At 40.0% G+C, this 234026-nt stretch overlaps 4 protein-coding genes and 1 non-coding gene across 5 annotated transcripts; 3 read left to right on the top strand and 2 right to left on the bottom strand.

The window, feature by feature from the left end:
• Window positions 1-19302: 19302 nt before the first annotated feature.
• Window positions 19303-61930, bottom strand: hif1an (hypoxia inducible factor 1 subunit alpha inhibitor). Its single transcript, XM_059946342.1, has 8 exons — window positions 61567-61930; window positions 40260-40504; window positions 32699-32847; window positions 31036-31181; window positions 30013-30119; window positions 27398-27461; window positions 26917-27027; window positions 19303-24483 (listed from the first exon to the last, which is right to left on the bottom strand). Exons 1-8 carry the CDS (start codon window positions 61693-61695, stop codon window positions 24427-24429), a joined length of 1008 nt encoding a protein of 335 aa, XP_059802325.1. The 5' UTR covers window positions 61696-61930; the 3' UTR covers window positions 19303-24426.
• Window positions 61931-62052: 122 nt separating this feature from the next.
• On the top strand, window positions 62053-77752 carry ndufb8 (NADH:ubiquinone oxidoreductase subunit B8). Its single transcript, XM_059946343.1, has 5 exons — window positions 62053-62187; window positions 62924-63050; window positions 70758-70857; window positions 71550-71705; window positions 77568-77752. The coding sequence occupies exons 1-5, from the start codon at window positions 62097-62099 to the stop codon at window positions 77658-77660; spliced, it is 567 nt and encodes a 188-aa protein (XP_059802326.1). The 5' UTR covers window positions 62053-62096; the 3' UTR covers window positions 77661-77752.
• Window positions 77753-82647: 4895 nt separating this feature from the next.
• Window positions 82648-178301, top strand: sec31b (SEC31 homolog B, COPII coat complex component). The gene is made up of 26 exons (XM_059946344.1): window positions 82648-82790; window positions 87421-87513; window positions 89436-89559; window positions 91202-91388; window positions 92613-92708; window positions 99029-99169; window positions 100174-100316; window positions 101431-101530; window positions 101738-101899; window positions 111188-111340; window positions 112695-112925; window positions 123945-124019; window positions 124592-124684; window positions 131175-131280; window positions 139939-140117; window positions 140978-141104; window positions 143747-143892; window positions 144346-144519; window positions 148235-148420; window positions 149886-150087; window positions 150986-151384; window positions 156615-156673; window positions 167243-167389; window positions 169324-169443; window positions 174349-174420; window positions 176798-178301. Exons 2-26 carry the CDS (start codon window positions 87435-87437, stop codon window positions 176975-176977), a joined length of 3681 nt encoding a protein of 1226 aa, XP_059802327.1. The 5' UTR covers window positions 82648-82790; window positions 87421-87434; the 3' UTR covers window positions 176978-178301.
• Window positions 178302-189819: 11518 nt separating this feature from the next.
• Window positions 189820-198597, bottom strand: wnt8b (wingless-type MMTV integration site family, member 8b). Its single transcript, XM_059946345.1, has 6 exons — window positions 198471-198597; window positions 198127-198160; window positions 196964-197102; window positions 194952-195077; window positions 194708-194850; window positions 189820-191028 (listed from the first exon to the last, which is right to left on the bottom strand). The coding sequence occupies exons 1-6, from the start codon at window positions 198536-198538 to the stop codon at window positions 190465-190467; spliced, it is 1074 nt and encodes a 357-aa protein (XP_059802328.1). The 5' UTR covers window positions 198539-198597; the 3' UTR covers window positions 189820-190464.
• An 8738-nt stretch (window positions 198598-207335) lies between these two features.
• On the top strand, window positions 207336-207408 carry trnaf-gaa (transfer RNA phenylalanine (anticodon GAA)). Its single transcript has one exon. It is a non-coding gene; the product is annotated as a tRNA-Phe (tRNA).
• The last annotated feature ends 26618 nt before the right edge of the window (window positions 207409-234026 follow it).

Here is a 234026-nt window from a genome sequence, read left to right on the forward strand (position 1 = left end):
AGAGAAAGGTTGAATAGGTTAGGACTTTATTCCCTGGAGCATAGAAGAATGAGGGGTGATTTGATAGAAGTGTATAAAATTATGATGGGTATAGATAGAGTGAATGCAAGCAGGCTTTTGCCACTGAGGCTAGGGGAGAAAAAAAAACAGATGACATGGGTTAAGGGTGAAAGGCGAAAAGTTTAAAGGGAACATTGGGGGGGGGCTTCTTCAGACAGAGAGTGGTGGGAGTGTGGAATGAGCTGCCAGATGAAGTGGTAAACATGGGCTCACTTTTAATATTTAAGAAAAACTTGGACAGGTATAGGGATGAGAGGGGTTTGGAGGGATATGGCCCAGGTGCAGGTCAGTGGGACTAGGCAGAAAAATGGTTCGACACAGCCAGGAAGGGCCAAAAGGCCAGTTTCTGTGCTCTAATGTTCTATGGTTCTATGGAGTAGGAGTTTCTATGAACAAAGAGCTGGAATATTCTAGGGTGTCATGTGTTGACATTGACGTTTCTTTTCAGTCACACACATTTGTGGTATGGGATCCAGACTCAGCAAAAACCCCTGTTGATTTGATGTAAATCATCAAATTCCTGGCTTGGTCTGCAAATATGAACAGTGGCAATATGAATAAAAGGCAGGAGCAGGGCCTGAGGCAAGTTTGTCTGTGAGAAGAATTGATTTAAAAACCCATCAATAGTGTATTTATGGTCTCAATATTCATTGGCAAACTGGGTGAAATTTTAACTATTTCAACAAGTTACATTTACATAAGGAAAAATGAAAGAAGAGTTTGAAGTTGGGGCTAAGAGAGTCTAAATTTATTCTCTCAAAGGATTGCGAATCTTGGGAAATTTGTGTACTAGCGTCTCAAATTACTTGAAAGGTGTATTGTTCAAAGATACCACGTATCGTATTGGTGCATTGTAGATATGTTACATGTGATTGTATTGGTTATATTGATGGTAGAGCATTTCTTGTATATAATTTTATGAATACAATTTATTTTTGAACGAAAAATGTTTTTCCTCAGCTGTGAAGACTGAATCATTGAATGAGGTAGCCAGATGTTTGGTCCAAGGTGGCCAGGAAAAAAAAGGCAACAATGAGGCTTGGACAGATGAACCACGATCTTACTCAATGGTGACGCTGAATCAAAGGGCTATGTAGCCTGCTCCTGCTTCTATTTTTATGCAACAGACAGGGCATCACTTAGCAATAAATTCAGTAACATAATAAGAAATGATGCAGGCAAAGTTAGTATTATAATTCATGTTTTAGTCAGGCCCCAATGTTGGGATAAGATTACAGATTAATCACAGTCACTGAAGAGACACTGTTGATAGCTTGTAATGAAGTCTTATTCATTACAAGCAGGCATCATTCTGGAAGCACTCTCGGAAAAGGCACGCAAACCCAACAGTACATCACGTATTTATATCCTTAAGATCAAAGGTAACAACAGGTGATTTAATACAATTTCAATAGATACAATGACGTTGTTCACTTCAATATTTTGGGTTGACAATGCTACTTTGAATTAAGTATCTACAGTGACAGACGCCTCTGAGTATTCAAAGACATTTGTCACAAAGTAATTCACACAAATAGTCTAAAAGTTTATAAAGAAAGAGGGCCAGACACACAAAATTAATGTTGTCAAGGCTATCTCTGAGTGGATTCATATCCTGAGTACACAAAAACTATTGATTGCCTATACCTATAGCCACGTTTGATATGCTAAGTGACAACATCCATCTCGTCAGCCAGCTTGAATTCAAATCACAATGGTGCAAATAACTTAACCCATGCTGCCTGGTTTGACACAGGTAAATTAACACAATTCCATTGTCTTAATGTTTAGCTGACGCATTTGCAAATGTCTCACGGTCACCATTTTGCAAAGCATATCTCTTAGTCTTTGGGCTTTTAACTTCAGTTTCCTGCTTTCAATTTACAATAAGAACTGAAGACTAGTTCTTGCTTGAGTTAATATCTACTACATTCACGTAATTCCAGAGTACTCCCAAACATACCCCCCTCTTGGCCCCCCAGAGAGAAATCTGTCCAAAAAAGGCCAAACTTTAAGGAGGTTTACATTGTGGTTTATGTATCTTTATCTTCACTCATTCGGTATCTGATAATTAAAACTCTGCAGAGGTTATCAGTAGTTACTCTGTGGGCAGGGCACCAGCAGGTTAACTTAGTTTCAGCTTCACAGGCTGAACATTCTGTACCAGGACAGTGGATTGTCAGAATAATCTGACGATTGGTTGGTCTACAGTCTACAATCCCTTTTGATTGGTCTACAGGAGGATTTGGGGGTGGTCTCTGTTTGAATGGATGCAAGGTCCTCACCACCCCCACCCCCCCGGCGCTACCTCCCATACTGCCCTTTTGATTGCTGGCCCAACCACGGAAAGTGCCCGGCTTATTTGTGTCCACTCCCCATGTCCCTATTCAGACTGGGCTGGCTGCCTTCTGATGCCACATGTAATTTCTTCCCTCTTTGTCAGCCTGCCTTGCCATCGAGGTTGAAGTCTCTGCCATAACTCAGATCCCTTTCATTGGCTGCGTACACAAACAGAACGATCATTTGTCAGAAGCACCACCTACGGTCCTATCCACCTGGGAGCGAACCCTGCCTTTTCAGCAGGTAAACCGTCATGGTAAGGAAAACTCTTCAGGCAGTTTCCTTGCCATGACTTGTCCTAGCTGCTGTGGCAGGATTATCTTCTCTCCCTCTGGCTCTCTCTGATCAGCATACGTTGCTGTTGTTTGCTTGGTCCTTCAACACTTTAAGCTGATTACAAAGATCCTTTTTGCTCAGTTTTTGTGTGGGTGGATGGACGTGAGGGTTGATGTGTCTGTTCCATTTTTGTTATTTTTTTGTGGAGAGGTGGGATCTGGGGGGGTGTTGATGGTTGTGCTGTCTTTCTTTTTTTTCTTGGTATCATGGCTACCCGCAGAAGTGAGGAATTTCAGAGATTTATACTTTAATAATAGATGGACCTTTGAACCTTTACTTATTGGGTCACCTTATCTCTATAAGTTCCAGGTTCACCACAACACATAATCACCCCATAAGGGAGTTGCATTGCTCGCGCCCCCAGTAATTCGTAGGAGCTCAGACCCAGCATCCAATTTGGGCTTGCTCACAGCCCCAACAGGATTCCTGGCAATGCATCAACCCATGTCTTTCCCATCTCTGTTCTAGCTTTAGCTAAGGCAGCTTTGATTGTTGGTTTGTCCTTTCCATTGATACGTGGAATCAATGTCATTTCTTTCCTTGTGGAATGTGCGACCTGATCTGGGCTGGGGCTCCCCGCCTGGGAAGGAGTCCCAGAGCTGAGATCTGTGCTGGCAGGACAAACTCTCATTGGGAAAGTCTTAATCCACCAAGTGAAGTATCCATGGTCACCAGACAGTAGCTCACCCCCCTGCTTTTTGGCATGAAGTTCACTTGGACGCTTCCCCAGGGTCTCCTCGGCCGTGTCGAGTTTGCAAGCCACACCTTTGTTGGCCCACTGTGGTTACACTGGGCACAAAAGACACATGCCCAACAACATTTCTCAATGCCCCTGGCCATCACCAAGTCTGCTGGAGAGTCATGTCCATGTTGTACCTTCCCTGATACATTGCCCAATGATGTAACTTTAATACCATCTGGGGCTACGACTACTCCTTCCCCATGTGTCCAGCTACCATCTGGTCTCTCCTTTGCTCCTCCTCTTCTCTACATCTCCTTCTCCTCTGCCTCCACGTCCTCATATAGCAATGAGGTGCTGCAATGCCAACTCCACTTCTGAATGGCAGAGGACCCCTCATTATACCTTACCCCAGAGAGCTCTACTCATCCAGTAGATGAGTTCTTTTAAAACAGAGGTTGTCAAATTTCTGGATATTCAGATTACTGAGGGATATTAGGATCATGTAGGAAAATGGTGCTGAGTACAAGATCAAATCTCAATCACTCACTGACACTAATCCTGTGTTAATCCCATTTTGTTCTCTCCACATTCCTATTAATTCCCCCCCTCCCACCCACCCAGTTTCTACAACTCATTTACACTCTGGAAGCAATTTACAGAAACTAATTTACTTACCTTGGGTGGTGGGGTGGAGATATGTCCCTACCAAAGGAGGTATAAGGCACTCCTTCCCTCCGCTAACCTGCAGGTCCGCCTTGGGCAAGGTGTAGCACCTGCTTAGTACCATCCCCCCACCCCTGTAGATCAAGGTCATGAGAAGCCATGGGAGCAGGTGGATGGTCGTATGAATAGCTGGTGCATATCACAAATCCTAATTATGCCAGGGAGACAATCTCTGAAGAGTATGGATGATGGCTGGGGTCGCCCATCTTGTAAAGACACTGCCCAGAAGAAGGCAATGGCAAACCAGTTCTGTCGAAAATTTTGCCAAGAACAGTCACGGTCAAAGACCATGATCACCAATGTCATACGACACGGCACATAATGATGATATTGATGAATCAACTTACCAACCAACACATTTTCAGGGTCTCTGTGCAAACCAGAGCTCTAGGGAAATTCATGGGGAGAATATGCAAATTGTACATAGACACAACCAGAGATTGAACTATGCTAGCTGAAACACTGTGGCCTTCCTAATTCTTATTACAGTACTTCATAATATTTCAGTATCATTTGTAAATAATTGCACAGAAGTCAGTTTAGTTCTGGTTCAGACCTAACTGGAAATTCCAAAGTTGATTCAACCAGTCTTTCTCAATGGGACAGTTGATAGAATTCTCACCTGATGTTGTGGGTTCAAATCCACTCTAGAGACTAAAGCACAAAGATCAGTAACTTTCAGGCTGGTGATAGGGAGTACGGGTACTGTTCTTTTACAAGTGAGATATTTCCAAAGTTACATCTGCCTTGTAAAAGACAAGAGAGTTTTCCTTTATCACAACTGAACGGAATTAGTTTCAATGAAATAAATGGTTACGTGCAGTTTGTCAGACTTTACTTTCACAAATTGACAATATTACAACAGTTACTGTAGTTCAAAAGCACTTCATTGGCTGTAAAGTGCTTACAAATATCCTGAAGGTGCAGAAGTTGTAAAAAAAAATGCACATCCTGTCTCTTGACAATATTTCTGCTCTTTTGTGACCCCATTCACTGTGAATCCTCCATTTCTAGTCACTATCCTACCTCACTCTCCTCCTTTCAGAGTTAGTCATCTCGAGCCCAGGCATCGGTTGTTTCCTCCCCCAACCCTAAACACCACTACAGCTTCATCTATCACTCATCCCCCCTCCAAGTTCTGTTACTTCAAAGGCCTCCTGCAACTTCCGTCTGTATTTGTATCAGGATGAGACTTACGATGTCAGTTTGTGGTCAGCAGGACAATTGTCTCTCTTGTGTCTGACGTTCTCATCCCTGAGATTATTATCTTCACTGGTAACCACCACTGTGATCTGGCTCATGGCTTTATTCCGTGTGCCTAATTCCAAAAGCCTTTACTTACCCCAGATATGAGTTAAACTTCAGAGTTCACATTTGAAATTCTAATTTTGAAAAACAGGTAGATGTTGAAGCAGTAATCATTCTTCAAGTTGGCTGGTTCGGAAGGCAAAATTAAGTTATGTTCAGATCGATGACTCAGGGTTATTTGCATTACCTGACTCCACAACCTATACAATCACTTTCAAGCCCTCCTCAACTCAGTATTATTTATCTTCTTAAAAAATATTATTTTCATGATTTTTCCACTTTTGCACATTGGATATTTGTCAATATTTGTTAAGTATAGCCTTTCATAAATTCTATTGTGTTTCTTTATTTTCTTGCAAATGCAAGCGAGTGAATCTCAAGGTAGTATATGGTGACGTATGGTGTAAATACTTTGATAAGAAATTTATTCTGAAAACTGGAAACTTTTTCCATGTGCAGAGTTTTTTTTAGGCACGTGTGTTACTTTTAACCTTCAAAGGGTACACTGTCACTGGAGCTGGTTTCATTAACCTGGACCTGAAACATTAATTGTTCCTCTCTCTAGAAGATGCTACCTGACCTGCTGAGTGTTTCTGGCATTTTCTTTTTTAATATTTCACATGTCCAACATCTGCACTTTTTTCTTGTTTCATTGTTGTGTAACTGCCTGGCCTATTTCTTTCAAAGGTTTCAATTTTAAGTTTACTTGCAGTTCGCAAAAGAGGGCAGTTGGAGCCGCAGAGATTTTAGGGCTTGCTCTGAGTTAGTTGCCTCGCTGCTGCCATCTGGTGGGCCTTGCTGTTTACCACATCTTTGTGTATGCTTGAAAGGCTGAAGAGTTAATAGACAGGACCTGGAACACCCCAACTTGGGTAAATTTTTTTACAGTTTATCTTCCTAATAACTGAATACACCTCTGTCAGGTCACCACTCAGTTTTCCTGCCTTTGTGTGAATATATGTCTGTATAATCGATTAAGAACATTGAGGTTGTTCTTTTAAATGCAGTGTTTCTTCTTCCTTTACTTTGGCCCTCTGTCCATTTCTAAGGTTCAAAGATACAATTTAATGTCACAGAAATATATACAAATACATCCTGAAATGCTTTTTCTTTGCAACCATCCATGAAAACAGAGGAGTGCCCCCAAAGAGTGAACCACAGTTAAATGTTAGAACCCCAAGGTCTCCCCCCAGCTCCCCTCCCTCCTGCGTGTAAGTGGCAGTGAGCAACCATCCCCCCTCTCCCCACCAGTAAAAAAAAGCAAGTATCAGCAGCGTCACCAAGCACTCAAGCGTGAGCAAAGCAATAGCAAAGACACAGACTTGCAGTTATCCCAAAGACTTCTCATTTCACCCAGTATTCGACATACCACAGGTTCTCTCTCTCCCTAATAAGGGAGAAAGAGGTGTCTCCATTTTCCCAGCGAGCGGGGAGACATAACAAACAGCTCGTTGGTTTACGCTGTTATAAGTTCATTGCGTCGCTTTTGAACTCTGTGCCTGAAGATCGCAAAGATCCCGGGTCTCCAGCCACACAGCGGATATCCTGACTCCCCCGACGACACACGGGTCTCGTGTCGTGACACCGACCCTTGAACCACCCGTCTCCAGAGCCCCGAGATCCTAGGCTTCCAAATTCAAGCCAGACTCTTAGGCCGAGCTTTTGGCGTGCTGAACAACGGCCAGTTATGGGACCCCAAGACCGGGTCCCATTCCCGTAAAGAACCATAGTCAGCGTGTAGCCCCAGGTCAGGGTCTTCAAAGGAACCTTGAAAGGGAAAAATAGAGATATTAAAGACAGATATAGAGCTGTTTCTGAAGATGCAAGCAAAGGAGTTGCCATTAGGTGCCATTAACCCCCCTAAGCTCTGAGCCTAAAATCTCCAGTGACTGGAGTCAGTGCTCTATAAAGAGCTTGTTGATGTCTGTGTAATCAGTCTGCTCTAATGGCACTGATGTGATCTGGGAATTTGGTTCTCAAGTTATTCCCTGTTCTCCCTCTGTTGTATGTGGCATTGTTTGCACTGGATTGCTCAAATCGCATTTGTTGGTTGCATCTGGTGCCCTTATCCAAAATAAGATATACTGTACATGGTTGCAGTGGTAGTGGTCCCCATGAGATTCACCCATTCCTCAGATGAGAGGGTTATCCTATCAAAAACGACTGAAACCGTATTGAAACATACACTCAGTGGCCACTTAATAATATAGTTGCACTTGTACCCCTCTCATTAATGCAAATATCTAATCAGCCAATCCTGTGGCAGGAATTCAATGCACAAAAGCATGCAGGCATGGTCAAGAGGTTCATTTGTTGTTAGATGAAACATCAGAATGGGGAAGACGTGTGAGCTAAGTGACTCTGACTGTGAAATAATTGTTGATGCCATATTCGGTGGTTTGACCATCTCAGAAACTGCTGATCTAGTATTTTTGCACACAACAGTCTCTAGAGTTTACTGTGAAAAACAAAAACACCGAGTGTTTGAGCATATGGATATTAAGAAAGAGGATGTGCTGGAGCTTTTGGAAAGCATCAAGTTGATAAGTCGCCAGGACCAGATGAAATGGACCCCAGGCTACTGTGGGAGGCGAGGGAGGAGATTTTTGAGTCTCTGGCAATGATCTTTGTATCATCAATGGGGACAGGAGAGGTTCAGAGGATTGGAGGGTTGCAGATGCTGTTCCTTTATTCAAAAAAGGGAGTAGAGATAGCCCAGGAAATTATAGACCAGTGAGTCTGACCTCAGTGGTTGGTAAGTTGATGGAGAAGATCCTGAGAGGCAGGATTTATGAACATTTGGAGAGGTATAATATGATTAGGAATAGTCAGCATGGTTTTGTCAAGGGCAGGCTGTGCCTTACGAGCCTGTTTGAATTTTTTGAGGATGTGACTAAACACATTGATGAAGGTAGAGCAGTAGATGTAGTGTATATGGATTTCAGCAAGGCATTTGAGAAGGTACCTCATGCAAGGCTTATTGAGAAAGTAAGGAGCAGGGGATCCAAGGGGACATTGCTTTGTGAATCCAGAACTGGCTTGCCCACAGAAGGCAAAGAGTGGTTGTAGACGGGTCATATTCTGCAAGGAGGTCAGTCACCAGTAGAGTACCTCAGGGATCTGCTCTGGGACCCCTTCTCTTTGTGATTTTTTTAAATGACCTGGATGAGGAAGTGGAGGGATGGGTTAGTAAGTTTGCTGATGACACAAAGGTTGGAGGTTGTGGATAGTGTGGAGGGCTGTCAGAGGTTACAGCGGGACATTGATAGGATGCAAAACTGGGCTGAGAATTGGCAGATGGAGTTCAACTCAGGTAAGTGTGAGGTGGTTCATTTTGGTAGGTCAAATATAATGGCAGAATATAGTATTAATGTTAAGACTCTTGGCAGTGTGGAAGATCAGACGGATCTTGGGGTCCGATGGGGTCCGAGTCCATAGGACACTCAAAGCAGCTGTGCAGGTTGACTCTGTGGCTAAGAAGGCATATGGTGTATTGGCCTTCATCAATCATGGAATTGAATATAAGAGCCGAGAGGTAATGTTGCACCTATATAGGAACCTGGTCTGACCAGGAAACCAAAGAAAGGGCACAGAGGAGATTTACAAGGATGTTGCCTGGACTGGGGAGCTTGCGTTATAGGAATAGGTTGAGTGAACTCGGCCTTTGTTTCCTTGGAGCGATGGAGGACGAGAGGTGACCTGATAGAGGTGCATAAAATGATGAGAGGCATTGATCGTGTGGATAATTAGAGGCTTTTTCCCAGGGCTGAAATGGTTGCCACAAGAGGACGCAGGTTTAAGGTGCTGGGGAGTAGATACAGAGGAGATGTCGGGGTAAGTTTTTTACTCAGAGAGTGGTGAGTGCGTGGAATGGGCTGCTGGCAATGGTGATGGAGGCGGATACGATAGGGTCTTTTAACAGACTTTTGGATAGGTACATGGGGCTTAGTAAAATAGAGGGCTATAGGTAAGCCTAATAATTTCTAAGGTAGGGACATGTTCAGCACAACTTCATGGGCCAAAGGGCCTGTATTGTGCTGTAGGTTTTCTATATTTCTATGTTTATTTAGCACCTAACTCCCTGAAACCACCTTGCAGAGACTCATCACCCTTCCTATCCATGTCATCGGAACCAAAAAAGGCCACAACCTCTGGCTACTCATCCTTCCTCCTCAGAATGCTGCAGACTTTACCTGAGATGTCCCTGATCCAGGCATCCAGGAGACAATATACCTTCTGTGGATTTCATTCTCATCCAGAGGTGAGATGGCAGCATCTATAGGGAGAGGCGCTGTCGACGTTTCGGGCCAAGACCCTTTGTCAGGACTAACTGAAAGGAAAGATACTAAGAGATTTGAAAGTAGGAGGGGGAGGATGTTTTAAGTCCAGAGTTGTGGCCTCAGAGGAAGATACACAATTCCAATGGCAGGGTGAGATCATGCTTGTTCATAAATTCACCTAAAGCCTGCTTACACTCTGCCATTGGAAATTGGGCAGGCATCTCAATTTCAGGAAATATTTGATCCTGATCTTGTCAGCTAGCTTTAGAATGGAATTTGACCTATTTGTTTTGCCCAGGTTTATGAATTAGAAGCCACAAGCTACCTGCTGGAAGAACTCAATGTGTCGAGCAGCATCTGTGGGAAGAAAAGAATTGTCAACGTGCTGAGTGACCCTGAAGCAGGATTTTGATCTGAAATGTTCCTTTCCTTTCACAGATGTTGCTCTACCTGTTTGTTTCCTCCAGCAAATTATTTTCTAATCCAGATTTCAGCATCTGCAGTCTCTTGTGTCTTCATTTTCAAAAATTAGATGCCGATTTTCATTTCTCATGGTGTCTTGAGCTTGGCTTTAAAGTGGGTTAACATGCCAGGCTGCCTCTTAATGGTCTTGTGGGCACAGGTTTGCCGACTCTAGCCTTTTTCGATCTGGACCTTTTATATAGTGAACATAAAACTGCCTGATTGCAGAAAGACTCATATTTACCACCACTGAATTTGGCTGTAGTCCAATGTGAGGCAATGGCTAAATTCTCCACAAGTTACTCATCCCTGGGTGTAGAAAACACATACAATTCAAAGCTATGAGCTTCTGTTAGTACTGGTAATTTTCCACCGGCAGCAAATACTTACCACAGCAAATGTTGTTTTGGTTCAGCTTGCGCTCTCAAAAACTTCTCTGGAGAGTGAACGATAGCATTTTGCTCAGCTTCGCTAGGGAGAGAAGCCTGAAATTCCACAGGCACATTTAAAGTTTGCTCTTCAGCTGGTTCTTGCCTATACAGTACTGAGTCTCCTTCAGCCACCAGTACACAAGACTTACTGGCACCGTATGTGGAGATGCATGACCAGATTAAATGCTAGTAGGTGGATACATTCTGCAGAAGCCTTTGAGATTTAATGGTTCACCATGTTGTCCCTTGTGTTAATTTTTATTTTATATTCAATAAAGCCTTCATAATATTCCTTTCTCATGCTCCCAGTGCAGTATTCCCTAAAATCCTTTCTCCAGTCTTCTTGTACTCTCGTTATATTATTCCTGAAGTTCAAGTCATTTGATTTTCTACATTTTCGGACATGGTAGTTGGAATGGTGCCCAAAATAGTTCATAACACAGAAAGGGGCTAAATTGTCCTTGATGTCTGCAGCTTAATAGTGCTATTTTATTAATGTTTCTGATTGCAGATAACTGGTTTTATTAGGGCCCAGACCGGGGGCATTACCTCTTTCAGTTCACTTAAAAGTATTTATTTAATTAAAGTAATGAATACTGTGCCACTGAAAATTTAAGATTAGTTAACACGTTGTGGGTGTTCAGTCAGTAGGGCAATTGCCTGTGCAGCATTCTGAATGTTGGTGAATTGAGTTTTCTATTAGTATTTGCTATTTTTGTTTGGTTTGTGCACTCCAATGTTCATTTGTCTTTGCCCTTCTATGTTTTGTTCTTCCTATGTAAACTGACAGCGCAGTTTGAGCGGGGATGAAAAGTGATGTAGTGTCTTTTCACCATAGGGCCTTGTTCCTTTTCTCACATACTTGTTAAATCAAGGGGTGGAGTGTATTGGAATGCTCTGTGGGGTATATGTGCATGAGTAGGGTCTTTGTTATTATCATTCTCAGATTTGGCTTCATTAGTAAATGGCACATGTGCTTTTTATTTTCTTGTGGTGAACTCCATATACCTGTCTGGACACGCCCCCCTCCCCCGCTGACTGCTCCTGTGGCTCCTCCCACAGACCCCGGTATAAAGGCGATTGAGGACTCCGCCCCAGTCTCAGTCTCCAGGATGCAGTGTGGTGGTCAATTGCTGCTTGTTCTTTCTTCCAGCCAATAAAAGCCGATATCTCGCCTCACGTCTCAGAGGGTTATTGATGGTGCATCATTTCTTCAAACCTATACAAAGCAAAACTGCTGTGTCTTGAAGTTGGGGGTAAATATCTAGTTTTTCTGGAGAGGATTCATTGCATATACTTGTGGGGAAGGGTACGTCTGAGGTGGTCAGTGAGTAACATAACAATTGTATCAAAATGTTGGGGGCTAAATTGCATAAAGACTGGGGTGGGTGGGCTGGCAGTCTTAGAGCTATGAAGTGTTTGGTGAGGGGTTAAGTACAGTGGACTCTGGCTAATTGGGACACATTGGGACCAGTACATTTTGGCCCAATAAAGTGGCTGCCCCAATTAGCCAAAATTTTACAGAAGTAGTTAAAACGATATAAAAACAACAAGCTACCATTTAACTGAGTAACAAATTATGCATTTAAATGAAATATATAACAAGTTATACACACAAAATACTGGTGGAACACAGCAGGCCAGGCAGCATCTATAAGGAGAAGCACTGTTGACATTTCGGGGCGAGACCCTATCAGTTTCCTTTCAGTTAGTCCTGACGAAGGGTCTCAGCCCGAAACGTCGACAGTGCTTCTCCTTATACATGCTGCCTGGCCTGCTGTGTTCCACCAGCATTTTGTGTGTGTTGCTTGAATTTCCAGCATCTGCAGATTTCCTCATGTTTACAGAACAAGTTAGTCTGCTACCAATACTATTGGTGGTCCTACTGAAGAGACTCACCCTGAAACATCGCCTGTACTCTTTTCCATAGATGCTACCTGGTCTACTGAGTTCTTCCAGCATTTTGTGCGTTTTGCTTGTTTTTCCAGTATCTGCAAATTTCTCGTTTGTGTTTTTACTGTTGGTGGTTGTCCACCGTATCTGACAATGACAGGAAACCTGGGCAGGGGAGCTTTTAAAGTGGATAAACCATTGTACAGGGGCTGTTCCACCCACTTAACCTTGGAAGTTTGGATCCAGAGGGACGGCACAATTGGGGTCTTTCACGATTACAGTGCGTGATCATGACTTCTTCTGTGTCTGATGAAACAATTCACTCTCCATGTAGCATTGTAGGTCCTGGCTGTTGGATCTCACCCACCCAGTCCGTCAGAGCTGAATTTGCATGCTAGAACAGGCATGTTCCTTCCTCACTGAAGTATGACACCTACTGGCTACCCTCAGCTGGTTTAGCCCACCTGTTGAAGCTGTGTGCTGGGGTGCGGCTGCTAAAACAGGCGAACAGCTACTTGAATCCACAGGTGAGTGATGAATGTCCAACGGGGCCCATTCAAGATGATTGTTGATGCCTTCAGATTCTTCATAGTTCCTAACTTGTTGAAGTCATGAAATCATTTAATTTTCACTCCTGGCCATTTCTGACATTTCCAAGTCTGAATGCTTGAAACCACAGTGAGCAAAACACTTCTGAATTGTCTTACTGCTTATTTCTCATCAACTATCAGTGACAAAAATCATTGGTTTTTGAACACAAACACTCAAAATTGATGCTATTTAAAAACTGTTCACTTAAAATACATTGTAGTGTCCAACAGCCACACGACTGATGCTTCTTAGAAAATGTTCAGCAGCAGTCTCCTGATCCAACTAAGCAGCACATTGTCCCAAATAAACAAAAGGAAAATCCCAATTATTTTCTTGATTTGTTTTTGTTCTTTAAGAGTTGTCCCAAATAATCAGTTGCCCCAATTAACCAGAATTCACTGTAGTTGGTTTCAATGATTGGAAATGTGAAGCTCCTTTAAACTTGTCCCCTCTGAACTTAATCCTGTGCCCTCTAGTTTTAGACACCCCTGCCCTGGGGGGAACTAGCAATCCTATCTATCCCTTCGTAATTTAAAAAATCTTTAGAATGTCACCCCTCATGTTTTAGTAGAAATTAATCCAGTCTAACTTACCTATATAAGCACTGCTTCAAATTCAGGCAATATCCCAGTGAATCTCACCTGCTCTCTCCCTTAAAAACAAATCCTTCCTATAGTGTGGCAAGCAGAACTGCACACAATACTCTATGTACAGTCTAAACAATTTTTGTACAACTGAACATGATGCCCCAACTCTTATACTCAATTCCACATCCTATGCTAATTAATAAGGGTTAAGATGGAAGTAATTCATAAAAATTAATTAAAGCATTTTCTGTAGCAGTGTATAGAGAAACCTACTATAAACGTACTGTACTTGATCATATTTTAGGGAACAAGGATGGGTAATTGATTGAAATGTCTGTGGAGAAACTTCTTGAGAATAGTGGCCTGATGAAGTAAGCTTGAACGTAGTCATGAGAAATGATGAAATTGATCATCTATTCAGGGCCTGAATCTGAGGAAATAGCAAAGACCTGAGAGGGGTAGATGGAGAGCAGCTGTTAAGATTATTCTTCAGTGCACAGCTACAGGTACCACACAACATAAATGGTAGGGACATTAAAAAACTTATTTTAATTCTTAATGTTGTTCTAACAAACAAAATCTTTATGGAACTAATATCATTTAGTTAGGGGTTCGGAGTCTGTTTTCCACTGGGGATTAAAGGCCATGAGGGAGAAAGGTAATTGGGGGAAAAAAGTAACAAGAATTGGTGTTCCTTGACTACGAACTATTTCAGTGATTGAAAATTATACCCCAGAGCACTTTGGAGTGGATAGACAAACTAAGTCAATCATGTTCCAACAGTTCACAGTGTACAGTCACTCCACTGCTTTGTTCAACCCATCCATGCTTGGCATTGAATAGGGCCAGAGGCTACCTGCATGCCAGCTGTTGATTGACAGGTGCAAAGCACAGGCTTGTTGAGCTGGAAAGTCATGGAGAATTCATGATGCGGCTGTTCTCCAGTGATGTACTGTTGAGAGCTTCAGAAACAAATGAGGGGTTTCAACCCAAGGCACCAGCACCAGTGGTTTTGACAAATCTTCCAAATCAGGCTGAATATGAGACAGAAAGCACGTACACACATTCACGTATCACAAAGGAAAACCACATACATGCAAATTCACTTCCCATTCTGTTTCACAAATACTTTTTTCTCAGCTTTGCGCTCTTCATGTGAAGCTTTTAACATGGTGAAATATCTCAAATTTCAATAATCTGGCATGCTTAGGGCTTTGTTGGTGTAGGGTAAATAGATTTTGCAGACTATTGGATATATTATGCAATATTCATACACTGACATTTTTAAATTCACTTTTCTTAGATGTTACACAATACTATAATTATTTCCAGTGAACCAGGCAAATTTTAACGGAGACTAAAAAGGACTGCGGGAGCACAGGAACCAGAGCTTAGGGAGTTGAAGGACTCTTGGGTTTGGGGGGGAATAGCTCCCTGAAAGTGGCTGCACAAGTAGATAGGTTGATGAAGAAGGCTTGTGGCTTTCGTGCCTTTATCGATCAAGGTATTGAGTGTAAGAGTAATGGAGATCATTTGCAGCTACAAAATTCCCTAAAAGTGGCATCACAGGTAGATAGGGTCGTAAAGAGAGCTTTTGGTACATTGGCCTTTGTAAATCAAAGTATTGAGTATAAGAGTTGGAATGTTATGGTGAGGTTGTATAAGGCATTGGGGAGCAATTTGGAGTATTGTGTGCAGTTTTGGTCATCAAATTACAGGAAAGATATTAATAAGGTTGAAAGAGTGCAGAGAAAGTTTACAAGAATGTTGCTGGGACTTGAGAAACAGAGTTACAGAGAAAGGTTGAATAGGTTAGGACTTTATTCCCTGGAGTGTAGAAGAATGAGGGGAGATTTGATAGAGGTATATAAAATTATGATGAGTATAGATAGAGTGAATGCAAGCAGGCTTTTGCCACTAAAGCTAGGGGAGAAAAAAACCAGAGGACATAGGTTAAGGGGGAAAAGTTTAAAGGAAATATTGGGGCATGGGGAGCTTCTTCATACAGAGTGGTGGGAGTATGGGATGAGCTGCCAGATGAAGTGGTAAATGTGGGCTCACTTTTAGGAAAAACTTGGACAGGTACATGGATGAGAGGTGTATGGAGGGGTAAGATCCAGATGCAGGTCAGCGGAACTAGGCAGAAAAATGGTTCAGCACAGCCAAGAAGGGCCTATAGGCCTGCTTCTGTGCTGTAATGTTCTATGGTACATAAGACTTTAAATTAGGCTGCACTTGAAGTGTCATGTACAATTCTGGTTGTCTGAGAGTTAGTGCCTCTTGAAAGATGTGGAAGTTTTGGAAAAAGTGTAGATGAAGTTTACCAGGATGCTGCCTGGATTAGAGGGTAAGAGCTAAAAGGAGATGGATAAACTTGGTCAGTTTTCTCTGGAGCAACAGAGGCTATGGGGATACCTAATGGAAGTTATAAAATTATGAGCGTCATAGACGGGACCGACAGAATAGTTTCCCCATTGTTGAAATGTCTTAACACTAGAGGGCATGCATTTAAGATGAGGGGGGAAAGTTTAAAGATGGTGTGCAGGGCAGTTTTTTTAAAAACCAACTAACAGAGAGTGGTACGTGCCTGGAACAGGGGTGATGTTTGGAGTAGATGTGCTAGCGGTATTTGAGGGTCTTAGTCTTACACATAAATATTCAGGGAATGGAAGGATAGGAGTCAGATGTAAATAAGTAAGATTTAGTCTAATTCAATATTGTGTTCCATGTTGACATCATGGACCAAAGGACCTGTTCTTGTGGTGGTACTACTATGTTCTATGAACAAGACAGTAGGAATCTGAGCCCAGCAGGGGTGCATGCATGGACGCTTGCTGAATGGTACTGGTCCATGGAATAAGAGGTTGGGAACCCCTGGAAGGGAAAGTGGGAACTTGACCCAAATGAGCTTAAAGAATGTGAATCTTGGCTCTGAAGTGTAAGGAAGAACAGAAACTGAGGCCCTGGCAAGTCCAAAGGTAGTGCAGCAACGTGCTAAATAATCAAGGATTTCTGAATGGCCATTTAGTGGATTATCCAGGTTTTATAGTATCAGACAAAAATCAACACATTGTGAAGCACCAAGACTAACAACTAAGGCATGATTAATAGATCTTAAGCAACAATACAGAGTAAAATATTGAACTAACTGGAAGCTTTGCTTTGGACGAGGATTGGACAGTTACCTGATGGACATCTTTTAAGTTCTAAAGCGAGTTAGAATAGACAATGGATTCTAGTTAATTGGGACTGCCGCTTATTTGGAACAACTCTTAAAGAACAAAAATTAATCAAGAAAATAGCTGGGATTCTCTTTATTTGGGACCCTATGCTGCTTAATTGGAGCAGGAGACTGTTGCCAAACAGGTTCAAACTAGTGATAGTCAGGTGCACTTATGTGGCTGATGGGCACAACACAATCAAGCAAGCAGTTTTAAAATAGTGTCAGTTGCATGTGTCTGCGTTCAAAAAGCTGTGATTTTTGTCACTGATAGTTAGCAAGAAATAAGCAGTAAGACAATTCAGAACTGTTTTGTTCATTGCAGTTTCAAACATTCTGGCATGGAGATGCTAGATATGTGCAAGAGTGAACATGAAACAATTTCACTACTATAACAAGTTAGAAACTGAAGAATTTGGAGATACTGACAATCATCTTGAATGCTACAATGAAAATGAAATTTTGGAGGATACAATCATTGAAAGCATTGGATTACGGCAGTCCATTATCTGCACTAGGTGCTGACACTGATTTTGTTCATTTACAGTCAAAAGAACGTGATGCAGATGAATTCCTCTATCAAAAAGTATTAAGATCTAATACAGTTTTATAGTGCTGCAGTAGTATTGGTAGTGTTCTAACTTATTCTGAATTTCATTTAATACATAACATTACTCAGTTTATCTTTTTTTAATACCTTAACTATTTCCATTAAACTTCAGCTAATTGGTGCAGCCACTTAAATGGGCCAAAATGTGTCTCAATAAACCAGAAACCACAGTACTTCTACATGTGAGATAAACATGCTTCCACATGCTGCCCAAAATGGATGGTTCCAGTTTCAGTTATTGTTGTCACATTGATGATCCACAGTAGTGTTCCAGATGACAATAACAAATTCCACAGCTCCCATTGCAGATGAATAAGTTTGATCAATGTAGTGTTAAGGTACATTAAGAGACAACATATTTATCCCTAGAGGTAGAAGTTTATTTATGGCAGCTCACAACTGTTGTTGTAAACGGAATGTCTGTTTGTGAGATTTGAACAGTATGCAAATCTCTAGTTTAATTGGATGACAAAATAAACTACAGGACAAGGAGAGAACAGCATGTTCCATTCTTTAACATGTATCCAATTGTGTTCCTGCCATTTAGAAAAATACAAAAGTGATAAATATATAATACACATTTAACAAGCAACTATATATCTAATCTTAAACTTGTGAGAAGCTCTGAAGAATTTGAAAAATGTTTTGGTGCTGCATCAACTTTCTGTCCTGTGTAGTGCTGGATTTGAGGGTTCTCTTACTCTGTTCAGCTGGCTTGAATTTTGGTTTCTGAAATCTCCACTAGAAACTAATCATGCAGAACCTTAGAACAGAGGTTCATCCTTAGACTTAGCTCACGTTCACTCCATCCATGCAAACCCCTGAAGATGTTTCCAATTTCAACCAAATCGCAGTCGCAAACTTCTATAGTGGTTCCCATCTCCCACTTGTGTGAGCTCAACTTGTTAGCTGAATAAAGACATTAGCTTTGCTTGAAACTGCTTATTAACTCAGTAGCTCAGGAAGTAAAAGCTTAATGTCTAAGCAGGAAAAGACCACGATTCTTTGTACTCCGCCATTCAAGATGTTCTCGGCTAATCATTGATATCAACACTGCTTCCTGCACCAACTCTACAACTTCACTTACCTAAATATTCAAAAATCTGCCTCTTTCCTAACTATAAGTGACTGAGACCTTAGGGACCACTTGGGGTGAGAATTCAAAAGATTCTTCTCATGTCTTCCCCAAATAGCTGGCCCTTTATTTTGAGACTGACCTTTGATTACAGACATCTCAACCAAGTGAAACACTGTTTCTGAATCTACTCTGTCTGGTCATGTATGAATGGAGGGCTATATGGGAGGAAAGGGCTAAATTGATCAGGGGTTAAAAGATTAACACAACATTATGGGCCAAAGGGCCTGTACTGTGCTGTAATTTTCTATGCTCTATGTACTCAATATGGGACGACATGGTAGCGTAATGGTTAGTGCAATGCTTTATAGCACAGCGACCCATGCTCAAATGCTGCCACTGCCTGTAAAAAGTTTGTACATTCTCCCCATAACCGCATGGGTTTCCCTCACGTAGTCCAAAGACATACCAGTTGGTAGGTAAAATGGGTGTTGTAAATTGTCCCATGATTAGGCCAGGATTAAATTCGGGGCTTACTGGCTGGCGTGGCTCGAAGGGCTGGTTTCGCACTGTATCTCAATCAATATTTGACCTGGCTGATTTGGTTGATTAAAGTTCAGTAGCTCCTGCTAAGGGTCACCACAGACAGGTATGATTCCCAATGTCTAGATCACCAATGACTCGATTGAAGACACAAACACAGCTACCATTGATACTGATTTTAATCATTTCATGTTTTGGACAATTTACTCTTATCAACAAAATTACAGCAAAATAACAGAATTGGAGCATTTTATGCAGGGAATTAATTTAAATATATCCGGTGCATATATTCAAGGGCAATTACATTTTCAAGGGTTGCAAGATACATAGTAGGAAGAAAGAGGGAAGCAACAGATGTTTTAAAAAATTATCCTCCAATGAATCTTGAAGAAGTATCTCGGCCTGAAGCGTCGACGATTTATCTATTTCCATAGATGCTGTCTGACTTGCTGAGTTCCTCCAGCATATTGTGTGTGTTACTCTCGATTTCCAACATCTGCAGGACCTCTTGTGTTAATCATTTAAATCAATGTGGTACTGACAAGCATTCATCTTCATTGCCAAAACATACCAGTGCATGTGCATCCAACAATTCTACTGAGAATGATTAAAATCTCAGAGAAAGGATGTAATAAATGGAATAATGAGTATATTTTGAGTTTGTGAATACATCCTAATCCAGAAATCTAACACCATCCTTTCCACAATCAAAGCTGAAATCAAAGGAAGCAACTCTGACCACTATTTAGTGCATTCCTGTGAACACTCTGGATATGTGAAGCAAAGGGGGATACAGTTGCTGAGTCCTCAAGAGAGTGGGGAATTAACTTCATTGATTGGTATCACACTGTACTTGAAGTCAGAGATTATCATACATACAAGCAATTATATGTCAGAAACACTTTTTTTTTGCAAAGTTCTTCTGTGTTCTTACTTTGACATCAAACCCTGATAATATCTTGTTAAAATCACAATTGGGAAGTATTAAGGTCAAACCGCTGAAGCTCCACATCCATCACTAGTGGAGTGCATGATACTGGGGACTGTTAAACACCACTTATTCTCATAAAATTTCACTTTGAAAAGTGAGTTATCCTCAGCTCTGTCACCACCAAGCCTATTGTGCAAAACAGGCAGAGACTTTTTTTGCACCTTCTCCTGACTGATGCAGTCATTCCCTTCTTTAAGGCTTTCAGTATAAGGCAACACCACTGCTAATCTGCAACAGCTAGGCTGCACAAGTGTATATTGAGATAAAATGGCAAGTTTCAATTCGCCTTATTCCAGTGGGGAAAAAAATTCATTTCATTCTTCAAAAGGATATCAAGTGTCAGAAATATAAATCAACAGAATAGCTGTAATAGAAGTTTTCATCATGTAGAAATCTGTCTTAGAGACTTGTGTAAAATGGCAATGTATCAATAGCTGTGCGCTGTATTCTGCTCCAAAAATTTAGTTTGGTTAAGTTCATTGGAACCAAATTTCAGAATCAGTGTCCAACAATCAACTGCTATCATATTACACCATTACAGAAGGCAATTGAATAATTTCCATTCCCCATCCTTCTACTGGCATTTAGCTCTTGGGGCTAAGATGATAATTAAATGTTTCTCCTAAATATTTTTAAAAATTATAACTTTTCATTTCAGTTTCCTCCATATCATTATGTTTGACACTTAAAAACACTTTCATCATTTTAAAGAACTCTGGAAGTTTCCACCTGTCTTTTAGGTAAGACATCCACACTGTTAAGACTCTCCTGACCTTTTAGCTCTGGGCTTTCTGACATTATTCTTGCAGATCTAATACATGACCAGGTGAGATCTCAAACTAGTTACCCAATTCCACTCGCTGACATCCAGCAGACGCTGTGTTTGTATCAGGGTATAATAAGTGATACTGAGCAAACCAAACATTTAACTAAAATCAAAGAATCAATTGCCTCAGCTTATGCACTTCTTACCTCCTGCACACTGATCATTAGAACCAGATGATGTTTCACATAGTTTTCAACCACAGATAAAAATTGCAGGAATTCTGAATGACAACCCAAACTATACAAAGGTACTCATTTAGGTACTGATTGTTTAGGGACTATTCAAGGACAGGTGACTGATTCTCCGACTGAAGAGGTGACATTTAGCATACTGTGAATAACATGCTTCAAGCAAGCGTCAAGCTTTCCAAGCAATTGGGCAACAGGTATAAACTATTTGGGCTATCTGACAAAGACACTTTTACAGCCAAAGTGAAGTCACAGAATCCAGTCCTGCTCTGTACTGAGCTGGCAGACTTCTGTGCAAAATTACTGCTCTAGCCATCTTCCTGCTCTCAGAGTAACAACAAAAAACCAGAAGTACACTTGCTGGGTCATGCTATTAATTTTCCCCATGAAGGCAGCGCAGTTGAATCAGCTCTGGCCGAGGAACAGCAATGGGGAGAAAGATGTGCAGATAGGGCACTGTCAAGTATAATTTTATTTTAACCATATATTTCTATGCTCTTTTTTAATCTTTTAAAGGGGCCAGTTTGAATTACAGTGCAGATAACTCACTTGTTCCATAAAGTGGTGATTTCCCTACTCAAGCCCCACAATGAGTCTTAAGAGAAATCTCTAAACCCTGGGCCAAGATTCTCAGTTAGGGATATCCAGGAACTGTCCTTACCACACATCCAATGCTTTTTCTTTGTACTCCCACTTGTTATCTCAGATTTACAATATTGGTAGTTGTCAGACTCCGTGGTGACTAGTGGTGTTCCACAGGGTTTGATGTTGGGACTGCTTCCTTTCACGTTAATCTGTCAAAGGTTTGGACGATGGAATTGACGGCTTTGTGTCCAAGTTTGCAGACGATATAAAGGAGCAGAGCAGGTAATATGGAGGAAGTAGGGATCTGGAGAAAGACTTAGATAGATTAGCAGAATGAGCAAAAAAGTGGCAGGTAGAATATTGTGCAGAGAAATGTATGTTAGAAGAAATACAAGCATAGACTATTTTCTAAACAGAGAGCAAATTCAGAAATCAGGTGCAAAGGGATTTGTGAGTCCTCACAGGACTCCCTAAAGGTTAACTTGCAGGTTGTGTTGCTGGCACAGACAGTAAATGCAATGTTAGTGTTCATTTTGAGAGGACTAGAAAATAAAAGCAAGGATTTAATGCTGAGGCTTCAAGGCATTGGTCAGACTGTATGGAGTACTGAGAGCAGTTTTGGGCCCCTTAATCAAAACAAAGATGTGCTGGCATTGGAGAGGGTCAAGAGGAAGTTTATGAGAATGATTCCAGGAATGAAAGGGTTAACATATGCAGAATGTTTGATAGCTCTGAGCTTCTACTCACTGGAGTTCAGAAGAATTGGTGGGGGGGTGGAATTTCATTGAAACTTATCAAATATTAAAAGAACTACATAAAGTGGACATGGGAGAGTCAAAGACCAGAGGCCACAGCCTGAGAATAAAAGGACATCCCTTTAGAACACAGATGAGGAGAAACTTCTTTAGCCAGGGAGGAGTAAATCTGTGGAATTAATGGCCAGATATGGCTGTGGAAGCCAAGTTATTGGGTATATTTAAAGGAGACATAGATAGGTTCTTGATTAGTAAGGCTGTCAAAGATTAAGGAGTGAAGGCAGAAGAATTGGGTTGAGAGAGATAATAAATCAGCCATGATGGAATGGTAGAGCAGACTTGATTGACCGAATGGCCTAATTTTGCTCCTATGTCTTATGGATTAGTTTAAGATGTATAAAGACATGAAAACTAGGTGGGTTACCACATCAGAACAAAACAAAGGATATTTTGGGGAGTCCAAAAAGCAGTTGCTCATTGACTTAGTTTCCAATTTTTGTTTGTTATTGGTTCAGACACAGCACTTATGGAGTTTTGCTTTTAGTTCATTACAGTAGCTCAACTGGAAAATAAAACCGATTTCCCAAGGTTTTAATCAGTTTACAGCCAGTTCACTTCTCAATATGAAACAGCCATAGTGGTGCAAAATAAATTAGCTAAAATAAAGAGAGAAAACACTGGAAATACTTCGCAGGTCACACAATACTTGTAAAGAGAGAAGTTAATTATTTCAGGTTGATAATTTTCCAGCAGAAGTGGAAAAAGATCAAAATGTTACATTGCAAGCAAATATAGAGATTCTAGAGGAAAGACATGCAAGTTCTCTTATATTGTTGAAGAGAATTCATAGGGATATTAAAACTATAGGAGTCATCAGCAAAGCTGCTGTATGATTAAGGTTATTATGGGTTTTAATACCATGTAGAGAATCAATGTTTGAAATGGAAGACATTTATACAAGCTATATCTAGGGTGGAGGATATAATGCAGGACAAGCAGAGAGAGTGCAAAACCAAGAGCGAGGAAGGCAAAGACAGTGAGATAGTTGGGTAACAAGAAAGGTAGGGGATTAAGAGATAGATGGATAAAGGCAAATGGATTGGAGTGCTCCAAAAGTTAAATTATGTAAGTGCAAACAAAATCACCCAAAATGATCTTATCCATTGTATAGTCTCACAGACTAATAGCAATGGCACTTGTTTGAGGCAACGGACAATATTTAAGATTGTGACATCACATTTACCATTTCATGGCCTGATGCTTTGCCCTACATTTTAGGAGAGGCAGTGTTGTACATAAAACACTGACCTTGTCCCATGACAAATATTAAGAATTTTTTTTGATATTGTTTCTCCAAGTGACAACAGTACTTAATTATATTGTACTTACCGTTGTCACGTTATTAATTCAAATCAAGCATTTTAAGGCCTGACCATGTTACCGAATTCTTCACAATCACAAGGTATGAAATGCAGACCAGAGATTAAAAAATAAATCCAAATATAGAGGCCTACAGTGATAAACCTCATATTTAAATGCCGTGTACTAACAGCACCTAGTCCATTCTTACTACTCCAGCAGCAAGAGCACAAGACCTTCATTGCTTAAAGAAAATAAACTTAAATCCTTTATAAATGGGTGGAAAGTGGTCTACATACACATTCAGTGTTAAACATTTCAGGGGAAATGTGCCAATTAACTGATAACAGAGTTCCATTTTCAGAGGCTTCAGTCCAACGGGCACATGGATGGCAGATACAAAAATTCACCTCAATGGATTAATGGCAGCCTATTTTGAATAAGAAAAGAGTTTCTGCGTTTCTTTAAGTGCAGGCACACAATGCTCACGGTACGGTATGCTTAGTCTCTCTCTGGCGCCATTTACTTGAGGAAAGCATCGGTGAACAGTCCGCAGAAAGAGTTGATTTTTTAAAAAAACTTTATGAGTAAGGTTGATCATATCGGCCTTTAATCATCATTCTTAATAATGGCCCGACCTAGTCAGGAAGGAAACAAATAATGAGCTTCAGCATATTGCCTAGGCAATTAGGAACTGATGTATTATCCAAAACTGATAATGTGACATGAAAGCACAAGCACACCCATGCAATCTCTTATAATTTCTGCATTCCATGTTGATTACTGATCTGTTTTCTGATCCTTAATACAGGTCACTGTTACAAAGGAATTGTTTTGCTGTGCAATTTGTTTCTTTATTACTGCTGTTCACATGTACAAATATCACTTCTAACTCTGGTCAGAGTGAGTCAAAGACTCTTGGTTCAAGTCCCACCTCAAGACCTAACAGCAAACTTTTTAGCAGACTCCTCAGAGTGCTGCACTTTCACAGGTGAGATCTTTAGACTGCAATTTTAAATCAAGGCTCAGTTTGTTATTATTGTTCCTCAGAAACTGTCACCTACTGCATTAATCTCAGGCAAATACAGCTCTTTGTTTTTTCAAGCAACACACACAAAATGCTGCAGAAACTCAGCAGGCCAAGCAGCATCTATGGAAAAAAGTAGTTGACGTTTCGGGCCAACACCCTTCGGCAGGACTACCCAAAACATTGACTGTACTTTTTTCCAGAGATGCTGACTGGCCTGGAGTTCCTCCAGCATTTTGTGTGTTGCTTGGATTTCCAGCATCTGCAGATTTTCTCTTTTGTTTTATTGCCTAGCTGAGAGATAGTTACTGACATTGTTTTTGTACTTCAAAAAACTTCAGTCAGTTGTGCATGACATAACTGAAGTTGTAGATCACAAGAATGGGTAAACCAGAAAGGAGTAACTGGGCAGCATTAGGGAAGTAACTAGAAAGCCTATCACAGAAGGACTTAGAGAAAAATACAATATACAACATTAGACTTTTAAAAAGGATTATTAGTCTGTTCAGAAATTAGTGGAGTCAAATCTTATTCCAATATTTGAGGAGGCAGTCTGACAGTCTTAATATAAAGATTAAAAAGGAGTGCCACATTTTGAAGATATCAGACTGGAACATGTGCCTGCTTCTTTGTGTGGAGGTAGAAGAAACCAAGGCACTACCAAGCTTTTCTGGTGTTGACATCAGCAGTCATCTTTCAAAGTCTACTGGCAACTACCTTTTCAGCAGCTCATGAGATCCAATATTCAAACTGACAGTGCACCTTGAGGCAGTTGCAAAATCTTTAAGATGTAAGAAAAAGGTCATATCAAAGCACCATCTCTTTAGGTTAAATTAAAGGACCTGGAAAGAGCTTAGAAGCAGTGGATCTCAAGCAATAACCACATGCAGCCGTGATTAATTTAACAGATGATATAGTTTTATTTGGTTTATTTTCCTAAAGCATGCATGTTGATATTTGAAAGTAGGAATGAGAAATACTATAGAAACCAGAATGTTTTGCATTATTGTCAGGTAACAAATATGAAGCATTTTATAAATTAATACAGAGAAAGCAAGATCTTTAACTGTAGGCAACTCTACATGATGAAAACTGCAAATGTGAAGCACTGTGGCAAAGAGGCTGAGAAGAGAATCATTCATAAGTGATAAAGCACATAAACTAGGGGCCAGATGAACCTGATTTCTATTAAATCAGATGTGAAGAATTATTTACTAAAAATCAATGGCTCAAGGAAATAAAATATTGTTGCTATCACAGAAATATTGTTTAAAGATGGGCAGGATTGGCAACTCAGCATTCCAGGATATATAATCTCCAGGCTTGGCCGCAGGGTGTAAGGTAAGGCAGAAGAGGGAGTGTAGAAGAAGTGGTGGCACTGTAATGTAAATTATGGAATCCATTACAACAGTAACAAGGGATAATATCCTAGAAGAGTCTGCAATTGAGGCTGTATGAATGAAGTTCAGAAACAAAAAAAGGGACAATCACTTTGCCAAAGTATACTATTGGCCTTTTGTGAGTCAGCAGATGAAGGAGCAAATATGTAGAAAAATCAGAGGTGTGAATAATACTATGGGATTTCAAATTCCCCAAAATTAACCGGGTAACTTTAATGTGATATGATTAGAAGGATGGAACTTTTAAAGTGTCCAGGAGAACTTTATGAAACAGAAAGGAAGGCTCAATATTTGAAACAGGTCATGTCAATAGTTGACTGGGAGCATCGACTAAGTGTCTACATCAGTCATTCAAAAGCATAACAATAAAAATGTTTTCTAATAAAGAATTCTAATAAAGGTGAAATGTGAATGGAGCAAATTCACAGAATCCTGGCTGCCAAGGAATGTTGAAGTAAAGGGGATTAGGTTCCTGATGGTCACTGTGAACATGGTGAGAGAGGGGTCTGTTTCTGTGCTGTATAACTCTGAAATGGGTTTGCTAGGGTTTAAAGTGCACTTTAAGTGAATTGTTAACATGTTAAAATTAATGTAGAGGTAATAAAAATACACATACAAAAACTGAAACTTATATTCTGCTTTACCTCCTGTGGCTCTCCCAGAGCTTCTCCCAGCATTTTTTCAATATTCCTCATAATTGCAACCTTCTGATGGGATTTCAATGGATATTCAATTCTCTTTGGAGTTGGTGCACCCTTAGATAAACAGATACATTCAGCACAATATGTACATTTGAAAATCTAATACACCTGCAAAGCATCTCAAGCCCCCTAAAGTTCAGACATTATACACTGACAGCATTTACATGGATTACCCAGGCAGAACATGGTTGAAAAATAGAAGAATTTTGCATCGCCTGCCTGAAGCATATACTCCTCAGTAATTTGTTAAGTGGTGAAAAACTGTTAACGAAATGACTGCTGAAAATTGTTTTAAATATAGGACAAAGGAGGCTTTATTTGTACTCTTCTAGAATGTACTAATAACGTATTTAACAAATTAATAATGCTTGTTTGTATAAATAGCTAAATGTAATAAAGTTGGTTGGTCTCCTTCGACACTTACCTTGTACCAGAAGTTGACAGTAATAGTGATTCCTCCATTTAGTAATGACTCAATATGATGCCACCTGAAATTAAATTTAAATAATCACTATGCAGCAAACACTACTATTGACCATCAGCTAATCTGCTAATGTACTTCTCTTCGATACTTGTTTAGGTCCCTGTTGAATGCTACAGTTGAATCTGCCTTCATGATTTCCTTTGTGGTGCATTCCAGGCGCAAATCACTTGCAGTATTTTCTTGTGTCGCTTCCGATCTTTTGCCAGTTGCCTCCATTCAAAGCCATCTTATTCCTGACTCTTCCACAGAAGAATACAGTTTATCTCCTCTGTACCCTACATAATTGTAAACTTCACTAATAAACTCAGAGTTATGTGATTAAGATGGAATCGGTGAGATTGTTCTCTATTCCAAGGAGAACAACTCCACTTTCTCCAGCCTGTTCACATAACTATCCCTCACCCCTGGAATCTTTTGGTAAACAACTTCATATTCACACTAAAACCTTTAGATCTTTTATAGAGTGTGGTAATCAATATTAAATATCAAATTAAATGTTCTAGTTATGATTAAATTTTATCAGGATCACAGTACTTGAACTCTCCGTAACTATTTATAAGGCCTAAAATCCTGTGTCTATTTTAAATCACTTTCTCCAATCTATCCCACCATTTTCAATGAACAAAGTGCATTTTCCCCAAAATCATACAGCACAGAAACAGACTCTTCAGTCCAAATTGCCTATGCTGGTCAAGATGTCCATCTAAGCTAATTCCATTTGCCCACATTTGACCCATACGTGTCTAAACCTTTCCTATCCATGTACCTGTCCACATCATTTAAATGTTGCTATTGTACCTGTCTCAACCACTTCCTAAATATTTCACACAGAGGGTGGTATATATATGGAAAGAGCACAGTCGACGTTTCAGGCCAAGACCCTTCAGCTCTACTCTTTTCCATAGATCTGCCTGACTTGCTGAGTTCCTCCAGCATTTTGTGTGTTGCTTGGATCTCCAGCATCTGCAGATTTTCTCTTGTTTGCCATTCCTCAGCCCACTTTCCCAGCTCATGAAGATCCCAGTCATTCACCGTCTACAATACTAGCTATTTTAATGTGATCTGCAAACTTACTAACCATGTGCTGCACACCTACATCCAAATCACTGATCTAGATAACAAACAACGAAGGTCCTCAACTGACCCCTGGGGAGAACCACAAGTCACAGCCTCCAGTCTATAAAATAACCTTCCACCATCACAATTTGCTTCCTATACTTGTCTATAGTTCCCAGTCCTTGCTTTGCAGCCATTCCTAAATAAAGACACAACATTAACCACCCTCCAGTCTCCTAGCACGTCAACAGTAGCACTAACATATCTATCTCAATCAGGACTCCCACAATTTCTTCTCCCTTCCCACATTGTTCTCAGATGTATCAGTTTAGATCCCACAGATTTAAATATTGTCATACATTTTCAGATAACCAGCACCTCCTTGACTGTAATGTGACATCCTAAAGATAGTCTCCATTAATTTTCCTTGAGTTTCCTAGTTATGTCTTTCGCCACAGTAAAATCAGAAGAGAAATATCAATGGACATTGTCAATTTCCTCTGGCTCCATATATAAATATTCACTTTGGTCTTTGGGAGGACACGATTCCCACCCGAGTTACTCTTACCCATAAAATCCCTTTGGATTCTCCTTAATGCCAAAATCATCTCATGTTCCCTTTTTGTTTTTCTATTTAAGTACACTCTTCGTTCCCTACACTGCTCGAAGGATTTAGTGCCCATGCTGTCTCCTTTTCCAGTTCTAGTCCCCTCTTTTACAGTTGTGTACTCTGGTTATATTTCTCTAATTTTTCCTCCCGAAATGTAATGACTTTTCCTTCCTCATCATTAAATTCTCACTTATTATACTCTCACAAATCCATCTATTTATTTCACCAATTTGTCCACACCCCTTGAAGTGTTGCTGTGTAACTTCCCCTATGTATAAATCCCAGGCAGCAACACAGCCAAGGCCAAGTCTGAAACATTACCCTGACTGACTTCGAAAGCCTGCCTTCATCAATAACAGAAGGCTGGTGATGGGAGATTCACTTCACTGCCTGTATTATCCAGTGACTGTCACCCTTCACAATCCATATTTGCCAAAATTTTGAGAGAAACCACACTTCTAATAAGAGGAGTCATTTGGATGGAATATATATAATTCCTATCACTCCTGAATATTTCCTAGTCCAAGGGAAAATGATCAAAACACCTATACAGGACCAACAGGGCATATCCCGAGAACCTAAAGAAATGGGTACACGTTACCATGCTATGAATATCACATATGAAAGTTTTAATGTGTAATTAACTCATGATGCGCTTTAGCTCACTTTGTTCCAGTCAGCAGTTGTAACCATTACCAGTGTTCAAACCAACCTTTTGTCCCGGTTATTTTTTATCTTAAATTGATGGGTACTTAAGAGATAAGAAAAATACTAATTACAAACCACGTTTATTTGTGAAAATCTTGGTGAAAATTAAAATACAGTTTTGGACCAAATGTTCCTGCACTGGTTTGTAATTGAAGTTATTTTTGACTCTTGCTTCACTTACCAGTACATGGGAATGTACAAAACATCTCCAGGCCCAACAACTGTTTCATATCCTACTACATTTCTAAAATTAGGAAATCTTTCATAATCTGGATTTTCAAAATCCACCTAGATAAAAGAAAAACATTTTAATCATCAATAAAATTACATTAACCTAAAACTACCACTGTCTTTATAGATAAAACTACCTGTCATTCTGACAGGAAAGGAACATTTCTGAGTTCATTACTTCAGACTCATCCAACCTAAACCATTTTCTGTACATTTCTGCTGTGTGGCAAGTCAGGAAATGACATGATTATCCCACAATAATTATTTTTGTCCACAGCTTACTTGTTTATTTCTTTTATCTGTTTCTCACTTTCATTTTTTGTCTCTTCTTTATGCTTGTATTTCCTCCAGTTCTCAGAGCAGCAAGGTAGGCTGTCAGTTCTGCTGCCTCAGTTTTTGAGAGTTTTTCTGATCTTCTGATACCCTTTTTTCTGCAGAACAAGCAGTCTGTGCAATTTATGTTCTGTTACTAACAATATGCCTTACGATGAATCAATTAGCACCATTTCCATTGACCAAAGGAAGGTTAAACTGCTAAACTCTGATCCAAAGTTTAAATGCTTTAGTATTTCTCTATCCATAGCTAGTATGTCAATATCAGTCCATAAAGAGAAGAGGAGCATCCAAGCTAAGCTTTCTGTCTCAATGCTGCAAATGGAAAACAGAGTGAAGGTTCAGAGATATAATATTAGCTCTCCTTGGCATCTCTCAAACTGTGATAAGCAAAACTGCATATGATCAGTGTCAATCACAGCCTGAGATAAGGTCACCTTTCATCTCAAATGCATCTAATGAAAGATCAAGTTGAAAACAAACCCTTTTCAAAGTATAAATTATTTATAGATACCATAACACAGGGCAAAATATTAAAATGTTTTTCCTAAAGGCTTTTTTTTTTGAAAAATTAATACTGGTTCAGTGGGTCACCTCCAGGTAAATAGTGCAAATTCAGTGTGATTAAAGGACTCCATACCTGGCTCTGTCTGTCGCAAGGATGATGGACCGGGTATGGATATAAACAATCAAACTGATCAGGTGGGAAGAGAATACAACGTTTATAACCCTTAATTTGTGCAAAGAAATTCTGTTGCTCATCATAGTGTGCTGGTGTAACATTTCCTGGAACAAGAAAAGAAAACAAACTATGCTATCGGAATTTAAACAAATAACAAAAATGGGAACAGAAATCAGCAGAACATTTAAAGCTTATTCCTTTTAATTCAAAGTTGGCTATTTTCATTTCACTAAGGATTTGAATTACTGAAAGAAAACAAGCAGTCAGAGACAAATTTACCTGTTTTAATTCAAAGAACATCTTTTGGACCATCACAGCTTCCTTGGTTAATTTCTGATGTTAATAACTCAGAAAATAACTAAGGCGTTCCCGTTCTTTCACATGATTAAACCAGTTTAAGTTTATCAATCCAAATAGACCTTTCAGTTATCTTATAGTGGTATTCAATGGATCCCACCTCTCCCTTAGTAACATATAATTAAATCTCATTCTTTCTCGATATATACAAATATATCCATATATAGATATAATATATCTATATTCATCTTGTATTCCACACCCACATTACCAAGGTTTATATATCAAAGATACAGCATAATCAGATCTCTTCAGTTCTTGAACAACCTGCACAACCCTAGTTACCAACTCAGTATAGTAACACCATGACCACTATGCACTAAAATGACTTTCAGCGGCCAAGATCTGTTAGGCAACGGATCTGGTATTACAAACTGGGATTAGGTTGAATAGTTTTTGTTCCATTGGCAGACATAAGGGTCTGGCTTCCAGTGCTATAAATTTTCCAGGAATCTAAATTCCTGATATCACATGCACATTTATTTTTTACTTGTTTACACCCCCTTACCCCAATTCTCACACTTCATTTTCCTGGACCTCTTTTCTGCTTTATATTAAACAAACTGATATGTACAACTGAAAGGTACATTTCTGCTTACTCCTCTGGAGTCTGGAAAGCCAGAATGTTCTCATCTTTCCTGTTACATTCCACTGACAAGCTTGTAGCACTTCTCTTAACAGTGCTTAAATATGTCCTTTGTGACTCTGTGAGTATGAACAACAGCAGGAAGGGCAGTGGACAGCTTCCAGACATATTTCTATTTGTGCTCCTTTGTTGTGGCCATCTGACAAATAAAGAAGCCATTTAGCTCACATTTCAGCCAAGTGCCCAAATGAGTTATTCGTCTAATTACATGTAATAACACAATACTTTTATTCACTAAATATTTAAAAGCAATCATGGATTCTTTCACTTTTAAAAAAAGGGAAATTCCATATTTTAACATTCTTACACAAATTCTCCCAATCTCTCCATTTATTCTTGGCTGATGATGGCTTTGAATAAAGTCATCAATCTCTATTGATTTGAATGAATAGATTCTCACAATCAACACCTCTTTCAGATTTTGGATTTACATTCTAGTCAACTTTAGTCATCGTGGAAATTTCACACAACACTATAATAAATTATATTTATTAGTCACTGGATGTAACTACTGTAACAGAAGTTTGCTTAGTCAATTGAAATTTTATTGTAAGCACTAAGAATCTCGTATGCAAAACAGCAAAAGGCACAACTCCAAAAGGATGATTGACCTCTGACCTTCCATTCCTACAAGAAGTAAATTGGATGTGAGCTGCCCCCAGTTCCGTTTTGTCTGTTGCTTGTTAATCCAATTCCAATTAAAACCCAGGAAATCCAAGACAATCTTCTTCCCTACGGTGTCATTCAATGTTTGTTGTAAATAATACCTGCAATGAAAAAAATGATTATATATTTAAAACCTGGTTCAAATACGAAAACTTCAGAGGAAAGTCATACAAGGGGACAAATACATTAAATAGTGGATATCTGGTGATGACTACTCTCTTACAGTAGATAGCAATCTATTGTTCTCACTCCCACCCAAGCATGAATATATAATTATTTATTCCTTTGTGTCTCTCTCTCTCTCCATAGACATAGTCTGACCTGTTCACAATCAGAATTATTATCACCATCTTATATAATGTGAAAATTGTTGTTCTGCAGCATCAATTCAATACAAAGACATAAAATTACTATCAATTACAAAAAGAATAAATAATAAAAAGAGGTAGTGGTTTGGGGTACATGGTCTGTTCAGAAATCTGAAGCTGGAGGGGAAGAAACAGTCCCTAAATCATTGAGTGTGCATCTTGAGGCTCATGTACATCCTCCCCGACAGTAGTAGTGAGAAGAGGACAGGTTCCAGATGGTGAGGGTCCTTAATGATAGATGCCACCTTCTGAAGGCAGTACATTTTAAAGGTGTCCTCAATGGTGGGGAGGCTTGTAACTGTGATGGAGCTGGAGTCTACAACACTCCGCAGCCTCTTGCGATTCTGTGCATTGAAACTAGGTGACCACTCAGAATATTCTCCACCTTTTCACTTTCACCACCATGGGCAGCACCTTTCTGTTTCCTTAGCACTTGTCTGTTTTTTTTTACAAGACCAAGTTACCAGCTCAATGGAAAGCATGCAAGGAACTGGGCGGATTTGAACTCAGGACCATTTGCTTCAAAGTCTAGTGCTACTGCCACTACACCACTAGCTAGCTACTCCGCACCATACATCTATAGAAATTTGCAAGAGTCTTTGATGACATACAAAATCTCCTCTATTAGTTTCTTCTGATTTTTTTTAATGGAATTACTACTGAATTTATTATTGAAGGTACTTTATGGCCTCTGGTTTTGATCCTATGTGGAAATATTTTTACCTCTGCTCTACTAACATCCTTTATAAATCTAAAGATTTCTAAATGTTAATCTTCATTACTTCCTTATTTTCAAACACTACTTGAAACCTCCATCTTGATTGAGTTTACATAGGCTGAGATTAAATTTTATTTGATTATGCTCCCATAAAGTCTTGGGATGTGTTACACAACAAAATAAGTAGGTAACCTAGCCTCTCAAGCCCTCCATGTGAACACAGCTGTATTAAATACATTATATACATGCAAATAGTTAGTGTAAGGTAAGAAAAGATTGAAAAAAGCCATGTAGAAATCTCGTAAATTTATGGAGGACTTCAGTTTATGTGTGATCTAATCAAGCTCCTGTACAGGAAAAGCCAAGGAACAGAATCATAGAAAAAAAATTACAACAAAAAAAGCATTTATATTTTTACCAAAAGTAATGAGGAAGTTAGATATGGTCCTTGTGGCTAAAGGGATCGGGGGTATGGAGAGAAAGCAGGTACAGAGTTCTGAGTTGGATGATCAGCCATGATCATACTGAATGGCGGTGCAGGCTTGAAGGGCCAAATGGCCTATTCTTGCACCCATTTTCTATGTTAATCTGAACAAAATCTGAGAAAGAAATATATTTAAGCAGAACTGTCAAGGGTTGTACAGTTTTCAGAAGGTCCAGAAAACTGACAACTGTGCATGGGATAATAAGTTGGTAAACTGCTACATTCAGTGTTGAACATGAATATATCATATCCCCACATTGTCCAGCAAATTTTGCAATTTAATCACCAATTCATATACACTCAGGGGCCACTTTATTAGGTATGCTTGCTCGGTAATGGAAATATCTAATCAGCCAATCCTGTGGCAGCAGCTCACTGCATAAAAGCGTGCAGACATGATCAAGAGGTCCAGTTGTTATTTAGACCAGACAACAGAATGGGAAATAAATGAGATCCAAATGACTTTGATTGTGGAATGATTGTTGGTGCCAGACAGGGTGGTCTGAGTATCTCAGAAACTGTGGCTTTCTTGAGATTTTCACACACTACGGTCTGTAGAGTTTACAGAGAACGGTGCAAGAAACATCGAATGAATGGCAGTTCTGTGGGTGAAAATGTCTTGTTAATGAGAGCAGTCAGAGGAGAATAGCCAGACTGATTCAAGCTGACAGCAAAGCAGTAGTAACTCAAATAACCACACATTACAACAGTAGTGTTCAGAAGAGCATCTCTGAATGCACAACATGTTGAACCTTGAGGTGGATGGACTACAGAAGGAGACCACACCAGGTTCTACTCTAGTACTTAATAAAATGATCACTGAGTGTATATATGCAAGTTCTTATTCTGGGAGACAAGAGACTGCAGATGCTGTATTCTGGAACAACAATCTGCAGGAGAAACTCAGCAGGTCGAGTAACATCTATGGGGTGGGGAAGGAAATGTAGACGTTTCAGGTCAAAACCCTGATTGAGGACAAAGAGCAGAAAGGGGAGATAGACTGTATAAAGAACAAAGTGGGAGCAGTGACACAGGAGCCAAAGGTAATAGGTGAACTGGTACACTGAGTGAAGAATGACAGACAGGTCAGCTAGGCCATGGGTTAAGTGGTGGAGATGGGAGGTGGACAGTTGATAGTAGATGGAGGCTGCACCCATTTGCCTTTCACCTCTCCTCTAATGATTCCCGTTGCTACAAAGGTTCAGAAAATTGCCGCCGAAGGTTCTGTCCTTGGGTCCTTCAGCATGCTATGATGCAGATGGGATGGTTTAAACACAACTCCAGCTAGCCTTAACTTTCTGCCCTTTTCTCCAGCAACAGCACCAACTTCATTGTTAAAGATAAGCACAAAATATTAATTTAGTACTTCAGCCACACCCTCTGCTTCAACTGGTGGATCTACTTCTTGCTCACTAAACAGTTCTATTTCTCCTGTTTATTATTTATATTAGATGAATTTTGGATTCCCTTTTACACCTATTGCCAGTCTTTTCTCATTCTCTTTCTTTTGCCAGAATTTTATTTGTCAATTCTTCTTTGAATTGTTTTATGATCAGCTTGTTCTCACAGTAATCAGTCTGTCATGTCCGTCTTTACTCTTTCTGCTGGGACATCAATTGCTCTATTTCCCCCTTGCCCCACCCATTAGAATTTATCTGAACCACTCTCCTCTTCAAAGGCTACCAATGTTCAATTAAAGGGTTTGGTCAATCTTTGAATCAATTTACAAAAAGATGATAATTATTAGCCTGAACCATTAATTCTCTTTCCTGGACTGGATCGCAATACACTGAAATTGGCTCTGCCCCAACTGACCATTTCAAGTTAAAACTGTCCACATCCTTTTTGATGACTATGCTAGATCTTAAGAGAATATAATTATTGTTCCCTAATTGTTCTCCCACTGTTATGACATTTCCCAGAATCAAGTCCAGAAATATTTCCTTCCTCATTGATCAAGAAATGTGTTGGTGGAATAAGTTTACGAAACACACAAAATTCTTCCCTTTCTGCCCCTTATGAAATTATGACCCTTATGTCCAGTAAAAAAAAAACCACTGCTGATGTTGCAGACTTGAAATAGCAAAAGAAAATACTGTAAGTACTCAGTAGGTCGGCAGCATCCATGGAGATAGAAGGAGAGAACATTCCAGACTGATAACATCAGGAGTGGAAACATTAGGAAGCAATTAAAAACTCTGGATTCTTTTACTTTGCTGAAAAGGGAACAGATGCAAAGAGAAATCAGAATGTCTGCAGGGATGAAGATCAAGAGAAAAATGAATGCAGACATCCTACCCTGCAAAAACTCATTTCAGGGAGGTAGCGCCACCCCCCCCCCCCCCCCCCAGGGTCAACCTCCAAGGGTGTATGTACACAGGACATTTGATTATGAAAGAACACAACAATTTATTTGATGACATATTGAAACTATTTACACACACACACACACACATATATTCCATGTTGAGCATTTTGTTGGCAGTCTCAATGCTAATAGCTAAATGCTAATGCAAATAGCTTTTCTATTTCTTTTGCAAACTTTCCTTGTACTGTGATGTGCCTTGCTTGGCAGATTTGAGCACTTTGACTAAGTCTCAACCTCATAAAATATGTACTTATATTATCATGGAGTCTTTTTATAATTCTATTACAACTTTAAGCAAGTCTACAGGGAGTTTGGCCTCATCACGTAGGACAATAGAGTAGCTCCTTCGCAGCTAGCCAGCAAGTTTAAATAACGTTAGCTATGCTAATGAACGAATGACACCTGTTAAACTCACCTCAACATGTCTTTTACAGTCATTTAATCCACCACGGGCAATAGAAAAGTCACTATTGCAAACAGTGCAGCGAACAACACTGTCATTATTTTTGACCCCTATTAGGCAGGGGTACACTTTAGTGTAGTCTGGGGTGAAGTACGTTTTATATTCTCTTTTTTTGGAACACTCTGCCATGGTGCTGCAGGACACTAAAATGAACTGATGGACAATGAAAGAGAGAGAGGTCGACTGTAAAGCCCATCCACAGAGAAAACTGATAGGTCTACTTAGCACAAAGAGAGGCCAATCAGGATGCTCTCTGTCATTCTCTCGTTACGTCTGTAACTCGCTCTGTCTCTCTCTTTTTCCCTCTCACTTGCTCGCTCTCAAAAAAAAAATCGATTTCCAGGATATTGTATATAATTTGCGGGCGTCAGGAAGACAATAACATGCGGGAGATTCCCGGAACTTCCGGGAGAGGTGGGATGTCTGTGAATGACACAGATTGTTTTAACTGCAAAGAGATAAAGCAGTTAGTTGAAAACAGCTAAGATTTTTTGGACAGGATATAAATTGAGAACAGAAGAGAAACAAAATTAAACATGCTGGAACTGCAAGGACACATGAGCTTCTGGAAATCTTAAATAAAAGAGATTACTGAGATGGACTTCTAGCTTCAGCAGTTTTATGATTTCTAATACAGTCCTGAGAAATAGATCCTCCCCGGGTTACAATACCTGACTTATGTACAAAGGGTGTTTGGGGACCAGAAGTATGTATCTGCTAGCTGCTGTAGGACTGTTGGTTTCTTCTGCCATGTGGGAAAAATAGTTCATTTGAATGTTCAAGTTAAACACCCTACTTTAATTACACAGTCTTTAGTTGGCCCATGCTTACATATTTAAATATTTTGCTGGTGGCCACATTTCTGATTTGCAAACTGTTCTCATTAACAGCATGCTCTTACAGCCCCAGCAGGATCTCTACATCTGTTTTTATTTCTCCACAGATGCAGCCTGATATGTAGTGTCTTCCCAGCAGTCTATTTTATTTCAGATTTTCAGCAACAGCTTTGTTCTGTATCTCAGATCCAGCATGATTCTGTTTTACTTCTCTCTACTATTCTCCCGCCATTTTTCACCTCATCCAAATGGACTAGTTGCCACTAACTTTTGTGACCCTTTCTTGATGAAAGCTGGCTTGGTAACAGGAGACAGAGCGTGATGTTGGAAAGCTTTTGTGAACAAAGGCCTGCGACTAGTGAAAATACTATAGGGATTGGTGTGGAGACAGTGCTGTTTGTTAAACACATTAACAGTTTGGACACAAATCTATAAGTTATGATAAGTTTGAAAGGGACATAAAAATTAATGACATTATTGATAGCGAGGAGGGCAGACAGGTTACAGAACAACAATGATTAGCTGATAATAAGGGAAAATTAATAATATATTGAATTTAATCCCATCAAGGGTGAAGTGATATATTTTGTGAGGTCTAATAAGGTAGGGGACACACCATGAACGTTAGGGCCCTGATTATTGAAGAACAGAGTGATCTTGGACCACAAATGCATATATTCCTAATGATGGCAGCATAGGCAGGTAATGTAATAAGAAGGTATACAGGATTTGGGCATTCATTATCCAGGGCTCAGAAAAGAAGAACATGACGGTCATGTTAAAGCTTTGGTTAGGCCACAGCTGTAGACTGCATTCAATTCTTCACACTACTCTCCAATTATGTGCCATTTTCTATACTTTGAAGTGCTTGCCACTGGGAATAATCTTGAGATCATCACCTTCTTTAACTCTTTCTTACTTTTTAAAGTCTGCCTGCAGGACCTAGTCCTTTTTGCCATCTACATTGTCGTACCACAACTTCTGGATCAATTCCTTTCATCCACAGACTGCTCTGCACCATCCTGGCAAAGCTTGTTACCCTAACAGGGAGGGAACCCGCTTTGCAGAACTATTTTTGACAACGGAAGGAACACCTGGCTGCCCATCATCTATGAAATTCTCCCAAATGTATTTATTCTTCCTGCTTATGTAGTCTGTGCAGTACGGTACCACGTTATGGATTGTACTCTGAACTGTCACTTGTTGGGAGACTCAAGGTGGTGTCATGGTGAAGGCTAGTCCCATCAGACATAGTTTTTCAGAGAAGATGCAACAAAACAACAATCAGAAAGCCACATTTACCATTCACTTATTAATATGTTTCTAGTGCAACTGAAGAAATTAACTTTTAACTGCAAGGTAACTATTTCATTGTCAGTAAATATGTGCAACACCGAGTAGGAATTCGTTCGTAATGCATTTACTTATGTCACTATACATCACATTTCATTTCAACCTTCCCAACATTGAATCAGTATCAACCACATTCACAGCTATTATCACATCAGGGTGTTTAAATTTGGCTGGCGAGCAAGGTCATGGTAATGTTCTCATCACAGAAATTCGATACAAATCCAATGAAGGCAAAAGGACATCATCTCTTTAATGAACAAATTGGGTACCATATTTCCTATAACACTGGCTGCAAAGCATTTGAGGTGTGAGGTATTGGAGTATAAAAGTATAAATTTTGCTGTGTAACCAAAACTATGAAGTCAGTTTTGAAACTTGCTATTTACTATGCATGTACCCAATTTAGTAGGAGAATGAAATCTTAAGAATGTAGAGGACAATGGTGTGTTAATGAGAAGTAGTTAAAGAGATGTAGATTAGAACATAATTAAGTCACATAATCCTAGGACTACTATTTGCCAATTTAGTAGGAGAATGAAATCTTAAGAATGTAGAAGACAATGGTGTGTTAATGAGAGGTAGCTAAAGAGATGTAGATTAGAACATGATTAAATCAATGGGACATGTGTGGTACGTGTGAAACTGGACCAGGAGATTGATATAAAAAATGCTGTGTCCATAGATCGGTGGGCAATCAGCGACTAGCTCAATGACCGTCTCAGCTTTGATTTGCAAATTAAAGTTTAACAGCTTCTTGAAGAATCTTCTGCGTCTCTTGGTCATTTCTGGGGCACAAGAAACCACGACAGAGGTCACAAAATAATAAATTCAGTTCAAGTTCTTTCTATCATCTTTGATGTAAAATCATTCTGTGCATTAAAGCACATCAGGTGCAAAAAAAAAGTTATGTAGTTTGGTTTTACCTTGGATCACCTTGCTTGATTTTACCCAGTGTTTCCACAAACTCATTGAATTTCATTTCTTCTCGCCTTGACTTTGGCTTGAAATCCCTGAAGTTAGCCATTTTCTTTTCATCGTAGTACAAGAACCTGTGTGTACTGGCAACATAAACAGAAAAGTCCCCATCTCCAATATTCTCCTGTAGGTAATCCAAGTCCCATTTCAGGGCTGGGTAAACCAAGTCAGTATCTGTCAGCACCACTGGTTCCTAAAATGGAAATAGAGAAACAGAATTAACATACATAAGTTACATATGAAATTGGGCAATATTAATTCTCTTCCAAATACTGCAAAATTAGTGCATGAACTTACATAATAAACAGATTCTCTGTTCCCTGCTTTTTTCCCCCTCACTCAGGGCGGTTTTTTACATTTCTGTTTTCCAAACTGCTGGAACTTTTCCAGAACCTAAGTAATTTTGGAAAATCATAAATCAAAGCAGCCACCTATCTGAGAACTGAAGGACTCAGATGATTGGTGGTGTTAGTCTTTTGTTTGTTTGTCCAGTAATACCTCTCCAATGACACCAATTATTTTACATTCATGCTGTTTCAAAGGTCCAATTTAATGTCAGAGAAAAGTATACAATACACACCCTGAAATGTTCTTTTCTTCCCAAACATCCACGAAACAGAGAAGTGCCCCAAAGAATGAACGACAGATATACGCAAGAACCCCAAAGTCCCCCCCAAGCTCCCCTCCCTCCCGTGCGCAAGTGATAGTGAACAACAATCCACCCTCCCCCCCCCCCCACCGGCAAAGAAGCAGATATTGGCACCATCACCAAGCAGTAGCAAAGACACAGACTTGCAGTTACCCCAAAGACTTTGTGTTACACCTGGCATTTGACGTACCACAGATTCTCTCCCGCCTTAATAAGCGAGAAAAAGGTGTCTCCATTTTCCCAGTGAGCGGGGAGACATAACAATCAACTCACTGGTTTACAATGTTAAAAGTTCATTAAGTCATTTTTTTTTAGCTCTATGCCTGAAGATCACAAAGATCTCGTGTCTTCGGCTGTTTTTGACTATTTTTATTTATTTAGTGTGAAGTAGGCCCTTCTGGCCGTTTGAACCATGTTACCCCAGCAACACCTGACAGACTCAATTAATCCTAACCTAATCCTCGGACAATTTACAATGACCAATTAACCTATCCTGTATGTCTTGGGACTGTGGGAGGAAACTGGACTCAGAAAAAACCTGCGCATTCCACAGAGAGGACATACAGACACTCCTCAGAGAATGGCGCTGGAATTGAACTCCAGAACCGGAACACTGAGCTGTAATAGCATCGCACTAACTGCTACACTACCATGGCCCCCCACATTTACCCACAATTATCAGTACTGTGTGCTCTCTGTCATGAAGATTAGAACTAAAGATTTGTTTCAAATAGTGCCACAATTAAATTAATGGGCTTGTAATCCGGTGAACTGTACGAACAACCAAAAGACGAATGTCAAAATCCATGGCAAGTTGTGGAATCTGAATTCAAGTAATTAAACAGCTGCTGAGTGCTGGTGACCACAAAAGTCACTGGACTGGTATAAAAATGACTTACTTGGTAATGACTTTCATAGGAAAAACACAAAATCCTTACCCTTCTACCACACAAGTGACTCTAGATAACAGTAATGGAGATAATTGTCAAATGCCATCCATGATAGAAAAGGACTTAAATTTCACAGAAATTCTTTGTTAAAATGGGACCAGATAAAACCAGTCAGAGCACTGGGTACTGAATTTGGAAATGTAGTTCCAAATGAACTCCTCCACTTGCACAGTGGTGAAGAGAGCACAGGGAACAATGCGAACGACAGAGTCCAGGTCCGGTTAGGGCTTGTTTCATGAGAATTTGAGTTAAAGCAGATCCCTGCTATCAAAGCTGTCTGAACAATGCACCAATGTGCCCCTATTGGTGTATGCTATATCAGGCTTCCTCGCAGTTTGATCAAAGCAAGATTGCCTCTGAATGCAATTAAAGCAGACCATGGGCTATAAATAAAAGAAGCCAGACACCTACACTGCAACAGCTTATAATGCAGGACCATCTGAATTATGAATGTTTCATGCGGGTGGGCACTCACCCGGTTGGCCACTTCCGAGCCAACTGCACTCAGACGTGGGATATAACCCCAGGTAAAAGACCCTCCTGAGGGTGCAATGGACTCTCAGACTATCCATTAGCAGACACTGTGTGGCTGTGTGGACAGGAAGGAGGTCTGAGATCTACGCTCCCCCTCAGGTGGGAAGGAACATGTACGCGTGTCATGCTGCTTCAGGAAGTTATAATGTCCCCTGAAGTACAGTCCAATGCTAACTTCTCTGAGCAGCGGACTCTGCTAAGGCAGAAGAGAAAATATGACCTGGACCCGACAATCCGGATTGACAATATAGGGCAGCCGAGAGGTATACCTAACGAATTCAAGGCACGAAATGAGATTGCTGCAGGCTGGGAAGCTATCATACCTGTGATAGGGGTAAGCAAAAATGTTGAATGGATAAACTATATATACTATAATCAGCAGAGATTCATCAACTACACCGATGATGCACTGGAGGCCTTGGGGCAACAGCTAGATGCAACTAGCAGGATGGCGTGACAAAACAGACAGGTACTGGATTGGCTTTTGGCAGAAAAAGGGGGTGTGTGTGTAATGTTTGGAGAACAATGCTGCACTTTCATACCGAACAATACTAACCCAGAAGGATCATTTACTAAAGCAATGAATAAATTAAAGAATCTGCGGACAGAGGTCAAACAGAATGCAGGATTTGAACATCATTTTTTGATTGGTTAGAAAGTAGACTCAGAGGATGGGGAGCATGGCTGACTAAAATAGCAATAACTGTCAGTATTGTATTGTTGAGCTGTGCGCTTGTGCTGTGCTGTTTTCTTCCTTGTCCCAAATCTCTTGTAGTGCGTGCTCCAACCAAACAATTTCCGTTGCTCGTGCCAATTACTGAAGCAAACTTAGTGGAGAAAGAAACACCGAAAATGTATCGTTACAGCCTACAACACCTGCAGGATGAACAAGAGCAAAACGACAGTGTGGGAGTAGATTGTAAGGGCTTATGAGTCTTTTTCCGTCTCAGGTACAAAGGGACAGGTTTTTGGCTCAGTGGCCCAGGGTAGCAGGGAGAGAATACTTTGAGGTCTTGGCGCAGAAAATTATAGTTTACCCGAGATTTGGGAATAAATGCTTGAGTTTATTGGGGCTTTTGTGCGTGGACTCTTGGTCTTCTTTCTCTGTGTGAGTCCCTCTGGGTCTCAAAGGGGGAATATATTGGAGTATAAAAATATTATGGAGTATAAAACTTGTATCATTTGCTGTGTAGCTAGTCAGTTTGCTATACATGTACTCAATTTGGTAGAATGAAATCTTAGGAATGTAGAAGACAATGGTGTGTTAATGAGAGGTAGCTAAAGAAATGTAGATTAGAACATTGCTCAGTTCTGAGTTTATTATCTGCTATGCATGTACCCAATTTGGTAGGAGACTGAAGTCTTAAAAATGTAGAAGACAATGGTATGTTAATGAGAGGTAGCTAAGAGATGTAGATTAGAATATGATTAAGCCAATTGATAGGAACAATAGGGACATGATGTATGTGTAGTACTTGTAATAAGCAACTATAGATCGATTACATATGCTAATACAACTGGACAAAATACTACAAAAAATGCTGTGTCCAGTGATCGGTGGGCAATCAGCGACTAGCTCAATGAGCGTCTCAGCTTTGATTTGCAAATTAAAGTTTAACCCTTCTTGAAGAATTTTCTGCATCTCCTAGTCCGGGGGTCGGCAACCCGCGGCTCCGGAGCCACATGTGGCTCTTTTACCTCTGTGCTGCGGCTCCCTGTTGCTTTGGGAAATAATTGGTCTTTTGCAGCATCCGCGCCCATGGGGGCCAGGTTGAGGGAGGCTTAAAAGCAAGGCTGTTTAGTTCGAATAAAGTTATTCGACTGCAGTTTACTGACTGCGTGAGCACAACGTGTTTTTATCGCTATTAATATACGTCACCACTGCCAATACCTGACACCCGTCAGTGCTCGATTTCTTTAATTTTTCGATCCAAGGTAGGCCAACTATGGAGAATTCTAAAAAAAGAAAAGTGACTGAAGAAAACAGAATGTTTAATGATACGTGGACAGATTCATTTGCTTTCACTGCTGACGAGACTGGTTTACCGGTATGCTTAATGTGCAATGAGAAACTACCAAACAACAAATAGTCAAAAATCGCAAGACTTTTCCAGAATAAACACGCAGCCTTTGCTCAAAAATATCCGGATGGAGATGAGAGAAAAAAAGCCGTTTCGGAACTGATGCGGAAGGTTGATCTGAGCAAAAATCATTTCAAGCAATGGATGAAGTCCGGAAAACCAACGACATACGCTAGTTATATTGCCGCTCAGGAAATAGTCAGGCACGGGAAGCAGTTTACAGATGGTGAATATATAAAAGAATCTTTCATTGAGATTTCAGAACATCTATTCACGGACTTTAAAAACAAGAGTGAAATTGTGCAGAAAATCAGGGATATGCCCCTCTCTGCAAAGACTGTCAAAGACAGAACCATAAAAACGGCAGAAGACATCACAAGACAGCAAATTAAAGACATCAATTCAGCTGTGGCCTACTCGATTGCCTGTGACGAGTCTCAAGACAAAGGTGATATTGAACAAATAGTGCTGTTCTGCCGGTATGTAAACTCTGCTGGGCCACAGGAGGAACTGATTGAGTTGATACCTCTAAAAGACCAAACACGGGGGGAGGACATCTGTGAGGCTGTCTTGAATTGTTTAAGAGCCAAAGGAATAAAGACTACCCACCTGGTGTCAGTAGCTACTGATGGGGCACCGAATATGACGGGAACGCACAAGGGAATTGTGGCTTTACTGCAGAAGTCGCTGGACAGAAAGCTGCTGATTTTTCACTGCATCTTGCACCAAGAGGCACTGTGCGCTCAATCATTTCCTCCGGAATGCACAGAAGTAATGGATGTTGTCATTCAGATTGTCAATAAAATAACGGCAAATCACCGTCAATTCCGTTTGTTACTGGACGAGCTGGAAAGCGCATATTCTTATCTCCTGCTGCACAACAAAGTCCGGTGGCTGTCCCGAGGGGAGGTGCTGAAACGCTTTGTCGCGTGTCTGGAAGAAGTGAAAACTTTCCTGGGCAGCAAAGGGCTGGAAAAGCTACACTTCATGGTAGACATGACAGCGCACCTGAACACGCTGAACACAGCTCTTCAGGGGAAAGGACGTACAGCCCTACACATGTTGGAGGAGTTTTGGCATTCGAGCGCAAGTTGACAGTGCTTGCCAGAGATTGACAGAAAGGCACTTTGTCTCACTTCCCCAATTTGAGAGAGTTCAAACAAGGTCACGACATGATAAGTTCGGAGTATTTACATTCTGCAATCATCGCAATGCAAACATCGTTTGGGAAACGCTTCTGTGAGTTCAGAGAGGAAAAAAACACATTATTCTTCCCGGTCACTCCCCCAAGCATCGATTCATCTCTACTGAATACGACTGCATTGGCAGGTGTGAGTAAACCTGATCTTGAGATGGAACTGGCCGAAATAGCCGACAAAGACATATGGGTGTCCAAGTTTAGACGCTTGACAGCAGACCTTGAAGATGTTGCCCGTCAGAAGGCCGTTCTTGCTCAGAATCACAAATGGAGTGATATTGAAAACCTCCCTAAACCGGACAAACTTGTGTTCGAAACATGGAATGCTATCCCCGACATTTATGTAAACATTAAAAAGTATGCGCTTGGAGTCCTGTCGATCTTTGGATCCACATATGTATGTGAGCAGGTGTTCTCCAACATGAACTTTATTAAAAACAAACATCGTGCACGCCTCACAGATGACTGCTTGCGATCCTGTGTAAAGATGAAGGTGACGTCATACAGCCCTGATGTGCAGATGCTGTGCGCTGAGGTCCAGGAGCAGAAATCCCATTAACCAAGTATGATAAATATTTTAATTGCCTATTATTTTAGGATTATTCATATTTTTTCATTGTTCAGTGAAATAGTCCTTTTATTTTTCAGGTTGACAGCTGGCTGACGTTATTTTTGGTTTGCTGTTGGCGGAAAATTTAAGTTCAGCGTTTTTCATAAATACAAGAAGAACTCAAATAGACATTGAGTATTTTACTTAAAAGTAACCTTCAACCCAACGTCTTTTTTTCGGAGTTCAAAATGTTTTTGTTGCATGCAGAAATATAATTTCGTTTTCTCTGCAGGGGTTCATCAATTTCATAAATGCAACACATTATAGTTTGTTTATGCATAGCATAAAGGCAAAAAAAACATTGTATGCAGTGTTATTTCATTTTAAATGTCAAACGGGTTTTGCGGCTCCCAGTGTTTTCTTTTCTGTGGGAAACGGGTCCAAGTGGCTCTTTCAGTGGTAAAGGTTGCTGACCCCTGTCCTAGTCATTTGTGAGGCACGAAAAACCATGACAAGCATTGGGTACTGAATTTGGAAATGCACAGTTGTCCCCAGCCAGTCAGGTTGCAAAGTCCTCCTCAGAAACCTCTGTGAGAGTACTGAATTCTGAAAGTTGTCCAGAAATGAGCCAAACCCTAAACAATGTGACTAAATTGTACTCACACAGTCTTGCAGACAAGGTGACATATTTCTCAACCACAATTACTGGATATGCTTTGTCCCATCAGCAGTAAAGATCTAGCAGAGTTAGTGGTATGCAAACAAGAGCAAACAGAACAGTGCTCCCAACATTAACATCAGACTACATGAAGTCTCATAATGCCAGGTTAATTATAGGCACAGAAATTTCCTCCTGATGTCACTCAGCATCCTTCAGTGACAAAGCATTACTCTTTTGCATTGAGTACCTGGACACAGCTCAGCACATCACAGGCATCAGCCTCCTCTCTATGGACTCTGCCTGTACTTCCTGCTGCTTCAGTATAGCAGCCAGGATAATCAAAGATTACACCCCCTCACCCCCTGCAAGACATTCTTTTTTTTCTGCTTTCCAATTGAGCAGAAGATATAAAAGCCTGAAAGCATGTACCACCAGGTTCAAGGGCAGCTTCTATCCTGTTATTAGACTCTTGAATGGAACTTTGAAAAAGAATCAGGTTTATTATCACTGACATACATAATGAAATTTGTATGCAATACATAAAAATTACTATAAGAATATGTATATCTAAATAGTGCAGAAAAAGAGAAAAGTAGACAGGTAGTGTTCTTTGGTTTATGGACTATTCAGAAATCTGATGGCAGAGGGAAAGAAGCTGTTCCTAAAGTGTTGAGTGCATATCTTCAGGCTCCTGTACCTCATCCCTGATGGTAGTAATGAGAAGAGGACATGTCCTGGATGGTGAGGGTCTTTCATGACGGATGGCATCTTCTTAAGGCATCACCTTTTGATGACATCATTGACAGTAGGGAGACTAGTGACCACGATGGAGCTGACTGAGTTTACAACCCTCCACAGTATTTCCCGATCCTGTGTAAAATGGCACATCCAATGATGCAACCAATTAGAATACTTCCCACGGTACATCAGTATAAAATTGCCAGAGTCTTTTGGTGACATCCAAATCTCCTCAAACTCCTAATGAAACATAGCAACTAGCATGCCTTCTTCATAATTGCATGAATATATTAGGCCCAAGTTATCTCTTCAAAAATATTGACACCAATGAACTTAAAAGTACTTATTCTTTCTACTGCTGAAGCCTTGATGAGAACTGTTGTGTGATCTTCAAATTTCCCCTTCCTGAAGTCCACAATAAATTCCCTGGTCTTCCTTGCAAGGTTATTGTACCGATACCACTCAACCAGCTGAACTATCTCACCCCTGTACACCTCCTTGTCACCATCTGATATCCTGCCAACATAGCTGTGTCATAGACAAATTTTGAGCTGTACTTATCCACACAGTAGAGCAGTGGGCTAAGCATGCATCCTTGAGGAGCGCCCGTGTTGACTGTCAGCATGGAGATGTTATTTCAGATCTGCACAATCCCATTTCTGATCAAGAGTCCATCTTATTTTACCTCATAATCTATCTTATGTTCTTGCACTTTTATCATTTGTCTGCACTACACTTTTTCAGCAGCTTTCACATTTCATTCTGCATTGTTATTGCTTTGCTTTGTTACCTCAACAAATTGTTTAATTATTTGTGTGTATGAACAGTTTGCAAGGCAAGTTTTTCATTGTATCTCAGTATATATGACAATGATATACCTATACCACTCAGAAGAAGCACTTCAACTAGCAAGGCCACAGAAGGTACTCTAGGCGGGGAAACTTCAATGACATCAACAAGAATGGTTCAAAAATGCCACCACTATTCCAACTGGCCTTGAAAGATGTAATGTCCAAGTTGGATCTGTGGCAGGAAGCAAGCAAAAGGTAAACCTAACAAACTTTGCCCAATCCAACCATTTCAGATGCATCTGTCCAAATTAACATTGGTAAGTTTGACCACCACACAGTCCTTGTTGATCCAGAAATCACATTTTCACAACAAGGTTACCTCTCATTATACCTTGAAATTCACTTTTGAAACTGAGGCATTGAGGGAGCATAAGCAGCAAAAGAAATGATTTCCACCATAATCTGTAGCTTCATGGCCAGGCATATCCCTCTCTCCACCACTACCATCAAGCCTGAGGTTCACTGAGGAATGCAGAAGGGAATGCTGGGAACAATGTGAGGCATAATTTTAAAATCTGGTACTAATCTGGCAAAGCTGTGCCATTAAACAGAGGAAACAGCATGAAATTGCCGAGTGATCCCACAGTCAATTAATCACATCAAACTTCTGCCACATCTAGTGACAAAGACAAGAGATTCTGCAGATACTGGAAATATTGAGTAATACACACAAAACACTGGATAAACTTCACAAATCAAGCAGTACCTATGGAGGGGATTAAACAAACAACATTTCAGGCCCAGATTCTTCATAAGTCCTTATTTTATCCCCCTCCATAGGTATTGCCAACATTTAGTCACAAACTGTGGTAAACAGTTAATGGAAAGAGATCAAGAAATCCACATCACTAAGCATCGAAGATAGCTGAAATGTTTGCAGTAAACATCAGCCAAAAATGCAGAGACAATGATCCATTTCAGTTCTTTTTGAGGCCTCCATCTTTATAGCAGCTATTCTTCAGCCAATTTGACTTACTCCATGTAACAGTAAGGAAATGCTTACAGCACTGGTTGCAGCAAAAAGGTTATGAGACTACACAACATTCTGGCTTCCAATCCAGAACTGGTACTGCTTCAAGCTAAGTTATTTGAGTACAGTTACATATTGGTATGAACTTGACTGTGTAGAAGGTTGGAGAATAAGTCAAATCCAGCCCACGCCCTAATCATTCTACACATAGTGATAGTGCTATTAGGCAGCATTTACTGACAACTTGTATACTGATGCCCAGTTGAGTTTCCCTAGGTCCAGTCAGCACAAGACCTCATTAAATCTTTGTCCAAGCAAGGGTGAAGAGCTGAATTCCAGAGCTGAGGACATGAAACTGACATAACATGAAAGCAGCATTTGATTTAGTATGGCATCAGGGTGCTTTCATATAACTGAAGTTCATGAGCAAAGGGAAAACACTTTAATGGTTGGAGGACGATCCCATACAAAGCATAAAGGTGGTGGTTGTTGAAGGTCAATCATACCAGTCTTAGGATATCAATGGCAGCATTGTTCAGAACAGTGTCCTAGTCCCAAATATCATCAACTGTCTCATCAATGTTTTTGAAGGGTAGGAATTATTGCTAACAATTGTCTAACATTCAATTCTACCTGCAAGCCACTAGAAAATGAAGTAGTTCATGCTTCCATGCAATAAGAATTACGCAACATTCAAGCATGTGCTTACAAATGGCAAATAATATTCCTGCAGCAAAAGTACCAGACAATAGCCAGCTTCTCCTGGGCAGTCCATCTACTCTGCATGTTCAGTGGCATTTCCACTGCCAAGTCTCACACCATCAATTGTCTTTGATGCTATTCCATCATCATTGCTGCGTCTAAATCCTGAAACTTGCTCCCTAACAGCATAGTAGAAATACCTTCAAAAGCACTGCCCAAATTCAAGAAATCATTTCAAAAATAATAAAAAATACGTTTCTGTCCTGTAATGTTCTATGGTTCTAAACAAACATCCTTTTTTTTGGCTTCTGAGACATCTGCCTTTTTTCCCCTACACATTTTTGTAGAATGCTTCATTTTATATTGTGTTGGTTAGCGTGCATATTCTATTGTGTTTGTGATTTCTCTCTCCAGAGATTCTGCACAGCTATTTGCATGTAGTGTTATCAAAGCACCTAATGTTTTGATAACAAACTTCAGAGATAAAAGCCTGAGTTTTACAGTGCATTGTTCAAACAGTACATGCAAACTTCAGTTAGCCTCCTAAACACATTATTGTAACCTTTGAAATTTGATTCTTAAAAGTGGACTCTAAAACTTTTGAGTACTTGAAAGTATATGACAAAATAGAAAGTCAACACAGCTTCATTAAGAATCAATACAGTTTCGTTTAGAGGAAATCTTGCCTGAGAAATTTTGTCAAAACTGAGTAGGTAACAAGCAAATTAAACAAAGCAGAGTTGGTGGATGTAATTTGCTTGAATTTTCAGAAGGCCTTTGATAAGATGCCATACAGAAGGATGCTAAAAAAAAAGAACCCATATTGTTAGAAGCATTGTTCTAGCAAAGGACTGAAGATTGACTGACTGGCAGAAGTATAAGTAGGTCTTTTCCAGGATAGCTGTCAGTGACCATATGTCCATATGTCCCATGAATGGGAAGAAAATTCAGAAATCAGCAGTGAAAAGAGACTCGGAGTGCTAATTCAGGATTCAATAAAACTTGGAGGTTGAGTAGGTAATAATGAAGGAAAATGCAATATTAGCACTCATTTGAAAGGACATAGCTATTAAACTGAAATGAGAAATTTCTACAGCTAAAGGTGGTGAATCAGTGGAATTCATTTCTATAGAGAACTGTGGAGGCCAAATCATTAGGTATCTATAGGGCAGAGATTGATAAGCTCTTAAATGGTAAGCGGGTTAAGGGTTAAAGGGAGAAGGAAGGAGAGTGAAGTACAGTACACGGTTCAACAGTAGAGCAGATTTAAAGGGCTGCAGTGCCTATATTTGTTCCTACATATTACGGTCTTATGCACACTATGTATGCAGTTTTATTTTTTTCTATTTTTGTTTTCACTTTGACTTTCAGCGAGTATTATTCAAAACCATAAAAATACCTACAACTAATCAATCCAATTTTCAAAACTGTTCTTACACCAAAGAACAGCATTTCAATTAAAGTATGTCTTAGGATGTCTTAATAAATCATTGCCTTAATGTCTTTATAAATCATTGTCGAGATGTTCTCTTTTCTATCATTTTATACTACATCTTTAATGTTGCTTCTATGATGAACAAAATGCTTTTTTGTCCAAGTTTACTTCGACTTTCATTGTCGGACTGGGAATTTCTTCCAGCTCTGCCCTGCTTTCCCACCATTGGTTGTCCGTATGCCTGTCATTGTGACATACCATTTATCTAAACCTATCACAAAGTGAACACATTGAACATTCAACCCGCCAATCCCTCACGTCCGAGTAAGCGTTCGAAGATCTTGCTATAAAAAACAGGTTTTTCCCCCTTTTGTGGTCTGTTACGATTTGTGTTCATGTTGTTGTTAAAAAACAGGTTTTTCCCCCTTTTGTGGTCTGTTACGATTTGTGTTCATGTTGTTTGGAACAATTTCATAGAATCCTCAGTAGGATTGTACGCACGATGTTTGCTGGGAACACCTAAAGTTTAGGGGCTAAATTCATAATGGATTACTTTTACTCATATCTGCACATAGCTTTTTTTTATAAAAAAAGATTACACTAAAAGCTCACCTACTCTATTGAGTGCTGAAGTAATGCAATTCTGAAGCAAAACTAAAAAACAATTTGTATTCACTTCAACAATTTCGTTCAGAGAATTTGAAAGCAAACCAATTAAACACTCAGCTGATCAGTGTTCCGAGAGTCGAGATTAAATCGCGATAAACCGTCGTAAGAATTCCAGCTTCCCGAAACCCTAATTTGTTTTAATCGTCGTTAAAATACAAGAGTATCATAATATAGTAGTAAAATGTACACCCTTCACACGCTAGAGGAACTCAGCACCTCCATGGAGGAATAAACGTCGACCCTATTCCTTTCCATAGATGCTGCCTAATATGCTGAGCTCCCCCAGCCTGCATCTGATTTCTCCCCTGTAGAGAAGACCACATTGTAGTCATCAAATGAAGTACATCTGGTGCTCAAAATGCTTTTGCAGGCTGGGTGCATCTTGTGCGTGTTACAACATCTAGATTCTAAACATTTGAGGACTCTCTCGTGCTAACAAACGTACAATTCAGATTTAATTCCCAATCATTCGTTGACTCCGATTGCCAAATACTGATTAGCCATTGCGATTAAAGAAAATATTAAATTGCGCGCCCGCGCTTCGGCTCCTCAGTCATTGACCGCGAGATGGCGCACGGTCCGTTCTGCAGCGAGACCAGGCTACGTGACTGGGGTAGCGTACACAGGGACACGGGGGAGGAGGCTAAAAAAAACACTGCGACCAGGAGGGGGCAGGGAGAAGAGAAAGTGAGAGGCAGTTCAATGCAGTATCGCTTCAACATTATTTCTGATAGAAAAAGCACAGCCTCAAAATATCCTCGGTTCAGAGATATCTCCTGTGCAGCAGCGTGGTCAAACAATCACGAGCAGTTTGCGCTACTCGCATTGCAGCGAACTGGTTTCATTTTTTTTCCCACCCGTAATATAGTTATACCGCAAATGCATCCTAAATCTCTACGGTGGACTGAAGGGTCCCGACTTTTATTCCCATTTTCCCAAGGTCGGAGTTTTAAATCTGTGAAATACGTAGATCAGCCTCAGTAACGCTCCCAATTCAGTGACAGCTCCTGAAGAAAGAACAAGCACGTGCACTTAGTTCAATTCATTGTTGCAACTCGCAGCTACGACAGCAACAGGAACATCGCAGTTTCGCTGCGGCAAAACTAACCGAATTAGGCAGGTTTAAATCGCCGCTTGGGTTTTACCCTACAAACTCCAATACACCCCATACATTCCCTTGCTTCATTATTGTTGAACCTACAACAGTCTGAGTTTTTTGTTTTCCGTAAAGTCCTTCAACCAGTATTTCCTACACAAATCGATCTCTCACCCCTCATAGTCTTGTACATATAGACATGTACATTTCCTGTCTACCTTATGGTCCTCGATGCACTCTCCAATTCTGGTCACTTGACCATCCATAAACGTGAGTTGTGTCAGCATTGGGAGCTTACTTTCAGCTCCCAATACACCAAAATTCCAAAATAAAACCTCCAAATCACCCCCTTCAAGGTATTCTCTAAACTATAAACACCAGAAAGTCTGCAGATGCTGGAAATCCAAATGAACACAGACAAAATGCTGGAGGAACTCAGCAGGTCAAGCAGCATCTATCAAAAAGTATAAACAGTCAACATTCTGGATTTAGACCCTTCTTCAGGACAGAGAAAGATGCCTGAATAAAAAGGTGAGGGAAAGAAGCTAGCTGGAAGGAGATAGGTGAAGCCAGGTGGGTGGGAAAGGTAAAAGGCTGGAAAAGGAATCTAGCAGGAGAGAGGACCATAGGAGAAAGGGAAGAAGGGGGCAAGGGGAAGTGACAGGTAGGTGAGAACAGGTAAAAGGCCAGAGTAACTAACTGCTTTTGGTCACCTTCCCTAATAGTATGATTTCAACCTTGTAAAATGACATGGAGGTGGGTTGGGGGGGGGGGGGTCACACTGGAGTCCATGCTGATTGGGGTCTGGTCTCACCTATTGGTGCTGCCCTCCATTCCTCACATCCTGGAAGACAACAACAACCCAAGCAACATCACTCGACAGCACATGACACACTGGACTTGGCTATATTATGTTTTTTTGCATGACTGTATATTTACCGCTATCTTACAAGTGCTATATGTGTCGTGCTGTGTGTAACTGTTGGTACTATGTTTTGCACCTTGGCCCCAGAGTAATGCTATTATATTTGGCTGTATTCATCAGTATTTATATATAGTTGAATAACAATTAAACTTGAACTTGAATGTTTGCTATGATAACAGTTCATTAAGTGTTGCTCTTTAATTCTGAGTTCCTTTACAAACAAAAGAAAAAGTCAACAGCACCAACCCCTCCCAAAGATATCTTAAGATATTTAAAACTGTTAAAAATATTTAACAGTTGAAGATATTTTAAACTGTCAAAGCTGTTAGCCAAGCAGGCTAGGCCACACCCCAAAGACAGAGGAAGGCCTGGAATACCTCAAAAGCAGAAGAGGTGCAATGGCAAATTTTCAAAATCACTACAATAAAACAGGAAATACTGAAAAATACTCAGCATCTTATGAAAGGGCACTGTCCTGTTAATTGTTACTCTCTTCATTGATATCTCAATTTGAGTGTTCCCAGTATCTGTTTCTAATTTGAGCAACATTTTGCTTTTGAGAAAAAAGAAAATCCTCTTACCTTTACTTTCCCCTCCTGTACTCACATATGCATCATTTAAAGGGATTCTCATCTCTATTACAACATGGGTACTAGAAAAAGATGGAAGCACTCTCAAGTGTTCTGGTTATTATAAAAACCTATGAATCACCATCAGAAAAGACACACTAACTGTGAAGCTTAACTGGGGCAATTCTGATGTCGAGACTTTCCACATTACAAATGCGACTAAACATCAAATCATTAACTTAGCTATAGGATGTTTGGTACACCTTGAGGTCCTGCCTCCTCCAACTTCCCACTACCAAATAAATATAATCAAATGATTATGGTTTATTTTGTTTGGGCTTTAATGTGCCTGCAGCATGATAAAAGGAAAAGGCAAACTGAAACTACAATCATGACACATACTGTATCTATATAGCTGCTCTATTAAAACTGTGCCATTTCCACTTTGTTCTCAACTGAACAGTTACCAGGGAAAGATCAAACTCTAAACAAATTGCACCCATGTTAATAATTCACAGATCTCAGGCACAAACTATACTTCTTAGGCAGTCACTCAGGATTGTGGACGACTGTGGACACCAGCTCTGCACGGTCTGAGCAACAAACCCATGAGTCTGTAGAGGCCAAAGTGGGACCTGCACATAGCTAGACTTAACTGAGGTGGTGAGTGGGTAAAATGGGAAGTGCTGCTCTCCTTCCACCATTTTCACTGGGCATCTTAAGTTCTCCCAAAGATACTTGAGTTCTTATCATCCCAAACTTTCCTCTACTTTGTCTGGACATGGGGATTCAGACAGTTGGCCTTGCCAGAGAAAAACAAATGAATAATTAATTAAATAAATGATGCTCTACAAACAGTAGAATAGTTTTGGGTATGAGAAGATAAGTAATTCATTATAAAACATCTAGTCTTCTGACCTGCTCCTCAGTATTTATAACAACATATCCAGATGAATTTCTGATCAATGTGACCTACAGTAGTGAGCAATTTGGCAAAAATAATGTTGGTGAACAGCAATGGTCAGATTCTCTCATGTTGGGAGATAGTCACTGCCCGACATGTTTCAGGTGTAAATGTCACTTGCCACATCAGTCTAAATAATCTGAATCAGTGTAGATAACCTGAATGTTACGTAGGTTTTGAACCACAAAGGTGTTTAGTTTTAACAGTTGAGTAGATGCCAATAGAATTGGAATATTGTACAATTATCAGCATGTATCCACACCTCTGGCCATACAATAAGTCATTGATGAAGCAGCTGAAGAAGCCTGTGTCTCCTCCACCGATGGGTGGGATGATTAAACAATTTTCATTTGTGCAAGGAAATTCCCAGCTCTTGCCCACTGAATTCTGTCTTACTCAGTCTCCTTAATTTCACTTTTGGCCACATGCTATCTCCATGTCAAAAACAACTATTTTCAGCCTATCACTGGACCACGCCCTTTAGACCACAATGACTGTACTGACTACGATACCAAATAAATCCAATCCTATCCACTTGCATATGATAAATATCGCTCCATTCTCTTCAGGTTCTTGTGTCTGTCTAAATGCTTCAAACACTACTATCATGTCTGCTTCCTCCACCAATCCTACAAATGAATTCCAGGCACCTAAATAATCTCTGTAAAAAGAAAACTTGACCCTGCACATCTCAACAATTAACAAATTAAGTTAGAGATTGTTAAACGTGAATGATAAATGTATGACTGGGAAAGATTGAGGGCAAAATGTATGAGTATCAGAGAAAAAGTAATCTATTTAGGTTGTCAACAGAGAAAGGGGCAGGCAAATTTGCAGAACCTGTTTAAACTTTCTAATGAAGAAGATACAAGGTTATTCTCTCAGTCCAGAGCTCTGAGAGATGCTGGGATTCCAACTTCTTGGTTAAATCTATGATAGAGAGTTTGGAAATCAGGATGTAAATGTGATGAGGCCTGATGATGATAGGTTTGGTCTTCATAATGTTCAACTGTACAAGTAAGTAGCTCCTATAAACTGCACTACATCAATGCCAATGTCTTTGCTATCCGTGCATCCCATGATTAAAAACAAGGACCACTTTTGACAATTTTGAGCAACTCCGTGGGTTCTGATAATAGAGCACAAATAAAGGCACCAGTATTGTATGAATGAGTGATGCAATCTGCATTACCCATCAAAATAATCAATCGAATGTCCAAATCCAAGGAACACCACCTGCCAAGAAATGTTGCAAACCAGTACAGTGTTTTGAGGAGAAAATTTATATAACTGAAGGTTCACAAACCAAACAGATAAAAGTTGGAGACTTGGACCCCCTGAGCTAAAAATATTACAGACAGGTGCTAAGCATTTATAGGATAAACAGGAAGCTGTACACGTTTCAGAATCTCTGTAACTTGAGTACACACTGAATAAGGGGCAGATCCGGCTGCGCATTAATGATGTCCGGTAACAAAGTGATACTGGAATCAGATCTGTACCTTCTCATCTTCCACCCTTCCACTATCCAAGTCATGGATTGGATCAATTGTTTAATTTAGCATTAAGTTTTAACTTAGGCACTCATTAATAATGTAAAGCTTTGGCAGCAGAAGGAAGGTGAAAATGCTTAAATAAAACTGCTTAAATTTTTATTTAAATGCTTAAATAAAATACAAATGCACATAAAACTGTTGAAGAAATTCCAACCATTCTTTTTCACGCAGGTTAATAAAATTTAATTTCAGAACTTGCTGTGGTAGAAGTAAAAATCTTAGGGGTTTTGCTCTTAAAGAATTCTTTGCAGAATAACACAACCAACAACATTCCACTAAATGGAATGGAATTGCCAACTAAATTTGAACCAATTATTCAAGAAATTACAATAAACAGCCCACTTCATCAACTCTAATAATTGTTTGGATTCAAGGGTAAAAGTAAAGGAAACACTATTATGATAAACTGGCTGGTAATTTTTCTTCATTCTTGCTTGTGCCAAGTTTTAAAGATTAACGTGCTGGAAGCTCCAAGATACCTTGAGCACTGGCAACCTTAGTTACCAACTGTTTTGCTTAGCCATCCTCCCTAATCATTGGGGTAGACAGCCATAACACTTACACCAGCTTAGCTTATCGTAGAATAGTTCAGAACAAATTAAAAAGTATTATGTACTTCGAGCATTTCCCTAACCTTAGCAGGATTCAGACCTTATCCGTACACCTGAAGTGTACTGCATTGATACTGTAATACAGGAAACAAGAGTCATGTTGCAAAGTAGGGTCCTTGAATTGCCATTAGATAATGACTGGATATATCTTCATGATATTAATTGAAGGATAAATATTGCACAGGATACTTGAAAATCTTCCCTACTCTTCTTAGAATAGAACCTTGTGATGGTTTCTATTAAAAAGCAAATTCAATTCAATATTTCTGAAAACAGATTTTGAAATCGCTAATGTCAACTCAGACTATGGAACAAAATCTCTGGAGTGAGGCTTATACTCATAACATTCTGACTTGGAGCCAAGTATTTTACAATACAGCAAGGGCTGACAAGCTTGCAAACATTTAGTGTCAAGGCCACTGGTACTCTTTCTGTGAAATACAAATTCCTAAAAGATCGCTGAAGATTCTGAAATCCCGTCATACAAACAAGTGCTAGATTGTAAATAGACAGAATTGTGGAATGCTATTTCAAAAATGTGGGGCAACATTCTAGAATTCAATGAAAATTAACTGTATTGATTTAACAGAAATTAATGACCTATTTTTTGGAAGCCTGAGTTCATCATCATTGAACATATTGGTCAAAAACAGCACCTCAGAGCACAACACTCTCAATACTGCACCGAATATCTGGATAGAGTTTGAATCCACTTTTCTACTGATTCAGTGGCAAGAACAATACCAAAGAGTCAAAGATTAAGGAAATGGAGTTCGGGGAAAAGGAATAGAAAGAAGCTTCAATTTGATGGTGATAAGGCAGTGTGTCAACTGCAGCTCTGTTGGCAGCAATATTGCCTTTGAAGTGCAAGGGAGAGGGTTCATGAGCCACTGACTCTAATGTAAGGCATTATATAAATCAAAATAAACTTTTTATTTTCTTTAATTGTAGTTACAAAAATTTGATTCTGAAGTCAGCATTAACCAAAATAGTGTTGAGTGAGAAAAATATGATGTGGGAATGACTGGGTGAGCAAGACATGGATCAAGCACACAATACTGATGTTGTCCTTTTTATTATTATCAGTTGTGAAATGGAGAGCATGCCACCTGCTTTCCGATGAGTGGAACATTCCAGCTTTGCTGCCAAGATAGTTCAGAACAGAGGACAATTTTCCAAATGGTGACACACGTCATTAACTGGATCAGTTTTAATATTCAGTAAAAAAAATAAAGTAAATCAGTAACAATTCAGTTATGAAGTGTTAGCACACCTTTATTTTACATTTCTAACCCTAAATGACAATACTTTAATACATTAACACCATAGTTCAAGACCAGATCCCACTGATACCCTGTGCTTCGGTCTTGACTACATTCCTCTGGCTGGCTGCATGTTTTTATATCAATCTGCTTCTCAGCCTTCTTGCGCAAATAACTCATCAGTGCTACACGCATGCACTAATCAACTCTGTGCATTTTTGCAGCTAGACACATTTATATCTGTAGAGCAAAAAACAAAAATGTGTTCCTAACCTTAACTCTCAAATTATTTGTACTGATTTCGGTCTATTGCTGTTTCTCTCAGTCTTGTGGACTTTCTACCTGATCCCTTTACACTTGATGTATCTAATTTCTCCAATGACCTTATTTCCCAAGTTCCTATTTTAAGATTAACATTGCTCATCACTAATTACATGTCTTCTCCAATATACTCTCCCATTTTCCTTGCTAAGTAATAGTCTACAGAGCAGCTGAAATGCCACAAAGTCTCAGATCTGGGTGTTCTTCATAGATAGTTATAAAACTATTCACAACGGGAAGGCTTCAGATCAGAACTCAGTCCTGCCCTCACACATAGAAAAATATTTCATGGGGGTGGGAGGGAGGGTGATGCAGAATCTATGGAAATGACTGAACAGTTGACGTTTCAGGCTGAGACCCTTTTTCAGGGCTAAAGCCTGAACTTAGACTCATTTCCCTGGTAGGGAAGCAAGCTGGGGTGGTGGTAGAGAAATATTGTAGTCATTTTTTTTGGGTCAGTTTTCCTTCCCTATTTTTTCATTATTTGAATGAAACAAGACCACAGCTGCTTATTCAAGTGGTGGATAGCAACAGTAATATCCCAAGGGAATCACATGATCGTGATCAGAGGAGATGGAATTATCAGTGTTCTGATGAACCTACCTCATCATTATCAACAGAAAAGTGATTGGTAAATTTATTTGCTGATGTTCACGCGATCCTGGTGCACATAAAACAGCAATATTTCCAAAGTTAACATGTATCTAAAACTTAAGAGTTAAAAATTTGACACTGTTACAGATTAGGTGTATACATACATTGATTTAGTACCTTTTATGACCAGAAGAGTCAGTATTTTTTACATCCAATTTAGCACTTCTGCAGTAAATCAGAAACACAGATTCCGCCTTGTGTTTCTAACCTGAAACATTACCCCTGAGCTTCAAGTTCCTGGGCACTTGTCCACGTACACAAAGCCAAGAAAGCACACTAATATCATTACTTTCTCAGGAAGGGAAAGAAATCTGGCAGGTCCTCACTGTGCGTCACCAACTGATAAGACTGCACCATAAAAAGCATCCAATCTGTATATATTATGGTTTAGCAGGCCAACTGCTCTGCCCATGACCACAAGAAACTTCACAGCTCAGCACATCATGGAAACCACCAGCCTCCACTGCATGCATTCTTTACACTTCTCACTGCCTCAGTAAAACAGCAAGTATAATCAAAGACCCCATCCACCCCGGACATTGCATCTTTTCCCGCTCCCATTTGGCAGAAGATATAAAAACCTGAAAGCGCACACTACCAGACTCAAGGACTGCTGTAAGACTATTAAATGGTTCCCTAGTATGATAAGTTGGACTCTTGACCTCACAATCTACCTCATTATGATCTTGCACCTTATTGTCTACCTGCACTGCATTTTGTAGCTGTTGTACTTTATTCTGCAATCCGTTATTGTTTTACCTTGTCCTACATCAATGAATTGTGTAATGAATTGATCTGTATGAACCATGCGCAAAACGAGCTTTTCACTGCACCTCAGCATAAGTGAAAATAATAAACTAATTCCAATTTTCCGTAAATATTGGCTGAGCAGTTAAGAGCTTCCAGTATATTCTATGTGCATTTGATTTCCAGTATCTGCGGTGTTTTGGATCGTATATCTTGGCTATATTCCTTATAGCAACGTTGAAACAGAAAGAGCTAGTTGGTGTCAGATTAATAACAAGGAGAGAACGGCTAAATAACTTTTTTTGGTGGAGTTAGGCTGAAGGGTAATTTTTTTCAACTCCACAACGGAGAACTCCTCCAGTTTAATTTTAAATAATCAAGACGAAGAACAGTGTCGTAGGTTTAACATTTCCAGTGCAATACTTCCAGTCCATCCGTTCTCCCCCAATGGTGTTCACCTCAGCGCACCACAAACACACCCCCTACCTAGGAAGCCACCGTGTCGGGCACTTATCTACAGTCTTGCCCCGCACATACACCCTCGATTGCTGAGCTTCGTTACCTCATTGTCTATTAAGGCATCAGCCCGTGGATCGTTGCAGGACATCCTGGGGATGGCCTTAGTGGGGAAGGTGTATTTCCTCAGCTGAGCCTCGCTCCATCCTCGGGTTTCTCCACTGTGCTCTGCCATGGCCTCCTTTCTGTCGAGTAGCGCTCCAGTAACAAGAAGCAGGCAGGAATCCTGAGCGAAAAGCAGGCACACGCCAGCTTTACCTAGAGCCAGCAGAACAGAGAAGGCAAAGGAGCGCGGCGGCCAGCACTCGGAAGCGGAGGGAGGTCGCTCGCTTGACAGGTACAATCTCCCAACACACCGCCCCCGTCGGCCTGGAGGGACGCACTCGCTGGGCTGCCGAAGGGGGGCGACCGTTGATCTACATTGCCACCTAGAGGCAGGGAAGAATTAATTTCTCCCCCACTGCTCAGCTTCAATCTCTCATTCTCGCCGCCGCTTCACCCCACGCATGCGCGCAGTTGTTCTTCTCCTCCCCCCCCCCCCCGCTGGCGCTTGCGCAGTGAACGTTACCCGAGGAGATGGCGTTAAGCAGCAGTTGGATCCGGACCCTTACTGGGGGTATAAGAAAGAGTCTGAAACCGGTTGGGAGCTGGAACTCCGCTCGAGCTGGTGAGAGTTGCGCCTTAACTTTTGTAAAGACAATTGGTGGCTTAGGGACACTAACCTTGGGGATGGTGAGGATAAGGCCCAGGGTTCAGTACCAGATTCTGTTCCAATACAAGGTCATCCACCAAACAGACCCGAATGTAACCTGCATGTTGTTTTCACTTTTGCTGCTATAAGTAAAGGCAAGTAGTAGGGAACACTTTGAAAACCAAGCCAAAGAAAAGTTTGTAAGTTATCTAACTGCAGCAACAACACAATTTCTCGCCCATCTATTCTGGGGGAATGTTTGGTACTTTCAAAGAAGAAACAAGAGGCGTTCCTTTGGACCGGGAAATGGAATAAAAATAAACTGGTTGGTGTCCTCAAAGTGGAGGGGGACATTTGAGGTGTCGCAATTGTTGCTCGGAAGAGATTGAACAAGAAGAGGAAAAAAAATAAAGTCTGCATAGGAAGGAATATATTCTTGGAAGAACATGGTGATATAATCTGGAGTCTTAATTGTGGATCTTGGGGAAGAGGTGGATGGGAAAGGGAGTAGGCTGTTCATAGTTGTGGAGAAAGTACCTGGGGGGTGGGGAAAGAAATTTGTTGTGCTGACAAAATCAGTGTCCATCTGATCAGAACCAGGTAGTTTAAGGTCTTCTGCTCTGCTCCTCATCTTCTTCCAAATTGATCGAGAGGAAATCATTAAAAGATCAGGGTGAAGTGTAAATGTTTTAAGTTTTGGTTTGTTTCACAGCTTCTGGAGTTTCAAAAGACATACTGCCGGGTCCATATCCCAGAACACCAGAGGAAAGAGCATTAGCAGCAAAGAAATACAACATGAGAGTGGAAGATTATGAGCCGTATCCTGATGATGGAATGGGGTGAGCTTCTCTCTCTAAAACTGTTATAAGTTGTCTCAGGAGGAGGATATCTATTTTGCCTTGTGCTTTTTCCACAAACTCACTGGTTATCCACTAAACCTTCGACCAGCAGACAACCGTAATACCTTCAACAGGCTGCTACTTATTGATTGCAGCTCAGCATTCAACACCATCATCTTTGGTATATTGCTGCAGAATCTAGCAATTTTCTACAGATGTACCGTTAGTTCCTTAAGGTTGTCATAGCCAGAGGTGGGGTGTAGGGGTGGTGATGGGGATATGCTCCCACTACCTATGAAATGCTCCCAATGGCGTATGCCTCAAATTGCCTCTGACAACCCAGTCCAGCTCCTGGCCTTCATGTGTGGCTTAGCAACCAAGCCCGATGCAACTGTTTCTACTGACAGGAGAAAGAGCAAAGGTAGGTTACTAGTGCCTTAAAATGAGTCGCTTCAGGCAGAAGGGCTCATCAGCTGTGGTTTGCAACTCATCTAGGAGAAGGGAAACGTTGATTTCAAACCTCCGCTGCCTTGTAACTATACCTACTCATGGGGAAGGCTTTAGGAGTAAACCCAGGGGTGTGGGGGGGATATTCAGAACTGCAGTCCCTAAGGCAGTCCTAAGTTGTGTTCAACGCTGACTGGCAACTCCTGTGACGCTGCTAGTGCCAAACTGTATCGGTCTCTGCCGTTCCTTTGGGTTCATCTGCTGCTTGGAGAGGGAGAGCCTGCTGCATGGTTAACAGCTTGCTCTCCATATCATACTGCTATCCAAACAGTTAAAACGCAACATCCATGGTGTTCCTGATCAATGGAGGCCCCATACCATGGAGAGCATTCTGACTGGCTGCATCAGTGCCTGGTATGGAGGATTGAAAGAGTCTGCAAAGGGTTGTAGACTCAGCCTGCTCCATCACAGCCCCATCACTATTGAGAACAAAAATTTCCAGACATTCACTATCCTCTGGGAAGGCAATCTTTTTTTTCTCATCTGTCCTGAATGGCTGACATCCTAGTTTGCGACTGCACGCTGCAGTTAGACAACCCAGCCATGGTAAATATTAAACAAGAGAAAATCTGCCGATGCTAGAAATCCAAGTAACACACACAAAATGCTGGAGGAACTAGGCAGGTCAGGCAGCACCTATGGAAAAAAAGTACAGTTGACATTTCGGGCAGAGATCCTTTGGCCAGAATATTATTCCTGTATGTGCCTTGCTAGGCACCTTAAGAATCTTTTTTTTATTTACTTACAATGAGGTCACCTCTCATTCTTCTAAACTCAAGAAAGCACTGTGCTTAATCTATCCTCATAGGATAAACACAGGATCTCAAGAATCAACTTCCAACCAGAAATAGTTCTTTCAGCCTTCCATATCTATGCTGACCATCAAGTGCCTAACTGTGATAGTCCCATTTATCTGCTATTGATCCGTAGCCCCTGTGACTTGGTGATTCAACACAGTTTATTGAGGTAGCTTTCAGGATTCCAGTTAATCAGACCATCAGTTAATTAAGACAGCCGTTTATTTGGTACAACTCTGAAAGAACAAAAACAAATTGACCTAATAGCTGGTATTCCCTTCATTTATTTGGGACACTGCTGCTTAATTGGGACAGGGACTGTTGCCAAATACCTCTGTAAATAACTATTAGGAACTAATACAGTTTTATAGTATTGTTAGTAGCATTTGTAGTGTTATAATTTGTTCAGTATTCTGTTTAAATACATAGTTAATATTTGTCTTTTTTATACCTTTTTACTATTTCCATGAAGTTTTGGCTAATTGGGACAGCTGCTTAATTGGGCCAAAATGTACTGGTTCCTGTGTGTCCCAATTAACCAGAATCCATTATATTTGAATCTGGAACCTCTTAAATTTTGCATAGGTATGGAGACCAGGCACTCTATTCCATAGGTGATTTCAACACTGCCCTCTGTAATTGCAGTGTGATGTTTTACACTTTTACTCAAATTCTCTTACAATAAATAGGAAAAGTAACATTTGCCTTCCTGATTTCTTGCTGTACTTACAGATCCCTCTGGTAACCAAATATTTTCAATCTCCTAGCATTAAAAAAAGAGCTCTGCCTTTTCCAGAGAGGACAACCTCATGTTACTACATCTGGCATGTCTTTTTCTTATTCATTTCACCCGTATTCTACCCCCTTAAAACTTAGACACAACATGCAAACGTGAATGAGCCCTGCACACAAGAGGCATTGTCACTCAGCTGAGAAGCCTGTTTGTTGATGCTGATATACTTGGTTCTCTCATCCAAATTATTGACCGTAGATTGAACAGCTGGTTCCACCCGCATTTATTTATCACATTACCCCATTAATTGCAGCTTCACAACTTGAAAATGACCTGTACGTAGCTACTGTTTTTTTACTGTGTATTAACCAATCCTGAATCCACATAATCACCCCATCCCATAAATTCTGTGTGCTGTAAGTTTTTTTAAAACAACCTCTTCGGACGCACTTGATTGAAAGCCTGCTAAAAATTGAAATGCCACACATCCGCTTGTTCCTTTTTATTGATCCTGTTAGTTGTAATCCTAAAAAAACTAATAGATTTGCTAAACATGATGCCCTTTTGTTAGTTCATGTTAACACTGCCCAATCCCAGTTATTTTCTAAGTATCCTGTTATCACTTAATAGCTTATAATTCTAGCATTTTTCCCTCCAGCTGTTAGGATAACTGGATAGTAGATCCCCATTTTCTCTCTCCCACCTTTCTTAAATGGGGTTACATTTGGTACTTTCCAATCTGTAGAAAGTACTCTAGAATCTATCGAATTTTGGAAGATGATAACCACCCATTAAATCTGATGTTACCTCTTTAAAAACCTTGAGATGAAGACCATCAGGTCCATGGGAATTATTGGTTTTTAGTCTCACTTCACATCTACAAAAGTCTGTTTTTGTGTTTCTTGATAAATTGATTGTATATTCTCTTTAAGTTTTAGTTTTCCTTCCTAATTCCAAAGCTTTTCCAGTTCTCTAGCTCATTACATGTGTCCTAAACTTCTTGATTGCCATTGTGCCCTGCATTACCAGTGCTGCTTGTAGTCTACAAATAGGTGCCCCTTGTGGGTTTTTAGTTTTATGATCCCTTCACCCTTTGTCACCTCCACCTATGACATTCCAGCTTCATGCATCATTCCAACTCCCCCCTCCACGCACCTGCCTGAGTTCCCCTCTCACCTGAATTCGCCTATCACCCTCCAGTTCTCACTCCATTGGCTCCCTCCACCCTTTTATACTGGCTATCTCCCCTCTTTCTTCCCAGTCCTGAAGAAGGGCTGAAAAGTGACTGAACATCTCACTCTACAGATTCTGCCTGATATGCTGAGTTTCTCCATCATTTTGTGTGTTGCTTCAGATTTACAGCATCTGCAGTCTCTCTCATGTCTAAGTAAATCAACACAATTGTTTGAGTTTCTTGGCACATGTGTAGACGGTGTGATTTTTGCATTATGGAAAATTGTAACATGGCTATTTTATAGGAATGTACTCCTATATTGTATAGGGGTGGGTGTTGGGACTGGCTAGAAATGTACAGAACACTAGATTTGATACAGCTAGATTACTGTATATAGTTCCTTCACACTATAGGAAGGTTGTGACCTCTCTAGGGAAGATTCATAAGGAATTTATGTAAATGTTGCCTGAGCCAGAGATATTGATTAAAGATTAGTTAAGACATAGGAAATAGAAGTAAGAGTAGGCCATTCAGTCCATGGCCCTCGGACACCAAAAATAATCAAGGTTAATCTTTGGCTTGCATCACCTTTCCAATTACTTATGATATTGGTAAAATAAAAGTATATCTCCAATATGTGCCCCAACTGTGCCTCCGCAGTTTATTTGGGTAGAAAGTTCCGAAGTTTCATTATCACTTGGGTGAAGAAATTTCTTCTTGTCTCAGTTTGTGCCTCTTGTTCCTCCTCTTCTCAGTCAGAGGACGTGCCATTCTTGCATCTGCTCTCATAAGACTTGTGAGAAAAAATATACACTGCCTCGAAGAAGTATTCAGCCCTCATAGCTATTTTCACATTTTACTTTCATTTTCTAAATTTAAAATATTGAAATAGGATTTTCGAGCATATCTACAAAACATTGTTCATCATGTCGAATCAAAAGAAAAATTCCAAAACCTGTCAACAATTAACTAAAAATTAAAAACCAAAATTGTGAGGCGGAGAAGTATTCATCCCATTTGTAATTACTACGCTAACTCTCCTCAGGTGCAATATGCAGTGTTACCTTACCAACTTACCTAGTTTGTTGATATAGAAAATTGGAGGATCGTCTGTTTTCAATGAACTCATAAGAAAAAATACCACCTCTTTCTGTAAGGTCCAACAGTACTGTAGATTTTCAACATACTAAACCAAAATAAAGACAAAAAAACATTCAAGACAAGTCAGGGAAATAAAAATAGAGAAGCATAAATCTGGGGAAAGGTAAGAGACCATCTCAAAGGCACTGAACATACTTCAGAGCTCAGTGCAGTCCATCATGACAAAGTGGGGAAAAATATGAAACAACAGCCATACTGTTTAGATCAGGCTTCCCCTATAAAATTAGTCACCAGAGAAGAATGGCACTTGTCAGAGAGGCTACAATGATGCCAACAGTCACTCTGAAATGAAATTCATGGCTCCACAATCTTTTAAGGCCTTGCACTAAAAGGGTATTTATGTTAGAGTGGAAAGGAAGAAGGCCTGGCTTTTATAATTTAAAAAATATATATATTCTTGCCTGTGAAGACTTTGTAAAGTGTCACTTAGAAGATACTGTAAAGATGGGGAAAAAGATATTGTGGTCAGATGAGACTAAAGTGGTATGAGTGGTATAAATCTACTACTGCGTACTAGCCAACTAACAACATCATCAAGGGAACACATTGCTATTGGGATGCTTTTCATGCTGATAAATATGTACAGATCCTGAATAAAAACCTGCTAGCCTCTGCCAGAAAGCTTAAACTAGGGAGGAAATTGGTCTTTCAGCGGGGCAACGACCCAAAGCACATTGCCAGAGCAACCATGGACTGGCCTCAAATGAAGAAAATTGATGTCCTTGAGTAGCCCGGTCAGAGTCCTCACCTTAACCAGGTCAAACATCTCTGGCAAGGCCTCCAGATTGCTGGCCTCCAGATTGCTGTCCACCACCAGTAACCTGGCCCAGCTTGAATGATCTTACAAGGAGGAATGGGCAAATCTTGCTCAGTCTCATTGTGCAAAGCTAATAGAGACATATCCAAAAAGATGACTGGCTGTAATAGTTGCAAGAGCTAGTTCAACTAAGTACTGAACAAAGGGGGATGAATACCTTGAACTGCTGACGTTTCAGTTTTTGAATTCTTTGTTTTTCATGCTTTAAATGTTTCCCTGTTTTTTGGGGTTCTTCTGTGGGTGGGGGGGAGCATGTGATACACAAATAAAAATTCTCTGTTAAATTGATACAAATTCCTGGTTGTTATACTCATTTATGTGAGCAAAGGGTTGGGGCCCAAATACTTTCTCAAGGCACTGTAGATTTCACTACAGGGCATTGTTTTCATTGGAGCTAAGAAGGCTAAGGGGAAATTTATCCTTTTAAAAAAAAATTAAAACCCTAGATTGGATGAATAGCAGGGATTTGATAACTAAATGTAGACAAAGTAATAAATATTGTGGTTGAAGAGGAGCTAAAAAGTTTCAAGCAAGAGGTCTAGAACTAGCTGCTTGAAAGGATAATTGAATCAGAAACCCTCATTACATCAGTGTACACCTTAACAGATGCTGTTGACGTATTGAGTTCTTCCAACATTGTTTTTTGCTCCAGAGTCTCTTATCTTCACATTTAAAATACCTGGATGAAGGTCTAATGTGCTGTAATGTGTGTGGCTAAGATCTAGAAAGTGAGTTTCATCTCAGTAGCTGCTTTACGGCCAGAATTGACATGATGGGCAGATTTTCTGATTGTATTTAATGTTTAGGGTGGTGAGGTAGAGATATGCCTCTGTCAAAGGAGGTATAAGGTGCTCCTTCATTCCACTAGTCTGCAGGTGATCTTTGGGCAACGTGTCATTTCTATTAGCCCCTGATCAGAATCACATGAAACTATGGGAGCAGGTGGTGTATGGTTGTGTGAGCAGCTGGTGCAAAACACAAATCTTGGTTGTGCGACCATTGACACCAGGTAGACCATTTCTGAAGAGTATTGATAATGGCTGCAGTCACCCGTCTTGTAAAGACACTGCCCTGAAGAAGGCAATGGCAAACCACAAATGCAGGAAAAAAATTGCCAAGAACAATCTGGAGAATATTTTCTGAATGTAAGGAAAGTATCGAACTAGCATTTACTATTGGTAACACTGGTGCCAAGCTGTATTGGTGCTTGCCCTTCCCTCGGACTACATGGAGAACAGCTGGTTCTTCAAATTTTTCCACCCAGGCTTGCACCCTGGAGAGGACACAGTCCACCAGAGGCGCAAACCCACCATCCCCCGGGATTGACAGTTGCGTACTACACATGCGTGGAGAAAATATATTTGAAATTCTGCTGAGGGATTTCTAAGTACCAAAGGATTTAATTTTTTACACGTTAACTGTGCACTTAAATGTAACATGCAGAATGAGTATAAAAACATGTTCTGCAGTTTGCAAATGAAGTTTAATAGCGGGAAAACCAAACAAAAAACAGAAGGTAAATAAAGTTATAGGCTAGGGCAGAGACTCTCTGTGATATTTTTGTCTCAAAGTTGAAAGTAAATTTATTATCAATGTACATGTATATCACTACATACAACTCTGAGATTCATTTTCTTACAAACATAGTCAATAGAATAATAGCCATAATAGAATCAATGAAAGATTGCACCAACTCTTGTGTACATCCAGTGTGCAAAAGATCACACACTGAAAATACAAAAAACAGAGAATAATAAATAAATAAGCAATAAATATCAAGAATATGAGATCACAAGCCCTTGAAAATGAGTCTATAAGTTTTAGGAATATTTCACTGAGGGGGGAAGTGAAGTTGAGTGAAGTTATCCCTTTGTTTCAAGATGATGATGGTTGAGGGGTGACAGATAACTGTTCCTGAATCTAGTGGAGTGAGTCCTGTTGACATCAGTGAGAAGAGAGCATAATCTGGGTGATGGGATCTCTGATGTTGGATGCTGCTTTTCTGCGACAGTACTCCATGTAGGTATGCTCAGTGGTGTGGAAGGTGTTGCCCATGATTGTCTGTATTAATGCCGCAACATCAGTTAATTCTTTAGATATAAAATTATGCAAAATTTGTTATTCTTTTGACTTGCATTGAATGACTGTAGTGGCTTTGGGATACAGTATTTATGAAATTAATAACAATTACATCAGATAAATCTAATTAATATTAGAAATTTAATATGATTTCCTGTTTGCTTATAGCAGATGTGAAGTTGGGAATATTGTGCAAGGCTGAATACTAAGTTGGCAGACAAACTTGAAGATTAAAACGACAATTTAAAGAAGTAATGTCATTTACATTAGTGGTTATAATATTGTGGGTTAGACAATGTTTTCTTAAACTAGTGTTCATTTCTTTTCTGTATTGTAACTTGCAATGCATGAGCATTTTAAACAAGAGCATGTAGTAGCTATTGAAGCTTCAGACAAAAATCTTCATTGTAAAGTTGGAAGTTTATTTTCCCCTTACTAGATATGGTGACTACCCTAAACTACCAGACAGGTCACAGCAAGAGCGAGATCCGTGGTACACATGGGATGAACCTGACCTGCGAAGAAATTGGGGTGAACCGGTGAGCAGAAGAAATGGCTGGTAGCCATCCAGTTCTTGAATGAAATATTGTATTTCTGGAAACCCCTCCTCCAACTTCAACCTGCTTTCCTACAAAAAATGCATTTTCCTTTTCCTTTCTGCCCAACTCATAGTTAACCTCGACTCATTGACAATTTGCAACTCTCAATTTAACACCAGTTAGGAGTATGAAAACATGCTTGTTGTTTTTCCATCTAATACCTGACATTGAAATTCAATGTGGGATTTTTTTTTCCCTGGTCATGTGGCTCATCTTCAAAGTAGGTGCAATCATATACTGAGTCAGTGGAAACCAAAAAACTTCTGATCTTGATTTAAACATTCTGAACGTGTTTAGGAAAAAGAAAACAAATTACTTTTATATATTTCCTTGGAGATATCCAGATGTACATGCAAGAGGTCTGAACAACTAAGTTTTTTAGCTGGGGGATGAACGTTGCCCAGTACACTAATTGCTCTTGATAATTTAGTTGAAAGGCATAAAGCTTGCCCAGTTTAGATAGAACCTTTCATTGAGTTCATTAAATTTAAACTGAATTGCACGTATGACTTCGACTGTATTATCTATCCAACTGGAACATGTACATATTAAATATTTTGAGGCTGATGTATTATTTTTTTTGGTGTCCTGTTTTAAACCTTTTGACATTTATTTCTTATTGCTTTTTCCAGATGCACTGGGATTTTGACATGTTCATTCGGAATCGGGTAGATACCTCTCCAAGTCCTGTGGACTGGAGTACTATGGTTAAACATTTTAGTGGCTTTCTAGGATTTATGTTGTTCATGTTCTTTGTTGGCGCGTTATTTCCTTCATACCAGCCAGTGGTAAGTTCTTGTTGCAAGTTGTGCTTTGTTAATCTCTCATTCATAATCTAATTTTATAATTTTAAGACACTGTTCCTATGTACTCAAGCATAGAAGCATAGTGGCAGGATATAAAGAACCTAAATGGAGTAAACAGAAAGGCCACTAATTTTCTCGGGCAGAGCGATGGATCAGAAACCAATAATAGATTTCAAGTAATTAATAGAAGGATTAGACATGAAGAATCAGAATTAGGTTTATTATCGCTGTCTTGTATGACATGAGATATTATTTTATAGTTCATAGTAGTTTTTACATGACTATAAATTACAAAATAAATAGCGGAGAAAAAAAAGAGAAAGGAATAGCAAGGCAGTGTTTATGGGCCATTCAGAAATCTGATGATAGAGGGTAATGTGCTATTTCTGAATGGTTGAGTGTGGATCTTTAGGCTGCTGTACCATCTCTGATGGTAGTTACAAGAAGATGACATTTCCCGGATGATGATGGTTTTCAGTGATGGATGCTGCCTCAAGGCATTGCCTCTTAAAGGTGTCAAAGTTCAAAGTAAATTTATTATCAAAGTACATGTATGTCATCATATACAACCCTGAGATTCATTTCCTTGCAGGCATACTCAATAAATCCATAGATTTATAATAATAACAACCATAACAGAATCAATGAAAGACCACAGCCACTAGGGTGTTCAATGTGTGGAAAAGATGACGATGATGGTATTGAGGGTTGTGCCCATGAGAGTCAACAACACTCTGCAGCCTCTTGCTGTCCTGTGCATTAAAGCCCAGGAATTTGAAGCTACTTGAACCAGAAGGGGAGTAGGGAAATAAGTATCTTTTTTTCCCAAATGACTGGAGTTTGGAATTCACTGCCTGAAAGATGCTAAAGGAAGGAAGCTTTATCAGGTTTAAAGAATATTTGGATATGTATTCAAAAAGCTGTTACCTCTAGGACCAAAATCTAAAACCTAGATTTTTTTAGACTGGTACTAACTTAATGAGCTAAATGGTGCCATCTGTGTTGTAAATTTTCTTCAATTTTCCTGAAAGAAGGGAGGACAATAAAGATAAAAGAGAAGGTTTGTCTTGTGGTGGAAGGTGGGGTTTTCAAAAGTTATATTAAGATAAAGTGATTTCTCATAGGAAAGAAAGAGAAAAAAAAAGCAGTCTTTACCCTCAACTGTTCAAGTCAATATAGGAACCAATGTTTGATTTTAATTCTTGGACATTGTTGAAGGTATACACTGACAGACTAGACAAAAAAAGAAACACACACAAAATGCTGGAGGAACTCAACAGGCCAGGCAGCATCTATGGGGAAAAAAGTAAACAGTTGAAGTTTTGGGCTGAGACCCGGGATAAAAAGCTAAGAAGTCAGAGTAAGAAGATGGAGAGGAGGAAGAAATACAAGGTAGTAGGTGATAAGTGAAACCGGGGGGGGGTGGGGGGGGTGAAGCTTAGAGCTGGGAAAGAGATAAAAGGGCTAGAGAAGGGGGAATCTCATGGGGGGGGGAGGGACAGAAGGCCATGGAAGAAAGTGAAAGGGAAGGAGCACCAGAGGGTAAGGAGATAAGGTGAGAGATAATGGAAATGGTGAGGAGGCTGGTGTCCATTACCAGAAGTTTGAGATACTGATGTTCATGCCATCAGGTTGGAGGTTACCCAGTCGGAGTATAAGGTGTTGCTCCTTCAACCTGAGTAGGGCCTCATTGCAGCAGTAGAGGAGGCCGTGAACTGACAAAAAAAAAAGAAATCTGTTCTGTTTAGCTTTATTAGAATAAAAAAAGGGAGTCCAGGGGATAGATAGAGGTGAAAGTGAGAGTAGGGTGGAAGCTTGAAATCAGTGATTAGAAACTGGGTTAAGCATGTAGAAATTATGGATATGTACTTAAAATGATAACACAATTGGGCTCCCTGGCACAGACATGACTACTTTGTGAGCTGAGAATGTGTATGTCATTTGAAGCCAATACTACATAATTTAACCAGAAAGGCGATTTTTGAGGTTCTAAAGAGGGGGAATTAAAAAAGTGTTTTATTTTTCTATGCTTGTTTGGGTTGGGAAGGGACATTGGCTTTTGGAGTGATTTGAATTGTGGCTCATATGTCACTGAGGAAGCACTCTTTAGAATGCTGAAAGGACAATTTGTACTTTATCAATTGAAGGTTTTAGAGCTGAGGGACAATTATTTTCTATATGAAGGCTGGTTAGATTGATGGTAAAGTCTGTGGAGATGCTAACTTTTTCTTTTGCTTAAGGGAGATGTGGGAAGTTGATTTGAGTATGGTCAAAGACCCTTTCAACATTGGTCCAGGGCATTCTTCATTTAAGGAGAAAGGATGGCAATGGTTGGGAAGGTGCTCTTGTAAAAGATGTGATGAGGATGGAGAATTTAGATAAATAGAATAGAGCTGTGACCATTGGACACGAGGTGGTAGAGGTCATGTCTGAGCAGGTGGGTTAGGGTGAATTGACTTACATGAGATAATGGTTGATGAGCCCATGCATTGTAATGGCAATGCAGGTTTTGGGTAAAGGTGAGAAAGAATCAGTAGTGAAGTTAACAAATTGCATATCATTTGCAGGTGCTAATAAACCTGATTCTGATAATAAAGTAGAGTCCAATTATTCTGTATTACTGCAAATGTTTCATTATATGCATCTCTCTTTTAACAAATGTAGGCATTTTGTGAATCTGCTACATTCTGATTGCTCAATGAACTAGTCAGACTTAATTATTAACAATGCAAGAATCCTTTTAAGTGCTATAATTGTGCTATAATTGTAATAACAATCTGATTCAGAAGATAAACCATCAAAGATGTGCAATCGTGTTTGACTGAGTTATCCGAATTGTTAAAGGGGGATATGTATATTGTTCAGGAAAGTTTCTTGAGACAATATACAGAGGGCTCTGCTCTTGATGATGCAATAATGAACAAGGATGGGCAAGTAACTGAAGTGAAAGTTTGGCTATAGTGATCATAATTCTTAGTTTTAAGATAGTGAATTAAAGAATAGGACAGGTCCACAGATTAAGGTCCTAGACTGGACCAGGGCTACTTTTGGGGAAATTAGACTAGATCTAGCAGAGCCCAACTGAATGTGCCTGTTTGAAGAGAAAGGAACAAATGGCAAATGGGAGGTTTTTAAGTGTTCAGGAGAACATTTTCCTGTTCCTGGGTAAACCTGGAGTGTTTAGGGAATCTTAGCTGACAAAAGATATTGATGCTTCAGTAAGAAGAACAAGGTAGTATATATTGGGTTTAGGAAGTCAAGATTGAGCCAATCTCTTGAATAGTATAAAAAGATTAGGAATACTTGTGAGAGGAAAATTGGGAGAGTAAAGACAGGGTATAAGCTGGATCTGGCAAGTAAGGTTAAGGAAAATGGCATATGGTTCTTTAAATATATTAAAAGAGTGGTTCGGGAGAAAATTGGGTCTCCTGATAGATTAGCATGGCTGTCTATGTTTTGAGCCACAGGAATGGATGAGATTTCTTCTTGGTGTTTACTAATGAGAACATCATGGTTGCTCAAGAGATAAAGAAACAAGTGGAAATATTTTGCCAGAGAGAGCATTAAGGTGGATAAAGCTCTAGGATCTGACTGAGTGTATCCCTAGAGTTTGTGGGAGTCTAGAGAGGAAATTATGGAGGCCTTTGGGAAGATATGTGCCTCATAATGATTCACTAGTAAAATTCCTGAGGACTAAAATGAGATTAATATTTTTCTGCCAGGATTTGAATAGATAGTCTGATTAGGAGGAGTCAGCATGATTGTCCATGGGAAGTTATACTTGATGAATGTTTTAGTGTTTTTTGAAGAGGTAATCAAAAAGGTGTATAAGGGTAGGACAGTGCATGTTGTCTATTTGGACTATAGCAAGATGTTTGACAAGGTTCTGCATGATAGGCTGCTTTGGAAAGTTAAGTCCCATGGAATTCGTGGAGAGATAGCTAGGTGGATTCAAAATTGACTTGGAGGTTACAAGCAGAGGGTGATGGTTGAAGGTTGTTTTTTGGAATGGTGACCAGTAACCAATGATTTTGCCACGGGTTGGAATTGGGACCCTTGTAATTAATTTTTTATATATGATTTGGATGCAAATGTGTAAGGTTGGTCAGTAAGTTTGCAGATGACATGAAATTAGGAATGTTGTTGATGGTGAAGAAGTTTATTTGATCATTTATGGACGTGGGTGAAGAGTGAATACAGGTAAGAATTCTGGAAAGTCAAACCAGTATAGAACTTGTACAATGAATTGTAGAGGATAGGGTATGTAAGTATACACAAGTGCATAGTTCATTGAAAGTAGGAAGAAACAGTGGTGAAAAAGGAATGTAGCATGCTGGCTTTCATCAGTAAGGGCATTGAGTACAGCAGTTGGGACATTATGTTGCAATTGGTGAGGCTGCACATGGAGTACTAGGTACAGCTTTGGTCACCCTGATGTAGGAAAGATGCGGTTAAACAGGAAAGATTTTAGAAAAGATATGAGGATGTTTCCTGGATTAGAGGGCCTGAATTAAAAGGAGAGGTTGGTTGGTCAGGCTGTCTTTATTCCTTGGAGTATAGGAGAATGAGGGGCAACATTATAGAATATTTAAAGGGGATTAAAAATAATCATGCCATTCCCCTTAATTTTCCAATCATCCTATAAGCTATTCTCTCTCAAATGCCTTTTTGATTCTTTTGCCACTTACCTTTTCATATTAACACTTCTTGGGATGCTAGATGAACCTGGAAGATCTGGCAAAAACCCACAGAATCACAGACAGTTTCCGAGCTCAGTATACTTGAGCAATGAGGCAGCAGTGCTAACTGTTGTAGCTATGCACAACTACACTACAAGCTGGTTGACTTCCTTAGTATGACACAGAGAGAGGCTAGATGACTCATTGGATCCATGGTGACTCCAAGCAAAGCAATTCCATTAATCCCATTGTCTTTATTTTCCTGAGCTGTAATGTGTATTCTTTCACACATCTGTTACCTCTCCTTTAGTGTTGGCACTTGGCCAAATGGTTAAGGTGTTTGTCTAGTGATCTGAAGGTCGCTAGTTTGAGCCTTGGCTGAGGCTGTGTGTGTATCTTTGAGCAAGGCATTTAACCACACATTGCTCTGCAACAACACCGGTGCCAAACTGTATGGGTCCTTATGCCCTTCCCTTGGACAACGTTGGTGGCGTGGAGAGGGGAGACTTGCAGCTTGGCCAACTGCTGGTCTTCCATTTGCCCAGGCTTGCGCCCTGGAAACTTTCCAAGGCACAAACCCATGGTCTATTGAGACTAACGGAGGCCTACTACTGCTACTTCCCCCTTGATTCTTTTGCTACTTACTACTTATGTACAACGGCACTAATTTATTGTAACCAATTAACTGATAAGAACATTGTTTGGATATGGTAGTAAATATACACAGATTGCACAGACAGCATCCGATGCCGGAATCCAACCTGGTTATTATGCTGACTGTTCTAACTCCTAATTTTTGTCTTATACACTCATCCATTGACAGATGGCAGCTTCCTTCCATTTTACAAGACAAACCTTTTTAAGTAGAAGTGTGGTGAAACATTTCCCTGTTTTGTAAATTACAGTTCTTTATACTCCACATTGAAGACATTATTGTAAGGTGGTCAAAGATTTGAGTTAATAGATAGTATTGTCTAGGATTGTAAGTTCTGTTCTGATGACTGAACTAAGTAAGGGGGTGATTATTTGAACCAAATGCAGGAAATGTAGCTTTAAGCACTGGCACTAATTTCAAGTTGGTGAATGTAAAACTTTTTTTTTAGATAAGTGAGAAAAATTGGAGTGGGGAAATTGACTTGAGTTTTGACTTAATTACTCTTTCCAGGCTCCAAAACAGTATCCTTACAATAACCTTTATTTGGAGAATGGAGGTTCACCCGATGAAGAACCAGCCGAAGTGATCCACTATGAAATATGACCAGATTGCCATGACTGATTGTTGGGTATATGTGAATTTGGAACTGTTCTTGTATGTATAATTAAATAAATAACATTAATAAAATTGTCGTCATATTTATGAAAGAAGTTCCAGTTTTCAGGATGAATCCAGTAGCTGTAATGGAATAGGTCTAGGTCACAGAAAATGAATTAATACAAGAGAGTGTTTTATGTTTCCATTGTCTTCCATACTTAAATTACACTTTTGAACTGAATCAGAACTATCAATTAGAGCAGATTTCCTTGCAGTGGCACTGCTTTTAAAACAACTGTTCTTATTCACTTAGACTATAAGAAATAGGAACAGGTCCATTCGGCCCTTGAAACCTGCTCTATCATTCAAAATCATCATCATCCATCAATCCTCAAGTCACTTTTCTATTATTTTTCCATGACCTTTGATTTCTTTACTGATTAGAAATCTAAGAATTTTGGGTTTAAATATAATGTCAAGGACTCTGGCCATGCCACTCTCTATGGCAATGAGATCTAAAGACTCCACCCTCTGAGAGAAGAAATTCGTCATCATTCAAGTCTTAAAAGGGCACACTGTATAATTGGACTGTCCTATGAGAACAAACATCTTCTTAGCATTTTCCCTCTCCAATCCCCTGAAAGTCCTATATTTCATTAAGATTGGTTTTCATTCTTTTACATTCTGATGAGTAGAATCTCACCACCTTTAATCACATCTCATCGAACAAACCCTCCATACTCGGGATCATCCAAGTATACCTTCTCTGAACTGCCTGCAATGAAACAATGTCCTCTAAACAGGAAGACTAAAATTATTCATGGTACCAAATGGTCAAAGTTGAGTTTATTAGTATATGCACAAGTGTGTGTCTGCACAAAAATCTTGTAGCAGCATTGCAGGCACATAGCAGCCTACAAGCAGCATTCACAAGAGATTTTTAAAGTAATTATGCACAACTTGTCTAAGAAGAGAATGCTTAAAGAGAAGTAGTTGTTGAACTTGGCTGTGTGGGACTTCAGACTTCTGTGCCTCCTGACCCTTGGTACCTTTGAGATGATGGCTTGGCCCAGATAGTGGGGATCTTTGATGGATGTTGCCTCCTTGAGGCAGCACATCCTATGAATTCTACATTGGTGGGAGGTGATGTATTAGGTAAAGTCCACTGCTCTTGAAGCTGCTTATGTTCCTGCACATTCAAGTTACCATATCAGACCTTGATGCAATCATTCAAGATACTTTTGAAATACATCTGTAGAAGTTAGTGTTTGGTGACAAGCTGAACCTTCTTAACCTCCTAAGAAGGCAAAGATGCTGATGTGCTTTCCTATTGCAGTTTGGCATTCAATGCTATCATCCCTTCAAAACTAATCAATAAGCTTCAAGACCTTGGCCTCAATAACTCCCTGTGCAATTAGATCCTTTACTTCCTCTCTTGCTGACGCCAGTCAGTTTGGATTACAAGAACATCTCCACAATTTCCATCAGCGCAAGTGCACCACAAGGCTGCGTGCTTAGCCTTCACTCTACTTGCTTTATGCTTATGACCATGTGGCTAAGCATAGCTCCTATGCCATATTCAAGTTTGCAGATGACAGCACTGTCATAGACCTAATCAAGGGTGATGATGAGTCAGTGTATAGAAGGGAGATTGAATATCAAGCTGAGTGATACCACAACAACCTCCTACTCAATGTCATCAGGGCTAGGGAGCTTATTATTGACCAGGAGGAGGCAAGTAGAAGTCTATAAGCCAGTCCTCATTGGAAGATCAGAGATGGAGTGGGCCAAGGAGGGAGCAGGAAGCACCAGAGAGACATTCTGTAATGATCAATAAACCAATTGCTTGGAATCAAATGACCTTACCTGTGTTTCAGGGCTGGATGCGTCAGCATCTGTGCCACCTTCTGCCCTGGCACTCCTCTGTCCCACACCTTTCCCACAGTCTTCACCCTTGCCATTCCCAAAATCTGCTCCCACCAGACTGAATTACTGCTTTAATTGGAAGGAATGTTTGTGAAAAGGAAAGAGGAAAAAGGGCAGGAGTTGCACCTTCTGAATCTGAAATGCGGCTGTAGTGAAAGTGCAGAAGGCTTTGATGGTAATTATGTAAAATTGTCTGGATTTTGAGGAACTCCAAGAAGATTGCAGAATGACAAATGTGACACCAAAATTCAAGAAAAGCCAAACAAAGCAAGAATCAAAATCAATCAGATTTTATATCACTGTTAGGAAGATGATCTTGTAGCACAGTTAGAGATTAACAGGTATGATATTGTGATCTTCACTGAGTTGTAGATGAAAGAAAATTATTGCTAGGAACTTCACATCCAAGGATACACATTGTATTGAAAAGACAGGCAGATAAGCAGAGGTGGTGGGATGACTGTTGGGGAAAAATGAAGTCAGAAGCGTAGAAATGGGTGACAAAGGATTGGAAGAGATGAAATCCTTGTGGGTAGAGTTGAGAAACTGTAAGGGTAAAGAGACCTTGATAGGAGTTACCTGATTGCAGGACATTGGTGAATGGACAGGGAGCATTGGAAACAGGCTCTTGACATGCAGTTGCTGAGTGCAAGATCTGGGATCCCAGCAAATGGCAGGGAACATGCGAGTTGGAGCCTTGCTAAGTGGGAGTGAAGTGAAAGAATCCAGTGAGTGCAGCACAATATCACCTGGTGAGCCAAGATGCTAAAGCATTGAGATTGCAGATTATCAGATGTACATTACAGCTGGGTGCCAGTGTTGGGGGCTCAACTATTTATAATTCACTTGACTCAAAGGCACCAAGTGTCCTTAGCTAGACCCCTTCATGATACAAAAATAGTGAGGTTTGTGAATTGTGAGGGGAATACAAAGACCTTGTGAAGGAACATAAATAGGTCATATTTTGGGGAAAAAGTAGGCAGTTGAGAATATGATGAGTTCATCCCCAGATAGTTTAGCTACAATTCCAAGTATTATGAATTATAAGGTTATTTATTTTGGATAGAAGAATCAGAAAGCAAATTTTCAAACAAGGTGAATTTACAAAATGCTGTGGTACAAAGATATCTGGGGATCCCAGTGCATGACTACAAAAAATCAGCATGAAAGAACAATAGGTAATTAGGAAGATATTCACAATATGTTCTCCTCAACAATGGAAAAACATTAAGATTGAGTGTCCAGTTTGCAAAACACAGCTACAGTATTTAGTTCAGAAAGATGAATCTTAACCTGCTACCTGCTTTTTTTAGTTTTCCATTCCACTTCCACTCGAATCAGTTTGTCTTTAGCCTCAACGTTCTCACTTCATGGTTTTGCTTTCTGTTCTTGTTCATCCCCTCTTTGCTACATCCCCGGATAGTTTAGCTACAATTAAACAGCCATCGTACTCCAACATAATGCCTTCTCTCGGTGTCACCCTATTAGCAAATCCCTTTGTTCTCTCCATTCATCTTTTTTTTCTCTGCAGATTAATTGTTGGCCAGAAGGAACTACTGTCTACAAATCTATAGATTGGGATTAATCAAGGACAGGGGGTGGGCAGAAATGTAGAACAACATTTGTTTTAGCCCTGGACGAGAGCTAGTAAGAAGGTGACCCAGGGAGGTCAGGTGACTTTAAGGCAAATGGGATGGAGGTCTGTCAATTCAAATGATGAGGAACACTATAAGGTTCAGGAGCTCCAAATATGTAAGGGAGACAACTCTCCAGAGAGCAGCCATCACAGAAGTGGAGGATCCAATGGACTCGTGGAGATTGTGACCGTGAGAAACCCCTGGTCAGCATAGATTCCTTTCTCAGGTGATGCCTTTAATTTTCATTGTTCACGGAAGGTCAGGGAATTCTAGTGGGTATGCACACATGCAGTTAATTTGTGAGCCCACGTGCTTTTAAACGGAGACACTAAACGCTACTTACCAGTAAACAGATTCTCTCTGTGCCTCTGATTATTATTACAAGGGTCGACAAGTACAACAAAGTATATTGAATTTTTTAGCGTTTCGTATTTCTGATGGAATGGAGGGACATGGATGATACACAGGAGATAGACATTTATTATATATTGGCTTTGGGTTTAGCACAAAATACGATACAGATAGGAAATAGATACAGTGCATGGCTCCTACGGGCAGAAAATAGATTCATGGCTCCTACACTCATATTGCACCAGCTATTTTTCGTAACTTATGCCTTGCACTGTACCTCTGCTGTGAAACAATAAACTTCATCCGCTCCATCCGCCAAAAGCAGAACTTCTCAGGGGCCAAACATTTTAATTCTGATTCCCATTCCTGTTCTGACATGTTGGCCCATGGTCTCCTCTAGTGCCAAGATGAGGCCACCCTCAGGGTGGAGAAACAACACCTTATGAATTCCATCTGGGTAGCCTCCAAACTGATGGCATAAATATTGATTTCTTCTTCCGGTAACAGCCCGACTCTTTTTCCCAATCTGGCCTCTTCCCTTTTCTCACTTTCTGCGTCCCCTTCTTCTTCCCTTTCTCCTCTCCTATCAGATTCCTTCTTCTCCAGCCCTTTACCTTTCCCAACCAATGGATTCACCTGTCACCTTCTAGCTATCCTCCTTTCCCAACACCCCCCCCCACCTTTTTATTCTAGCGTCTTTCCCCATTCCTGAGGAAGTCTCTCGGCCCGAAACATCGACTGTTTATTCCTTTTCTGTAGCTACTGCCAGACCTGCTGAGTTCCTCCAGCATTTTGTGTGTGTTGCAACAAATTTAATGATTAACACATTGAAGATGCTGGAGAAACTCAGTTGATCAGGCAGCATCTGTGGAAAAATAAACAGTCGACGTTTCGGGAGAGACTCAAATTGTACGATTTATGTCAATAATAATAAACGATTCCCTTCAAACTGTAGCTTTGATCTTTCTCTCCCTACGAACATTGCCTGACGTTGAGTATTCTCAGCTTTCCATTGTGAAGATAGTTGCTTTGCTTTCAGACTGGGTAAATGGGAGGGGAAAAATTGACGCTAAACCCCGATGTGTCACCAAGGTGGTAGCCACCGGTCACGTGCCCACGACGGAGCGGAGGTTGCGCGCCGGCGCAGTTGCCACGTCGCGGCGAAGCGGCGTGAGGGAGCGGGTGGCACTTCGGTGTGTGGATTACTGCCGATGTCCCGACGGTAAGCGGCGGCCTGCACGGTGGGGCGTTGAGAGGCCGGCCGGGCTGCGTGGCGCGGTTGACGCGAGCCAGGAGCGCACAGCAGTGGGCAAGAGGGTAGGCCTTAGTCCCTCCACAGGCCCCGACCCTGCTGCCCGCCGTATGACAGCGCTAGAGTCTTGAGCGATCTCTTGCTGCTTTACCCGTGGTTCCTGTCCAACTCCCCACAGCCCTTCCTCAGTCATGGAGGCTTCTCTGTTACGGCTCTGAGAAACTCCCACACCGACAACTTCTCAGCTCCTGTAGTCGAGCTCGGAATCCCCGCCTTTTTATAAACTTTAGCATTTGGAATCACTGTGCCCTTGTGTTCTGATTCACCAAATATTTCAGCGAACAGCCCAGTCTCTGCGAACCTGAATGGCTTTTAACCTCTCAATTTTAATATATGTATAAATATCTTGGATTTCTGCCTCCAACCTCTCCCAGCTCCAAACTTAGAATCTGATCAAACTCTCATCCCACCCATCAACCCCTCTGCCCTTACCCACTTCACTCTTGTCCTCTATACTCTGACATTCCTCTTGTCCTAGTGCCTATAATTTGCGCCATTCTGGTCCCTCCCCTTTTCCCAGTCCCACCCTAACCTTCCTCCTAAATCTTGTCCTGGTATCCTGGACCCTCAATTCCTCCTTTTGCAAGCCCCCCCCCCCCCCTCCCTTCACCAGCTCATCCTCTCAAAATAATTGCTTCTCACATGTAACTGAAATTAAAATCTGGAGTCCCCTTTGAATCTGGGTCTGCATTTATTTCATAATCAATTCCAAATACGGAGTCATTTAATCCCATTCCCATTATAAATTATTTCTAAGTTTGTTACATAACCAAAAAATTAGAACTGCTCAGCAGGTTGAGTAGAGGGAAAAGCATTTTATCATTTTGATAGATGACTTTTTATCAAAACAAGGCTAAATTAAAAAGCAAATGTAAATTGTGAGAAGAGTTAGTGATGTCGGTGCCAGGTTGGAGGATGAAAGACTGGATGTTACACTGGTGGTGGTGTCAGTTGAGAGGGACTGCTGAATGGCTTGTTGATCACTGTAAGTTAGTCTGTAAGGAAAATATGTAAATAGAAGGCATTTCTATTGCCTTTTATTTTAAATTCTCTGTTTAATTTCTATACTGACATTTGTCTTTGATCTTTTACACTGTAGAATGAGATCAGACTAAACTTGTCAGATACAGTATCTTCCATTTAGAAACATTGCAGCCCTTGGGAATTGATACTGAATTCGAAATTGCAGACATGCAGTCTTTTCAGTTTGTATCAGAGCTGTCAAGTGATGAAAGATCATCGAATTGTGACATTAACTCAGATTGATACTGCCTGACTCGCTGAGTATTTCTAGCATTCTGTTTATTTCAGATTTACAACAGTAACATTTTGTGTCTCACTGTTGAAGCATTGAACTTTGTCTCCTTCCTCAGTAATCCTTCATTCTTTTTCATTCTCTTCCTGATCAATCAGCAGTAAGTTAATAAGCCTTCACAACTGTCTCGCAGTTGGCAGCACCACCACTAGCTGTATCCTTAAGGCTTTTGGCTCCACCTTAACAACATATCCCCTCTGCTTTTGCCTCCCTTTCTTTGATCTCTTCATCTTAAAACATGTTTAACTTCTAACTTTTCTTTGTTTTAATGAAAAATCACTCATCTGTAACTTAGCTGCTGCCTGATCTACTGAGTATTTCTAGAATCTTTTTTAAATTTTAGATTTACAGCAGTTTGTGGCCTATTGGCAGTTAACACTTAAGTGGTTTTAAAGTTTTTTGAGTAAATACATTTACATACAGTATGTATTTGTATATATTTACAGTATTGTGCAAAAGTCTTAGGCACCCTAGATTTTTAATGTAAATGTTGTTTTAGATGTTTATTTTTGCCTCCTGCATTAGTGTGTCAATAGAAAAGTGCAAATTTTAGCTTTGCAAGCTTTAATTTTCAAAAATGTAAATGTTAGAGAATTTTTTTGTATTTTGTTAAAGAAAGTAACATAAAAGTAATAGACCACTTTTCAAATAAAAACTTGAAATATATACTTTTTGGGTATATAGCCCATTGCATGATCAAACAAAGATGACATACAGGATGCTAATGATCAATGACATGATGAGTTGAATGAACGAACTGATTAACTGAAACAGAAATGGTTGTAGAAGGAATCAAGCTGGGCGAAGGTAGCCAAACTAAAAGGTGAGGGTGTGGTACCTGTGACAGTCTAGCCTTCAAATCATCAATTCCACACATGGCAAAAGTGAACATAACAACAAGACACAAGGAGGTCACCCTGAATCAGCAAGGTCTCTTCCAAGTACATATTACAAAGCAGGCAGGGGTTTCAAGATGTGCTGGCCAAACTCTTCTGAAGAAGCACAAAGAAATTGGCAGGGTTGAAGACCAGAAACACAGCATTTGAAGCTGAGTGCAGGAGAAGAAAGATACATCAAACTGATCTTCCTTCTAAATCAGAAGAAGTCCACCACTGCTATCAGCTCTGAACTCACAGAAACCATTGGAACCCAAGTACACCCCTCTATAATCCAGAGAATTCTTGTCGGAAGTGGTCTTCATAGAAGAAGTTTTGCCAAAAAGCCATTCCTCCAAAGTGGAAGCAATGCCTAGAGCAGGGGTCGGCAACGTTTACCACTGAAAGAGCCAATATGGACCCATTTCCCACAGAAAAGAAAACACTGGGAGCCACAAAATGAAATAACACTGCATACAACGGTTTTTTTTTTGCCTTTATGCTATGTATAAACAAACTATAATGTGTTGCATTTATGAAATTGATGAACTCCTGCAGAGAAAACGAAATTACATTTCTGCATGCAACAAAAACATTTTGAACTCCGAAAAAAAAGACGTTGGGTTGAAGGTTACTCCATAGTTAGCCTACCTTGGATCGAAGAATTAAAAGAATGCGCGCACTGGCGGGTGTCAGGCATTGGCAGTTGTGATGTATATTAATAGCGATAAAAAAACACGTTGTAGCGGTGTAGCGCTACACGCAGCGCTAAAATAAAGACTGCAGTCAAAGGTAACTTTATTCGAACTAAACAGCCTTGCTTTAAAGCCTCCCTCAACCCACCCCCGTGGGCGCGGATGCTCCAAAAGACACGTACTCACAAACCCCCGTAGGCTATCTCCCTTAGCCTGAACGGTGGCTAATTGTGAGCCGGTTCGGATGTGCCAGGAAACGGTGTCTCCGCAAAGTTTTCAGATTGTACAAGATCACCATAATCTTCAAATTTCGAATTACATTTCAAAAGCTAACAAACCACGGGGAGCCGCATCACAGAGATCAAAGAGCCGCTTGTGGCTCTGGAGCCGCAGGTTGCCGACCTCTGGCCTAGAGACTCACCTATGCACAAAAACATAAGGACTGGGGTGCTGAACAATGGCAGCAAGTGCTCTGGAGTGAGGGGTCAAAATTTGAAGTTTTTGGCTGAAACAGGAGACAGTTTGTCTGTAAAAGATGTAGTCTGAAGCCAACAATGAAGCATGCTGGAGGTTCTCTGCAGTTTTGGGGCTGCATTTCTGCAAATGGAGTTAGTGATCTGGTCAGAGTTAACGGAATTCTCAATGCCAAGAATTACAGGCAGATTCTCATCCATTGCGCAATACCTGTCAGGGAGGCATCTGATCAATCCCAACTTCACTCTGCAGCAGGACAATGACCCCAAACACCTGGTCAAGGTCATAAAGAGCTATCTTCAGTGAAAAAAAGAACAAGAAATTTTGTATGATCTCCACAGTGCCCTGATCTCAACACCGTCGAGGCTGTCTAGGACTATCTGGAGGTACAGAAGCAAATGAGACAACCAAAGTCTGCAGGGGAACTGTGACAAGTTCTCCATGATGCTTGGAAAAACCTACTAGCCAATTTTCTTTAAAAATTGCATGGCAGTGTATCTAAGAGATTTGATGCAGTTTGAAAGGCAAAGGGTTTTGATTATACACCAAATATTGAATTGATTTAGCTTTTTACTGTTTACTGCTCTTTTAGTGCTTTTTTTTGCTATTTAGAAACTTCGTTATTTTGAAAGCATCTTCTCTTCACTGAATATTTTTATATGTGCTAAAGACTTTTGCACAGTATTGTATATAAGTGTGTCTGTATGTGTATACAGTACTGTGCAAAAGTCTTGGATGTGTGTGTATATAAAATATAGCTTTACATATACATACATACAGGTTTATCCTTGCACTCCTGATACTGTGAACTCTTGCCTCCTTTTAGCACAGCTACTAAGAAGCTGACTAGTTCCATCTCGAGGAATTCATTTTTCAAAATTAATATCTGGGCATAATAGCAATAGAAGATCAATAGATTAATAGAAAATCTAGTCTACACCATCTAGGCAAATGGATGTCAGGATGATGGAGGGATGTGGTCATGGTGTGGGGAGAAGGGATTAGTGTTTGGGTGTTTTTGATTTGCTTTTTACCTGGTGTGGCACAACTTTGTGGGCCGAATGGCCTGCTCCTGTGCTGTACTGTTGTCTGTTTTCTGAATGATGGTAAATGACCCTGATGAAAGCATTGTTCACTTTCTAATATTGGGCAGTTTGTCATGATCACTTTTTTTGTTTCAGGTTAATAAGATAAAATGAAACTGAAGGAGATTGAGAGGACAGCTGTTCAGTCCTGGAGTCCTGCTTCACATCATCCCCTTTATTTGGCCACAGGTAAATGCAGAAAATGCTTCAAATCACAAGCATCCTACAATGTAAAGTTTTTTAAAAAAAAAAAATTGCTTCCATTTTGGAATTGGTGGTATTCTTATAAGCAATTTTGTGTATATTGAGGGCAAACCATATTTTTCTTTTGGTATAGTTATTAACAAAAATTCTTTTTTGTAAGTATATGTGATAACTTCTAAATGTGTCTTTCAAGTGTTGTTGCTGGATTTTAGTTATTATTGTCACTTGGTGTTAGTTAATATTAACTAGGTCAAGATACAATATGTTCTGCATCTCTAAAAAAAAATGCCTGAAAATCAATATCTGGCAAACAGTACTGCTGCATAAGTTTGACATTTTAATTCTCTTAGCAGTTTTTTCAATTGTGTGAAAGGAATTTGCACATTGTACAATCTTGAATGACTTGATTGAATATTAGTGCATGAAGCAATGTGCATTGTCCTCTGACAGTGCAGGCAAACCATCGTATTTATTGAACTACTCTTTGTACTTCAGTGGATTGCCTGTAAATCCAGCATCTGCAGATTTTCTCATGTTTGTACCAGACCAAATAATGGTTTTACTGTGGGTCTGTGTCCAAAGGTGTGTTTACAAGAGTCTGCAGCTTTTCATTGTCATACAGCAGAACTTTTTGTTCAAGTAAGCAAGAGCAGGACATATTAGATAGATTGGAATGTCAGTAAAGTATTACTAAAGTATAAAAAGAGCAATTGTGAATTTAAATATTGGCTTTCTTGATCACTACTTCCTAAGTACCTTATAGTTAATAAAGTACATTGTCAAGTAATTTCTACACAAAGTCTCACCCAATAACAACCTTGCGTAAACTTGTAGTGGTAACGGTGGAAGAATAAATATTAGTGAAGGGACCAGGAAGGCAGTTGTCGCTTTGAGTAGTGTAATGGTGTTCTGCACTTGAGAAGTCTTGGTTTAATATTTCAACAATAACCAACTGTATTTGCATAAAATTTTTAACATATAAAACAACATACTAAAATTGACATCTCAGATGAAAAGTGGCAGCTTTGACAATACAACACTCCAGTATTCTGAACAGTTAGCCCTGATAATGTACTCTAGATATTACACAAGGAAATCTGCAGATGCTGGAAATTCAAACAACAGACACAAAATGCTGTTGGAACACAGCAGGCCAGGCAGCATTCATAAGGAAAAGCACTGTCGACGTTTCGGGCCGAGACCCTTCGTCAGGACTAACAAAACGTCGACAGTGCTTCTCCTTATAGATGCTGCCTGGCCTGCTGTGTTTCTCCAGCATTTTGTGTGTGTTACTCTAGCTATTATCGGGATTGACTGTTCAGGATATTACAGTTGGATTCAATTGTAATCATTTCAGCAACATGATTATCAACACGTATAATAGTGACTGTGTTACTTAACCAATCCCCCATTCAGCAACACACTTTCATGCTTTCAGCCAACATCATTAAGATAATTTTCTTGGTCCCCCTCTCTTGTAACACAGGGCACATAGCTCAAGACTGATGATTGTAGCTTTGGGCACTTAACACAATATTTAAAAGCACGTCTGTATACATTCAGCATAACACAGGAATGTGGATATAAAGGCAATCAGAAAACATGATTCTTTAGTTCATGGTCTTTGTCCATATCGTATGTGACTTCAGTGCACTGAATTTACGACAAGGTGCTTTGGCACATTCTGATGTTGTGAAAAGAGCTAGAAAAGTGGAGTTTTTACCTTTTCTGTTTTCTTCACCATATATGTTACATTTCCAGATCCTATCTACTATTCAAATTGTTCAAACAATGGTCATGGACTGATGGTTAACTTTTGAAGAGTTCATTAACATCACTTTTAAGCTTGCTTAAAACTATCAATTATTATTGAAGAGTAAGTTATACTATTATCGTTCAAACTATAGGTACCTCAGCACAACAGTTGGATGCTACCTTCAGTACAAATGCAGCATTAGAGATCTATGAGCTGGATTTTTCAGATCCATCATTGGATGTAAAGTTGCGGGGCTGTCTACCTGCGACCACAAGGTAAATATGTGGTGTACATACCTAACGTGGTAATAATCCATAAATTACTAAAGAGTATTCCTGAGCAAATGGTACTTATTTGTAGTAGAACTTAGCAGTTTGAATATGTTTGTGACTTGTTGGAATAATTTGATTATTGGATTAAATTCTTAGAGGGACTCGTTGCCTACTTGGAACAGTCTCTGATCCATACCTTCTTTTACGTCACTAACTCCATTGGTACTGCTTCTTGTACCTGTGCTGAACCCATCTATTTTATCACCTTTGCCACTAACTTCCACCCCACTCTCAAATTCATGTGGTCCATTTCCAGAACCACTCTTTTTGACTCCAACTCAGAGGGCAAAGTACCCATTGACTCCTACAGCTACCTTGACTACAACTCATCCTACCCTATTATCTTGTAAGGCTGCCATTCCTGTCTCCCGGTTTCTCTATGTCTGCTGCATCTGCTCTCAAGATGAGGCCTTCCACTACAGAATGTCTGAAATACTGACCTTTTTCAGGAAATGGAGGTTCCTGTTTACTGTGATTCATGAAGCCCTTTCTGATCTCTGTTTTTTGGACTTCTGCTCTCTCCCCACCTCCCTCCAATTGGAACAGAGATAGAGTTCCACTTCTCCTCACCTCTCACCCCCATTAGCCATTGTGTCCAGCTCGTCATCCTCAGTGATTTCCACAACAGCATTGTTATCCCACTACCAGCTTCATCCCTTCCCAACCTCTTTCTGCTTTCAGTAGGGCTACACCTTCCACCATTCCATAGTCCACTTATCCCTCCCTTACCCCTGGCATATTCCTGTATAATTCCACGAGTTGTAATGCTTATTCTTATACCTCCCTCCTCTCTTTCATCTGGGGATGTTAAACTGCCCTTCCAGGTGAGACAAAGATTCACATTAACCTCTTTCAGCTTCATTTACTGCAGATAGTCTCCCAGTGTGGCCTCCTACATCAGCGACACCAAGCACAGACTGGAAACCAATTTGCAGAGCAGCTGCATTCATCTTGAGCTCTCATTTGAAGGCCATTTCAATTCCTGTTTTCATTTCCATGCTGAACTGTCCATGCTCAGCTTTTTCCACTGAGTGAGACCCAACACAAACTAGATGAACAATAACCTATATTCCTCTATAGTGTCTTTAACCCAATAGCATGAACATTGAGTTTCCCAGTTTTAGGTAACCAATATCTCTGGTGTGCTTTCCCCCCTTTTCCCACCCTCCCTCTCTCCTCCTCTCCTTCTCCCTTATCATCACTACTCTCCATGTCTCCCCCAGCCCCCACCATCTTTTCCTCCCTCCTTCCCCTTCCTTGTTGTTTCATTGGCTTCTTTTCACCACCTCCCCTCTCTTTATACTGACCATCTGTCCTCTCTACGTATACAGGGTCCTGATCCATAACATTGAGTTTCTGCCCGTGTACTCTTCTGCAAATGTTGCTCAGCCCATCGAGTTTCTCCAGCAGATTATTTGTTCGAGGAGCTCTCATTATGTAGCATAATTTTGAGGAAATAATAGAATCACTAGCATTATTCTGTATAACTTCAGCAGAACAAAAGTGGCAAGATGATTTGAGGATTCGTGTAGTTTAAAAGTTTTCTTGGGGTGTACAAAGAAATTGTATGTGGTAAATGTTACAGATTTCACAAACTTATTTGGAGCAACCATGGTACAAGTTCTGATGGAGTTATAGCAGCTGGAGGGGACACTGGGACCATCACCCTTTATAGCGCAGAACATATTCTTACAGCTGGGAACGATCCCATCATTGGCCAGAGTTCGAAACATGGGGGCCCTGTCCGAGGGTTGGATTTTAACCCCTTTCAGGTATTGAAACTGTGGTATTGCTTACATTTAAAAGTACCTTCACCAGTGAATAATATATAGTATTACTTGCCGCTATGTTTCTCATTTTACAAAACAGCAGGAAACTTGTCATTTTTTTTGCAAAGTAATTAACATGTGGGCATCTATTGTGCTTTTTTTAAAATCATGAATTGATTACAAAAGTATACTGTAACAAAAATTCCATCTATATTATCCAAAGGGTCTTCAGTTTTCAATTGGGCTGCCTGGTTTTTCTGTTAGGAGGGTAATACCAACTTGTAAGGGTGGGGGGGGGGGCAGAGATACAAGATACATACTTCCAAAAGTTGGTAGATGCCTCCAGCATTCCTCCTCCTGTATTCAGTATGACTTGGTGGATAATAGTTCAAGGCATATTGTTAAGAATAGTAAAAAATTATTGATTCTTTATTCATTAGTGCTCAATGCAGTTTGTGGGAAATGTGATATCACTTAAATTGTGCTGATGGTATCTTTAGATGGGAGTCTGTTCAAGCAGTTTTAACCTGTACAGAATGATCTGGTATTATATTTTTCGACACAATCCCAAATATCCTCAATCTAACTCGGGAGTTTTGAATGAACTGTTTATTCTGCTATACAAACATGGCAGAGAATTGAGATATGATTTTGAAGAGGTTCAATTGTCTAAAGAAAACTTGTATTCTAATAATAAACAGCAGCATGGTTTCGGGAGGCAGTGAAACACTGCACCGTACTTATCCAAGTTAACTGGAGTGCTTGTTAGGTTAATTGATACTTCTGCAATATGACATGACTTTTAGCAGTGATGTGGATAATGCAATTTGAATTTAGCAAAGACCTTCATGAAAGGGGAAAAAATGTAGCAAAGATACGGCCAATAAAGATGCTCCAGAAGTGTTCCCTACGTCTATTTAGATTTTGATATTTCAGTCCTGATTAGATCACTCTGAATGTAGACAGAATGTATTGACATTAGAAGGGCTTAATTTGAAAGGATAGGTTGTGCATAGCCCAAGTTATATCACTTTTTGTGATATAACTTATATCATTTGTTCTGTAGGACATTAAGGTATACAGATGGCTAAAAATCAATAAAAATCTGGTATAATTAAATATCAGACCAGACACCGGGGGTGAGAGTGGTTACAGCATGCTTTAACCTTGTTGTTGTGTTATGAAATGTTGGGTTTGACCTTTGAATTATTATTTTGTTTTTCTTAGAGCAACCTCATTGCTTCTGGAGCTAATGATTCTGAGATATATATTTGGGATTTAAATAACTTCAGTACACCAATGACACCAGGAGCAAAATCACAGGTATGTTGTAATTATCGACATTGATGTATACTGCACGTCGTATTTGCGTCTCTGTTAGTTGTAAAGATAATTGCTAGGCAGAAATTCCCTGGTTCATAGGAGGGAGGCCAACTCCTGATCATTAGTCGTGATACTTTAGCCTCCTTATTTGAGTATATAGACAACACCATTAGAATAGCAATCTTAACTGATACCCTACTTTTAATATTGTGAATGAATTTTTATATACATTGAAATATGTTTAAATTGTCCTTGATATCAGTACTTGAACCTCAATAAATAGAAACTGCAGTATTTTTCCAAACTCTATATTTGGACACCCCATAAAAACATTTACTTAATCTTTTATGGCAATGAGAATAACACAACTCTTTTGCTCTCTTTTTTCCTATCTAACCATATACAGCAAAGAGAGGTAAGGTTTGAATTGAGAATTCTGCTGTTTGTAATATAAGGATCTGCATAATTAACTCGGCAGAATCTCTCTTTTTATGTGCTTCTTTGTCTATTCTCTTTTCCTTTAGTCTGTGTCTTTTTTTTACAATGTAATGTGGCTTTAAGTACAGTATCATCTATATTTCTTTTCTGTTAGTCATAATGGGTGTGTAGCTCCCTCTGCATAAAGGCCTTGTGAATTTACTCTCTTCTCAACATCAAATGAATGTGGGTCATGCTGACAACACACACAAAGTGCTGGAGGAACTCAGCAGGCCAGGCAGCATCTATGGAAAAAAGTACAGTTGAAGTTTCAGGCTGAGACCCTTCATCAATCCTGTAATCCTGATGAAGAGTCTTTTCCCGAAACGTCGACTGTACTCTTTTCCATAGATGCTGCTTGGTCTGTTAAGTTCCTCCAGCATTTTGTGTGTGGTGCTTGGCTTTCCAGCATCTGCAGAATTTCTCTTGTTTGTGGTGGGTCACCCTGAGGTGTGTTTATTACCTTGAGTGCATGTGCCTTTTGCTGCTTGGTTCTGGTGATCTGTAGGACTAGGTAGTTTGATTTAGTGGCATAACATGAATTAGCAGATACAAAGTTTACATTGTGCTTTTGACAATCCTGGTAAGAGGATCTAAGATGATCCTGGTGATCCAAGATGGCGGCGTGATGCAGCTTGCAGTGGCCACTCTGGAGCTGATATGTTATTTGTTAAGCGGGGTGCCGTACGCAATCCTAATCTGATGAAAAACGGACATGGGAGCACAAAGGAACATCTGGAAATCTCCAGGAAGGCCCTCTTCATTGCTGCTGCTGCTGTGAGGTCCGGGTCTCTGCTGAGAAGAACAGGCCCCCGGTCTTCGGGGTCGCATTGCCGATGGCAGTTTGTGGGGGCGTCTTAATACACTTGGCAGAGGATGGTGCTCGGAGAAGCTGTGCCAGAGGGGATGGTCGGAGGCTCAGATGTTCGATGGACTCGGAGTCCACTGCGGTCAGGGAGCTTTCAGTGTGTGCTGTGTCTGCAAGGCTGAGTTCGACGGAGCTTTCGCTGTGTCTGTGAGGCTGAGTCAGGCAGCACCGTGGAAGTCCATAGCAGGGGTTTTCCCCTCTGCCGCCTGCGTGGGATGATGAGTCTGTCGGGACCCTGAGGACTTGTGGAACCTGTGTGGTGGTTTCTTTCGAACTTACAGTCTTTTAACATCTTTGGACTATTTTTACTGTGCCCATGGTCTTTTTTTTAATCAATTATGCTGTGATTTGCACTGTTGTAACCATGTGGTTTTGTGCAGGTCTTGTAGCTTTAGTTTTTGGTCTTGTTTTGTCTGGTGGATTTGGAGCTCCTTTCTGGGAAACACGCTAAGATGACAGCATGATATTAATATGCAGCAGCCTCTCCGGACTCTGGATTGGGGATTGCCAAATGTTATGTGGATTTTCTAGTGTAGTCTGTTTTGTCATGTGCTTTTGTGATATCATTCTGGAGGGAAGTTGTCTCATTTTTTTAACTGCATTGCTTTTGTGGTTTCTAAATGACAATAAACTGAATCTGAATCTGAGGAGGCTCATACCTTTTTTAATGTGCAACCTTAAGACATAAGATCAGATTTAGGCCATTTGGCCTATTGAATTGGCTTCATCATTTAATCATGACTGATTTATATAGTTACCTTACCTCACCTCCCAACCATTCATTAATTTTCTGGCTTATATATGTCCATGAATTCTCCGTGTCATTGATGGACACGCATTCGTTGGTTTATGGCCATAGAAGGAACATTTATGTTGACAACCGTACAAATCTATTAACTACTTCACATTAAACTTTGCACTATATTCAATATGTGTATCTCCACTGTAATCTCCATTATCTCTCTTCTCTTTAACATTTTTCTTCCTATCTCTGGTTGCTGAAGTTTTTGTTTCCATCTCATTGCCCTTTAGTTCACATGGACCTGTTTCCAATCTGAATGTTTTCTGGTATCTATGATGCTATTTTGTGAGTACTAGTTCTGTTTGCAAATCTCTGCTCATCTTTCATTAGGGTTTCTCTCATTTCATCCATCGTTCATCTCTGTTCATCCATTGTTCTCAGTTAGATATCAACTAGATTTGCATAAAGTTCACACAATTTTTGAAACCATTTATAAGAGTATTAATGTTATTTAATGTGTATATTTTGTGCACATTGGAGCAAAGATGTTCCTTGTTGGTACCAGAAGTTAAAATTTAAATCCATTGCTGTTGTACATATGGAATATATGGATATAATGTAGTCTCAAATTATTAGTAGAAATTTATGGTATAAAATGATAAAAATTACATTAAAATTGGAGAGCCAGTTACAAATGGTATTGAAAGAAGTACACAGAACATGGGTGTATAAAGGTAGGTAATACGTAATAGCTGTGTTACATTATACTTCAAAAGACAGCATTTCTGTGAAGATGGTTGTTGATAGAATACAGCCATATGAGCAAGAAAACAGAATCAGATGCAGGTAAAAGTAATCTTTTCTTTTTCAATATTTTTATTAATTTTCACATAGAAGAATACAGAGTACATGAGGGTATATATTATGAATCAGAAAAAGATAGAGTAGTACCTAATACATTATATTTAAATCACACTTGCAATCATAGTACCGTATATTCATAATTAATCATGTACAATAATTAAATTGTAATTTGAATTGTAATAATTTTATTATAAAAAAATCTAAACCCAGTATCAAAGTCAAAACTGTTTGGTAAAGAAAGAAAGACAGGAAAAAATCCTTATCACATAGTGATTTATGTTATTAGCCAACATCTGTACTTTAACATCAAATCAAAGGTTTGAAAAGTAGTTCAAAAATGGTTCCCACTATGTTTGAAAGTCTTGGTTAGAATCAGAAATTGAACAACGGATCTTCTATAAATTTAAGCTGACATAACGCCACGTAACCATTGAGCATGAGTAGGCGGAGCAACATCCTTCCATTTAAGCAACACTGCCCTCCTAGCTATAAGAGAAATAAAAGCCAATATATGCAAATCAGATGTCTCCAAAGTTATGCCTTTTTCTACAACAATACTGAACAAGGTAGTCAAAGGGTTAGAAAAGTAATCTTGAAAATCTAACTCATAGATTAACTTCAGCGAAAATATCCCTAAGAGATTGAGGTTGGTGAAACGAATGCGTAGGATGTCTAATCTAAAATATGTTTATGTACATACAACCAAATTCACATTGGCATTGTGGGATAATGTACAGGGAGTCAAGACACCTCACTCATGAAAATGCAATTTTACACAAATTCTCCTATACATTGGTAAAGGATTTTTGAAGGTAATGATGTTTCATGATATTCAATCATGACTATATACAGTATATTGAATTAGTTTAATGATGGGTACTGTTTAGGAAGTTACCAACTAAAATGAAGGAATTACAGTAATTCTGGCACTATAGAATGTAGATGGATATAATATGGGTTGTTAGAGAAAATTGACATTTCAAACTTGCTGACAGTTCTCAGGGATGGAGCCCTGTTGACTGCCTGTATACAACTTTCCTGTCAGGAATGCACTTCAATCCAGACTGATGAGATAGAGTGTTGGATGTTGGCTCAAATTACTTTATACCACATCAATGACAGTTTGAAGTATACAGACTAGAAGATCCTAAATTGTTAGTTTACTTCAACTGGCTTTTTTTAGTTGTGTTTCTTAAACTAATACCAGTTCCTTGGTGTAGGAGTTTATTTCTGATTGCTGCTCAGTAAATTTTAATGGAAATTGTGTCAATATTTACTGAGGACATATAGGCTGTTCTGTATGCCTTCATATTTGATACTCAACAGCTTGTATTTGGAAATTGTTTTATACTCATTTACTAGGAGTTTTTTTTAATGAGAAATTAGATAATTATATTTTAAGTGCAAATCCAGATTAATTAAGACACAACTTGGCTAAATTTTCTTTCTGGATTTCTGCCCACTGATTATCACTGTTAATGAGAATAGAAATCATATCTCCTGAGCTTAGATTTGAACTGTTCGGCATTTGACCACACCAGCCTCTGTTTCTTGATGATATCCAGGGAAGAAAGCATGAAAACATTCTGATCGCCAACTTTGACAAGTTACATCTTGATAAACATAAGTGCAGTGTTTTTAAACAAAAATATATAGTAATCTATACCAAAATTAATTTGTAGGAAAAAGAGATTAGAGAAAATGGAAATGGATTATTATATTTTCAGTAAATAATAAAATGATAAAGCACAAAATGGGGGCAGGTGTATCAATGGGTACTCTTATCCTCTCTTGTCTGTGTAAAATAATGTCAACCAATTTTTCCTCTTTTCTGTTGTTTCCTTCCCTTTATTTCCTTATAAACGATGCCATTGAATGACCTGCCATTATTTCAAGTTGTGGATGTGTGGTGATGTGATTGACAGATTGAATTGTGATGTGAACGAAGAGTCAACTTTTGAGTTTATTTGTCACAGGATGTAAATGTTGTTGGCAAGACTGACATTTATTTATTTCAATCTGTCCCAAATTTGCCCGTGAATTGGGTGGTTTGCCAAGCCATTTCATAGTTCAGTAATTTAACCACATGGCTGTATGTAACGCCAGTCGGTAAATGCACAATGCAAGAGGAAGCAAAATTTCTGTCTCCTTCACCAAGAAGTTGTCTCATAATCAACTTCCTAGCCTTTTGCTTCATCCCTCTCCCTCCAAGTTTCACCTGTCGCCTGGTGTTTCTCTCTCCCCTCCAGCCACCTTTCAAATCTACTCCTCAGCTTTTTTCTCCAGTCCTGCCGAAGGGTTTCGGCCCGAAACGTCAACTGTACTTTTCTCCGTAGATGCTGCCTGGCCTGCTGAGTTCCTCCAGCATTTTGTGTCTGTTGCTAAAATTTTTGCCTCTCATGTTTCATTTTTGATAAATATATTCCAGTTAATTGAGAAGTTTTCAGTTTAAACTGTGCATAACTAAGATCGAAGGCAGGTTTGTTCCATCAATTATTTGCTCATTGATGCTCTTTTTTGGACTATTGAAGATGTAAATGAAGCTAAATTCTTTTTTGATTTCATGTTTTGCTGATCCTTCAAACTGAGTTATGTTTCTCTTTAATCTTATTCTCCCATGATTGAGATGGATAAACTTGCTATCACTCTATATTTCAATGTGAATCTAAGCTAGATGACCATGTTAAATCTTAATTGAAAGTCTGTGCCATGTTTGGTCAGTTCTTTTATTTTTTCCTCTGCACTTAAGCCTTTGTTGCACTTGTAGTTCTTCCTCTCACCAAATAAAGCCAGACTAAGCCTAAAGATGCAAAGATCCTTTTAAATTTTGAAGTTACTGTCTTGTTCAAGACTTATTTATAGATAAAAATAGAAAATGCTGGAACAGAGATGTTCTGATAAAAGGCCATCAATTTTTGGCCAAAGCAGCAATAATATTGCTATTTTCTGCAAAGATCCTGCCCCACCAGTTGGATGTTTTTGGCATTTTCTGTTTTTAATCCTTGAATTCAATTATCCTTGCAATGCCGTAAATCTTGTGTTCATGAGCTTTACCACTGTTGAATATAACTTAATACAAGCTTTTACTCATCCCTGCATCCCCATAACCCTTGGTGTCTGTCTACAATTTGTGAAATGCTGTGGGGAATTTCTATTGTTAAATATGGTATTTAAATGGAAGCTGTAATTTATTTTGTAATTTCTCTCATTTGATTCTGTGGATATGTTGGTCCTTGGTGAACTTTTGTTTCAGGCTGTTTGAGGTCTGTGGCACAGTTAGTGAAATCACATGTTGTATTTTGACATCATAGACATTTGCACTGAAGGTTTTTTTTTTCTTTTTCAATCGGACCTTTTGAATTCATGCAGCCTTCTGAAGACGTTAGCTGTGTGGCCTGGAATCGACAAGTGCAGCATATCTTGGCTTCTGCTCATCCAAGTGGCAGAGCTGTGGTGTGGGATCTGAGAAAGAATGAACCTATCATCAAAGTTAGTGATCACAGCAATAGGGTGAGTGCATTGGTTCAAATCCCAAAGGTATCTTTTGTTGCTAGGGGCTTTTGTGTCTGGTGGGTGAAAGTAAGATTGTATTTAGTACCTAATCATAGAGAAATTAATTAGCAACTAATGACTCTGTAGGAAGCTGCCTGCTAGCAGTATTTTTGTGAGGCATCAAAACCCAGGGTATTCTGGAATATTCTGAGCTGAGCCAGGGTAGGGGGAAATAAGCCATATGTAGCTATTCTGCTTTATTCCAGCCATAGTGCCACATAATGGGCCATGCTAGTTTGAATGGGTTGCTGAGCTTTATTAAATTTGTCACAGGGGTTTTAAAAATTTCAATATATATACATTTATAACTAAGTCAATGCCAACTGATTTTGAATGTTTCTGATGATCAGACATTTAGAAACAGAGAACTGATAGCTCAAGCTGTCAAAGGTCAACAGGTTGATGTGGTCTCATATTATCCAGAATCCTTGATGCCATGTATTTCCCACTCTAGCTGGGGGGGACATGGAACCAAGGCCTCGTGGGGAGCTGTGCTGCAATGGAGAGTAAGTGTGGATGGTGGGTCAGATCAGGTATGATCCAACTAACACTTAAATGTTCATCACTTGTAAAAAGGGCATCTGTTTTCAAAAACAGTAGGTTAGTTCTTAGTTCACTCACTGGTTCTAATGAGCCTTAGTAGGAGAATGTCTTGCATCACTAGTATGGAAATAGATTTCATTAATATTACCCAGCTCCTTGTTGGTGCAAGCTACAGCCAAATGTGTTTTCAATTTAAGAATGATTCAACACACAAATGCCAGAAAAAATACTCTTGGTATTCCAGTCATTTGATTTTCCTGTGAGCTAACTGAGGCAGTGAAAAGATTTTTTGAACATAATTTGTGTTATTCTTGGTCACATTAATTTTGTGAAATCAGATTATCTCAGATCTTTTATCAAATGACCACTGAAATTTGCCCAGGTTAAGTAACCAACATGGTTTTGTTTGTCTTTCATAGATGCGATGTTCTGGAATGGCTTGGAACCCTGAAGTTGCCACTCAACTAGTTCTTGCATCTGAAGATGATCGTATGCCTGTGCTGCAAATATGGGACTTGCGGTTTGCAACTTCCCCTCTCAAAGTTCTAGAGAATCACACCAGGTACTGAAATCTCGATTGGGGATAGTGTTGCAATTGCAAACCTGCTGCCTTTAGGCAACAAAAGGGTGTGGTGGATAAGGAGATAGGAAATTTTGTCATCCATATTTTCAGTGGTAAGTTGCTTGCAATCTTTAAATTTGACTTTTCCCCTCTGGAAAGTTATGTTCACAGTTATTAACTAATAATTAAAATTTTCTTTCTTTTTTGTAGCTGTTCTGTTTCCTCATTCTGCCTATATATATTTAACTTTTCCTCAGCTTTTGAATCACACTCATTCTCTCCCTAGTCTTGTATATGATCTATCAAACCCTCTTATTCTACTTTAAAATTCTCCTTCCTTGTGCTACCTATATAATTATCTCGGGTGCTTACCTTTACCCTGAATATAAAGGTAGACACCAAAAAGTGTTATAGAACGTATTAAGCATCTGAAATTAACAAGATTCCTGTAAAGCAGGAACTGAGCTGCTTTAGCGCCTTGGAGTCTAATAATTGTGTTGCAAAATTTGAAAATAGTACTCTGTTAGCTGGAAGCCACCATATCGACAAAGCAGTAACATTTTTGACTGATTTGATTGGAATATATGCTTGGTTACAAGACCAATTTGCCAGCTAGAGAGTTGCTAAACTTTGAGCTAATTATAAGACCATAAGGCATTGGAGCAGAATTAGGCCAATCAGCCCATCGAGTCTGCTCTGTCATTCCATCATGGCTGATTATGGTGTAAGTGTGTGTAAAACAAAACATTCATTGGGAATATAAGGCACTGGACTGGGAAATTCTGTGTTCATTCTGATATTTTTAAAATTTTGTCAGAAGTAGTATGTCTGAAAATGACAGTAATCTTCAATTTGGTGGTATTATTTTAAGATTTCCTGTGGCTTTTTTTCTGCTCTGTGCTCATACCTACGTTTTAAAAATGATGCTTCAGGCTCTTCTTGTTCAAGCTGTCCTCCTTTCACCACAACCCTATCAGTGTAACTCTGATGCTTCAAACTAGATTCAACTCAATGAGGAATCATGGAAAATTAAACTGAATCTTATGGTCTAATGTTTCTTTATTTTTAAGTACAGCTTTTGCATGATTTTCTGATAGTTTCCATTTTATCATAGAGGTATTCTATCCATATCGTGGTGTCAAGCTGATGCAGAGTTGCTCCTTAGCAGTGCAAAAGATAATAGGATCTTGTGCTGGAATCCTAATAGTGGAGAGGTGAGTGACTGTCGTTTATAGTTAGTACAACAATGCAAAAGTGCTAATATTTTTTAGATGATATAAAGAACTAACTGTTATGTAAGCCATGGTGGTTGATCTGTTAATGGGAGCAAATTATACTAACTGCTTCAACTATCAATACATTAATGAACGGTTTTGCTAACCTTTGTGACGTGATTTGATGTTTCTGTGGATTGATTTCAGGTAGTCTATGAGCTTCCAACAAGCACTCAATGGTGCTTCGATGTCCAGTGGTGCCCTCGTAATCCTGCAGTTCTGTCAGCTGCTTCCTTTGATGGCCACATCAGTATTTACTCTGTAATGGGAGGGAGTCTTGAAGCACAGAATCAAGACCATGTTGACAAGGTGGGTGAATTTCTCTGTAGTCAGATAGTGTAGTACATAATTAAGGGATATAATTGGAGAGCTTAAGAAATCAAGTGCAGGATACAGAGGATTTAGGAATTGTACTTGCATTAACTTTCATCAAAAATAACTGAAATCTTATTCTTCCTTTTTATTATAATGGATTATGCATGATTTCTTAAGGGAACATGGATGCAAATTTCTCAATTGCTCCTTGCTAATGCATTTCCTATAAATATGTGGGTGTGGCGACCCACTTTCTGTGCAGGCGAACCGGCTCACAAATAGCCAGTGCACAGGAAGAGACTTTGGTAATGCACCTCTGATGTCATTTCCACCCGGAGAGGGCGAACGCTAGGGATTAAATGCCAGCGCCGCGAAGTTTGAATAAACTAGTCTCGAGACGACTTACTGACTGCGTGTCGTTATTTCAGCACTGTGTGTAGCACATCGCTACATCTGATTGTTTTCTCACCACACCCTGCTATTTGCCCCACATTGTTCCTCATCCTCCCCATTCCTCTCCATTTTCAGTAAGTTTCTTGTTAAATTTGAGTTCTCTCCAGCTTTAAAGCAGGAACATGTCTTTGATGTTCTCTTTGATCTACTAGCAAACCTCATGGTTTATACCAGGGGTGGGCAAACTTTTTGACGAGGGCCACAAAGGGTTTTAAAATTTGACAGGGGGACCGGACCAGGAGCAGATGGACGGAGTGTTTTGGTAATACATCTCAAAAGAGAAAATAAAATATCATGGGATATGTAGAAAACGTGCTTTTATTTCAATTGAAAATGAACAAATGCATTACAACAAAATGTCTGTCTTTGAAGTCCCATGGTATTTAGCTATTTATTGAAATGACTTTTAAAACACTGAAAATTAAATGAATAAAATACAGTTTTTTTAAATAGTAACAGTTATTATTTTAAAGCACTGAAAATTCTGTTATCTTTCAAGATATTATCATCATCACTCTCCTCCTGAATGTCTTTATTTCAAAAACGGTAGGAGATGCAGGTCTACTTGTCCTGCTCCTTCTTATTCAATTGTCCCCTATGCCAAAACTCAACAACGACCCGCACAATGACAGAACAGTGAGAGCGCGCCAATATTTGCGGAGCGCATTATTTGATCTGGAGCGCATTTTTTATTTTGAGAACGTACGTGCACCTGCGCACTACTCATGTCCATCACTTAACAGAAATGACGTAACATGTAAGGCTTATTGAAAAAAATATTTTCAAATGCATTTTTTACATAACACAACGAAGCAACTTATTTTTAATTTCAGTGGGAACAGTGTTGTTGGTCTCCCTTTTTAGCCAGCGCATCAAAGTCTGGATTTAGTTTTGTTGTGGCGATTCTCAGGATGGATCTGAGGTGTTGGTCAGTTAACTTGGATCTGTGGCTGGCTTTGTTGATGTTCATGACGCTGAATGCCTGTTCACACAAATAGGTTGAGCCGAACAAAGAGTAAAGCGCAAATGTGGAGTAATACGCTGCACCTCAACAAAGGTCAATGTGTAGCGGTGTGCTACATGCAGCGCTAAAATTACGACATGGAGTCGGTAACTGCAGTTGAAGAAAAAAACTTTATTCGAAATCCCCAGCCTCACTTTTAAGCCTCCCTCAACCTGCCCCCCTGTGCAGAGGCTCCAAAGCTCTGTGCTCGCAAATCCCCGCAGGCTATCTCCCTTAGCCGGAACGCTGGCTAATTGTGAGCCAGTTCGGATGTGCCAGGAAATGGGTTGCCACAAATGTATATAGAGTGCGTCATCTATTGGGAAAACGCCAGAATTGCGGGGAAAAAACGTTAACAAGGTTTATTAATATAATTTCATCAAGTTCTGCAGGCCGGATTAAAAAGCTTAACGGGCCACAGTTTGCCCATGCCTGGTTTATACTGTTGATTAATGCAATTGCTCAACTCTGCAAAATTCTTAATATCCCTCATTTGGCATTCATATTTTTGACTGATTGTATGATATTGACTGCCATAAGGAGCTGTGATTGTTTATAGCTCTGAACATTGTGTTGATAATTCATTGGCATTTCAAAATCCATACAAATGGGGGAGACGAGTGGGCTATTTGGTTCTTAAAGCTTGCTCTGCTCTTCAGTAAGCTCCAAACTCCTGCAGATCCCCAGTAGCCTTTTGCTTCCTTGCTTATCAAGAATCTATTTTCACTGTCTTCCACAACCCTTTAAGGATAAGGCATCCAACTCCTTCTAGGAATCAGTCCAATAAGCCGCCTCTGGACTGCTTCCAATACATTTACATCAGCCTTTAACTAAAGAGAGCAAGACTGTACTCAGTACTTGCAATATGGTCTCACCTATAATTGAAGCAAAACTTCTCAACTGAGATATCAAATCTCTTACCAATAAACAATATTATTCTGGGGGGTGGAGTTTCAAGATGGCGATGTAAACATCTGCCTTTTAGGCGCTCTTCATTTTTTTCAACTATAATCACCCTTTAATCAAATCTTTTCGAACTTAATCATATGAGTTGCTACTTCTGATTAACTTTTTTTTTTCCTAAAACAATATTTGATCTAATCTTGTCAAACTTAAAATGGCTACAAGCAAGAAATTGTCTAAGGATCCTTTTCCCGTCGACATAATTTCTAATCTTCTGGATGCTAAACTTGCGGGTTTGGAAGGCAGATTAGAAGGTAAATTGGGAAGTAGACTGACAAGTTTGGAAAATAAGCTTACCATGAAAATATCTGAACTTGAAGAAGTTGATAGATCGCTTGAAACTAAGCTTCAATCGCAGGCATCAGATATTCAGCGGCATGAAGATAAGATCAAGACTCTTGAAAAATCAATTTGTGAAAAAGTACGTACAATTGAAGCGCTGGAGAAGAAGATAGTCGACTGCTAAAACTATGGATCAGTATAAGTTTAAAATTACTGATCTCGAAAACCGATCTCGTAGACAGAATTTGCGTATCATCGGATTTCCCGAAAAAGTTGAGTCCGGTGATTTAACTGAATTTTTCTCTAAATTATTGTGGGAAATTTTCGGTGATGAAGGTTTGCATACTAAACCTGTTATCGACCGCGCTCACAGAGTTGCGAGATTTTTGGCTGTGTATGGTAAACCACGAGCGGTGATTGTTTGCCTTCATTATCCTCGGGAGAAAGAGCTTTTAATTCGATTAGCTCTCTTACAACACCAACACATTTCAAATTGTTGAAGATTATTCATACGAAGTAATGAGAGCGAGAATCGCTTTTAAACCAGTGATGGCAGAGATTCACTCGATTGGACTTAAACAAGCTTTAATGTATCCAGCGAAGCTTAGAATTACGCTGAACGACAATAGTCAGCAATTTTTCAACACTCCGGAAGAAGCGAAGAAATTTGTTGAAGAATATCGATCTTCTAGTGCAACTTGAACTATGTGTTATATTGAAGATTTTTCGGAGAGAGGATGCCATCTCATTTTAAGTTTTAACCTATGAAGCTGGGTTACAACTTCTTATTCTGATCTACGGGTCTGGTTCTTTTTTTTTACTAACATCATTGTTTATAGATGCTGTTTTAATTTTTATAATACCTTTTTTTAATTTTTTTTTCTGTTTCGGATATACACGTTTATATTTTGTAATAATGATTTACTTTTTTTTCAAGATGTCGTTTCTTTTTCCCATAAGACTTTGCTTTCTGTAAGCGTTTATTTGTTTGCCTGTACTTAGAAATGGGAAGAATGTTTTGAATTTTTTAGTCTTTTTTTTATGTATTGTAGTGTCTATTAAATCTTTCTTTTAATCCTATTTTGATAACTTTTTTATTAAATTTTTTTAATAGATTGCTGAACTTACATTTATATTTTGTAATAATGGCTTTTTCAAAATGTCGTTTCTTCTTCCCATAAGTCTTTGCTTTTGAAACGTCATCTTTCTTGTATTTGAACATGGAATTTTTTTTTAAAGGTATATTACACTTTCAAACTTTAATGTTTATACTTTTTTTTATTAATGATTGTTTGTTTTATTATATTAGTTTTTTCATCCTGACTGATATATATTTTCTTTTTGCAACCCTATATTTAAATCTGGGTGTTACATAGTTTTTTTTAAATCTTTTTATGGAGCTGCCATCTTGAAATGGGGGTAATGTTAGTGTTAGATTATGCGCCTGCCGCTTGGTTTTCTTTCGAAGGGTGGGGGAGGGGGGAGGGATCTTTTTTCACGCTTTTGCTTTTTATTTTTTTGCTTTTAGTTTATGGGCCGACGTTAAATTATTAATATTGTTGAGGTGTCATGTTCTCCGGTTGCTCCTGAATCAATTTTCCTTCTTCCTGAATTATGGGTTATGTGTCTTTTTAACCTTTTATGATACACACAACTAATGTTGGCATGATGGATAAATCTATTAACTTTATCTCTTGGAATACTAATGGTTTAAATCATCCGATTAAACGTAAAAAAAATATTTAAAGTATTCCATAGATTGAACGCTAATATTATTTTTGTACAGGAGACCCATATTAGGAGGGAGGATAATCAACGTTTTTTTAGGTTCTGGAAGGGTCAACAATTTCACTCGAATTGTACCGCCAAAATTAGGGGTGTGTCTATTTTTATAGACCCCTCAATTTCGTTTACACATCATGAAATTATTTCTGATCCACAGGGCAGATTTTTGTTGATAACTGGTTCACTTTTTAATCAAAAAGTGGTTCTAGTTAATATTTATGCTCCAAACTTTGACTGCCCGGAATTTTTTAAACGTTTATTTACTTCCCTTCCTAATCTAAATGAATATATGTTGATAATGGGTGGAGATTTTAATTGTTGTTTGAATCCTTCGAGGATAGATCTAAACCTATTCGAACTCTTCCGAATAGATCAGCCTTACTTATTAATTCTTTTATGGCCGATTTGGGAATTACTGAAATATGGCGGTTTTTGAACCCTAAAGATAAAGAATTTTCATTTTTTTCACATGTATATCATAGTTATTCTAGAATTGATTATTTCCTTATTGATCATCGTTTATTAACAGATGTTACTGATTGTAAATATGATTCTATTGCCATTTCGGATCATGCACCTTTGAAGTTATCTATCAAGATCTCGGACTCTTCCATTAATACTAGATCTTGGAGACTCAACGCTACTTTGCTTCAAGATCCAGAATTTATTACCTTCATAAAACAACAAATTGACTTATTTTTTTCAACAAACTATACCGAAGAGATTGACAGAGGAATACTTTGGGACTCCTTCAAGGCTTTTATTCGTGGACAAATTATCTCATATTCCGTTGGTAAAAGAAAACAAAGATATTTAGATATAGCTTTATTGGTGGATAAAATTAAAGAAATTGATAAGATTTATTCCGTTACTCCTACCAAAGAACTTTATAAGAAGAGAGTTGAGCTTCAAATGGAACATAGCTTATTATTATCTTCTTCAATTGAGAATCAATTAATCAAGACTAGGGCTCAATTTTATATTCATAGTGATCGAACTGGTAAACTGTTAGCTAATCAATTAAAAGCTATTTCGACTAAGCGACAAATTATTAAAATTCGTAAACAAGACGGTAATTTAACTACTGATCATAAAGAAATCAATAACACTTTTCAAGATTTTTATAAATCTTTATATCAATCAGAATTTGATGGTGACCTGTCCATGATGGATAATTTTTTTAACAATTTGAATATCCCTGAACTGATAGATGAAGATCGTAGCTTGCTTGATGCTCCTTTATCTATGACCGAAATAAGAGAGGCTATCTCATCAATGAATTCAGGGAAAGCTCCTGGCCCTGATGGTTATATTGTAGAATTTTTAAAAACTTTTTCTTCTTTGCTTTCCCCTTGGTTATGTGAAATCTTTAATGATGCGTTTGCTAAGGATTACCTCAATCTTTTTATGAAGCTGCTATCTCTCTAATTCTTAAAAAAGATAAAGATCCTACTTTATGTGCATCTTATCGCCCTATATCCTTATTAAATGTAGATTCTAAGATTCTTACAAATATTTTAGCCATTAGATTAGAAAAGGTACTATCACAGATTATTTCAGAAGATCAAACTGGTTTCATTAGGAATCGGTATTCCTTTTTTAATGTTAGAAAATTGATTAATATAATTTATACTTCATCACCCACAACCCCAGAATGTGTTATCTCATTAGATGCTGAAAAAGCTTTTGATAGAGTTGAATGGACATACTTATTTAATGCATTGAGAAATTTTAATTTTAGTCCTAATTTTATATCATGGATTAAATTAATATATTATAAACCTGTTGCTTCTGTTCTTACAAATAATTATAGATCCTCTTTTTTTCAATTATCTTGTGGTACGAGACAAGGTTGTCCTTTAAGTCCTTTATTATTTAATATCGCATTAGAACCTTTAGCCATTGCTATTCGTGAATCTCCTAATATTTTTGGTATTACCCGTAATGAGAAGTTATACAAATTATCACTTTATGCTGATGACTTGCTGTTATATATTTCTGATCCTGACAGGTCTATTCCCGCTATTTTATCCTTGTTGGCTCAATTTGGTAGTTTTTCTGGTTATAAATTAAACTTAGATAAGAGTGAATTATTCCCCTTAAACGCGCAAACTTTATTGAATGACAGGATACCATTTAAAGTTGTTACTGATAACTTTATCTATTTAGGTATAAAAATTACCAAGAAATATAAAGATTTATTGAGACTGAATTTTTTACCTATGCTTCATCAAATTCAACAATTTACTACAAGATGGTCTCCCTTATTCCTATCATTAGTTGGATTAATGCTATTAAAATGATGATTTTACCGAAATTTTTATATTTATTTCAAGCCTTACCAACTTTTATTCCTAAATCTTTTTTTGACAACATTAATTCAGAAATTTCCTCATTTGTGTGGCAAAATAAAAACCCCAGGTTAAGTAAAAGGCAATTACAAAAATCTAAAAAAGATGGTGGTTTAGCTTTACCTAACTTTAGATTTTACTATTGGGCGAATAATATTCGTAACCTAACGTATTGGAAATTAGATTTGGACTCACCATTGTGTCCACAGTGGGTAAATTTGGAATGCAATGAGGTAAAGGGATATTCTCTATTTTCCGTTCTTGGTTCTTTTCTTCCTGCTGATTTAGTTAAATTCAATAAACAGGTATCTAATCCTGTTATCAAACATGCACTACGAATTTGGTTTCAATTTTGTAAGTTTTTTACTCTGAAAAACTTTGTTCTTGATAGCCCTATTTTACTTAATTTTTTTTTCAAACCTTCATTGACAGATCAAGCTTTTAGCATATGGAAAAGGAAAGGTATAAAATGTTTTCGTGATCTTTTTTTTGAAGGTACTTTGATGTCTTTTGACCAACTTTCCAACAAATTTAAATTACCTAAATCTAATTTTTTCAGATATTTACAAATCAGAAACTTCTTACATAAAGTTCTACCATCTTTTCCCAATTCAACTTCAATGGATTTCTCAGATTTGTTTTTTACCTTAAATCCTTGTCAGAAGGGATTAGTAGCTTTTATTTATAATATGATTATGAAGATACAACCAGAAATATCAGATAGAATTAAACAAGAATGGGAAAAAGAACTTCGATACAATATATCAACAGATAAATGGGAAAAAATTTTACAAATGGTTAATTCCTCTTCTACATGTGCTAAACATGCTTTAATACAATTTAAAATTGTACATAGAGCTTATATGTCTAAAGATAAGCTTGCTCGATTCTATTCTCATATTAACCCTCAATGTGACAGATGTCATTCAGAAGTGGCTTCATTGACCCACATGTTTTGGTCATGTCCCACTTTACATAACTATTGGAAGGACATATTTGTTACCATTTCCTCAATTTGGAATATCGATTTACAACCTCATTTTATTACTGCAATTTTTGGTATACCAAATGAGGATGGTAATCAGTTTTCCCCTTCAATCAGACGAATGATTGCTTTTGTAACATTAATGGCCAGAAGGTCTATATTACAAAACTGGAAAGAAGTAAACCCTCCTACCACGTCTCAGTGGTTTTCTCAAACTATTTCTTATCTGAGTTTGGAAAAAATTAGAAGCACTATTTTTGACTCATCAATTAAATTTGAAGAAACTTGGGGACCGTTCATTCGACATTTTCATATGAGTTAATTTGGCCTTTTCCAGACCTCCTCTCTGCTTATTCTTGTTCAGGTATGGAGCTCCGGAGTTTTTTGACACTATCATATACTTATAAACTGTTATTATTGCCCATGTTAGTTTAGTTTAGTGTTTTTTTTCAATATATATTCTTTTTTATATATTTTCAAATTTTTTTTTCCTTTTCTTTTGACGATTATTTTTGTTTTTTTTCATATATAATTATATAGACTTGATTGATTAATGTACCTTTTTTGTTGATGTTTAATAGGATATTATTATCCTATTATTAATGCAATTTCAAGTCTACTGTATTCATAACCTATTCATTATTATGTTATGTTTATATATATATATATATATGAAACTCAATAAAAAGATTGAAAAAGAAAAGAAAGAAAGAAAGAATATTATTCTGTTACCTTTCCGTTATGTTTGCTATGCCTGCATACAAACATATTGTAAATCATGCCATAGGACTCCCAGATGATTTGCAACTCGGAGCTCTGCAGTATCTAGATCATTTTGTATTTGTACTGCCAAAAAGACAATTTCACATTTATTCGTTTGCTAGATCTTTGCTCCCTCAACCCTTTGTAGTGTCCTTTATAGTATTTCACTAATTGATCCCTGATCTAAAAACACACACACACACCCTGCCCCCACCAGGTCAGGCAGGAAATGTTGACCCTTAATTCCTTTCTTCGTGGATGCTGCCTGATGAGTTGGGATCTTCCAGCATTTTGTATGTACTATTCTGGATTTTCAGCATCTGCAGAATCTCTTGTATTTATGATTTTCTGCTCTCAGATCTATTTTTATGCCATCAGCAAATTAATACCCATGCCGTCTGTACCTTGTAAAACTTAGAGGCCCCAGATGTGATCTCCGTGGTATACTACTTTTTCCAAATTCCAACCAGAAAAAGATTCAGTTTTCCTTCTCTGTTTCTTGTAAGCCAGTCAGTCTTCTAGACATGCTAAAATTTTACCTTTTAGTTTAATTTAGTTTTATTTTCCACATCAACCTTTGATATGGCACTTTATCAAATGTCTTCTAGAAATCCCAAGTATGGAGAGCCATTTGAACCTTTTGTTTTCTGCAACACTTAACTTTGAATGTTTTAAAATATTGTGTCTTTTGATTTCAGATTTCTTCTTCATTCAAAAACTTGGACCCTTTTGGCACTGGGCAGATACTTCCACCACTAGATATCCCTCAGAAAGCAGTTCAGCCCACTGTGATCCTTCCCTTGAAAAAGCCTCCCAAGTGGATCAGGAGACCTGTTGGAGCATCATTTGCTGTGAGTCAGACCAGTTTTAGCATTAGTCTTGTCATTTTCCTTTCTTAATAATTCATTATATTGAGATTTTGTTATTTACACAGTTTGCTGGCTAATTTTGGAAAACTGCTTATTTTAAATTTCAAAAGTTTGAGGAGCACAAGACAGAGCCCACATTGAAGGCTGACTTCATTGTCATAGCAAGCACAAAGCCAGGTCTTGTTTGCAGCACACGAGTGTTGGACTTTGTTCTGGGGGAAAATGAGGAAGATACAGCTATCAGGAAGCTACAGGAAGATAAACTAAATCGAGAAAATTGCTGTGAATCCTCTCATTTCTTTAGGACACTATGCCACCTAACAGAGATAGGACTCTGTTGCTGAACAGTTTCGAACTAGCATCAGTCACGTGCACTTGTATGGCTGTTTAAACACTATACCGTGCTTAGAGCGAGCAGTTTTTAAATAACGCCAATTACTCATGTTTGTGTTCAAAAAGCACAGATTTTTTTCACTAATAGTTGGCGAGAAATAAGCAGCAAGACAATTCAGAACACAGATGCCAGAGATGGTAGAATGAAAATGAAACAATTCACTGCTTCAATAAGTTAGGAACTACGAAGAATTTGAATGTATCAACAATCATCTTGAATGTTACAATGAAAATGAAAACTTGGATGCAAAAGTTGAAAGACTTACATTAAGGCAGTCGATTATCTGCATTAGATATCTGTGCTTGCGAACACTGGATGAGTTCCTTCATTGGTAACTATTGGGAACTAATACAGTTTTAGAGTAGTATTGGTAGTGTTCTCTGTTTATTCTGTATTTCATTTAAGTACGTATTTGTTACTCAGTTAAATGGTAGTTTGCCTGCTTTATACCTTTTGGCTAATTGAGACAGCTGCTTAATGGGCCAAAATGTACAGGTCCCGATGTGTCCCAATTAAGCGAAATCCACTTGCTTTCCTTCTATCCACCATTCCAAAAATGTGCAGGTTGGTAGATTACTTGGCCACTGTAAGGATCTAGAGATTCTGGATGGATATGTGGGGAGAAATAAATGGAATTACTGTAAAATGAGTGTGCCCACGCTTGATCTTTGACAGACACTTGATGGGTCAAAGGGCCTGTTTTGTACTGAATAAATTGAAAATGCTAACTCTTGATTTAAAACTTTTTAGCTGTACTGTACTTGTATGACCTTAGATCTCTTATATAAAGACATTGGTAAATGTATTCAAAATTTATGAAAACACTAGAGCAACCACTGTTAGAGAATAATATACTCCAGGTTTGGTTTTGTTATGATGTAGAAACAAGTTGAGAGAATTTGTATTTTTCTCTGTCTTTTACGACTGTATTTTAATTCGCAGTTCGGAGGGAAGTTGATTACTTTTGCCAGCTCCAAAGCTGCTGCTCCACAGATACAGCAGCCTGTTTCACGCCAGGTCTTCGTTAGTGTGGTTACTACGGAAACAGAGTTTTTGCGCCGTTCAAATGAGTTACAGACTGCACTCCGGTCAGAGGCATTTATCCATTACTGTCAGTCCAAGATTAATGTTGCTGGAACAGAATTTGAAAAGAACATCTGGAACTTTTTAAAGGTGTGTACTGTTTAGAAAGTTCTTATAACTGTTAGAATTTGCTGGATAAGATCAGTAAAAATTGACGTCATTGAAATTGTTCCTAAAGGATTTATAACAAAATCCTTTTTAGAGCAAACAAATGTCAAAGTAGTGGATGATCACCCTTCTTAGTTTGCTTTAAATGGGAATACAGCTTCTTTCAGTACTAATCAGAATATTAATTATATTACAATTTAAAATACTTGACATAGACTCAGTTGAATGGTTTGTATCTGAGCCGTAATACTCATTGACTCTGCCCGCCCTCTCCGGGCGGAAATGACGTCAGAGGTGCATTACCAAAGTCTCTCCCCGCGCGCTGGCTATTTGTGAGCCGGTTCGCCTGCGCAGAAAGTGGGTCGCCACAAATCTATGTTTATTTAAGTATAGATTGTGCACAGAAACATCATGTTGTTTGTCTAGCCAAACATACTTGAACTTTAACCAACAAGATCAGAATCTGTTTTATTATTACTGACATAATAGAAGCATAGAAAACCTACAGCACAATACAGGCCCTTCGGCCCAAAAATCTATACTGAACATGTCCTTACCTTAGGAATTACCTAGAGCTACCCATTGCCCTCTATTTTTACAAACTCCATGTACCTATCCAAGAGTCTCTTAAAAGACCTTGTCGTTTCTGCCTCTACTGCTGCCGGCGGCAGCCCATTCCACACATTCGCCATTCTCTGCGTTTAAAAAAAAACTTACTCCTGACATCTCTTCTGTACCTACTTCCAAGCACCTTAAAACTATGCTTTCTCGTGCTAGCCATTTCAGCCCTGGGGAAAACCTCTGACTACCCACACGATCAATGCCTCTCATTATCTTGTACACCTCTATCAGGTCACCTCTCGTCCTCCGTCGCTCCAAGGAGGAAAGGCCGCGTTCACTCAACCTATTCTCATAAGGCATTCTCTCCAACCCAGGCCACATCCTTGTAAATCTCTTCTGCACCCTTTGTATGGTTTCCACATCCTTCTTTTAGTGAGGTGACCAGAATTGAACACAGTACTTCAAGTGGGGTCTGACCATGGTCCTATATAGCTGCAACATTACCTCTCAGCTCTTAAACTCAATCCCATGGTTGATGAAGGCCAATGCACCGTGTGCTTTCTTAACCACAACCTAGCAGCTTTGAGTGTCCTATGGACTCCGACACCAAGATCCCTCTGATCCTGCACACTGCCAAGAGTCTTACCATTAATGCTATATTCTGCCATCATATTTGACCTACAAAAATGAACCACCTGACACTTATCTGGGTTGGATTTCATTTGCCACTTCTCAGCCCATTTTTGCATCCTATCAATGTCCCACTGTAACCTCTGACAGCCATCCACACTATCCACAACACCCCCAACCTTGCGTTATCAGTAAATTTACTAACCCATCCCTCCACTTCCTCATCTATGTCATTTATAAAAATCACAGAGAAGGGGTCACAGAACAGATCCCTGAGGCACCCCACTGGTGACCAACCTCCATGCAGAATATGACCCATCTATAACCTCTCTTTGCCTTCTGTGGGCAAGCCTGTTCTGGATCCACAAAGCAATGTCCCCTTTGATCCCCTGCTCCTTACTTTCTCAGTAAGCCTTGCAAGGAGAACCTTATCAAATGCCTTGCTGAAATCCACATACACTACATCTACGGCTCTACCTTCATCAATATGTTTAGTCACATCCTCAAAAAAAAATCAATTAGGCTCATAAGCCTTTGACAGAGCCATGCTGACTATTCCTAAACATATTATGCCTCTCCAAATGTTCATAAATCCTGCCTTTCAGAATCTTCTCCATCAACTTACCAACCACTGAAGTAAGTCTCAGTGGTCTATAATTTCCTGGGCTATCTCTACTCCCTTCCTTGAATAAGGGAACAATATCTGCAACCCTCCAATCCTCCGGAACCTCTCCCATCCTCATAGATTATGCAAAGATCATTGCCAGAAGCTCAGCAATCTCCCCACTCACTTCCCACAATAGCCTGGGGTACATCTCATCTGGTCCTGGAGACTTATCCAACTTGATACTTTCCAAAAGCTCCAGCACATCCTCTTCCTTAATATCTACATGCTCAAGTTTTTAAGTCTGCTGCAAGACATCCCTACAATTGCCAAGATCCTTTTCCGTAGTAAATACTGAAGCAAAGCATTCATTAAGGACCTCTGCCATCTCTTGGTTCCATGCACACTTTTCCACTGTCACACTTGATTGGTCCTGTTCTCTCATGTCTTATCTTCTTGCTCTTCACATACTTATAGAATGCCTTGGGATTTTCCTTAATCCTGTCCACCAAGGCCTTCTCTTGGCCCCTTCTGGCTCTCCTAATTTCATTCTTAAGCTCCTTCCTGCTAGCCCTATAATTTTCAAGATCTCTATCATTTCCTCGTTTTTTGAACCTTTTGTAAGCTTTTATTTTCTTCTTGACTATATTTACAACAGACTTTGTACACCATGGTTCCTGTACCTACCATCCTTTCCCTGTCTCATTGGAATGTACCAATGTAGAACCCCACGCAAATATCCCCTGAACATTTGCCACGTTTCTTCCATACGTTTCACTGAGAACATCTGTTTCCAATTTATGCTTCCAAGTTCCTGCCTGATAGCCTCATTTTTCCCCTTATTCCAACTAAACGTTTCCCAACTTGTCTGTTCCTATTCCTCTCCAATGCTATGGTAAAGGAGGTAGAATTGTGATCACTGTCTCCAAAATGCTCTCCCACTGAGAGACCTGACACCTGACCATGTTCATTTCCCAATACCAGATCTAGTACAGCCTCTCCTCTTGTAGGCTTATCTACATATTGTGTCAAGAAACCTTCCTGAATACACCTAACAAACTCCACCCCATCTAAATCCCTCACTCTAGGGAGATGCCAATCAATATTTCGGAAATAAAAATCTCCCACCACGACAACAGTGTTATTATTACATCTTTGCAGAATCTGTCTCCCTGTCTGCTCCTTGAGTCTCCACAGAGACTCCATGATTTTCTTCTTTTCTGCAGCTGTGACGCTATCCCTGATCAAAAGTGCCACGCCCCCACCTTTTTACCTCCCTCTCTGTCCTTTCTGAAACATCTATAGCCTGGCCCTTGAAGAAGCCATTTCTGCCCCTGCACCATCCAAGTCTCTGTAATGGCCACAACATCATAGCTCCAAGTGCTGGTCCACGCTCTAAGCGCATCCGCTTTGTTCATAATACTCCTCACATTAAAATAGACACGTCTCAAACCATTGCTCTGAGCGTGTCTCTTCTCTATTACCTGCCTATTCCCCTTTTCGCACTGTCTCCAAGCTTTCTCTGTTCGTTAGCCAACCTCCCTTTCCTCCGTCACTTCAGTTCTGTTCCCACCCCCCCAGCAATTCTAGTTTAAAGTCTCCCCAATAGCCTTAGCAAACCTCCCCTCCAGGATAACGTGTCCTTTTTGTACAGGTCACACCTGCCCCAAAAGAGGTCCCAATGATCCAGAAATCCGAATCCCTACCCTCTGCTTCAATCCCTCAGCCACACATTTATACTCCACTTCATTCTATTCCTATACTCACTGTCACGTGGCACAGGCGGTAATCCTGAGATTACTACCTTTGAAATCCTGCTTCTTAACTTCTTCTAACTTCCTGTAGTCTGTTTTCAGGATCTCCTTCGTTTTCCTACCTACGTCTTTGGTACTAATACGTACCATGACCTCTGGCTGTTCTCCTTCCCACTTCAAGATATTGTGGACGCGATCAGAAACATCCCGGACCCTGGCACCTGGGAGGAAAACTACCATTCGCATTTCTTTCATGCATCCACAGAATCACCTGCCTGACCCCTAACTTTAGAGTCCCCTATCACTGCTGCCATCCTCTTCCTTTCCATACCCTTCTGAGTAATCACTCTTGATTGCTTCCTTGTCACTGATTAGATTTGCTAATAACAGCAGAATCATAGGTGAATTTATAGATGGCATTTAAGGTGTACCTAACCACGCGTTTATTAGTGTAGATAATAGGCCATCTCCCCCAACAGTACTCAAACAGGAGTATTTATTGTTAAGGGAGACAGCCACTGGGGTACTCTCTAGCATCTGCCTCCTGCCCTTCCCTCTCCTGACTGTTACCCACTTATCTGTTTCCCCAGGCCCTGGAGTGACTACCTGCCTATAGCTCCTCTCTATCCCTGACCAGATGAAGGTCATCGAGTCACATCTCCAGTTCCCTAACGCGGTCCCTAAGGAGCTGTATCTCGATACACCTGGTGCAGATGTGGCTGTCCGGGAGGCTGGGAATTTCCTGGACCTCCCACATCTGACACCGAGTACAGAAAACCGGCCTCACACACATACTTTCTGTCTGTATCCTACCCAAGTAACCTACCTCACCTCGACTCTTTATCACCAAAGCCCCATTGAGCCATAGCCTTCCTACTCTGTCTCCCTCTTCTCCAATACCCACTATATAAATCTTTTTAAACTGTCCTCACTGGCTAACCTCCAAACGCTTGCGCAGTCGTGCCCTGTTCAAAATGCTGAAGAAATAACCATCACCTGTTGAATTCATCTCGCTTTTAAAACCATCAAATTTGTGGTTTTGCAAGTCATACAATGCAAGGCATAAAATTGCTCTAAGTTGTAAAAGAAAGTAGTGCAAAAGGCGAATAATAAGATACAGGTAGTCCCCGAGTTACGAACATCTGACTTATGGACAACTCGTACTTACGAACCGAGGAAGGAGAATGACTTCCGCCATTTTAAGTTGGATCCTGACGCCGTCCACCATTTTAAGTCGTTGCCATTGGCACTGTGTTGAGTGTTTAACTTTATATTTGGCTTAAAATTTTCTTAGTAAGATTCACCTTGACCCCCCCCCAACCGTTCCGGTCGGCTGGTGGCGCAGTGAGATCAGCGCCGGGCTGGAGAACGGAGGTTTCCGTGCCGGGGTGATATCGAGCTCGCAACTCGACCTCGTAACAAAAAAGCACTGCCACCTTCAGTTTAAATTCCCACGCGAAATATTGTGGATGATCAAATATGCAAACCCAGCACAACCCTCACTTGTCCCATTCAGACGTCTCAGTGCAGTGGTCGTTAGGACCCAGTGGACCTCGGGAGCCGGCGGAGGTCGGGACCCGATAACCTGCAGTGCTTCTGTTCTAATGATGGGAAGCAATCACGATTGAAAATAAAGTGCAAATAATAAAGTGTTTGGAAAGAGGTGAAACGCCATCGGTCAATGGAAAAGCGTTAGGCTACAGTTGGTCAATGATCGGAACAATTTTAAAGGATAATGAATAAAGTGAGAATAATAGAGCATGTGAAAGGCCCTGCCCCGATGAAAGCTACAATTATTACTAAGCAACACAGTGGTTTAATTATTGGAATACATATGTTTCTTAAGTGTTTTATATGCATAGAAAGGTAAAATATATACTATATACTAAGACAAACGTTTGACTGATGCTAAGTAGTACCGGATGTACTTGTTCCGATGTACATTCAAATCCGACTTAAGTACAGACTCAGGAACGGAACTCATACGTAACCCGGGGACTGCCTGTAGTGTTCATGTTTTCATTGATCATTCAGAAATTTGAGTGTGCATCCTCATGCTCCTGTACCTCTCTGATAATAGTAACGCGAAGGGTGCACGTCCAAGATGATGGATGCCACCTTCTTGAGGCACAGCCTCTTAAAGATGTTCTTGATGGCGGGGAGGTTGTGTTTGTAATGGAGCTGACTCAGACTGCAACCCATTGCAGTCTCTCACAATCCTGTGCATTGGAGCCTCCATACCAGGTTGTGATGCAGCCTGTTAGAAAGCTCTCCACCATAAGTCTGGTGGGTCAGTGGAATCTTGCGTAAAGGTAATGGTCCATGGTGTAAAAAAAGGTTGGGAATCCTTGGTCTATAGTACAAACCCCATTTCCAGAAAAGTTGGGATATTGTCCAAAATGCAATAAAAACAAAAATCTGTGATATTGTAGCGGTGTGCTACACGCAGCGCTAAAATTACGACACGGAGTCGGTAACTGCAGTCGAAGGAAAAAACTTTATTCGAAATCTTCAGCCTCACTTTTAAGCCTCCCTCAACCTGCCCCCCATGGCGCAGAGGCTCCAAAGCTCTGTGCTCGCAAACCCCCGTAGGCTATCTAATTGTGAGTCGGTTCGGATGTGCCAGGAAATTGGTCGCCACAATATGTTAATTCATGTGAGCCTTTATTTAACTGACAAAAGTACAAAGACAAGATTTTCAATAGTTTTACTGACCAACTTAATTGTATTTTGTAAATATACACAAATTTAGAATTTGATGGCTGCAACACACTCAACAAAAGTTGGAACAGAGTTAAAATAAGATTGAAAAATGCATAGAATATTCAAGTGACACCAGTTTGGAAGACTCCACATTAAGCAGGTTAATTGGTAGCAGGACTCCAAGATGGCGGCACGACGCAGCACGCAGCGGCCTCTCCAGGTATTAATATCCGTTATCTGTAAGTAGGGGCTGTGTACAATCCTGATTTGATGGAGACGGACGTGTGAAGCACAGAGGAACATCTGGTGGAACTTTTGAAATGCCTGTTTCGCTGCTGCTGCTACTGTGCGATTAGAGAAATCTCTGGGAGGAAGGCCCCGAATCCTCGGCTTTGCCTGTTGCTTGGCGGCTGGTGCCATGGTTGAAGCGCTCAGCAGAGTCGGTGCTCGGTGTCGGAGGGCTGGTCGGAGGCTCGAAGTTTTTGGACGGACTCGGGTTGGCTGTGGTTGGAACTCCCAAAGTGCTGTATTGGCAAACTGCGGCACTGGAGGTTCGTGGCAGGAAGAGTTTTTCTTCCTTCTACCGTCTGCGTGAGATGATGGGCTGTTGGGACTTTGAGACTTTCTTTTAAACTGTGCATGGACTGCTCTTTTATCAGATTACGGTATTGCTTTGCACTGTTGAAACTAAGTGTTATAATTATGTGGTCTTTGTCAGTTAGTCTTTTATCAATTATGGTATTGTCTGCATTGTTGAAAACATATGTTAACTATAACTATATGTAACTGTGGTTTTGAGTATGTCTTGTAGCTTTAGGTTTGTCTGATGGGTTTGTAGTTCCTTTCTGGGGAACGTGCTAAGACAGTAGCGCGATAATGATACGCAGCAGCCTCTCTGGACTCTGGATTGGGGATTACCAAACGTTATGTGGTTTTTCTTGTGTGGTCTGTTTTGTGCTTTTTCGTGATATCATTCCGGAGAACATTGTCTCATTTTTTAACTGCATTGTATTTGTGGTTTATAAATGATAATAAACTGAATCCAAATCTGAAGGTGAGGTATCATGACTGGGTATAAAAGTAGCGTCCATCAAAGGCTCAGTCTTTACAAGCAAGGATGGGTCGTGGCTCACCCCTTTGTGCCAAAATTCATGAGAGAATTGTTAGTCAGTTCAAAAGGAACATTTCCCCAACGCAAGATTGCAGAGAATTTAGGTCTTTCAACATCTGCAGTACATAATATTGTGAGAAGATTTAGAGAATTCAGAAACATCTCAGTGCGTAAAAGGCAAAGTCGGAAACCACTGTTGAATGCGCGAGATCTTCAAGCCCTCAGGCGGCACTGCCTGAGAAACCGTCATGCTACTGTGACAATTATAGCCACCTGAGCTCGGGAGTACTTCAGAAAACCATTGTCACTTAACACAATCCGTTGCTGTATCCAGAAATGCAACTTGAAACTGTATTACGCAAGGAGGAAGCCATACATCAACTCTATGTAGAAATGCCGGCAAGTTCTCTGGGCCCGAGCTCATCTCAGATGGTCCGAAAGATTGTGGAACTGTATGCTGTGGTCAGATGAGTCCACATTTCAGCTAGTTTTCGGAAAAAAATAGGCATCAAGTTCTCCATGCCAAAGATGAAAACGACCATCCTGATTGTTATCAGCGAAAGGTGCAAAAGCCAGCATCTGTGATGGTTTGGGGGTGCATCAGTGCCCACGGCATGGGTGAGTTGCATGTATGTGAAGGTACCATTGACTCTGAGGCATATATTAGGATTTCAGAGAGACGTATGTTGCCATCAAGGTGACGTCTCTTCCCGGGACGTCTATGCTTATTTCAGCAGGACAATGCCAGACCACATTCTGCATGGGCTACAACAGTGTGGCTTTGTAGACACAGAGTGTGTGTGCTTGACTGGCCTGCTGCCAGCCCAGATCTATCTCCTATTGAAAATGTATGGCGCATCATGAAGAGGAGAATCAGACATTGGAGACCACGGACTGTTGAGCAGCTAAAGTCTTATATCAAGCAAGAATGGACAAAATTTCCAATTGCAAATCTATTACAATTAGTATACTCAGTTCCAAAACGATTAAAAAGTTTTATTAAAAGGAAAGGTGATGTAACACAATGGTAAACATGCCTTTATCCCAACTTTTGTTGAGTGTTGCAGCCATCAAATTCTAAATTTGTGTATATTTGCAAAATACAATTAAGTTGGTCAGTAAAACTATTGAAAATCTTTTCTTTGTACTTTTGTCAGTTAAATAAAGGTTCATGTGAATTAACATATCACAGATTTTTGTTTTTATTGCATTTTGGAAAATATCCCAACTTTTCTGGAAATGGGTTTTGTAATTTTTAAAAGTCTTTGCATTTCAAATCTCAAACTCCTGAAAGAGTAGATCCTTAGTCAGGTCTTCTATATGATTGCATCAATGTGTTGGGCCCAGTATAGATCCTGTAATATTTTGGTGCCTAGGAACCTGAAACTGACCACCCTTTTCATTGCTGTTCCCTCAAGGAGGATTGGTATGTTTTCTCCTGATTTCCTTTTCCTGAACGAAACAGTGAATTTGTCGTTGCGACCCCACTTAACCAGCCAATCCATCTCAGTCCTGATTGCTTCCTCGTCACTGATTATACTGCTGTTATTAGATTTGCTAATAACAGCAGTATCATCAGTGAATTTATAGATGGTGTTTGAGCTGTACCTAACCATGTGTTTATTAGTGTAGATAGAGTAGAGCAGTGGGCTAAGTACAGTTGAAGTCAGAAGTTTACATACACCTTAGCCAAATACAATTAAACTCAGTTTTTCACAATTCCTGACATTTAATCCTAGAAAACATTCCCTGTCTTAGGTCAGTTAGGATCACTATTTTAAGAATGTCAAATGTCAGAATAATAGTAGAGAGAATTTCAGCTTTTATTTCTTTCATCACTTTCCCAGTGGTTCAAAAGTTTACATACACTTTGTTAGTATTTGGTATCATTGCCTTTAAATTGTTTAACTTGGGTCAAACGTTTTGGGTAGCCTTCCACAAGCTTCTCACAATAAGTTGCTGGAATTTTGTTCCATTCCTCCAGACAGAACTGGTGTAACTGAGTCAGGTTTGTAGGCCTCCTTGCTCGCACATGCTTTTTCAGTTCTGTCCACAAGTTTTCTATCGGATTGAGGTCAGGGCTTTGTGAAGGCCATTCCTTGACTTTGTTGTCCTTAAGCAATTTTGCCACAACTTTGGAGGTATGCTTGGGGTCACTGTCCATTTGGAAGACCCATTTGCGACCGAGCTTTAACTTCCTGGCTGATATCTTGAGATGTTGCTTCAATATATCCACATAATTTTCCTTCCTTACGATGCCATTTATTTTGTGAAGTGCACCAGTCCCTCCTGCAGCAAAGCACTCCCACAACATGATGCTGCCACCCCCATGCTTCACAGTTATGATGGTGTTCTTTGGCTTGCAAGCCTCACCCTTTTTCCTCCAAACATAACAATGGTCATTATGGCCAAACAGTTCAATTTTTGTTGCATCAGACCAGAGGACATTTCTCCAAAAATTAAGATCTTTGTCCCCATGTGCACTTGCAAACTGTAGTCTGGCTTTTTTATGGTGGTTTTGGAGCTGTGGCTTCTTCCTTGCTGAGCAGCCTTTCAGGTTATGTCGATATAGGACTCATTTTACTGTGGATATAGATATTTGTCCACCTGTTTCCTCCAGCATCTTCACAAGGTCCTTTGCTGTTGTTCTGGGATTGATTTGCACTTTTCACGCCAAAGTGCTTTCATCTCTAGGAGACAAAATGCGTCTCCTTCCTGAGTGGTATGACGGCTGTGTGGTCTCGTGGTGTTTATACTTGCGTACTTTTGTTTGTACAGATGAATATGGTAGCTTCAGGTGTTCGGAAGTTGCTCCCAAGGATGAACCAGACTTGTGGAGGTCCATAATATTTTTTCTGAGGTCTTGGCTGATTTCTTGAGCTTTTGTTTGTAAACTTCTGACCCATTGGAATTGTGATATAGTCAATTAAAAGTGAAATAATCTGTCTGTAAACAGTTGTTGGAAAAATTACTTGTGTCACGCACAAAGTAGATGTCCTCAACGTCTTGCCAAAACTGTAGTTTGCTAATATGAAATCTGTGGAGTGGTTAAACAATGAGTTTTAATGACCAACCCAAGTGTATGTAAACTTCTGTCTTCAACTGTATGCATTCTTGAGGTGATCCTGTGTTGATTACAGGCTAAGGTACCTTGACAATACCTTGATAACTTTGAGTGTCTAAAAGTGTTTATATAATCTTCTGTTAATAGGCAGTTAAATATAATTTCTGTTTTCATGTGAATGTCTAATGCCTTCAAACTTGGTTAAAGAATTAAAAAAGTGTGATTTTCTGACAAAGCAGTCTATGCTTGACAGCAGTATTAATCTTTTTTTCTGAGCTATGAATCTACAAACAAAAAAATGGATGTGAAATAATTTCCTGAAATTCCTGCAATTATTTGAATAAGCAGGTATTGCTCATAGTAGATTAGCTATTTCTGAAACTGATTTTTGAACAATTTCCATTAATTTTTTATCTTATAGCCCAATTCAAATTTTTTGTCGTCTTCCCTGAGGAGCCCTCTTATTGTAATGTTTACCATATGTGCATTGCCTTGTCCTCTTGTCTGTTCCATAAGTACAACCTAACAAAAAAGAGGTTAAAATGTTTTAAATATTTGTTTACCATTCCTACAGGTAAATTTTGAACAAGATCCTCGTACAAAATACTTGAATCTGCTTGGCTACAGTAAGGAAGGGCTGGAAAAAAAGGTAACATATTTTCAAAAAATTGATTAACTGAAGTTACCTGGTGAGGTTCAGTTCTGTAGATTTGCTGATTTATATTGTTTGTGAATATCAGTGTAAGGGAGCTTAAGGCTAATTATCAAAATTCCATCTTTCTGCATCCATGCAAGAAAAGATATTGACTAATTGGGGAAGACCAGCCTTTCTTGTAGAAGAAAGAAGCTAAATATTTTTGTTTGAAATTGAGCTGGTTAATCCCACTGAAAGTTTCTTTCAAGCTATGTCTTTTGTCCTGTAACTACATCCATCTCTAGTGTTTTGTTTTGCTTGCTCCTGCACTTAATGTCGTATGGTTGTTCTTTTCTCTCTTTTATTACTTGTTTGCTCTCTCTGTCCCACTTATGTTCCCTTTTAATATTAAGTGATAAACCTACTGCTTGTTATACATTCTTTAATGCCTGCTTGGTTCTTTTGGTATCATTTTTTCATTTCTCATGTTGTCTGTCTTTGACTAGTTCAATAATATATTTTATGCTTTATCCTAACTCTTTGTCAATGTTAATAACTGACCACCACATTCAAATTGCTATTTCCAGATCACATCAAGTCTCGGCAACAGCACACGACTGAAGAATCTACAAGTGGAGAATAATGAGCGAATGCAGAAGATGCCAGGAGTGTCTAGTCAGGTATAACAGTTGGTTGCAGTTGTCTCAAAACTTATCTGATATTGATGCCCAATTTTTGCAGGGCATTGTTTGCCAGTGACGTGCTTTCTTTGAACAAGGAAAATTGCACTGAAGGTCATTCAGTTCATTTGCCAGCCAAAAGGTTTAACGTTGTTGTAGGGTAGTGAAGTTGAAATGTAAAATCAAAATGCAACTGTTGAAGCTGCATGGGTAAGTGTTAATAAATCTATAGATGCTGGAAATCTGAAATAAAATAGATGCTGGAAATATTCAGTAGGTCAGACTGAGTAATTGACATTGACCATCAACATTGTGGTCTCTAAGCTGCTGCTGTTGACTGAAACTTTTCACAGGAATAGGAGAAAGCCAGTCAACCCTTTGAGCCTGTTTCACTATTGAATTTCCACCTTGGCTGACATGTACTGCATTTCACTTTCTTGATATCCTTACCTAACAACTCCTGGAGAACAACCCCATTAACCCCTATTCCAACTCTTCATATTTCCCTTTTACCTTACAGTTTCTCTCACACATGCCTATCTCTGATTCCTTTTACTGTTGTCATACAATAAGGAGTAATTTTAAGTAGCTTTTAACTTACCAGCGCATCTATGGGTTATACAAACTCCATACAGACAACATCTGAGGTCCAGGCCCAACTTGGGTCATTGGAGGTCTGAGGCAACACCACTAATCACAGTATGCTGCCGCAGTAATTCTTGAAGTTTGTTGTTCTGTGACACCTCACCAAGAACTTAGTTTACCCATTGAGTAGTCTGTTGAATTTTGTAATTACTGTATATTGCACATTAACCATCTAAAGGAAATAAAAGCCAAAGTTGACACAAAACCCCAGGTATTGTGCTTGTAATCTGCATTGTTCCTCTTTCCAAGTCAATTTATTTTTCCTGAGATACACACACAAAGTGCTGCAGGGCAACTAACATTAATGGAGAAGACATAATGGGCCTATCCCCTTCATGTCCTTGTAAGGATGAATTGAGGTTTACATAAGATACATTAAGGGTCAGCCAGCCAGGTTCAGGTTCAAGTTTAATTTGTCATTCATCTCTACATGCATACCCATGAATCCAGGGGATAAGATGCAAAGCATAGTACCAACACACACCACAACACACACATAGCACATATAAGATCTCATTAAAATGCAGTCATACAAAAATGATATGATCATAAAGACCCTGAGCCCATGACTGTTGCAGCAGTCTGTCATCAAATACAATACTGTTTATCTTCTGCCGAGTGAAGACTGGGGGCAGCACTGACTCCAGGTTGGACGCTGACTCCGCCTCTCCCCTTGGCAGCTATAAACAGGCAACAGCATGGCTTGGGGCCAAGTCCTCGCTGCAACCGAGACCACACAACTTGCCCACCGTCTGCCAGTAAATTAGTGAATCAGACTTGCGGCATTCCACATTAACATTGTCCAACAGGTCACAAGAAAAGTGACTAAGCCAGTCACACGCTGTTAGACTGCCCACCTCCTTTGTGCACTGACTCCTCCGACATAGACAGCGGCACAATCCGCACCAAGCTTAGCTCCTTCAGTTTCTGCACCAGCAAGCAACCCATTGATTGGATAGACCTGCAGTATTTAAAGTTCTTAATGTCCAACAGGGTCTTGTGATCATAAAAAATATGTATAAAATAGAGGATTACACCTTTAGATGACCCTTTAGAAGCTTCTGCAATCAAACGTGTTGCCATCTTACCAGAAGCCTGACTAGTAGTATACCACAGTGATCAGTGCCGGTACAGTTACTGTTATATGCATTTGAATATGAATGCAAGTTGTACGATTGATACATTTGCAAATGACACAAGAATTGGAAGTAATAGTGAAGAGGCTAGTCTTAGGTGACAGGATGATATTAATCAGATAGCAGAACATTGGCAGATGGAATTTAATCCTGAAAAGTGTGAAGTGATGCTGTTTGAGAATTAATGGTAAAATATAATTAATGATGGGGCCTCAGAAGATATTGAGAAACAAAGGGACCTCAGTGTATAGTAAAGGATCTTTGAAGTTGGCAGCACAGTAGTGAAGAAACCAGATGAGATACTTCATTATCAAGGGAACAACCAAGTAAAGCAAGGTAGTTGTAGTACACTGTTATGCAATATATATAAAGCCACAGTTGAAGTGCTGTGTATAGTTCTTTCATCATACCATAGGAAGCACATGATTGCAGTGAAGACAATGTAGAGGAGATTCATCAAGAAATCAACTGGGATGGAATGTTGTATCTCTGAGAAGAGACACGGTTGGCTCAGTTATTTTTGTTAGAGTGGAGACTTAGGAGGACTCAGAGAGGTGTCATTAGCCTCTACTTCTTCAGGAGTTTGCAGAGGTCCAGCATGTCGTCAAAAACCTTGGCAAACTTCTATAGATGTGTGATGAGAAGTGTGCTGATGGGCTGTGTTATGGCCTGGTATGGGAACACCAATGCCTTTGAGCAGAAAAGTAGTGGGTTCAGCTCAGTACATCAAGGGTAAAACTCTCCTGGACATTGAGCCCATCTACATGAAACGTTGCTGTAGAAAAGCAGCATCCATTAAAGATCCTCATCAATCAGGCCATGCTCTTTTCTGGCTGTTGCTATCGGGTAGAAGGTACAAGTGCCCCAGGATTCGCACCACCAGGTTCAAGAACCATTACTACCCCTCAGCCATCAGGCTCTTGAACAAAAGAGGATAGCTACGCTTAGTTAATGACTCTGTTGTTATTTCATGCTTGTTATTTATTTATATCTGCATTTGCACAGTTTGTTTACAGTTAACAGTTTTTGATGTTTACAGTTACTGTTCTATAGAACTACTAAGTATGCCCACAGAAAAAGAAGCTCAGGGTTGTATGTGGAAACGTATATGTACGCTGTTAATAAATTTTACTTTGAACTTCTCATGGTGGGCTGAATGGTCTGTATGACTCTAACTTTATGACAACCTCTCATAAGATTGGACAAGATAGAGGCAGGAAATATGTTCCAGATGCTGGGAGAGTCCAGTATCAGAGGGCATGGTTTGAGAATAAGGGGTAGGTCATTTAGGACAGAGTTAAGGAAAAACTTCTTCTCCCAGAGAGTTGTGGGGGTCTGGAATGCACTGCCTCGGAAGGTAGTGGAGGCCAATTCTCTGGATGCTTTCAAGAAGGAGCTAGATAGGTATCTTATGGAAAGGGGAATCAAGGGATATGGGGACAAGGCAGGAACCGGGTATTGATAGTAGATGATCAGCCATGATCTCAAAATGGCGGTGCAGGCTCGAAGGACCGAATGGTCTACTTCTGCATCTATTGTCTATAATGTCAGGGAGGTGGGAAATTTGAATGCTAGGGTTGAGGGAACATGTAGAACTCATCCACAAGAGGAATGGGAAGGGCTTGCGGTGAGATGGAGAAACTAGAGAAAAATAAAAGAGCAAAACTTGTGCATGGGGATCCTAAGAGTTTTGGCATGGTGGTTAGGGGAATGGAGGGAAATGACAAATTACTGTAAATTTTTAAGGCCAAAACCATGCATTCCTGATGATCCTGGAATAATGAACAATTTTGAGGGCATTCCAGTTAAATCTTGTGAATAGCTAAATTATTTGTCCTTCATAGCCGAGCTAATCTTTTGCCCATTGCATTGAGTATATACACAAAAGGCTCAGGTGACAGATTAAAAATTTGAACAGTAATAGGGACAGAATGGCTGAGCATATTCATAGCTGTAGGTATCTTCGGGCAGAAAAGGCCTTTTGAGATTCTAAATACCCATGTGTAAGTGAACTGGAAAGGAGTGGATGTTTTTGGTTGGGAGAGGGAAAGAAGATGTGACTGATCTGTGATTCAGATAAATGGATAGAGAGGTTCTATCTACACTTGTATTAATGGGATTGATGAGGCCACTGTTCACGTGTAGAGAGAGTAATTTTGAAAACAGTTGGCATGGAGAGAGCATTTATTTTGCAAATGAGGACAAGAGGCTAATCAACAGAGGATGTTCAGTATGATGAGAAGTCAATACTGAGACAAAATGGGAAAGATATCTAAAAGAAATTTAATGATGGTAGGGAAGGTGATAGAGAATAATAATTTTAAATTAAAACAGCAAAAAGGGTGTGAAATTGCTGTAGAAGTTAGGGATCTATTGATGATGAGCCAACTCTTGCCATGACAATTTCCTTGAAGTAAGTGATAGAAGATGCAACCAGCCGGGGCATCATTTAAGCAAAGGTGTCAAAACTGACGTCCGGTTTATGTTGGGTGTATGATAATACTGTAATTCACAACAAGCAAGAAGCCTGTTCGCAAATGAAAAGCTATCTGGAGAGAGCCGTGGGGAAAGATGTTGTTAACTAAGTTATGTATAAATCCACAAATAGGTGAGTGTAGATGGAAAGAATTCACATAGAAAATGGGTCTTTCCCTTCAGAGGAAACTTGCTTTTTATTACAAGCTGACATTAACAGGGGAGACACTCTTTTTGGAGCAAATGCTCCCTAATCCAAAGTTTCCATTATTATTATTATTATACTATTTCTATTTAAGAGCAAGAGGATAAGATATGAGAGAATTGGATGAATCAAATGTGACAATATGGAACCAGAGGAGATAGCAGAGGTGCTTAATGAACACTTTGCTTCAGTATTCACTACAGAAAAGGATCTTGGCGATTGTAGGGATGACTTACAGCAGACTGAAAAGCTTGAGCATGTAGATATTAAGGAAGAGGATGTGCTGGAGCTTTTGAAAAGCATCAAGTTGGATAAGTCACCGGGACCAGATGAGATGTACCCCAGGCTACTGTGGGAGGTGAGGGAAGAGATTGCTGAGCCTCTGGCAATGATCTTTATATCATCAATGGGGATGGGAGAGGTTCACTCTTGGAAGAATGTGGAAACCATAGAAAGGGTGCAGAGGAGCTTTACAAGGATGTTGCCCGGATTGGGGAGCATGCCTTATGAGACTATGTTAAGTGAATTAGGCCTTTTCTCCTTGGAGCGATGGAGGATGAGAGGTGACCTGATAGAGGTATATAAGATGATGAGAGGCATTGATCGTGTGGATATTCAGAGGCTTTTTCCCAGGGCTGAAATGGCCAGCACAAAAGGGCACAGCTTTAATGTGCTTGGAAGTTGGTACAGAGTCGCTGTCAAAGGTAAGTTTTTTACTCAGAGAGTGGTGAGTGCGTGGAATGGGCTGCCGGTGACAGTGGTGGAGGCAGATATGATAGGGTCTTTTAAGATACTTCCAGATAGGTACATGGAGCTTAGAAAAATAGAGGGCTATGGGTAACTCTAGGTAATTTCTAAGGTGAGGACATGTTCAGCACAGCTTATTGGGCTGAAGAGCCTGTACTCTGCTGTAGGTTTTCTATGTTTTGTATGTTTCTGTGTGTCTTTGCCCCCTTTAACTCTATCTTACATGTTCTGCATATGCATAGAGTGAGGTAAACCTTTTGTAGTGTCAACCTTTCACACCTATGTGCTACATGAGTTGTGTGCAGTTCAGTCATTACTTTATATGTACAATGGCAAGCTTCTGTCTTGCTGTTTTGGCTGGTAACCAAGTAAGGATTTGCTATGGTTCACTTCAACCTACAGTTTGTTGTCTGGGTGTGTTTGAACTGTATTGAGCTATCCCTCTCTGGTATCAACTCTGTAAATTCCCTCTTTATCTCTCTACTACAAGATCATCCCCCTGTTCTCTATTATAGTGCTAAGAGTTATTTCATTACTTCCTAATAGAGTGAGATGGCAGATTGGAAGATCATTGGCAGGATTATCCTCAGTTGTGTGCTGCGCAGCAGAGTGAATTAAGGGCTGTTGGGCTTCCTGTTGATAAGGAGAAAGCAGAGAGTGCCTTGTTAGACTCTCAAAGATATTGTTGCATGAGGTGAATGAAGGTTTAGAAATTGTTCCAAAATGCCTACCACTCAGAATTGAAGGTAAAGGTCTCAATAAGAATTTATGAAGATATAGGACTTCAAATTTATAAGGATAGGCACATGAATGATAAGAAAAAATAGAGGGTTATGTATGAGGGAAGGGTTAGATTGTTCTTGGATTAGGCCCAACATCATGGGTTGAAGGGCTTTTGCTGTGCTGTAATGTTCTATATTTAAATTGTCTGTCATTGCTCTTTGTGTTTATTGATCTTCAGTGTTGGTCATCTCAAAACATGGATTACTAACAATGCTGAAGTAATTGTATTAGGCTTGAAGTTCAGTTGAATGAAGGTTATCAGCACAAATATTGTGATTAAAAACACCTGAGATTAATGAGCAGCTGATCCTGTTTCTGTTACTAATATGATGGATCACAATTACTGCACCTTTTAAAAGGGAATGATGATTTCTGAGCAGGTTTATTTGATTAAGAATCCTTTTGCATTATTGTATAAGGAACAAGTAACATTTTGTATCTTGTTTTTTAATTTTTTGAACTTCTATGGACCTGTATTTTTGTTCACTTGCTTTTCCAGAGTTCAAGTTCTGAGGAATCGATTGCAGCAGGAGATGCCTCAACAACTGACTTCTTTGATAATATTCCAGCAGAAAAACCAATCTTCGAAATCCCTGTGACTGGAGGTAAATACTCTAATGACGGTCTAGCATTAGGGCTTTAAGAAATGTAAGATCCCAAAATTATGGAATTGTATAAATATATGGCACAGTAGAATACTATCTGGTACATTGTATCTTTGTTGACCTTGAATACTATTGAGACAAATCCTACTTTATAACACGTGATCTATTACCTTGTAGGTAGCAGCATATCAGCTGTCCATTCAGGTAGTGGTATAGGAGAGTGCTTTTTTCCATAAGTCTTTCAAGACTCCTATGTTTGGTTAAAATAAAATCACAGTTATATTCTCATCCTATAAGCTTAAATCTGTGCCCCTTGTTTGTTGGCCTCATTGTTAAGGGAATTAGGCCTTTTCTTTTCACCTGTCTGGGCTACTCCAGGGGAAACTTATACATCTAAGTTAAGTTTTCCCCTTGATCTCCTCTAGTCCACAAAAACACAACAACAGTAAAGGTACATTTTTCTTAACATGTTTGAAAATGTCTGTGTCAGAAAACATATTTGTCTGCTTTTTCAACCTTGACCATTTCTCTTCTGAAGGCTCAGATGTAGACTAGGTTCATGCTCCAGAAACTGGCTGCCTGCCATTTTTTGCACAGTGCAAATTTTTTTGTTTGAATCTTGCCATTACATCAGCAGGCTGCTTGAGCCTGTCCAACATCTAAATGCAGTTTCCATTAAATACCACTGAATGTCAGAACTTTGTCTTGTGTTTTCTTACTTTATCCTGTTTCTTACCCAAGGGAGCTGAGATCTATGGTGACATTAGATCTACTGTGCTGGTTAGGAGAGAGAACTGAGTATTTTTGTTCCCTTTTGTTTCTTTCAGTTGTCCTGTTGTCTAGAGCCCCTCATCTACCAAGGCTATTGAATATCTCCTTTGCTTACACTGTGCTCACAACCAGTTTTTTTTCTCCTATTGGGTTTAAGGTCTGCTTCAGTTGCCCTGACCCCTGTCAATTACTCCTGTCCTCAAACACTTCCAATGTTTTCCTTCTGATCTTGCAATTTCATGTTTAAATTTATATCCTAAATTTTAACCACTTTGCTAACCTTGGACTTCCCTTCTAATTTACTTCAGCCCTTTCAAGGACTATGCCAAATTGTGCTTCTCCTTCTGTTTACTATGAAAGAATGTGTAGATCATTTGACCCTTTAGTGTCACTCTGTCATTCAATAGATTCAAATTCAAGTTTAATTGTCATTCAACCATTTACACATATAGCTAAACAAAACATTGTTCCTTTGGAGCCAAGGTGCAGAATGTAGTACGTACAATTACACACAGCAATATAGTTATGATAGCACATACAGTCGAAATAATAATTAGCAGAAGACTCTGAGTGGCATGGCCTGAAGATTGATGGTGTATAGGGTGTTCTCCTGGAGCCATGTTTCTGCCAGAACAAGCACGCTGTCGTTCCTTATCTCGTGCTGGGTCAGCCACAGACGAAGGCAATCCAGCTTGTCTTCCATGGTGCAAACACTGGAGAGCAGCACCAAAGGAAGAACTGGCCTGCAGGGACCAGTCCCCAACCCAACACAGATTCCAGTGCACCTGCCATGTCTTGACTCTTTCCCACACCACCTCCCACGTTTCCTTCCCAGTTGGCTGTAACAGGTGACTCCATGGCATGAGAACCTGGTTTGCACAACAACTGAGGCCACATGGATCCCCCACTGTAGGTTTCAGCAATGAACCAGGCTTGCATTGTCCAACAAGGTCTTCCAATCACGAGAAAAACATTTAAGACAAAACATCTGCACCACTTGTTTGGCCCAGAGAGCCTACTGCGACCAAAGATGCTTCCATCTTACCAGAAGACTAAGGCATATCATCTATTTCAGTTTTATACTCCTGGTCAGCGGGAGACGCTCATGGAGTGAGTACTATTTTAGATTCGCTCCATAACCTTTACTTTTTTTAACCTTTGATCACCCTTATCGAACTTATTTTTTAACTACACCAAAAGATTCTTGCTTTTTTTTTGGACTTATCGTTAAGAGTTTATTGTGAATTTTTGAAGATATGCAAACAAAAATGTCTCTTAGATCTAAAGGACGAGAACCTGGGTGCAACCCGAACGGTAACGGAAAGAAGCAAGCTCATCCGCAACACATTGTATTAACTTATGAACTGTTTATGGAGGTTTTGGATTAAAAATTTGATGAACTGCAACAAATTTTTAAACAATATATAAAGGCTTTTCAAGATTAGATGGTTAAGATGGATTCAGTAATTAACCAGCAGCAAGTTCTTATCGCATCTCTGCAAGAAGACGCTCGGAAACGAGATTTGACAATCGAAAAATTGCAACAGGATTTAATTTCGACCACTAAATTGGTGGAAACTCTTAAAGCCAAGAGTGTCGACTTTAAGAATCGGTCCAGAAGACAGAACCTACATATACTTGGTCTCCCAGACGGCATAGAAAAAGACGACCCTTCAAAATATTTTGCTCAACTTTTAAAAGATGCGTTTCCGTCGGTTTTTCCAAATAACCCTCCGTTACTTGATCGCACACATAGAATTTGGCGTCGATCATCGAGTGCTCCAGCTAAACCTTCGGTTGTAATTGTCTGGTTTCATTATGTACACGACAAAGAACAACTTATTCGTGTGGCTCGGCGGATAGGAATGGTTAAATTTCAAGATTACTGTTTCCGTTTGGTTGAAGATTTTAGTCCTGAAGTTATGAGGAAAAGGCTTCTTTTTAAACCTCTGATGTCTGAACGTTATGAGAAAAACCTAAAACCTGCACTCTTATTTATACCCTGCGAAGCTTAGAATCTCTCCGCCGAATGCTCCACGCCAGGTTTTCCTTTCTACATCTGAAGCGAGAAGTTATCTGGAGGAAAACTTCCCTACTGCTACAGACACTAATCTCTAATAAATGAGTGATTCTGATTGTGTAAGATGGTTTTCAATTCCTCAAACCAGATTTAGTCTCTGGTTATTGGTGTAGGTTTATCCTATACTTTAAGTTAAAGTGTGTTTTCGTCATATTAATCGCTCTGTTTTATACACTTTAACCATTATACTATATTCTTGACTATTATTTTTAACCCTTCCAAGGTGAATACATTTTTTATTAAGGGTGGTTTTTTTGAAAATTTTTTTTTGGTTTTGTTTAAGATGGCGGTATTTTTTTCTCTCTTGTCTTCTTCCTACAATGCATCGCTTATCATAGTTTAAATATATTTTTTGTTTTGTCTGGGTTATAACCCAATTTATAAGCTTTTAGTGATTATATTCTTTTTTTACAACTAAGTATATTAAGTAGTGTGGTTTTAGTATAGATTATAATTTTTAGGGTCGGGGTGGTTTTTTTTATATATATCCTTTATATACAGAGTGGTCTTCCACTGATATGGGGGTAGAATTAGTCTTATCTTTTCCTTTTTCTAGCCACAATTTGGCTTTTTCTTGTCTTCTTCTTGTGGGGGTGGGGAATGGTCTGTTTTCTAATTTTATTTCTCTTTTTACTAGTTTGTTTTAGTTTTTTCATTTGGGCTGTTTTTGAACTTCAAATATGTCTACGATGTCGTCACTTCCGGGTCAGCTCTTTATTTTTGTTCCTCTTCCGGGTGCATGAGTTTAAAATCTGGTTAACCCTTTTTATACCAAACGGTTGATTTTAGAATTATGGCTCAGACCATTAATTTTGTGTCTTGGAATACTAATGGTTTAAACCATCCAATTAAACGAAAGAAGATTTTCAAAGTATTCCAAAGACTTAATGCTCATATTATTTTTGTTCAAGAAATTCATGTGAGGAAAGAGGACAAATATCGCTTTTTTAGGTCTTGGCGGGGTCAACAGTATCATTCAAATTCGAATGCCAAAGTAAAGGGAGTTTCAATTTTTATTGACTCCTCTGTTGCATTTGTTCAACACGATATCCTTTCGGATCCGAATGGTAGATTTTTGTTAATTACGGGTTTACTTTGTAATAAAAAGGTTGCTATGGTTAATGTTTATGCTCCAAATGTGGATTGTCCTGATTTTTTTTAAGTCCTTGTTTACTTCTTTACCTAATCTAAATGAATATGTTAATAATGGGTGGTGACTTTAATTGTTGTTTGAATCGTTTGATGGATAAATCTTTATCTATTCAGACTTTACCCAATAAGTCAGCCACTTGTATTAACTCCTTTTTGTCTGATAATGGAGTTTTTGATATTTGGAGATTTCGGCATCCTAACGATAAAGAGTTTTCTTTTTACTCACATGTTTATCATTATTATTCGAGAATTGATTATTTTTTTATTGACTCTTGTTTTATTCCATCGGTAATCGGTTGTAAATATGATATTATAGTTATCTCTGACCATGCTCCATTAAAACTTTCTATTAAATTTACGGATACAGCTTCTAATGTTAGACAATGGCGATTTGACTCTACCTTACTGCAAGATCCGGACTTTATTAAATTTATGAAGGAACAGATCGATTTCTTCTTTTCAACTAATTCCACAGATGATATTTCTTGCGGAACACTTTGGGACACTTTTAAAGCGTATATACGTGGACAGATTATCTCTTACTCCGTTGGTTTGAGAAAACGCATTAAGAAGGAAACTCTTTTATTGGTTGATAAAATTAAAGAGATTGACAAGAAATATTTGATCACTCCTAGTAAGGAGCTTTACAAACAAAGGGTTGAACTTCAAATGGAACATAGTTTATTACTTACATCACCGATTGAAAATCAAATAATGAAAACCAGATCTGATTTTTATATACATAGTGATAAATCAGGTAAACTGTTAGCTAGTCAGTTGAAGAGTGCTTTGGTTAATCGTCAAATCACTAAGATTCGTCAGCAGAATGGGGATTTGACAGTTAACCATGAAGAGATAAATAAGTCATTTCAAGACTTTTATACCTCCCTGTATCAATCTGAATTCCCACAGGATCGTAATACCATGTGTGATTTTCTTGGGAAATTGGATTTTCCAAAATTATCATCCAATGATCTTTCAATATTAGATACTTCTATTACGGACGCAGAAATCAAAGGGGTTATTTCCTCAATGAATTCTGGGAAAGCACCAGGTCCAGATGGGTATACAGTAGAATTTTTAAAATGTTTTTCCGCTGCTCTTTCTCCTTGGTTATGCAGGGTTTTTAAGGAAGCGATTGGATTGGGGAATTTGCCACAATCTTTTTATAGAGTTTCTATTTCTTTAATACTGAAGAAAGATAAAGACCCTACTGATTGTGCATCCTATAGACCAATATCTTTATTGAATGTAGACTCCAAGATCTTTTCCAATTTACTGGCATCCAGGTTGGAGAAGGTTTTACCCCAAATTATTTCGGAAGATCAAACCGGTTTTATTAAAAATCGCTATTCTTTTTTCAATGTTAGGAGATTACTGAATATTGTTTACACTCCTTCACATAGCTCTTCAGAATGTGTTATTTCATTAGATGCGGAGAAAGCGTTTGATAGAGTTGAGTGGCCTTACTTATTTAATGTGTTGGAGAAGTTTAATTTTAGTCCGATATTCATTTCCTGGATGAAACTGATTTATCACACTCCAGAAGGGTCAGTGTTTACTCATAATCAAAGATCTCCCTTTTTTCGTTTATTTCGGGGCACTAGACAAGGCTGTCCTCTTAGCCCATTACTATTTAACATTGCTTTAGAACCCTTGGCAATTGCCATCAGAGAATCACAAGATATTTCGGGTATTAATCATGGTACAGATATTCATAAGTTACCTTTGTATGCAGATGATTTATTATTATTCATTTCTAACCCTGAGAAGTCTATTCCAGCAATTCTATCATTGTTGGCTCAATTTAGTGAGTTTTCTGGGTATAAGTTAAATCTTAATAAGAGTGAATTGTTTCCTTTGAATAGACAGGTCCCAATTTATGGAAATTTACCTTTTAAATTAGTTAATGATTCTTTTATTTACTTAGGGATTAAAATCACAAAAAATCATAAAGAATTATTTAGGTTTAATTTTTTACCCTTAATTGATCAGATTAAAGGTTTGTTTACTAAGTGGTCACCATTATCTTTATCTCTGATAGGTAGGATTAATGCTATTAAGATGGTTATTTTACCTAAGTTTTATATACTTTTCAAGCGGTACCAATTTTTATTCTGAAATCTTTTTTTATTAATGTTGATTCAAATATTTCCTCATATATATGGCAGAATAAAAATCCCAGGTTAGGTAAAATACATTTACAGAAGACAAAGAAGGAAGGTGGGTTAGCATTACCTAATTTCAGATTTTATTATTGGGCAGTTAATATTAGATATTTGTTATGTTGGTTGAAAGATTGGGATGGATCTTCTGGCCCTCATTGGGTGAGTTTGGAAATTAAATCGGTACCAGGTTATGCTCTGGGTTCTATTTTAGGGACTTCTCTCCCTTTTGCTCTTTCTAAATTGCCGAAACGAATTGACAATCCGATAGTTAAACATACTTTACGTATTCAACATACTTCAATTTCGGAAATTTTTCGGGTTGACTCAATTCGTTTAAAATATTCCTATTGTATCTAATTGCTTTTTCCACCCTTCAATTATAGATCAAGCTTATTCGGCTTGGAAAACTAAGGGATTACTAAGATTTTCTGATTTATTTTTGGACAATTGTTTTATGTCTTTTGAGCAATTATCTAATAAATATAATTTGCCTAGATTTCATTTTTTTAGATATTTACAGATTAGGCATTTTTAAAGTACTGTACTTCCTACGTTTCCAAATTTTGTGTCTTCGGATATTTTGGAGAGTTTGTTTGAATTAAACCCTTTTCAAAAAGGGCTTATATCAAAACTTTATAATATAATTATGAAGATATGTTCAGATAAAAAATGATTGGGAAAGAGAGCTTAATCTTATTACTCCTTTTGAGAATTGGGATAGAATTCTTCAATTAGGTTAATACATCTTCTATATGTGCCAAACATTCATTAATACAATTTAAGGTTGTAGATAGGATAAATTATAGCTCACTTTTATTCTTATATAAATCCTATTTGTGATAGATGTCAATTTGAAACTGCATCTTTAACTCATATGTTTTGGTCATGTCTGCTTTTGAAAAAATATTGGAAAGATATTTTTGATATTAGCTCTGCGGTATTAAACATCGATTTACAACCCCATCCTATTACCGCAATTTTTGGTTTACCAATGATGGACTTGCTGCATTTATCTTCTTCTGCATGTCGAATGATTGCACTTCTCACTCTGATGGCTAGAAGATCTATTTTGCTGAATTGGAAGGAAATTAATCCTCCCACTGTATTTCATTAGTTTTCTCAAACTATGTTATGTTTAAATTTAGAAAAAATTAGAAGTTGTGTATTTGATACTTCTATTAAATTTGAAAAGATATGGAGACCATTTATTCAATATTTTCATATGATGTAATATGACCCTGTTCCAGGCTTATTTGATTTTCCAGCTTTAATCTTATTTATGTTGAGAGGATCGGAGTTGGTGACACTGATGATTATGTATTCTTGTGAGATATTATAGACAGCCCTTTTTTTTTCCTTTTCTAATTTTTCTTTCTTATCTTTTTTCTTTTTTTGCTTTTTTTTCTTATTAGCTATTAGATTAGTAGTTTAGTTATTTTTGCATAATATATTTTTTTCTTTTTTCTGTGTTTTTTTTCTATATTGTATATTATGAAATACCTAGATTTACCTTGTTCATATATATACTGTATGGTTCATGTTTTGGGAAAACTCATTTATATTGTAATTATTGTTTATGTATTCTTTCATGTGCAATGGGAATTTGTATGTTTGTAATCCCTTTATTAATATATCAATTCTATTTTGTACATATTATAAATGATAATAAAAAGATTGAAAAAGAAAGAAAGTTTTATACTCCTGCATTCTCCCCACACTGTTCCTGTGCCAAGGAAATTTTATCTGCCTCCATTTTGAATATATTCAGCTACTTAGCCTTTATAGTCCTCTCCTGGTAAATTCCACAGGCTCCCCACCTTTTGAATACCAGAGACTCTGTCTCAAGCCACAGAAGATTTAGGGCTGAGATGAACAATGAGATTCCTCATCCATGGAGAACATCTCCCCAGTCTACCTTTCCCTATCAGAATTTTGTAATTTTAATTTAGACCCCCTTTTCACCCTTCCAAATTAATATAAACATAATCAGTCTCTTTGCGGTCTCACCATCATCTCATGATAGCTTCATTATTGACAGTCATGCTTTCACCCACCCAAACACACAAGCTCTTCCAACTTGATCCCACTTCTTCCGTAAGGTCTTTTAAAACATGGTTTTATATTTTTTTCATGTCATTTCTTGGAACACTTCCAGCATTTACCCAATATCTGATTCCTCACATCTAAGAGTTTTTTGAAAATGTTATATTTAAGCATTTAGAAAAAGTAAATGTTGGAAACCAGAAAGATTGTTTTTTTTCACGTTGATGCCAAACCATTTGAACAATTCCAGCATTTTATTTTAATTTTCAGCAACTGTAATATTTTGGTATTAAATGTTCTAAGTTCTTAGAGTGAATTAATTAAAATAGTCCATGATGCCCGAGTTATATGCCATGTATATTCTAGAGGGGGTTAAGATTAAAAGGGTTCTTCTTGACCCCACAGTGGTCTACTTGCTAAAGGAGTCATTTGTTTATTTTTCAGATACTGATGGGTTGATCAGCCAAGCCTTGCTGATAGGAAACTTTGAAGGTGCTGTTGAATTATGTCTCAAGGATGACCGTTTTGCAGACGCCATCATACTTGCTATTGCTGGGGGTGAAGAGCTTCTTACACAGACACAGAATAGGTACTTTGCTAAAAGGAAGACCAAAATTTCACGGGTAAATGTCACTTCAGTCTGTCTTCATTCATTCTAAAATAATGCACTCAGGAAGAAACATTATGTGCAGTGTGATGTGTTTTAGCTCTTCAACTCTTGTGAACTGAGTTTAAATTCTTCTGAGGCTACTATGCTTCTCACTAAATTATGTTGAAAAAATCATAACACTAATGCAACTTGCATTGATATGAGCATCCCACTGGTCTGGTGGTGGATAGTGTCAGATTAAGTTTGTGGTTGTTCTCTGTGTGTTTGCGGTAAACACTTTGGAATAGAGTACAAGTAGATCTGACTGTAGTGTAATGTGGCAGTGTATAGCCTGTTATAAAATGATAAATACTGATATTGCAAAAGAAGTGGGGATATGGTTATTCACAACCACCTGGTGTAGGAATACTTTACTGGCTGCCTACATCCATTATCCACAACAATAGAGAAGCAGCAAAGTTCGAAACAATTGTTCTGGAGCAAAAAAATAAGATTACAGGACAATGTGTATTCAATTTCATCTGAAGGTTGATGGCATTTAATTTAGTATTGTATATCAATTAACCACAGCCACCACTTACTCCTGCTCACACTGCATCAGAATATGTGGATCCTGGATCAGCTTCCACAGCTAGCTGAGACAACCCTTTAGAACATTATACTCAACCTGAGCGATCTCACTACTACTCTTGCTCAAGTTGATTTCAATGATTCAGTGGACCTGTTTTTAACATTATTTTTCTTGGTGGTAAGAGTTTCTTGACAGCACATTTTGTAAACTGATTGGTCTAATAAGGAATTTTATGTAACTCTTGAGTATAGTGCTAACTTTATCTTGATAGAATACACAATTTAGTAACTCTCTTCTTGCAGCTTGTGTCTTCTGTAGTTACCCATAATTGGAGAGACATAGTAGAATCATGTGATCTGGACAATTGGAAAGAAGCTTTGGCTGCTCTGTTGACTTATGCTAAACCAGAAGCATTCCCATCTCTGTGTGGTAGGTTGCTGCCTCCGTGTTTGTTTTTGCTCATCTTTCCTTGCCAGTGTTGTACTCTTTAAAGAATTGCTTCTGAATTGTAAATATGTAATGGGGATTGAAGTACCTAGTGGTATGCAAAAGTTTGGGCACCCTTGGTCAAAATCTCTGTTACTGTGAATAGCTAAGCGAGTAAAAGATGACCTGATTTCCAGAAGGCATAAAGATGACACATTTCCTTAATGTTTTAAGCAAGATTACTTTTTCATTTCCATCTTTTACAGTTTGAAAATAACAAAAAATGAAAAGGGCCCAAAGCAAATGTTTGGGCACCCTGCATGGTCAGTACTTAGTAAATATCACTTTGGCAAATATCACAGCTTGTAAACGCTTTCTGTAGCCAGCTAGGAGTCTTCCCATCCTCGTTTGGGGGATTTTCGCCCATTCTTCCTTGCAAAAGGCTCCTAGTTCTGTGAGATTCTTGGGCCATCTTGCATGCACTGCTGTTTTGAGGTCTATCCACAAATTTTTGATGATGTTTAGGTTGGGACTGTGAGGGTCATGGCAAAACCTTCGGCTTGCTTCTCTTGAGGTAGTGTGGATTTTGAGGTGTATTTAGGATCATTATCCTGTTGTAGAAGCCATCCTCTTTTCAGTTTCAGCTTTTTTACAGACGGTGTGATGTTTGCTTCCAGAATTTGCTGGTATTTAATTGAATTCATTCTTCCCTCTATCAGTGAAATGTTTCCCATGCCACTGGCTGCAACACAAGCCCAAAGCATGATCAATCCACCCCCGTGCTTAACAGTTGGAGAGGTGTTCTTTTCATGAAATTATGCACCCTTTTTTCTTCAAACATACCTTTCTTCATTGCGGCTATAAAGTTCTATTTTAACTTCATCAGTCCACAGGACTTGTTTCCAAAATGCATCAGGCTTGTTTAGATGTTCCTTTGCAAACTTCTGATGCTGAATTTTGTGGTGAGGATGCAGGAAAGGTTTTCTTCTGATAACTTTTCCATGAAGGTCATATTTGTGCAGGTGTCGCTGCACAGTTGAACAATGCACCACCACTCCAGAGTCTGCTAAATCTTCCTGAAGGTCTTTTGCGGTCAAATGGGGTTTTGATTTCCCTTTCTAGTAATCCTACGAGCAGTTCTCTCAGAAAGTTTTCTTGATCTTCCAGACTTCAACTTGACCTCTACCATTCCTGTTAGCTGCCATTTCTTAATTACATTATGAACTGAGGAAACAGCAACCTGAAAACGCTTTGCTATCTTCTTATAGCCTTTTCCTGCTTTATGGGCATCATTTATTTTAATTTTCAGAGTGCTAGGCAGATGCTTAGAGGAGGCCATGGCTGCTGATTGTTGGGACAAGGTTTGAGGAGTCAGGGTATTTGTAAAGCTTTGAAATTTGCATCACCTGGTCTTTCCTAACGATGTCTGTGAAAAAGCCATAGCCCTAACAAGCTAATTAAGGTCTGAGACCTTGGTAAAAGTTATCTGAGAGCTCAGATCTCTTGGGGTACCCAAACTTTTGCATCCCTCTGGAGTTCTATAGATGCAGGAAGCTCATCGCCTAAACAAGCTGTACTTGAAGATGACCTTACTTAATGCATACAGGTGATTTGACCATTTGTAAATAGGATGATTTCCTGATGAACATAAGTTGATAAAAAGCCAGTGGTAATTGGATAGCATTTAGACATAAAACCAGTGACTGATTTGTCTTGTCCTTACATGGCACGTGGATTAATTTAATGTTCCCTCTTGGTGCTTAGGCTGAGGGAAACCTACAGTACGGGACAGGAGAACAGAAGCTGAAATAAGTATAGAAGAGTATAGTAAGATGAGATCTTACTCATAAACAGTAATGGGCAGCTCCTGAAATTAATATGACACGTTAATATGATAAGAGTGAACAGCACTTCTACCTGTATGGTCCTAGTTGTTCAGTGTAGAATAGGTGTTGATTAGCAAATGTTATGTAGTTGTCAGTATGCAATAAGAGGAAATGCTTTTGACAGAATGACTGATTCTCATTTCACATAGTATCCAATATATTCCACTAGGTGTCAGTCATGGTTCAGTTGGGAAAGTCAGGTTTTAGGTTTGTTCACCGCAGGACTTGTACACAAAATTTTAGGCTGACATTCCAGTACAAGATGGAGGTGCTATTATCTTATTAAATCCTGGATTTTTCTGGCCTCTATAGTTTAGCTAATCCCGAGATAGGTATAGAAGAGTATAGTAAGATGCCATGTTAACACCAGTACTCATAAACAGTGGCAGGCTTTAGGCTATTTGGCTGTTGCTTGCACCAGCATTTAGTGAGATTGTGCATCATCTTTAAACAGTACCAATTTCTTGCAGTAAACCCATTTGATTCTTAACAAAATACTAATTTATTCTCTCTGCTTTGAGGATGTATCTTCAACCTAAAATCATCATCTCTGTTTCTTTTTCCACAGATGTTGCCTGACTTGTCTGTGTTCCCAACGTTTTTTATTTGTGTGTGTGTGTTTTTAATATATAAAATAAATTTGGATTTCTCATCAGCCAAATTCATTTTAATCTGCAGATTAAGGTCTGCACAGTAAAGTAATATTTCTAATGAACGGTCTTTATTAACCTCTGGGTCCTTTGGGGTCCTCTTCTACAGATACTCTAGGATCCCGGCTAGAGATGGAAAATGATGGGCAACTGTGTATGCAGGCATGCCTTTGTTATACCTGCTCTGGAAATGTTGAGAAACTAGTGGAATGTTGGGTGAAGACTCATGAAAGCTCTACTCCGCTTTCACTAGAGGTAGGAGGTCATGGTTCAGATCGTTAGTTACTTAATTTTCAATGTATCTCACCTGCAGTTTCCAGAATTAAATTCCTGCAAAGCTTAGAGGGTGGATTTAACTGCAGTGAATTAAAAATATGTTTAAAATCAGGAAAAATTAATATTGGAGTGAACATTGTCTTTACCCCTTTTCTCACATGTTAATTGCCCCGATTTAACATTCTTTTCTCGGTATTGAAAATGTGCTACACTTATTTTGAAATGCTTGCTGTTGACATTAGCTATAAAAATAATCTAAAACAAAGTGAAAGTAATTAGATCTTCTAGTATTTTTCTAGTAAATGGTAAATAACTGTGGTGTTAGTGCAATTGATGAGTTATTCACAGTATTCAGTTCAGACAAATGCAGTATTATAGTGGGCATAGTAATTGACACTTTACATTGTTGGTCATCTTTTCTCTCTTTATCAGGATCTAGTGGAAAAGATTATGATCTTGCAGAAGGCGATTGAGTTACTCCAGGGCATAGACAGGGCTGCGGAGGGCCCAGTCTTTGCAAAGAAACTCACACAATATGCCAGTTTACTGGCTGCTCAAGGGAATTTGGAAGCAGCCATGAGCTACCTCCCTTCCACTTCAGATCAGGTTTGCTTTGGTGTTATTATTATTGTATTTGCAATTTAAGATAAAAAGATCATATGGCTATTCATACCAATACCCAATCATTTATAACATCAAGGTTTAATAGATATGCAGAAGCTGGCAGGATTCTTATTACACAAACCACGTCCCAGCCTTGTTGTGAAATTAATGTTGGGTTCATAATTGAATATGTAAATGCTATTTTCCGTAAGTTTATATGGAAGATTGAGGGTTGAAGTTGATGAGTTAGGTTTTATGATGATTTTAATTCAAGCTTGTTTGAAGGAAAATTGGGTTTATTCATTTAATCATTGCATTAGAAATGTGCTAAATGTTGTAGGCATATTGTACAGGCAGGTACAATTACACAGGAACGGATTGGACCTTTTATCTGGTGGCAGAGTGCCTACGTCTTCTCTGATGGCTCAATTGCCTTGATCATTCCAACCTAGGCTTGCCTTTGACAAACCTTCCAGTGTTTAGCAGAGTGACAGACAAGGGCTTGAGTATTTATATGTTTATATGTTACTTAAAGGCACAGTCTTTTACCCTATTCACCAGCCCAAGATGGCACCGGTGAACCACGGGCTGCTTGCAAGACTTCGAAACCTACCTTCTGAATTATATTCATGTAATCTGCAGCCTATAGTTTCTCTTCAAGCAACATACTTTTGATTTGTCTCAATGAACTAGCAATATCACAATCTGCTGATGGATTCAAGCATGCAGGTATGGCATCTTAACATCACCACAGCTGGAGGAGGGGAGGACTGCAAGCCAGGCTGAGACACCAAGCAATGAAGGTTCTACCCAGTATCTTGTTAGCAAATGTACAATCGCTGGAGAACAAGATTGAAGACCTAAGGGCAAGATTGCAGTGTCCGATGGAAATGAGGAATTGCTGCTTTCTGTGTTTTGCAGAGACATGACTCACTCCAAACATGCATGATTGGGCAATCAGACCCGAGGGCCTCTTGATACACAAGATGAATCAACTTGCAGTTTCGGAGAAGACAAAAGATGGGGGTCTGTGTTTCATGATAGAATCTCCGTGGTGCCTAGACACAGCGGTCTTGGTCTTGTTGTACTCTTGTTCTCCCAACCTGGAACATCTAAATTAAGTGCTGGCCATGCTATTTACCAAGACAGCTCCCCCATGATCCTGAACACAATTTACATGCTGCCAAATGCCGACATTAACCAGCCATGAGATATTGAATGCTGCCATCACCAAGCAAGAAACTGCCCACCCCAATGCATTTCATATCATAGTCGGGGACTTCAATCAGGCCTGTCTGAAGAAATCTTTGCCCAATTATCATGAGTGGTGTATAACCTGCAGCACCAGAAATCACAACACACTAGACAGCTGCTATATTATGATTAGCAATGCCTACCATTCCATGCCATGACCATATTTTGGGAAATCTGATCATCTGGCTGTCCTCCTACCTACCTACATACATACAGGTGGAGGCCAAAGATCCAAGGCTCCATAGGGATAATAAAGAGTTGGTTGCGAGAGGCAGAGAAGCAGCTACAGGGTTGCTTTGAGTTGAATTAGGCAGTGTTTAAGGGATTCATTTGAGGATCTGAATGGATATACCATGGTTGTCACGGACTATATTATAACGGTCATGGATAAGCGTGTCCCTGCAAAATCATTCTGAGTCTTGTCCAACGAGAAGTACGTCAATGTAAGGGTGTGTTCAAAAAGGTCAGTGATATGCTTATCAAACCTTGACCGCAGAAGGACCAAGGTGTCCTTAATTGGAACTCTCGTCAACAGGGACACCATATTGAAACTGACCATTATGTCCTCCAGGGTCAGCAGGATGTTGGTTATAATTTTTATGAAGTTGGTCGAATTTGTGATGTGGTGCTTACAGCCCCCAACAAAGGAGAACAGCGTGGTCATTAAATGCTTAGCGAGGTAGTAAGTCACAGAATCTATCACACTGATGATGAGCTTTGGGGAAGCCCATAAAGTCTTGGTGGTACAGGCACCTGAGGTAGAAGTGTCCCGTTTATCCCTGCTGGCAGTTCGGATTCCTTCAGTAAGGCGGAGGTCACCTTCACTCTCAAATTGGTAGGATCGCACTGTAGAACTCTGTAGGCCAGACCATCCAGAACCTGTGGGACTTTCCTGTGGTATTCCTCCAAGGATGTTTCATTTCCTTTGTCAGCTGGTAAAATGATGACTGGGTTTTGCCAGAGGGCTAGTCGCCTTCCTTTTGTAATGTTCGGTTTCGGCAGAACGGCCATTTTGAGGGCCATGCAGTCATCCATCCTTACCTCCTCCATGGTATCCGGTGGTTTTTGCATTGCTTGCTCTACTCCGCCAGTGTAGTCCTGATAAGGTACAGTTCCTGGGGACTGGAGCAAAGTTTAGCCCCTTGGCTGTCATTTTAACCATCCCTTTATCTACCATTTTTCACTCTTTTGTGGTCCATGTTAGTCTTCTTAACATCTTACAACTAGAAATGCGTTTTACTGTACTTTTACTTAAGCAATGCATCACCCTTTACACATTTCATAATGATGTGGTTACATTCTACATCCTAGTTTTTCAATCAAAATGGATCCTTAGTTACCCAAATTGTTATTAATATGTCATGTATGTCATTATCTTAATGACGAGGCTTTTTTCTGCATATTATTTAAGATAAATTAAGCTTGGATTGAGTACATATGTAGGTTTCCCTGGTGAGGGTGGGAGGAAGCGGTGGGGGGGATGTCAGAAACCAACTGGCTAGACATTTAAGGATTGATCTCAGAAAATACTTATCAAATGGACAACAAAATCTGCAGCACTTCTGGTGGGGGGGGGGGAGGAAGAGAAGTTGGAGTTAAGATTGCTGAACATGGGTTGAGCGAAAATTGAGGAACCAAAACGGACAAAGCAATCACTGTTTAGCTGTATACTGTATGTGAGTACAGGTTGAATGACAATAAACTTGAACTTAATGGGGTCACTGCCTGGTATCAGATTAGGTGCATCTAATCAACCATATTTAAAAAGATGTGTTGCTTCTTTGACACTGTAATTCACAATTTATATACATTTACTCAGACATATAATTTTAAAAAGCACTGAAAAGGCACCTGTTCGCCAAATTTGAAAATAATTGTTGTGAAATTAGATGAACTGAAATATTCTAATCCTTTTAAATTGCAATTTTATGTATAAAGTTTTGTTTTTGTTACTACTTTTTCAAGATTTGTGAAATGCATACCAAATTTTGATTGTAGTAATAAGACGGGAAGAAAGATTCTGTTAACTTCCCTGGCTGATAACTGATAACTTAAAAATCAGCCAAAAAACTAAAGCGTATGGCAATGAATGACATTTAATTTTGTATTTGAAGATTTAGTGATTGTAAATATCCATTTATACATTGATCAACAAAACAATGAGTGTTGTCTTAGATTACCTATTAGAGATATATTAATAGGCATGTGTGAGGGATATGGTTATAGGGAAGTAAGGAAGGAAATGGGAATGGCATAGATCTGAGAGCCTACATATAGTTGATGAGCTGAATGGTCTTTAGTATGTTGTTAAGAAGCAAGTTCCTCAAATTATTATTTCACAATTGTGTTCTACTAAGACGTTTTACAGCAGGATGCCACCCATCAAATCTTAGTTGTTTTTATCTTCTTGTTTTTCAAGTATCCGAATGTACTTTACCTCAAAAGACTCAATTACCTCTTTTAGTTTATAATACTCCAGCTCCGAGACAGACTGTTCCACGCTCAAGGTGAAGCTATGATGGGTCAACAGCCACCTCCTTTTCCGTTTAACCGGGTTCTGACAAGAAGTCCACATCCAACTGCTTCTCCTGCTGCCGCTCCAGCTCGTCAGACACCACCTCAACGGACAAATCAGCAACCATCCCAGCAGGTAGGTAGCACAGTGCCATCCCAACTGAACTTATTTTGTGATGTTTCTCCCCATTCTGTGTACACATCTTTGTTCTGTTCCTGTTTACTTGGCCCTGCATCTCCATGAATATTCTTTGCTGGGTTTTACATATTTTTCACCCTACCTTTTGCGTAGTGTGGTTGCACATTTCAACATTTGGCTCAGGTATCACTATGAATGCATCCATCAACTCACTGGATGAGTGAACAAAGATCTGAATGTTCAAAAACATTTGGACTATTAGCAATTATATGTTAAATGTATTTCATTACTTATTCCTAGGTGTACTTCAATATTTTTGTGTAATTTATTGTTACCTCTCTTGAACTTGCTGTGGTAACTTTTCCATTGATATTCTCAACATTCTCTACATTTGCTCCCAGCTACATTGTGCACTCTGCATGACTTGCTCTCTTGTACTTGTCCAAACTTTTAAATTCATACTTTTCATTACATCCATTATATTCTGCATGAGTTATTTTTAGTATATGTGCATTTTGTCACTTTGCTCCATTAACTGTTTTTTTTTAAACTTACATTAAAATTTTGACAAACACGAGGAAATTTGCAGATGCTGGAAATTTGAGCAACACACACAAAATGCTGGTGGAACACAGCAGGCCAGGCAGCATCTATAGGGAGAAGCGCTGTCGATGTTTCAGGCCAAGACCCTTCGTCAGGACTAACTGAAAGGAAAGATAATAAGAGAATTGAAAGTAGGAGGGGGAGGGGAAAATGTGAAATGATAGGAGAAGACCGGAGGGGGTGGGGTGAAGCTGAGAGCCAGAAAGGTGATTGGCAAAAGAGATACAGAGCTAGAGAAGGGAAAGGATCATGGGATGGGAGGCCTAGGGAGAAAGAAAGGGGGTGGGGAGCACCAGAGGGAGATGGAGAACAGGCAGAGTGATGGGCAGAGAGAGAAAGAGAAAAAAGGAGGGGGGAAGAAAAAAGAAATAAATATATTAGGGATGGGGTAAGAAGGAGAGGAGGGGCATTAACGATAGTTAGAGAAGTCAATGTTCATGCCATCAGGTTGGAGGCTACCCAGCTGGTGTATAAGGTGTTGTTCCTCCAACCTGAGTGTGGCTTCATCTTGACAGTAGAGGAGGCCATGGATAGACATATCAGAATGGGAATGGGACGTGGAATTAAAATGTGTGGCCACTGAGAGATTCTGCTTTTTCTGGCGGACTGAGCGTAGGTGTTAAGCAAAACAGTCTCCCAGTCTGCGTCGGGTCTCACCAGTATATAAAAGGCCACACCAGGAGCACCAGACACAATATACCACACCAGCCGACTCACAGGGAATTTTGAAAATTTTGTAATTGCAGTGTGCAATCTAGACTATTTTGATTGAAATTTGAATTAATAAAGTTATTTGTGAGACTTGTTGAGTAAATTTATGTATATTGATCCCATTTGTAATCTCAGTTTTTGTCTTTAGTCTCCATATCAGGTGCCGTTTTGTTCCCAGACCCAAGTCCGTCCATCAGCTCCAACAGTATTTACTCCACACCTTGCCCCTGTAGCATCTCCATTTGCTCCCTCAGCTCAGGGCATTGCTGGAAGCACCACCAATATCCACTCCAAATCAGGAGGAACACACCCCACCTATCCACAACATCCTACCACAATGTCAGCACAAGGTAATCTGTTTCATAGATGGGTTGATGTACCTTTTAAATTTATTGGAAATAGTGTTAAATGATTATTTTCTTAGTCATTGAAAAGGAGGTATGTTTAAGGGATAATGCATTTAGATATGAATAAACTAATTCCTATTAAAATATCATACATGTAAGTTCCTATTTTATAATTTAGTGGTGATCAGTGTTTACCATATGGGAAGTGGGATGTTTTTTTGTCTTCAATTTTTGATGTTTGTGATGAGTCATAAATACACAGCAAGCACTTATTCAGCCCTTCCCCAGCAGTGATAGCAACTCAGACTTCACAAAGGACAATTCCATTCTATCTATCAGTTGTTTTCTCTATAAATGTCTGTTTTGAACCATATCCATGGAGACAGATTGAGACAGTCCACCAATACTTGTCCAATCTCACCCACGTACAATGTTTTAATTCCACCAATGTGGCTGAATTGAACCCAAAAAAAGAAAATCTGTTCTCTAAGCTACCAGTTCATCCAGGACTTTGATGTTGCAGTAACTGAAAAATATATTAAATAGAAAAACATGAAAAGGTTGTGCCACTTTAACTGCAAATCTCCAGTTTCACCAAGTATTTTTCTTGGCTGCAAATTCCCATTAGATTTGGTGGTTCAGTGCATTTTCATCTGCTTGAGATCTTCAGTATTTTCAGTTCAAAGTACTCTTAGTATCCACTGAAGTTCAGTCTGATCCCACCATTTTCTGAGTTGGGGTGGCATATAAATAAAGAGAAATGCTCTGCTCATGAAGTTTTAAATGAAGGATATTGTTGCTGAAGGGTGAATATCAGGAAAGAGAAAAATATTGTAACATAGTTTTGTAATATTTTCACTTAATTTAAATATACTTTTGTGTTTTTCTTTTTTTCCCATAGCATTTTCACAATACCAGAATTATGGACAGCCAAAAATTCCTTCAAGTGGATTCCCATCCTATCCTCTACAGCAGCCTTTGCCAGGTTCAGGATTGACTGGTCCATCTCAACCTACAGCCTCGCTGAGTGGTCCTACAATGCCTAGTATATCTATGTCAGGACCATTATTAATGGCCCCAGCTTCAGTGCCATCTTATCAGCCCTCCAGCACTTTACCACCGTGTACACAGCCTGGACCAATGCCAGCTTATCCAGGACAACATCAGCATCAAGTTCACCCTCCTACATCTCTATCAGGCATTCATCCTGCTTTTCCCCATCCCTCTGGAACAGGAGGCCCAGGAGTTGCTCCTTCCAAACCATTCGCAGCTGCAGCTGTTCCCCCTCCTCCTCAAACAGGTATTTAGCTAATAACTGTACCACAAGATGACTATTTGTGTAGTTTAATGGCATACTTAGTCTGACTATATTTCTCATTACTACATTGTTTGTGTCTGTCTGTCTGCCCATCCACACATAGAAGACATGTACAAAGAAATCACAGTAAATTTACTCAGGTAAACAAAAGTTAAAGGTGGATTTAAATTGTAATTCATGAACGTATTCCATAATTCTATACTAAAATAATTAAAATGTGGGCAGGGCTTAGCACATCATACAACAGCTGTGGTGAGAGCAACAGACTGGAGCTGATGAAGACAGGAAATTAACCTGTTAATTCTGATTCTCTCTCCACAGGTGCCCTAAGAATTTCCAGCATTTTTCTGTTTCTTTTTAGAATTCCAACCATTAGTATTTTGCTTTTTAACTAATTCTTTGGAACTTGGTTTAAATGAAGGAGGAAAGTCTATTGTGGAAAATCTCAGAGCAACTTGAAAGTGAGCATATATACATGTTTCAACAATTCACTGCCTCACTAGTTTTGAACATTGCACTTCTAAGGTTTAAATTTACAAAAATGTTTATATTTTTTCCCCTGCTGTTTCAGTTCCATTTGCAAAACATGGGTCAACTTATGTTGCTCTTCTAGTAGTCCAGCTATTTGGCTGAAGAACAGTATTAGATTTGGATGAATCTTCTTGCTAGTCTTTCTCAGGGTGACAGTTGAGATATGACAAGTAAAACTTTGCAGAATGATGCAGAAGTATATGAGTCATTGCTAATTTCCAACAGTTCCAATAATATCTGTACTGGTACGTTACCTAGAGGACATTGAAATGTCCTAGGATAATAAGAATTTTTAAAAAATACTTTAGTCCTCCTCATCTGGGTAGATACCACTTTGACAAGCTGTTCCCTGAAGTATTAGGTAGAATGTTTAATATGGTCCACCACATTTCTCAAGTTACAATGAAGGTGGTTCCAGTAAGATGGTGATGCCAACGTTGCAGCGGCCTCTCCGGGTCCATCCTAAAGTGTAATTGTTCATCCTTTAAATTTTTTTTATGATTGAAAGACACTGCTGGATATTAAGAACACCTAGTGCTACAGGTCCACTCCATCGGCAAGTTGCTCAATAAAAGGTTCAAAGGATTATTTTATTGTCAAGAGTATGCATGTACAATACAACTCTGATATTTGTCTACTCTAGATAGCCATTAAATACAGAAAGACCATGGGTATTGATGAAAGAAAAGACATCAACTTCCCCCCACATGAAAAAGAAAAGGAGCAAAACCTGCAGACCCCAAAGTCCCCCTCCCCACAGCAAAAAGTGGCCACGATAATGATCACCTACCCCTTAGACATAACAATCCCTGACCCCCTCACCCATTCAGCAGTTGTCCACAAGAAAGAGAACACCGAAAAACTGAAGGAAATCAATATAAGGTACAATGCAATAATCACATAAATTCCAAACACTGCCAATCCAGTTGCTGACAGTCTTTGTTGGGAGCCATCACTGCCACCCTCCACATTCACCTCGATGCTTCAGTCTTCCTCGCCGCTTCAAGGTGAAGTCATTCATGGTCCCACATCTTGTCTCTGGTCTTCCCCCTGTCTCTGAGCTCCACAAAGCAGCTCTCCGGACACAGCATAGCACTAGATTCTTCAATCCAGATCCAAACTGTACATCACAGGCACTAACAGTTTGCAGCAGCAATGGAGCTGGACTTGTTGCATACCACGTTGTCTCTTGAATTTGTTGGATACTGTTGTTGTACAGAGGCAGTGTGCAGTCCAACAAATGATGCAGATTTTTGTCTTGGATGTTTTTATTGTGATTTCAAGATGCTGTTAGATATTGGTAATGTAGAATACTGCAAGCCCGTTTCATTGGTGAAACTGAAAACAAGAGAGTTACATTGTCTCAGTTCCTGCACAAGCTAGGCCTTCATACTGCGGTGTTGCCTTTTTGCAGCCACCCACGAGAGGGAATGTTGGAGGTGATGTGGGAGAGAGCAGAGGCCTCTGTGGGTACACTGGAGTCTGTACGAGGTTGGGGGCTGGCCCCTTCTGTCAGTTCTAATCTCCACTATTTGCTTGCTGTTGCTCTCCATTATTTGCTCAGTGGAAGACAAGTTGTACTAGGACAATATCCCATACACCCATCAGTCTATATGCCATGTCATTCAGTTACTTGGGCTTTATTATTTTCTGTGACTGTATGGTTTTCTGCTATTTTAACTAAATGTGTAATATGTGCTGTATGCCGTTGGTACTGTTTTGCACCTTGGCCCCAAAGGAACACTATTTTGTTTGGCTATATTTATGGGTATGATTGAATGACAATTAAACTTAAACTTGAGAAGAAATCTTAGAATTTTAACTATGAAATTAAAAATCATATGATATATTGCTGTTTTTTAAATTACTATTCTCATGTGATTTATAGTTTGGTGGATCCCATATCCATCTCTCTATATTTTTTGAGGTGAGTTAAAGTTTGTAATAGACTGTCATCTACATGTAATGATTCATATCATCTTTTGATGGGAATTTCCACATTAATCATCCGCAAATGTGTTCACAGATTATTGGCTTTATTTATATGTATCAAAAAAGCATGTAAGGACTGCTTTCCTGATTAAATATGGAAGGTGTATTTTGGATTTGGCTGATTAAAAAGTGTATGAAGTTGAGTAGAAATACATTGGCAAAGTTTTAAATTAATTGAGCACAATGAAATCTGACCTGAAGTGAAGTTCAAGCGCTTTGATGCCTAATTACAAATTCATATTCACTTTTCATGGGATTATTTAGTTGTTGTCAATTGCTAATAAGTTATTCTTTTGAATTATTTTCATTTGTACCATATTGGATTTCTGGGCCTTACCTTTTTATTTCCCTTGATTTGATGTCTGTCTTTTGCCTGACTATGCAATATATATTGCAAAAACTGAATTGTTAGGTCACTTCTACATAAAATAATATTGCATGTGTGATAACCTTTGGTTGGTTTTGGCAATATGTTGCAAAAATGGTATATTCTAAAGCAAACTACAGTATCACATTGTTGGGACTATGTAATAAACATCTGTAAAATTGTTATTTGTGTGTTCAAATATATCTAGTTGGGAAAATTGTTGCTTTTCTAGTTGCATATATTGTGATTCAGTGATCTATCTCTAGGTTATTCCTCGAACCTTCCAACATTCTTTGATTTTTCAGGATTCCTGCCATGGCTACAAAACCGACATTATGCATCAGGTGAAAAGATAATAACGAATGCCCTGGCTTGTTTAATGCCTTTTATTTTGAAATGCTAGTATTCTTCATGGCTTGTGCCTATTTTCTACATCTGAGTTGTTCAATTTGCAGTTTTTTTTTGTCCAGTTAAGGCAGAAAGGGTTATTCTGTGCAATTTAAAGATAAAGCTATAATATTGCACAGAAGTAATTTTCCTTTTACAGTTTGCATGCTTTGAAAAACATGATCAAAATTTTTTTGAGATTTAATTGGAAGTTGCTTTTGCAACTAACACATTTTGAGCAGCGTTTCATCATTATGTTGCACCAGTCCACTTAATCTGAAAGTTTGATTGGTAATCATATAAATTGATACATTCCCCTCTTCGACTTCTCATTGATCCTTAGCGACTGTTCTAATTTCTTAGAAGCTAGTGATCTTTTGCAAACTCGGTGTATTCTACTCTTGAGCAACTGGCAGGGTACATACTTGGCTTAAATCTTGTGTTTCTTTCCCAATTGGCATTGTTTTCTTTTGGTTTGCTGGTGCTCATTATTTATTTCTATCTCTTTTTGAAGAGAGTTGCAGGACAGCATTCATATTTTGTGAAACAGAGCATCAGTAGGCCTGTGTCCCAGCTAGTGCCATAAGACAACAAAGTTAATATTTGGAAATAGAGACTGGATCCAGACAGTAGGCATAAAGAAGAATAATTAGTGTAGAACTCAGTAGGTCAGGCAGCATCTATGGACAGGAATAAAGAGCCAAAGTTTCGGGGTGAGACTCGCCTGATGAAGGGTCTCAGCCCAAAATATCGGCTTTTTATCCCTCTCCAGCGATGCTGCCTGAGCTGCTGAGCTCCTCTAGCATTTTTTGAGTGTTACTCTGGATTTCAGGCATCTCTTGTGTTTATAACCTAATTTATTCTATGTCTATTCCTGCTACAGTAAACAATTTAATGGTTTGAATAAAATACCACTAGGTTCCATGTGGAAAGTTACCATATTTAGAGCCAATGAATGAGGAAGGCTGATCAATGGAATAATGATGAAAATGTCTTAAAGTTTTTATTTGAAGATAATTGATCCAGAGCAGGCTTCAGTGATCTTTCCACTTTCTGTACATTTATGAAATATGGACATTACAGGCAATTCCAGTGTTTGTACTGTTCTGAATGGCCTGCTGAACAATCTTATTTAAGTCAAACATTTTTGAAAGTCTGCGATCACACATAGGTCTAATCCAAACAGGTGTGGCAATTTTCCATTAGTGAAGCAGAAGGCTCCACAGTAGTGTAAGTGGTTAGTGCAACACTATTCTGGCTGAGGGTGTCAGGAGTTTAATTCTGGCGCCTCTTTACATCCTCCCCATGGAATGTGTGGGATTTCCCCAGCTGCTCTGGGTTTCTCCCACATTCCAAAGATGTACTGGGTAGGTTAATTGGTCTTTATAAATTGTCCCATGATTAGATTACGATTAATTGGGGGTTGCTAGGGCGATGTGACTTGAAGGGCATGGTACCACTAAATAAATAAATAAATAACAATTCGCATATTTGTGTTTATTGGTGGTTTTGTTTTATAATGAGTCTGATACCATATCACATGATAAGTTGTAAAGTACAATGTCTTAGTGCTAAAATTACTTTTGAGATTCATTTTGAGATTATTACTAACTCAGGCAATGTATTGGAAGTCCTGAAGCGGCGTTGGAAATCCTTAAATATATCGTTAGCCCTTCCACTTACTAAGCAAAGACCCTATCCAGGTGCTTAGGTGTAATTACCAAAGTACTTCCTCGTACCAATAACAAGGAAACTATGACTGAGAGCATTACAATATTGAAGCTTTACTATGTTAGCTTTTAATGCTTAAAATAACAGTGCTGCTGTTAGCTTGTTTAACACCGTTGAAATGAGTGAAGCCTTGCAGTGAAACCATTTTTTTTGTCCCAAGACCTCTTTGTAGAAATATAGTCTCATATCATTTACTTTTAATAGGGTTCCAGGATGGATGGAATGATCCTCCAGCAGTGCGGGCAGGGCAGAGAAAGAAGGTGGTAAGTTATGCATGTTAATCTGTACAACCTAGTTTATAGTAATTGTGATAAAATTGCATTCAGTATCTTATTTTTTTGGCTAGAACAAACTGTGTAAGTAACTAATCCAGTTGTTGGTAGTAAAGGTGGAAAGAGTCATATGTGAAAAAAGGAACTAAAATAACATTTTTGTTTATAGGTAGTTCTGCTGTAACAAGATAGCTATGTTCCTAAGTAACCTTGAGAGTAGAAAATTGCATTATATCGGATGGCTTTAGTTGCCTTCAAAGCACAGATGTAAACGGGCTTTCCTGATTGGCATTGTAACCAATGTAATCTGTGTAATGCAAATAACGTTCCCTAATGTGTGAATTGCCTTATAATGAATTTTGTGTTTAGGAAACGCATTATTGCAGAACCACCAAATAATAATTGTTCTATTTCCACTACTATATTGATCCTAGGGACTGTTTCTGGCAAACAGTAGCTCATGAGTCATCCTCATCAGGATCATTCTTGAGAACTGCACTTCCTAATCTTTTTTTCTCCCCCAAAGCTGTAGCTATAAAATTGATACTTGTCATTGTCTTAGAGTCATTCAGCACAGAAATAGGCCCTTCAGCACACCATGTCCATGTCAAGTAACAAGTACAGTCAGCCCTCCTTATCCATGGGTTCCGCATGCGTGGATCAACCAACCGCGGATCGGGAAAACCCGGATGTTGAGCATTGTTTGCCTCACGTCTTGTTCATTTGCTACTCGTGTTTGAGAACAAGAGGAAGGAGTTTAAGGCTAGTGAGGGATGGCTGGCTCGCTATGTAAAGCGCTACAGCCTCAAGAACTTAAAGATCATGGGAGAATCGGGATCGGCTGGTGCCGAGGCGGCATCAGCATTCCCAGAAGAGCTACGATGGTTGCGTCTATACTGAACATGTACTGACATTTTTTCTTGTTTTCTTTTTTTCTTCCCTAAACAATACAGTATAACAACTATTTACATAGCATTTACATTGTATTAGGTACTATAAGTAATCTAGAGATGATTTAAAGTATACGGGAGGATGTGCATAGGTTATGTGCAAGTACTACACCGTTTTATATAAGGGGCGTTTTTTGGTATCTGGGGGGGGTTCCCGGAACCAATACCCTGCAGATACGGAGGGCCGACTGCACCTATTTATACTAATACCTTTTACCATCACTGGGTCTTTAGCCTTCTATGCCTTAGCCACTGGATTGACTATTGTAATTCATAGCTATATAATATGCTTTGTTGACCAACAATGACTTGGAAAAGCCAGTTTTACAAAGTGTGTGCATGAGAGAGTCATGTGTTGAAAATTGAAACATAGCTCAAAAAAGAAAAAAACAGGACGTTAATATTCCTGCATGTAAGGTGTTTGAAAATGGAAGGGAAGGAGACAGATTGGCAGTACTAATGAAGAAAGATATAGGTTTAGAGAGAGGGAATATCTATGTGGAGTCAAGGACAGAATCCATTAAGAAGAAATAAATGATCTGTCATGTAATTGGAGTATTCCTTATCAAATGAAAGGATTTTTGGCAAGATGGCAGTGTGTTCTATCAATGTGGCTTCTATGAGGTCAACCAAAGATGCTATTATCCTTTTTGCATGTATTTTTTATTATCACAACACCCTTCTGGATATTAAGAACTTAAAGTACTGCACGCCTACACCATCTGTGAGTTGCTCATTGGTGGAGAAACTGAAGGAGCTTGACTTGGTGTGAATCATGTTGCTGCCTGGGTCAGAGAGGTATCAGAGGAATCAGTGCATGAAAGAGGTGTGCAGTCTAACAGCAAGTAATTATCTTAGTCACTTTTCTGATTCACTGATTTATTGGTAGATGGCAGGAGAGCTGCGTGCTGTTGGTCATAGTGACTATTCTTACATTCGCCCAGGAGAGAGGAGTCTGAGTTGTTGTGCTCTATGGGAGGCGATGTGGCACAGCGTCCAAGCTGGAATGGGTGCTACCCCTCCCCATGTTCACTTGGCAGAAGACAAGCTATATTGTGGTCAACTGCAGATTTCTGCAAAATTCATGGACTCAACGTTTTTTGTGTGATTGTAATTTACTGATATGTTACATGTGCTATCTGTGCTTTGTGCCTGTGTGTCTGCTGGTACTGTGTTTTGCACCTTGGCCTTGGAGGTAATGCTGTTTTGTTTAGCTGTATTCATGTATGGTTGAATGATAAACTTGAACTTGGAGGATAAAAGAGGAATAGAAACATAGACAACCTACAGCACAATACAGGCCTTTTGGCCCACAAAATTGTGCCAAACATGTCCTTACCTTAGAAATTACTAAGGTTACTTATAGCCCTCTATTTTACTATGCTACATGTACCTATCTAAAAGCCTCTTAAAAGACCCTGTCGTATCCGCCTCCACCACCATTGCTGGCAGCCCATTCCACGCACTCACCACTCTCTGAATAAAAAACATACCCCTGACATCATCTCTGTACCTACTCCCCAGCACCTTAAACCTGTGTCCTCTTGTGGCAACCATTTCAGCTCTGGGAAAAAGCCTCTGACTATCCACAAGATCAATGCCTGAATTGGGACTAATGTAAATGCGTGTTTATGGTGGCACACACTCTATGGGGTGAAGAGCTTGTTTCCGTGGTGTATCTTTCTATGCTACATGATGCTTTGTACATTGCATTTGGCAATCTAAGTGTCCATCCAGATACTTAAAAGTTGTGAGAGTTTCCAGTCACCTTTGGGTAAACCAATTCTTCCTTGGTTCCCTTTAAACCTCTTCCCCTTATTCGAAGCTTCAAGTTCCTGACACTTCTATTGTGAGGGAAAGTTTCCTACTGTCTACTTTGTCTGTGCTCCTCATGATTTTGTATATCTTTATCAGGTGACACTCATCTTTTTATGTACCTAGGAAATCAAGCCCAGCCTTCTCATTCGCTCTTCATAATAGGAAAAACTCCAACCCTGGCAACCTGGTAATGAATCTCCTCTGCATTCATTTCTGTGCAATTAAATCATTCCATAGTGTAGTAGATCAGAAATGCTCATAGACCTCCAGCTCTGAGCTAAGCATTATTTTATTGATTTGAGCCATAACCTCGCTTGTCTTGTATACTCTGTCCCTGTTAATCAAATACACAGCCTTCGTGACATTATCTCTCTGTGTTGTAACCTTCAGACGTTCTTGGATTTCAAAAGTGAGGTCCTTTGTCCTGAATATATATGCCCTATCTATTAGAGTTCTCAAAGTGCATTACCTTGCACTTGTATGGGTTAAATTCCATATGCCATTGTTCTATCTATTTTACCAACTGATCAATACCCTTCTGCAGTACACCTTTTTGTATCATCTGAAAACTTTATTAAACATCCCTTCATTCATATCCAAACTGTTAATGAATATGACAAGCAGTTATTGTGCCAGCATTTATCCCTGTGGAACATGACTAGTGACGGGCTTCCAATTAAAAAAAAAACAACCCACAGTCATCACCCTACCCTATGTCATCATGGTTTTGAATCATTACTTTGGATCCCAGGGGTGTCAACATTTTGGTTCAGTCTTCTATTTGGACTGGTAGATTAGATTAGTGTGGGTGGGTAATTGATAGTTGGCATGATTACAGTGGGCCAAAAGGCCTGTTTTTGTGCTGTATGACTCTGGTTCAGTGCAGAAATAGGAGACTGGAATGATGTAATTTCTCTACAATGAAACAGTATGGAATCAGCAGGTTGAATAACCATAAATGTTCTATGATGTAATCGCCTTCTACTTAATTTTATTACATGGTCTATGATATTGTTTGACAAATTGTGTTTTGTTCTTCAAGCTGCTATGCCATCTTTTAATATTTTTTCAAATTTTCCAATGTTTTTTGACAAGCGGTAGTTACCTATAATAACCACTGACAGAATTCTACATATCTGTCTCCAAGAGTATAATTTCCTCCTTAACAGTGATTTTGGTACCTAACCATGGGATATCATATAAACAGCATCTTTCACAAGCTAAATCTCAGGAAATAAATGGTTTTCTGAGAAGTGTCCTCTATCTACAGTGCATGCAGTCTGAACAAAAAAAAGTGAAAGCAAGACTGTGTTGTTCAGAATCCCATTAGCAAAGAAAGAATTTGTAATTTTCAGGCCCACAGTTCACTGTGAACTGACCACCCATGATTGCCACTCTCCTGAACTTGGCTTACCTGAATCAAGAGCATTTATCTTTCTGACCCAAAACATCTGGAGTTGAGCAAAGAGGCTGTGAGTGGGGTCTCGCATAACAGACCAATGGCAATGAGCCACAGACCCACAGTTGCATGTCTGGGACACAGAACTTGCAAACTTGTTAAGTAGTGCTGTAAAATCTTTTACATCAAGCTGACAGCGTAAATGGGGCTGAAGTGAAAATGCTTCATCTTCAAAGCTGCCTATATAGTACTGCGCCAACGTGCTTGCTAGATTAAGTTGTTAAGTCTCATGTGGGGCTTATACTTATGACCTTTGACTACCTCAGTACAACCTTGCACCCCCAGTGTAGGTTCCTGATGTTTATGGTAAAGGGGATTGATTTGGTATTTTTATGAAACACATTTCACAATAGTAACATTCTTTAATCCCATGTTCTTATAAAATATATTTCATGTACCATATTCTTATGGTAAGTATCTAACAGAAGAAGTGGCAGGACATGACATCTTAGTGGTGGTTAAAAATTCTTTTGTTTATTAGTGGTTTATTTTTGCTCTGTTTGCTACCATCTTCTTAAGTAGTCTCTTGGGATTGAGGATAACTTGCTTCCACTGCAGTTCTGAGGTCAGTGTCAGACCACAGTCTGTAGCACTGTTAGGCCAGGGGGCTCCTGTCAGTGGGTAGTTTGTGAAGTGACACTTCTTTTGATGTCCACATTTCCCTGACACACTGATTCTAAACTAATTCTCACTGGCCTCACAAGCGGGTGGTCCTTCACTTTGAACAGTTGTAATCCAATGGGGATACTAAATTGTCTTGTGTAAAACACAGCACAGTTTGCAGCTAATAGTCTCCCATAAAGGGCAAAGTGGTAACATTAAGATAATCTGTTGTTTTTGTGATGTTGAATAAAGGATAAATTTTGGCTAATATACTGGGAGTCATGACCTGTCTCTCTTCCAAATAGCACCATGAAATCTCATATGACTACTTGAGAGAGCATGAACGGATTTGGTTTAATGACCCATTCAGGAGACAGAAACTCCAATAGTCTAGCACTCCCTTAGTACCACACAAAGTTGCAAACTAAATTTTTGTCTCTGGAGTGGGTTTTAAATCCACCCTCAATCTTCTGACCCTGTACAAAGATGCTGCTGATTGCTTGAGTTCCGCATAGTCTTGGCTGGCATCTATCAGAGAACAGTGTTAAATTAGGACTGTAAATATATTTCCTAAAGGATATTTTGTGGATTGAGCCTTTATGTGCAATTTAGCACAGTGGTTAGTGCGATACTGTTATAGCTCAGGCCATCAGAGTTTGGAGTCCAATTCTAGTGTTCTCTGTAAGGAGTTTGTATATCCTCACCATGGAATGCGTGGGTTTCCTCTATATGTTTGGTTTCCACCCACAGTCTGAAGATGTACCAGTTAGTAAGTTAATTGGTCATTGTAAATTATCCTGTGATTAGGCTATGGTTAAAGAGCCAGGAGGGCCTATTCTGCGCTGCATCGCTAAATAAAATAAAACAAAAACTTGTATCTGCATATTTCCTCATGTTTGCTCTTTAAAAACTTGAAAGCTATTTTTAACTGATGCAGAGTAACACACAAAAACTGATGATCCCGATGAAGGGTCTTGGCTTGAAATGTTGACTCTTTATTCATTTCCTTAGATGCTGCCTGACCTGCTGAGTGTAGATTTAGTGTAGGTTACTCTGGATTTTTAGCATCTACAGAATCTGTTGTGCTTGTGTTTTGCTAATACTGATTTATTTTTATTTTCACTTTTCCTTTTAAACTGCTTTTAATTTATCATATCTCATTGGATCATCCTTGAGATTGTATTCTATGGATTACCAACCTGAAACTCTAGATCACTAGTTCAGTAATGTAACCATCCTACTGCCAAACACTAGAAACACCATTGGCCATTGATCTATCTATGTAATGCTAGAAAATCAAGGCTATTAAGTTTTTTTAAACCATGTTCATGCCCAAACCAGTTTTTAGTAAAAGTTGAAGGGCAAAATTCCATTTGATGTTTTGGGCTGAGACCTTCTGCAGAATCTCTTGTGCTCAGAATTCCAAATGGTTTTATGGGGAAAAGGAGTTTGTAAAAAAAACATCTGTAGTATAGTCAGATCCCCAAGGAAGTTGTTTTAAGTCTTTAAAGCTTCCAGTCTGTTTTGATTGGATGTTATTGTCAAGTATATCTACTTCATTGGGTGAAGAATCAAGAGAATGATCCAAGGAAGGGATTAGAAATGGTGCGAGAGAAGGACTAGTCATGTGAATTAGGGCTGTTCGTTTGTACCTCAATATAATACCAGTCAAAGTAGGAGGTATCCTTTTTTTAAAATGTCTGCAGTAATCCCTTACCTTAATCCTTCTTCCTTCTTCCCTGTAGATAGCACGAGAAAATGAACCCATTTTACTCAATTAAAGCAAATTTGCAAACCCAAATTGATCAGGATTACTTTTAAGTGCTGATTGTATTCATTCAACATGAGAAACACGACTGAATATCCAAGTGTTTGTTAGCCCTACTTGAAGTTATTTAGCTGTTTTGAAGGAGAAAGATGTCATCTATTTTGCTGTGATTGTAATCACTTTCCTCCAGTGGATTTTACAGTTCAGCAGAGTGACCTCTTCTGGACATGATGAGCTTAGAGGGTTAATCTGAAAATCCTTTTAGCTGTGGATTCATGGAACCATTAACTGCAATTTCAGTTTGTCGTGATGTGCCTGTAGTTCAGTTCGCCTGCGTCATTTATAATTACTTTAGTTGTGTTAGCATTTGCCAGTGATGTTAATCCTTTAAATGGTAGATATTGGTATGGCTAATTTCAAATGTATTCATGGAAAATGAAGATCTCATAAATCTCACAAAGTTGATATTCTGATATGATGCAGAAGTAAAGTCAAAATCAAAGGAAGTGATCTATAAAAAGACTCAAAACATTGCCACAAGATTTTCCTAGGATCTCACGTCTGTACAATTCTCCATTAGGATCACTTGCATCATCATCCTTTCCACACAAATAAAGACATTCTTTGGAAGAATTTTCAAATTGATTTGTGCATTATTGATGCTCCATGATGAAGCATAACTTTGAGATTTTCTACAGAAGACAAAGTGAAATCAGAAACGAACTGTGATTTAAGTTAGTGAAATTTCATTGAGTTGCAGCATAATTATGCACAATTTATTTTGGTAGTAACAGCTTGAATCTGCATTTTTCCATCTGTGAAGGTAAATTTTAACAAACCACATGACACTGACTATTACAGTACATTGTGGACACATATATAACTAAAAACGTCGATTTTGAGGAGTAAGGGAGATTGTAGGGACTGAAATACTTAAGCGGTATTCCAGAGCCCTCTTGCTGGTTGACTGAAAGCATTGTTAATGGGCAAACAAGGGAAATTGGAAATGAATAAGGGGCTAGAACTGGTGGAATTGTTTCCACTGTGTTTCACTCTTTGTGGATGAGCTTTGTGTATAATAATGTGAAAGATGATGACACTGGATATGAATTCTTTCCAAATTCATCTATCTAATTTCTTTTCCAGCTCAGTTAAAACTGCTATTATTCATTAACTACACCTATTGTATAAGTCTCACATGTAGTGTGAGCACTGCTACACATGTCAGGATCATAGAGAGATCTAGCACAGAAATAGGCCTTTTGTGCTCAGTGAGTATGTGGAGATCATCAAGCACCTATTTTTACACTAATCCTGTTCTAACCAATTTGATTCTGCCCTGTATGGCCAATTAACATACCAATCTGTACATTTTTGGCTCATGGAGGAGACGAGAAAACCCATGTGATGATAGGGAGAACATACAAACTCGTAGCCAGTTCTGGAGGTCAGGATTGAACCTGGGTCAAGAGTTACCAGCCCGTACCACTGTTATTTTGAATATTTTGTGTCAGATTCAATGGTATATTTCACTCCTTTGAGGGCCAGGATATAATTACAATTAGTAAATGGGAATTATTTTTTCTGATTCTTAGTGCAGAACATTTAAAACATTCCCTTTAAACAATTTTGCTTTAAAATCATTCAGTTATGATTTTCACATTAACTCACTCTATTGTAGAGCTTCCCTTGGTAAGAGTGTTCTAATTCTCAGAGAGCATTGTTTCTCTCATTTATGATCAGCAGTTTTCTAATCCTGAACTTAATTTTTTTTAAATTATCGGAAGTTAACATTGTGATCTGAGTTCATGTGTTTTGATTATAATACCAAAACTTTGGGCCCAGCTTTTAAAAACAAACACATGACTAGCTTAATTGTTTTCCTATTGCTCTTTTATCAAAATATGGTTCGTGCAGGTGTTTCTTAGTCAACAGCAGTCTATGAATAAAGCCAGGACTTAACCAGGCTTTTGATCATCTGTCTCCATGTCTCCTATATGGCATTCTGTCAATTTTAGTTTGATTATGGTGTTGCAAAGCATCTTGAGATATTTCACTGCATTTTAGGTGTCCGCTGAATATAAATTATTGATATTAGTGGAACAATATGACTTGGAGTACTTTAGGCAGGCCATACTGCCCAGCTATAGCGTTCTCTGACTTCTACTCTGCAGGAACTGTTTCTAAACAAGTGCTGGAATCCTGTGATGTAACCTGAGATGGCCACAATAATCCAATATACTTTAAGTATTTTTCATAGATTTAAGTACACTTGGAACAAGGCATTTGTATTATGAATGTTTCATTATGAAAACTGAATTTTGAAGTGGTGATACATTTAAAAACATAGATGGACATCAGGATCTGAGCATTTAAAAATAATGATTCCTTCCTTTGTAAATGATCTGTGTGAATCAGTTCTGGTGTGAAAATTCTTTATCATTTATATTTAGATTTAGATTCCAGCGATAGAGTTTTGTATATTAATGAAGTGTTAATGCTCCAAGCTAGATGACAAGACTTATTTACCCAATTAGTTATTGTGCTGAACTCAAAAGTTAGATGTGTTCAGTAATGGATTCAGTTTAACATGCCACAGTCACTGCTCTGTAAATAGTTTTGAAGTAAAGTGATTAATATTTCTCAACATTAATTGCTTAGGGAACTTTGTTCTCCTTCAGAATCTACCTTTTGTGCAAGTGTTACATAATTCAAAAAGTACTTGTATTTCTCACCTTTTCACATCAAAGAAACGGATACTTCACTAGATTAAATTATCTTTATTTTAAAATAAATTTAGCATGAACTCAGAATAGTTGTTCAAATTAGCAATTTGACCATCATAAATTGGAAACCATCATTAAGGACCTACCTAAACAGTTCTTCAGTTCTCATCAGTAAAAAGCAATGCCAGCAATAAATGTCAACCATGCAGAGTTTACTTTGGCAGTATCATCAAAGATCCTCACCACCCAGGCCAAGTTCTTTTCTCACTGCTGCCATCAGGTAGAAAGTACAAGTGCCTCAGGACTCGCACAACCAGGTTCAAGGATGGTTACTACCCCTCAACCATAAGGCTCTTGAACAAAAGGGGATAACTACACTCATTTAGGGACTCTTTTTAATCTTGTTGTTTCATGCTCATTATTTATTGCTATTTATTTATTAGCACGGTATGTTGTCCATTGATCCTGTTTACAGTTACTGTTCTGTAGATTTCCTAAGTATGCCCGCAGAAAAAGAATCTCAGGGTTGTACCTGGTTACATGTATATACTTTATAATAAATTTTACTTTTAACTTTGATCCTTGAAATGCTGTCTGTCCCATTTTATGTTTGAATGAGCTATAAAAGAGTGGAAAATGCAAACTTGGGTGGAAGTACTTACAAGAACAAAATATGATTACATGAAAAAGTATAGTTTGCTGAAGATTTTAGTTAATACAAATTGTGATTTAATTGCACTTTATAGAGCAAAGGTACGCATATCTTGAATTGCTAAATAAATGAAAGTACCTCAAAGTTATTTCAAGCTCATAAAAGTGAAACACCCATGGACAGTCCAAGGCAAAAATAGTAGCTGCTCCATTTATATGGTATTTTACATTTACCAAGTTAATTCATAAGTATTGTGAAACAAAAGTAGATAATGAACCATGCAGTATTTTAGGTAATGAACCGTGCAATACTTTAATACTGTATTAAAGACATTGCCATAAGATTGGTCATAAAGTTTAGTTTTATGAAGCATTTTAAAGATGATAGGGAATATTATAAAATCCAGTTGATATGCTGATGTTCAAATCTTGAAGGATAACTTGTATTGGTTTGTAGCATTAACTAGAGATGTGTTAATGCAGGAAGAATCACAATCTAGGTCTTTCTGAACAATTAACTTGATATATTTGTTAACCTTTTTGTGGTAGCTTCTGCTTTAGAGCATGCTGTTTGTAATCTTTCAGCTTCAAGACAACTACACTCCTCCAGCTCCTATAACAGCTCCTGTTGTAAATTTCTCTGTGGATACACAAAAGGCCCGACCCCAAGGCCTATCTTCTCAGGAAACCAGTCAAGGACCTCCAGGGGCACCAAAAGAGGGCAACTTTCAGGTGTGTTCTTTGCTGAAGGTCTTTGGTTTTGTTTTTTGCAATTGCATTATGCCTATATTGTACTTATGACATAATTTATGTGCTAGTAGTAATGCTAAGGGGTCAAAGTACACTCTTGTAGTCTGGCACTGTTATAAAGTTATACAGACTAAAAATGTATGTGCTGTGTCTTGTGTAACATATTTAAAAACCCAAGGAGTCACAGCGAGAATGCACAGATCTATGGACAGTACCTAAGTTCGGTATCAAACCCAAGCCTCTGTTAAAGCTAGACAATGCCTCTATTAGCTGTAATGCTGTACCACCCAATTTAAATTAAAGTTCCTATGTTTTACAGTAAAAGGAAAAAATGAAAAGAAAAATAGTTGCTTGGGAAAAGTAATCTATTGCAGCAAAATGTAATGCACTAGCAGATCTCTCATAGTCTTGTGTACTGTAATTCAATATCTACATTGATTTGTAGTGACAATAGCAATATACCCCCGAATCAAAATACATTGTATAATGTACATGGGAGGGACAGGTGGCTACAAAACTGTAAAAATGGAGAACAATATGGAAGTAGTGGAATAAGTTCCATTAATTTATAAATGTTTTAGGAAGGTTAAAAGCCATGATCTTTAGCCCTCCCTGGCCATTGCCTCAGATAGAACAGGGAAATTTGCAGCTTTAGTGTCCTTTGGACTTGGAACTGAGCTTCCTCTCCATCTCAGAATGCCTTATTGCACCTCTATAACATCATCTATCTGCCTTAATCTGCCTCCTTCGACTGCATCTCTAATCTATATTTTTGACATTTGCAAGATTACCGCTTACAATCCTTTCATAGGCAGCCTTCAACTTCACTTCTCAGCTTTAGTCTGATCCAAATTCAAGGCTTTGCTAATCCATTAACCTTCTGTTCGCTCCCAGAGCTTTGAATTTAATACATGTTTAAATCTTTTATCCCAATCACTTTGATAGTCCATTCACCATCTTGCAACTTGAGCCTCATCTTCCTCATATTCTTCACCCCATCTTTGAGGCTGTGGCTTGAAATATCTCACCTTGCAGTCTAAAGTTGCCTCCCTAATTGTTCTACTTACATGATTTTTCTCCTCTTCAAACTTGTAAAACTCACATCATAAAACAGTCATTTTTCCTTTGTCTTGGATATGGTTATGTTCAGTACTAAACAATAATGCTATCAATATGTTGTCAGATATATAAATTTAAAAGGGTAACATGATTGTAAATGACTAATTAGATATTGTGAAAAGGCATGTGAAGACTGTACTTTCCTCCTGTGGCTCATCACTTTTACAGTGTCAGTATTTGTTTTGCTTCACACAAATTAAGACCTTTCTAAATTTGCTCACTGATCAATGGAAAGAGAGAAATAATCAACCTCTGAGGAGGGGGACTTAGTAGAGAATTTTATTATTATTTCAAAGGTATTTTTGTCTCTTCAGGTTGTTTTAGCTCCAATACTTTTTTAGTAGTTTGAAGCAGAATTGCAGTGGTCCTTTCAGTGCAAATAATTTCTATGGTAATCTTCTTTTCTTTAGTGACCCAGTCAACATGCAATTTACCTGATATATGGTAAAGTTTGAGCTTGGCCTGAATCGCGGTCAAGCAACATAACCATGAAACTACTGTGCCCTTGTAGTTGTAGGAAGTAAAAACAGGGCTAAACTGACAAGTATGGCCACTGCTGGAAATATTTTGTAGATAAAAAAAAAAATTGAGATCCTAGCATGGTAACCCTTTGTGCTGATGCCAGAGAGCACTTCTACAGACAACTTATTCCATGAATTGCACAGCCGGTCTCTGCCTGTGTACCTTCCTACTGGGCTGAGTTCTGATGTGCTGTGGACTGCTATGGGTTGTAATGCCATATTCCTACAGTCTTTGGGTTCTGTATTAGTGACCTAAATGATGTGCTTCGTTTCCAGCCACTACAACAGCTGCCCACAGAGAAGATTGTGAAAAAGCAAATTCCAGAAGAGCACATGATATTGAAGACCACGTTTGATGGGCTGGTACAACGATGCCTTTTAGCTGCTGCTGACCCTGTATGTCACTGAGCTATAATCTTGTTATTGAAAAAAGTAGATTATAGTGCATTCCTTTGTATTATAAAAATGTTTTATATGTAGTGTGTGTATGTGTGTGTGTTTGAAGGGGATGTAGGGACTGCAAACCACTGGCACAATGAAATCAGTCAAATTACCGTGGAAAAACAGATGTGAAAGATGGGAATGTAAGTTATTCGGTATTTCCATTGCTAAAGTTGATGGATTCATTTGCCCTAATTATCCTTAGTTAAAAACAGATAAGGAATACATATTGTATTGTAGAAATGACATTGCAAGGTTTATAGCTGAAAAGTTTGTATTCTCTTTATATGCCTCCCTCAACCTTACTGTAAAAACTGAGTTTCTTTACCTTTAATTTTTATCTGAAAAGATTTATTTTTCAACATGATTATCTTCCTTCAAATAATTCATACAGAAAATTGAATTGTCAGGAATATGCCATTACTCTCCACAGTAAGGAAATTGTAATGTGCAATGCTGCTGCAACAAAGTACCAGTGAAAGGTGATTTTCTGCCTTAGGATAGTATTCCATGTCTTGATTAATATGAACATTGAGGGAACTTGCCCTGATACAATAGTCATTGTGGATAACATGTTCCCGGTCTTTTCTCATAAACAGGGAAATTTCAACCTGAAATATCTTAGCGCACACACAAAATGCTGGAGGAACTGAGCAGGCCAGGCTGCATCTATGGAAAAGAGTAAACAGTCGATGTTTCGGGCCAAGACCCTTCGTTAGAACTTTTTCTGAAATATCTTTCTTTGTTTCTGAAGACATCAGGTTCAATTTCACTATCGGTGGATTAATTCTAAATTCTAAGAAAAACTGAGAAATCACACTTCTCACATCTCAGCCCAGTTAACGCAGTTTTATGCTAATGATTCCTCCCACTGGAGGGTGCCCATCTATAGTATCCTGCAACCATGTAAATTATCAGCTCTAACAATCTCATACAGAGTTTCTCATTTGTAAATCTTCCACCCATTTCAAATGTTAATGTAAGTGAACAGACTTGACGCAACATTTAAGTATGAAGACCTTTGAATTTTAATGTGCAAATCTCATTGCAGTTTTCAGTTGTTGTAAACTGAGGCTTCCCCTTTCTGGGTGGTAGGAGTGCCCTATGACTCATCGGGTTAAGTGTTGAACAGTCTGACTCAAGATTGGAGTTTCGAGCTTAATCTGGATTATTTTGAGAAAGGACACTGAATATTAGTGCTTCACTGATGATTTTCTGCAGCTGAATGATGATTTTATCAGACATAAATTCTGACTAGGATTTAATTTTGTTCATCTGAAGCAAATCAGCTGTTTGTCATATTCCTTGTAACTGAGCAGGACAAGAACAAAGGGGGTTACTTAAAAGAGGATTTAAACTCTTTGCGTACCTTGTTCTTGGCATTTTATATCCTGGATATCTAATCAAATAGTACCAATTTGGAGCTAGCTGTAGGCTGAGTTTCCTCTAAAATTGAAGAATTTACCCCCAACATTAAACTTTTGAAGGTTCAACTAAGTCAATGTTATAATTGTGGTATAAACATGGAGGTACTATTCTGAGAAATAACGTCAATATAACACATTCTTTCACTTATTTTCTGCAGCCAGTTACCTTCCATTTAGGATTGAATATGCTGTTTATTTACTGTCCAAAAATAAATATCCACATTATCTGAAGTCATGCAATGGTTTGAGGACAAGCCGTTAATGAAAACAGAAAATATTACCAGAAAATTAACACCAGTGTAGGTGGTCTGCCTTTCCTAAATGACTGTGGGAACTATAACAGTAATCAAGCTTTGTGCTAGTGTGATTCTTTGGCTCATTGTTATGAGCACTGTTTTCAAAATATCAAAACTCTCATCTCATGGTATACCAAGTCTTGATTGCCTGCTAGAAAAGTGAAATAAAAACTTACTTGTCCGCCTCATGTCCCAGAAACAGCATTGTCTTGTGTATTGTAACTAATGCACTTCATCCAAAAGCCATATAATTATCCTTTGGCCGTCTGATTTTACTATGTTTGATTTTACCCAGTTATCTCCAATAGCATTGTTTTCGCTCTAGCTGGATTATTGTCTCACACTGTTCATCTATGATATAGGATGGAATTCATTGCCACAGACGGGTGTGGAGGCCAAGTCATTGGGTATATTTAAAGCAGAGGTTGATACGTTCTTGACTAGTAAGGGCATCAAAGGTCCAAGGGAGAATACAGAAGAGTGGGGTTAAGAGGGATCATAAATCAGCCTTGATGGAATGGCGGAGCAGACTCATTGGGCTGAATGGTCTAATTCTGCTGATATGTCTTATGCCAGAACTATTCTGCTTTCCAACTTGCCCTTCATGTCATTAACATTTTACATTCACTCTCCATCCTCATTCACAATGTTCTTCATGCTTGATTGTATTCTTTAACTTTTCTTTAGTTACCACATCTCTTCTTTCTCTTGCATGAAGTTGTTAAATTTAAGCAAATACATTTTCATACCTTTCAGTGGGATGCAAATAAAATTTATACTCATTCCACAAAGGCAATTTCAACATCATGCTAATCTGAGCAAATGCTTAAGTCTTTAACCACCAACAATATTCTCTGTCCAATGACATTGTTGGTCTTGCTGAATCTATCCACATGGAAATCTCATATCACCTTCGCAAAATGTGTCTCGAGAAGCTTAGTATCCAGTATTGTTATTGTTCAGTATAAATCTTACTTGAATGCCTAACATGTCTATCATTGGTTGCTGGTCAGGATTTTATAGATCATTTTGATAGACAATTCTGCTAAATTAGTTTCTCCATATATTACTCTTGATCTTCTAATACCTGTTCTCTCCAATCAAATATGGTCAACAGTTTTATGAATTTTTCTTAGACTCCCAAGTGTGTTCTCATACAAGCTTCATTTTTCCTACATTCCATCTAATTTCAAATCATGGCTAATCGGGACAATTTATTTGTAGAACTTCCATGTTTTTGAATTATTTTGTAGCCTGTATTTCTTTTCTCCCACAGTCTTAAAGTTGATAAAATACAAAAATGAAATGGGACACGCAAATTTTTCAGCTGTTATTATTTGTAGAGATGTAGAATTAACTTTTCAGGTAAAAGATCATTGATCTAAAATGTTAAACACTAGAAATTCTGCAAATGCTTGAAATCCAAAGCAACACACACAGAAAATGGAAAAACTTAACAGGTCAGGCAGCATCCATGGAAATGAACAGTTGACGTTTTGGGCCAAGATCCTTCCTCAAGACTGGAAAGGAAGTGAGATATTCCAGGGGCGATAAAAGATGGGAGGGAGGAGAAGGATAGCTAGATGTTGGTAGATGAAACCAGATGGATGGGAAAAGTTAAAGGACTGGAGAGGAAGGAATCTGACAGGAGAGGAGAGTGAACCATAGGAGAAAGGGAAGGAGGAGGAGCACAAGGGGAGATGATAATCAAGGGAGACAAGGTAAGAGACCAGAATGAAGTGAGGAATAGAAGTAGGGGGAGGAAGGAATTTTTTTCACCAGAGGGAGAAATCGATGTTCATGCCTTCAGGTTGGAGGCTAATCAAGCAGAACATAAGGTGTTGCTGCTTCTCCCTGAGGGTGATCTCATGATGACACAAGAGGCGGCCATGGACTGACATGTCGAAACGGGAATGGGAATCGAACTTAAAATCTTTGGCCACTGGGAAGATCCACTTTTGGCAGATTGAGCAGATGTGCTCAATGAAGTTGTCCCCCAATCTACGACAGGTTTCACCAATGTAGAGGAGGCCGCATCATGAGCACCGGATGCAATTGATGACCCCAGCAGATTCACAGGTGAAGTGTTGACTCACCTGGAAGGACTGTTTCAGGCCCAGAATGGAGGTGGAGGAGGTGGTGAATGGGCAGGTGTAACACTTTGGGCGCTTTAAGGGATAAGTGTTGGGAGCTAGGTTAGCTAGGAGGGACAAATGGACAAGGGTGGAGGGAAGGTAAAGATGTGTTTGGGGGTAGGATCCCTTTGGAGATGGTGGGAGTTGCAGAACAATGATGTGTTGGACGCGGAGGCAAGGACAAGAGATACTCTATCACTGTTAGGCAGCAAGAAGATAGGGGTGAGCGTGGATGTCTGGGAAATGGAGGAGATGCAGATGATAGTAGCATCACTGGTGGAGGAAAGGAAACCCCTTTCTTGGAAGGAGGAGGACCTCTGATGTCCTGGAAAGGAAAGCCTCATCCTGGGAGCAGATGCAGTGGAGACAAAGGTACTGAGAAAAGGGAATAGTATTTTTACAAGAGACAGGGTGGGAACATGTATTGTCAAGATAACCATGGAAATCCATGTGTTTATTTTAAAAAACATCATAGACAGTTTGTCGATTGAGGAAGGGGAGGCAGGTGTCAGAAGTGGACCAAGTGAAGTTGGAGGCAAAGCTGATGAAATTGACGAATTCAGCATGGGTGCTGAATTTCTGTGTTTTTTTTCCCAGAGTTCCAGCACTCTGGAAAAATTTTCAGTAGTTTGCTTTGGGGTTATTGTTAAAACCCTATCATCACTCAGTCATTTCCTCATTTACCTTTTCTCCTCTCTGTTTTTTTGCAGACATGGTAATAGGCTTCTTGCACCTAACCCTGACATTTTCAATTCACATAATGAAACACTTAACCCAATGTAGTAGTGTCACAAGGCATTACAAATAATACTACCTAGGGTATCCTGTAACCAAAGGAGTGTGTGTAGTGCATTGTTGTTCATACGTTTACATGCATGAGGCAAAGTGTAAAAATACATTATGCACTATCTTATTCTTGGCAGAGATTTGAATAGGCAGGGCTCTAGAGAACTTATTTCCATTTCAAACCATGTTAATTCATTGAATTCTGAATTATTCTAGCAAACTAAGAGGAAACTGGATGATGCTGCAAAGCGACTGGATTACCTGTACGATAAACTGAGAGAGCATGCTGTAAGTGTGAATACTTTTAATATAAATTCATGGTGAATGCATATGTTTTTGCAGAAACTCCACAAAATATGATGGGATTTGGCTCCAAAACGTAATATTTATTTTAAGACAAGTGAGCAGTGAAAAGAGACTTTTTTTTACAAATATTGTCAATGCTTCCTTTAAATTGGTTATCCATATGTATGAGAGAGATGGAAATGAAAGGAGCAGAGGATAAATGTTTATCCTATTCTGGTTGCTCCCAGACAAGAGATTCTTTCATTACAAACAAGAATAGTTTTGAGATTAATTCTTGGTGGTAGGTAGTTGGGATGAGGGAGAAGGAGGTTTGAAAGCTGTGACCCAGAATTCATTATGTGCTTTTATATAGTACAGGTGTAGGTGAATACAAATGACTGATGTGGTGTAGTGATTGCAATTAGCTCAGCATGGCAGGCAAAATCTTTCGACAATAAAAGGTGAACAGATGCCTGAATCATTAAACTCAAGTGCAGTTGCTGTTTGGCGTTCTGAATGTTTCCAGCCATTTCTATTTCAGATATTTAGTAACTGCAGTACTTTAGAGAGCCCATATGCTGGAATCTCGATCAACAAGCATGATGCTGGAGGAATTCAGTGGGTCAGACAGTGCCTGTGGAGGGGAATCCATGGTCAATGTTTCAGATCATAACCCTTCGTCTATACTGAAAAAATAGAGGGGAGATAGCCAATATAAATGGGAAAGGGGAATGGGGGAAGCAAATGCTGGCAAGCCCTAGGTTGTTTCAAGTAAGGAGAGGTGATGGCAAGTGAAGAAAGGAAGAATGGAAATCCTAGGAGATAATAGATGGAGGCAACAAAGGGCTGTAGGTGATTTAATGATCAATGGAGTGAAATGATTGATGACAGGTACAATCCTTCTTCCCTTATTTGATCTTGTAGTCCATCTTCCTCTGCTATCAGCCCTTTATTGCCTCCACCTGTCAGTCACCTTCTAGGCACTATTGCTCTTCCCATTCTTTCCTGCATCATCTGTCTGTTACTTCTCACTTAGATCCACCTATCACTTACAGCACTTGTACAACCCCTTCTGTCCATCTCTGTACACTGGCAATTTCCCCACAGTTTTTCAGTACAGATGAAAGGTCTCAATCCAAAATATTGACTGTCCATTTCCTTTCACAGATACTGCCAGACCTATTATAATGCATCTCAATTACTGTGTTACTCTTTGTAAAGAGTTACTGTTCTTTTGTTCTTGGAAGCCAGTTGGGAAATTATAATAATTGCTCTGAGAAACTGATGGCCCATAACATACACAGCAGCTGCCTATAATTAAACTGAATAACCAACCTTGCTGTGATCAGAAGGGATATCCGATGTGGGAAATCGATTGTTAAACTAGCTCAAGAAGTTAAAGGAATATGCAACAGTGTAAAATGTCTGATTCAATTTGCATAATGTTTTTCATTGAATGCAAAGTGTATTAAAAATGCTTTGTTGCCAGATGTTATTTTTACACAACTTTTACTCTCTCTGAGGGGTGGGAGGAAGAGCTGCTTATGATTTGCATGTGAAATCTAGACTAGAACATAAGCATCCAGATAACACAGCCATTTTCTTTGGCTATATTGTTCTCTGTTGCATCACCATAATATCATACGAGACAATAAATGTTGGCAGGCATTTCAACCGTAGAAATCCCATTTTAACCCCATCCAGTGCTGTGCAGCACAACATTCACATGTAATGGATAGGTAAATGTGGAGAGAAGACAGTAGCTACATATTAACATGTCAAAAACTATCCTCCCTGCTGCAACTCCTCCTACACCTGTATCACAAATGTAGTTATGAGTTGGCCATCGTCACTATTCTGCTAATGCAAAATAGGCTTAAAAATTGAATGAACTAATAAGCTAGACTGAATAGTGCAAAATATAAAACTACTTTTTCATTCATTCTTCAGTGCACTAATGCATATGCGTATGCACGTAAATCATAGTAATGATTTGCACAATAATAACAATGGTCTTTTTACATTTAACAGATTATATAACCAGCATTAAAAAATAATATCAGTGACCAATCCGGTCCACTTTAAATAGGAGATTAATCAACTCTTGGGCTGAAGAACCACATCGATTGTTTTTTTAAAGTCCACATTGTAGGAGGATTTATATTTGTGATTCCATTATAATTCCACTAACTGACCTGTATCTGGAACCTGAAGCACATACAATATTTCTCTCTTCTGTTACAGCTGAGGTCAATGAATAGTGCAGTTTGTGTTGAAAAGATGTTTATATTTATTTTGTGAATGAAATGTGTAGAGAAACTGTTTGTGCTGTAACACTATTCACAAAGCATTACTAATCTCTCTGTTTTCTGATATCCAGCTCTCTCCACACATTTTAAGTGGACTACATGAAATTGTGCGGAACATCGAGAGGTGCAATTACCAGCAAGCGCTGGCTGTTCACACACATGTTGTGAGTAGCAGCAATTTCAGTGAGATCTCTGCATTCATGCCAGTTTTAAAAGTTATTGTGACAATTGCCAACAAGCTCAACATCTGAATAAGCTGCCAACCAACGACAGGGTTTCACATTTGAGGATGAGAATACTTGGAGTTTTGAATTGTTTACTTTTTTTCTTCAGTGTTTTAAATCGTTGAATACGAAGAAAGTGTTAATGTTTGCGGTATTTAGTGAAGCCTGTCTTTGAAAGTTCAGCTTTTCTGTGAAATGCATTGCACAAATAGTGCGCCACTTGTAAATGAACTGAACTGGGTTGAATCTGGTTCATTTCTAAATTTAAGATCTCATAAAAAAATCTAATCAACACCTGTTGACAGGGTCCAGGCAGCAAGCTTCCGATTCGTATTTGCCTTGTGAAAGGTATAAGCTACTTCTTTCCTAAAGGTCAATTAGGCAGTCACAAGATACTTGTATAGACTTTCAAGCTACAGTTCATTATTCTTCTCCCTTGTAGCCACTTTCCACAAATAGCTAGAAAATGCCCAGAGAAGCTGTGCTATATTGTTAAATATTGCTCTCTTATTCCCTTGTTGCAGCATCTGACTTGGAAAAGCACTATCAAATAAATTGGCTTTATCCAAAATCCACAGCTATGATTTTTCAATCTGCTATATACTTAAGGGGAAATAGGATGAACTTACTCTCAAACTCTCAGGGGAGGGTTTAATCCAAGGTTATAGCAAAACATTTTACTTGAGAGACAGGATAAGTTTTAAGGTCTGTTTATAATCTGGAAAAGCTTTGAGCAAAATACAAGGACACTTTTTTTAAAAACAAAAAGCATTAACTTTTTGTATTCGTTAAACTTTATACTAAATTGTGAATTTACATCAGCTGGTTAAAACTAGTGCCACATTATACTGGTGGAATTCAGCCTCACCATTGTCGTGATGGTGGATTTGGTATGTCTGTTTTCAGGAATCATTGTGCTATTGTTAATGCAGATATTTGGCTGTCAGCTTCAATTATGGAACCCTAAAACTGGCACTACAGCAATAAGCTGACTATTAAACAAATTCATACTCTGTAGAATACTTTGCAAATGCCAGGACATTTTGAGTTCAAATTCTTTGCACTCACTTTGCAATGAGAGATTAGACTTTATTACCTATTGTTGTCCCAAATAACCTCAAGGAATTAAACAATAGACAAAATAGCCATCAATTAAGCATCTGAAAACATTCTGGTTATTTCTGTGACAACAATGTAAGGGGCTTTTTTAAAATTGTGCAAGGAATCCAGTCATTCTGTCTCAAATGCATAAATGCTGCCTTGTCTGCACAAATATTTATGACATTGCCACAATAGCATATTTTTTCATTCAATATTGTGAATATGAAAATTAAAATAATTTTTTTTCAAATTGAAACTTTGAATTGAAATTTTCTGCAATGCTTACCACTGTTACCAGCTATTCACCTTGTGTATTAATATAGTATTTTGCACAGTTCTTGTTGCCACGCTATAGGAGGAGTGCCATTACATTGGAGAGAATGTAAAAAGAGATTTATCAGGATGTTACCTGACTTCAGTGATAATGAGAGATTGTGTTCATTTCCACAGAGGAAACTGAGGGTAACCTGAAAGAAATGCATAAAATTGAAGGGGAGAGGTTGGTGGTTGGTGTGTAAAAGAAAAGGACATACAGAAGATGCACAGTGAGAGGTAGATTTAGAGGGGGACCTGAAGGGGAATTTTTCCCATATAGAGTAGCTGGAATTTGGACTGCATTGCCCGAGGAGGTGATGAGACAGTACTCTCGCTGCATCCAATTAACTAGTCAAGCACGTGAATTGGCCAGGCATAGAAGGCTACAGGTCGAATGCAGGCAAATGAGAATAGTGTTGGAAAAATACAATGATCAGCATGGGTCTGGTGGACCGAAGGGTTTGTTTTTGTTCTCTGTGACTCCTATGTTACCTGTGCTAAGAAGTGAAATTTGAGAAGAAAATGGATACTTTGACATGTATATTACATAGGGCAGGTTAGATTAGGAATCCTATAGTGAAAGCAGAGAATACTGAAATACTCATGAATGAAAGCCCTGCTTGAGTAATGAGGTAGATGAGATAGAAGGATTAAAATGTGGAATGAATACCTTGGGAATTGTAACCAAGTTTCAACATCTAACTAGGAAAAAAGTTGCCTTAGTTCAAATTCTGAAACACAGGCTTAAATTGAGCAGTATTTACAAAGATAGAGATTTGAATTAGCAGACCAAGGTTGGGAGGAGAAATTGATCACAGGACAATTGAGTTTCAGAGGTTATGTATAGGAAATGAAAGAAATGGTAACCAATCATCAAAAATCCATGAAATGGTGCAAAATATTTCATGAAAAGGGATTATTAAAACTAAGCTCAGACCACAGAGAATCCCTAGACCACATTTGGGCAAATCAGATTATCTGGCAGTCCTCCTCTTACCTGCATAAGTGCAGAGGAGCAGCTACGGGAGTGCTTGGAGTCGGTGGTTTGGGCCACGTTCAGTGACTTATTAGAGGACCTGAATAAATACACCATGGCTGTCACAGACTTCATAAAAGACATTTGTGGACAAGTGTGTCCCCACAAACTCATTCAGGGTCTTCCCCCAACCAAAAGTTTTGGATGAACCAAGAGGTCCAGGTGTAACCTCCAGAAAGCCATTTCACATGCTAACTGGCAAACTTGAATTAAAAAAGGATGCTCAACAACTGTGGCAGGACTTGAATGCTATCACCCCCTAAAAAGCAAAACCAAGCTATGTATGTGACAAGGTTTCACTTCCAGGTGAGCTCAAAGCCTTTTATAGATGCTTTGGCCGGCAGAACATGGAGACACCTTTATGAACTCTCACAGCCACTAATGACCCTGTGATTTCAGTCTTTGATCTTAACATGAGAGCATCTGGCCCAGATGGTGGACCTGGCCAAGTACTGAAGACCTGTGCTAATTAACTGGCTGGACTGTTCACTGACATCTTTAACCTCTTGCTTCAGCAGTTTGAGGTACCCACCAGTTTCAAGCATACTTCAGTCATATAAGTGCCCAAGAAGAACATGGTAACCTGCCTCAATGACTATCACCCAGTAGCATTTACAACCATTGTGATGAAGTCCATTGAGAGGGTGATCATGAAACATATAAACTCCTGCGTAAGAAGTGACTTGGATCCACCCCACTTTGCCTACCATCACAAAAGGTCATTGGCTATGGAACATCTGGATAGTGAAGATGCATGCATCAGGATGCTCTTCATTGACTACAGTTCAGCACTCAACACTATCATCCTCTCAAAACTAATCACTAAGCGCCAAGGTTAGGCCTCGATACCTCCTTGTGTAACTGGATCGTCAATTTCTACATTTACACCTTGTCAGTACAGATTGGCAACAACATCTCCACAACTGCCATCATGCAGGTGCTTAGCCCTTGCTCTACTTGCTTTATTTGTATGACAGTTTCAGTGCCATATTTAAGTTTGCTAATGACACCACTGTTGGCCAAATCAAAGGTGTGACAAATTGGGGTATAGGAGGGAGATTGAACATCTGTTTGAATGGTGCCACAACAGCCACCTCTCACTCAATGTCAGCAAAACCAAAGAGCTTGATTATTGAATACAGGAGGAGAAAACGGGAGGTGCATAAGCCAATCCTCATTAGGGGAATTGGAGGAGAAGAGGGTCAGCAGCTTTAAATTCCTTAGTGTAAACAGATCAGGATCTGTTCTTGGACCAGCAGTTAAGTACCATTACAAAGAAGGGCATGACAACACCTTGGCTTCCTTAGAAGTTTGTGCATATTTGGCATGTCATCTAAAACTCTGAAAAATTTCTATAGATGCACAGTGGAGAGTATCGTGATTGGTTGTTACACAACTTTGTATGGAAATACTGATGCTCAAGAATGGAAAAAGCCTACAAAAAGTGGTGGATTCAGTCTGGTCCATCACAGGCAAAGCCTTCTCCACCATTGAGCACATCTACAAGGAGCGCTGCCACAAAAAAGCAGCATCCATCATTAACGACCTCCACCACCCAGGCCACGGTCTCTTCTCACTGCTGCCATCAGGAAGGAAGTACAGGAGCCTGCTGTGAATACCTGCAAGAACATGAATCTAAGTAGTATATAGTGACGTGTGTACTTAATTATACATTTACTTTGAGAATTGGAGTAGATGAGAAAAACAGCCAAAACATTTTAATAGTTTAAGTTGGTATTGATTAATGAAGATTTCTAAAAGGATGGAAAACTTGGGTTGAAAATAAATTGAATGAAGAAGGTAAAAGAACAATTAAGTAATTAAATTAAATAACAAAGTACATTATATAATATGAGGTAAGAAATTGGTAAAGCCCTAAAAGATCTATTTCTATGCCGTGTAGCTCTGTGAACGTCAATTCTTTTTGTGTTTTGCGTGTTGGAGTCCAGTAAGTGGCAAAGTTTGCACCCAATTTTTTAAAAGCTAGATTATATGTCAGGCAAAATGGTAGTGTCATTATAGCTGGATAAAGCAAAAAAAAAGTAAAGGTGACAATCGATCTTGACAGTGGTTTTTAAAGTAGGGAAATAATAAACATTAGCACTTTGAAATATAAGTAAATGTAGATATACTGTACAAGTAACTCTGCCAAGCCCAGCTGCGAAGTGAAAGTTGGGCATAGGACTTGCAGCCCCATTCTGTAAAAACCCAAAACTACAAGAGCACCAACAGAAGCTCCAAAGACCTCATCCCTGGGAGAGGAAGGATCTTTGCCTTGAAGATGTATGAAGTTGTGTGGTGAAAGTGGAAGCTATAGAACCGATCAACCTTCTATTGGCCCAGGACAGAGGACTATTTGCAGCTGATACCTCATATGGGGTGATGAGTAGGAAAAAGAAGAATGAAATATATACATTGGATGTGATAAGCTTAAGGAAAGCATAGATGTGCTATTGGGAAGATTGCACTAAAAATGAGAGGACAGCAAACTAAAGGAAAGAAGTTAAAGGAATATAGAAAGTGATTGAGTGGATGTGATTAGAACAATGTGTTGAATATGTTCTGACATGAGATGTTTGGGGTCAAATTTTATTTTGAAAATTGTGTTTTCGCTTTTTATTTGGGCACTGTGTGATCCCCTTGCAGTATTAATCAGAATGGAAATATAATTATTAAATTACACATTTTTAATTTGATGTTATACCTTTTAAGTAGATAGGCCAAAGAAAAAGTGCATTTCTCTGGTGTCCAATTCATTTTAATATTGATTAAAATATCTACTAGCTCAGTAACAGTAGGAGTAGACATTCAATGCTTCTCAAGCCTGTCTTGCTGTTCCATTAACACCACAAGATATAAGTGCAGAATTGGGCCATTTTGGCTCATTGATTCTGCTCCACCATTTCATCATTGCTGATCCAATTTTTCTCTCTGCCCAATCTCCTGCCTTCTCCCCATATCTCTTCATGCCCTGACCAATCGGCAATCTAACAACCTCTGCCTTAAATATACATAAAACTTGGCTTCCACAGCTGCCTGTGGCAAAGAATTCCACATATTCACCGCTCTCTGGCTAAAGAAATTCCTCCTCCATTCTAAAAGGACACCCCTCTATTCTAGTCTTAGGCAGAAACATCCTCTCCACATCCAAGCTATCAAGGCCTTTCACCATTCGATAGGTTTCAATGAGGACACCTCATCTACATTAATCCTATTTGCTTGCATTAAGTCTGTATCCTTTGATAACCTTAACATTCCCAGTGCCTGTATAATTGCCTCTTAAATATTGTGATTTTATTTGATTTCACCACCTCTGGCACCACTCCCCTTGGAAAAAAAAACTTGGCCCTCGAATCCCCTATAAAACTGCTTCCTCTCATCTTAAATGTGTGTCTCTTATTTTTGATTCCCTTCCCTATCTGTCGCTTTCATCATCCTAGATGCTTCGCCCATCAGCCTCCTTCATTCCAGTGCAAACAGCATCAGCATTCTCTCTAAAGGTTCTAAACAGCAACCTGAAAAATCTCATCTTCACTCTCTCCAGTACAGCCACATATTTCATATAGTGTGGTGACTGGAACTGCCCAAGATACTCCAAGGGCAGTTTAACCACTACTATGTTAAATTGCAACTTTATTCTCTTTGCCTTGACCAATAAAGCAAGCAGACCATATTCCTCCTCCTGCACCCTATCTATCTTAGCTGTCACTTTTATGAAACTATAGTCTTGAACACCGAAGTCCCTTTGATCAACACATACTGTATGTGTCTTTGCTCTTATTTGACTTCCCAAAGTGTACTGCCTTGCATATATTGGGATTAAACTGCATCTGCCAATCCTTTGCGCATCTTTCCACCATTTTTATGCTTAACCTCCAGTTAAACTGATTGGACCAATCGCCAGGCTCTATTAAGATCTAAACTCTTTCTCAATATATCGTCTGATATCCACCTTTAGGCTAAGTAAAGGGATGGTTTAATGGTCTTGGCTGAATTCGAGAGCAAGTCCAAAAATCAGGGTTGAAATAGCAGCCTATCTTTTTTTAAAATAGTTTCTGAAATACAAAACGTCCTGCCCTCTTCCTCCCACGGGACATTTCCCTGGCCTCTTGACTGCCACTTAGTTGGGAGTAGCTGTTTTAGAACGATTCTTCCTTCCACGCTGATAGTCTCAATATCATGTAGATGAGAGACTATGCGCTGAATGTCGAAGAAGCGTGGAACAGCATATTTTCTCTCATACGATTGGATGATGATGAGCCAAGACTCTGGATTATCAACATTATTTAAAAGGGAATTGGATAAGGAAGTTGGATGACGATGTAGGAACGTGTAGAGAACTCGGGATTTTAAAAGCTCGTCTCCGGTGAAGAGTCACCACCAGGCAGGCTCCGCGAATCCAAAGACATTTATGATGCTCTGAAGATGCAAGAGAGGCTGTGGGTGCTGGAGTTAGGAGCAAAATTGCAAGTTGTTGAGATAACCCAGAAGTTCAAAGGCTGGAGGTAAAAGAATGGTCAATTATTCTGATGCGGGATCATGACCCAAAACGTCTACTCCACAAACGTTTTCACCGCAGATACTGTCTGACGCACTGAGTTCCTCCAACACTTTATACTTTTTCTCTATTGCTAAGAAGTCTAAACTCTGATTCTATTAAGCGTCCCTCCAAATAAAATTAATGGCATTATATTCCTTTCAAAACGGTTGTTTTGTCTTAAAGGCTCCACCAGTCCAAGAATAAAATAACCCACTTCTCAAACAAAATCACATTTTTTGGAACTGTGGTCAAAATGTATCCTGAGAGAGGTGAATGGAACTTTAATCCTTGATTGAGATAACATCACGTCCCCTCAGTTGGGTTTAGTGATCGTGTGTGTTTTGAGGTTGTTTGCAAGCATTTGTTGATAAAGCCACTTGTTCTCGTATAATACTTGCACTAACTTCTATTCAGTGAACAGTGTGAGACTATGCAAATACTTTTCCCAAGTCCTTTCAAGCAGCCAGCTCATTGAAAGAAAGAGGAGATTACATTGTTCAGCAGCTGCGGATTTGGAGGCTGTTTTAAGTCGTGAGTCATTGTCACGTCAATAAAGGGAGCCTTGATGAGTGAAAGAGCAATGTGCAGGGCAAGAAATGTGCACGGAACTCCTCAGGAGCCATACACATTTTCCCAAACTTTAAGGGAGAGATCTAAGGTAGCGTGAAAAAGGGATTTGCATGTCAAATGAAGCAACGCAGGGATACGTCTTGCCTGCTTGCTTAGGTTTAAATCCTCCCAAAAGTTAATTAAACCTGCATTATACAGTAAAGCAACTTGAAATCGCGCTAATGTTGAGGTATTCCATGGAGATTAAGGGTCATACAATAGGAATATAATTTACATGGTAAATGCTAATATGACCAATTAGATTGAGAGCTTGTAGCGTGGATGGGGTCCAGGGGAACCATACGAGTTAAAGTCTAAACTTCTATACGCTTAATTGTACTTTGAATTACACTAGTATTGCAAATTTTGATGTTACTTCCATTTCCAAACTGTTCGTCGCAATTGGGGAGACCTGCCATAAAACGTGGTGGTAAAGGATGTTTGCTGTGTAGTTAAGTACATCTAACGTGGAAGTGAGCTTATTGATGGCCACCAGCTGAATTGTAATATATGTACAATATTACACTGTTAGAAACACAAATGTTCCATCTAACGAAGAACGAATCAGGAGGGAATGTTCGCTGTCGCCTAAACGGACAAAATTTTGATTGGCTAGAAGCTAAAGTAGATAAAAGATTGCAATTCCAACAGAGAAGGCAAGTTATTAATCACTGTGTCTGGTGGCTTTCAATGGACCGTGTTGTTTTTGATAGGAATTCGGATTCTTAAAACTTGATTTCTATCTGTATTGAGTTCTATCTCTATTATGATGTGCACTGACGCATGATGGTCCTCTCCACCGTCTACAATAGAATACGCCTTTGCTAAATCCATTTTCTATCCTCCAAAATGCATACTGTTCAGTCTGGGGCCAGAGGCTTCACCAATAAACTGAGATTGTCCCTAGGCCATTAATATAAGCGGTTGGGTGTGCACTGTCCGCCCCCGTCATTGCTTTCCAGTAGAATTCCTGGTTCACTGAACGATAAAACTTGCCACCTTTTCGTGTGACCCGTTAAAATGAATTTCAATTGCTTTATGGTATTGGGTTCATCAGGAAATTCAGTTAAATAAACATTTTCTATTAAATCCCTTTAACCACAACCGTATTTTAACTTTGGACTATCGTTGAGAGCATTATCTACGTTAAATAATTTAACACTTTCTTTAACAATGAACAACATAAAGGACATACCGATAAAATTAACCTGATTGAGCCTTGGGGGAAATTTCTTCCTTGCTTGGATAACTTATTTTCTCTCTCTCTTTCTCGTCCCTATCCTGTTCTTTTGGAGTTGAGGTTCACTCCTGTATCGCCTCCGGTGAAGTTTGCAATGGACCAGAGAGTTGCTCTGGTCTTTCATCGTCCTAGTCTCTGTCCGCGAGCACAGTCGCCCTCTTCCCCTTCCTGTAATTCGCTATCAACGCTACATCTAAACTGAAAACCGAATGGAGGGAGGTGATGGGAGGTAGAAACCTCGCAGAAACAGGTTTTGAGACATGTTAATTCGAAGGGAATCAAGGTGCTATATGGGATTTATTGGGACAAAGAACGGAGAAATACAAAGGGAGGGATCAATCCCCAAAGCGAGTAGAGATTCTGACAGGCTGCATCACTGTCTGGTATGAAGGGGCTACTGCACAGGCTGCAGAGGGTTGTAAATTTAGTCAACTCCATCTTGGGTACGAGCCTACAAAGTACCCAGGACATCTTTAGGGAGAGGTGTCTCAGAAAGGCAGCGTCCATTATTAAGGACATCCAGCACCCAGGGCACGCCCTTTTCTCACTGTTATCATCAGGTAGGAGATACAGGAGCCTGAAGGATTCAGCGATTCAGGAACAGCTTCTTCCCCTCTGCCATCCGATTCCCAAATGGACGTTGAATCTTTGGACACTACCTCACTTTTTTATTATACAGTATTTCTGTTTTTGCACGTTTTTAAAAATCTGTTCAATATACGTAATTGATTTATTATTTTATTTATTATTTTGTGCTCTCTGTGCTAGATTATGTATTGCATTGAATTACTGTCGCTAAGTTAACAAATGTCACGTCACATGCCGGTGATAATAAACCTGATTCTGACGATCTTAAATGGTCCGTCTCGAATGTTAGTGAAAGGATATTTAAATAAGACGTTTTAAACGCGAATTGAATCAACACTTGAAGAGAAGCAAAGATGAGAAGAGTGATTTTTCAGAGACGGCGCGGAGATAAGCCAGATAACCTCGCAAGGTTTAAATATTAAAGAGCGAAATCGCCACACACACGTGCCTGGTTTGGATATTTATTGGGGTGGGGTTGTTGATGGTCCTGTTGAAAGGTTTCGGCCCGAAACGTCGGCTGTTTTTTCCGTTCCATAGATACTGCCTGACCCCCTGAGTCCCTCCAGCTTTTTGTGTTAGTTACGCCGGAGTTCCAGCGACTGCAGAATCTCTTGTGTGTTGATGGTCTAAAGTTTCTGCTATTGTTTTTTGTTAGTTGCTTTGTCTTTTGCTAACAGAAATATCGCAGCAAAATGCGAATCACAATTGTCCCTGTTCTGAAATCACTCCTGACTTTGGGGGAAGTGTTCAGTAAAGTCGAAGACGCACCTAATCACCGGTGTTCGGATGTTCCTGCATTTAAATTTCAATGCGATTTTTTAAAAGCCGTGTTTTAAGTGGAACCCCTAAGCAATAGTTGGGAGAGATTTGCAGTGGAGTCAGAATTAAGAAAATGAATTTAAATGTTGAGCGAGTTGGTGAGAGGAGAGTGCATTTACCCGCTGATCTATTGCTCCCTCCAGTAGGATCTCGGGGAAATAGATCTGAAACCTACCTGTTGTGTACTGAAGCAACTGTTGAACAGTTGTGAGGACAGAAGAAACTCCGAGAGGACGTTGTAGTAGAAATGGAAATCTCCCAAAGTTCAGAAGCATGCTGTTTTATAAATCTTCCAGCTTCCAGTCTGACGAAATTGGACTGGTTCGTGCATCATGCAAACGTGTATCCTCCTGACCGCTTCTCCCAGTTAATAGAGTCTTAGGCAGTTCATGGACGACGCTCTGCCGACATTGTTTTTTTAAAAAAGCCATGAAAATACAAATGGAAGGGATTCATGCCCCAGTTTTTCAATTCTCAAATACTTCAATTGTAATTACTGAAAGACCGAAATAATGATGCCAGGATCTCAAGGAGATATTTTAGCCTAACGTTTAAAATGCCAATTATAATCGCATTATTGCGTTTAAATGTGCTTTTAAAGAAATTTAAATTTGTATCGGTGTGAATTTAAACAAATTTTCACGCCTGTAGACCAACGTTCGAGATACAACAGTACACAGCAAGATACACATACAACAATTGTCTATCGATTAAATGTAAACGTAGAGCTTGAATAAATCGTGTGTGGGTGGGATGTGTGTGTGGGGTGTGTGGGGTGGGGTGTGTGAGTGGGGTGGGGTGTGTGTGTGTGGGGTGGGGTGTGTGAGTGGGGTGGGGTGTGTGTGGGGGGTGGGGTGTGTGTGTGGGGTGGGGTGGGTGGGTGTATGCGTATTTAAAATGTCTACACATGTCAGTGTTTCGATAGACGATGCATAGATTATCAGAACTTAATACATTAGGAATTTTTTTAAATTATTGGTTTACGCTGTTTGTATGTTAGATTCCTCAAACAAAGCTGCAAGCTTATTTATCTATTTAAGTATACATTTGTAAATGGTAAATTTAAACCTTTACGGAAAACCTAACAAAGGGCGCGATTGACGTTAACCGTTCCTTGTTACTAATACCGGCTTGTTGTGTCCTGACGTTAATTTTTTAAGGAAATGCATACAAACTTAAAAGAAACAATAAAAGATGTAATATAGTATTTGATTTCGGGATAATGAGAAACGAAGCTGAGCCTCGCCGAGAATGTCAGCGGTCCTTGTACCAAAGAATAACTAGCATCTGCAAATAACCGCGGCCATATATTAATGGCATCAGTCTTAAGTCAAAGGCGGAACAAGAACTATTTTTTCTTTAATTACAAACAGCACAATGTCTACATTTAATCCAATCTAACGTTGAAAATCAACTAAATCTCAGAGCGTCAAACCGGTGCAATAACTTAACGGTGTACAAAGTGCTTCGTGTTGTTGTGTATAACACAATTAAATAGTCCTTTTTCCGTCAAGTTGAAAGAAGCTCGGTATAGTAATGTCGGCAAAATCGCTTATACTTAATTTGCATTGCGTTGCTTGTGCCGTTTTGACAGAATTAGCGGATCATTGCGGGGTTTTACCTTCATTGTCACTTAGAGCAAAAACATCAGCCCAACGTTACACATAATTACATATAATCTGGGATCTCTTCACATCAAAAACTATCATGTTTTAATCTTACGATTCTGAAGTTGTATCAAATGACAGCTGTTCAAAGTAACGTGGAAGATCAATCCTTTCACACTTCCGATTTTTTTTCAAGGCACAGCTGAGGTCCTCAGGAACCTGCACCCCGCTTTATTGTCGAAGTGATGGGAGGAGGTAAGTTTGGTAACTAACTCCACATCAGGGTAAAACCAGAAATACCTTTCCTGATCCCTGCAAGACCAGGGTTAATATTATTTATATTGTCTCCCTGCACTCAGCCTCTGCCAATTTGAGCTAAACATTTTCAGGTAAAGAGAATAGCAACTTGATGGGGAAACAACACTGGCTAGCCAGGATGGTCAATTGTCATCCAATTGAATGGCAGAACAGGTTCATGGGACTGAATGGCCCACTCCCGTTTATATGTTCCATTTCAGTTGATAATTTTAGAAAATAGAATTCAGTTCTTGACTATATTTTCAAAAAATTGTTTTCCTTGGTGCTTCTTCAGCCACTGGCTAATTCCCTTCCACTAATCCAGCCTCAATGAGAAACTAAATAAAAATTACTTAAAATCTCCAGAATTCCTTATTGCATATATAAGGTAGTTATAATCTCAGAAATCAAGCTCCAAAATTTTTATTTCACTGTGTCCATGAAAAAAAACACTGGAACTGCGGAGAGTAAGACACACCATAGAGGTTCCTTTGTCATATTTGGATTTACAGGGCTGACAATAGAATTAATTTCCTTCTTAGTATTTTTATGACCTTTTCAATGAGGAGGAGAGAGTGTTGGTGGCCTGTATCTTCTAACATCTTGGCAAAAGGTTCTCAGTTATTTTATGCAAAGAGTTTATGAATTCTCATGTGTACCAGATAGGAACAAACTACAGACATGGGATTGAACAGGCATCTTGACCAAATGGATACCCTCTTCCATAACCTTTGAGGTGATAGAGGATCTGGTCAAAAGCCCATACCCATTATATTGCCCACCAGGTAGCATTATGATGTTACATCACAAGAAGTTGTTTGCACTTCTGAAGTACTTAATTGGCTGTCAAACATGTGGGCCATCTTGAGGCTGACAAAGGTGGGAATTGAATAGGTTTCACTTTTTTGACAGAAATAAGGTAAAACAAAGAACAATACTCTGAAAAGAAAGGGGACGGTCAAAATGAAGGCAGCAAACATTAATAATAAAAAAGATATGGGTGTTCTAAATGGCAGACATGGGAGTATAACTGGTCCTAATGCCATCATTGATGCATGCTTTACAGTAGGCAAAAATGCAGCCTAATAACACATTAATTCATCAATAACTGCACTGGTGTACTTACAGGTTGTTGTTCACTTAATTGCTTAGTATTTTGCAAAACATCAAAAAAATGGATCAATGCTCTATGACTGAAAGAAATTTGTCCATCTTCTTAAAAGGAGCACGGTGCTTCTTCTTACATCTACTTACTGCTTCGCTAATGCTGAGACCAAATAGGGTTGCCACTTTATTTAAATGCCATTTTTTAATTATCTGTATCATTGTCACTCAAGGGACACGTTGTTTCAAAGGACGACGTTAGTGTCTCCTGCCAGGCCGTGCTTCCTTCCTTTTTGATGCACTCTCATTCCTGGATTTCTTATCCTTCTTCACACAGAAATATTTGGTGATGGTTTTCCGGCACTGTTCACACTTCACTGCACAGCACCAGTGGAATTTGCAGTTACAACTGCTCATCATCTGTGCTTGTCTCTCCCCTACAGACAGTCCGCAATCCCCACACAGCCTCTTGCAGCTCCGCTTCTCCCATTTGCTCAGGTGTTTACCCTTTTTGACGCATTCCCTTCCTTCTGTCCCCTGTAGACCTAGGGTCTTGTTTTCCAGGCAGTAATCTGGGGAATCTTCCAGGTGAACCAGTTCCTTCTTGGAAATGGCACTGAAGGTTTCAGCGATCGCTCCTCTGCTGGCTGCGCTGTTGCCTGCCCCTTTAAGAAGGTCAACCTTCAGGGCTTTGTGATACTTTTCCTTCAGGTAGTTACCAACCTCTCGGAATTCAGGTAGTTGAAGCCAACAGGTCTGTGTGGTGCAACTCCCAGACACACCATGGCACTTACAGGTCTGTTTCATTGTGCCTTTAACTGCCTGAAGGTCAAAAATATAAATATTTCAAATTAGTAAGTACAAGACCAGTGTTTATTATCATAGAAATAATAGGGCAAACTTACATTTTACATCTATCATGACTTCAGTATTGTCAAGGTGATTTCCAGCCTTTGAAGTACAATTGAAATGCAACCACACTTATAATGTGCTGTTCTTCTCCATACAACAAATTCCCACAAACAACAACCATGTAACATGTTGTATTCATTTTGATGGGAAGATAATTATGAACTTGGACATTGGGGAGACCTCACATGATCTTTCCAAGGTGTCACAAGTTCTTTAGTATCAATTTGAGATGAGATGACAGAAGGGTCTTGTTTTAATGTCACATTTGACTGATTTCTCTTAAATCGAGCTTACCTTCTTAAGATGGTATATTGGAGCATCATTATGGTCCTCTGGAATGGGACTTAAGTTAATGCTTTTCTTCCCAGAGTGGAAATGTCTTAAACTAGAAGGCATTTCTTTAAGGAGGGAGGAAGAGAGTTTAAAGGAGGTGTGCAGGGTAGGTTTTTCACACAGAGAGTGGTTGGGGCACGGAATGCACTGTCAGGGGCAAAGTGGAAGCAGACATTAAAGCAGAGTTGAAGAGGCATTTAGCCAGATGCATGAAAATGCAGGAATGGAGGGATATAGACCATGTGCAGCCAAATTGAATTATTTTACTGGTAGGATCAGACATTGTGGGCTGAAGGGCATGATTGTGTGCTGTGCTGTTCTATCTTCTAAGAATCTGAAGCTTCTGATATTAATAATTATGGTATACAAAACATTTAAAAACAGTGCCCAGTACATCATTCTATAATTTGAAACTATGGTAGTTTTCTCATTATCTCCCATGGTTGATGGAATAACAAATTCAAGTACAACCAATCTTAACTCTCAGCAACAATATTGCTGTCCAGTCATTAACAGTATCTGGTTGAACATGCTGACCACTTCTCTTGCTCAGAAATCACAGGACATGGCTAAAATGGAATGATATCTGTGCAAAGGCACCCAGCCTAGGGAAATGCCACCAACTTCTAAAATAAAGAGCTTGTTTTCTCACCTTTCTCCTCTTAAATATCCTCTTCCTTAACAACTTTATTACTGAAGATGCAAAGAAGATCAGGTACCACCTCACGGCAATGTATCTCCAACAGGTAGACGACCAAAAATAGCTTGCAGACAATCTTTCTCTGATTTCTCTCTACCTTCTTCCCACCATATATGGTGCTTGTCTGAACCATGCCAAGGTTCAAGCAGTTGTGGCCATTGTGAGAGTCAACGTTAATCCACTCCCTAACTTGGCTTTTAGCTGTTGAAATTCACTGCTCCAATGGATAAGGCCATAGAGTGACATTTAAGAGAGTGCAGCAAGAAATAGAAATTGTAATACTAATAATGTGTGTCACTCAGCAGATCTCTATGGAGTTCCAGGCTCCACAGCTGAGACAGAGTCAACCCTCTGCAAAGGTTTCAGAGAATGTTTATTAGATAGCTATCGAGGAGGAAGAAATTCCATTAAAGGACTTTCTCCTTGGGGAACCTTCCCTAAAAGGTTAAATTGAGATTTAATGGACTAGTTCAAAGAGATGGCAGGATTTGACAATTAAATAAGGGAAACAGCCTCCACTAGCAATTACAAGATATAAGTTTATTTAATCAAGAAGCTGATGTATGATTAATTGATTTTATGCAGTGCACTTTAAGACAGGGAAGAACTGTTGGTGACAAAAACGTTTTCAAGAATAACTTTCAAAAACCAATTTCAAAGTTGCTTAAAAGGTGGAAAAATCAAAAACTTCCAAGAAATAGCAGTGAATTGAATGAGGCTAGTACAGGTACAATCACCCAGAAGGTTTCCATGTATGTCGTACAATTATATCATTCAGATTCCAGAGGGGAAACGGATTCAATCTGCTGGCTTACATGCAATGGATTCAATGTGAGCTAATTTACCTGACTCTGGATTTTGATTATGTTTCTTTTTAAACTCAGTTTAAATCATTATTTAAAAACAAATAAATAGATAATTTCCTATTCATCCAAAAGTTGCCTTTTGTTGGGAGATCTTCATGATCAGTGAAAGTGACCCTTACATTCCTAACCCAAGATAACTTTATATTAAAACTAGAGGTTCCTGATGTGCCAAGAAGCGTGACAAAACTTAGGACTGAGGAAATGCTGAAACTAGAAAATGGTGAAAAGGCAGGTTAAAGAGGGAAAATAAATAAATAACATTTAAAGGTAAATGAACAAAAATATAAAAACTGTATTCTGCATTATGTGTAAAAGATGAAATCAAAAATCAATAGAGCCTGCAGCAGGAACAAAAGAAATTAGGAAGTTACTGACATTTCAAAAATTTTTTGAACCTGTCTTCACAATAGAAAATGCAAAGGGCTGAGAAGCCAAGGAACTAATGAGGGCAAGGAATCCAAATAATTAATGATGAAGCAAAAGTATTGGGGAGATTAATGGAAGTAAAAGGTTAACAATTCCTGGAACCAGATGGTTAAACTTTCTAAAACTGGTGATTGCTTGGATATTGGATATTTGTTGTAATCTACCTAAGTTCCATACATGTTCCAAACAGACAGGCAAATTAACATTGTATTCAGGAATGGAGGGACAGCCAGAGAAAGTGTGCAAATATGGTTTTTATGTGACTAAAATTCATTATTAAGGGAGTGGTTGCAAAGCACCTTGAAATTATAATGAAGCAGAGTCAGCAAAATATAAAGTATAGAAAGATCTTTGCTCAATCTATAGTACTTTGATGATTATAAATGGGTGGGGTAGATAAGAAGAAACTGGTGGATGTAGTATATCTGGATTTCAAAGAGGCAATTTATTTCACAGTGATCAGCCTCAGTTATTAATAATTTATATTAATTGCTTAATTGATAGGGCAAATTCAGCTTTGTTGACCATAAGGTTGAAGAGAGAGTAAACCATGAGGTAAACAAATTTTGCCAATGGATTTTGCAGATCGGTGAAATGTGCAGGAAGGTGGCAACTGAAGTATGGCAGATAAATTTGTGATTAGAAGGTGTAGGAATATAAACCATCCTAACCAATTTAATGGGTTCAGAGTGTCCCAATTCAAGGACTTTCTAAAAAATGTTTTTTAAGTACTGTAAGCAATATGTATAATAACTCCGAGGATGCCCGCAGGGAGAAGAGATAAGAGGAAAGAGTAGATGGTGAATATTTGGGTATTCAAAGTGGAATTGATGAGACACCACATGAAATGTTTTCCAACAAATTAAAGCGCATGAATAGAAAACAGATTAGAAAAGAATGGGTCAAATGTAATTGGTGCAATAAGACAATCCAGACCCTTAGCAGAAGCTCCTTGATGAATGAATACTTGCAGAAGGTGCATGTTGGGTTGAAACATGCAACATGCGCACAAGTGTTTGGTTTAAATACAATGCCAGGGCGATGCATACCGTTTAGGTGCAGTTGTTCTACACTTGTGTCTCCAGACTATATCGATCCATGTATCCCAATCTTTAAAATACCATGACATCGGGGGAAGCAAGTTCCTTCTCTTCACTAACCTTTATGCGATCAAAGTACTTCCCGGAACCTTTCAGGCTCAAGCACTGAAGTCGTTTGGTTCCTGGTTGCTATCTTTCTATCTGTGATTAGGTGTTAACTTTACCTTTCGACCCGCCTCGTTGTTGTGAAGGTTCATGGCTGCTCTCGCATCTTGTCCAGTCTCCAAAGCGTCAACAAACTGTTTGGAAATTGTCTCTCCAAAGCCGACGTTATCGCTGCATCCTCCCCACAACCAGCCCTGTCCTCCTGAAACAACCAAGGACCAAAGTGCACGATTACTACACTCATTCCTGCCGGGTTAACAGTTCAAACCCAACTCATCCCGGGTAATATCAGCCAACACTTACCCAGTTGCCCATTCCGAGAGTTGTCACACCCACAGTTGTCGAAATCGCCCAGACTGCAGTTTCTGGTCAATGTGTACATCACCCCTGCGGAGCTAATGGCGTGAACGAAGGCAGCTTCTCGGTTTGCTGTCGGGGAAAGTAAATAATCGTTACCTCGTGTGTTTGTTATAAATGAAGTCGACAACACGACCAAAGAACGGTCCTTTGGATCGTGCGACATTAACTGGACAGGCAGTGAGAGGCGAGGAGAGAGGATGGGCGAGGGAATGGCAGAGACGGTGAGTGGAGCGGAACAAAGACAACCGATGGCATTGCTGATCAGGGCTCAGTGAAGTCGGGAAACTTCAGACCCTGGAATCTGCAGCAATGAACAATCCGCTGGAGGAACTCAACGAGTCTAACAGCACCCGTGGCACATTGCACAGTACAGGCAATTCGGCCCACGATACTGTGACGATATAATATATATTTCAATATAACCCTTCTACATATAGCCATTGTTCTATCATCCATGTACCTACTTAAGAGTTTCTCAAGTGGTCCGAATGTATCTGCCTCTACCACCACCCCTGGCAGCGCAATCCACGCATTGTGTAAAAAATGCACCATACCTCTGACACCCCCCCCCCTCGCTATTCTTCCCTCTAATCACCCTAAAATTGTGCCCTGTTGTATTCGCCATTTCCGCCATGGGAAAAGGATGGAATTATCTACGTTTCGGGTTGAAACCCTGCACCAGATGTTCGACCAGCTCACTGGGCTAAATGAGCCCGAGTTGGGTTATTTGGGGCTCGGGATCAGTAAGGATCAAACTCAGAAGAGGACTGCCAGCTCACATACCCGTAATTCCATCTCTTTCCTTCTGGTCTCTTTGGCATTTCTTCTTGCACTACCTCAATCTGCACTAACATTCCTTACAGCTATCTGTTGTTTTGCGCTCGTCGCTCTATTTATTTTTCTGTGTATTATTCCCATGTATTGCTGTTTACTCCGTGAGCTTCTTGCGAGCAAGGAATGCACCCTAGTGTATATGATAATAAACTAATCTGAAAAGAATGGTGTGGGACTGTCCGTGAGCACAGACTAACGATAAGTAAATGTGGCACAGATCAGTCAAGAGAACGGGTTCGAGGGCTGCCTGGGCTAATCCCGCTCTTCGCAGATTTACAGAGGCACGCGGTAAATTAACAATAGCACTAAGAGGTAGGTGTAAGAAAACGTAAACTGAAAGTTACACGTGGTCTGAGATTGGCGTAAAGCACGACAGAGAAAGAGATGGGCAGAGCGTCAATAAAACGTGGAGACAAAGGAGACTGTCCAGGTGTTGTCTGGCCCACCGAGTTTCTCCAGCTGTTTCCACTTGCACCAATGAATGTGGAATGTCGGGAAGGGAGAGGGAAGCCCAGAGAGAGGCATAAAGAAGGGACTCCCCCCCCCCACACACACACACACCCAGGAGTGAGAAGTGTCAGAAAGAAGAACGTGAAATGATCGGCAGGTACGATTTCTGAGGAAAAGGAATGGGTAGATTATTGTTCTCTCTCCAGGAGCGCTGCCCGACATACTGAATAATTCTAGCAAATTCAATTTATTTCAGGTTTCCAACACTCACAGTATTTTGCTTTTGTGGAAAGGTCGAAAACAGACGAATCTGAATTAATGGTGTGCGGGCCTCTGACGTTGCATATAAAAATCCACCCCCTCCCAAACACAGCAGATGCTGGAAATCTGAACTAAAATCAGTAAAGCTGGGAAGGTGATCACAAATGCCGCCTGACCCTCTGAATATTTATATTCTATGGATTAGCGCGTAACTGGAAAGTGGTCAGTTTTAGAACGATTTGTATCAGGGATGGTCTTTCTCAGATTGCAGAGATGTGCGATTATTTGGGAATTCCTGTTTTCAGGTAATTCCGTATTTGGAAAGGCTGGTTTCGCTTGTATGGAAGAATCGGGTCATTGTTGGGGACTCGGAAGGATTCTGGGCTCCACTGAAACCAATCGTGTCTCACCGCTCCTCAGGCCGCTGTGCGTGGACAGCTGCAGCGCCCGCTCCGGGCAGTTCCAGCGATCCCAGGCGAACTGGTGTTTGCATTCCTCAATGCCGCTTTGGGCCCCCGCGGCTACACTGCTGGAGTAAATCAGATAAGCCTGCAGCAAACAAACACGCCAGGTCAGAGCTAGAGTCCAAACATACCCATTTATCCCAAATGAAGAGACCTAGCGAAAGGGGATCAGGGGACAACCCTATCTCTATCCCATAGTCTGTCATAACCCTCGGTTACACGGGTCTCTACAACCCCAAGTATGCTGCTGTGTCTGAGGACAAACAGAACCTTGTGCCGAGCATCCGATTGACCGTTCGTTCGTTCCACCTAGACTTTCCTCAGTGCACCGCCACAACGATGATCAGAAGGGGAGTTCAAAGCAGTTCGTCTGAATAGCAGGGAAAGGGTCGGATTTCCTTATCATTCAGTCTCCCTTCTGCACGTCTCCGCTCTTCTCAGACGGGCAATTACTCTGACGCGGACAAGTAAGAGCGAACTCATTTATCGCAGTTTATAATTTGCAATTCAAACCGTGGGCGACCTCCACACATCACATAGACAATACAGGAATCAGTGCAAACCCTAGCGAGCAGGGACGAGCAAATTATTAACCCCCCCCCCCTTCCTTTATAGAATATGGAATATACAATCATGGGATATGCAAAACCAACTAATGTCCACGGCACAAACGTGAGGGATGCCGGAGATATCGACCTGTGCTTCTAGCATTCCTAGATATCCCTACAATTGCTCTGATAATGTGAGAGTGACATCTCTTTACTCGGCGAAATGATCAGCAATGTATAATTCCTCATCCATTTCACCCTTCGGAGGGTCGGGTTTTTTTTCCATTATCGCCCATTTATCCGAATTAACCCGTTCTTCTGCTCACTGCTTCACCTCAAATGAAATTAAACCTAGTTTTAATAAAGGGCTCCTGCACTTACACCCGCAGACCTTTGCCCAAAGTGTTTCCAAAATACCCACAATAAAGCTTTAAACCCACAAAATAGAGGGTGAAATACTCCCTTAAGCCGCGTTTGAACTGTAATTACTTAAACAAAAATATCTCCAATTATTGTAATGTGTTCATTAAATGAAGATCAAAATGCTGCAGGCTTTCTTACCTTAGGACCAGTCATAAGAAAATTATTCACTGACCTGAAAAAACAAGAGTCGAACGATTAAGTTGTGGAAAGCTCCCAACTTTGCCCTCCGAAAATATTTGGGATTTTATAAGGGGTTCTTTCGTGTCTTAAATCCCTCAAAGGTCTTCTGATGAGGTTCTACCAACCGCATCCCGCTCATTAACGTTTTGTCTGGAAACTTAAGCTGATAACCTTTGATATCGACCCATCATGTGACGGGGAGTAAGAATTAAAGAAAAGGTTCTAACCTCTGCGGGTAAGTGCGGAGCGAGGAGGGTCAAACATGAGAACAGAGATGGAGGGATCCCAAAGGCTTCACTTACCAGGCTTGGCACAGCTTTAGATAGATGGTTAGGAGTAACAGTGAGTGGAGCGTGTCTTGGGGAAACATCGTCCGCGGGAGCAGCAATCACAACAATCAGAGGTGAATCCCAAGAAAGGAGGGAGAAAGCGGCGGCGGATCCCTCAGAATGACGGGGCGGTCTGAAGACAGATTCTGTTGTGTAAAGTTACCATGTGTGAAAGACTGATGTGAAATGGAGCTCCACTCATCCCGGGATCAGATTAGCTACTTAATTGCGGATTTTCCTTCTCCCTGCGAGTCAGCCAATCAGGCCTCAAGTGGGAAGGGGTTGTTCAATTGATCAAACACCAAATACAGGCTCTTAACCACAGAAAGGCTGAGAGAGTGAGTGTGTGGGAGAGAAAGGATGGGATGGGGGGGGGGGGGGGTTGGACAGACTGCAAGTAGCGCGCAGAACCTGCCAGAGGAGATGAAAGCGAGGAATAAGGGGATTACAAGGAGAAGAGAGACTGTGTTAGGGAAAGAGATAGGGGAACAGAGAGTCAGAGGAAAATGGAAATGAGCCGCGTTAAAGATAAACAGGATCAGAAGGTGAAAATATTCCCTCAGACTTGTATTTGTGAAGTTGTTTATGGAGCCATTAGATTGGATGTAAACAGCCACGGGTCAGTTCAATGCACACGGCTTTAGGTTTATAGCAGAATTTTATGCTAAGATTAAAAATAAAATCTATTGGTCGAGATATTTAAAGGCGGAATTAAATCTCGAAACTTTTTTCTCTATATCAAGAGTAAGGAAATGTTGGAGCTCACTACCCAACGGAGACCATAAAACCATAGAACATTACAGCACAGAAACAGGCCTTTTGGCCCTTCTTGGCTGTGCCGAACCATTTTTCTGCCTAGTTCCACTGACCTGCACCTGGACCATATCCCTCCATACACCTCTCATCCATGTAGCTGTCCAAGTTTTTCTTAAACGTTAAAAGTGAGTCCGCATTCACCACTTCATCTGGCAGCTCGGTTATTGAAGATATCAAGAGTATTTGGGAGGTTGTTTCAGGCGTTTCTCAAGAGAAAGAGCAAGTCCTAATGATGGTTATAGTGTGGATTCACCATGCTCAGATGTAATGGAACGAACTCGAGAAACACATTCGCCTTCTCGCGTTCCTGTACACAACAGCAAGACCCTTGTTCCCATATATTACTTAGGAGAGCGCAACTGCTCAACTGCGGAATAACTTCAGGATAATCTCGGCAACGTTTATAAATTTCTCCAAGGCCGGCGTACTCACACACTGCGTACAATGCGTCATGTTTGGGAGCATTGGAGCTGTGGGCATTGCCTTCGAGGCAGAGTACGAGAGTCTGTGACGCCGAGTGGAAAATCGCGGGAGTGAGGGGAACTGAACAGGGGACAGGGGAATGTGTGGAAGACCACATGGTGTAAAGGAGAATTTGGAAATATCGACCAATGCCTTTGGACTGCAGGATGGAGATCACCAGTTAACACTCCGGCAGCAGCAAACGTGACCTGGAATTTGGGGAGTCACTTCGAATGTACGAAGTGCACGGAATATGAGATACACACTGACCAGATTCGCGACAAGTCACAGCGAAGGCTCACCTGTTGTAATGTTAAATCCTAGTCGAGTAGTTGCGAAGCTCACTTTGTAAGGAGGGTTCTAACGGCAGCTCGCATCGGTTCGGAGGGTACAGCAGAGGTTCGCTGGGCCGTTACCTGAGTAGAGTGTATTAGCGGTAAGGAGAGGTTGGACCAACTTGCCCCCCACCCCCTCCCCGGAGCGTTGGTGGCTAAGGGGAGATCTGATAGAAGTTTATAAAAATATGCGAAGCATATATAGGGTAGATATTTTCTAAGATTGAAATATCAAATGCTAGTTATTGGGCAGAGCTTTAAGGTGGGGTGGGGTAGTTCAAAGAAGATTTAGGAGACATTTTTCTTATACAGAGAGAGAGAGAGCGCTGCCAGAGGGGGTGGTAGAAGCAGATCCTAACTGCAACGGTTAGCCAGGCACATGAACAGAGAGGGAATAGAGGGATACAGCCCACTTATGTAAAGATGTGCAGTTTAATTTGGCATCATGGTTCGCACAAATATCGAGCAGCAAAGGACCTGATTCTGTTCTCTATTGTTCTATGTTCTGTTAAAAAAGCTCAGATCGGTGGTACCTACAGTGCAGACCGGAACTACAGCAATCCAAAGTTCAAAATATTATCAAATTACGTATATGTCACCTATGCTACCCTGAGATTCTTTATCTTTCAGGCATTCTCGGTAGGTCAGAGAAATACAGTCGAATCAATGAAATAATACACACACAAAAATACTGACAAACAACAAATATGCAAAAGAAGACAAGCGGCGCAAGTAAAAATAGAATAGATAAATAAACCACGGGTAAATAGTTAGATACGAAGACAAATCCGTTCAGAGTCAATGGTTTCAGATAATTTTTTAAAATTTATATTTTTTATTCTTATTTTCCTTTTTGAGAAAAAAAGAAGAAAAATATTATATAATTGCGACTAATTTCCTCGAAAGAATCATATCAGTGACTCGCACCGTCCCCCGACAGTCGGAGAATCGACAAGGGCAGTTTCAGTGACACTGATTTCAGTCGCAACCCCTGGAAATGGAATCGAGCCAGTGCGGAGACTCGGGCAAGTTCACCGCATCCCCAATAGCACCAGGTTGAGGGAGACGAGGAAGACGGTCACCTGAGGAAATTTTGAAAGGAATAACCTGAAGGCAGCGTTCCTCTGTACTGAGCTCGTCGGAATTTTCTGAACGGAGAGAGAAAGGTGTGTTGACGGCAAAGGGTGTGCACAAAATGGGGGTTCTTTGAGTGTGTTGCTCTCTCTCTGTGTTTCTGTGTCTACATTTCTTTATCCGGAATCCAGATTAGAACGAGAAGCTCACGAATCGTAGCATCCTCACAGGTGGAGAGAGTGGGGAGTGAAGAAGGCGGGCTCCACAAAACCTGAAGCTTCTGAAACTAAGGGCGGAGAGAGGCAAGCAGACCCCCAGAAAGAATGCGAAGCGACAGGCTACGGGCGTCCGCTTCAAGGCGATTGGCTGCTGGGTGAGCCCGGGTGCTCGGAATAGAGGTGTGAATTTTGGAGAATCGGGAAAAAGACTTCAAGATATGAGCGCAGCTTTGAAGTTATGCCTTTTATATCAAACCCATGGAGGTCAAAAAGGCATAAGCATTAAAGGGCAACCGTCTCCCGTGTGCGATCAGACGGATCTGTGTGATAATACCCCACATCCAACAACCGCTTTGCCGCGGACCAGGTTTAACGCAAAGAATCTAAGTCACTCCTTCTCAAAGTTCAGCTACTGTAATTATAAAATGAAGGTAATTATTCACGGGGAAATATGTGTGCAGCGAAAAATGTGCCGAATACTCTGCCGTGTCGGGCTCCTTTGCATATATAATTACTTCGTGATGTTCATGCCATCGTTTTGCATTTATTAACATTGCTGATTTCTCCTGCCTATTTTCTGTGCGCTTATTTGTGTGCACATTGTATCAATTTTCCTCAATTAAGTATATTTGTTGTGGATATTTGTCTGGGACTGTTCATTGTAGCGTACGTTATGTATTTGTCTCCGAGGGTTTTGATGAAATTACCAGGTGGCAGTTATTCTATTTTGTGTACCTGACTCGATTGCACTTTTAATATACGCAGCTTTGATACTTCCGTGTGCCTTCAACCCGCTTATATGTAAAAATAAATTTAGCTCGAGAGTAACACAACCAAAATGCCGGAGGAACTCAGCAGGTGAGGCAGCATCCATAGAAAGGAATAAGGAATGGACGTTTCGGGCCGAGACCCTTCATCAGGACTGGCGATGTGGATATATTCACTGTATACGCGTACTGTATATACGTATTGACCACGTATATAGTATCAATATATTTAAACTTTGTATATAATATCCGTGTACGTATTAGAATCTTTAATTACTATTTACTTTACAGATATTTACTTTTATATCTGTTGATTAAGTTCCCCACTGTGTTTATTGAAAATTGTCACTATATGTTGTAGTATGTTCTGCTTGTTCAATCTGTATACGTAATTGTTCCCGATACACAGTATGTTTGCAATGTGTATATATTTACAGTGTATATTATTCTATAAATATTCGCGGTGAGTATTTACCCATTTTCATTGTGTGCGTACGGCTACACGTTGCATGTTTTGGCGTGTTTGTTTGCTTATCCAGAGCGCGCGCGTCCACCTTGCATTGACACACCCGGTACTTTTCATTTATTCGGTGTGCTTTTATTAATTCCGCAGGTGCATATTTGATCTCCACTATTTTCCACATTGTGTAACTTTTAATTATTCAATGTGCGCACGTTTATTCTGTGCATATTTTATTCGCGTACATTTATTTATTCACCGTGCACCAACTTTGTAGATATCTGCACTACCTATTCACTCGTTGTATCCTGTATTTTATGACGTTAGTATTTAGTTCGATGCTTTCTGTGTATTTGATCAGGTGATTGCACTTAGAATTGATCGTCATCTTAAACGTATTATTAGAATTTAGCAAATCGAAGTTAAGGCGCTGAATATATTTAAATAAAATCAGTAAAATATTTTATTTGATCTAAAACTATACATAGAAGTTAAGGCATTACGTTAAACATAATTAACGCGCACAATATGTTCTAATTAGATCCGTTAAAGACTTGGCTATAAACTCAATCGTTTAAATTTTTTTTTGCAAGAGATCTCTGTTTTTCAGTCGGTGCCGAGTGAATTCTGTTTAAGCACAGCTCATGACTTTGGCTCCAGTGTTAAAGGTTGGGGACTCCCTCAGCGTAGTCTCAAACGGAATACAGCTTGGTTCTCAATTGCTAGCTTTGTACCCAGGGTTTACTTCCCTTCCCTTGCTCTCCGAATGGGTAACATATCAAGCCCATATAGCACTCAATGGATCAGCAAACAACTACAACAACAATAATTGAAAGGAAAGCGTTTAACTTTCCATTGAACTTCGGTTCCTCTTCCTCCACGATTTCAATGCACAAAGATATCGGATTTTCTGTGGCCCGGATTCACTGTCCTCGGAAGCTAAGCACCATAGACAGCAGTAACGAAATGGTCAAGATTTTGCATATACAGTAAATACGACATGTATTCAGAATAACGCGCACTTTTATAACTATAATGTGTTGTGATCGTGCTTTGAAATATTATCATAGAGACAGGGCAAAGCGCAATGCTTTTCTACCGGGGCAAGCCGCATTTGGAGCTATGTCCCGGTTGCACGTTATAATGGCACGCATCTTGCAGCTGGTATACAGATGACAAAGGGTACGCGCAATACACTTGGGGAGGTACCGGTCAATCACGTGCTCTGTTTTATACCAGAGTTACATAATACAACACAAAGAGACCTCTCAGCCTGTCATCTGTACCTACTCCGTGCAAACCCATGATCTGAGTTATCAGACACTCACTGCCTGCTAGAGCAGGAAGCACCCGTACCTTTCGGTCTTCTCTTGGTTTCCATCCTTTCCTGTTTACCGCCATCCAATGCCACTTGTGGCTGGTGGTCTTTTTGAATTCCTTTTCAGAGGGGTGGCTTTGCTGGCCAGGGAGCATTTGTTGCTCCTCCCTGACTGGTCTTCAGGAGGTGCTAGTGCGTCACAGAATTTCTTGAGCATTTCAGTCCTTTTAATGAAGTGCTCCCATTAAGTTGTGGGTAGCTGCTTCCTGGATTTGGGCCCAGTGATGGTAAAAGAGCAGTGATGTATTTTCAAGACGGAATGATGTGTGACACGAAGGGGAACTCACGGGTGGTGGCGTACCCTTGCACCATTGGTGTTAAAGATTAAAAAGATCAACTTTATTTGTTACATTTACAACGAAAGATAAGAGTTAAATGTGTCGCTTGCGTCGTGGATGTAACGGGGCAACCTAGCAGGTGTCGCACGCTTCTGGCGCCAACATGGCATGCCGACAACTTAGTAACCCTAACCCGCACGTTGTTGGAATGTGGGAGGAGATCGGAACACCAGGAGAAAACCCACGTGGTCACGGGGAAAACTTCATCGATGTTTCATGATTCATGCTTCATCGATGACAGATCAAACCACAATGTCATCGATGACGCATCTGAAGATGGTTGGGCATAGGACACTGCTCTGGGTAACTTCTGCTCTACCTACAACATTGGGAACAGTTCTTCCATACCCCTTCCAAATTTCTGTCAGATCCTCTTGCAGCCTTCTTTGTTCCGAGAAGAATACCCTCGTTTCCCATTATATCCATATTGCACCTCTGGAATCATTCTGATAAATCTCTTACCACCACTTCTATGTATCCTTCCTAAAGTGTGGCTCCAAAGACATGGACATAATACTCCATTTGTAGACGAACCCGTGTTTTATAAAGGCTCATCATGACTTCTTTGTTCTTGCACTACATACCTCTTCATTATAAAACAAACAATTCTATATAACAGTTTAACTTATTCTGCAACATACTTCGCCGTTCAACACTCCATACACGGTAATTATCTCCCCAGATCCCTCTTCCTGTCCTTCTTTTACAATTGTGCCTTTGTTTATGTTTTCTCTCTGTGTTCATCTTACTGAACTTCAAAATGTTGTGCATTCAATTTATCTGCTACACTCTGTCAATTTTATCTGCTACAGCCTGTCTTCATCTTCAAGAGTCCTTTAATAATTCCCCTTACTGTTCATTATTACGCTTTCAAGTTTTGCATCTGGAATTCTGTCATTTCAATAGCTAAGTAACTCTTACATTCAATATTAACAAAAGCAGTGGTCCGGGTAGCAACCCCTGGAAAATCCGTTGTACCCTTTCTCTTCAGTCTGAACATTCGCCCCTTACTACCATTCTCCTCTTCTTGCTACTTATCCACACTGCTACAGCCTCTTGTATTCCATGGCTTTAACCCTGATGATAAATATATTATGCAGCTATTTTTGAAATGTTTTAGGCAGTCTATATACAAAGCATTAACTGCATTTCCCTCATTGATTTTCTGTTACTCAACATGATATACCTTCAAATATTCAAGCTATATTTCTCTAATCAACCCATACTTGACCAAGTAGTTATTATTTCTATCCTCCTTTCAAACAAAACTGCTCTTCCACAGAAGTCACATTTCTTGTGTTTATCCATCAGCTCTTTTGGAAACATTGGTTCACTGTTTTCAATTGTCTAGACTTCCCACACTACCCCTGTATCTATAGATATTTAGATGATTGTAGTTGATATTCAACATTATCCATCTCTCAGTAACCTAGCATGCGTCACGGCAAGCGATTTATCCGCTAAGTACCAGAGAATGAAAATCAAAAATCTGCAAAGATCGGATTTCTGAAATAAAAGCAGCAGACGCTGCAAACACTCAGCAGGCCAGGTCGCATCTGTGGAATGAGAAACAGTTAACGTGTCAGGTTCGCAACCCTTTTCACCTTCCTTGATGCTCCACCAACAACTCTAGGAGACTGGAAGTGAACTTAACAGCGAAAAGGGAGCACGACCATGTTGAAGACTGAGGGAGGAGCAGTGCCCCAATCGCCTTTATACAGGGGTCAGTGGGAGGAGCCACAGGAGTAGTCCGCAGAGGGGCGTGTCCAGACAGGTATGCATAGTTTTCCACAATCCTTAGGCCCTCCGTTGGTCGGGGTCGACCGTGGATGTTGCGTCCCAGCTGTCTATGCGATACGCAAGCCAGAGCAGTACGATATGGAGAGCAGGCTGTTGTCCACGCAGCGGGCTTCCTCTCTCTTGGCAGCCGGTGAATCCAAAAGCAACGGCAGAGACCGTTACAGTTTGGCACCAGCGGCGTCGCAGGAGTGTTGAACTCAACGCAGGTCTGCCTTAGGGACTCCAGCTACGTACTTTTTATCTCTCTCTCGGGGTTTACTTCCAAAGTGGGTATAACTGCAAGGCAGTGGGGTTTGAGATCAGAGTTTTCCTTCCAGATGAGCTGCCAACCACGGCTGACGAGTCCTTTCCGTCCGAAACGACTGGTTTGAAGGCGCCAGTTACTCTGCCTTTGCCGTCCTCCTCGGTAGAAAGGGATCCTTCGGGCTTAGAAGGCAAGCCACTCATTAAGGTTATAGGTGCTTGACTTGGCTATCAGTGGCTATTTGAGACACCCTCCACTGAGAACATCTAATAGGTAGTGGGAGCTTATCCCCCCCTCCCCCATGTCAAACTTGGCAACCACCAAATTCCTCCTACTGTGGAATTTCCCTTCTGTTCTGTAAGCGACTCTGCTAGCTCTTTATTTGATGGCAATAACAATTATCAAGAATTCTTGATTTCTTGAGCATTCATACAATAGATTTATTGGTGTATCTAGGTTTAATCCTGGGTGTTAGGTTTCTTGATGAGGAACCTCACGTAGCCCCACCATTGCACAAGTCATTGTTCGATTTACATCATGTGTTAACAACAAATGGCTAAGGGCACCGGATACAATGAAGGTACGGATGAGACAATCTCCGACTGTGATACTAAGGATCAGCACTCCAGAACTAACTGAATACCCACCCAAGCTGTTCCACTATAGTTGCAACACGGTAATGTGTGAAGATTGCCCGGGTAAGTTCTCTCCATAAAAGCAGTATCAATCCAATCCATTTAATTGCTGTGATCAGACGGGTTACAATCATCGGTAACTTTTCAAGTGGAATTTATTGTTGGTCTCTGAGTTTCACCAGGAGTCAGGCACAACTTTGATCAGACCCGCGCAAGGAAGTTGAATGTCAGACAACGAAATCAAAACGATAGTATGATTAAAATCTGCCGGAAGCAAACGGAAATTACACTCTACGTGTCATTGCAGAAGAGCCGAAATAGCTCAGTTGGGAGAGCGTTAGACTGAAGATCTAAAGGTCCCTGGTTCAATCCCGGGTTTCGGCATCGTATACAATGTGAATGTATGTTTTGGCGGATAGTGTGGCGGCGCAGTTGAATTGTATATCATCGTTGTCTGTTTCCTCGGGGCTCTCCGATTTCTTTCCGCATTCTAAAGACGCACGGAAAGTAGGATAATTTGGCACATGAATGTAATTGGGCGGCGTGGATTCGTACATTTTTTTTTAAAGCTAAAGAAAGACACCTGTTGCTGATGCATCGCGCGATGTCGCAGGAACTGCAACCTTCAACAGTCAACGGGAACTGGGTTCAATTCCTTCGGCAACTTCTCTGGATAACTTCTCCGCATTCTGCAAGACTCCGACAACGTTCAGGCTCAACCTGTCCGATGGATGGACCAGCCAGTTCTTCCAGCCTTGAGCTCGGTGGGTGGTGTGTACGTATTCTTTGTCTCTCGCTGTTAGTTTCTTCTTCAGTCAGTCGCTCCTTTCACTTGACTCCCATTTTGTGGCCTTAGGATTCTACCCCATTTCCCCTGCCTGGCGCTGTATTAGTGTGAAGTGGACAGTTCGCAGCCTTTGTTTTTTTCCTGAGTTGAACTCTGACTTTAAATCCTCTCCAGCACTCCCCTTTCCTCCGCACCTCACTCAGCTCATCTTTTGCTGAAACCTTCATTGCGACCTACAGTGTTCACCGCTTCAGATCTCTTCTTCCTGACATTGTATCTGCAACTGCAACGTTTAAGAGGTATTTAGACGGCATAGGAACTGTCAAGGTATGGAGAAATATAGATCATAAGACCTTAAGACCATGAGATATAGGAACAGAATTAGGCTATTTGGCCCATCGTCTGCTCCATCATTTTATTACGGCTGATCCATTTCATTCTCAGCCCCGATCTCCTGCAATCTCCCCTTATCTCTTCATGCCTTGACTAATGAAGAATCTATCAAACTCTGCCTTAAATATACCCAATGACTGGCCTCCAAAGCCACCTGTGGCAACAAATTGCATAGATTCACCACCATCTGGCTAAAGAAGTTCCTCTTCATTTCAGTTCTAAATGAATGTCCCTCTACTCCGAGGCTGTGTCCCCCAGTCTTAGACTCCACCATCGTAGGAAACATTCTCTCCAAATCAACTCTATCAAGGCCTTTCAACATTTGATTGGTTTCAATGAGATTCCCCCTCACTCTTTTGAATTCCAGTGAGCACAGGCCCAGAGCCATGAAACACTCCTCATACGATAAGCCTTTCAATCCTGAAATCATTTTTGTGAGCCTCTCTTGAATCTTCTCTAATGTCATCACATACTTCGTATATAATGGTCCAAAACTGATCACAGTATTCCAAGTGAGGCCTCAGTTGTGCCTTATGAAGCCTCAACATGACATCCTTGCTGTTATGTTTTAGTCCTATTGAAATGAATGCTAACATTGCATTTGTCTTCCTCACCACCGACTCAACCTGCAAATTAACCTTCTGGGAATCCTGCACAAGGACCCCCAAGACCCTTTTTGCCTCACATTTTTGAATTTTATCTCTATTTGGAAAATAATCTATGTTTTTATTTCTTTACCAGTGCATGATCATACACTTCCCAACACTGTCCTCCATCTGCCACTTCTTTCCCCGTTCTCCTGATCTAAGTCCATGCTGTAGCCTCTCTGCAAGATGTTCCCATGAGGAAACCATTTCTGCCTTTGGCCTATTCTGCTATGTGTCTCCAAGTACCCCAAAACCACATCCTCAACAATTAACTCCAACATCTTCAGACTCACTGGTCCACCATTTCCTTTCTATTGCTTCTCTCCCTTCTTGAGGAGTGGAATAGTTTGGATTGGTATCCTGATGGCACAGAGTCTGTGGGCTGTCCCGTGTTACTGTGCTGTACTGTTCTATGCTCTCTGGCGTATCTACCACCCTCATAATGTGAGCACTCAGCATTCTGACACTCACATCTGAAACAGACGCCTCTGCCTCTAAGATAATGCCTCATTTCAAACATCCTTTTGTTGACAACATCCCTTTTCCAATCCATATTCGCCTGTTTCCCTAGACTTGAAAAATGCTGGAGGAACTTAGAAGTTCAGGCAGCATCTATGGAGGGGAATACACAACATTTCAGAATAAGACACCGTATCAGGACTGGAATGAAGGGGGCAGAAGCCAGAATAAGAAGGTGGGTAGGGCAAGAAGTATAAGCAGGCAGGTGGTAAGTGAGACCAGGTGAGGTGTGAGATGGGTGGGTGAGGGAGGGGGGGATGATATGAGAAGCTAGGAGGGGAGAGGTGGAAGTGGAAAAGAGACAAGCAATATGGAATCAGATAGGAGAGGACAGAGAAGTTAACGGAAGGAGGGAGGAACTGGATTGCAGTGATGGACAGATCATGAGGGTTGGGGAGAAGAAGGGGTGAGAGGGCATAACACATACAAAATTCTGGAGGAACTCAGCAGGTCAGGCAGCGTCTACGGGAAGGAATAAACAGTCATGCTTTGGGCTGAGACCCTTCATTAATACTGGGAAGGAATGGGGAAGAAGACAGAATAAGAAGGTGTGGGAGGTGAAGGAGTAGAAGCTAGAAGGTGATTGGTGGAAAATGTAAAGAGCTAAAGAAGATGGATTCTGATGGAGAAGAGAGTGAAACATGGGAGAAAGGGAAGGAAGAGGGGTACCAGGGAAAAGTGATAGGTAGAGAGGAGAAGAGAAAAGAGGGGAGCATGTGGGAATGGATGAAGAGGTATTGGGGAGAGGGGGAAATTATCGGAAGTTAGAAAATCGATGTTCATGCCATCAGGTTGGAGGCTACCCAACTGGAATAGGAGGTGTTGCTTCTTCCTTCAATGTCTCTCCTTTGTTTGACTCAGTTTGTTTCCATTTATATTTGGAGTGCTTTCTGCCCCTGTAGATGCCCCCACTAAATTTTTGGCCCTTCCTTTCTCCTAATCTCCACAGATGCGCTTTGTCACCTGTAAACATAGAGTCAGCTCTCTCACAAATATCACCGAGGTACTTTTATAGCCAGAGCCTTTCTCTCAGGGTGGAAATGGCTAATACACAGGGGCATATTTTAAAGGTGAATGGAAGAACTTATAGGGGAAATGTCAGTGTACGTTTTTTATATATACTGGTGGGTGCATGGAATGTCCTGCCAGTGGTGGTGGTAGATGCAGATACATTAGGGAGATTTAAGAAACTTAGAGAGGCATATGGATGATTGAAAAGTGGAAGGCCATATAGGAGGGAAGAGTTAGTTTGATCTTAGAGTAGGCTAAAAGATTGACACAACATTGTGAGCCCAGTGGCCTGTAGTGTGCTGTAATGTACTTCTATGTTCTTCCTCCCTCAACCTTGTCACAGTATTAGTGCTGCTAAACTGGTTTACTGACAACTAGTTCTGAATGAGTAGTTTGATGAGCTGTCTGCAATCCTAGTGTCTCATTCATACAAAAGCTGGCTTCCAGTTTACAGTAACTATGTCACTGTTGGGACAACCACCCATATCTACCTCTGTAATTTTGCCTGTTCTTGCCCCAGCACTGGCCTGCTACAATAAAGCCTTCATTCATCCATTTGCTGCCTAACCCACTGCTCACTCCACCCATCTCCCCTCCACATCCCCTCTGATTTGCTGACTCCATTCTGTCCCACTCTAGTTCTGCTCGCTCATCACTGTAGTCCCCACTGATGTACATTGCCTTTCTGCTTTCCAATCTCCAAGTGTGAAATTCCTTTGATTTAAATCCCACTCCCCCCATTATCTTATCCTTCTTTGTCCCTCGAACCACTCCAGTCTTATAACTTCATCAACATGGCTCCTCATTGGCTGTGTAAGTATTCTGTACTTACTGTATCTGCTCTATGATATGCTGTGCTGCTTTGTAAGATAAGAATAAATAATAATAAAAATCTGAATTACAAAAAAAACCATGGCCCCTCCTCTGACCTTGGTTTTCTTTGCCACCATCAGAGCAGCCAAGTTTTGGAACTCCATCTGGGAGAAGGTACAGGAGCCAGAAGACCTATGTTCAGTGATTCAGAAACAGCTTCTTCCCCTCCGCCATCTAATTTCTGAACAGTCCATAAACCCATGTACATGGAACATGTAGACAACATCCACTTCCTCGCCTTCTTCAACCTACCTGGCAACTTCTTTGAAAAAGTCTATAAGATTAGTTAGACACAACCTACCATGCATAAGCCATGTTGGCTATCCCTAATTGGTCCCTGTCTATCCAGTTATATACTGGTCCCTTAGAATATCTTCCAATAACTTACCCACAACTAATGTCAGGCTCAATGGCCGATAATTTCCCAATTTAAATTCAGAGTCTTTCTTAAACAACAGAGCAACATTAACTATCCTCCAATCCTCCAGCACCTCACCCATTACTAAGGATGTTTTAAATATCTCTGCTAGGGTTCCTGCAATTTCTACACTAGCCTCCCACAAGATCCGAGGGAACACCTTGTCAAGTCCTAGGGATTTGTCCAGCCTAATTTGTCTCAAGACAGCAAAAAACTCCTTCTTCTGTAATTCATATACAGTCCGTGACCTTAGTGCAGTTTTGCCTCACTTCTATAGACTCTGTAAGTATCTCCTGAGAAAATTGTGCATTTGTTATGTGCCATGTTGTATGACGTAGGCGATCATGGTCTTTCCTTGACCGTGATTGTTCTTGGCAAATTTTTCTACAGAAGTAGTTTGCCATTGCCTTCTTCTGGGCAGTGTGTTGACAGGACATGCGACTCCAGCCATTATCAATATTCTTCAATGCTTGTATAGCCAGAACTTGTGATATGCACCGGCTACTCATACAGCCATCCACTACTTGGTCTCATGGCTTCAAGTGACCCTGATCAGAGGGCTAAGCAGGTGCTACACCTTGTCCAAGGGTGACCTTGAGCCTAGCAGAGGGAAGGAACGTCTTCCTTCCTTTCGTAAAGATGTATCTTCACCCCATCACCTCACCTGAGTAAATACAGATGAAAAAAAATCCATTTAAGATTTCCATCTCTTCCAGCTGCATGCATAGAAGAGAACTGTGATCTTCCAGAGAACCATTTTTGTCCCTTGCAATTCGTTTGCTCTTAATATTATCTGAGATTCTCCTTCACCTTGTTTGCTAAAGTAACCTCATGCTGTCTTTTAGACTGCTTAATATTTTAATAGACTGCTTGAATTTCTAGTGTTCTCTTGCATCTCTCATACTCCTCAAATATCTCATTTGTTCCTACTTGCCTGTACCTGTTATGTATCTCCGTCTTCTTCTTAACCAGGGCCTCAATATCTTTTGAAAACCAAAACCTGTTCCCAAAACCTGTTATCCTTGTCTTTTATTCTGACAGGAACATACAAACTACGTACTCTCAAAATTTCATTTTTGAAGGTGTCCCACTTACCAAGCACACCTTTGCCAGTAAACAATCTGTCCCAATGCATAGCCATCAGATCCTTTCTGATACCATCAAAGATGGTCTTTCTCCAATTTAGAACCTTAACCCAAGGACCTGATCTATCCTTCTCCATAACTATATTGAAACTAATAGCATTATGAGCAATAGATGCAAAGGGTTCCCTTACAGAAACTTCTGTCACTTGCCCTGTCTCATTCTCTAATAGAAGACTTAGTATCACACCCTGTCTAGTTGGAATCTCTATGTATTGATTAAAGAAATTTCCTGAACACATTGGTAAACTCTATCCCATCCAGCCCTCTTACAGAATGAGAACCCAAATCAATACGTGGAAAGTTAAAAGCACTTACTATCACAACTTTATGTTTATTGCAGTAGTCTATGATCTCTTTACAAATTTTCTCCTCTAAATTCTACTGACTATTCGGTAATCCCATTAACGGTGTGAACCCCTTCTTATTCCTCAGTTCCATTCATATCACCTCAGTAGACGAGCTGTTCAGGCTGTCCTGTCTGAGCACTGCCATGACATTTTCCCTGACTGGTTATGCCCCCCCCCCTTCCCCTTTAATCTCTCCCACTCTATCATGACTAAAATAATGGGAACCACAGAGCACTGAGCTGCAAGACCTGCCCCTCCTGCAACCAAGTCTCACGAATGTCATAATTCCACATGCTGATCCATGCTGAAATGTTGAAATCAAACCTGCATGCACCACCTCTCACTGGCAGCTCGTTCCACACTCTCACCACCCTCTGAGTGAAGATATTCCCCCTCATCTTCCCCTTAAATGGTCCAGCTTTCACTCTTAACTCATGACCTGTAGTTCTAGTCTTACCCATCCTCAGTGGCAAAAGCCTACTTGCGTTTAGCCTATCTATACCTCTCATAATTTTGTATACCTCAATCAAATCTTCCTCCATTATCCTATGCTCTAGGGAATGAAGTTCTAACCAATTCAACCTTTCCCTATAACTCAGGTCCTCAAGATCCAGCAATGTCCTTGTAGACCTGCTTTGCTTTACCCCTACTGTCATTACAGGAACCTGTTCCAGAAGGCAATGTGGCATGTGGTGAGAGTCGGGGGAGGGGGAACTAAGCATGCTGTGAATAACTTACAACAGCAATGATGGAAAGGGTCTGTCGTACCAGCAGCTCCTTTTGATTTTTGCCTGCTTTTCCTTCAGAAAGCTTGCATGAGGTCATTCCAAGGAGCAGGTCAGAGGAATCTTGTGGTGAGAAGCTTGCTTCCTAAAATCCATCTTTGAGGCTGAAGTCAGAGGGATGAAGGAACGGTCTCCACTTGCCCAGATGAGTACAGCTTCCACTACGGTCCAGGAGCTGAACACTACACAGAACGTTGTTGTGACTGGGAGCAAATCACTGAAGAAACTGGAGAAGATACTGGATATGAAAGTCTTTATTCATCACAACAAAGGGGCACTCTCTTGGAGACTCTCTCAGTATAGTCTCTCAAACTCAAAACAGAACAAGAGCTTGTGCTCTTGAGGACAATGGTAGGTGATTCAACACAATTTCAGAAGCTACAATGACATTATTTACATTCATATTTTCTGTCTGACAAATGGTTCCTTTGAAGTACTGTTAGTACCTCCAGTTGAACTCTGTCTTTTTGTGTGTTTCCCCCTAGCTGTCAGTCTGTGGTTTTGTATTCCATGTGCCCCTGTCCCCGCTCCTGCTCTACTCCGGCCCCTGTATTACTGAGTACTCTCTCTCATCTGCTTCTCATTATTACCTGTTTTACTGCCACTTCTGTTTCACTGTGCTCCACAGATCATCTGCCTCTCTGTTTATTGCTCAGAGTATTTTACTCCTGTGTTTCCACCTATTTGTTGCCAGATCGTCCAGTGAGTTTTCTTGAACATTTCCAGCAATTGTATCTGAACTCTGTCCATCTGAATATCACCTCTGCTTGTTTCCCCGATTCTGGCTTTTGGATTTCTCTGGAATTTTTGATCTCTGCCTGAACTTTGATGCCGAATCTGGATTTACAACTCAGTAAATATCACAGTGCGCACAGTACTTGGTCTGCAATTGGGTCCCTGGTTCAGCGTCCTGACAAGTGCATGTTTACAGTGGAGTACATATTTACCTTGTAGCTAATAAGACACACCTGAAGATCCAAACAACGTGTTGGGACAAACTAGTTCATCTAATTGTCTAAAAGCTTTTGATGCTAGATGCCCAAGGTTAGTATTTGTGAGGGGCACACAAATATCCCAATTACTGCTACAGCATGTTTGATACGCTAAGTGACAACATTTTAGTCTGGTCTAGCACCATCCTTGAACTTAGTTACAATGGTAAAAATGACGGTTTGATGCAAGCCAGTTAATATAACTCTATTGTCTAACGATTGACTGATGCACTATGAGAACACCTCATAGTCACCACTTTGCAAACGATATCTCTTAGTCTTCAGCCCCCTGCTGTTGCCAGCTGTCTACGAACTGTAGACAGTACTGTTTGCAAAACTGTCTTTGTTTCTTCAAATTGATCACTGCTTACAATTTACATTAAGAACTGAAAACTGGTTCTCATTTGATTTGAAATCTGTTGTATTCCAAAATTCCTTAACTCCTTAATAATCCCTAATAGAGATAACAGTCTACTTGATAGGCATCCTACCCATAACCATTGGCTCACTCCACCACTGGCACACAGAAGCAGCATTGTGTACCATCTACAGAATGCACTTAGCCAGCACCTTCTAATCCCATGATCTCTACCAGCCAGAAGGACAGGGAGAACACCATGACCTGGGAGTTGCCCACAAAACCACACATCATCCTAACTTGCAAATTTGTCACTGTTCCTCCACCATCATTAGATCAAAATCCTGGAACTCCCTCCCTAGCAGATTTGACCCAAATCTCAAGAGTATTAGCAGCTCAAGAAGACAGCTCACCACCACCTTCTTAAGGGCAATCAAGGATGGACAACTAAGTACTGGCTCAGCACGTGAAGCTCACATCTCTTGAATAAATATATAAAAAAAGATCTTGCAGTACCCTGGCCTTCAATCCTAGTCACGAAGAACAGGCTGCTTGTTATACCCCTGCTGATTGTGGGACTGTTTATTACCATGGGTTATAGCAAAGATCGCACTAAGATGCATCTTAATACGGTGTCAAACATTAGGATATCCTGGAGCCATGAGATATGCTAATGAATGTAAGTTCTTACTTGCTGAATATGCTAGCGATGGTTAAGAACTAATAACCTGTTTCAAGGTCCCAGTGATCTCCCTGATGTGCCTTTTGCTGCTCCTCTGCTTTTACATCTTTCTCAACCTTCCTCATGTGCTCCATGAACAGGTCAGCACCTGAAATCAAACTCAGGAAAGGATAATGAGGAGGAACGGTCCCATTGACAGCAGTATCCTGAGTTAGGATGACCTCAACCATTCCTTGCCAGTGGAAATCAAGTATCTTAGATTCACTAAGTCACGGTGATACAGCACTACAACGGGTCTATTCCGAGTGCTGCATCCTCACTGCTAGTCCAGTTGTCCAAGTATGGTTTGTAACACTCTAAAGCCCCTCCCCTCCATGTACTTATCTAAATGCCTCTTAAATGTTGCAATTGTACTCGCCTTGACCACTTTTTCTGTCAGCTCACCCAGGTACTCATAAAGAAGTTACTTCTAAGTCTGTTTTGAAGCTCTCCGCTTTTACATTGTATCTGTGTGCTCTCGTTTTGGACTGTTCCACCCTAGGAAAAGACTATAACATCCATTCCTGTCATGATTTTATAAACTTTTGTGAAATTATTCTTCAGTCCCCTATGCTCCAAGGAATAAAAATTCAGTGTCTCTCCATAACTCAGTCTCCCTAATCTTGGCAGCATCCTCATAAATCTCTTCTGCACTCTCTCCAGCTTGACAATGTCTTTCCTACAACAGGGTGACAAAACTGTACCAATACTCCCAAGAGCAAACACGAGGAAATCTGCAGATGTTGGAAATTCAAACAACAACACACACAAAAGGCTGGTGGAACACAGCAGGCCAGGCAGCATCTATAAGGAGAAGTACTGTCGACAAAAACAAAAAATCATCCAGCGAGTGGCTGTTCTGTGAGCGAAAACATCTTGTTAAATCCACTCGCTGGATGTTTTTTTTTTGTTTTTGGCACCATTCTTTGTAAACTCCAGAGTCTGTTGTGCATAAAAATCCCAGGAGATCAGCAGTTTCTGAAATCCTCAAATCACCCTGCCATTCATTGCGTATGTCTTACCCTGCGTTGAATGTCCAAAATGTATCCCCTCACACTTATCCAAGTTTGAAATCTGTTTGCCATCATCAGCCCATGCAGTTCCTTTGCAATTCATTGAACCTTGACAAGACCCTTTAATTTGGTATCATTAGAAACTTGTGCCATGTGCAGTACTGTGCAAAACTCTTAGCCGTGAGAGTTACACACACACACACACACACACACACACACACACACACACACACACACACACACACACACACACACACACACACACACACACACACACACACACACACACCAGTGTACCTGTCTGTGTACCATCCTGTGAGTGCATTCCATGCACCTACCACATTCTGTATAAAAAAAAGTCTCTGGCTATCTGCTCTATCTATGCCTCTTATCATCTTGTACACCTCTGTCAAGTCACCTCTCATCCTCCTTCCATCCAAAGAGAAAAGCCTTATGTTGCTCAACCTATCCTTATAAGACATGCTCTCTAATTGAGGCAGCATCCTAATACACCTCTGCACATTCTGTAAAGAGTTCACATCCTTTCTGTAATGTGGTGAACACAATACTCCAAGTATGGTCAAACCAGAGTTTTATGGATCTACACCATTACCTTATGGCTCTTGAACTCAATCACTTGACTAATAAAGGCAAACATTCCACATGCCTTCTCGACAATCCTTCTTACCAATTTGCATGGCAACTTTGAGGGATTGATGGATGTGAACCAAGATCCTTTTTTTCTCCACGCTGCTGAGAAACTACCATTAACCTTGTTCTAGGCCTTCATGTTTGACCTTCCAAAGTGAATCACTTCATAGTTTTCTGAATTGAACTGCCACTTCTCAACCCAGCTCTACATCCTATCAATGTCCCATTGTAACCTACAGCAATGTTCTACACTATCCACAACAAAAACCAACTTTTTGCAGATGATAATCAACAAGCTTGTCATCTGCAAACTTACTAGCTCACCCTTCCACTTCCTCATAGAAGTCATTTATAAAAGTCAGAAAAAGCAGGAGTCTCAGAACAGATCCCTGTGAAACACACTGGTCACCAACTTCCAGCTAGAAAGCTCCATCTACTACCACCCGCTGGCAAACCAATTCCGTATCCGTACAGCCAAGTTTCCCCAGATCCCATGCTTCCTGACTTTCTGAATGAGCCGATAATGGGGAATCTTGTCAAATGGGCTGTTAATATTCATATACACCATATCCACTGCAGATAGAGAGTCTCAGCATGAAACATCCATTGTTTATTCCTCTCTGTGGATGCTGCCTGACCTGCAGAGTTCGTCTAGCACTTTGTGTGTGTGTGTTGCATAGGATTTTCAGCATCTTCAGAATCTCTTGTTACCTTGCATTGTCACTTCCTCAAACAATTCAGTCAGGCTCGTGAGGCACAACCTGCCTCTCACCAACCCCTATTGACTACTAATCAGATAATCCTTCTCCAAATGCTCATAAATCCTGTCTCTAAGAATCCTCTCCAACAATTTGCCCACCACTGAAATAAGACTCACTGGTTTTTAACTCCCAGAATTATCCCTTATACCTTTCCTGAACCAAGCAGTAACATTTGCCATCCTCCAATCTTTTGATACCACTCTTGTGGCCAGTGAAGGCACAAAGATCATTACCAAAAGTACAGCAATCTCTTCCCTTGCTTTCTGTAGTAACCTGGGATATCTGCCCTAATATTTTTCAAAATTTCCAGCACACTCTCTTTTGTAATATTGCCATGTTGTAGCATTTTAGCCTGTTTTGTACTGAGCTCACATCATCAAGCTTCCTCTCACTGATGAATACTGAAGCAAAGTATTCATTATTGACCTCTCCTACCTCCTCTTGTTTCCTCTCTAACCTCTGATCAGTCCTGCTTTCACTCTAGTCATCCTCCTGTTCTACTGTACATGTAGAAAGCCTTGGGGTTTTCCTTAATTCCACTCTCCAAGGACTTCTCATATCCCTTCTAACTCTCCTAAGCTCTTTACAAGCTACTTTATAACTCTCAAGAACACTGTCTGATCTTTGCTTCTTAAACTTTAAATATACTTTCTTCTTTCTCTCAACTAGATGTTCCTCTTCTCTTATCAACCATGGTTCTTTTACCCTACCATCCTTTCCCTGTCTCAATTCCCAGAACCCCATTTGTGCTCCATATACAACCTCCACAATTCCGTTGTGCATTTCTCTGGGTTTGTCTGTTTCCAACTTATGTTCCCAAGTTGCCAACATCATAATTCTTCCTACCCCAATTAAATACTTTCCTGTACAGTCTGCACCTATCACTGTCCAAGGCTGTGGTAAAGGTCAGGTAGTTGTTGTCACTGTGTCTGAAATGCTCACCCACTGAGAGATCTGTCACCTGACGAGGTTCAACGCCTAGTACCAGACCCAGTATGGCCTCTTGTCTAGTTGGCCTGTCTGGTAGGATTTCACAGGGGTCAGTGTTGGGACGGTTTTTCTTCACGTTATAGGTCAATGATTTGGATGATGGAATTAATGCCAGCCAATAATAAGGAGGTTGAAGTCACCTATGAAAACAACCCTGTTATACTTGGACCTTCCCAAAATCTGCTTCCTGGTCTACTTCTCAGTGTCTCTTCCTATTGTGGGGGTATATAGGATATCCCTGATAGAGGATGTGTTCTCTGCCTGTTTCCGACTTCCACATACACTGAGTCAGTAGACAATCCTCCAGACATCCTTGCTTTCTGCAGCTATATTACTGTCCCTGATCAGCAATTCCACTCCCCCACCTCTTTTACCTGCCTTCCTACCTCTTCTGAAACATCTAAACCCCAGAACATCCATCAGCCATTCTCTATCATGGTCACAATGTCTCAGTCCCATTTATTGATCCATGCTGTAAGTTCTCACATTAAAGTAGACACATTTCAACCCATCCAACTGACTGCAATTATGTCCTGTCTAATGCCTCTCCTTCCTCACAGCCTTTCTCCGCACTTACCTTTGCACCAACTGCCTTGTCTACATGACCTATCTAACTCTGGCCCATTGCTCTGTTTCCCATCTTCCTGTCCAACTAGTTTAAACCACCCTGCCCCTAACAGCTCTAACAAACCTCTCCATAGTGATATTGCTCTCCCTTGTGTTCAGGTATAACTCGCCCTTTTTACAGGTCAGACCTTCCCTAGAAGAGATCCCGATGATCCACAGATGTGAAACCCTGCCTGTTGCACCAGTTCCTCAAAGTTCAAAGTTAATTTATTACCAAAGTACATATACATCATCATATACATCCTATAAAATTTACTTTGAAATTTGAACTTTAAGATTCATTTTCTTGTGGGCAATCAGAGTATTTACAAGAAACACAATAGAATCAATGAAAAACCAGACCTAACAAGAGGGACAAACAACCAATGTGCAAAAGACAACAAGCAAATACAAAAGAGAAAAGAATAATAATAAATAAATTATCTTATTGCAGGAAAACTCTGATCTCAAACCTCTGTTGCCTTGCGGTTATACCTACTCATGGGGAAGGCTTCAGGAGTAAATCCTGAGGAAAAATCCAGAGCTGCAGTCCCTAAGGCAGTTTTACGTTGAGTTTAACGCGCACTGGAAACTCCTGTGACACCGCCGGTGTTCATCTGTACTGGTCTCTGCTGTTCGTTCCTTTGCATTCATCAGTTGTGTGGACAGGGGGAGCCTGCTGCATGGACAACAGCTTGCTCTCCATATGGTACTGCCCTGGCTTGCAAATCATGTAGACAAGCTAGGACGCAACACCCATGGTCAACCTCGACCAACAGAGGGCCTCAGTAAATGAATAAGCAATAAGTATCGAGAACATCAGATGAGAGTCTATGACCTTCAGTCCATAGGTTGTGGGAAGAGTTCAGTGATGGACTGAGTGAAGTTATCCCCTCTGGTTCAAGAGCCTGATGGGTGAGGGGGAATCCTGAACCTGGTGGTGTGAGTCAATTGCCACATTTTCCTATTCTTACCCTCAATAGTGTGATTTGCTATCATCAAGCTAATTCTTAATCCATCTTGCTAGCTCCCCTTGAATCCCATGTGACTTAACCTTCCAGACCAGCCCGCCATACAGATCGCCCAGTAAATCAGCTATCCCCAGAGTAAAACTTCAGAATCTTACCTCTTCAAGAAACAAAAAAAAGATTACAGATATGATCTCCCAACACAAAACTATGCTGATCAGGCCTTGACTATGCAAGTGATGGTAGATCTTGCACCTCAGAATTCCCTCCAGCAACTTCCCTACAACCGAAATCAGGCTGAGTTCAGAGATTCAGAATTTACGGATCACTCCACCAGGGGGCGCTGTTCCCCACAGTTTGGTTTTGAGTGCAAGGAATAAATGTATTGCTGATTTTGTGTTTATGGTGGAGCTTTAGCATCACTGAGGTTGATGGGTGGCTGGTTCTCCCCAGTCGGCAGTGCGGGATCACATGGGCAACGGACCCCAGTAAGACATAAGTAACACGTAAGTAGGGCATTTTTGAGAAGTTGGGTGTTCTGGTCGACTGCTGTGACTCTTGGTTGGTGTTGGGACTTTCCTTTTCATGTTATATGTCAATGATTTTGATAACAGAATTTTAAGATCGTTTAGTATCATTTCCTGTACACAAGTGAAAGGAGAACAAAATAACTGTTACTTTGGATCCGATACAGCACACAAAAAAAACGCAAAAGATAAAGAACACAATAATAATAATAAAGAAAATGTACAATAAACATAATTAAATAATAGCTTATATACATAGACTGATTGTACATCCATAAAATGACAGTAGGTTGTACATAAGGCGACTGACAGGAAATAACAAAGTTGTGGTGGAGTTAGTGGGTGGAAGTGTTGATCAGCCTTACTGCTTGGGGAAAGTAACTGTTTTTGAGTCTGGTGGTCCTGGTGTGGATGCTATGTAACCTCCTGTCCAATGGGAAAAGGACAAACAGTCTAAGAGCAGGGCTTGTGGGATCCTTCATAATGTTACTGGCCCTTTACTGGCAATTTTCTGTACATATGTCCTTTATGCCCAACCACCGGGCCGTAAAGCATGTGCTACCGGGCCGTGAGGAAACAATATGATTTGGCAATATGAAACGATATGAGTCAGCTGCACCTTTCCTCATTCCCTGTCATGCCCTCTGTTGAACTTCAACGCACATGAGGTCATCAGCTGGTCATTAACCTACAACTATTTGATGAGTAAAAAACAAACATCGCTTGAGAGTTTCTTTGAAAGAGGTGATAAGGGACATAAAAGGCCTAACGATGATAACGCAGAGACAGCTGAGGCCAAACCTGCATAAAAAAAAGAACTCTTCCTTGAACGGAAAATACGACGAGTCGTACATAAAATATGGCTTTGGTGTGACCGGTCACTCGCACTCTCCAAGCCCCCTGTGTGTGATATGTGGAGACATGCTGTCTAATGAGGCAATGAAGCCCTCAAAACTGCTTCAGCACCTTGAGTCCAAGCACCCAGCACTTAGAGACAAACCTGTTGAGTTTTTTGAGCAGAAAAAATGTGAGCAAGCGGGACAGAAGCAAGTGCTGAGAGCCACCACCTCCACACATGCTGCTGCTCTGAGAGCATCGTACTTAGTGGCTAGCTGTATTGCTAAGGCTAAGAAGCCTTTCACTGTTGGTGAAGAATTGATTCTGCCTGCTGCCAAGGACATGTGCCGTGAACTGTTGGGAGAAGCTGCAGTTAAGATGGCACAGGTTTCTCTTTCATCTAGCACAGTTTGAAGGAGAATCGATGACATCGAGGCACAGCTGTTGGAACGGCTTAACGAGTCAACACGGTATGCTATCCAGGTCGACGAGTCTACCGATGTCAACAACAAAGCAGTGCGCGATATATATTTCAAAACGATGTGCACAAGGAAATATTGTGTGCACTGCTGCTGCCAACTAACACAACTGGGGCAGAACTATTCAAGTCTTTGAATGACTACATGTCAGGCAAACTGGACTGGTCATTCTGTGCTGGAATATGCACAGACAGGGCTGCAGCTATGACTGGACGGCTGTCTGGTTTCACTACCCGAGTCAAAGAGGTTGCTCCTGAATGCCAGTCTACACACTGCGTCATACACAGGGAAATGCTGGCTAGTTGAAAAATGTAACCTGATCTTAACAGCGTATTGAGTGATGTTGTTGAAGTTATCAGTCACATCAAAGCAAAAGCCCTGAACTCACGTCTGTTTGAGCAGCTTTGCGAGGAAATGGATGCAGAGAACAAACGCCTTCTCTTACACACTGAGGTCAGGTGGCTATCAAGGGGGAGAGCCCTGGCCAGGGCTTTTGAGTTAAGAGAGCCGCTACAGAGATTTATTTCAGGAAAAAAGTCGCCACTGGCAGCACACTTCAGTGATGAGGAGTGGATACCAAAACTCGCTTATCTGTGTGACATCTTCAACCTGCTCAATGAACTCAATTTGTCACTTCAGGGGAGAATGACAACTGTCTTCAAGTTGGCAGATAAAGTGTCTGCTTTCAAACCCAAACTGGAACTGCAGGGACAGTGAGTAGACAGGGGCGTATTTGACATGTTCCCACATTAGCTGGGATTTTGAGAGAGACTGATGCTGCACCGTCCTTCTCACAGCTGGTGCAAGATCACCTATCTTCGCTGTCGACAGAATTTGAGTGTTACTTCCCAACCGCAAATGATCCAAGTCGTGCAAAGGAATGGGTCCGTGACCCATTTGTGAATGTCCCCGGTGAATCATCCATGTCAGTGTGGGAAGAAGATCAACTCCTCGAGCTTGCAAATGACGGTGAGCTGAAAAGTATGTTTGACATAACATCTCTGCCGGCATTCTGGATCAAAGCCAAGGCTGAATATCCTGAGATAGCCACGAAAGCACTGAAAATGTTGCTTCCATTTCCAACATCATATCTCTGCACAAGGTACATTGCAGATGCTGGGGTCAGAGCAACACGTACAACACGCTGGAGGAACTCAGCAGGTCGGACAGCATCCGTGGAAACAGTCAACGTTTCAGGGGGCAGGGGCCCTATAAAGAAGGTGGGAAGGAGAAGCTGGTAGCTGACAGGTGAAAAACCAATCAGAGGAAAGATCAAGGGGTGGGGGAGGGGAAGCAGGGAGGGGATGGCAGGAAAGGTGAAGAAGGAATGTAAGGGGAAAGCACTATGGGTGGTAGAAGGCAGAATCATGAGAGAGGTGATAGGCAGCTGGAGGAGGAGGAGGCAGAGTGAAACTGGGATGGGGGAAGGGAGAGGGAGGGAATTACTAGAAGTTGGAGAATTCTGGGTAGTCTCCAGCGCCTTGGCATGAACATTGAATTCTCCATCAGCAGAAGACCGGGTTCCACCCCTGTACCCAATAAAGTGGGTGCATTTGGATGGCAAGGGACTGTTGGACTGGGAGAGTCCGTTTCTGTGCTGTATCTCTAAGTAAAAAAGATGGTACAGCTAGAATAAGTCCCTGTGACCACTACCATTGACTTCTACAGACAAACCAGTTCTGAATCCAAATGCCTGATTCACCATAGATTCCATGCATCTTATTCTGGCTGAGTCACCTTACTAAAATCCATGTAGACAACATCCACAGATCTATCTTCATCAATCATCCTTGTGACCTCATCAAAAAACATTACCAAGTTAGTAAGATACAACTTAACCCACACAAAGCCATTTTAGCTCTCTCTAATTAGGCCATAGTTTTCCAAATGATCACAAATCATAAATCTATCCCTAAGCATTCTCTCCAGTAACTTCTCTACTACTGACATGAGACTCACTCGTCCATAGTTTCTCTGGTTCCCTTCTTGAAAAATAGAACATTAATTACTCACCAGTCCTTCAGCACCTCGCCTTATATAGAGAGGACACAAAGATATTGGTCAAGGCCTTAGCAATCTCATCTCTTGCTTCTCTCAATGATGTCCATCAGACCCTGTGGACTTATTTACCCTAATGCTCTTTAAAAGACCCAACACTACCTCTTCCTTTACCTCCTTTTCATCTGGTTAAAGCACAGAGAAATGAGGATCAGGTTAGGAATGGAGAGATGTTGGCTGCAGAGCAAGGAATCTCCATTTGTATGAAATTTGAACACAGAGAGAAATTTACAGAACTAATGAATGCACTTAATAATTTCTGCAGGAGAAGAAATAGCAAGGTGATGGTGCCAACTTATAGACTTTGAGACTGCAGAGCAGTGAAGCGTGAGGCAAACAGAATCAGCACAGTCTGAAGAAGGAAGAGCAAGTCAGGTGGATGGAGAAAAGCGAATCAGAGGTTGGGGCTTGTTGAGAGCCTGCAGAGTGGGAAATGGATCATCTTGTTGACACCCACACATACAGAACTGAAACAGAGGCAGAAAAGATGAATTACTACAAAGGGTATTGGATACGGCCCAGTCTATCATGGGTGAAGCTGTCCCCACCATTGAGCATGTCTACAAGGAGCACCGTTGCAGAAGAACATCAAGATCCCCCACCATCTAGACCACATATTCTTCTTGCTGCTGGCATCAGTACAGAGGTATGAGAGCCTCGGGACCCACACCACCAAGTTCAGGAACAGTTATTATCATCAACCATCAACTGGCTCTTTTGGAAGAGGACAGCGAGGCTTGAGCGGAAGTGCGGCGGCGGCCATTTTCAAATTGTCCAATTACTTCTCAGATCGGAGTTCTGAGAGGCGGGACTGCGCAGGCGCGTGAAGGAGGCCCAGGAAGGAGGGAAGATATATAAAGAACGCCGCCTTAAGAAGCGGGCAGCTTCGTTTGCGGGCAGCGGAGTGAGCCGAGAGCAGAGTGTAGGGCTTGGGCTCAGAGGGCTTAGGCGGAAGAGGGCACAGTAGGCTTATCTTTTAGTTCTTGTATTTTCAGTTATTTGGGAGGTATGAGTGTGAGGGCAGCTTGTTGTTCTCGGTGTCGGATGTGGGAGATCCTGGAGTCTCCGAGCCTCCCGGACGACCACATCTGCGCCAGGTGCGCCGAACTGCAGCTCCTGAGGGACCGAGTTAGGGAACTGGAGCTGCAGCTTGATGACCTTCGCCTGGTCAGGGAGAGTGAGGAGGTGATAGAGAGGAGTTACAGGCAGGTGGTCACTCCGGGACCACGGGAGGCAGATAGGTGGGTTACAGTCAGGAAGGGAAAGAGGCAGGTACTAGAGAGTACCCCAGTGGCTGTACCCCTTGACAATAAGTACTCATGTTTGAGTACTGTTGGGGGGGGGGACAGCCTACCTGGTGGGAATGACAGTGGCCGAGCCTCCGGCACAGAGGACGGCCCTGTAGCTCAGAAGGGTAGGGTTAGAAGAAAGAGGTCCATAGTAATAAGGGACTCAATAGTCAGGGGCTCAGACAGGCGTTTCTGTGGAGGTGACTGGGAGTCCCGGATGGTAATTTGCCTCCCTGGTGCCAGGGTTCGGGACGTTTCTGATCACGTCCAAGATATCCTGAAGTGGGAGGGTGAAGAGCCAGAGGTCATGGTACATGTAGGTACCAATGACATAGGAAGGAAAGGGGAAGAGGTCCTGAAACGTGAGTATAGGGAGTTAGGAAGGCAGTTAAGAAGAAGGACCGCAAAGGTAGTAATCTCGGGATTACTGCCTGTACCACGCGACAGTGAGAGTAGGAATGGAACTAGGTGGAGGATGAATGTGTGGCTGTGGGATTGGAGCAGGGGCAGGGATTCAAGTTTCTGGATCATTGGGACCTCTTCTGGGGCAGGAGTGACCTGTTCAAGAAGGACGGGTTACACTTGAATCGTGGGGGGACCAATATCCTAGCGGGGAGGTTTGCTAGGGCTACAGGGCGGACTTTAAACTAGTAAGATGGGGGGGCGGGAGACTATTTGAGGAGACTATGGGAGAGGAGGTTAGTTCACCAGTGGAGCAAGTAAATAGACAGTGTGTGAGGGAGGAAAGGCAGGTGATGGAGAAGGGATGCGCTCAGCCCGAAGATGTAGGGGAGAAGAAAGAAAAGGATAATAAATTTGAATGCATTGTTAGGGATGGAAAGAGAGGAGGAGATGGAGAGTATCTTAAATGTATCTATTTTAATGCTAGGAGCATTGTAAGAAAGGTGGATGAGCTTAAAGCGTGGATTGATACCTGGAATTATGATGTTGTAGCTATTAGTGAAACATGGTTGCAGGAAGGGTGTAATTGGCAACTAAATATTCCTGGATTTAGTTGCTTCAGGTGTGATAGAGTAGGAGGGGCCAGAGGAGGAGGTGTTGCATTGCTTGTCTGAGAAAATCTTATGGCGGTGCTTTGGAAGGATAGATTAGAGAGCTCCTCTAGGGAGGCCATTTGGGTGGAATTGAAGAATGGGAAAGGTGCAGTAACACTGATAGGAGTGTATTATAGGCCACCTAATGGGGCGCGTGAGTTGGAAGAGCAAATGTGTAAGGAGATAGCAGATATTTGTAGTAAACACAAGGTGGTGATTGTGGGAGATTTTAATTTTCCACACGTAGACTGGGAAGCTCATTCTGTAAAAGGGCTGGATGGTTTAGAGTTTGTGAAATGTGTGCAGGATAGTTTTTTGCAACAATACATAGAAGTACCGACTAGAGATGGGGCAGTGTTGGATCTCCTGTTAGGGAATGCGATAGGTCAGCTGACAGATGTATGTGTTGGGGAGCACTTCGGGTCCAGTGATCACAATAGCATTAGCTTCAATATAATTATGGAGAAGGACAGGACTAGACCTAGAGTTGAGATTTTTGATTGGAGAAAGGCTAACTTTGAGGGGATGCGAAGGGATTTAGAGAGAGTGGATTGGGTCAAGTTGTTTTATGGGAAGGATGTAATAGAGAAATGGAGGTCATTTAAGGGTGAAATTATGAGGGTACAGAATCTTTATGTTCCTGTTAGGGTGAAAGGAAAGGTTAAAGGTTTGAGAGCACCATGGTTTTCAAGGGATATTAGAAATTTGGTTCAGAAAAAGAGGGATGTCTACAATAGATATAGGCAGCATGGAGTAAAGGAATTGCTCGAGGAATATAAAGAATATAAAAGGAATCTTAAGAAAGAGATTAGAAAAGCTAAAAGAAGATACGAGGTTGGTTTGGCAAATAAGGTGAAAGTAAATCCGAAAGGTTTCTACAGTTATATTAAAAGCAAGAGGATAGTGAGGGATAAAATTCGTCCCTTAGAGAATCAGAGTGGTCAGCTATGTGTGGAACCGAAGGAGATGGGAGAGATTTTGAATGATTTCTTCTCTTCGGTATTCACTAAGGAGAAGGATATTGAATTGTCTAAGGTGTGGGAAACAAGTAAGGAAGTTATGGAACCTATGACAATTAAAGAGGTGGAGGTACTGGCGCTTTTAAGAAATTTAAAAGTGGATAAATCTCCGGGTTCTGACAGGATATTCCCCAGGACCTTGAGGGAAGTTTGTGTAGAAATAGCAGGAGCTCTGACGGAGATCTTTAATATGTCATTAGAAACGGGGATTGTGCCGGAGGATTGGCGTATTGCTCATGTGGTTCCATTGTTTAAAAAGGGTTCTAGAAGGAAGCCTAGCAATTATAGACCTGTCAGTTTGACATCAGTGGTGGGTAAATTAATGGAAAGTATTCTTAGAGATAGTATTTATAATTATCTGGATAGACGGGATCTGATTAGAAGTAGCCAGCATGGATTTGTGCGTGGAACGTCATGTTTGACAAACCTTATTGAATTTTTTGAAGAAGTTACGAGGAATGTTGATGAGGGTAAGGCAGTGGATGTAGTCTATATGGACTTCAGCAAAGCCTTTGACAAAGTTCCACATGGAAGGTTGGTTAAGAAGGTTCAGTCGTTAGGTATTAATGCTGGAGTAATAAAATGGATTCAACAGTGGCTAGATGGGAGATGCCAGAGAATAGTGGTGGATAATTGTTTATCGGGATGGAGGCCGGTGACTAGCGGGGTGCCTCAGGGATCTGTTTTGGGCCCAATGTTGTTTGTAATATACATAAATGATCTGGATGATGGGGTGGTAAATTGGATTAGTAAGTATGCCGATGATACTAAGGTAGGAGGTATTGTGGATAATGAGGTGGATTTTCAAAGCTTGCAGGGAGATTTATGAAGAATGGGCTGAACGTTGGCAGATGGAGTTTAATGCTGAGAAGTGTGAGGTTCTACATTTTGGCAGGAATAATCCAAATAGAACATACAGAGTAAATGGTAGGGCATTGAGGAATGCAGAGGAACAGAGAGATCTAGGAATAACTGTGCATAGTTCCCTGAAAGTGGAGTCTCATGTAGATAGGGTGGTGAAGAGGGCTTTTGGAACGCTGGCCTTTATAAATCAAAGCATTGAGTACAGAAGTTGGGATGTAATGCTAAAGTTGTACAAGGCATTGGTAAGGCCAAATTTGGAATATTGTGTGCAGTTCTGGTCACCGAATTATAGGAAAGATATCAATAAATTAGAGAGAGTGCAGAGACGATTTACTAGGATGTTACCTGGGTTTCAGCAATTAAGTTACAGAGAAAGGTTGAACAAGTTAGGTCTCTATTCATTGGAGCGTAGAAGGTTGAGGGGGGATTTGATCGAGGTATTTAAAATTTTGAGAGGGATAGATAGAGTTGACGTGAACAGGCTGTTTCCATTGAGAGTAGGGGAGATTCAAACTAGAGGACATGATTTGAGAGTTAGGGGGCAGAAGTTTAAGGGAAACACGAGGGGGTATTTCTTTACTCAGAGAGTGATAGCTGTGTGGAATGAGCTTCCTGTAGAAGTAGTAGAGGCCAGTTCAGTTGTGTCATTTAAGGTAAAATTGGATAGGTATATGGACAGGAAAGGAGTGGAGGGTTATGGGCTGAGTGCGGGTAGGTGGGACTAGGTGAGATTAAGGGTTCGGCAGGGACTAGGAGGGCCAAGATGGCCTGTTTCCGTGCTGTGATTGTTATATGGTTATATGGTTATATTAGGCTCTTGATCCAGAGGGGATAACTTCACTCAACTTCACTCCCCAACATTGAACTGGTTCGACAACCGATGTATTCCTTTTCAAGGACCCTTCATCTCATGTTCTTGGTATATTATTATTTTTCAATTTATGTGTTTGTTTAGTTTGTGTCTTCTACACATTGGTTGTTTGTCCATCTTTGTTGTGTGCAGTTTTTCATTGATTCTGTTGTGTTGTTTTTATTCATAAATAAATGAATCTCGGGGTAGTACATGATAATCTATATGTGCTTTGATAATAAGTTTACTTTGTACTTTTTGCTTTGTCACTGAAATTGCTGCTGCACACTACAAATAACATCTAATGAAGTGCTGGCTCATGAAAGGAGAGGGCAGAAAGGAGGTTAGAATTTTCTGATGTTGACGAGGTCCTTGGGTTGTCACTGATGCAATCTGAGCACCCTTTGAAATTCGTCAAAATTGTTTGTACTTGTGGCGCCTTGCAGAGCAATGGTTCTAGTCCGTTGTTGTCTTGGGCACACATACTCTGAGTATTAACACCATGAGAGTTAACTTTTTTCAGCAGCAGTATAGTACATTATGGACCTTACAAACATATTAATCATATAAAGAACATGTGATTGCTCTGGCCTGAACTCACCAGAATTTGGAAGAGTAAGGGGGGAATGTCATTGAAATCTATTAAATGTTGAAAGGCCTTGACGGAGTTGATGTAGAGAGAATGTTTCCTATGGTGGGGGAGTCTAGGATCAGATGACAGACTCAGAATAGAGAGACATCCATTTAGAACGGAGATGAGCAGGAACTTCTTTAGTCAGAGGGTGATGAATCTGTAGAATTCGTTGCCACAGGCAGAGATTGATAGGTTCTTGGCTAGTAAGGACTTTAAAGGTTACAGGGAGAAGGCTGGAGAATGGGGTCGAGAGGGTTCATAAATCAGGCATGTTTGAATGGCGGAGCAGACTCAATAGGCCAAATGGTCTAATTCTCATATATTTTATGGTCTTATAATTTTAAGTTATACATAACTTGCATTTTGTGCAAAAATACAGTGCAACTTGTGATACTAGTGCAGGATTGAGAGAGAGGGTCTGGGGTAGGCTTTTTTCTAGGTCAGTTCATGAACCTGATGATAATGGAGAAGAAGATTTTGTTGAACCTCAAGGTGTGGGTATCAGGGTACTCCTGCATGGCCTTGTGTAGACCAGGTTTTTCAGCTCTAGGTAGTCTGGAAGTGGAGGCTGAACTCATCACGATTTACACTGCATCCACTTCCAAAGGAGAGATAGAATCACAACCCAACCCTGAGAGGAGAGGGAAAGTTGGCAGGCCCAGGGCATTACTTTACCTGAGGCACAGGAGTTGCTAAACCAGTTCCTGTTAGAAGATCTCAAAGGATAAGGAAACCTATTGAAAGACAGAATTTGAAGAGGCTGGAAGTAAGAGCCAGAAAGGCAAGCTTGTACAGTATGTGTGAGCAACAGACATGTTGCTTTATGTAAAGAAAAATTAGCTTCATTTTTCACATGACGTTAGCATCAAATTAAATCAGTGAGGGTTGTGCTGGGTAACCTGCAAGGGTCGCCATGCTAACAGCACCAACATAGCGCGCTCATAACTTACAAACCCCAACCATATATCTTTGGAATGTGGGAGGAAACATCCAGAGGATACCCACATGGTCACAAGGAGTACGTATAGAGTCCTTACAGACAGACAGCGGGGGGAATCGAACCCTGACCCTACAGCTGGCAATGGATAGCTTTGCACTAACCGCTATGCTCACGTGCCCAGGAAAAGCAGGAGCTGTGTGATGTGTGGTTTATGGTGTCACCTGGTGCACATGAAGCACAGCCACCTTGTGTACACTGGGCAGAACACAAGTAAAATCGGTTCTGTTAACCTGAACGTCTGGATATTGATAATATATAAAATACAGATCATCGGCAGTTAACAAAGGGATTTCAATTTTATTTATGTCTGTAAGTTGGTTTCACCTGTAAATTGGAAAATATACAAAAATTACTCGCAATAGTAGCATACAATCCACAGTACTGTAATGGATGGCACAGTAGGCATATAAAACTGATAAGAAAGAACAATTATTAAAAGTAGAGAGAGGAAACTAGTTCCTCATAGGAACAAACAATACACTGGACTTTAGAATTTTTCATGTTTGGAGCTTGTTTGTATGAACAAGTGTCCATAAGCAGTATCTATAACCTGGGGAGGACCTGTAAATATTAATTGGCAGACTTTAATGTGCCTCTCCTGGAACTTTGATATTGACCATAAACTTCAGCTAGACAGTAAATAGTCTGACAGGGTCCACTAACTGTTTTACTGAAACTATTCCCTATCTGAAACCACTTACTGAAACTTGGCCTGTCACTTCCTGATATCTGGAGCTTCTGGTTTCTGGGACAATAGGAGCTTTTTTCTCTGGAATTTAATCAACAGACCTGCTTTTGTTTCTTTTACACTAACCTTATTAAACTACCAATTCAACTTAAAACAAGAATTTCTCCTCATAGGTCCTGGTGCATTCCAGCCCCTGCATTGCCTGTTGGTCATTGAAAGTCTCCAGCAGGCACTTTTGGTAATTTTTCCTCCTCCCCTTTCTCTCTGGCTCCCCTCTAATCTGTCCCTTACATGCCTATTACTGCTGTCTAGTGCCCCTACCCCTGTCCCCTTTCCCCTATGGTCCACTTTCTTCTCCTATGAGGCTTAGAAACATAGAAAACCTACAGCACAAAGCTTGACCCACAAAGTTGTGCCGAACATGTCTTCACCTTAGAAATTACCTAGGGTTACCCATAGCCCTCTATCTTTCTGAGCTCCATGTACCTGTCCAGGAGTCTCTCGAAAGACCCTATCGTATCCGCCGCCACCACTATTGCTGGCAGCTCATTCCACACACTCACCACTCTCTGTGTAAAAAAACTTACTCTTGATATTGTGGTGAACCACATGTACCTGTCCGGACACGCCCCCTGCTGACTGCTCCTGTGGCTCCTCCCACAGACCCCTGTATAAAGGCGATTGAGGCCTGAGCCCGGCCTCTCAGTCTCCAGGATGTAGTATGGTGGTCACTCACTGCTTGTTCCTTCTTCCAGTCAATAAAAGCCGATATCACGCCTCACGTCTCAGAGTGAGTTATTGATGGTGCATCAGATATCTCCTGTACCTACTTCCAAGCACCTTAAAACAGTGCCCTCTCATGCTAGCCATTTCAGCCCTGGGAAGAAGCCTCTGACTATCCACATGATCAATGCCTCTCATCATCTTATACACCTCTATCAGGTCACCCCTCATCCTCCATTGCTCCAAGGAAAAAAAGGTCAAGTTCACTCAACCTATTCTCATAAGACATGCTCTCCAATCCAGGCAACATCCTTGTAAATCTCCTCTGCACCCTTTCTATGGCTTCCACATCCTTCCTGTAGTGAGGCGAACAGAACTGAGCGCAGTACTCTGAGTGGGATCTGACCAGAGTCCTAACAGCTGCAACGTTACCTCTCGGCTCCTAAATTCAATTCCATGATTGATGAAGGCCAATGCACCGTGTGCCTTCTTAACCACAGAGTCAACCAGCGTAGCAGCTTTTCATTAATCACTAATTTTTATTGCAACACCAACAAATTACATTCAATACAACCAGTTGCTGATTATATTTGACTGTTTAACCCACCCCCAACTCTCATCCCCAATCCCCTCTCCACCCCTCCCCCCTCCACCCCTCTCCCCTCCACCAACCAACTGAATAGTAGCGCATACATAGACAGAGTGTTCCGTTTTAACAGAAGATCTATTAAGTTAGATATCAAATTTGTCCATATTAAGATTGTGTTTGGTCGTGCATCATTTACTCTCACTCTCACTGATGATAGTTCCAGGTAAGAAATGTCCAAAGCCACTCCGAAGCCACTGAGTACTTGAAATATCATGAAAAGCTTTCCAACGCTGGACTACAATCTTCTTAGCTGCAGTCAGGCCTGCCAGCCAGATTTTGCGTGTTTTTTTCTGTCAGGGGAAAGGAGTCATCATTTAGAAGATGTACAGCGGGGTCCATTGGTAA

Source organism: Hypanus sabinus, chromosome 21 (genome assembly GCF_030144855.1).
Source record: "Hypanus sabinus isolate sHypSab1 chromosome 21, sHypSab1.hap1, whole genome shotgun sequence".
In the NCBI taxonomy this organism is placed as follows: Eukaryota; Metazoa; Chordata; class Chondrichthyes; order Myliobatiformes; family Dasyatidae; genus Hypanus; species Hypanus sabinus.

What these genes read in the sequence shown, in the direction of transcription:
- wnt8b (XM_059946345.1), bottom strand. Translation starts at nt 198,538, where the DNA reads ATGTTTCCCCAAGACACGCTCCACTCACTGTTACTCCTAACCATCTAT. An exon ending in GCACAGCGGCCTGAGGAGCG is followed by an intron (nt 195,078 to 196,963) that starts GTGAGACACGAT and finishes TTTCCCCGACAG; the next exon opens with CAAACCGAGAAGCTGCCTTC. An exon ending in CTCTCGGAATGGGCAACTGG is followed by an intron (nt 194,851 to 194,951) that starts GTAAGTGTTGGC and finishes TGGTTGTTTCAG; the next exon opens with GAGGACAGGGCTGGTTGTGG.
- hif1an (XM_059946342.1), bottom strand. Translation starts at nt 61,695, where the DNA reads ATGGCAGAGCACAGTGGAGAAACCCGAGGATGGAGCGAGGCTCAGCTG. An exon ending in ATGCCTTAATAGACAATGAG is followed by an intron (nt 40,505 to 61,566) that starts GTAACGAAGCTC and finishes TTTCCATTTTAG; the next exon opens with GAACCAGTGGTGCTGACAGA. An exon ending in ATCAAGCAAGGTGATCCAAG is followed by an intron (nt 32,848 to 40,259) that starts GTAAAACCAAAC and finishes TTTTCATTGCAG; the next exon opens with GTATTATTTACAACAAACAT.
- ndufb8 (XM_059946343.1), top strand. Translation starts at nt 62,097, where the DNA reads ATGGCGTTAAGCAGCAGTTGGATCCGGACCCTTACTGGGGGTATAAGA. An exon ending in TATCCTGATGATGGAATGGG is followed by an intron (nt 63,051 to 70,757) that starts GTGAGCTTCTCT and finishes TCCCCTTACTAG; the next exon opens with ATATGGTGACTACCCTAAAC. An exon ending in TTCCTTCATACCAGCCAGTG is followed by an intron (nt 71,706 to 77,567) that starts GTAAGTTCTTGT and finishes TACTCTTTCCAG; the next exon opens with GCTCCAAAACAGTATCCTTA.
- sec31b (XM_059946344.1), top strand. Translation starts at nt 87,435, where the DNA reads ATGAAACTGAAGGAGATTGAGAGGACAGCTGTTCAGTCCTGGAGTCCT. An exon ending in TCCCCTTTATTTGGCCACAG is followed by an intron (nt 87,514 to 89,435) that starts GTAAATGCAGAA and finishes TTCAAACTATAG; the next exon opens with GTACCTCAGCACAACAGTTG. An exon ending in TGGATTTTAACCCCTTTCAG is followed by an intron (nt 91,389 to 92,612) that starts GTATTGAAACTG and finishes TGTTTTTCTTAG; the next exon opens with AGCAACCTCATTGCTTCTGG.